General features: G+C 38.2%; 2 protein-coding genes across 2 annotated transcripts; both read left to right on the top strand.

Annotated features, from left to right (window-relative positions):
• Nucleotides 1–25,187: 25,187 nt before the first annotated feature.
• LOC150078546 (uncharacterized protein F54H12.2-like) lies at nucleotides 25,188–25,661 on the top strand. The gene has a single exon (XM_090384605.1). It carries the CDS (start codon nucleotides 25,188–25,190, stop codon nucleotides 25,659–25,661), a length of 474 nt encoding a protein of 157 aa, XP_090240731.1.
• Nucleotides 25,662–38,805: 13,144 nt separating this feature from the next.
• uex (metal transporter uex) lies at nucleotides 38,806–273,255 on the top strand. Its single transcript, XM_090384604.1, has 7 exons — nucleotides 38,806–38,815; nucleotides 38,862–38,967; nucleotides 77,847–79,096; nucleotides 151,245–151,388; nucleotides 194,360–194,503; nucleotides 218,414–218,683; nucleotides 272,501–273,255. The coding sequence occupies exons 1-7, from the start codon at nucleotides 38,806–38,808 to the stop codon at nucleotides 273,253–273,255; spliced, it is 2,679 nt and encodes an 892-aa protein (XP_090240730.1).
• The last annotated feature ends 427 nt before the right edge of the window (nucleotides 273,256–273,682 follow it).

Genomic DNA, 273,682 nt, shown 5'->3' with positions numbered 1-273,682 from the left:
CGCAGTGGATTATTTACTTCCCCGCAACGTCTAGCAGTGACACGCGGTTTGACTAGAATATTATCCAGGACTGGAGCATCCACTCTGCCTGTGAGCATTTGTGCGAGAGTGTGTATGTTCCTGTTAATTGTCCGCTGCATCCAGGGTGTGATGTTAAGGTTTGAGTAGAGAATGGCCCTTGAGATAGTAAAAGGGTGGCCAGCAATTCTGTTAAGCCATCGCAAGAACCAGTACTCGATCCCAAGGACGGACTTATAATGTGAATCTGGAGCTGATGACCAGATCTGCGAGGCATACATTGCAATTGGCAGGACACACATTAAAATGTACTTGGTCGCTAGCTGAGGATCCCTAATTCCTACCAGTTCCTGTCTAGTAGCCCATAAAGCGGCGAATATTTTTGTCTTCATATGGGCGAAGTGTTGAGCAAAGGTGAGTCTGTCATCCCACTTAAGACCCAGGTCCAGGTGAGAGTGCACTTTTACCACATTAGACCCGTTCACAGAGATCGAGATGTCATTTTTATTCTGCTTGCAAGTTATGGTCATTTGGGCAGACTTCTGCGCATTAATACGGAGCCCGATGCAATCCAGGTAGCTCTCAAATTCTCTGATTGTGCTATTTGCCATCTGACAAATACCTTCTGCTGATTCATGGTCTTTGGAAGTGATGAAGAATTTTACATCGTCAGCATATGTTATAAAATTGTAGTACCGTGCAAGAAACGGCTCCAGGGCGGCCGCGAAGAGAGTAGCCGAAAGAACTCCCCCTTGTGGCACTCCTCGCGAGATGGTAAAGCAAGATTGTAGCTTTTGGTGCTTAACAATAAGTTTTCTATGTTCTAGCAGGCTGGTTATTATAGTTAACAAATTTCCTCTTACATTAAAATAATTCTTTAAAATCGCAATGAGCGCTGGAATTGAGACGTTGTCGTAGGCTGCGGAGATATCCAAAAAAATAATATCAATTTGCTCCTTCTCATTTAGTGCTCTCTGCACGCGAAAAAGTGTTTCCAGTAAGTTTGTTATTGTTGATCTACCCGAAATAACTGAGTGCAAATGCGGTGGTCTATGGCTGAAGCAGTGTTGATTGATGGTGGGAAGCAGTGCTTTTTCGAATACCTTCTGTAGGGTGCAGCTGACAGAAATTGGTCTGTAATCCTTAGCCAATTTTGGGTGTTTAATCTTTGGTATTGGGGTTACAATGTAATTTTTCCAGGCTTGCGGGAAAGCTCCTGACCTAATGATTTCCTGATAGATGTGCAGTAATAGATCTATTTATTATAAATGGGCTACTTATCTTAAGGATGAACATTGGAAATTTGTCTGGTCCAATAGTGGCCTTATTGGGCAGATCGTTGATTGCTTTCATTACGCTCTCTTTGGTGATTTGTATTTCACTCAAAGGAGGTCTTGTTGGTTCCTCTATTGCCGAATGGTTTCGCTTGTTTAAATCTTTCAGGAATTCAAAAATTTTGTTACCATTATCAGTGTTCTCAATTTGATTCAGTCCATGCAGGTTACTAAAAGTGTTATTAGCCCATTCCTTGAAAATGCATTCGGTCATATTCTCTGTGCTATTTCTATTGCTAGTAATTCTTTTTGCTCTTTTTAGTTTATTATGAACAACACTGCAGTGTGCCTGTCGTTTTGCTTTGATGAAATGTGCTCTTTCTTTCTTATAACGAATGTGATCGGCAGGATGACCCGTTCTTTGCCATTTTCTGTACAGTTTTTGCTTCCTGAGGAAACTTGCTTTCAGTTGTGGGTTGAACCATTCTTTTGTTCTCTCAGATATTTTGATTTCTTTTGCTGCTCCTTCCAATGCTGTTTGGTATAGCTTTTTAGTGATCATTTCTAAAGCTTCGTCTACTGGCTTTTCTTGCAGGTCATTCCAGTTGTAACTAGTCAGGTGACTGAGAATGACCTCTGATTTAATATACTTCACGGAGAAAAGATACTTACTTTGCTTTTCCCAGTTCGTGTGGTTACCCTGCATGTATTTGTGTATCTTCAGTGCTGCTTCTATTTCAATGGGATTGTGGTCCGACTTAAATTTTATGCAGTTTTGCGCTAGCCTTATGTCTAAGGAACTATGATACAACAGGTCAAGTTGCTGCATTCCCCTTGTCACTGGTGTCGGAAGCTGCGTTAAGTGCAATGCACCCAATGTAGCATCCAGCTCTTTCTTGGCCTCCCTGTGTTTCGGAAAAGGCAAATTAAAATCTCCCGCTATTATTGTGTCGACTGATGGCTTTAGATTTGCAGCAAGCCAAGCATAGAGCTCGTTTCTTGTCTCCTTTGAGTGCTCAGGTGGGAGGTATATGATGCATAACTGTATTTTCACGTGCTCCTTTGAAAAGGTAACGCAAATCCCTTCAAAATTATTTGAATTGGTTTTTCGTTCTCTTATAGGCTGGTATTTATTTTGGTAGCAAATTATAACTCCCCCTCCTCGCCTATCTGTTCTTCCGGTTCCCACACATTTGCAGTTTGCTGCCGCAGTTAGCCGATCTAACTGTTTTCCATTTCCCAACCAGGTTTCGATTAGGCAAATGAAATCCAGGTCCTCGTACATCATCATCGTTTGTAGGGTGTGGAGCTTATTTGAGATGCTCCTCACGTTTTGTACAAACAGGTGGATGTGATGTTCTGCATTCCCAGCTGGGGGTAGTTTTCTTGATTGCTATTGAGCCCGATTCCTTGCATCATTTTTAACCAGTGGTCTGGCCCATCTGTCTCTGTAGGGCTTGACTAAGGTACCTACTGGCCAGGCGCTTACGTCTTGTAGGCGAGTTGCTTTATCTGGTGGACAAGAGATTATAAAGGAGGAGTAAGCTGGGTGTCGTGTTTTCACCTGCTTTACTTCCACAGTTATCCCATGTTCGCCCTCACACATGGCTTTAATGTTTCTGGGCTGTGTTGTGGGTCCCAGCCTTGATACAAAAATTTGCTCTCTGGTTGCAACGGAAGTAATGTTGTACATTTCAGAAAACCGTTTGTTTGTTTCAGGTGTGTTACAGGAAGACACGTTAATACTTTCTCTGTGAACTGGATTACGTCGTCGGCTGTCCTCGGCGAGAGTAGGCATGAAATTTTGGGATGGGCGGGTTTTTCTACCCTCAAAAGTGTTATGCTTTTTAGGTAGCATAGTGATGTGCGCATAAGTGAGTGGGTTTGCAGGAACATGATTTGAGGGGGAAGATGTAACTCTGGAGTTCGTACTCTTGGAATACATGCATGCTCCAATCATTTCAGTTGATTCCTGTTGTCCTAATATTTCTGAGGCTTCTTTATTTTGGTTTCGACTTTTCCTAGTGGAATGTGTGGAGCCATTTCCTTGTGTTGCCCCTAAAGTTTCACTGGGTTTGGTGCTATTGCTTGCGAGGTCCTGCTGCAAACAGACAGTTCGCGGCTGGGCTTGAGATTCACATATTATTTGGCTGTCTTGTAGTTTTGCAATTCTTTCTGATTTGTTTTCCTCCGAATTCAATTCTTTTCTTGTCTTCTGTTTGTGATTTTCAATGCTTTCTGTCCTCCTGTACAATCCATGCATATCACTTCTACTTTTCTTTGGGTAGCTCTGCCTCGCATAGCAAGTTTCGTCGGTTACGGGAGCCGTTGAGCCACCTTGTGCAACGAGGACGGATTCAAAGCATCCTAGCTTTTCCTCCAGTCGTTTAAGGGTGTGCAATATTTTACTGTTTTGTTCTTTGAGAAGAAAATTCTCTTCCTGCAGTTCCTGTAGCATTTTATGTACAGGGATGAAATTGCTCGCGAAGTTTTCAGCGTATTCCACAGCCTGCATCGAAAAGGGACTGATGCAGTCTGCAAGGATATCCTTTAATTCCGTAAGCGAGACATATTCTTTACGGTTCTCTTCCTGCCTTTCATCCGGGCTATGATTGCTCCTCTTTCTAGCGAAACCCCCTTCAGAGTGCTCGCAGTCTTCCGGGCAAATATCGCATCCCAAGGTTTCAAAAATTGATCCTTCAGGATGGCCCAAGATGCCATTTCCAAGGTCAGTCTGCGAGAGGATTTCTCTTGTTGCTTGTTCAAGGTCATTAATCTGTTCTGTGCAAGAATCTTCACAAATGACTTCATTGGGTAATTCTTCATTATTTTTCCCTGTTTGTTGCCTACAGGCGTTACATTCAAACTTGCGTTTTCTAGTTTTGTTTAATTTCTTAATATCTACAGAAGTACAATCAGGCTTATTGCAATAGTTTTTGTGACAAGTAACGCATTTAATTATGAAGTCATCATTGGTCAGACATATGCAGCAAGTAAGCGGCACGGCTGATGCGCTGAAATCTGTCATTCTGAAATGCAAATGGGGGCTGGAATTTCAGTAATTTCGAGGCAGGTAGTCTTTAGTACAACAAGATAGGGCACTTCTATCGTTCGATGACTAGCCTATGAAATATGCAGGTGGAAATGGGGGAGGTTTTAATCCCTAACTTTGTCACCGCTTGACCTTGTTCAGAGCTTAAGTGCCGTATTGCCTTAAGCAGAATATTGCTATGTTCCGCTGCACTGAATCGCTATAAACCAACCGTTCCTTTCAACTATTACCCGAAGTATGAATGCTTAAAATCAAGATTAGACATATTACCTGTTCAGGATTCCATTAGTAGACACTATATCCAGATTCCACTTCTCATAAGCTCTCTGTTAATATGCAGTTCATTTATGATCCTTTCAGGTTAACTTAGGTATTTGAGTATTTTTAGGAGCACATAATTCAGTAACTCACTGACCTTCGCCACCTAATTTTATCGGTTAGTCTTCGGTTATCAGTTATCTTCCTACCTGTATCATGGCACGATGCAGGTGTACTCATTTACGACTGAGTGAGTCGGAGCGATAGCGTAAAAGAAAATGCTCAACATTTCTCCGTTCCATCTATCTTGTTCGCCAGGCAAGTTATGGAACGCGCCTTATTGATGGTTACCCACTAGAACAGAGAAAATATTACATCAAATTTCAATCGTAGAAAGTTTTTTGCTTCTTTATTCCTATTAAATTTGCGGTCAAATATTCTCCAAAAAGCAGCTTCACCAAATTTAGCTTTTATGTAATTTTGAAAATACAATAGATTTAATTGGGGGAAAAAAATTGGGAGTAAATAAATAAAAAATTCCTTTCGTGAAAATTTTGAAACTTTGCCTCGTTTAGACTCTTCATTCAGTGCTTGCGGGAGTGACGCATAGTATTGTGCCTTTGTTATCTTCAATATTTTTATTTAAAATTGTCGTGATATAAATTCCTACTAATTAATATTTATTACTCTTAATATGTCTAAGATGAAATCAAATGTATGGAATTATTTTGCTCGAAAAAGCAAAGATGAAGCACAATGTTCTAAATGTCAGAAGATAATGAAGTCGTCTGGAGGATCTACATCATCTTTGACGTTGCATTTAAAGAAAATGCATCAGATTGACATTAAACAAGATAACAGTGAACCTCCCGTAAAAATGGAACATTAGAACACTTTATCATTAAAAAATCTATGGAAGAAGAGATTTCAAAATTAGCTGCTTTAGATGGATTTTCTTTTAATTCAATTGCCAAGAGTGAGTTTATACAACCAAGCCTTCACCTTCAGAGAAATAAATACGATAAATTACCACCAGATTCAGTGAACGGAATTAAAAATATGGTTCTGAATTATTATAAAACTAAGAAAGAAGAACTCATTCAGCAATTCAAAAATTCATTGGTTTTGGGTGCACGGTATTCATTGACTCTAGACGAATATACGTCTATACAAAATAAAAGGTATATGAATATAAATGTGCATTCAAAAGACAATCAATGGTCGTTAGGTCTAATTGAGATTAATGGTTCACTTGATACCAGAAGAACTGAGCAAATTGTGAAGGGACACTTAAAGGAATTTGGTTTGAACTTGGATGAGGATATTGTTACCCGCACCACCGATGGAGCAGCAATGATGATGATTAAGTTTGGCAAGCAAATTACGCCTAATCATCAACAATGTATAGCCTATTGTATACATTTGTCAGTTATAGATGTACTTTATAAAAAAGCAATCAATTATGGTGCCAAAGTCTCTGAGTCTCCCAAAGACAATAAAGAAAATGAAAATAATGAAGAAAGTAGTGACGATGAAGAAGTTGAAGAAAGACAGAAAGGCATGCTTTATCAAACCGACTTTACCGATGAGCTCATTTATTTCTTCAATCCAATGGCCAATATTGCACAAACTATTAACAAAGTCAGAAAAATTTGCAAGCTTTTTCGAAAATCGCCTACCAAAAATGACGTATTACAAAATTTTGTTAAAGCAAAATTTAATGGGAAAGAATATAAACTTATATTAGATTGCAAGACTAGATGGGATAGCACATTCTATATGATTGAGAGATTTTTGAAATTGAAAAATTGAATTCCAAATGTGCAGTACTGTCAACTGTCAATTGCATTCCAAATTTTCTATGTGCAGTACTGTCAACTGAAGCTGTGTCTGACGATGACTGGAAAACACTTGAATTGCTATGTGAAATTTTGCGACCAGTTGAAATGATTCTATAACCTCAGAAGATACAGACTTACTCAAAGCAGTCTTCAATAGAATTTTTGCTTGCTAAGCTTGATACAGTAGAAAACCCATTTGCTTTAAAGTTTCACCAAAGCCTTTTGCAGCGTTACAAAGCAAGACGAAATTGCCAAACTGCGGCTTTGCTGAGCTATCTACACAACCCCAAAAAGTTTAGGAAAGAAGATTCAGGTTCAAGAACTTTTGATTTTCCAAGTAAGCAAGTTTTGAAAAAGCATGCTGAAGAGATTTATCAGAGATTATTTGCAAAACATTCCGAAGGAAGGAGTCGTAGCGTTGAATGAAGAAACTGAAAATAAACGAACTGTTCTTTTAGAAGAAAACAAAGACTCGTCTAGTTCCGATGTTGGAGATACACTCATGCGAGAGTATGATAGTGTAATGAAGAGATTAACTGAAGAGCCTTCAAAATATCCGAGTGAATTGGAAATCAGCAAAGAATTTAAACGTTTGGAGGCAACTAGCAGTAGAAGTGAAAAGCTGGAGAAAATTTATAGAGCACTGCTGACCATTAAACCAACAAGTGTCCAATCTGAGAGTGTTTTCGATCACTGGTCTCTTTAACACAAAAATAAGGTCAAGTCTATCAGGAAAAATGCTTAATATACTATGTTTTTTAAAGGATCATTTTCAGAAAAAAGCTGAGCAATAAATAGTAAAGTAATTTCCCCAAGCTGTTTTTTTTTTCACATTATTTTTATTTATTTATTATTATAATTATAGGGCTTATTATTTTTTTGTTTACTATACGAGAAGATAGTTTTTATTCAAAGGACTTGAATACAATTTGTAATTTTGTATAATCTCAAGCCGGTTATTTTTTTGGAGCATTTTAATTTTTTTACTATAAGAGGTGATAGATTTTGTTTAAAAGATTTGATTACGACTTGTACAATCTACCCAAGATAAAATAAATACCTGTGTTATAAGCTTTTAATTATTTTCCCTAAGTCTGAGAAAATCGGTTTTAAAACCGGTTTTAAGAGTAAACTTCGGTTAAACTCGGTTTTGAAATTTCTCGGTTTTATGCAAGCCCTAGTGTAAAGTAATGAGAACATGGAAGAGAGCGTGACAAAAAGAAGTTTTTGTCACGCTCTCTTCCATGTTCTCATTACTTTACTACAGACCAGGGCTCCCACTCCTGGGTTTTTCCACCCAGATCTGGGTTTTTTGATTGTCATCTGGGTTGATAGGTTTTTTTCACAAATATATCTCATTATCTGGGTTTTTTCGGTAATTTTTAATTTTAAGTCAAAATTTATTTTTATTTCTTGTAAATACAATAAAATTGAATACATTTAATAACAGTTTACAATTTTCTTAATTTTATATTCTAACAATACTGACCATAATTTGTAATATCTCAAGTGCTTGTACAAAATACTACAAATGTAAAAGGATTTAAAAGTTTTCGCAGGGTTCTACACTATGAAATTACGCTTACATGTTCATACATGTGTACTGACATGTATGCGCAGCCTATTGAGCAGGCGGAAGGCGGTCTTTACTGCACAGTCTTTCGTGATCGTTCCTGGTATTATTGCATTATTTGGTGTGATTTTTACATTTATTCGTGTACTACATACAATGATATAATAAATTTAAATTGTAGTGACTATTTCTATTTTATGTTAATGGATTAGTGCTTTATTTTTTATTTTATAGAACATTTTTAAATAAGATAACTGCTAACTAGCCATACCCACAAATTGCCCACAATGTCTGAAACTTGTTCCCCACAGAGAAAGATGAGTAAGTGGTGGTATACTCAAAATTTTAGAAATGAATGGTTAGAAGATCCGGAATTAAAGGATTGATTGAAAGAAGACAGTAATGAAAAAGGTGCGTCTTACTGTATTTGTTGTGAAATTAAATTAAAGAATGCCAATAAATCGATGTTACTAGCGCATAAAAATACAGTTAAACATAAAAAAAAGTGCAAATATTGCTAAGACAAGTTCAACGTTAGACACGTTCTTCATAAAACGTAGACCTACGGAGAATGAAGAAGTAGCAAAGGCAGAGTTAACAATTGCTGCACTCATTTCTGAGCATAATATTCCATTTGCGCAATGTGATCACCTTATAGAAACATGTAAGAAAGCATTTCATGATAGCAATATTGCAAAACAAGTTCAGATGAAGGCGACTAAAGTTTCTTATCTTATACAAGATGGCATAGCCTATCATGAAAAAATATACATTTCTAACATATGCAGAAACAACAAGTTTTCAATGATAATAGATGAAAGTACAGATTTATCTTTATCGCAAGTTCTAGCTGTTGTTGTTAGATATTTTGATATTCAAAAACTTGATGTTGTAGATGTATTACTTGACACTGTTTGTGTCGAAAATGGTACTTCAGAAGGGCTTTATCAAGCTGTAAAAGATCTTTTCATTGAAAAAAATATTCAAATAAGTAATCTCGTTGGCTTTGGAAGTGATAATTGTGCCACTGTGATGGGTACTAAGAGTGGGTTCCAGTCATTGCTAAAAAAGGATGTACCATCAGTATATAATGGGATGTGTTTATAATGGGATGTGTTTGCCATTCTTTTTGCATTATGTGCTAGTCATTCAGTCAAGGTACTACCATCATATCTAGAAATATTTATAAAAGGTATCTCTTGTTATTTTTCCCGTAGTAGTAAAAGATTAAACGAGTTCAAAATGATTCAAGATGTTGTAGATACTGCTAAGCATAAAATCCCCAAATTAGCACAAACATGTTGGTTATCCCGTGGCAATGTAATAAAAATTATTATTGAGCAGTGGGATGCGTTAGTTCTTTATTTTCAGTCTCAATCCAAAATTGACAAAATCGATGGTGCAGGGAATATTTACAATACTATGATCACCAAAGGAACTAAGCATATGTTGTTGTTTTTAGGATGTGTACTGGAGAAAATAAACTGCCTGAATATTGAATTTCAATCTGAGCATTTCAGATTGCACTTACTTCATTCAATGGTTTCAATTGAGTATAAAAATATTCTTAGTTTTTTCATAAAAGAAGAAGTCATTACTTCGTGCAAGCTGGTTGAAATTGATCCAAGCAATACAATAAATCATAAGCCTCTGAATAAAATATATTTGGGAGGCCGTTGTATGGCCTTATTAAATTCAACACCACTTGATGATAGTGAAAGCAGGTTTAAAAATGATTGTTTAAAATTTCTTGTTGAACTTTGTATGGAAATCAGAAAAAGATTTCCTCTAAATGATGATGGAATTATCGCCAGTCTCAATGTTCTTGACCCAGCAGTGATACATGATCGTGCCAATTCGCCATCCTCAATTTTCCATTTAGCAATGCAGTTCCCTCACCTTGTTTCTGAAGACAAACTAGATCTTCTAGATGATGAACGGAGATCATTTCGTTTAAATCAAGATTTAGATTTCTCTTACAAAACCATCCCTGAGTTTTGGTATTTGTTACGTAATGTAAAAGATGGCTTTAATAATTCTAAATATGAGATTTTATCTAACTTTATGACCAGTCTAACTATTTTACCTCACTCTTCGGCAAGCGTAGAAAGAATCTTCTCCCAAGTAAAACATATAAAAACAAAAGCCACAAACTCCCTTAAACTAGAAACTGTGAAAAATCGACAAATAGATCTAATCAAAATTGCTATACATGGAAACCTAAATCAGAATTGGTAAAAGAAGTCATACAAGGAACTTGTCATAAAAGATACGAAGAATGTTTGAAAAAAATGAAAGAACTTCAAAAAATAAATGTGGAGGGAACTGAATGGGATGAAAATTCTGATTACAATTAAATAAAAGATATTTTTGCATGGTAAGTTTTATCTTATTTGTGTCACTATACTATATGATGAAAACTAGGTTTTTTTTGGGTTTATTTAAGTTGCAATCTAAGTTTTTTTAAAATTTGTGAGTGGGAGCCCTGCTACAGACCAACAGCAGTTTGCCTAAGGTTGTTCTGTTATCCAACCGTTCTGTTCTATGTTGAAGTGTTTTGTGAACGTAGTAGCTTGTTAAACCATTGCCAAATAATAACGCTAATGAATGAATAGTTCCAGTGATACTAGAATCCAGTATAAAGATGTTTTTGCCAAATCAAAATATTATAATCCTAAACAGATTCATATTGTTGTTATGAATGGAAACCTGGAAGCAATATGTGTCTCTAGATATATATATACTTTTACACAAATAACTAGACGGAGTGCAAGTCCGTAGACATGTTTTCTTTTGATATAATAAATGTTGTGTGTTACGTCATGTGTCATTCTCTCTTCCCATATTCTAATACACCAGTAGAAATAAGTACGAACCAGTAAAGGGTTAAAAGCGAGGATTAGGGGCCACGCTCAATGACCGCCCCAATCTTAAGTCACAATGCAGCCCAATGCTGCAGCGTCAGGTGTATAGCAGGCGCCTCCCTAGCCAGGTGGGAAGGAGCAGCAGTGCGTAGCACACGCTTCTTGATTAGACCGGGGTTCGAGCCCGTCACCACCAAATACGGAGAATGCGGAAAGGTCAGGGAATGACCACCGCATATCCTGGAGCAATATGGCCTTAGTTGTTAATGCTCCTAAAAACCAAAATAACAAACAAACAAAGCCAGGTGTATAACACCTGGCGCTGCAAGAGAACGGGTTTTTGTCCTAGCCTGATGATCATCTCATTCAGAATAATTATCATAGGAAAAGTAACACGGCCATAAGTCAAGGGGAATAAACAAGAAAGAGAGAAAACCACAGGGAGAGAGCCCCTGACAGATCGCCAACAAGGCGTGTTGGCAGCGAAACTGCGTAGTCTAGGTCGGTGTTTCCATTCTGGTCACTGGTTCAGTCCAGGATTGTGGTTCTTCATGGAGTTGAGTTCCGCGTCTGAATCTAGTTTCTCTAGATTCAGAAGTAGAGGTTGTTCCTTGTTAGAACTGCATAGTCACATTTTGTGATGGAGTTTCAGCTACCATGGCCTGGGGACTTAATTCTGGTCTCTGTCCTTTTGCCCCATGTAGGAAGACCATGGGGCTTTGTTATTCTTCTGCGGTTTTCTTTCCATGTTATCCAGTCTCCTTGTCTGAGTCTTCATTCTCGTTTTGATTGAGTTGCGGGTTCATTTGTTGGGACAGTATGGCTCGACGCCTAGCGAATAATTCCTGGGCATAATCAGTGAAGGCTGTGTATGATTCTTTGCCAGCCAGGATATATTTTTCCTAGTCTTTGGGGAACATGTGAACATGTGTTTTTGTAAAGGGCGGCTCCTTGAACATCAGTTCATCTCCCCTCGGATCTCTGTGAAGAACAGTACCACTGTAAAAGGGCCAGAATTGTGGATTTGTGTGTATTATGTGCGAGTGTGTTCTGTTGTTGTGTCTGTCCACTTGGTTACCCAGAAGCATCAGTCACCTGGAGAGATAATTCTGGGTACTCGTCCACACCACAGGGAGGTGGGCTAGTCCCAGTATTGCTCGTGCTATCTCAATTCGAGACTCTGACCCACCTAATGTTGCCAAAAGGTGGGCCAGATTCTTCCGGGGGCCCACTCCAGTGGAGAAAAAGAGAGAGAGAAAAGTTCCTGTGGCATATTATAAAGAGAGACTATAGCAAACACAGCAAAATCAATTGTTCTATAAACAGATGAGGATACAGCCAGATAGTTCATCGTAAACACCAAATTGCAGGTCAAGTTGGGTTCGGGCCAGAGGCGTCAATAATTGCTGTAATCTGAGGCTGTACAAGTCTTTTCATAAATACTTCTTTTGCAAAAGACTGCAACGCTCGTTAATTATCAACATCCTGCGCCAACGCTGACTCTTGACCAGTGGAAAGATTAGGCACTCCTTCCCTAAGCCTGGCCCTAGAATCCGTATAGTTAGGGCATGAATACAGTACTGTTGCCACTTCAACTTCTTCACAGTAACATAGATCTGTTGTTGACAACCTAAATTTATATAATTTCATGTTCATCGACCAGTGAACAGTCAGCAAGTATGAAGTAAACATAAAAATAGCGAACCAGACATTCATATTTTTGTTCATCAATGTGTAGGCCCCAGAGAAGAATTTTCTCGTAACACAGCCAACTGATGAAGTGTCTCATCTACATTGCCAAAGAATTATTAGCCTATTCTAAATTCTTTTACGTTCATGTTTGATATCCAAGTCTAAATTAATTGTGATTCCAAAGTGTTCAGAGGGAATTTTACGTTTTAGTCTGTAATTCAGTCCACTGCAAATCACGTGTAAGTCGAGAGGCAGAAAACCCGCCAGAACCTAAAGTGCTGCCATTGAGACTGTGCGTCAGGCTTTTAGAACACTGAGTCACATTATTCTCTGAAGTGTCATAAATTTAGCTTGGAACTTTACAATTTTTACCCTATGGAACCATACGTCTGCAGCATAGGCCACCATAGGGACAAACACAGCTGTATAGAAGAGCCTCAATCATCGTCTCCAGAGGTTAAAACTCTAACTATAGCATTGGCAAAGCGTTTAATTTTGCACCAAGCTTTGACAAATGCACCTCAAAATTCAATTTATGGTTAATAATAACTCCCAGCAATTTAGTTACTGTTACTATAGGGATTTGAACATTGCCAATTTTACATGTAAGTGGACGCCAGATGTCAAGTTTACCAATAAGAATCTTGGTCTTGGAAGGACTTATCTTCAATTTATGTTCGTGGATCCAGTTTTGTAGCTCTTGTAGGACTATTCTAGCTGATGCTTCCAAGGCAGATCTTGGGTTACTGCTAAGAAGTACTGTCAGATTATTGGCGTAAGCCATTATCTTGGTATTTTCAAATGCTCACTTTATCCAGTCCTGTAACACCACATTCCAGAATAACGGTCCTAAGATGGATCCCCGAGGATACCCTCTAGAAATTTGACGTAGAATCTGCTAAATATTAGAATACAAAATTCAATTTCAAATTATTATTTTAGGGCCACCCGTAATCTCTTACAGTAATAATACATATACCTATATATGTATTATTACTGTAAATTGCGTGTGTTTTCTGGTCGCTTTGCCTGTTTTTCTGCACAAAAAAAAATATTAGAATACACAATGCCTTTCCTACTCTTTGATTGTATCCCTCTACATTAACGAAGCAAAAGTAACAGTCATCACAGTGGTTTGTAGGCTACCACCAAATCATGGAATTGCAAATGGCATACCATTTATAATTCCATGATTTGTGACTACTTGCAAATACACAATGTGGTTGACTCTTTGCCTCCATTTCTTTTTAATTGGTAAGGTAATAAAGTGTAAATCTGTGCTTTTTAACTACTTTTATAGCCCATGGATAATATTCCTCCTATTTTCGCTTATTAGAATCGTCGTTAATAGAATTAAAATTCAATTCGTAAACATCACAATGACCGGCGCTTACTACATGTCATATAGTTAAAATAACTAAATGCACAAGGCATAATACGTTAAGAATTTATTATCTATATAATATCGGTGTATGGATACACCATAGACAACTCTTAAGAAACTACGAAGTAATTGTTGTAGGCATCATTTGCTCTGTTTCTCATATTGTGCTCTGCCTTCACGACGAGTTGCCATGATACTACACTACCTCAAATAAGTAACGCTTCACTAATAGAGAAGACTATTGTTACTTATTCTCGGTGAATACCACACAACTACTTAACAACTACTTCGTAGTTTCTTAAGAGTTGTCTATGGTGTATCTATACACCGATATTATATAGATAATATCATATAGTAAACGGTATTTTGTTATAGAGTGTCCATCGTAAAGTGATTTGATCTTACAGTGAACTAATCATAAAGCAGGGGTTACTGTTACTGTTGTTTGGTTTTTAGGAGCATTAGCAACTAAGGCCATATTGCTCCGAGATATGCAGTGGTCATTCCCTGACCTCATAAAGCAGGGGTTCACTGTAGTGAGCATTGTAAGGCGTATAGCGCACGTACACGTGCAATGGGTCCATAGACTGACAAAAATCGCCAAGAAAATGAGACACGAAATGATTCCTCCCCCCCACCATTGTACTACTCTGTACCAGGCACAAGCGATGCATGACCCAATCAGTACCCCTACTGATTGCTTCACTCTCCACCATATTAACTAAAAAATTTCAACGGAGAAGAATTTATAATTCAACATGTCAAAGACCAGTAGAAATGAACTACTAGTCCTTTTGAACCAATTTTGCTGGGACGGGTCCATAGAAAAATGCGGGTCCCAACAATATGAACCGATTTTGCTGGGACGGAGGCGGGTCCAGATTTGGCGGGGAATAAAAAGTTTTGTTTTTCTCTCAATAGATGGCGTAATTTCTGAAGTGATTATTATTATCATTAGCCATATGGTGCAAGGAAGCCTGAGGCTTATGCTGCACCAGCCAAAAAAAAAAAAAAAATTTTTCGAAATTACCCTGAGAGATAGTTAATTTGGAATTTATTTATTTATTTTTCCTTTGGTCAGTCTCAAACATGAGTTGTCCTGATTGGTGAGCAGGCATCTTACCTATGCGGGTTAGATGGGTTTGGGTTAGATGTAGTTTTTGAATGTATCGGTTGTGACGTCATAGTGAATTTTTATGAATAATTTCACGTTAATTATGTGGCAATGTATTGTGGGTGTTAATTGGGATTATTTATGTTGTGGGGGAGGCCGTCGCTCCCCGCCTCGCGTCTGCGTTCCAGATGCTCGCTCCGCCGCAGCCCGTGGGTCAGGCGGCGGGGTGGGGGGGGGGCGGTTGGAAACAACAATTTCTTGTTGTTGGTTGGAAACAACAGCAACAATCCCTCAGCAACAGTTGGAAACAACAAGGAATTGCTGTTGCTGAGACCTGCAAATAAAATTCCAAAGATCCATCTGTTCTTGACAAGCTGAAAAATTAAACCTCTCTGTTTACTTGAAGTCTTGTGAGTTTATTTACAATCTTGGTATGTAAAATCTATTCCATAGTAACATTAAACTGTCGATACAATATTATCACCTGTTCTTGAAAAGCTGAAAAATTAAAACTGTGTCGTTGTTTGAAGTCTTATCAGTTTTATCGGCAATGATTGTTAATTTTCTCTGACCTCTGTGTATACTTGATGGGTGAAATTTATTTAAGATTTAAAATCTTAAATGGTTATTTTTCTCTCTAATACTAAAAGAATCACACAAGCAATATTTGCAAAAAGAATAACTTTTATTGGTTGAAAATAAAAATGAGAGAGGAATTGACATATTTTTTCCAACTGTAAATTCTTTTGTTTCGTTCAAACTTCTCTGTAACACCTCCATCAGTGGCAGGTCGTAGAAGGCTCCCAACACCACTAATATAAGTACCACCGACACTCCTGTGAGTTTTCTTCGTATGTTTCCTCTATCTGGAAAAGAACAAAAAGATGTTAGACGACTACAACAACCCTAGCGTTGAAGATAGTTTCAGTGGTGTTAAGGCATTGCAGGGGCTTAGAGAGGAACAGGTATCCTGTGTGTTTTCAGACACTTAGCCTAAAACACTGATGGATCCAATATCTCTCTATTACAGAAGATTTAGGAGTAGTCCGGTTGGCCTGCCTCCCTAAAATCCACTCATGCACACCTTCTCGATGGTAAGCCCTGTTATGTCACTTATGTGGCAACGAACGTGTAGAGTGGTTCTCTTCAAGACGCCTGGTCAGCGTGAAGAGGAAAAGACCAAACCCTCCAGCATATGACAGCACAACAACACAAATGGCCCTCAGTCCCCAGCAGCTTTCACTCTCCCTCTTACGGCAGCGAGAGAATCAGAGTGGAAGCAGAGGGTGCTAAGAATCTCTGGGTACGACCAGGCTGCCATGCACGGAAACTGAACTTGGCCTGTTATAACGTACGATCACTCATCGGTGAAGACAGGATATTAGAGCTGGAAAAGGAATTAGAAAGTGCGAATTGGAATATCATCGGTTTGGCTGAAACAAGAAGAAGAAATGAATCACTTATAAGTTTATCAAGTGGAAATCTGCTGTACACCAATGGAAACAGTGAAAGGAGTGAAGGTGGAGTTGGGTTTCTGGTCCATAAAGATTTTAAAAACAACATTTTGGAATTCAAAAGTACATCACCAAGGGTGTCAAGACTAATACTCAAGATTTCTAAGAGGTACAAGCTAAAGATTATAATGATTTATGCACCAACATGGAGCCATGATGATGAAGAGGTTGAAGAAATGTACACCGAAATTGAGAGTCTTCTAGATGAGCAGAAAACCCACTACACTATTATTATGGGCGACTTCAATGCTAAGGTTGGAAAAAGGCAAAACAGCGTAGAAAGAGGAACTATAGGAAATTTTGGAATTGGTGAAAGAAATAAAAGAGGTGAAAGACTTGTGGAATTTGCAGAATCTCAAGGACTGCCAGTAATGAACACTTTTTTCAAGAAAAGGGTGAACAGAAAGTGGACATGGAAGAGTCCAAATGGATTAACAACTAATGAAATCGACTTCATCCTCACTAACAGCAGATATATTGTGAATGATGTTACCGTCCTGAATAAGGTAAATGTTGGAAGTGATCACAGAATGGAAGTGATCACAACAACTACTAGTTTCCCACAGGAACTAATAGTTGTTGGTGACTCTATTGTCAGGGAAACGGGGAACATACTTTGTAAAAAGGATAGGTGGAATAGGACCAGGGTATGTCTGCCAGGGGCAAAGGTTGATGACGTTCTAGAGCGGATATCATCTTTTAAGGGCACAAAAGGTGATATAGTTGTACACGTTGGCACTAATGATATTAAGAGTAGGAGACCGGCGGAATTACTTAGCAAGTACAGGTCACTGTTGAAAAAAAGCCGTGAATTAGGGTTGAATTTGAAAGTGTCTGCAATTCTAACCAGACACGATAGGAGGGAGTATATGATGAGAGCCTTGTCGATCAATTCGGCCCTGGAGGGATTGTGCAAGGTTCAAGGGGTAGAATTTTTTTCAGCCTGGACTGTACTTGTTAACAGGAGAGATTGCTTCTACAGGGATGGGATACACTTAAATAGAAAGGGTGCAAGAATTTTTGCTGATGCTGTCGAGGCAGTGTTAGGTGGGTCGGAAAACTGCTAGTTGGGGGGGGATACAAGGACTAATAGATTAACAGTAGCCACTGGCAGAGGTGGAAGTGATTCTTGCACTGCTTCTATTGAAATGAGCAGAAGCATGAAAAACAAGATGCAGGATATTTCAGAGACTGCTGGGAGTCATTGCAATACAAGTAAACACATGGGTTGTGTTAGGGTAGCTAAGAATAGAAACAGGTGCATGTATACTATACCTGCGTGTACACCAATGCTAGGAGTTTGGTAAATAAATTTGATGAATTTCAGGTATTGCTCAAAACATCAAAGGCAGATATTGTTGGGATATCAGAGACATGGTGTCACACAGATATAAGTAATGCGGAACTGGAATTTGGAATTTGGGGAATACAATGTGTATAGAAAGGATAGACAGGACAGGAGGGGAGGAGGGGTTATGCTATTAGTTAAGAAACACATAAAGTCCAAGGAAGTGAAGCTAGTCGACATCGATGGACAGGGCAGTGTCGAGTCAGTTTGGTGTGACATAACCATAGGGAAATCAAAATTGAGAGTAGGAGTGTGCTATAGACCTAATGACTCTGATGAGTATAATAAGATATTGTACAGGGAAATATGGTGGGCCAGTAAATCAGAGAGTCTTATAATGGGGGATTTTAATTTCCCATATATTGACTGGAATTTGTGGGTTGGTCACTCGCACATTAGCAAGGCTTTTGTGGATTTATTGGATGATTGTTTTCTACATCAGCATGTTCGTGAGGCAACAAGAGGGAGCAATACTCTTGATCTGATTATCAGTAGTGATTCTTCATGCATTAAGAATCTGCAGATAAATGAACCACTAGGTGGCAGTGATCACAGTGTGTTGAAGTGGGGTTTACTCAAGGAGGTAACTACCATCAGAGGTAAAGGGAAGGGTTTTTGTTTTCGTAAAGGCGACTATGATGGTCTGAGACAGTATTTAAATTCTATACAGTGGGACCAACTGATGATGTTGCCAACAGCAAACTCAAAATGGGAAGCATTCAAGGAATTAATCTTGGAGGCTACCAGGCTTTACATACCAACTAAGAAATATTGTTCAAGGCTTAGGCCTAAATGGTTGTCAGATGAACTAATGAGACATGTGGCAGAGAAGAAAATGCATGGGATACATACAAATTAATGGGTGACATGGAAGCCTATGATAGATATAAGTTGGTCTGTAACCAAGTCACAAAGGAGATTAGGCAGGCAAAGGCAGACTACGAAAAATCCTTGGCAAAGATGCAAAGAAAAACAGAAAAGAGTTCTTTACATATTTAAACTCCAGAAGGAAAGGGATGAATCAGATTGGTCCACTGGATATTGATGGTTCAACAGTTGAGGATCCTGCTCAGGTGGCTAACAATCTAAACGAGTATTTTGCATCTAAATTCAAGCATGAGGAGTTATTCAGGAAGGAGAATGATGTAGGTAAAGTAAACATTGGCAGTGAGCTGGATGATTTTGTAATATCTGAGAGGAAAGTGGAGGAGAGATTGTTGAGGATAAACATAAAAAAGGCACCTGGGGTGGATGGGATCTATCCAGTTATATTAAAGGAGGCAGCAAATGAAGTAAGCAAACCCCTAGCCATAATTATGAGAGCTTCTTTGGACTCAGGGGAGGTACCCATAGACTGGAGATGCGCAAATGTAACCCCAATTCACAAAGGAGGATCAAAGGCTGACACAAGTAATTATAGACCTGTTAGTTTAACTTCTGTTCCAGGTAAATTAATGAAGGCACTGGTTAAAGAAGCACTGCAGGTTCATCTAGACAAGAATTCAGTTATAGCTCACACGCAGCATGGTTTTGTTAAGGGCAGGTCTTGCCTGACCAATTTGATTGGATACTATGATGTAGTCACAAAAGAACTGGATGCAGGGAATAACTTTGATATTATATATTTGGATCTTAGAAAGGCTTTTGATACTGTTGCACATGGAAGACTGCTGCACAAATTGGAGCAGTGTGGCATTGGAGGCAAATTGCTGCTATGGATAAGGGGATGGTTGAGTGGCAGAAGACAGAGAGTGGTAATCAATGGACACTGCTCAACGTGGACTAATCTTATTAGTGGAGTTCCTCAGGGTTCAATGTTGGGTCCGTTGTTGTTTTCGGTGTTTATGAATGATATTGATGATGGGATATCAAGTTTAATGTCCAAGTTTGCAGATGATACAAAGGTAGGTAGGGTTCTTAAGAACACTGCTGACGCTATGCTGCTGCAAAACAGGATCTGGAAAGGTTGAACAGATGGGCTGAGAGGTGGCAAATGAAGTTTAACATTGACAAATGTAAAGTACTACATATGGGAAACAGTAACCCCAGAGCAACGTATCAACTGTGCGGTACTACACTGACAGTGGTGGAGAATGAAAAGGACCTGGTGGTAATTGTGCAGGCAGATATGAAGTTCTCTGAGCAGTGCAGACGAGCGGCAAGAGTAGCTCATGGTGTCTTATCAATGATATACAGGAATTTTTCTAGCAGGGATAAGGAGGTGCTTATTCCCTTTTATAAGGCAATGGTCAGGCCACACCTAGAGTACTGTATACAGGTCTGGAGGCCTCATTTCATGAAGGATGTAGAGCTGCTGGAACGGGTACAGAGAAGGGCAACAAGATTAGTGTATGGAACAAAGGGTTGCTCTTACGAAGAAAGGCTTAAGATTTGCAAATTACAGAGTCTGGAGACTAGGCACCGGCGAGGTGATCTGATAGAGGTGTATAAGGCTTTGAATGGTTTGAGCATGCTCAATGCCAATGGTATTCTTCATCTTGCTCAGAATAATCACCTCAGAGGGCATAAATTCAAATTGAGGAAGGACGGATGTCGGATAGATGTGCGGAAATTTGCCTTTGGCCAGCGGGTGGTTGGTTGTTGGAACCGATTTCCATCACTTGTTGTTGAAGTTGATAGCCTAAACAAAATGAAAGCTCAACTGGACAGGTATTTCGAACGAACGGAGGGGTGAAATGGGAGTGGTGTGTGTTTTTTTTTTTTTTTTTTTTTTTTGGCTGATGCTGAATAAGCTTGCTTTCTTGCATCATATGCCTCTACTAATGCTAATGCTAATGGTAAGAAGTACACTTGATATAGATGTAGGAAAGGAAAGGAAAAAACTGACTCGAGTAAATAATACAAAGGTCTTTGAGATAACAGAAGAGGAGAAAAAGCAGTATGTACTGGAACTTAAGAACAAGTTTGAGCTTCTGCAGACTGCTCAGGACCAAAAATCGACGAGGAATATTACAACTTTCTGAAAGTGATGAAGGCCAAAAACCTACAGGTAAAAAGAAATCCAAAGAAGAAAAAATTAGTCAAGAAACACTTGTCATGATGAACCGAAGACGACAAATGAAGAGCAAGAAAAACACTGACAGGGAGAAAATTGAGTATACTGAGTTATGCGAAGCCATTAGAAGGAGACTCAGAGAGGACATAAAAAGATTTAACACAAGAAACGTAGAACAAGCATTAAGGGAAAACAAAGGATTTAAATCAGCAGCCATGAGCAGTAATACAGAAAGACAAATGATACTGAAACTGAAGAATAGCGATGGTGTACTTATAAACAGCAGAGAAGGCATAATTCAAATAGCGGAAGACTACTATAGAGAATTATAAAAGGAGCAAGGGAATGATACCAGCAGTGGGGAAGATAGATTGCAAAGTAGCAACACATACGACCTACCCAATATTCTTCCTGATGAGGTAGAACATGCATTGAAGAAAATGAAGAATCGGAAAGCCGCGGGGGAAGATGAAGTTACTGTAGAATTGTTAAAATTGGGAGGAAGAGACATAACACAAAAACTGGCAAGGCTCTTCACAAAGAGCATTAGAAAAGGTGTGACACCTGAGCAGTGGAATAATGCAATCATAGTTTTGCTGCATAAGAAAGGAGATAAATCAGAAATTGGAAATTATAGACCAGTTAGCTTGTTATCCCACATCTACAAGTTGTTCACAAGGGTCATTACTAACAGATTAGAAAGAATACTTGATGAGAATCAACCGAAAGAGCAAGCTGGCTTTAGGACAGGATTCTCAGCTATGGATCACCTTCACGTAATATCACAGCTAATGGAGAAAGCAAATGAATATAAAACACCATTATGCCTGGCATTTGTGGATTATGAAAAGGCATTTGACTCCATACAGCATAAGGCAATGTTTCGGGCACTGGAAAGACAAGGCATAGATAGCCCATATATTATGATTTTGAAGAAAATATATGAGAGTGCTACCTCCTTTATTAGACAAGCAAAGACAGTAGGAAATTTAAAATCGAGAAAGGAGTTCGACAAGGAGACACAATATCGCCGAAGCTGTTTGCTGCTGCCCTTGAGGAAGCTTTCACAAGATTAAACTGGTCACAGAAAGGAGTCAATGTGAACGGAGAGTACCTAAACCATTTACGATTTGCAGATGACATTGTGGTTATAAGCCACGATCCCAAAGAATTAGAAGAAAATCTTAATCAGTTATGCACAGTTAGTAAAGATTTTGGACTAAAGATGAATATGGCTAAAACAAAAGTAATGATGAACAAGTATGCCACGGAAAGGGAAATAATGATTGAAGGAGCAGTAATTGAAAAGGTGGAGTCATATACTTATCTGGGACAAGTTATTAGCTGTAATAATGATAAATGGCTGGAAGTCAAGAGAAGAATACATTTTGGATGGATAGCTTCAGGAAATATAGTCACATACTGAAGAGCAATAACCCAGTTTGTCTGAAACGTAAAATAATGAATCAATGTATACTCCCCACCATGACTTATGGAAGTGAAACTTGGCACTCACCAAAAGAATGGAAGAGAAGCTGAGAACTACACAGCGAAGAATGGAACGAATTATATTGGGAATCAGACTGTTAGATAAGAAGAGAAACACATGGATTAGGCAGCAAACTCAAGTAAAGGACATTCTTATCAAAACTAAAGAACTAAAGTGGTCTTGGGCAGGACACATAGCTCGAAGTCATGATGACAGATGGACTAAGAAAATAACAGAATGGTACCCAAGAGGAGCTAGTAGAAAACCTGGGAGACAAAGGCGGAGATGGATAGATGAAATTCATGAGTTTTTGGGTAGTAAATGGATGGCCAGTGCTCAAAACAGAAGGAACTGAAAAGTTGCTGGAGAGGCCTTCATCCTGCAGTGGATTGAAATGGCTGATGATGATGATGATGAAGGCATTGCAAAAACATACACAGTTACTCAATCGTGTCGTGAAAGAGTAGTTCGCAAGTCAGCCGAGTTATGTGTGACACAGGCCGCAAAGACTTAATTTTCCAAGGAACAAGATAGTAGTTCCAGGGATTCACCATACATTTCAGTGTGATTTAGCAGACGTTTCCAATCTGTCTAAAGAAAACGGAGGTATATCCTATCTTCTCATTTGTATCGATGCCTTTTCAAGGTACGTTTGGGTAAGAACACTTAAACTAAAACTTCACAACAAATGGTTAAGGCATTCAAAGAAGAAACGCCTTCCGATATCAACACAGACCAAGGAAAGGAGTTTTCAAATAAAGAGGTAAAGGCTTTATTTAAGTCTCTTAATATTAATTTCTATAAGACTAGATCGGAAAAAAAGGCAGCAATAGCAGAGCGGTTCATCAGAACCATGAAAGAAAAAAATATTCAAATGGATAACTTATTCTAAAAGTAAGAAATATGTTCATGTGCTTCCTGACATTGTCGATACTTATAATCGAACAAAGCATCGCACTATCGGGATGCCCCCTGCAGACGTCACATTGTTTAATGAAGAAGACGTTTATCGAAAATTATATTTGAAAAAGTCCAAAGAATTTAGATTCCTAAATTTAAAGTCGGCGATCGTGTCATGCTTAGCAGTGGTTCACTGGTTCTCGTCTCTTTCACAAAGGATTCTGGGGTAACTGGAGCCGTGAAGTGTTCACAGTTTCCCATGTTTTAAAACTAAGACAGCCCATTGCGTACAGAGTGAAAAATCGAGCCGGTGAAACGATCGAAGGGACATTCTACGTGCAGCAGTTGCAAAAGGTTAATCTCAAAAACGAGCTGCCTACAGACGTTTTCCTCATTGAAAAGGTACTTAAGGAGAGAAAAAGACGCGGTCAGCATCAATTGTTGCTTAAGTGGCTTGGATATCCTACCTCCTATAACTCCTGGGTCAGTGCCAAAGATGTTCTTCTTAACCCTGCCAAGTAACTCATGCATGGACCTATATCCAGAGAACACCCAGTCAAATTTTACGGTTGTTTTGCCCAACGCAGTGACGCTCACAGGCAAGTGGGAAGTAGCACTAGCAGAAATCCACGTTCCTAATTGTTGGAATAATATTTCCGAAGGCTGGGCGGAGTTTACAGTTTTCCAGAAAAGTTTATCGTCTCGACGAACAGAATTTTACGTTTTGGATCCAGAGTACGAAAATTCATCCCAACTGGTCAAACATATGTGTAGTCTTAACAATAGCATAGAGTTGAAAGTTGTTCAAACCGAGTCAAGAGAGAGATTTACACTCTACGTCAAGAATGGAAGCGAACTGGTGTTTCCCTTCCGAACGCCGAAGTTATGGGTTTGGGTCGGAAATTCAAAACCTAGGAACGAGATCGATACCAAGCATAGAACTTTCAAAAGTGTACACGTTGGAAAATGGATACCTAAAGATAAAATTGTGCTTCCCCGAAACCAGACGAAAGGAGAATAGCATTCGGCGGACCGTCGAGTGCGCCCGGCGCGAGTGTAAAATTCCCCATGGTAATTACAGCAGTTTCCGAAATCCTACAGGCTATGATGAATATTGTTCCCGAAATAAGACAAGTGTAAATACCCATGGTTTTTTTGTCTCTCGAAATCGAAAGTGGTGTGTATCTTCGCTTTCCAAAGTCAGGTCTAGGGTAGCTGTTAGGCTTTGACAGCACAGACTGCGACTTAGAGGGGACTGTGAGATCTAAGTTCCCACCCGATATAAATAGAGGTGTACACTCATACTTCGTTTACAGCAGCGTGATCGTAGACCAGATTGTAGGTAATACTAAAGCGCCCCTTTTACGAGTTGTACCTTTTGGAAACAGAGGTGAATTCATACATCTAGATTATTACCCTTTGCTGTTTTCAACTTTCCACTCCATATCTATTCAAATACGCACAGACAGTGGTCAGCTTTTCCCATTCAGAGGGGGGGGAAACTAATTAAGTTGCATTTCCGACCACAATGACTGCCTACGTTCAAACTACAGTGTACAAGGAGGTGGAAGTTCATACTTCGCAGGGTCCCCGATTCAGAGAGGTCACGGATTGGGCAGCCTTTTCCGTTCAGCCTATACATTTCTTTCCCCACTTCTCAAACCAGCCGCTAGGTTCATAGGCCACCAGGTGTTGTAGGCCAGGCATAACATGGTCGACGATGTTATTTCTGGAGTGCCTGTGAAGCGAGCATTTATAAATAGAGCATCCAAAGTGGGAATAGCCATTAAGCAAAAATTCCGCAACTAGAAAGGGGGTAGGCGCCGAAAATACCAAGATATTTTTCAATGATGGTTGAAATGATTATGTGTAAATTGGATCTGTTCGCCCAACCCGCAACTAATCTGTGCATCGAACGTTTTTCCCACGTGACCATCCTACCCATTGCTTCTGTGGACACGACACGGCCAATTGAATTTTTCATTCCAGGAACGTCGAAAGAATATCTAGACCTGGGAAAAAGTTATTTACGCCTCAAAGTTCAGCTTACACAGGCCGATGGTAAAGACGTACAAGAGAATGTGGGCGTTGTTAATAATTTCTTCCACTCTCTGTTTAGCCACGTCGATCTTTTTGTGCAAGATAGACTTGTCAACCCTGCTTCAGATACGCACGCTTATAGAGCCTATTTAGAAATGCTCCTGAACTTTGACAGTGGTGCTAAAAACTCTCAACTGAGTACACAGAAGTTTTTTCAAAAGACAATGTTTGCTACATGGGTGCGATGTTTTCCCGAGCCGATAGCGGCATATACCAACGAATGAAGTTTTTTTCAAAGTTGAAAACTGTCGTACTTTTGGGTCATCTCAGACTAGATTTGTGGCACCAAGCTAGATATATCATTAACAGCCTGTCACTTGGTCTGAGAATGGTTCGCATCCCCAGAATTTTGCCTGTTATCTCTAGATGCCACTGCAAAAATACATATATGAGAAGCGTGTCTTTTTGTCAGCAAGGTTAAGTTGAACCCACAGATTCAACTTGTGCACATGACTGTTTTAGAAAAGAACCCACTTGTTTACCCAATTAACAGAGTCAACGTTACTTATTTTTCTGTTTCCAAAGGGATGAGCGACTCGACCCAAGACAACATATATCTAGGCCAGGTTCCAGGCCTGCCTAATCGTAGGCATTGTGTCCAGCGAAAGCTTCAACAGATCATTTAAAAGCAACCCCTTTAATTTTTCGCATTAAAATTTGTGTTACTTGCTTTTGACTGCAGACGGAGTTCAGAATCCATCAATACCTCTTACGCTCGATTACAAGATCCTATCTGTTGCTTTTAACAGCTCTAAACAAGTGGAACTTAGATTCTGGAAACGACATGTCATATCTGGAATATTCAGAAGGCAACGTTCTTTATGCTTTCGACTTAACACCAGATCAGAATGCAGTCAGCGAACACGTGAGCTCTACACGTCGCGGAAGTGTACGCATTGAAATGAAATTTGCATTCCCTCTTCCCGAGAACATAACAGTGATTCTGTATGCAGAGTTAGAAAACGTGCTCTCTATAACTAAAGACAGGTCCGTCCTCATCGACTATGAACACTGAACAGATCGTAAGAGTGTTAGAAGCCGACGGTGCAGCGAGGAAACTTCCAATTGGTGTTTGTGCGTGTGACGAGATACTATCCAGAATAAATCGAAAACCAATTCTATTAGTCGTGAATATGGATTTTTCTCATCAATCGGTGTCTATTTTCTTAGGAAAAAACGAAAGCCAATATTTTGATAGTTTCGCAAGACCCCCGCCAGTGGATATTTCTGCCTTTCTAAACAAACAGAAGAAGAAATGTACTTATAACAAGGTGCAAATTCGACACCCAGAATCTGTGTCCTGTGACCTTCATTGTATATTTTTCTTAACTCATAGATGTAGGGGCATTTCTATGCCAAAAATTGTAAACCAATATTATTGTAAAGATTTGTGGGTGAACGATGTAATTGCCACTTTAGCTGTAATTCAGCATTTACTTACTAAATAATATGTTTTGAAGAAAAAAGTCTATTAATTGAAAATTGATGCTCACAGACCAATCCAGTTAAATTTGGTTCTCAGAAGGCGAGGCAAAACGAGTATTGCGTACTTCCCCTTAGACCCTCTTCTCCTCCACTGCTTTGGTTCTATTTCCGACGGCAAGTGTTGCTGCGATACAGAGCAATGCATGCCTGTGTTTGTCTTTAGGCCTAAACTGGACTGAAGAGTTTGCAGGTACATTTTTACTTGGAAATCGGCCGGAATGTCTTGTCTCTTTAAGATGGTCGACATTTGTTTATATAAGGACACTAGTTGTTGTTCAGGTGGTGCCATAACAAGCAGGAATTTATGGAATGATTTGCTCATTTTCTTAATAAGCTTGTGATGAGAAGCACTACCAAGCTACCCAAAAGGGGAAACAGAGTGCCGCCTTGCTGTTGAATTAACCTCTGACGGTTTTTAAACGCGACTTTTTTATTTGCAAGGGTCCTCAGAAGTTTTTTCTTGCTTTTCTTGCATTCAAGCTTGCATTTTTCTTGAGGAGTTACAGGTATATGTCCACGAATCAGGTTCTTACAAATTTCACAAAGTGAAGTTATCTGCGCTGGTATTGAAGCCTTCAAAAGGCTTGTTTGGCATTCGCTTCCGAGAGATATTTGATGGAATTAGCATGACGTTTTAGTCTACTAGCCATGAAGGTACATATGCTACTGTCTGACCTTCGTTAGGCAGTAAAAATAAAAATAAATAAATTTTCTGTTTATACTCCGGGATGACCAAATGGTCAAAGGAGTTTACAAGATACACAGAATACAAGAAACAGCACCGTATTCAGCAGTCACGGGCTTGAACCCCGGTCCCTCAAGGCACGTGTACTTATGCACCCGCACGCTGGCAGCTGTGTGAGATAGCAAGCGTAATTTCTCTTCTGTGTCCTGACACAAGTCAAACAACAAATATGAATGAGCTTCCCGAGTTGCCTCTTTATAAATATCTACAAGGACATGTGATCCACCAGGGAACACCTGCATAGCCTGATGTGAGATTCGATGAGAGTCTTGAGGGTTTTTAAATACTTCCAAGTAATGAGAGTTAAAACTTATAGTTTTAAACTGTGATCCCTGACAAAACAAGTTTTGAGTAAATAAAATTACACTTAAATTTCTATGATGAGACCCTTAATGAAAATTTCTGCCACTAGGGTGCTATCTTTGGCTTGATTGATGAGATCATCAAGAATGAGCAGATTATTCACTCTAGGGTCAAAGTCGATAACGTTTAACCCATCCACGAACTCTATTTGTGGGTAGCTTAGAAACTTTTCTTGACGTTCAGAAAAGCAATAGACAATTCTTTGTGGAGGAGGAGAAATTAAAAGTTGACTATTCTCAAGTAATGACAACACAAAGGTGGTTTTTCCTGATTGTGTTGCTCCAGACACTAGACAGAAGGTAAAAGGTTGTTTAAACATTTTGTGCACACGTTCGTTTGGACCTCCTCTTATTTATACAAGTGTGGGCAGGGCTTACAACGATAAAGACAGAAGGGGACGTCTCCGGAAAAAAAAACTGTTTCTACTTTTTTACAGTTTTAGTAATAATTTTCAATTCCTGGTTTTCTAACCAGGAATTGAAAATTCCTGGTTAGAAAACAGTAACTTGTTTCTACAAGTTAAAGTTTCTACAAGTTACAAGAAAAACAGTAACTTGTTTCTACAAGTTACTGTTTTCAACCTGTATCGTTTTTACAACTCCTGATTTAAGAAACGTTACTGTTTTTCATCCTAATTTTCCTATTTCAGATTAAGGTTCAGGAAAATCAAAACTCCTTCGGGGTGTTCCCCCCACGCATGCTCATCCCGGGGCCATCACAAAGTGACGGTGGGGGGGTGGCATCCCGTGTTCAGAAGAGGGAGGGGCAGGTGTGCACTCCAATGACCCCCAGAAAAAGAGATGTCACCAGACTGCCACTGAAGACTGCTTGGTGTAAAACATGAGGATTTCACGGGAATTTTCTAATGCTGAAAGTATAATGTTAGGTGGTTAGCCTTCACTGGTGTCATGGAAATATCCATAAGGGAAGGTGAGTGTGTCATCTCTAATCACATGTTTAGTGAAGGTAAATCCAAACCTCTTTGTTACAGAGGATTTCAGGAGATGAACAGTTCGTTTGTCTCTTCAGACAGAAAATGGTACATCAACTGAAACATTTACATTCTGGCCCTTTGCTGCAACTGTCATTACATCCAAGTTGACTAACCTGGCGTTTTTTGCATTCAGACTCACACCTTTGCATTTAGTCACCGTTCTTCCTTCTCGGGTTCTGAAGGAGTTAGACTAGGGATCCATGGATGCAAACTCGATGATGTGGTCACCGTATAGTTCATCCGTGAATTCCCCAAGCGAGTGACTGATAGGTGGACATTCGTCGCCCGGTTTACAGGTGTATACCAAACTATCTGTGTCACAAGAAATCATCCATTGGCGTAGAGGGGCCATAGCATTGTAGAGCTTTATCCGGCCATAGGAAGCAACAAAAGATCCAATGACTGCATTCCCGCGATGGTAGGGTTTCTCTGTCCCCTTGATAAGCGAGAATCCAACCAGCATCGTATCCTCTCTTACTAGCATGGCCTCGTGAATGACCTTAGTGTCATCTAAGAAACGGTCTACAATGCTTTCGCAAACTTTAGTGGCAGTCCTGTTTGTTCTCATGGCGAGACTTTCCCACAGGGAATTAAGACAAAATTTGGCAAGTGCACGCCTTGCGAAGTTCACCTTTATTTCTTGTCTGTCCATGGTTATTCCTTCTCTATTCTTAAAGTCAAGGATGTAAGCATCAGGGTCTACCCCTTCAGGTCATCCTGATGCTTCCTGCTTAATGTTTAGGTAGGTATCCATGTAGCCACCAAGTAAAGACTTATGACTCTTTTCGAAACGCCAAACTTCATTGATGTCAATAATTTTGTAGCCGTTCTCGATTGCCATGTAAAATTCAGGTGTACACCAGACCCCAGAAAAGCTTCTGTCCTTGTGGACACAAGCTTTTCTGGGGTCTGGTTTAAGGTTTGCGGGATTCACCTTTATTTCTTGTCTGGGCAACATTTCATCTGCACAAGCATCGCACAGCAGGAAAACAAGCTTGTCATTGGATCATATGGGAAGGACAAGCAAAAAAAAGCTCCTCTGGGGCAACCACCCTGGCATGGATAATTCCAAAGTATGCCCTTGGACGATAGTCGAAGTCACTAAGAATGACTTTAGGGTGGCCGTGGGGAAAGACGCCATATTTACAAACCCCCGGATACAACGAACAGAAATCGACATAACGAATCTACTCGTTATCCGCCACCTGGTGGTAGAGTTTAAAACAGTCAACTCTGCTACCTCTGAGAGCACTACGGGCCGTAATCAGTTTGTGCGTTGTGAAAGCTGCAACAAACTTTCATGGCTCGGTCATTTTTCTGTTGGGCCTCAAATTGGGATTCCCATATAGAAATTACTTCATACCCTTGAGACCTGATGAAAGTCTCGCGGTCCATAGTTTCATCGTACAGGAATGCCATCATCTTGTTTCTCTGTGTCTGTAAAGTGTTAGGCCTAAAACTTTTTTTGCACCCGTGGTAGTAACAGCCATAAAACTGGTAGGCGATATTACCACAGGCCCCATCTATTAAAAAAGGCCCTACCCTAACTTCCCCTGCCTGTGAATGAGCATGTTGAATTTTAATGCTGTTCTGTTGTTCTAGTCTGCGTGGGTAGCACAGTGGTACCGCCACCGTCCTCCCCACACCAGGTGGAAAAGGCCCGGGTTCGAATCCCGTCGATGACGGGAGGAACTTTAGTGGGCTTTTTTCACTCCGTGGCTGAGTTAGTCGGTCTCAGGCGTAGATAGTAAGTTTTTTCCCTCAGAAACTGGGTTTTTTTTCGTCCAGCAAAACAGGCAAATCGACTAGAGAACACACGTAATTTACAGACACGAATACGGGTTAATGTATTTAATTACGGGAAACCCTAAAATAATAATAATAAATAATGTTCTGTTGTTCTAACCATGAAAGCCAGGCCAATGCTTTACAACTCTGAGTGTTTGTGTCCATGTATCTGCCTGGGGGGTAGGACTGCCATTGTGTTTGGCTCTAAAAAGTCGCAGGCAAAGATCCTGCTACAGGCTCCGGCGATAGTTATGTCCTGATAGACGGGGTCAACTTGCGAGACGTCTATAAAGAGGGGACGGAATTTGTTGCACGAATTTCGCAATACTCTAATGTCATCGAGGGCATAAGCTCTGACTTGAGACTGTACGTTTAGCGTGACTTCTCGTGGTACCATAACTCGAATTCCGTACGAGTTTCTTTCGTCATGAATTCCAGTTTAAAAAATTTTGGGTCTGGAATTGCACCCTCATGTTCTAGTGTATCTAATTTGTGGAATTCATGAGTAAAGAAACCCTTACGGACCTCAGGCAGCTCAAACATTGCTGGCAGTTTTTGGAGCGGCACTGAAAGAAAAGAGTAAGAATCCAGGAAGACGATGTTTAACGAACCGAGAAAAATGCCCAAAATCTTCGACCCGCCAAAATCACGAGGTGTCATGTGATTCCCGAAGATATAAGATAGTACGAAGTACCCGTCGAAACCATGAAGGTTATGCGCCACTACTCGTACATTCTTATATTTCGGTTCGACATGTCGAAATTTTTGGCTGTCTCGGGCATGTTTCATTGTCTCCCGGACCCCAAACAGCTCGTCCAAAAACTCTGCCATGCAAGATCGGCCCCAGTATATGCATTCTTGGTCCCCAAAAAGAAGCAACACAAATTACAGCCACGTGTTCGCCGTTTAATAGAATTGGTTCTGTATCGAAATAAATTACAAAAACTGAAGATTTTGGATCCTCTGGTTTTTGAACCAAACAGTGTTGAAGTTTATGCACAGTCTTGCAGTAACAATAGAATTCAGGATTTTGACATTTGTGTGCGTTTTTAGTGAGATAGGTGCACAAACAAATGTGACAGCGATGCAGTTCCGAGCAAGTATTGTTTGCTCGGTGAAAATCCAAACACTCTCTGTTCTTGAAATACCTATTACATTCGTTGCATGGAAGAATGCAACGAATTCTTTAGCATACATCTTCAGAATATCTCTTCAGAAAAAACAAAGTAAATACAGACAGCGATCAGGAAAAAAAAAACAAGTGAGGGTCAAACGCTCTTTTTAAACACTAGTTTGGATTGAAACGACAGTTACAAGTAACCAATCAGAAGCGAAAAAATGGTTCTGTGTCAACCAATAGGAAGCCTAGAATGGGTACAAACGAACCAATAAGATTTTTCTTTGAGAACACAATATGATGCATGTCATCTATGAGTCAGACGTCCACCTGTTATCATCACCCTCTTGGTGGGGAGGGGGGGGACAGAAACATATACCAGCTAAATTTAAGTATTCTTCCAAAAGTAAACTTTCAAAAAAAATCTTCATTTCACCTTCTTTTTAAACTGTTATGAATAAAAACAAAGCTATGGAACAAAGCTGTCCGGAATAAAAACAAAGAATGGAAATACGGTTTGTTCATGAAAATCGTGTTGTTTGTGCTCAAACATTAAGTTAATAAAGAGTTTCAATGGGTATAGTATTTTGTTTATTCGATATAAAGACTAAACGAACCGTCAGCATTGAAATTCACCCGTTAAATTAGAGATTTTTCTTAATTTCCAGAGCGACAGTTACACCCTGATAGTAGTTCCGACAAGAATCAGTCCAATGTCACAGCTGCGGGAAACTAGTTCCAGGAATGACCGATTAAATATAGGGGTCCATGGTAAGAAAAACACAGTATAATCCAGTGAATGTATTTAATAACACAATAAATACAATAAGATATAGTATAAGCTTTCGAGGCTGTCGAGTCTCTTTATCAACTAATAGATTATTAGTTCTACTGTATCTTATTGTATTTATTGTGTTATTAAATACATTCACTGGATTATACTGTATTTTTCTTACCATGGACCCCAGTACACCTTTAGTGATAACAAATATAGGGGGTTTTAAAAGGCGTATCTCTCTATATTTTCGGTCAATTTTTGTGGCGTTCAGATGTAAATGTGATTGCTTTCTGTCGTCTCAATGCTTATTATTCACTTAAAATTCGAGTTTGAAGAGAGTTGGAACACCAATTCATTTTTTCATGTACCGTGGGTTGAAGTTTATCTGTAAACGCGAACAGATGATGATGTATCTTTGTAAATAAACGCACGCGCTGTACTTTTTTCCCTTGGTGGTTTTAATTCGGGCTTCGAAAATACAGACGTGATGTGTATTTTTTAGATTTTCAAAACAATTACAGATATGAAAGAAAAAATTCTTTACAGCGAGAAAATATCGATTTAATTTCAAAAAATATATACAGGGTGTCCCAGAAAGGCCCATTTTAAATGTTTGTAACAAATGTAATTTTAATGATAGAAACACAAAACCTGCGCTAAATGTGAGAAAAACAGTTGAAGTTTTTACTGACATTCAACATGTGCACCACTTGTCAGACGAACAAAAAGGTGTAACCAATTTTAAATGAGCAATACAAACATGTTGGAGAAAATGGAACAAGATGACCGTGTAATGACACGGATTTGTTTCATGGACGAGTGCACATTTCATGTTTCGGGAAAGGTGAATAAGCAAAATGTCAGAATTTGGGGGACTGAAAATCCACACTGTGCGCATGAGTATAGGCAACATAGCCCAAAGGTGAATATGTGGTGTGGCATCATGGTTGATTGTGTTATTGGACCCTCTTTCTTTCAAGAAGCGACTGTGAGAGCGGATAATTACCAGGACATATTTGAGCTTTATGTGTACCCTCAATTGGATGAACTGCCAAGTGTGGTTATTTTCCAATAGGATGGAGCGCCGCCACATTGGGCTTTGAGTGTGAGGAGGTCTCTTGATGACAAGTTTCCTGGCTGTTGGATTGGGTGTGATGGTCCCATTGCGTGGCCACCACGTTCATCAGATTTATTCCCTTGTGATTTCTTCTTATGGGGATTCATCAAAGACACAAGACCTCTGTTGCAGACATCACAGACTTAAAGCGCAGGATACAAATGTAATTACCATGATTAAGCGTGACATACTTGAAAAAACATGGGATGAAATTTATTACCGATTAGATATTGTTCGTGGGAGAAGTGGTGCACATGTTGAATGTCAATAAAAACTTCAACTGTTTTTCTCACATTTAGCGCAGGTTTTGTTTTTCTATCATTAAAACTACATTTGTTACAAACATTTAAAATTCGTTACACCTTTTTGGGACACCCCGTATATCAATTTAATTTCAAAGAAAAAAAAATATATCCATTTTATTCCAAAAGAAGAGACATTTTATCGTTTTCACATGCTATGTGTTTAAAGGCGAAAATTATCACTTTGATATTCGCCGCTTAATATCCGCTCCACACTAAACCCGCACGCCGCCTTGGAAAGTGGAATAGCTTTATGTGGTTTCGAAATTTAACCTTTTTCAAAATAAATTGTGTGTTTCCCAAAAAAAATGTTCTGCTCTGAAGTTATCTCTTGTGACTATGTAAATTCGTACTCTGTTAAAATGAAAATAATCTTTGTGTGGTTCTTTCTGGATAAAGTGTAAACAAGCACTTTCATTACACTTCAGAAATTCATTTCCACACAGCAATGAGAATAGGGCAGAAACCTTAGAATGTTCTTTTCAACTCAGTTCGAATCAAAAAGGGATGGATTCGTACAACTCGTCGGTTGAAGTTTTCGAACGCAGGCAAAAGTGTATCTCGAGGCAGATTGAATTTGTGTTTTGCTGTTAATATGAAAGTAAACTCATTTACATTCAATCAACTGAAAAGGACTAAAATCTAACCATGCAAAAGAATCAATCGCCACGTGATTTTAGTATGTGTGTATACACACACACACATACACACACTAAAATCACGTGGCGATTGATATTGGAAACAAATACCCTTCCCTATACTCCTAAACATAGTTTAGGAGTATAGGGAACGGTATTTGTTTCTGGAAAGGTGAGTACAGCAATCTGAGACAGTTTTTAAATTCTATAGTGGAACCAACTTATGATGTTATGAACAGGAAATTATAAATGGGAGACATTCAAGGAAGTCATCTTGGAGGCTGCTAGTCTTTTTATAATTATAAGAAATACTGATCATCCAAAGATTCATTCTTAGAATTTCATTCTAAGAAATACTGACCATTCTAAGAATCATTCTTAGAATTTCATTCTAAGAAATACTGATCAAAGTTAATGCCTAATTGAATGTCAAATTAACTAATGCGACTCGCTGCAGAGAAGAAAAATGAATGGGATGCATATAACTATCAGGCAACAGAGAGCCTATGTTCTATGTTAGATATAAGCTAGTCTGTAATCAAGTCAAGTCACAAAGAGGGTTAGACATGCGAAGGCAGATTACGGGAAATATTTGGCAAAGAATGTAAAGAAAAACAGCAAATACTTATTTATGTATGTAAACTCTAGAAGGAAGGGTATGAATCAGATTGATCCACTTGAATCGATCGTTCGACTGTTGATGATCCTGCTCTGATGGTTGGCAAACTGAATGAGTATTTTGCATCTACATTCACACATGGGGAATTATGTAGAGAATTGGAGGAGAGAAGCTTAATAACCTCTAACAGGAAGGTAAATTATTTTGCAATAACAAAGAGCAAAGTGGAGGAGAAACTGTTGAAGCCCTTCATATTCGTCAAACTTATTTACTAATATTTTGTATCTACTTTCACACTCGAGGAATTCTGTAGGGAAGTGGAGGCCAGAAATTTATTAAACTCTAACAGGGAGCTAAATGATTTTTTATTAACTGAGAGCAAAGAACAAGAGAAATTGCTGAAGTTAAACATAAGAAAGGCAACTGGAGTGATGGGATATATCCAATAATATTAAAGGAAGCAACAAAGGAAATAAGCCAACCCTTAGCCATAATTATGAGAGCATCCTTGGATTCAGAAATGGTCCCCACGGATTAGATTTGTGCAAATATGTCCCCGATCGCAATGGGGAAGCAAACGGTGATATGAGTAATTACAGACCTGTTAGTTTAACGTCTCCTCCGGGGAAAATAATGGCGTCTCTGGTTAAAGAAGCATTGCAGGATAATTTAGACAAAACTGCAGTTAGAGTTCAGACTCGGCATGGGTTTATTAATGGGCCGTTTTGTCTGACCAATTTCATTAGTTACTACGATGTGGTCACTAAGGAATTGGATGCAAAAAACAAATTTCATATCATATACTTGGATTTCAGGAAAGCTTTTGGTACTGTTGCACATAGAAGACTGCTGTTCAAAGTGGAGCAAAATGTCATTAAGGACAAGTAGCTGCTATGGATGAAGGGATGGTTCAGTGGGAGAAGGCAGAGTAGTGATCAATGGACACTGCACATCGTAGACTAATATTAATGTTAGTGGAGTTCCACATGGACTCCATTGTTGTTTTCTATATTTATAATAATAATTGATGAGGGTGTAACAAGCTTAATGTCCAAGGTTGCAGACAGTATCAGGGTTTGACAATGACAGTATGCTACTGAAACAGGATCTAGAAAAGTTGGACAAATGGGTTGAGATAGCTACTCAGGTTTAACTTTAACGAATGTAAAGTACTGCCTATGGGTATCAAATTATTATATTAGGGTTATCCGTAATTGATTACATAAACCGTATTTATGTCTGTAAATTGAATGTGTTCTCTGGTTGATTTGTCTGTTTTGCTGGACCAAAAACCGCAGTTTCAGCCACGGAATGAAAAAAGCCCATTAAAGTTCCCCACACCGGAAGGAAAAGGCCTGGGTTCGACGGGAATCGAACCCAGGCCTTTTCCATCCGGTGTGGAGAGGACGGCCACGATACCACTGTGCAACCGCGCAGACATATATATGGATAGAAATAACTCCAGCGTAACCTATTAACTGTGCCATACTACACTCAGTGTAATAAATAATGAAAATGGAGGAAATACGCCCTAGGGAAAGACAAAAATTGCCTTCATCAGTACATTTGGATGAAGCAGGATTTTTTCGAAATTTTGAGGAACTAAAACAAAAGGGCACAGGAGAGACAAAAGTGACAGCTCATCAGACGAACTGACCAGTCAGAAGACTGAATTACCGATAATGAAGATTTTGATGAATGAACTTCTGGCACCCCCTCTCTAAAGAATTCCTACAGGGCGAATGTAGTTGCAAAATATCTGTTCAGTTTGCCAGCAACCTGAGCAGCATCGTCGATAGTTTAATAATCAATGTCAAGTGAAGCAATGTGATTCAACCATCACATTGGTTCTATAACACAAACGCACCCGTGGGCTACTCACGAATGAGTCTTTTTTGTGATGAGGGTTCGAATTGTGCATAAAGAAACTTTAATTGATATCAGTTTAAATTGTTGCAGAGTCATCAAACGTTCAAATTCCATGTGCTTTCATCTGAGATTTTTTAATTGTTTTTGCATGCGTTCGTGCGCGTGGTGGTATGGGTGTGTGTGTGTGCGTGTGTTAAGCATCAAAGCAGCTAAGATCATCAAGCTTCAGTATATTACCTGTAACTAGCACATGCTCTTCGTTGTTTTCCTTCTTTAGGGGGGGGGCAAGGACTGAAACCCGAAAATCACAAACATTTTTCCTTGAAATCTGGAGAAGAGAGGGACGCAGATTCTATACTACACCTGGGGCGGTCCTCTCGGGTAGAATAGTGGTTATAATCATCGCGTTCTCCACACTGGGTGTAAAAGCCACAGGTTTGAATCTCGTTAATTATTCGAGTTCGTTTATGGGCTCCGTGGCTGAGTTGGTCGGGCAGAGGGGAGGAGGTTTTGCCCTCTGGACTTCGGATTTTTCTTCAAGCAAAAGAAACAAAGCGACCAGAGAATACAAGCAATTTATGGATATAATATCTGTGCTTTTTTATATGACTTTTTTTTTTACCACAGTCTGCTGTGAAATCGCACTGTAGAATTCTCGAAATGATCTCACCTCATGTGTTTTCTGATGTAATTGGCGTGTATTTTGTGCTTGGTTTAATTCTCGAATTTTCGGTGGAGAAACCATGTGACCTCAGACCTCAAATAGGCTCAGTTTATGGCTAATTTCATTAGATCATGGTATGAAATTGGTCATTAAGGCTTCGCTCTTTTTCCATTTGAGGTATTTGTCAAGTACAGCCAGCGCTCAAATGCTCTTTTCTTTAGTGCAATATGAGCCAGGCCGAACGGACAGGTTTTCATTCGGGCTCTCACCAATTTTGACCTCCATCCTAATCGCTTATTATAATCATTACTAACCATATAGTGGAAGGAAGCCTGAGGCTTATGCTACACCAGCTTAAAAAAAAAAAAATCCGAGTTACCCTGAGAGAGAGAGAGAGAGAGAGAGAGAGAGAGAGAGAGAGAGAGAGAGAGAGAGAGAGAGAGAGAGAGAGAGAAGAATGATGATATTCATCAGGACCCTGGGTGCGCCAAGCCCATACTCACCAGATATGAGCCCCTGGGGATAAACTAAATAATTATTAGTCGAGGCCCCAAATTACTATTGACCACGGTGACGAACGCGGCCTCGGTCGCCTGGGCGAGTGCGTTCCTGGATACGAGAACTATGCTATTATACTGACTTTGCACTAAGTGAGATTGACAGAAGAGTATAGTTTCATGTAAAGAGCAAAATATATATTTCAAAGTGTATGCTTTTGTAATACATTTGTACAGTATATACATATTTCAATTTAATTGTAAAGCTAATGTTTTATATGTTAAAAACAGTTCTTTTATAAGTTCTAGTAAATTTTTAATACTTAGAAGTAAATTAATTGCATTCTAAGAATAAACATTGGTTTCGTTGAAAGCATTTCTTTGTTATTAAAATGACTATATGTATCTTAATTTTTGTTATGTTAATAAGAAATGGTCTCGTAAACAGCGCCATCGCAAAACACAGATTGCATCACCGAGACGCTTGTTTTGATTACTGTTGCCTTTCGGTATATCATAATATGGCGTCAGCATGTACGTGTTCAATGTTGCAGGTAGTTGTTTTGTGGATTATTTTTACTAATATTTTGTCTGGGGATTTTAGTTTAGTGGCGAATCCTAACTCAAATAAGTCGTCATACGCTTTGGAGTCAAATGATAATTTCAGCAGATCACGTAATTTAAGTAATTCATCCAATTTTTCAGTAGTGTTTCGTATCCGAGGCTCTAACTTAACGTCCGAAACCCGTGCTGCTTTCAGTACCGTCCGTGTAGCTTTGGGAAAACTGTGTAAACCAAGTTATTTTGTAAGTGAAAATATTCCAATACAGAATGTTGAAGACGACAAAGCTGATATTATTGCAAGTCAGGCACTAATGATAAAGTTGCCCAAGTCACCCAATCTCTTGTTTATGTGTTTTTATCGCGAAAATCAAACTGGTTATATTGGTTCCGATGAAGTTGTCAGATGGGATCCGCGTTCTTTGAAATGTTCTGCTGAGTTTATGTCCTCAAAAGTCATGGATGGGTAAGTTCATTTCCATAATAATATTCGGCTGCTTCATATCAATATTCTGTTACATAAACATTCATGAAAATAAGTTGTCATTATTTGAAGGATGGGCGAAGAATAAAAATTACAGCATAAAAGTAATTTTATGGGTTACTGGATTTCTTTTCAAATAATGTAAGAAAGGTGTAGGAAATGAATCAACCAATGAATTGAATATTCCACACATCTCACAATGTTATTTAAAAATAAATAGTATTGATTAGTGTGTGACAGCTTATATAGATACTTAAGCACTATTGATATCGAAGAAGGCACGTTGTGTCATTGGTAAAAAGGGAGGGCAGTGAAAAATTATCAAACCATGCTTCTTTAATGATTTTTTCATTATATTTGGGCAGGGTAATACTCCAGAATGGTGCACCCTCCTCCAACATGGCGGCAAGCAAAACAGTGGGAAAGCAGTGATTGACAAGTTGACTCTGTCCACTCACTGCTTTCCCCCTCTCCTTTACATCACACATGTGATACTTGAGCATTATTGATACCGAAGAAGGCATGTTGTGCCATTGGTAGAAAGGGTAGTGAAAAATCATCAAACCATGCTGCTTTAAATGATTTTTTCATTATATTCGGGCTGGGTACTCCAGAATGGTGTACCCCCTCCAACATGGCAGCAAGCAAAACAGTGGGAAAGCAGTGATTGACAAGTTGACTCCACCCACTCACTGCCTTCCCCTTCTCCTTGACATCACACATGGATGTCACGTGACAAATCATTATGTCGCAACTAAAAATTCACAAAAACAAACATAAAAAAAAAAAATAAATTCCACACACACACTAACAACGAAACAGCTCTTTCTCAATCCACAAAATGCCTAAAAAAAAAATACATTTCTAAATAAAATATTTGTGGTTCCTGCCCCCAAACACTGCTTTTGCAACCCAACATTACCAAAAGATGCCACACGTGATTACAATGAAATTACTTTGTACATATGCATAATATCCAAAAAAATGCTCTTTCGTGAAACTTTAAAATCTGATAACCCCTCCTTCCTCTGGTGATAAAATCGCTTTTCTCGCTTCAGTCTGTCCCGAATTACTTCTGTAATATCATCCAGCCCACACAAACAAAAGTCCTAACCCTGGCCAGCAACCGGTTTTTTGCTTGAATCCCTGAAGTCATGTAAAAACTTAATCTTTTTTTACTAAAAACTAAACAAACCTTTTTTCACAAAAAACTAAATGAAAATGATTCCAGTCTCCAAACCCCCACTTTTCCAACCCAGACAATGCCACATGCATTTACAATGAAATTACTCTTTACACACCCATAAAACCTCCAAAAAAAATGCATTTTCCTGAAACTCCATAGCCTAATTACCCCTCCTTACTTCGGCGATGAAATGGCTTCTATTGCTTGAAACCATCACAGCAACATAACTGAACCTAACCAACCAAACCAAAAACAAAAAAAAACCTGCACTACTTTTGTTTGAATTTTCCTCCAATTCAGCCACACAAACAAAAATCACACCATGAATTGTAGCTGCAACCAATGACCGATTTTTTTTGCTTGAATCTCTCCCGAAGTTGCGTAAAAGACCTAACCTTTTTTCACTAAAAACTAAACAAAACCTAACCTTTATTCTCAACAAACTAAACAAACACGAAGAAAACTCACCTCATCAGTCCTCGCTTGAAGACTGGTATACACTGCCAACAGCATTCAAAAACTCTATAGTAAGATTTTCTCTGCCTGAGTACATACACTGCCACATATATTCTGCAAGGTAGGAGTCAAACTGACCATCTACAGTCCTCGATGGCAGCTGCCTTTTAATAGCTCCATGTTCCCTCAATACTGTTGGTGTTAGCACTAGTTTCAGGGTCGGTGAAATGAAGAGTGGTTTACCGCTATATGCTTAAAACCTTTGTACCCGAGACAATCATAAGACTTCCAACAGTCTGATACTATAGTCGTACCAGGCAATATGGAAGTCTTAATTATATACAGGAGGACTTCTTTACCCCTATTTTCCACAACCTTGAAAAAACACCGTGAACTGCCTAGTTCAACCCCACCCAACATCCAATGCCCATTCACTATTTTACCTCTTTCAATAACAAGATGGCACCAAACAGAGGTGGACTGGGTTAAAAATTCTTACCGGGGAAAACAAATAGAATGTATCGGAGGTCAGAGTGTAATATTGAAAATCACAATGGCCTCTGGACTCCGGCCCACTGGGGTTTCCCTGGTAAGTCTTATGGCCAGTCCACCTCTGGCACCAAATGACACATACATCCAAACAACAAGGCTCAGAACAATAAAATGAAAATTTCATATTTACCACTACAGTCTCAAACAACCATGTACTCTTGCGTGACATACACCTGTCAATCATCGCTGTCTTCCTTGCTTTCATCGAAGAACCTGCTAGGGTACACTATACTGGAGTTCAGCCTTGGGCTGTAACAAGGGTTGGGTTTCATATCAGCAAGCGGGAGGGCTGCCAAGGGCTTCAAGTTTTAGAGGGGTCCTGCACCTCACCTGATGTTAAGACAGTATATCATAATATGGCATCATAAAGAATGTCTGTATTTGGTTTCTCATTAATCAGAAGTAAATTGATAATAAATGTTCAACTGAAATATCCGTATTTATTAAACTATATATGGCCCTTTGGGAAAAAATAAACAACACAGTTAATTTAAAGGGACCTTAGTGGAGTGTTGCAAAACTTTATCAAGCAGCGAGTTTGCTAATATATATAAAACTCACCCTCTCACACGATATACTAGGTGCTTTCATTGTATTTTTCTAATTGCAACTATTCATAACACTTTAGTAAATTTTCTCATACCTAATCATTTAGGCTAGGGAAATTGGCTAAACCTTAGTAGTGATAGTGATGAAATGTATAATCAGTATAAAAAATTTTCCCTCCTCTGTTCACTTTTGCAGACATCCATGAATGTAACTTAATAAAACTGTAGTATTGTATTCAGTTTGGATTAGCAAATTGACTGAAGTGTTAAACATGGGTAGCAATGTTTTTATTGCTAACTTGTGCTTAAAAGAAGACAGTGCCTATGTCTCTGTGTTATGCTGATTTGATTCACAGAAGTTGTTCAAAAGGTAAGTTGTATCAACCAGGGAGAAATGGAAATTCATGACTGATTATCATGAATCATATCGAAGGTATGGGAAATTTTTACTTATTTATTTTTTCTGTGAACCTTTCACATGGTTCACAGAAAAAGTAAATAAATTTTCTAGCTGTGACAGATCATGCATGACATCATTGAGTAGTCAGGAGTGAGAGTGGTAGTATTAGCATTAGCAAAGGCACATAATGCAAGAAAGCAAGCTTATATAGCATCAGACAAAAAAAAAAAAAGCAATTCAAGTACGCTCTATTCAATTTCTGCCTTGAATAGAGCATACTCTTTGAATAGATTTGATAGATTGTCAAGTTCTGCCTAGTGCGTGCTCTCTGAATAGATTGACTTTTAATCCCATGTGACAGCTAAATATGATTGTGTTCGACCACCCAGGTGTGAACCAACGTAAGCAGGAGTCAAGGTGTGGTGCCCACACCACATGGAGGAATGCTGCCCCTCTATGTTACCAGGCAGTACTATGTGGTAGATGACTTTCATCAACCGGTGCAAAACCACCACTTTGCTTATTGGAGGTTTGAAGTGGTGACACCCATGTTTAGTCTCTAGAGCTAAGTTCCGGTCAACCCTTCCCTATCTCTTCCATCATGCAGTATGATTGATGACTTTTGAGGTTATGACGAACATCGTGACGAGATCCAATATTCCTTACCTTTCGAGGGTACAGCTCTAAAACGGTGTTCACAGGCCGGCTGCTAGTTAGTACACCGGACCGAACCTATTGGTAACTCTCTAGGAGGTTTCCGGATCAGCTAGTGTATAATCTTGCCACCTCTACTCTGCCAGTTGTGACTGGAGGAAGTCCGAGTAGTGTTTATGTGGGGAGCATTGTCGGGGTATATTCTTACTATGTCTACGCCATATCCAAAAATTTCATTACTTTGTACAGCATGTCCCACCCACTTTTTCTTACTATTGAATACACCATGAATTGTCAAACTAATAGAGCAAGCTTACCTGCGAAAAGATCTAAACCTCCTAAGCACTTCCTAATTCATTTCACAAATATACATGGTCTCAATTCTAATCTCAACGATGTCCATTTCCACTTGCAGTCTGCCAAACCACATGTACTTTTTCTGACAGAATCTCAGTTATTGGTTGATTCAATTACTGCTCATCTCAGATGCCCAAATTATTCGCTACATGATTCCTTTTGCCTCAAAGGTGGTACTTGTGCATATGTCCGTTCTGATATTCCCTGTCAGAGACTTGGCAATTTGGAATCTCCTGTCTTTGATCTTCTCTGGCTTAAAATCTCTCTACCTCATTGTGTCAAATTCATCTGTTGTCTCTACTGTTCTCCCAACTCCACTAATCACTTGGAGTTCTTTGACTTTCTCCAGTCCAACTTTCCTAACAGTGAGGTAATTTTCCTTGGTGATTTTAATTTTCACAACTCCAGCTGGCTTCTATTTTCTAGTCACACGAACCCAGCTGGTCGAGATGCTGAGGCTTTTGCAATTACAAATGACCTAGCACAGATTGTTCATTTACCTACAAGAATACCGGACAATCCTAATCATACAGCCAATACGCTTGATCTTTTTCTCACAAACAACCCTTCTAAGTACACAGTCGAAATGAGAGGTCCTTTAGGCACTTCAGATCACAACTTGTTGATTGTCTCTTCTCCAATGGAGCCTTTATCTCATGGCTATTCCCAACCTCGTGTTGTTTGGCATTACAAGAATGCAAAATGGGATGACCTGCGAGACTTTTCTTCTTTTCCTTGGTCGGATTATTGTTTCAAAACTTGTAATGTCAGTGTTTGCTCAGATCGTGTCAGTGAAATTATTCTTGCAGCAATGAAATCCTTTATCCCACACTCCACTTTAAAATCTCGTCCTTTAATCTAAACCTTGATTTTCCAATAAATGTGCTAAGGCTGTTCATGAGAAGAATGTTGCATATCGTAATTGGCTTGTTTCTAATTCTTCAGTTTCATTTTCTGCCTACACCAAAGCTCACAACAATTGTTAAGGTGTTATTAAACAGTCCAAACTTGAGTTTGAATAGGCTAAGAGTAGAAAACTTGCTTCTTGCCCTAATGGTAGCCGAGCATTCTGGTCTCTTGCCAAAGCTATTGGCTGCAACTTTTGCCCATCTCTGCTCCCACCTCTGTCCAAACCAGATGGTTCGGTTGTCACTTTAGCCAAGGATAAAGCTGACCTGCTAGCATCCCATTTTTCTTCAAACTCATGTATTAATGATCTTCGTAAAACACCTCCCACCTTTCCCAACACGCTCCATTCAATGCCTCCTGTGGTCTTCCGTCAAAAGGATGTCAGGAGGATTTTGACGAATCTTGATCCTAAGAAAGCTCCAGGTCCCGATGGTATTTCTCCACTTGTTCTCAAAACCTGTGCTCCTGAACTTAATCCTATTCTTTGTCGCCTTTTTTCACTTTCTTATTCCAAAGGTGTTTTTCCTTCTGCTTGGAAATTTGCTCATATCCAGCCAGTTCCTAAAAAGGGTGACAAATCCCTCCCATCCAATTATCGTCCCACTGCAATTACTTCTACTCTTTCTAAAGTAATGGAGAAATCAATTAATCGCCAACTCTTAAACTGCCTAGAAACCTTCCGTCTGATCAACGATCGCCAGTATGGATTCCGTCAGTGTCAATCCACTGGTGATATTCTGGCTTATGTTACCCATTTATGGACTAATTCAATGGAAAAGTTCGGTGAAACACAAGTAGTTGCTCTTGACATCTCAAAGGCTTTCGATCGTGTTTGGCATAAAGGTCTTCTAAACAAGCTTCCATCTTATGGTTTGCCAACTGTTTTTAGTAATTGGTTATCCAGTTTTCTCTCTGATCGCTCACTGAGGGTGATGGTAGATGGCTCTCTGTCTTCTAACTTCTCCACTAATGCCGGTGTCCCCCAAGGTTCAGTTCTTTCCCCCACTCTTTTCCTCTTGTATATTAATGACCTTCTTCCATTGACTGGAAATCCTATCCATAGTTTTCCCGATGATAGCATATTGCATTCCACTTTCCATTTTGAGAAACCTTGCCCTGCTCAATCAGCTTCAACTTCTCGAAAATCTGCTGCCAATTCCTTAAATGCCGATCATCAGGTAATTCTCCAGTGGGGCAAAGACAACTTAGGTAATTACAGCCCTTCTAAAACTCAGTCTTGTCTTATATCTCGCAAAAAGGATTCTTCTGCTCCTATGCTTATCTTTAGTAACACTCTGATTTCTAGGCAATATGATATATCTCTTTTGGGGATTACCCTGACTTCTAATCTCTCTTGGCACAAGCACATCACAAATATTGCTTCTTCTGCATTTAAAAAACTTGGTTTTCTCTTTCGCTGTTGTTGTTACTTTTCTTCCAAACAGCTGTTCACTCTGTATAAATCGCAAATCCACCCTGCCATGGAATATTGTTCCCACATCTGGGGTGGTGCTCCCAAAAGGCTTCTCAGGCTTCTAGATTCTATTCAGAAGAGTGCAGTTAGGTTAATTAATGACATCTCTAACAGAGTGTCTCCACTCTTTCTCATAGAGACATACTGTTTCTGCTGCTTGCCTTTTCTACAGATACTTCCATGGGCACTGTTCTTCTGAATTGGCTTCTATAATGCCCGCTCTCTTTCAAAACAGTCCAAACTTGTGCCGCCACCAGCCAACATCCTTTTACTGTCCAACTTCAAACTCACAGAACCAACTTTTTATCTTCCTCGTTTATTCATTTAACTGCCGTTTTCTGGAACAACCTTCCTTCATACGTATTTCCTGAAAATTACAGTCTACAGAAGTTCAAGTCCAATGTCAACAAATATCTTCTTTCGTCTTCTCAATCTCCAAGGTTTTAATACCTCTCGTGTTTGGGGTTTACATAAAAAAAAAATAAAATAACCTCGTACTCTCAGAGTTACAATAAAGAATTTAATATTGTTAAAATGCCACTCACAAAATTTCCAGTGCATGTTGATGAACTAAACTGCATGGACATTCCTTTGGGAAGTTTTTGTTTTATTTAGTTCATCCCTTTTAAAATGTTTTTATTTTAATTATTACATTCCCACTTAATAGACTGAAGGCTAGTATTGTAAACAAAATAGGTTCTGCTGGTAATCATTTACCGTATTTCCCCACGTATAAGATGCTCCTTTTTCGAAAAATTTGGTGTCTAAAAACTGGGTGCATCTTATTCAGTAGTTGTAGATTTTTTTTACTTGCATTTCCCGCTTTTTCGCACTTGTTGTCTTTGCGCTCATTGTTTCACACTTGTTACCGGTCTATTAGGTTACATTTTGCCACGTTCTGCCCAGAAATGGCTCAGAAAAGATTTTTGTACAGTGCTGAATTCAAGTTAAAAGTGATCATGTTTGCAAAAGTGAATGGAAATCGTGCTGCTGAATGTAAGTTTGGTCCTCCTCCAACTGAGAAAACAATCCGAGGCTGGCTACGGGAAGAAGTAACCCTACTGGAAACGCCACGGCAGAAGAAGGCCATGAGAGGTAAGTCAGCAAAATGGCCTGATTTTGAGAGGGAATTGAAGAGCAAATGGCAATTGGAATTCCTGTGTCCCAAAAGATGGTTCAGCATGAGGCAAGAAGAACTGCTGATGAAAAAGAAGTTACTGATTACAAAGGAGGACACAATTGGTGCTTCAGGTAAACGGAATGGACTAAGCATGCATACACGCACCAGACTTGCCCAAAAGATGCCTGAAAGCTATGAGCAGAAGGTCCTTGAATTTCATCGTTTTGTCATTCAATGTAGGAAGACATGTTTGAGTTGGGACAGATTGCAAATATGGACGAAGTCCCCCTTCCATTTGATGCCCCAAGTAACAGAACTGTTGATAAGAAGGGGGTGAAAACTGTAACTGTGAAGACAAGTGGACATGGAAAGAGCCATTATACAGTTGTTCTAGCTTGTTGTGCTGATAGAACCAAGCTGCCTCCTATGCTGATTTTCAAATGCAAAACAATGCCGAAAGAAGACATTCCTCGAGGAGCGATTATCCACGTTCATGACAAGGGTTGGATGGATCGGGATGGGATGAAGATCTGGTTTGAGAAAGTTTGGAGCAGGAGACCAGATGGGCTCTTACGCAAACCTGCCCTATTGGTGCTTGATCAGTTCAGGGCACACATAACAAAAAACACAAAGAAGATTGCTGCAGAGCAAAAAACAAAACTTGCCGTCATACCTGGAGGCTTGACATCCCAGCTCCAACCACTTCATGTCAGCATTAACAAACCCTTCAAAGCTGCCATGAGAGACAAATGGAACCAGTGGATGAAGTCTTCTAGGGACAATTTTACACCAGCAGGAAGAGTGAAGAAACCAACCATAGGAGAAGTTTGTACCTGGTTGAAATGATCCTGGGATAATATCAAGATTGAGATCGTTGTCAAGTCATTTAAGAAGTGTGGCATTTCAAATGCCATAGATGGAACTGAGGACAAGGCAATATATGAAGACAGTGATTCGTCATCAGACACAGATGAGGACAAGCTAATGGATGGGAGTTTTGACAATGATGAGGAGTTGTATGAATTTTATGATGAATAAAACTTGAGTTCAATAACTTTATGTAATACATTTTTTTTTTCAAATTTCGGGCCCCAAAATTAAGGTGCGTCTTATACATGGGAGCGTCTTATACATGGGGAAATACTGTAGTTTAATCCTGTTTGATATTGTAGGATCAGTTCCAAATGGTAAGAATCAAGATTAAAACATTCAAAGATTAAAAAAAAAAGTACAATCTATATCCATTGCTGTGCTGTTTCAGACTAAAACTAATAACTAATAAAACCCAAATTAGCATTAGCATTAGTAGAGGCATTTGATGCAAGAAAGCAAGCTTATGCAGCATCAGCCAAAAAAAAAACCACTTCCACTTCACCCCTCTGTTCGTTCGAAATACCTGTCCAGCTGAGCCTTAAACTTATTTAGGCTATCAACTTCCATGACAAGGGATGGAAGTCTGTTCCACCAACCAACCACCCGCTGGCTAAAGGCAAATTTCCGCACGTCTATCCTACATCTGTCTTTCCTCAATTTGAATTTATGCCCTCTCAGGTGATTATTCTGAGCAAGAGGAAGAATCCCATCAGCATTGAGCATGCTCAAACCATTCAAGGCTTTATACACCTCTATCAGATCACCTCGCTGGTGCCTAGTCTCTAGACACTGTAATTTGCAAAACTTAAACCTTTATTCGTAAGAGCATCCCTTTGTTCCATTCTAATCTTGTTGCCCTTCTCTGTACTCGTTCATTCCAGCAGCTCTACATCCTTCTTGAAATGAGGACTCCAGACCTGTACACAGTACTCTAGGTGTGGCCTGACCATTGCCTTATACAAGGGAATAATCACCTCCTTATCCCTGCTAGAAAAATTGCTATATATCATTGACAATATGCAATGAGCTACTCTTGCAGCCTGTCTGCACTGCTCAGAGAACTTCATATCTGCCTGCACAACCACCCCCAGGTCCCTTTCATTCTCAACCACTGTCAGTGTAGTACCACAGAGTTGATACGTTGCTCTGGGGTTGCTGTTTCCCATATGTAGTACTTTACATTTGTCAATGTTAAACTTCATTTGCCACCTCTCAGCCCATCTACACAACCTTTCCAGATCCTGTTGCTGCAGGATAAAATTATAAGGAAAACATCAGTAGATGATAATTCAGAATCTTATGCTTCAGTAGAAAAGTTACTAATCAATTGAATATACCAACTTTAGAATTAAGCAATCTTAAAATCATGTTAGTTACTATCTCAATAAGGAAATCAGAATATGTAAAACCTGATCATGAACCTCAGAATCTGCCCATTGCCAATAAAAACTTCGTTTGAAAGGGGGACAGCTACTAGTGACTCCTAAAAAATTTACTGCTATGTTTTCAGGCTTGCAATCTGTGTGTAGTAGTCAATCTTGAAGTTATTTTAAGTATAAATTAAATATAGAGGCATCAAGGCCAAGACAAAATCCCTATATTCAGAAATTTACTCTCTTTTCAAGATCTGTTTTGAGCAAAATGACTTAAAAAAAGTAATGAAATTTTGACCTTACCAAATAGTGTATTAGTGCAAGCTTACAGATTAAACAGCAACAATGGCAACAAAAAAAACCTGTTTTCCAAATATTATAACAGAACTTCTAGTAAAATAGTAACATGTAATTCCTGTATATGTTAATTACTCAAATAATCATAATAAAAATATATGATAGTAATAAAACTTTAATGCAGGATAAAACTTTTATTACTGTTTACTTTCAAAACTATGGAATCATTATTAGTTCCCTTTTAATATGTTTAAGTTTCAAGTTAGTCACTCTAATTTTGAGATTTGGCTTTCCTGTTACTTATTTGATTTAGAAATACTAGCATTAGTTGGGGCATATGATGCAAGAAAGCAAGGTTATAGAGCATCAACCAAAAACAATGGCGACAAAAAAGACCCCTTCCCATTTCGTTTATCTGGTCACTCCAAATGTTTGTCTAGTGCAGCCTTAAATTTATTTAAGCTATCAGCTTCCCCAACAACGAATGTAAGTCTGTTCCAGCAATCAACTACCCGCTGACTAAAGGCAAACTTCTGTACATCTATTCTACAACTGTATTTCCTCAGTTTGAATCTGTGTCCCCTCAGGTTCTTAGTCTGAGCAAGCAGAAGTATCCCGTCAGCATTGAGCCTGCTCAAACCATTCAAGGCCTTATACACCTCAATCAGATTGCCTTGCAGGTGCCTAGTCTCCAGATGCTGCAACTTGCAGAACGTAAGCCTTTGTTCGTAAGCACACCCCTTTGTTCCTCTTACCAATCTGGTTGCCCTTCTCTGTGCTCGTTCTAGCAACTCTACATCCTTCCTATAATGAGTCTTCCAGACCTGTACGCAGTACTCAAAGTGTGACCCGACCATTGCTTGTACAAAGGGATAATCACCTCCTTGTCTCTGCTAGCAAACTTCCTATATATCATTGACATCTTGTGACTTGCTTTGGCAGCCCATCTGCACTACCCAGAGAATGTCATCTGACTGCACAATTATCCCCAGGTTTTTTCATTTTCCACCTCCCTGAGTGTAGTACCACACAGATGGTACATTTCTCTTGGGTTACTGCTACCCATATACAGTACTTTGCATTTGTCAATATTAAACTTCAGTTGCCACCTCTCAGCCCATCTGCCTAGCATTAGCATTAGTAGAGGCATATGATGCAAGAAAGCAAGCTTATGCAGCATCAGCCAAAAAAAAAAAAAAAAAACACTTCCACTTCACCCCTCCGTTTGTTCGAAATACCTGTCCAGCTGAGCCTTAAATTTATTTAGTCTTTCAACTTCCACAGCAAGGGATGGAAGTCTGTTCCACCAACCAAGCACCCGCTGGCTAAAGGCAAATTTCCACACGTCTATCCTACATCTGTCTTTCCTCAATTTGAATTTATGCCCTCTCAGGTGATTATTCTGAGCAAGAAGAAGAATCCCATTAGCATTGATCATGCTCAAACCATTGAAGGCTTTATACACCTCTATCAGATCACCTCGCTGGTGCCTAGTCTCCAGACACTGTAATTTGCAAAACTTAAGCCTTTCTTCGTAAGAGCACCCCCTTTGTTTCATTCACTGATCTTGTTGCCCTTCTCTGTACTCGTTCCAGCAGCTCTACATCCTTCTTGAAATGAGGCCTCCAGGCCTGTATACAGTACTCAAGGTGTGGCCTGACCATTGCCTTATACAAGGGGATAATCACCTCCTTATCCCTGCTAGAAAAATTCCTGTATATCATTGACAAGATACCATGAGCTACTCTTGCAGCATGTCTGCACTGCTCAGAGAACTTCATATCTGCCTGCACAATTACCCCCAGGTCCTTTTCATTCTCTGCCACTATCAGTGTAGTACCACAGAGTTGATACGTTGCTCTGGGGTTGCTGTTTCCCATATGTAGTACTTTACATTTGTCAATGTTAAACTTCATTTTCCACCTCTCAGCCCATCTGCTCAACCTTTCCAGATCCTGTTGCAGCAGCATAGTGTCAGTAATGTCCTTAACAACCCTGCCAACCTTTCTATCGTCTGCAAACTTGGAAATGAAGCTTGATATACCATCATCAATATCATTTGTAAATACATAAAACAATAATGGACCCAACACTGAACCCTGAGGGACTCCACTAATAACATGTCCACGATGAGCAGTGTCCATTGATTACCACTCTGTCTTCTCTCCCTCACCACCCCTTTATCCATAGCAGCAATTTGCCTCCACTACCACACTGCTCCAATTTGTGCAGCAGTCTTCCATGTGCAACAGTATCAAAAGCCTTTCTAAGATCCAAGTATATAATATCAAAGTTATTCCCTGCATCCAGTTCTTTTGTGACTGCATCATAGTATCCAATCAAATTGGTCAGGCACTTTTCTAGATCCTGTTGCAGTAGCATACTGTCTTTAGTGTCATTAACAACCCTGCCAACCTTTGTATCATCTGCAAACTTGGACATTAAGTCTGATATACCTTCATTGATATCATTGATAAATACACAAAACAACAATGGGCCCAGCACCGAACCCTGGTTGACTCCACTAATAACATTAGTCGACATAGAGCAGTTTCCATTTATTACCACTCTCTGCCATCTCCCACTCAACCATCCCTTTATCCATTGCAGAAACTTGCCTTTAATGCCATACCGCCCCAATTTGTACAGTAGTCTTCCATGTGCAACAGTATCAAAAGCTTTCCTGAAATACAAGTACAGCAAAACTCTGCATAGCACTGATAATTGGTACCGAAACTGTTCCGTGTTATGTGAAACTGTGCTGATTACAATATAATTATAATGGGTTTTAATTGAATGCGTACCAGAGATACAGTCTATAAACAAATTATAATAAATCTATAAACAATTTGCGATTGATAGCCAATTAAAAGGATTTGAAAAAAATATATCGCACAAATTTTGTTAATGAAAAGGTAATGTATCATGAGAAATGAGGAAAAAACTTTGTTTATTTAGGTATTTCAATAATAGTCTGGTGAATTAATCTCTTCTTTTTTCTTGGTGTACATGTCTTTGTAGCATTAAATCCTATCTTGTAAAATTTGCCATATTTTGATACTACGTTCAACATCCGGATCTCCATTCATAATCGCCTTGCAGGCCATGTCAACCCCTGAAAAAACTTTCTCCAATTCTTCTGTTTAAAATTCTTTTGATGCCACTTCATTGTTATCCACTTCAGAATTGTTTTCCTCTTCTTCATATGCAGTTTGCTCATCAATTTCAAGGAGAGTTGTATCATCTAAGTCATTTGCATGTAAGTCAATGCAGTCATGTACATTGGCAGTGTCCCAAGTTTCAAATCCCATGTCTTCTCCAATCTTCACAATGTATTCAGCAATTGTCTGAACTTGCGATTCAAAACCAGTGAAATCATTTACCAAATGGGGCAAAACATGCTGCTAAACAGAATGCATATTGTTGGCAGTGATTTCTTGGCCAAGATGCAGATATATTTTCGATTGTATTGAATGGGATAAAAAATAAATTGTGAAATGAAAAGCTATCATGTCATCTTGTCAGGATGGAATTCAGAATACTGAACACTGTTGCACGTTGCCACTGACTGCCTGAGGAGAGCTTTTGGCATGTGCGCATGTGAGACAATGGAGTTGGCACCGCATCATATATGTACGCTTACCTAGACTACGACAATGCAGCATATATGTAGAGCACAAGTGTAGGCTAGTGAATGAGTTTTAATATGTACAGTAAATTTTTGACTTAAACTTAATTGAAAACTGTGTTATAGTGAAACCCATGCTGTTTGAAGCCGTGCTAAGCAAGGTATTGCTGTATATGATATAATGATATATAATATGTCCCAATAAATTTAACCTCATTAGGAAAGACAGAAAATATAGAGAGGGATGGGGTGCAGTAGCTTTGCTGTTACATCAGAAATTAAAAATTATGCAAACAACTATTTTAAATAAGCTAGGGAATATTTAAACTAAGATATAACTTGGAAGTCTAAGCCATCAAATGGTGGCGATATATGAGGTGTGACAATAAAATTACTGGACTGCAGCTGGTGTAGTCAGGTTCGATGAGTTTGAAAATAAATGGAAATGGTATGTTGTAGTTCAAACTTCTTCCAGCAGATGGTGATACAGAGATTGCCTGGTAGGATGGCAGACTGCAGGTAACAACCATTTCGTTAGTAGTGTGTTAACGTCCCGTGTCACGGTTTTGCAATGAACAATGAATGAATATCAAATTTCACTTTAAACTGGGGAAATCTGCAAAATAAATGTATGAGATATTAAAAACTTTATGGTGATGAAATATTAAGTTGTACTAGTGTGTTTGAATTATATGTGTGGTTCAAGGACAGACACGAGGATATTTGCAATAACTCAAGAAGTAGGCATCCATCAATCTCTTGAGATGAGGACAAAGTTGCAAAAGTTCAGGAAATTGTGGCAAGAGATCATCATTTGACCCTCAGATTGGTGGCTAATGAGTTGGATATGAATAAGGAGATGATTTGTCAAATTTTGCATGACGATTTAGGGAAGAAGAAAGGCTGTGCAAAATTTATGCCTCACAGATGAGGAGAAAAAAAATGAAGCTAACCCCTGAATGTCATCAAGGGAAGACTGTCCAGACATGTCAGGACAATCCTAATTTCGTTTACTGTATTGTCACTGGAGATGAGTATTGGCTGTTTCAGTATGACCCAGAGACAAAGTGTCAGAACATGCAGTGACTTCAAAATCATCACCAAGGCCCAAAAGTTTCATTTACAGAAGTCCAGAATTAAGACAATGCTGATTATGTTTTCCAACAAACAGGTGTAATTTATGAGCAATTTGTACCTGATTGGGAGAGAGGCAGTGCTGTGTTCTATGTACAGGTGCTTGAAAGAAGACTACTGAAGTGCATTTCCCAGGTGAGGCCGCAATTTCAAGAGAAAGGTAGCTAATTATTGTTGCATAACAGTGCCCTGCCCATTCTGCACTTGTGAAGACATTTCTGATGAAACGTGACATTGTACAGATCAACTATCAAGCCTAGTTTGCTGATCTACAATCAATGGACTTCTTCCTCTTTCTTGAGGTGAAAACTGATCTCAAAGGAAAGAGATTTCTGCATGTTAAGAACATAAAGAAAAATGTAACTGATTATCATCTCTTTGAACCTATTCTGATCCTTTTCAGAAACTTTTAAAAGGTCGCAATAATGAGTACATTTAATGAGGTAGTGATTACTTTGAATAAAAATAAAACTAATTTTGAGCTGCTTCACTTTGTGTTCTTTTCATTGTACCAGTTCTTTTAACTTTATTGCCATACCTCGTATTTACTTCTAGTTAACAAAGCAGTGCTTCAGAAGCTTAATTTCTTGGAATCCTTATTACTTTTTCCAAATTTAGATATAAAACCATAGTCATGGGTGATTTTAATCATCCCTTACCGTTATATCATATGAATATGATATAACGGTAAGGGATGGTTTCCCTAGTAGTATAATCAATCCCAGTTTGATTGCCTGAAATACATATTCATTACAACTTGTCCCAAAAATGCCCTTTACATAGGAGGCAAGGATTGGCTTCTATGTAAATTGCATAGTAGGCTTCTTGTTTTAATCTTGAACAGTTTTGAAATAAAAATCTTTTTTTTTTTTTTTTTTTTTTTTTTATGAAAACCCCAAACACGAGAGGTATTAAGACCTATAGTACTTAGTACTGTGCTTGGGTTGAGAAGACGAAAGAAGATATTTGTTGACATTAGACTTGAACTTCTGTAGACTAATTGTCAGGAAATACATATGAAGGAAGGTTGTTTCAGAAAACAGCAGTTGAGTGAATAAATGAGGAAGATGAAAAGTTGGTTCTGTGAGTTTGAAGTCGGGCAGTAAATGGATGTTGGCTGGTGATGGCACGTGTTCGGACTGTTTTGGAAGAGAGAGTAGGAATTATAGAAGCCAATTCAGAAGAACAGTGCCCATGGAAGTATCTGTAGAAAAGGCATGCAGTAGAAACAGTACATCTATGAGACAGCGAGTGGAGAGAGACTGTTAGAGAGGAGTCATTAATTAACCTAACTGCCCTCTTCTGAATGGAATCTAGAAGCCTGAGAGAGGTTTTGGAGGCACCGCCCCAGATGTGGGAACAATAATCCATGATAGGGCAGTTTTGCAATTTGTACAGAGTGAACAGCTGTTTGGAAGAAAAGTAACGTTGAGAGTAAAAGAGAAAACCAAGTTTTTTAGATGCAGAGGAAGCAGTATTTGTAATGTGCTTGTGCAAAGGGAGATTAGAAGTGCAGATAATCCCCAAAAGAGATATATCATTTTGCCTAGAAATCGGAGTGTCACCAAAGATAAGCATAGGACCCTTCCCTATCTCTTCCATCATGCAGTATGATTGATGACTTTTGAGGTTTTGAAGAATGTCGTGGCGAGATCCAATATTCCTTACATTTCGAGGGTACAGTTCTAAAACGGTGTTCGCAGGCCGGCCGCTAGTTAGTACACCACCTATTGGTAACTCTCTAGGAGGCTTCCGGATCAGCGAGTGTATAATCTTGCTACCTTTACTCTGCCAAATAGTGACTGGAGGGAGTCCGAGTAGTGTGTATGCGGGGAGCATTGTCGAGGCCATGTTATGTCAAGGATCTGGGTATATTCTTACCACGTGTATGCCATATCCAAAAATTTCATTACTTCATACAGCATGTCCCACCCACTTTTTCTTACTATTGAATACACCATGAATTGTCAAACTAATAGAGCAAGCTTATCTGCAAAAAGATCTAAACCTCCCAAACACTTCCTAATTCATTTCACAAATATACGTTGTCTCAATTCTAATCTCAACGATGTCCATTTCCACTTGCAGTCTGCCAAACCCCATGTACTTTTTCTGACAGAATCTCAGTTATCGGTTGATTCAACTACTGCTCATCTCAGATGCCAAAATTATTTGCTGTATGATTCCTTTTGCCTCAAAGGTGGTACTTGTGCATATGTCCGTTCTAATATTCCCTGTCAGAGACTTGGCAATTTGGAATCTCCTCTCTTTGATCTTCTCTGGCTTAAAATCTCTCTACCTCATTAAGTCAAATTCATCTGTTGTCTCTACCGTTCTCCTAACTCCACTAATCACTTGGAGCTCTTTGACTTCCTCTCTTTGCAACTTGACTTTCTCCAGTCCAACTTTCCTAACAGTGAGGTAATTTTCCTTGGTGATTTTAATGTTCACAACTCCAGCTGGCTTCCGTTTTCTAGTCACACCGACCCAGCAGGTCGAGATGCTGAGGCTTTTGCAATTACTAATGAACTAGCACAGATTGTTCATTTACCTACAAGAATACCGGCCAATCCTAATCGTACAGCCAATACGCTTGATCTTTTTCTCACAAACAATCCTTCTAAGTACACGGTCGAAGTAAGAGGTCCTTTAGGCACTTCGGATCACGACTTGGTGATTGTCTCTTCTCCAATGGGACCTATATCTCATGGCTATTCCCAACCTCTTGTTGTTTGGCATTACAAGAATGCAAAATGGGATGGCCTGCGAGATTTCTTTTCTTCTTTTCCTTGGTCGGATTACTGTTTCAAAACTTCTGATGTCAACATTTGCTCAGATCGTGTCAGTGAAATTATTCTTGCAGGAATGGAATCCTTTATCCCACACTCCACTTTAAAATCTCGTCCTTTATCTAAACCTTGGTTTTCCAATAAATGTGCTAAGGCTGTTCAAGAGAAGAATGTTGCATATCGTAATTGGCTCGTTTCTAATTTTTCAGTTTCATTTTCTGCATACACCAAAGCTCGCAACAATTGTAAAGCAGTTAGTAATCAGTCCAAACCAGATTTCGAACAGGCTAAGAGTAGTAAACTTGCTTCTTGCACTAATGGTAGCCGAGCATTCTGGTCTCTTGCCAAAGCTATTGGCTGCAACTTTTGCCCATCTCTGCTCCCACCTTTGTCCAAACCAGATGGTTCTGTTGTCACTTCAGCCAAGGATAAAGCTGACCTGCTAGCATCCCATTTTTCTTCCAGCTCATGTATTAATGATCTTGGTAAAACACCTCCCACCATTCCCAACACGCCCCATTCAATGCCTGCTGTGGTCTTCCGTCAAAAGGATATCAGAAGGATTTTGATGAATCTTGATTCTAAGAAAGCTCCAGGTCCTGATGGTATTTCTCCACTTGTTCTCAAAACCTGTGATCCTGAACTTATTCCTATTCTTTGCCGCATTTTTTTACTTTCTTATTCCAAAGGTGTTTTTCCTTCTGCTTGGAAATTTGCTCATATCCAGCCAGTTCCTAAAAAGGGTGACAAATCCCTCCCATTCAATTATCGTCCCATTGCAATTACTCCTACTCTTTCTAAAGTAATGGAGAAATCAATTAACCGCCAACTCTTAAACTACCTAGAAACCTTCCGTCTGATCAATGATCGCCAGTATGGATTCCGTCAGTGTCGATTCACTGGTGGTATTGTGGCTTATGTTACCCATTCATAGAATAATTCAATGGAAAGGTTCGGTGAAACACAAGTAGTTGCTCTTGACATCTCAAAGGCTTTCGATCGTGTTTGGCATAAAGGTCTTCTAAACAAGCTTCCATCTTATGGTTTGCCAACTGTTTTTAGTAATTGGTGGTTATCCAGTTTTCTCTCTGATCGCTCACTGAGGGTGATGGTAGATGGCTCTCTGTCTTCTAACTTCTCCACTAATGTCGGTGTCTCCCAAGGTTCAGTTCTTTCCCCCACTCTTTTCCTCTTGTATATTAATTCCTTTCTTCTTCAATGGAAGAAATTATTAATTTCTTCTTCCATTGACTGGAAATCCTATCCATAGTTTTGCCGATGATAGCACATTGCATTCGAGTTTCCATTTTGAGAAACCTTGTCCTGCTCAATCAGCTTCAACTTCTCGAAAATCTGCTACCAATTCCTTAAATGCCGATCTTCAGATAATTCTCCAATGGGGCAAAGACAACTTAGTTGATTTCAACCTTTCTAGAACTCAGTCTTGTCTTATATCTCGCAAAAAGGATTCTTCTGGTCCTGTGCTTATCTTTAGTGACACTCTGATTTCTAGGCAAAATGATATATCTCTTTTGGGGATTACCCTGACTTCTAATTTCTCTTGGCACAAACACATTACAAATATTGCTGCTGCATCTAAAAAACTTGGTTTTCTCTTTCGCTCTTGGCGTTACTTTTCTTCCAAACAGCTGCTCACTCTGTATAAATCGCAAATCCGCCCTGCCATGGAATATTGTTCCCACATCTGGGGTGGTGCCCCCAAAACCTCTCTCAGGCTTCTTGATTCCATTCAGAAGAGGGCAGTTATAGTTAATTAATGATTCATCTCTAATAGAGTCTCTCCATTCGCTTTCTCATAGACGTACTGTTTCTGTTGCATGCCTCTTCTACAGATACTTCCATGGGCACTGTTCTTCTGAATTGGCTTCTATAATTCCCACTCTCTCTTTCAAAACAGTCCGAACACGTGCTGCCACCAGCCAACATCCATTTACTGTCTTCAAACCCACAGAACCAACTTTTCATCTTCCTCATTTATTCATTCAACTGCCGTTTTCTGGAACAACCATCCTTCATACGTATTTCCTGAAAATTACAATCTACAGAAGTTCAAGTCCAATGTCAACAAATATCTTCTTTCGTATTCTCAACCTCCAACCCAAGTACGGTACTAAGTACTATAGGTTCTAATACCTCTCGTGTTTGGGGTTCACATAAAAAAAAATAAATAAATAGGAGCAGGAGAATCCTTTTTGTGAGATATAAGACAAGACTGAGTTTTAGAAGAATTGAAATCAACTAAGTTGTCATTGCCCCACTGGAGTCGGTATTTAGGGAATTGGTAGCGGATATTCGAGAAGTTGAAGCTGATTAAGCAGGGCAAGGTTTCTGAAAATTGAAAGTGGAATGCAATTTGATGTCATCGGCAAAACTATGGATAGGATTTTCAGAAAATCAAAGAACGTTATTAATATACAAGAGGAAAAGAGTGGGGGAAAGAACTGAACCTTAGGTGACACCAGCATTAGTGGAGAAGTAAGAAGACAAAGAGAGCCATCTACCATCACCCTCAGTGAGCGATCAGAGAGAAAACTGGATAATCAATTACAAAAAACAGTTGGCAAACCATAAGAGGGAAGCTTGTTTAGAAGACGTTTGTGCCAAACACGATCGAAAGCCTTTGAGATGTCGGAGCAACTACTTGTGTTTCACCGAACTTTTCCTTTGAATTAGTCCATAAATGGGTAACATAAGCCAGAATGTCACCAGTGGATCGACACTGATGGAATCCATACTGGCCAGACTGAAGGTTTCTAGGTAGTTTAAGAGTTGGCGGTTAATTGATTTATCCATTACTTTAGAAAGAGTAGAAGTAATTGCAATGGGACGATAATTGGATGGGACGGATTTGCCACCCTTTTTAGGAACTGGCTGGATATGAGCAAATTTCCAAGCAGAAGGAAAAACACCTTAGGAATAAGAAAGTGAAAAAAGGCGGCAATGAATAGGAGTAAGTTCAGGAGCACAGGTTTTGAGAACGTGGAGAAATACCATCAGGACCTGGAACTTCCTTAGCATCAAGATTCCTCAAAATACTTCTGACATCCTTTTGATGGAAGACACAGGAAGCATTGAATGGAGCGTGTAGAGAATGGGAGGTGTTTTACCAAGATCATTAATATATGAGTTGGAAAAAAAATAGTATGTTAGCAGGTGAGCTTTATCCTTGGCTGAAGTGACAACAGAACCATCTGGTTTTGACAGAGGCGGGAGCAGAGATGGACAAAAGTTGCGGCCAATAGCTTTGGCAAGAGAGCAGAATGCTTGGCTACCATTAGGGCAAGAAGCAAGTTTTCTACTCTTAGCCTGTTCGAAATCTGGTTTGGACTGATTACTAACTGCTTTACAATTGTTGCAAGCTTTTTTGTAGGCAGAAAATGTAACTGACGAATTGGAAACAAGCCAATTACGATATGCAACATTCTTCTCTTGAACAGCCTTAGCACATTTATTGGAAAACCAAGGTTTAGATAAAGGACGAGATTTTAAAGTGGAGTGTGGGATAAAGGATTCCATTCCTGCAAGAATAATTTCACTGACACGATCTGAGCAAATGTTGACATCAGAAGTTTTGAAACAGTAATCCGACCAAGGAAAAGAAGAAAAGAAATCTCGCAGGCCATCCCATTTTGCATTCTTGTAATGCCAAACAACAAGAGGTTGGGAATAGCCATGAGATATAGGTCCCATTGGAGAAGAGACAATCACCAAGTCGTGATCTGAAGTGCCTAAAGGACCTCTTACTTCGACCGTGTACTTAGAAGGATTGTTTGTGAGAAAAAGATCAAGCGTATTGGCTGTACGATTAGGATTGGCCGGTATTCTTGTAGGTAAATGAACAATCTGTGCTAGTTCATTAGTAATTGCAAAAGCCTCAGCATCTCGACCTGCTGGGTCGGTGTGACTAGAAAACGGAAGCCAGCTGGAGTTGTGAACATTAAAATCACCAAGGAAAATTACCTCACTGTTAGGAAAGTTGTACTGGAGAAAGTCAAATTGCAAAGAGAGAGAGAGGAAGTCAAAGAGCTCCATGTGATTAGTGGAGTTGGGGAACGGTAGAGACAACAGATGAATTTCACACAATGAGGTAGAGAGATTTTTAGCCAGAGAAGCTCAAAGAGAGGAGATTCCAAATTGCCAAGTCTCTGACAGGGAATATCAGAACGGACAATAAGCACAAGTACCACCTTTGAGGCGAAAGGAATCATACAGGGAATAATTTGGGCATATGAGATGAGCAGTAGTTGAATCAACCGATAACTGTGATTATGTCAGAAAAAGTACATGGGGTTTGGCAGACTGCAAGTAGAAAAGGACATCATTGAGATTAGAATTGAGACCATGTATATTTGTATGAAGTAATTAAATTTTTGGATATCGCATACACATGGTAAGAATATACCGAAATCCTTGACATAATGTGGCCTCAACAATGCCCACCATGCATACACACTACTCGGACTCCCTCTAGTCACTATCTGGCAGAGTAGAGGTAGGCATATATTATATATTATAATATATCTCTTTGCAGTAGCAAAACATACAATATTCACTGCCACCTCTCTAAGAAGCCTTCCTGTGTCGATATTGGATATAGTGCTTGCAGTTTCACTGCAGAAAATTACGATCTCTTGTCTCAAGGGTGAAAACACCCTCGAGACAAACACCCTGCTCCTTTTTACGAAGCAGCTCGATATACTGCATCACACGCCATGACTATGGCAGCTACTATGTGGGGGAAACTGCCAGGAGACTCCAGATATCTCAGAACATGAGAGGGCCATCCGGACTGCTGATTCTGAGCACTCTGCAGTTGCAGAACACTATTGGTCCATGCAACACGACCTAAATCCACGGCACGATACCAAAGTCATTGACTACTCACATCGCTACCACCAACGGTTGTGGCTCAAGTCACTTCCTATATCTGGTTGCCATTGTGTCCTCAATCACAAAAGAGGCGGGCACATACACCCAATCACGGAGGCAGTTGTCTTACAATGTGAAGAGCTTTAGCATGCACCCTACATTTGCAGCAACAATTACCTGGTTCTACCCAGTGAATGCTCCTACCATTACGTGCACCATCCTTGTGCATGCTTTTTGTTTGTCTGGCATAACCACGCCTGGCACATTCTTCATCCCATTGTAACGTTTTTATGTGTTTTACAGCTGAAGAAGTCTCGAAAGCTTCTGTGCTTATTTTATTTTATTATATTTTGCCTGTATTAACCCATTTTTAATTTTCAATAAACCATCTTTACTGTTTTCCGGATGGACAATACATTTACTTTATTAGTATGGAACAAGAGGCCTCTTCACCTTTATATAATATTCACTTTATTGGCGAACATTTTACATAATATTTTAATTATTAATTAAAATTTTTAATTGTTTAAAGTTTTTAAAGTTTTAAGTTTTTAATTATTGCTGAATTAAAAAGAGCAATATATAATATGTGAAAAGTTTGCTAGTAGTTACTGCGGAGAGACTTTTCAGTCAACCCGTATAACATATTAAGAATATAAAGGATAATTTTCATTGTACCCAGTGCATTATAATACTGTACTGTATTTTAACATTGCAACAGTTGCCTATTGCCTATTTTCTAGCAGGGATAAGGAGGTGATTATTCCCTTGTATAAGGGAATGGTTTAGGCCACACCTTGAGTACTGTATACAGGTCTGGAAGCCTCATTTCAAAAAAGGATGTAGAGCTGCTGGAACGAGTACAGAGAAGGGCAACAAGATTAGTGAATGGAACAAAGGGTTGCTCTTACGAATAAAGGCTTAAGTTTTGCAAATTACAGTGTCTGGAGTCTAGGCACTGGCAAGGTGATCTGATAGAGGTGTATAAAGCCTTGAATGGTTTGAGCATGCTCAGTGCCGATGGGATTCTTCCTCTTGCTCAGAATAATCACCTGAGAGGGCATAAATTCAGATTGAGGAAAGACAGATGTAGGATAGATGTGTGGAAATTTGCCTTTAGCCAGCAGGTAGTTGGTTGGTGGAACAGACTTCCATCCCTTGTTGTGGAAGTTGATAGCCTAAATAAATTTAAGGCTCATCTGGGCAGGTATTTTGAACGAATGGAGGGAGGTGTGAAATGGAAGTGTTTTTTTTTTTTTTTTTTTGGCTGATGCTGCATAAGCTTGCTTTCTTGCATCGTATGCCTCTATTAATGCTAATACTATTAATGTTATGGTGAAAGATTGGTTGATTTAGTCAAGTATTTAGTGTGCAGCATTTAAGGCTTATTATAAAAATAGCTTTTAAATTATTTAAAAGTTGTTTTTATAATACATATTATAAGCTGTTTTTATATTAATAAGCCTTATTTTCAAAAAAACAAAACTTTTATTAATTCTTCTGAAAAAAAAAAAAAAATAAAGAAATATAGACAAAATATGAACATTAAACTTGTCAGTCTCCTTCATTTACCATTTAAAAACATTAAAGTATGCAAAATTCAAACATGCCTGTGCACGTATTTCTTCTTATTATGCTATATAAATATTTAAATATTTAAAAAAATATATGTATGTAGTATTCAGGATATTATTAGTCACTTTTATTTAAAACTTTATTTCAAATTCAGTGTATTATGTGAAGCATGTGAAATTTGAAAATAATGCATCTTGAAACCTGTCGATCAAGAATGAATATTGGGTTTTGTGTTTTCATGTTTATTATGCAAAAGTAATAACGAATCCTTCAAAAAAAAACACTAGCTATTTATAGCACTGGTGGGACAGTAAAGCAAAGTGACCTTGATCTCTGGAAACAAACACAAAATTTGAAGCTTAGTGACACCAGTACCTGTTTTGTGGTGTGGTACCTGGCAGGCTGCTGCATGCAAATTACTCTGCAAAAACCGTAAAAAATCGCTTCCAAAAACCATCGAAGTTGGTTTTTGGAAGCGATTTTTTACGGTGGTTTCACAAAAACCATCGTAAAAAGCGATGGTTTCACAAAAACCATCTGTGTTCAGAAAGGTAGAAAATATTTCCTATTTTAATCTTTAACAACAGTTTTGGAGCAGCCTGATAGTTCATCTGCAATCACTGCTGAGTTAACCTGGCCGTAGTGGTGGCACTCCAGAGTAGCAAAAACAGCAGCAGGTCTCATACATGGGCCTAATTTCTGGAAAATGTTTTCAGTTTTTTTTTTAATTCTGCTTTAACAATGCAATATTTCATCTTTGTTTAATGGATTCAATACTTATTGTATAACTTTTTAAGTTTTAATAAAAACATTAAAACTTTTAAAATGGCATGAAGAACCTTTTATTTAAAAAAAAAAAATATATATATATATAATTATAATTATTGATAAAAAAGTAAAGAAAGTTAAAACGAAAGTAACTGTAACTAATATGTAAATAATATTTATGAGTCAATGCAGTTGCAAGCAATCATGCAATGCACCCATAATGTCTATAATATTACGGATAATATAAAGAAAATAAATACAACAATAATACCATCAGGGACCTAAGACAACGCAAAAAAAAAAAAAAAAAAAAAAAAATTATTATCGCTTTTTACCGACAATCTAGATGACGTCAACTGGGGCCAACCACCCAGTTGACGTTTATTTTCGGCCTATACCGGTTTATATTTGGTTTAGATTTAAATTACTTAGCATATATTGATCATCACAGAAACAGAGAACCTTGTCGTTTTTTGCCTTCATTCTGGGTGGTTGGCCCCAGTTGACGTCATCTAGATTGTCGGTAAAAAGCGATAATAATTTTTTTTTTTTTTTTTTGCGTTGTCTTAGGTCCCTGATGGTATTATTGTTGGATTTATTTTCTTTATATATCCGTAATATTATATATATATATATATATATATTAATTCTGCAGAAAATTACAAAAAAGCTTTAGAATAAAATACAAACATCGCTCTTTTAGGCCCTTCCATTTTCTAGCGTAAAAGACTTCTAATTACGCAAAATTTTAAACATGCACATATGAGGTGTGGCAGTAAAGTTCTTGAACTGATACTGTTCTGGTCATGTTTGGTGAATTTGAAAATAAACAAAAGTAACATGTTGTAGTTCAAGCTTCCTCCAACAGTTGGTGGTACAGAGATTGTCCAGTAGGACAAACAAACAGTTTCATTAGTAGTATTAACATTCTGTCTTGATTTGCAATGGAGCAGCAAATTGTAAATTTTACTTTAGATTGTGAAAATCTGCAATAGACACTTACAGAATGTTAACTGTTTATGGTGGTGAAATTTTGTCGTACTAGTGTGTTTGAATGTCCATCAAGGATGGACATGAGGATGTATGACCCAAGAAGTGGGCATCTGTCAACTTCTCGAAATGAGGACAGAGTTGCAAAAGTTCAAGAAATTGTGACAAGAGATCGTTGTTTGACCCTCAGAATGATGGCTGATGAGTTGGATATGAATAAGATGATTTGTCAAATTCTGCATGAAGATTTAGGGAAGAAAGGCTGTGCAAAATTTATGCCTTACAAACTTGTCCCCAGACAATCCTAATTTCCTTGAATCCCACTGGAAATGAGTATTGGGTGTTTCAGTGTGACCCAGAGACAAAATGTCAGAATATGCAGTGACTTCAAAATCATCACCAAGGCCCAAAAGTTTCATTTACAGAAGTCCAGGATCAAGACAATGATGTTTTTTGGCAAACGGTGTGAGTCACAAAGAACGTTTTTCTGAAGGGGGGGGAAGAGAATGAGAGAGAGAGAGAGTGAGAGTGAGTGAGTGAGTGAGTGTGTGTGTGTGAGTGTGTGTCAGTGATGCATTCCATGTACAGGTGCTTCAAAGAATATTGAAGTGCATTTCCCAGGTGGGAATGCACTTTTGAGAAAAGTGCAGCTGGTTGTTGGTTCATGAATGTGCCCCTGCACATTCCACACTTTTTTTTGTAAGGGCTTTGTCTATAGGTCATACTGAAACAACCAAAGCTCATCATCCATCTCATGATCTAGTACCAGCGAACTTTCTTTTTCCCAAGGTGAAAATTTTCCTCAAAAGAAAGATTTCAGGATATTGAGGACATAAAGAAAACTATAACTGCCGAAATGAACATCATCTCTTTCGAGCTCTTCATTGACTCTTTTCAGAAACTTTTAGAATGGTGTAATAAGTACATTCAGTTAGGTGGTGATTACTTGGAATAAAAATAAAGCCATTTTTGAGTTTCTTCGCTGTTATTTTTATCACCAGTTCAGGAACTTTATTGCTGCACCTTGTATATTTCAGTTATTATGTATATATATTGTTGTTTTCATCAACAACAATATACATAATAAGTTCAGTCACAGCTGACTTTTGGAGACTATGGGTGAGCTGCTTCCATGCTATCTGGTCTTCAACAGATTCTTTCTAGTCCTTCATGCTCATGCCAGTGTTGAGCTAGCATGTTCTTTCTCTATCCTCTTCTCCTTGTTCCACTGACCTTTCCTAGCGTTACCGATTTTTCTAATGAATTGGATCACATTATGTGACCGAAATAGGTCAATCGTAGCTTGGTGATCTTGGTTTCCAGTGATGTTTCTGGCTTGATGCGATCCAAAACCTCTCTGTTCATTACTTTCACTATCCGTGGTATGCAAAGAAGCTTTCTCCAGCACCAAAGATCAAAAACGTTAATTTTTCTTCATCTGCATTTTTCATTGTCCAGCTTTTACACCCATAAGTTGTTATGGGAAACACTATAGCAGCGCTTCCCAAACTTTTTAGTCATGGAACACTTTTCATCTCACAATATATTTACCGAAAACTTGTATATTTACAGAACACTTATGAAACAAGTTTACAGGAGCCAAAGAACTGTTTGCTAATACAATCAGTTCTGCTGTAATGTGGTACGTGTTCCTAAAAATCTCTGCCTTATGGTATTTCGCACATTAAAAACAACAGGGCTAATGGGGAAAATAGAGATAGAGGCAGAGCACTCAAAAAAAATGTCCAGTTTGGAAAATAAAACAATAAAAAAAAAAAAAAAAAAAAAAAAAAAATTCAGAAACCCAATAAAATTGCTAATACAGTTTAAACATCATAAATTTTTATAAATAAATAAAATATTACAGTAAATATAGCACTATCTTGACAAGATACCTTGTATTGGTTGGAAACCACGTATGCTCATGTATATAGCTTAATTAATACTGTAATATATGCATACTAATTGATATTTCTGTTCATTGACTTTTTTTTTTTTGGATTGTAAAATTTAAAACAGTAAAAAAGATAAGCAGTCAGTAACGACCAACGTGGCATGCATAAATTGCACAAGTGAGGTACAGAATTAACAAGTTTACAAAGCTTAAAAAATAGGGATGAAGAGAAGATTCTGAGAATTTATATTTTTTATATGATTGAAGATTTCATGAGAGGGGAAACACATTTCACCATAATAACATAAAACCCACACTATCGGTATTATCACAAATGCAAAAAGATTGAGTTTACTACCCATTTATAATTAGATTGCACTAACAGAAAAGCCCAATAAACCAGGAACTGAAAATTGTTTTTGTTTTATGGTAGTGACCTCCAGAAATGTACTCCTCTGCTCACGCTATCACGCCTCATGAAATTTCTATTTGAATAGAAAAATGTAAGCTCCTAAAAACATGAGTTAGCCTACAATATCACCTGTTATCTTGTGAATACAGCGAATGACAACGGTGTGTTTCCGACCACTACAACTACAGTAAATGTGAAATATAGCTCTCACACATTTGACGTTTGACATTTTTTAAGCTTTGTAAACTTTTATGTATTGCTGTGCAGGTCGCTATGTTCCGGTTGGTGCCGGGTTTTGCATTTACCTGGTGTTACTTGTAAACGAAATCACACATGGGCCAACCCGAAAATCACGTTATACTCGCATTGTTCCGTAATGTATCAGTCGCATTGGAGTAAATTTGCATTGCTAAAATGTGCGTTATACCAGAACTCACTGTATTTTATTATACACTGTGCATCAGGAGCATCTTTATTTCCAACTAAACTTACTTCCTTGTATAAATTTTTTCAATAATTATTAATATTTAGAAATATTATTTCTAAAATATGTGACCATAGATTTGTGGATGGAAAAAGGAACTTTAAAACGAGAAGCAAAGTACTTCTAGTAGTGCAACTGTGGTCGATGAAAATGAACACAGTATTTTCACACTTCAAAGTGAGGATGAACAATCGCAGCCTTTTGTTCCCCAGAAATCCGAAGTGAGAAAACAGGAACCAACTAATAAAAGGCCAAAACGAAAGTATAATGACAGTTATTTGAATTTCAGCTTTACATGTATTGGAAATGAAGATGCTCTTGATGCACAGTGTGTCCTATGTAATAAAATATTAGCAACAGTTCTTTGTCTCTCGCTAAACCTGTATTTCGTAAGAGTTCTGTGAATATGTTGTGAGATGAAAAGTGTTCTGTGACTAAAAAAGTTTGGGAAATATTACACTATAGCATTAACCATTCTGATCTTTATTGTAAGGCTGACGTCTTTGTCTTTCCAGATCTTTTCCATGCTCATCATTGCTCTGCATCCAAGTGAAATCCTTCTTTTAATTTCAGGGCCAGATTCTCTGCCCCATCTTAGATCCAACAAAGATGAACTCCCAGACAGATTCAACCTCTTCATTGTTAATTTTATCTTCTCCAGTCCCAGCTGTTGTCATAATTTTTGTTTTCTTGATTCTGAGCTCTAGTCTCACTTTTTTGTTCTCATCTTTAACCATTAAAATCAGTTGTATTAGATCTTCCACATTTTCTGCAAGCAGAGTTGTGTATCATCAGCATATCTTAAATTATTGACGTTTCTGCTGCCAATTTTCACTCCGATTTCTGACTCATCCAAGTACAATTTCTTGATAACTGATTCTGTATACAAATTAAATAAAAATGGCGATAAGATACAGCCCTGTCGCACACCTTTTCCAATTTCAAACCAGTTTGTATCTCCAAATGTTGTTCTGACAGTTGCTTCTTGGTTGGTGTACAATGATCTTATTAGTTCAATCAAGTGTGCCAGTACCTCCAATTCTATCAAAGAATTCCACAATTTTTCATGTTCAACACAATCAAATGCTTTGGTATAGTTGATGAAACACATGTATACATCTTTCTGAAATTCATAGGCTTTTTCCATGATCCAATGGATGTTTGCAATGTGATCACTAGTGCCCCTTCCTTTGCAGAAATCAACTTGGACATCAGGAAGCTCTGTTTCTATGATTCTGTACAATTGTGCTTGAATGATTTTGGATAGAATCTCACTTGTGTGTGATATCAAGGCTGTGCGGTACGGTATTGTACGGTAGTTAAAGCAATTTTTGGGTGTTTTCCTTCTTCAGGATTGGAACGAACACCGAACTCCTCCAGTCTTTTGGCCACATATTGCTTTTCCAGATCTCCTGGCACAAAGCTGTGATAACTGTAATTTCCAAAAATGTTAACAATTCTGTTGGTATTCCACCAATTCCAGGCATTTTACTCCTTGGTAGTTGTTGCAGTGCCCATATTACCTCTTCCTTTAAAATATCTGGTTCCTCTAAAGTATCTAGTTCATCCTGCCCTTTCGCTTCAATCTGTTGATGTTTGCTTTTATTTACATACTCCTGATATCTTTTCTTTATTCCTTGTTGATCTCAGTTCATTTCCATCTCTGTCTTTTATTGAACTCTTACAAGTAGTGAGTGGTGTCTGGATCTTCTTTATTTGTGCGAAGAGATCTCTCTCTCTCTCTGCCTTATTTTGTTATTATCTTCCATTTCTTTACAACAGTTTCATTCCAGTATTTTTTCTGGTCTTTTCTGGCTGCCCTTTGGAATTCTGCCTTAAGCCTTGTCTCATCTCTTTATCTCCAGCAGATTTAGCTTTTCTTCTTTTTTAGCAATTTTGATGGTTTCTTCTGACAGCTACTTACTTGATTTTGCATGTTTTTTGTATGGGATGTATTGCTGTGCTGTGCTGTTTGTGACGCTGTTTCTTGTTTCCTCCCAGAGTACATCTGGTTGCCTTTCCTTGTAGTTAAATGAGTCGAATCTGTTTGTTATCATGACTGAATACAGTGGTGAAATTTTATCTGTCATATTTCCGAGGTGCAGCATTCGTTTTGATGTTACAGAACTTGAGCCTGATTTTGGCTTCTAAGAGTTGGTGGTCCGAGCTGCAGTCTCCACCAGGTAACGTTTTCACTGAAAAAAAGTGTTTTTCCATTTTTAACTGCACATGATGTAGTCAGTTTGGGGATGTCTGTGTACACAAATGTCACTTAGGTTGGATCAACCATGTGTTTGTAATTCTTAATAGATTTTCTTGACAGAACTGCACCAGACAGTTTGCTGCCACATTCCTATCGTCCAGACTAAATTTGCCAATGACCCCATCTTCTTCTCTGTCTCCTATTTTCACATTGAAGTCCCCAAGAACATAGTCTTTTTTGGTGTTTGGTTCAGTGTGCATCCTGAGCTTCAGCATAATGTTCAATTTCATCTTCAGTTGCATCTGTTTTTGGGTGCATAGACTTCAAGAAATGTGATTTCAAGCTGTTTTCTATTAATGCGGATGGCCATTACTCTGTCACTTACTGATCTATAACTTTCAACTGATCTAGCAATGATATTGTTCACTATAAATACCACACCATTCTCCTGATTTTATTCATTCCCAGAATAGTAAACTGTAAATTCAACTGACTGAAAGTAGCCATTTCCCATCCAATTTATTTCACTGACACCAACGATTTTGGTCCTAACCATTTCTTTCTTAATGATATCCAGCTTTCCATGTTTCAAACTCTGAACATTCCATGTGCCAATCTTATGTGGTTTTGTATAGTGCAGACTGTTCTTTCCATCTTGTGCTGCCACAGCAAATAGGCCTTCTGAAGGCTTTAACTCAGTGGTTTTCAACCTTTTTTTTAATAACGGCACCCCTAAGTAATTGATTTTATTTTGCGCCACCCCTTCTCAATTTTCTGCCTGTTAGATCTGATTCTCTCTCTCTCTATATATCCAAATATATATATAATATTAAAAAAATATGTTATATGATATTTATTACAATAATATAATTATAAAAATTACATTTCATAATACAAATTATATATATACAGTATATAATTTTATTCTTTATATAGAGGTACTAAGTAAACATCAATTATAGATCACCACAAAATTAACACTTTTTATAATGAAATAAACATATAAATAAAAAAAATAATACGTTTTAAGTAACTTAAACCCAAATTACGTGGCACCCCTGGAATGTTGTTGCAGCACCCCGGTTGAAAACCACTGCTTTAACTGAATTGCATCATCCGTCCCCACAATACCAGAAACAGGTCACCACTCTTCTCCAGTAGCATTGATACTTTCCAGCCTGGAGGGTCCACCTTCAGGTATCATCTCGGATAAATTCTTGAGCTCGTTCATAAAGTTTTCTGGTGAAAAATACTGGGGTAGGCCCCCATTTAGCATTAGCATTAGAAAACGCACATGATGCAAGAAAGCAAGCTTATATAGCATCAGCCAAAAAAAAAAAAAGAAGAAAAAAAAAAACACCCTTCTCATTTCACCCATCTACTCCTAAATGTCTGTCTAGTTCTGCCTTGAATCCATTTAAGCTATCAACTTCTACAACAACAGATGGAAGTGTGTTCCGACAATCAACCACCCACTGACTAAAAGGCAAACTTCTGCACATCTATCCTACACGTCTTCCCTCAATTTGAATTTATGCCCTCTCAGGTGATTATTCTGAGCAACAGGAAGAATCCCATCAGCATTGAGCATGCTCAAACCATTCAAGGCTTTATACACCTCAGTCAGTTCACCTCACAGGTGCCTAGTCTCCAGACACTGCAATTTGCAAAACTAAAGCCTTTCTTCGTAAGAGCAACCTTTTCCATTTACTAATCTTGTTGCCCTTCTCTGTACTCATTCCAGCAGCTCTACATCCTTCTTAAAATAAGGCCTCCAGACCTGTACAGTACTCAAGGTGTGGCCTGACCATTGCCTTATACAAGGGGATAATCACCTTATCTCTTCTTGAAAAATTCCTGTATTTCTTTGACAATATACCGTAAGCTAATCTTGCAGACCGTCTGCACTGCTCAGAAAACTTCATATCTGCCTGCACAATTACCCACAGGTCCTTTTCATTCTCTACCACTGTCAGTGTAGTACCACACAGTTGATACGTTACTCTGGGGTTACTGCTTCCCATATGCAGTACTTTACATTTGTCAATGTTAAACTTCAGTTGCCATCTCTCAGCCTACCTTCTCAACTTTTCTAGATCCTGTTGCAGCAGCATACTGTCATTAGTGTTATTAACAACCCTGCCGACCTTCGTATCATCTGCAAACTTGGACATTAAGCCTGATATACCATCATCAATGTCATTAATAAATACAGAAAACAACAATGGACCCAACACTGAACCCTGAGGGACTCTACCAATAAAATTAGTCCACGAAGTGCAGTGTCCATTGTCTTCTCCCACTCAACCATCCCTTTATCCATAGTAGCAATTTGCCTCCAACGCCACATTGCTGCAATTTGTGCAGCAGTCTTCCATGTGCAATAGTATCAAAAGCCTTTCTAAGATCCAAATGTGATATCAAAATTATTCTTTGCATTCAGTTCCTTTGTGACCACATCATAGTATCCAATCAAATTAGTCAGACAAGACTTCCCCCTTAACAAACCCATGCTGTGTCCGAGCTATAACCAGTCTTGTCTTTATTCGTGCTTGTGACCGGTCTATGGATGAATTAACATCCATACTGCTAGATATACCACGTGGTTATAAAATGTTTCCCTATTCAGGAGACCGTGTGTCAAAACGGTTAGACGTGTATATGTATATGGTGGCATCTAGAACGCCTGTTCAATTCTGCCTCGTGTCTCTGTGAAGAGGAGAATCAACTGTAAATGGGCCAGAAATGTGTTGGTGTAGGTTTTTGTGCATTCTGTGTGTGTTCTGGCCACTTGGCTGGACAGATGATTCAGGGTGCTCGTCCACACCACGGGAAGGTGGGCCAGTTCCAGTAGAGCACGTAATCCCACCTAGTGATGCCAGAAGGTGGGCCGCCAGGATCCTCCGGGGCCCATTCCAGAGGAAAAGAAAGGAGAGAGAGAGAGAGAAAGAAAGAGGGGGGGGGGAATAAAAAGAAACCCAACCCGTGGCGCTGGTTGAAATAAAATATAACAAAAAAAGAAAAAACATTAGTGCTGGAAAAAGAAAAAAAAATGACACATTGGTGATAGTTGGAATAAAAAAAATAATAAAATTAAAAAAAATAATAAATAAAAAGAAAAAGAAAAGAGGCTGGTGCTGGTAAAAAAAAGAATAAAAAAAAACAAAAAAAAACAAAAGAGAGAGAGAGAGAGAGAGAGAGAGACTGTTGCTGGTAAAAAAAAAAAAATGGTGCTGGTTGACAAAAATAAAAAAAAGAAGAAAAAGTAGTCTTCAATAAGTATTCTTGTTTTCAGGATAATTCATATGTGGAACTGGTGACCTTTAGGGTCAGTGCAATTATAGTTCTTGGTACATGAACCATATATTGAATTTTGATGCAATTATGCTTAATTCATGAGCAGCCCAGCACTTCACAGAAATTTCTGAGCTTTCCCTAAAAGTATGTTTTGTCATCCAGGATAGCAGAGAAGCAAACTGTTGTCCCGCTTACACAGGTGTATTTGGTGAATTGTTTTGGCTCACTACTCCAGCATTGATTCTCTTTCTGCGAGCAAACACCTCGGAGGCAAAGTTCTGAAGAGCTGAGAGATGGTTCTTATTCTGTAGAAGAAATTCCTCCCACGCTGGAGAGAGATCTGGAACGTCAATTCAGAGCTTCACCCTAAGATCATCATAGATTGCACAGTTAAAGAGCAGGTGACTCCAATCTTCTGTATTCCTGCAGCTACAGAGATCGGTGTGATGCAAGCGAAACTGATAGTTTTTGATTGAGAGAGCCATGTCCAGTTACCAGAAAGGAAGTTTCCATAGTTAAGGAGCACCAGGTTTTAACCGGTTCAGAGAGTAAGGTCACATCAGGCAAGAATTTTCTTGTGACTGCTCCAAGTGGTGTCCCATCTGGTCTGCCAGATGCTAATTAGCTCGTTAAAGCATCTGGATTTCTCTTTTTTAGGATCTTTATTTAAATTTAGCTGGATATCAAGTAATTCTGAAGGTATTTGTTTTTTGTGTCGAAAGCAAGGGCCATGATAGATGACAAATAGATCCAACAGAAGGGACGCCGCAATAACTTGCACTGCAGCGGTGGAAACTGTTCTACAGACTCTGAGAATAGAGAGCAGCATGCTCCGCTGGATAGAATTCAGTTTTAACCTCATTTTGGAATTGGTATCCCGGTGAAACCAAGCTCCTGCTGCATAGGTGACTATGGGCAGGAAAACAGCATTATAGTAGAGAAAGAGTGAATTCCTAGAGAGAGACTCCGCTCCCCTCTGGAAATTCTAATAATTGACCCTGTGAATTTTTTGATTTTAGTACTTATGTGAATCAGATGAGAATAGAAGGAAAGCTTATGTCAATAATGACCCCAAGGAGTTTTGCCTCAGTGACAATAAGGAGCCGCTTGCCAAAAATTTTGACTTGGGGAGGCCGCTTGAGATCCAACTTAGATTTAAAAAGCATCATTTTTGTTTTCACTGAATTAATTTTAAGTTTGTTAGCCAATGACCAGGTGGAAAGGTCAGTTAAAATCTGGTTTGCATTCACCTCCAACACTGCACAAGAACTGCCTGAGACTACAATTGTCAGGTCATCGGCGAAAGCAAAAATTTTACAATTCTTGTGAGAGCAGCCCAGCCAGTCTTGAAGCACAGTGTTCCAGATAAGGGGCCCCAGGACCTTGGGGTACCCTCGAAAGATCTTCCTAGAGACTTGAAGAAATTTTGATTTGACAATTATTGAGCGGTCAGAGAAATAGCTTTGAAATAATTTGTACATATGAAAGGAGCATCTGGCAGACTGGAGACGTTCAAGTGCGCTGCCCCACCAGATAGTGTCGAAGGCGCCTCCGAAGTTGACCATAATAGCTAGTTCAAATTTGGATTTAGAATTTACAATGTGCCAGACAAAGTCAGACAAGGCCTCCTCGCAAGAATGATCTGAAGTGAAACCATATTGACAGGTGGAAAAGAGATTGTGCTGCTGAAACAGCTCTCTTCACCCCAGGTTATTCTTGCCTCCTCACAAGAATGTCCTGGGATGAAGCCATATTGACAGGTGGAAAAGAGATTGTGCTGTTAGTCAAAGAGCCATAAGCCACTCCAAGATCTTCCCAACATTAGCAAGCTGTGCAATTGGTCTGTAGGCATGTGGGTTTGGGGCAGGCTTATCTGGCTTTTTGATAAGATGGAGCAAAGATGCCTTCCATGAGGCATTTATTGAAGAGCAAGAGGAAGTAAAGGTCTTAATTTTAACAGTTGGAGAATGAACACACAATCATATCCATTTCTGGACCCTTCTTCACGTTGATCTTCTTGACCACCGAGGTAAGTTCCTCTAAAGTAAATGGTTCGGTATGTTCTTCAGTGGTGTACTTGTTATTTGCCTCCTGAATTGCCATATACTCTGGAGAATCTTCAGAAGAATTATCCATAGGAAACAAGTTTTCAAGAATTTGGTTAATAGAGTGTGTCCAGCCAGAGATTTCATGAGTCTCAGTGGTAACAGTGCCGAGGACATCAGAGATAAATGTTCTCTCCCGAACTATCTTGTTCATGAGGTCCATGGGTTTTTGCTTTTGGATTCTTTTACAAAGACGGTCCATTGAATTTGTCTATAGATTGGTAACATAAGCCAATATAACACCAGTAGAACTGACAGAATCCATATTAGCAATCATTGATCAGATGAAAGTTTTAAGATAGAGTTGGATGGCTGTTAATGGATTTCTTCATCACTTTGGAAAGAGTAGAGGTAAGTGCAGTGTGATGATAATTTAACGGGAGGGATTCTTTATCCTTCTTAGGAACTGGCTGAATATAAGCAAATTTCCAAACAGAAGGAAAAACGCCAGTGGAATAGGATAGTATGAAAAGGTAATACAGAACAAGAGCAAGCTCAGGTGCACATTTTGAGAACTAGTGGAGAAATGCCATTAGGACCTGCAGCTTTCTTGTTTCAGGATTGTTCAAAATTGTTCTGACATCAAGACAAAACTAGGCAAACATTTGGAGCGAATGGATGGGTGAAATAGGAAGATTTTTTTTTTTTTTGGCTGATGCTGTATAAGCTTGCTTTCTTGCATCACATGCCTCTGCTAATCCTTTTGACGGAAGACCACAGGAGGCATTGAGTGCTGTGACTGAGAATGGTAGGAGGTGGTTTACCAAGATCTTCAGTACAAGAGTTAGAAGAAAAGTACAACGATAGTAAGTCTGCTATATATTATCAGATTTTAACAGAAGTAAAGGAGAGAGTATTGATGGTAAAAAGTTGAGGGCAATAGCTTTGGTAAGATACCAGAATGCTCGACTACCATTTGGACAAGATGCAAGTTTTCTGCTCTTATCTGTTCAAAATCTAGTTTGGATTGATTAATTACAGTTTTTGTGAGCTTTCGTGTAGGCTGAAAATAAACCTAAAGATTTTGATGCAGGCCAATTACGATATGCAACATTCATATCTTGAAGAGCCTTAGCACATTTATTGGAAAACCAAGGTTTAGATAATGAACAGTATTTTAGGTGTAGTCTAGAATACCGTATTTCATCCCTATAAGAATAATTTCACTGACGCTATCTGAGCAACCATCAACATAAGATTTAAAATAGTAATAAATAACAATAATATTAATAGTTATTGCAATTTATGGTAGAGGGATTACATTTTTGGAGCTATACAAATTTGTACTTACGAATTAGTAACTCATAAGTATAGCTCCAAAAATTTGAGTGCTATACTTATGAGTTACTTATCAGTAGCTCATAAGTATGGCAAATACATTTTTGCAGGAAAAAACAGTACAGTTTAGTCCAATGGCTTTGTGTGTGAAGAACAGTCATTACTAAATAAAATAAACAATTACAGAAGTAACACTATGCTTTGGAAAGAACTGCAAACAGTTCTTGAGCAATAAATTAATTAAATAAAGAAATCAGTGGAAGTCTTTGATAGTACATTTCAACAAAAAATAAGTGCATGTATAGCATATATTAAATTGTTAAATATTTTAATTACAATACATAAGAGATGAAAGTATTTTTCTTACCCATTTTATTGCAGATGGTGATGCTTTATGAAGTTGCTGAGAAGTTGTAAGATGAGATGCATGTTCATAAATTGAATGTCTGGATATTGAAAATTTTTGTTCATAAGATTGAAAGTCCCTAAATTAGATAGTTTGTAAACCAGGAGCTCTCATTATTTTTCAGTTTTGAGCATGGATAATGTGATTGTGGGCTTGTGTAATGTGACTTCTTATAACTTAATGTCATATTGATATAATAAATTAAGAAAGAATTTATTTGATTCATATTGAGATAGTTTAGTTGGAATTTTTTTTTCACATTAATAGATGTTTCTGTAATATTACAATATTTACCCTTGTTTGTTTGAATATGAATTTTTTCTCTTTTAACAACAGGTCAGAAGAGGTAATAGGTGCCACCGTTTTTGGAGTTCGTGGGGAAGGACATAGGGTATATACCTCTGTTGAAGGAGTGACTGAAATTCAAGCTGGTGTGAAGAACACTTTGCAGCTCTTTGGGGAAAACTTTTCTCCTCGTACCACACTTGCATTTACAACTATAGCAAGAAAAAAGGGAAGTAGTTGTGATGATCTCCCAACAACAGTTATACATCATTTACAGGATTTTGAATTTCTATCTTCTAATACTATAAAAATTTCTTTAACTTTTCCCAAAACTCCAAATGGTGAATATTATATATGTGTGAAACATAATGGGAAAGGCACACAGTGGGTTCATCAGGGAGATGAACCTTGGAATCGCATTCTTGCTGAAGGTGCTTTATTACCTCTCTGGCTACAGATTTGTATCATTCTTGTGTTACTTGTGTTGTCAGGACTTTTCAGTGGGCTGAATTTAGGTCTTATGTCTCTGGACAAGACAGAATTAAGAGTTATTGAAAACTGTGGCAATGAAACAGAAAAAAAATATGCTAGGACAATATCACCTTTGCGTAAAAGAGGAAATTATTTACTTTGCTCTCTTTTACTTGGAAATGTTTTAGTAAACAGTACATTAACAATTCTAATGGATGATTTGACATCAGGAGTGATAGCTATAGTAGTATCTACAATGGGCATTGTGATCTTTGGAGAAATAATACCTCAGGCAATATGCTCTCGTCATGGCTTGGCAATAGGTGCAAGAACTGTTTGGATTACAAAATTTTTTATGCTTCTTACATTTCCACTCTCCTATCCAATCAGTAAGATTTTGGATTTCCTATTAGGGGAGGAGATAGGGAATGTTTATGACAGAGAAAGACTGATGGAATTTATTCGCCTTACTAAAGATTATAACAAATTGGAAAATGAAGAGGTTAATATTATTTCTGGAGCCCTTGAATTGAAAAAGAAAACGGTTACTGATGTTATGACAAAAATAGATGATGTATTCATGGTTCCATTTGATGCTGTGTTGAATTTTGAAACAATGTCAGAAATCATGAAGCAAGGGTATACTCGAATCCCTGTTCACGATGGCGATCGTAACAACATAGTTGCTCTGTTACATACCAAAGATTTGGCATTTGTTGATCCAGATGACAATTCCCCACTACGGACATTATGTGAGTTCTATAATCACCCCATTACATATGTCTTTGAAGATGAAACTCTTGATGTAATGCTAAATGAATTCAAGAAAGGTGAGTACCGAATTAATTTAATAGTGTTATTTTATTTTATTTATATGTAGTAATAATAAATAATACATTATTAAAATGTATAGTCTATAAGTCTGTTATATAACTGTTATATAAAATAAGGGTTATAAATTTACCCTTATATATTTATAAACCCTTATAAACCATGTAGAAACTCTTTGATAATAATGAATGAACAGTGTAGAGCTTTTTGCAATAACTGCAGGGAAAATGCAATTTTGAAGAATCTGGGAAAGTCTTGCAGTTTAGTTCCTACATATGAAACCACAGGACATTTGAAGTTAAGTATTATTTAATAATTTATTAACTGAAAATTCTTAGATTGCTTTCAAAATAAATGAGATGTCGAATAGAATTTCATATTAAACTGTTTCACTGTTGCTGCTTGTGTGCAACTATGAAGTACAACTCTGGAGTTTTTGTTTTTCTTACTCTTAAACAAATCCAATAAAATCAACCATGTTTTCTTACGTTTAGACAAGAAGTATCACTCAACTTGCATATTGGATTAAGCCACATTTTTCATTAATCCATCTTTGGCTTTCTTATACTCTTTAGGAGGTAGCTCTTGTTGTCTTATTGTCGGTAACTCAATTATCAGGGAAACAGGAAATATATTGTGTAAAAATGGTAGGTAGAATAGAACCAGAGTGTCTACTAGGAGACAAAAGGAGGTGATGTTGTAGCATATCATCTTTTAAGGGCACAAAAAGCTTCTATTTGAACAGTGGTGTTCAACCTATGCCCCACTGGCTGGATCCGGCCACAAATAAATTTTACACAGCCTGTGCAGAAAGTGAACTAAAACAGCATTTTAGAGAGTTTTACCACAGCGTGTAGTGGCATACAAGCATCGAGCTCAGCTCGACTGTATCAAATATGTATGCTAAATACTTATGTGCGTATCAATCCTTTCATATTGTGAAATTCTACAATTTTGATATAATTTGTTCACTGTACTGAATTATTATTACTTTGTACTGAATTAAAAAATCATCCTTAAAAATTTTCTGAAAGAGGAAAGTCTATTTAGAGTGTCATGTTTTAATCAAAGGTGGACTGAAGACCATTTCTTCTTTGAGCATGATGAAAAGTCAGTTTGTTTGGTGCGTAAGGTGACTGCATCAGTTTTTAAAGAATATAATTTAAAATGACACTATAATTCCAAGCATAAATCTTATGATCAATATAAAGGAGTGTTGCAAAAAGAAAAGTGTTCAAGGTTACAAAAATAACAATACAAAATGTCAGGTGTATCATTATATTTATTTATTCAGCTTAATATTGAAAAGCATTTAAATTATAATATATCTAAATTACCACTCTTATACCACGTGGAGTTTTAATGTATTTTATTTAGGTGTTACCTAAACTAATATACAATGAGTAACATTTCAGGTATCTTGCCAATACCCATCATTATCAGACCCATCAGACCTTGCTGTTGGGAGGAAAAAATAACTTATATTTTACATTGAGCAGATCTAAATAACAATCAACTAAGATGTATTTACAAATGATCAATTCTAATTTACAAAAAATAGATGAAAAGTTCTAGTTTATAATGACAAATTAGCAATTGGCATATCTAAGTTATGATTCTATGTTACAGTTATGTTACAATGAGCTATTTTTAGTTGCAATTGCAGTTAACCTATTTTAATTAAATAAATAAACTTCTTGCCTGCTGACCTATACCTCCTGCTGGATGCTCAGATCTAAATGGGCAAGGGGCTCAGTCAGCAATACATTTTTATTGTATTTAGATCTGCTCAATGTAAAATATAAGTTATTTTTGTCTCCCAAAGGAGGAGAAATTGAAGTTAAACATAAGGAAGGCACCTGGGGTGGATGGGATCTATCCAGTTATATTAAAGGAGACAGCAAAGGAAGTAAGCAAACCCTTAGCCATAATTATGAGAGCTTCCTTGGACTCAGGGGAGGTCCCCATGGACTGGAGGTGTACGGATTTATTACCAATTCACAAAGTGGGTTCAAGAGGTGACACAACTAACTATAGACCTATTAGTTTGATTTGTGTTTTCCGGGGAAAATAATGAAATCACTGGTTAAAGAAGCATTGCAGGATCATTTAGTCAAGACTGCAGTAATAGTTAAGACACATCATGGGCTTGTTAAAGCCCATGATGTGTCTGACCAATAACATTGGATACTATGATGTGGTCACAAAGGAACTGAATGCCAAAAATAATTTTGATATCATATACTTGGATTTCAGGAAAGCTTTTGATACTGTTGCACATGGAAGACTGCTGTACAAATTGGAGAGATATGGCATTAAGGGTAAGTTGCTACAATGGATAAAGGGATTGTTGAGTGGGAGATGACAGAGAGTGGTAATCAATGGACACTGCTCTTCGTGGACAAGTGTTATTAGTGGAGTTCCCCAGGGTTTGGTGTTGGGATCAATGATATTTAATGTCCAAGTTTGCAAATGATACAAAGATTGGCAGGGTTTTTAATGACAGTATGCTACTCCAAGTGGATCTAGATAATTTGGGTAAATGGGCTGAGAAGTGGCAACTGAAGTTTTGGCAAATGCAAAGTACTGCATATCGGTAGCAATAACTGAAATGAAACGTACTAACTGTGTGGTGCTTCACTCAGGGAAGTGGAAAGTGAAAAAGACCTGGGGGTAATTGTGCAGTCAAATATGAAGTTTGCTGAGCATTGCAGACGGGCCGCCAGGGCAGGTCATGGAGTTTTGTCAATGATATATAGGAAATTTGCTAGCAGCGACAGGTAGGTGATTATACAGAATATCAATTGAACCAACATAAAAAAAAAGGTTATTGACTGTTATAACTGCGGAGAGTGCAAGAAGTTACTTGCGATGTTTATTGTTAAAGAGTGGGGGGGGAAATGGATACTTGAATATTGAAAATTATCCCAAGTTAGTGAATTTGTGATTTACCTTCTCTTTTAATTTCCATATTTTATTTGTTTGTTTCTTTTTTACTTTTATAGCTATACTAGATCCACTATATAATCTGTATTCCTTTATTTTATTTGTTATTTTTTATTACTTATTAATATTCATATGTTTATTTTTATTTCTATATGTAAGGCATTTTACTGTTTTTGGAAATTAAAAAAACCAAAAAAAAAAAAACAGTTTATATAGCATTAGTAGTAGAGACATATGAGCAAGAAAGCAGTCTTATACAGCATCAGCCAAAAAAAAAAAGAGAAAAAAAAAAAGAAACCTTCGCATTTCACCTATCCATTCACTCCAAACGTTTGTCCACTTCTTCCTTGAATTTATTTAAGCTATCAACTTCCACAACGACAGATGGAAGTTTGTTCCAGCAATCAGCTACCCATTGGCTAAAAGCAAACTTCCACACATCTATCCTACAACTGTCTTTCCTCAATTTGAATTTATACCCTCTCAGGCGATTATTCTGAGAAAGAGGAAGTATTGAGCCTGCTCAATCCATTCTCCATTCAAGGCATTATACACTTCAGTCAAATCACTGCAGGCACTTAGTCTCCAATGCTACAATCTGCAGAACTTGAGCCTTTCTTCGTAAGAGCACCCCTTTTTCCCCTCACCAGCTTTGTTGCCCTTCTCTGTACTCATTCTAGTAATTCTACATCTTTCCTAAAATGAGGCTTCCAGACCTATACTTAGTACTCAAGGTGTGGCCTGACCATTGCCTTATACATGGGATTAATCACCTCCTTATCCCTGCTAGCAAAACTCCTCTATATCATTGACAAGACCCCATGACCTACTCTGGCAACCTGTCTGCACTGCTCAGAAAACTTAATATCCGACTGCACAATTACCCTCCTGTCTCTTTCATTCTCCACTACCATGAGCGTAACAGTTGGTACATTTCTCTGAGGTTCCTGCTACCCATATGCAGTACTTTCCATTTGTCAATGTTAAACTTCAGTTACCACTTCTCAGCATCATTACTTTTATTAACAACCCTGCCAACTTTTGTATCATCTGCAAACTTTGACATTAAGCTTGATATACCTTCATCAATATCATTGATAAATATACAAAACAACAATGGGCCCAACACCACACCCTTGGGGGATAGTACTACTAGTAACATTAGTCTGTCCACAAAGAGCAGTGTCCACTAGGGGTCACAATACTGGTCAAAATCTTAATACCGGTATTTCAGTGTTTTTAATTTATGAAACTAGGATACCGGTATCCCAAAAAAAACATTTTTTGCACTAAATTTTGATGACAGTTAGGTGTAATAAAGTAAGGAAAAACAAGTAATTGCTTGAATTCATGTTTTAAATCAAAGTTATTACAATAATAAATATTCTAGCAAAAATTATTAAACATAGTTATTCTAAAAACAAAAAAATAAGCATTCACACTCACTACCTGTCCGAATAAAGTGAGCCCTTAAGAAACTCAGTAGGTTTAAACTGGATATAAATTTGGTACACATTTAATTAGCAGCAGAAAACGGCCTTTTGGATTCTGTGCTGGTTGGTGCTTTGTACTGATATAGTCATAGACGAGTTGCAGTGTAACCCCCCCCCCCCTTATTCCCTCATCTTCAAAAAATATTATTTCCTTTTTATCAAAAATAAAAAAAATTTTTCTTTTTGAGTTTTTATGACACTATATCCGTATTAATGAGAGAAAGGAACTGACAGTTAAGCTTGGTGAGGAAACCAAATCTAAGTTGTGGGGGGTTATTTATTTATTAATTTTTATTTCTCTATATCTTGGTATCGCTGTCAGTTGCCATTGATTTTCATACAGCAGCTCCCCTCAAGCACTAAGTTCCACAAGCTAGCTACCTGACTGCATTAAAAAATGAGAATTTCCAGGAGCTGAGGGATATTCCCCCCACACACAAGAGTATATATATATATATATATTATACATAAATCGTATATATATTATATGTGAGCTGTCAGTTTCTCAAGAGCAACGACACAAATATAAAACAAATGTCACTTATCATACAAAACTACTTACAATGCATAGCTGGTGTTCATTTACATCTAATCTATTCATTTTTCTCATTTAATCTGTTAATACCTGCTACCATTTCCATAAAATTTCTCTCAATTAACAATCTCAACTCTCTCTACAGCTTAAAATTCATTCAATCTAATTCAATCTCATTTAATCTAAGCTAATTCAATCTCATTCAGTCTAAACTAATTCAATCTTAATCACCAATATCAATTCTCTTCACAACAGCGATCCAGCAAGTTGCTAACTTAATGCTAACATTAACTCTCTCTCTCTCTCTCTCTCTCTCTCTCTCTCTCTCTCTCTCTTAATTTAGCTATATCAATTTTCTTTACAACTTCAACCAATAAACCAACTCAGTACTGAACAATTCCTTATTTCTCGTGTTTCTTCAACTCCAACCTTACTCTAAAATAATCTCCCACTTTATTTAAGTATCATTTCCAAAACAACACAGTTCAGAGGACTTACCTTCCTTCTCTTTCATGTTGGGATTCCTTTGTGCGGGTTCCTTCCATGGAACGCGGTGATGTCTCTCTCTCTCTCTCTCTCTCTCTCTCTCTCTCTCTCTCTCTTCTTAGTTGAACTCTGCATCCCTGCTACATAGCTCTTCCAGTACTGTCTTGTTTTGGGATTTCGAGAACAGTTCTCCATTAATACTGAAGGAAATTACCAGGGCACTATCTGACTGGCTTGTTATTCAACTTCCGGATTAACTTCTAGCACAGGAACATGCTCCTTCACTATATAGCTGGACACTCCCCGAACTGAACGCAGAACTACCCCTGGTAGTCTGCAACCCCTCTGAAAAATAACCACAAACCCCTCTTTTGGTGCGAGCACCTTATTTATTTCCTTCTCATTTATTTATTTATTGAATTGATTGCAAGTTACAATCGCCGCTTGTGCAACTTTTTTATACACAAGCTTATGTGCAAACCCCCGAGGGGTTTGCACGCACTTACGTATCTCCCCTATCTAATTTAAACCTGACCCAATTACGGTGTTATTCTTTAAACTCACTCTTTTTCCTTTGGTGGGAAAAACAATATTTTTCCCACACAACAAAACGCTTTCACCTTTTACCTCAAGATCACCTGTTCGCAATACCTTTGAACTGCTCAATACCAACACCCTTTCCCAAAATACACTGTGTCGCATCATCAAGTAGCAGTGTAATAGAGGGATTAAACTATTGTTCAGATGCTTTTAATTTTAACCCAGCCGCACCTGGCATACCATTGTTCACCATATTCCTTAATTTCCCTGCCAGACCTACTGCCACTAATGGAAATATTTCCATAATGATGTTTTCATTATTCCCTTAAATGCTTTACTTCCACACACACACTATACTTACTACGAGAAATATATTTGTAAGATTTTGTCTTACAGTTTCATGACATTTTCAGGTTTCCGTTGCATTTGTACTGTGTATAACAATCCCTCATTTGCAAATTCAGCAGTATTAATGATTTATTGTTGTTGATTTTATAACCTTTATGTGAATAAATCATGGATAATTATTTTTTAAATTTTTACCGAAAAACCGGTATTTTGGTATCAATACTGGGATTTGAATACCAGAAAAAAATCACTGGGATCCCGGAATCTTGGTATCGTAATCCATAGTGTCCACTCTCTGACTTCTCTCACTCAACCATCCTTTTATCCATTGTAGCAATTTGCCCTTAATGCCATACTGCTCCAATTTTTACAATAGTCTTCCATGTGCAACAGTATCAAAACCTTTCCCAAAATTCAAGGTATATGATAACAAAATTCATTTTTGCATAGTTCCTTTGTCACCACGTCGTGCTATCCAATCAAATTGGTCAGACAAGGCTTCCCCTTAACAAACCCATGCTATGTCTGAATTATTACTGCAGTCTTGTTTAGATGTATGGGTTTGGCACACCCAGGGTACTAAGCTGGATATCATCATATTCTTCTCTTTCTTGGTGATTCCCTTATGCTTCTGACTCTTGTTCTCTCTCAGGGTAATTCAGAAAATTTTTTTTTTTGGCTGGTGTAGCATAAGCCTCAGGCGTCCTTGTACCATATGGCTAATAATAATAATCTCCAATCCTGACTTCTCTCACTCAACCATCCTTTTATCCATTGTAGCAATTTGCCCTTAATGCCATACTGCTCCAATTTTTACAATAGTCTTCCATGTGCAACAGTATCAAAACCTTTCCCAAAATTCAAGGTATTATATGATAACAAAATTCATTTTTGCATAGTTCCTTTGTCACCACGTCGTGCTATCCAATCAAATTGGTCAGACAAGGCTTCCCCTTAACAAACCCATGCTATGTCTGAATTATTACTGCAGTCTTGTTTAGATGTATGGGTTTGGCACACCCAGGGTACTAAGCTGGATATCATCATATTCTTCTCTTTCTTGGTGATTCCCTTATGCTTCTGACTCTTGTTCTCTCTCAGGGTAATTCAGAAAATTTTTTTTTTTGGCTGGTGTAGCATAAGCCTCAGGCGTCCTTGTACCATATGGCTAATAATAATAATCTCCAATCCGTGGGGATTTCCCCTGAGTCCAAGGATGCTCTCATAATTATGGCTAAGGATTTGCTTACTTCCTTTGTGGCCTCCTTTAATATAACTGGATAGATCCCATCTGCCCCAGGTGCCTTTCTTATGTTTAACTTCAACAATTTTTCCTCCACTTTGCTCTCAGTTATTACAAACTCATTTAACTTTTTGTTAGAATTTGATAAACATCTGGCCTTTTCCTCCTTGAATAACTCATCATGTAGATGCAGAATACTTATTTATTTTGGCAGCTATTTGAGAATGATCATCTACCGTCAAACCTTTGATATCAAATGGATAAATCTCATTCATCCCCTTCCTTTTAGAGTTTATATAAGTAAAGAAGTCTTTGCTGTTTTTATTTCCATCCTTTGCCAAAGATTTCTCATAATCTGCCTTTGCTTGCCTTGACCTCTTTTGTGACTTGATTACATACTAGCTTATATCTACCACAGGTTTCTGTGTCGCCTGATAATTAATATGCATCCCATGCATTTTTCTTCTCTGCCACTAGTCTCATCAGTTCATCTTACATCCATTTGCACCTAAACTTTGAACAGTATTTCTTAGTTGGAACAAAAAGCCTAGTAGCTTCCAATATTACTTCCTCGAATGCTTCCCATTTAGAATTTGCTGTTAGTAACATCATCAGTTGGTTCCACTGTATAGAAGGAAGTTAAATCTAGGAAGTTAAAATCTCTCATTATAAGACACTCTGATTTACTGCCCCACTCTATTTCTCTGTATACTTGTTCATTGTACTCATAATTAACCCCAGGGGGGCTCACATCCTGTGAGTATGAGCTTGGCATACCCAGGGTCCTGAGCTGGATAGCATCATTCTTCTCTTTCTTGGTGATTCCTTTCTACTTCTCTCTCTCTCTCTCTCTCTCTCTCTCTGTCAGGGTAATTCAAGTTTTCTTTTGGCTAGTGCAGCATAAGCCTCAGGCTGCCTTACGCCATATGGCTAATAATAATAATAATAATAATAATCAGAGTTATTAGGCCTATAACAACTTCAATGACTGATGAGTACAATGAGTTCACGGTACTCATCAGAGTGCCCCAGGGGTTATTCTGGGGTAACACTGATTTCTAAGGTGCTAGAGCGAACGTTACTGAGCAAAAGTTAATTGTTGGTTACAATTTTCTATTTCTAGTTCCTTTTAACTGTGTTCCCAAGTTTGACTGCCCTACTTCCTCGTAGTCTGGGGTGGGCGAGCAGGGTGAATCCCTGCTCGGCCAAACGGGCGATTTTTGTTGTAGTTGGGATTTTGTTGGAATTCGTTTTTGTATTTCCGTGCCCTCAGGATTTCTTCCCTGGGACCACTTCCTGTTTAACTTGGGAAGTGGATGTTTTTAATCGATTTTAAAGTCCATTTGAAACTAAATCGAGGTCGACGGATCCCTGTTCTTGTTGTAAATATTGTAAATAGTTGTCTTTAGTCACTGTTGATTTAAGACTTTTAATTGTATATTGTGAGTTTTATTTTTACAAATTGAATGTCATCGTCAAGCAGTGAGCTTGATCCAATGGAAGATGAAGTGGTGAAGGCTGCCTCGCAATTGACAGACGAAGAAAGAAAGAAGCTGAATCAAGAACTTCTTAGTGAAATTGAAGATGATGCGGACCAGGTGTTTCTGGGGAAAACCTTGGCAAGAACGCCAGTTAAAAGCAGATCGTCGTCGCTCACTGGTGTTTCACAACAGACACAAGCTGTGGAACAGTCTCAGGTCTTTAATAAAAAGAAAAGATCACAAGGTGGTGATTCTGATGTCAGTACAGGTAAAAGGACACGTAGTCAGACAAGGAAGAAGGCAAAGAAGGATGAGAATGTTGTAATAAGTTCACAAAATAAAGATTTTGAAAATGTCCGAAAGCTAAGAGAAAGGTTGCATTCCTTTTTATGGGACCCAGTTAGTAAAGTGCCAACTGCCAGTATAAGAACAATTTTAGAGATATGGGATCAACTGGCAACCAAAGCGTATGATGTGTCGATGGAGAATATTTTATTAAAGGAAAGAGTACAGAATGCTGAAAAAGAAACTGGGATCACATATGCGAATGTGGTAAGCAAGGAGATAGAAAGCCAAGAAAAACCATCTAAAGTTATTATATTGAAGGCTACGACATCAAGGTTTAAAACCAGTGAAGAAGTTAAAGATGGTATATTAAAGGAAATACGTCCAATATTGAAAGACGTTAAAGTAAGAAATATACGTCCTATTAGAGATCGTGGTGTTGTTGTGGAGACCATGACTGACGACGATATTGCTAAAATTAAAGGCTGTTCAGGCCTTGGTTCATTGGGTTTAAAGTGTAGTGTGCCAAAGCCTATCATGCCAAAGATAGTGTTGTTTGACGTGGAACAAGGTGTCAAGAAAGAAGAGTTAGTGAAGGAAATATGGACTAAAAACTTGAAAGATTTGGGAATAAGTGAAAAGAAGTGTGAAGAAGGGATTGAAGTTTTATCTACTCATAAACCGAAAGATAGTAATACCGAAAACTGGATACTTCAGCTTTCAGTAGGCGTATGGAAAAGCATATGTAAAAAGAATAGATTGTTGATTGGTTGGTCTGCATGCAGATTTAAAGAAATTTTCCCAGTTACACAATGTTATAAATGTTTGATGTATGGCCATGTAGCAAAATATTGTAAGAAGGATAAGTGTTGTGGTTTCTGTGGAGGGGTTGGACCCACCTTCAAGGACTTACAAACAAGAATAAACAGCCAAATTGTTGCAATTATACGAGAAATCGATTGGAGGCGGGCCATGAAGCGGTGAGTAAGACATGTCCAGAGTATAATAAAGCTCTTGAAATATATAAGAGGAAAATCAATTATGGGTAAGAAAATAAAAATAATACAAATAAATGCCCAAAGAGCGAAAAGCGTGGCCTCTCAAATAAATTTTCTCATGGAGAGAGACAACATAGCTGTTCCCTGTTACAAGAACCTTATGCTGTTCAATGTCAGGTTAGATGTTACTCACAAAATTATAGAGTGCTGTCGGAAGATGAGTCACCAAATGCTGCGATTGTAGTTAGAGCACCAGGCATAGTAGTAACAAAAATTTTAATGCTATGTGACAGGAATGCTGTGTGTTGTGAACTACAGGGTGAATTCGGAAGAATTTACCTAGTGACTCTCTATTGTCAGCATTCTGGTAACATTGTGTCTGACATTGAATATTTAGAAAAAGTTAATAGGCATTTGGGAACCTATAGAGTAATAGTGGCGTTGGACTCAAACTCCAACTCCCCTTTATGGGGTGGAGAGAATTCAGATGATCGAGGAATGCTTTTGGAAGAATTTATAGCGACTTCAGGATTGGAGTTGCTTAATACTCAAGGACATGGTCCGACTTACTCTACGGTTCATGGCAGCTCCTATATTGATTTTACACTTGCAACAGGTGCAGTCAGGAATGATGTTCATGATTGGAGGGTTGTGGAAAATTATACCACAAGTGACCACAATGCGATCCTTTTTAATATAGAAAGCCAAAATTTTGTAAGGGTCTGGAATGACCTTGATCGGTTTTCGACGAAGACTGCTGCATGGCCAAGATTTAAATTGAAATATTTAGAGAAAGTTTCGAATGTGTGCTGGGAGGATTTGCCTGCAGATCAATATGTTAAAGTATTAACGGATATTATTGAAGAAACTTGTAGATATAGTATGAGAAAGAAATGTATACCAAGTAGGCCAGTTTTCTGGTGGAATTTAAGCTTGTCCAGATTAAGAAAAGAAGTTAATAATTTAAGGTGATTATGTCAAAAACATAGAAGGCGTGGTAACAGTGATATATTGGAAAATTATATTTTGGCACATCAAATTAAAAGGCGGGAGTATATAAATGAAATTAATAAATCGAGAAGTTTCCATTGGAAAAAATATGTAGAAGAACAGGGATCCAGAGACCCATGGGGAACAATTTATAAAATTTTAAAAGCAAAAGCTGTAAATATATGTACTACAGTTGGAGTTGAGGGCAGCCAAACCCTAAACTGGAAAGATACTATAGAAAAAATATTGAGTGATCTCTTCCCAAGATTAGATGTTAATGTAAATTCTTTTAATAAAATGAAGGAATATGAACAAAATTTGCAGGAAAGTGAAGAGCAAGATTTTACGAATCAAGAAGTGGAGTCCGCTGTGTTCCGGACTAAGGGTGGTAAGTCGCCGGGCTTGGATAGGGTAGAAGTAGCTGCGTTGAAGAAGGCTTTTATGCTAACTCCGCAAATATATGTGGACTTGTACAGCAGATGTTTAAAGGATGGTGTTTTCCCGGAAGTCTGGAAGGTTGCACACGTGAGGTTGTTAATAAAGAGTACAGATCGACTTTTAAATGAGACCAGTGCATATCGACCAATAGCTTTGCTCTCAGTTTTGGGGAAGGTTTATGAAAGACTGTGCGTTAATAGATTGACTAAGTTATATGAAGAGAAATCTATGTCCTCTGATAACCAATTTGGTTATAAACAAGGAAAGAGTACAGAGGATGCAGTCTTTAAACTGACCAAAATTGTGGAGCAGAGTGATGAAAGATATGTTCTGGGGATCTTTGTAGACTTCCATGCTGCATTCGACAGACTTTGGTGGGAGAGCATCCTATCTAGAATAAGAAGTATGGGTTGTACAAGGACCTTATATAAAGTAATGCAGAGCTACTTTAACAATAGATGCATCCTCGTTAAAACAAGATATGAACAAATAAAACGAGGTATGTATCGAGGTTGCCCTCAGGGCTCGGTGATGGGCCCCTTTGCTTGGAATATCGTGTTTGATACCTTTCTTGTGAATGAGCTGGAAGGTGTTCAGTATGTAGCGTATGCAGACGATCTAGCAATTTTGGTCCATGGTCGTACAAGATCACAGATAGAAGCTAGAGCACAAGTTGCTCTGTGCTCTCTGAGTGAGTGGAGCATGGAGAACAAACTTGAGATATCTCTTGGAAAGACTGTTCAAATGCTTTTGAAAGGACAGCTGAGCATGAACTGACCTCCCACTTTGCGGCTTAATGGAGGATCAGTTCGATATACTAAGGTGACAAAGTATCTGGGCCTCCAGTTGGGGGAACATTTGTTCTATACTGAACACGTTAAATACTTTAAAAATAAAATAAGGCTCTTGTATGCCAAGCTCCGAAGAGTAGTACGAGCTGACTGGGGCATTAAAGGTAGATCTTTGAATCTACTATACAAGTATTTATTTGTCCCAATTGTAACATATGCAGCTGGAGCTTGGGTACATAGAGTAGAAACTGTGATGGTCCAGAAATATCTAGTCCAAGCACAAAGGTTTGCATTATTGGGCATCACCAGAGCGTGTCGGACTGTTTCTTCTGAGGCCTTGCAGGTGGTTGCAGGGAGGATGCCAGCTTACTATGAAGTTCTATTAAAAGGATTACTGTATCTCACTAAGAACAATATAAGAGTAGTCATAATGAATATAAGAACATGTTTGGAAAATGACTATGTGTAGTCAAGAAATGATGTGAGAACAGAAAGAACAAGAATTCTAAGAGATATCAATAACCAATGGCAAGAGTCTTGGCAAAACTCTGATAAAGGAAGACAGACCTACTTGTTTCTGCCTAGTGTGGAGACAGTAGATGTAAAGAAAAAGCCTTGGTTACAGTTTGGGCTTAATGCAACATTCCTAATAACAGGTCATGGACTAAAATTTAAACTGTCAGAGCTGGGTCTGCATGAATCAGGATTATGCACATGCGGGAACCCTGAAACAGCTAAACACATAATGTTGAATTGTGTCCAATATATAGACACCAGAGCTTTCCTGGAAAGGAAAATTGGTATGTTAAGGGAAGAGACACTAATAAATATGTTTGAAGATAGAATAAATTTTAAATATTTTAATGAATATGTGGATGAAGTCTTCAAGAGAAGACTGCTGCTGGATAGTAGAAGCTCGCCTCCCCGAGGCAGGGGCGGTAACCGTCTTGATTAGGAAAGGCAAGTAAATAAAATACTAAAGGCTTTTTTTCTCAAGGCGGGCTAAGAGCTCAGCAGCGAAAATTATTATGTTATTTTGTGATTTAAATATATGTTTTTAATAAAGGACCCCATAAAGATTTTGACCTGTTAAGAATTAAGAACCTAGCCACGGATGTGCTTCGGCACCGGGAGTGGTAGGCTCAAGGAGTTTTAAATGGAATGGTACTCATCAGAGTCATTAGGCCACACTTTCAAATTTAAACCTAACTTGCAACTTTTTTTCAACATTGACCTGTACTTGTTAAGTAAATCTGCAGATATCCTACACTTAATGTCATTAGAGTCACCTTTTCTGCCCTTAAAAGATATCTAGTCTACAATGACATGAACTTTTGCCTGTAAGACATGCCCAGTTCCTATTCCACCTGTCGAAAAAAAAAAAAAAAAAAAGGTTATTGACTGTTACAACTACAGAGAGCGCAAGAAGCTATTGGTGATGTTTATTGTTAAAGAGGGGGGAAATGGATACTTGAAGATTGAAAATTATCCCTTGTCAATGGATTTGTGATTTACCTTCTCTTTTAATTTCCTTATTTTATTTGTTTGTTTCTTTTTTAATTTCTTAAATGTACTAGATCCAATATATTATCATTATTTCTTTAATTTATTTGGTTTTTTTATTACTTATTAATATTCACGTTTCTTTTTATTTCCATATGTAAGGCATTTTACTGTTTTTTGGAAATTAAAAAAAAACAAAAAAAAAACAGCTTATATAGCGTTAGCAAAAAAAAAATCAGCACTTCCCATAGGGCTCACATCTGGTGAGTATGGGCTTGGCACACCCAGGGTCCTGAGCTGGATATCATCATTCTTCTCTTTCTTGGTGATTTCCCTCTACTTGGGAAATGTAAAGTACTACATATGGGAAACAGCAACCCCAGAGCAATGTATCAACTCTGTGGTACCACACTGACAGTGGTAGAGAATGAAAGGGACCTGGGGGTGGTTGTGCAGGCAGATATGAAGTTTTCTGAGCAGTGCAGACGGGCTGCAAGAGTAGCTCATGGTGTATTGTCGATGATATATAGGAATTTTTCTAGCAGGGATAAGGAGGTGATTATTACCTTGTATAAGGCAATGGTCAGACCACACCTAGAATACTGTATACGGGTCTGGAGGCCTCATTTCAAGAAGGATGTAGAGATGCTGGAACGAGTACAGAGAAGGGCAACAAGATTAGTGAATGGAACAAAGGGGTGCCTTACGAAGAAAGGCTTAAGTTTTGCAAATTACAGTGTCTGGAGACTAGGCACCGGCGAGGTGATCTGATAGAGGTGTATAAAGCCTTGAATGGTTTGAGCATGCTCAATGCTGATGGGATTCTTCCTCTTGCTCAGAATAATCACCTGAGAGGGCATAAATTCAAATTGAGAAAGGACAGATATAGGATAGACGTGAGGAAATTTGCCTTTAGCCAGCGGGTGTGTTGGTTGGTGGAATAAACTTCCATCCCTTGTCGTGGAAGTTGATAGCCTAAATAAGTTTAAGGCTCAGCTGGACAGGTATTTCGAACGAACAGAGGGGTGAAGTGGAAGTGGTTATTATTTATTTATTTATTTTATTTATTTTTTTTTGGCTGATGCTGCATAAGCTTGCTTTCTTGCATCAAATGCCTCTACTAATGCTAATACTTCTCTCTCTCTTTCTCTCTGGGTCACAGGATAAATCAAATTTTTTTTTGGCTGGTGCAGCAAAAGCCTCAGGCTTCCTTGCATCATATGGCTAATAATAATAATAATAATAATCCTGTTATACAAGGCAATGGTCAGGCCACACCTAGACTACTGTGTACAGGTCTGGAGGTCCCATTTTAGGAAGGATGTAGAGTTGCTAGAATGAGTACAAAGAGGGGCCACAAGATTGGTGAGGGGAACAAAGGTGTGCTCTTACCCAGAAAGGACTAAGTATGCAAATTGCAGTGCCTGGAAAGTAGGCACCTGTGAGGTGATCTGATTGAGGTGTATAAGGCCTTGAATGGCTTGAGCAAGCTGAATGCTGATGGGATTCTTCCTTTTGCTCAGATTAACAACTGAGGGGGCACAGATTCAAATCTAGGAAGGACAGTTATAGAATAGATGTGCAGAAATTTGCCTTTAGCCAGCGGGTAGTTGATTGGTGGAACAGACTTCCATTTTTTGTTGTGGAAGTTTGATAGTCTAAATAAATTTAAGACTGAGCTGGACAGGCATTTGGAACAAATGGAGGGGTGAAATGGGAGGGTTTTTTTTGGCTGATGCTACATAAGCTTGCTTTCTTGCATCGTATTGCCTCTACTAATGCTAATGTTAACTTCAGTATGTTGTTGCGGAAGTTGACAGCTTATATAAATTTAAGGCAGAACTAAACAAACTTTTGGGGTGAATGGATGGGTGAAATGGGAAACTTTTTTTTTTGTTTTGGCTGATATTGTATAACCTTGCCTTCTTGCATCATATTCCTCTACTAATGCTAATACTAAATAGGAAGCATTCAAGGAAGTAATTGTAGAAGCTACAGTTACTTCCAATTTAGATTCTTTATACCACCTATGGAGATACTGTTCAAGGGATTCCAATGGTCAACATGTAAAATGTTTTGAATATGTAAATACCAACTTGACTAATTTTATGCTTCTGAACACAAAACTCATTAAAATTTGTCGATTGGCTCTTGTTTTCTGATTACAGTTGGGTTCTCATATTAGTAAGTTACTCTACATCACTGGTTACCAAAGTGGGCGATACTGACCCCTAGGGGGCAGTGGAACAAACAAGGGGGTGATAGTAGCCTCGTGTGCATTTGGGGGTCCTTTAATAAAAATAAGGGGGCGGTGCAAGCATAAAGAAGGAAGAGAAGATAAGAAAATTTAGAAAAACTATTCGTCATGTTTCACCTGTTGTGTAACATAGTGTAGCATTATTTTCCAGATAAACACACAAAATGCAAGTTATAACCGATCGGCGGTCAAGTCCGCCGACAGGTCTTAACAAGCAAGTACAGGTAGGCGAGCATGTCGGGCATTGTCAGTGAGTCCAGCTTACATCAGCAAGAATGTGTGTATAATGACTTGTTGAGAATACGATACTATAAATAGGCATCATGTATGAAATCTAGTTTAGATTGTTTTTGAATTGTATGACAAACAGTTAACAATAGTGCAAGTGTAATAGTATTCAGTTCAAAAATTTTAATTCATATTTGATAACTTCTATATGTACGGATCACATACAAAGCAAATTGTATTGTTGTTTCAATAAAACAGCAATTTACATGTGAGTATTTTTATACATTTTCTTACATATCTACTGTACGTTTCTATGGCTTCTAGTGTTTACTACTAATAAAATATTTTTATTGCATTATAAATGAAATCGGAGTAGTGAAATCATAAAAAAAACTGTTAACCATTAATTTTATTTCTATCTATTGACTCATCTGAGTTAATTGGTAAATAAGGCACAATCATATAAATAACGGAAAATTGAATAAAAACTATTAACCAAATCTTAATTGCATATTGACGTATTTTTTTAAAATTAATTATTTCTTGATTAATTTAGTTTGATATTTGACAATTTAATATCAAATAAATATATCGAATGCTGAACAAAGGACAAAACCCGGTTTATTAGTTTCATTAGTATTTTAGTTTGTTTGTCTTTTGCTGTCTTACGCAAAAACCACTGATGTCGTGGACACTATTCTAATAAGTATAACACAACTATTGCAAAGAATTTTGGTTCCGATTAGAGAAATATTAATTATATAATTTTTTCTACAGATAATATTATGGCCAAATCTAAGAAAAAATGTAGACAATATAGTATTCAATATTTGAACTATGGCTTTATTTAGTCGCCTACAAAAAATATATTACCAATGTGTTTGATTTGCGAAAGAGTTTTTTATCAAATGAAGCTATGAAACCTTCAAGACTATGAGAACATTTGACAAAAGTTCATGCTGATAAAAAAAGATAAGGATTTATTTTATTTTCAAGCACTTAAAGAAAAACGTTTGAAACAACTGACATTGGTAAAACTCTTTTCAACAGCATCCAAACAAGATGACGATGGGTTGCGTGCTTCTTACAGCATTTCATTACTAATTGCTAAAATGGGAAAACCGCATACTATTGGTGAAGAACTAATTGTACCAGCTGTAAGTGAGGTAACACACTATGCTGCACATGCCAGCATCTGATATTATCAATAAAATTTCTTTGAGCAATAATACAGTGCGAAGAAGAATTGATGAAATGGCTCAAGATGTTGAAGACTCATTATGTGAGTATTTAAAAACATCCCAGTTCTCTATACAGCTTGATGAGTCAACTTTGCCAGGAATTGAGCCTCCTTTAGCATATGTGCGATTCATAAAAGAAGAACAAATTTGCGAAGAATTATTATTTGCTAAAAATTTGAAAACTGATACTAAAGGAGAATCGATATTTCATGCATTGAAGAGTTTTTTAAAGAAAAAGAAATACCCCTGAGTAATATCTTGTCAGTTGCTACTGATGGTGCTCCAGTGATGATAGGGCGCTTCTTGCATATTTAAAAAAGGCGGTGCCGAATGCATTCGCTGTACACTGTATCATCCGTCAACATTTAGTTGCCAAAAATCTGAGTGAACACCTCTATAGGTCATTAGATTATGTCATTAAAGCAATCAACAAAATCAGAATCAATTCAGTGAATGACAGATTGTTTAGACAACTTTGTATTGAAAACGATGAAGAATTCAATTGCTTGCTGCTTCATACAGAAGTTCGTTGGCTATCGAAAGGTACCTGTTTGGATCGGTTTTATAATCTCTTTAACTCTGTGCTAGAGTTTCTAGAAAACAAAGATGATGCTTCACTAGCCAACTTGATTGATTCCAAAAATGACATAGCTTATTTGACAGACTTGTTTAACAAAGTTAATGAAACAAATCTACAACTTCAAGGCGATGAGCTGAATTTAATAAAAACAAAAGCTGTTATTTCTGCGTTTGTGGCAAAACTTCTTCTGTACAAACATCATTCTTCTCTTTCTTGGTGATTCCCTTCTACTTCTGACTCTTGTGTTCTCTCTCTCTCTCTCTCTCTCGGCGCCTCCGTAGCCAGGTGGGAAGGAGCAGCAGTGCGTAGCACACGCTTCTTGATTAGACCGTGGTTCGAGCCCGTCACCACCAAATATGGAGGATGCGGAAAGGTCAGGGAATGACCACCGCATATCTTGGAGCAATATGGCCTTAGTTGCTAATGCTCCTAAAAACCCAAATAACAACAACTCTCTCTCTCTCTCTGCGTAATTCAATTTTTTTTTTTTTTGGCTGGTGCAGCATAAACCTCAGGCTTCCTTGCACCTTATGGCTAATAATAATAAACAAAATTTAGGACGAGGGGAATTCAGCCAGTTTCCAAATTTATCAGTAGTAGAAAAATATGATGAAGACTTACATACCTATTGTCAGCACTTGGATGCTCTCCATTCTGACTTCAATCAACGGTTTGAAGATATTTTAAAAATAAACATACCTGATTGGGTTCTGAATCCTTTTTCAAGTACAAACACAGAAGAATTTCCAAAATTACAAGAAGAACTGATAGATGTAAGAACAAATGAAATTTAAATTCAAAGACGGCTACCAAAAAATTCTGGCCGCAAAAGCAGATACCTACAGTTTATCCTGGATTATGGGCTATAATACAAACGTTTTAATTGCATTTCCTTCATCATATTTAGTGGAACGTGGGTTTAGTGCAGTCACAAATTTGTTAATAAAAAAAAAAAAAAAAAACGACTGCAAATAGCGAATCGCGGTTATTTAAGAATACTGCTGACAAAAATAGAGCCGAGGATTAATACATTGATAGCAGCGCACCAGGTTCATCCTTCTCATTAGGATCATTTTTAATGTTATGCGTAATTTTTATTTTCATATTATCCTTCGTTATCTTAATTTTCTGTGTGTAATGCAAAATTACTGTGGTTGATTTTAATAAATAATTTTATAATTTCAAGCTTCAAGGTGTCTTATTTACAACATCTTTATTTACTATGTTTTAAGACGTAGGTAGATATATAGATACATAAAAAACGCAAATTTTTTACTATATCTTTCTGTTTGTTTGCTTAAAGAAGGTAGATTTCCCGGGGGGGTCACTGAGTAATTTTTTTTCTTAAAAGGGGGCGGTAGGACAAATAAGTTTGGGAACCTATGCTCTACATTATCAACTATGGCTCTCGGCAAAACTTAATCGACACCTGTCAACTTGCTCTGCATCATGTGATGTTGTTGTCGCCTCAAATGCATCTTCAACTCTGTTGCAGTAATCGTTGAATACAGCTAGGTACTGGGTGAGTTGTTCTCAATTAATGGCTGTTCTCTGTGAGATTCCTACTTTTTGTGTGGTATTTGTGTCATGTAAGATTAATATTCCCCATAATTGTGTGAATAGTCTGGATGACTTGCAGCCCCATGCGCCAAGCGATTCTGTGACCAAGTGACACTGCTCTGAATTGGTGCCCTTTCTTGAAATAGAAATCGTTTCCTTATTTAAAGTCTTCATTAAAACTCAATTAACCAATCTATAGTAAAGAAAGAAACTTTGCTATATTAGGAAGGAAAGTAACCCCTTTCCCTTTTTATTTTCTTGTATATATTAATTACTAACCTCCTAGTGCTTGGTCACAAGGTTGCACTACTCCTGCCTCCATGTGGCAGGGCCGGTAATCTGGAGGGGAAAAGCTCTCTCTTCCAGGGCAAAATGGGGTGAACTGGACCCAGGAATTCACTGGGTTCGTGGATCCAAATCGAACTGATCCAAGATATGAGGAATTGAGTTGAGATACATCTAAAACGACTATAAAAGGCGATAGAAATGACTCTATCTGCACAAAGAGACTAAAAACTGATGTAAATGCTTTAAATTCTCCAACATATATAATCATACAATCAAACACTGAGTAATCGGTAGGCCAATTGTCACCATTTCTAATTCAAAAGACTTGAGAGTTTTATCGGCCCACCAAAAAACGTTAAGAGATTAAAATATGGTGATATTTTGGTAGAAACAGCCAATGCCAAACACTCCAAAAGATTAAAAATGACAATCTTTGCATGAATACAAGTAATGGTATCCCCACCCAATACATTAAATATCTCAAAAGGTGTCATTATGGAATGGGACCTTCAGGAACAAGGAGTCATCAGTGTTAAAATAATTACAGTTAAAAAAGAAGAGATAATCACCCCCACCAGGAATCTGATACTCGCTTTTAACACACCGAAGCCACCCAGATCAGTAAAAGCACGACACCTACACTTCAATGTTAAACCATACATAGCAAATCCTCTCTGATGTTTAAACTGTCAAAAGTTTGGCCACTCACAGACAGTATGTAGAGGTAAATCGACGTGTGCAAACTGTGATTCTCAAGAACACGCCACTTCTGTTTGCACAGCTGGAAACCATAAATGCACAAATTGTAAAGGGGAACATACTGCATACTTGAAGAGTGTGAAATTTGGAAGAAAGAGAAAAGAATACAAAAATACAAAGCAGAAAATGGAATTTCATATCAAGAAGCTAAAAAAGCAATTGCAATGAACATAGCAAATAAACCTTCTTATGCTCAGGTTACCACAATTAAAAAGTCTCCAGAAATGAAACTGCCTAATTCAAAATGCTATGGAACACAAACAGATGTCACAATTCCTCCAAGAGAATCAAACTCAGAATGGGTTCATGAGTTTTACAAATCATCTTCACCACAAAAACAACAAGAAAAAATTATCAATACACCCCTATCCTTTCCACCAGATAATACAGAAAATGTAAGAAGAAAAATGAACAAAGAAAGGATAAGTAATGTAAAAACAAAGACCGCAGAACAAATGAACATAGAGGTAAGAAATTACAGAGAAGCCCCCGTTCTTGAAATTTTTGTTGAAGAATACAGGCAGACCCTATTTTACAAAGAAAGACAAAATCAAGGCAGACAAAGCGAAAACTGTCCCAAGGAAACAATCATCCAAACCCAAATGACAGGCACAATCATCGAGTGGTACTGTCAAGGTTTCCGCCCAAATATTAATGATATTATAGACCTCATTACCCAGTACCATCCACTAAGTACCACATTTCTTGTAGTGGATGGTACTGGGTACCATCCGCTACAAGAAACCTATTTAAAACCACAGGACAACAGTACAATCAAATATTATACCACATATAGGTATAATATCCGATCCATCCAATCTCATATCGGATGGAACAACACGAGGAGCAGTCACAATATTAGTTAACAGGCATGTGCCTTCCCAAGCAATACCATTGAACACATCATTAGAAGCAGCTGCTACCCATCTAGCAATAGGCTTCAATATTACCATAACATCAATATATCTACCCCTAGTCAAGAATTTCCACTGAAATATTTCGAAGAGCTGATTGCTCAACTACCATCTCTGTTCTGCATTTTAGGTGATCTAATGGACATCATCCACTGTGGGGCAATCCCAGAATAGATCAGAAGGGTAAGCTAATCGAAAAATTAATAGTTGAGACCAACCTGATGATTTTTAATGATGGCGCGTGCGCGCGCACACACACACACACACACACACACACACACACACACACACACACACACACACACACACACACACACACACACATGTATTTCCACCTTCCATCAAAAAGCAGCTCTGCAATAGACTTATCAATTCTGTTCCCAACACTGTTCCTGATGACACAATGGAGCAATGCACAAGAATCCATTAAGCAGCAGTCACTATCCCATTATTTTGAAAATCATAAGAAGAAAACCCCATGCCAAGCCAGTAGTCACCCCAGATGGAAAATATATGATGCAGAAGGAAAACATTCAGGACACTAGCCAAGTTAGACCACAACTTTGTTAAACAAAAAACAGTACAAAGATCAGTGGCTTATGTCACAGATAATATTCTTCAAACAGTAGAAAAAACAATACCTAATAACATCTAACATTAGAATATATCCAAAACCATGGTGAAACAAAGAGTGCCAGGAAGCTAAAAAAGAGAGAAATAGAGCCTGGAATCGCTTTCACAGAAATCCAACAATGGACAATCTGATACAATTCAAGAGAAACAGAGCTAAGATCAGGAAGGTTAAAAAAATCAGCAAAAAAGCGACTTGGATGAAATTCTCATCCACTATAACGAGTACCACACCAGCTACACTTATCTGGAAAAAAGATTAGAAAGATGACAAACAATTTTAGAAAACAGGCCTTGTGCATCGGGTTGCATAATATAATCCAAGTTTCTTGCAACGACCGACTAACTGGTTAAAATAAATTTATTAAAATAAAAATGATATATACATAAGATAAAACAGAAATAAAATAAGATAAAAGTGTTAAAATACATAATAGCTTTCAAAGCAAAGTGCCTCTTCATCAGCTACTCAGTGAATGGTGTACTTCAGTATATATTGATGGTTACAATAGCACAAGTCAGCTGGGCATGATCATGTATCACGAGTCTGGTGTCGGTAAAGCAGAATTATATACGCGTGATGATCGTACTTTTATTGGTGACTATATGCAGTGCTTCAAGCCATGAGCGCTGGCGGTAATCACGTGAATAGTCGACGATTTCAATATCCCATCGGGGATTAAGATTGTGCTGCTCAACCCAATAATGCTTGGTGACTGCGGAGCATTCAAAATCAGAGGTGGCTCTGCAAACTGCTAATTTTGAACTCTCCACAGTCGCCGAGCATTATTGGGTTGAGCAGCATAATCTTGATCCCCAACGGGATATTGAAATCGTCAACTATTCACGTGATTACCACCAGCACTCATGGCTTGAAAAACTGCACATAGCCACCAATAATAGTACTATGAATTGCATGAGGGGAGTACACGTACACTCTATTATAGAATGTACTGTATTGCAGTGCAATGAGCGCTGGCGATCATCATGTGTACATAATTTTTCTTTACCGATACCAGACTCGTGATACAGGATCATGCCCAGCTGGCTTGTGCTATTGTAACCATCAATATATACTGAAATACATCATTCACAGACTAGCTGATGAAGAGGCACTTCACTTCGAAAGCTACTATGTATTTTAACGCTTTTATTATATTATATTTTAACACTTCTATCTTATTGTATTTTAGCGCCTTTTCTTATTTTATTTTAATTTATTTTAACCAGTTAGTCGGTCGTTGCAAGAAACTTGGATGATATGACAAAAATCCTCAAGTAAATCCCTCCCCATTGTTAAATTGGAAAGGACAGTTGGCCACAAATACCTTAGATATTGTTAATGTGCTTGGTGAGAATTTTACAATACATCTGCCAATTGCTCATATCAACTGCTTTCAGAAATTATAAGAATGAGGTGGAAAAAATAAACCCAAACTTTTCCAGCAAACACTGCGAATAATACAACTTGCCGCTCACAGTAGCAGAACTAAAACTAACTCTGCTACAGGAGAAGCACAGTGCAGTTGGCCTGATGAAATACGTTATCCAATGATACAATTGGATGAACAATCCCAGTTAGCCCTATTCAACAAGATATACCGCGAAAATACTTTTCCAGACAAATGGAACCATGCAATAATACTAGCGTTCCCAAAACAAGAAAAAGACCTATAAGATCCACAGAACTATCGCCCCATAGCTTTCACTAGCTCTTTAGGCAAAATCTTAAGAGAAAATGGTCAACAATAGGCTAACATGGTATCTAGAAAATAATGCACAATATGGCTTTTGGAAAAATTGTTCTACCTTAGATGTACTTATACAACTGGAAAATCAGGTAAGAAACACTTTTCTCAGAAAACCACATCAAGTCATGGTTAATTTAGATATCGAGAAAGCATAGGATACCACCTGGCACTATAGTATACTTTGAGGGTTACATCAACTTGGCCTTAGAGGACATCTACCCCTCTATATAGGTAATTTCCTTAAGAATTGGACTTTCCAAGTTCTAATAAACAACACACTTTCTAAAACATACTATCAGAAAGGAGTCCCTCAAGGGTCTGTACCACACTTTTTGGTACAGACCCTAAGTGCCACAGTTAAGTGCCACACTTTTCACAGTTCACTTCAGTATGATAATACCAAACCAAATACCAAACAAAATCATCACAACTGTTTATGCTGATAATTTCAACATTTCTTATCAAGTGAAGCATATGAGGACAACTGAATGACAATTACAAGTAGCTATAAACAAAGTCATAAAATAGACAGAAAAAAAATGGAAATAGAATACAAAAGACCACATGTATACATTTCTGCAGAAAAAGGAATCTCCACCCGGATCCCGAACTCAGGCTAAAAGAACAGATCATCTCAGTTAAAAATAGTGTCCATTTTTTTAGGACTTAGCATTAGTAGGTGCATACGATGCAAGAAAGCAAGCTTATGCACCATTAGCAAAAAAAAAAAAAAACCCTCTCCCATTTCACCCCTTCGTTCATTTCAAATGCCTGTTCAGCTCAGCCTTAAATTTATTTAGGCTATCAACTTCCACAACAAAAGATGGAAGTCTGTTTCACCAATCTACAACCTGCTGGCTAAAGAGAAACTTTTGCCTATCTATTCTACAACTGTCTTTCCTAGATTTGAATCTATGCCCCTTCAGGTTCTTAATCTGAGCAAGAGGAAGAATTCCATCAGTGTTCAACCTGCTCAACCCATTCAAGGCCTTATACACCTCAGCTAGATCACCTCGCAGGTGCCTACTCTCCAGGCACTGCAATTTGCAGAACTTAAGCCTTTCTTGGTAAGAGCACCTTTGTTCCCTTCACCAATCTTGTTGCCCTTCTTTGTACTTGTTCTAGCAACTCTACATCTTTCCTAAAATAGGCCTCCAGACCTGTACACACTACTCTAGGTGTGACCTGACAAATGCCTTGTACAACGGGATAATCACCTCCCTCTCCCTGCTAGCAAAATTCCTACATATCATTGACAAAACTCCATGACCTGCCCTGGCAGCCTGTCTGCACTGCTCAGCGAACTTCATATTTGACTGCACAATTATCCCCAGCTGTTTTTCACCTTCCACTTCCCTGAGTGTAGTACCACACAGTTGGTAAGTTTCTCTTGAGTTATTGCTACCCATATGCAGTACTTTGCATTGTCAATGTTAAACTTTAGTTGCCACTTCTCAGCCCATTTGCCCCTTATCTAGATCCAGGTGGAGTAGCATACTTTCTTTACTGTCGTTAACAACCCTGCCAACCTTTGTATCATCTGCAAACTTAGACATTAATCCTGATATACCTTCATCAATATCATTGATGATACACAAAACAACAATGGGCCGAGTGCCGAACCATGGGAACTCCACTAATAACATTTATCCATGAAGAGCAGTGTTCATTGATTAACAGTCTCTGTCGTCTCCCACTCAACCATCCAACCATCCCATTATTATTATTATTAATAGCCATATGGTGCAAGGAAGCCTGAGGCTTATGCTGCACCAGGAAAAAAAAAAGTTCCCAAGTTACCCTGAGAGAGAGAGAGAGAGAGAGAGAAGAATGATGATATCCAGATCAGGACCCTGGGTGTGCCAAGCCCATACTCACTAGATGTGAGCCCCTGGGATTGTCCCTTGTAGCAACTTACCCTTAATGCCATACCTCTCCAATTTGTATAGCAGTCTTCCATGTACAACAGTATCAAAACCTTTCCTGAAATCCAAGTATTGATGATGGTATATCAGGTTTAATGTCCAAGTTTGCAGACGACACGAAGGTCGGCAGGTTTGTTAATGACAGTACGTTACTGTGACAGGATCTAGAACAGTTGGGCAGATGGGCTGAGAGGTGGCACCTGAAGTTAACATTGATAAATGTAAAATTCTGCAAACTGGAAACAGTAACCCCACAGTAACGTTTCAACTGTGTGGTACTATAATGACAGTGGTAGAGAATGAAAAGAACCTGGGGATAATTGTACAGTCAAATATGAAGTTTGCTGAGCAATGCAGACGGTCTGCAAGAGTAGCTCATGGTGTCTTGTCAATGATATACAGGAATTTTTCTAGCAGGGATAAGGAGATGATTATCCCCTTGTATAAGGCAATGGTCAGGCCACACCTTGAGTACTGTATACAGGTCTGGAGGCCTCATTTTAAGAAGGATGTAGAGTTGCTGGAACGAGTACAGAGAAGGGCAACAAGATTAGTGAATGGAGCAAAGGGTGGCTCTTACAAAGAAAGTAATGTAACTCTTGCACATACCGTAAGAGTTCTTATCTGTTACCCCAACTGGACGTATTATCGAGATGTTCTGGGGGCAAAGACGTTTCACGTGAGCGGGTAGCTAATATCAGGGAAGAGAGCCTAAAAAACTTCAAGGGTTGTGTTAGGTTTGTTAAATACAGGCATACCTCGAATAACGAATAGGATGCGTTCCACGAAATTGCTTCGTTAAGCGAAACTTCGTTTTCAGAGGTAAAAATACTATGGCCAGAATAGGGATACGTTCTTACGTAAAGAAAATGAAAAGATTTTTTTTCGGACAAAGAAAAGTTTTATTAAATAAACAGTCAACTTACATACAAAGTGAAATCACATTTTAAAATACGAGTCTAAAGTTGATTGTTTATGCTCTTTTTCTCTTTCATTTAACAATTGCCTATACGGAGTTATTGCATTTAACACTGATAGCTTAACAATAATACTTCTTCCTAAATGAGGATCATTTTCACTAAAAAAATTTAACGTTTTCAATGTCATTTAAGCACCTTTTTAAATCTTTGGTTGTTAACACTTTTTCGGCAGGAACTTCTTTAACTTCGTCTTCGTTGCTAACAAGGTTTTCTAAATCTTCCACTGAAAAACCATCATCTTCTGCATTCAATAAATTTCTAACATCCTCTTCATCGACATTTTCGAAACCTATTGATTGAGCCATCTGGATAACTTCATTTCCAATTTCTTGGATGTTATTTTCTTCTTCTAGTACAACTTCTGGCCATATTTTGCGCCAAACTCCATTTAAGCATTTCTTAGTGACTTCTTTCCAAGAACTATCAATGTTTTCAATTGCGTTTTTAATGGTGTAGTTTTTCCAAAAAGTTTTAACTGTCATTTCCTCTTTATCCTCTAGTTCAGTTAAACTGCTTAATGTTCGACGCAGATAATAAGCTTTAAATGATGCTTTTCCTCCCTGATCCAATGGTTGAATCAGGGAAGTCGTGTTTGCTGGAAGAAACACAACTTTGACAGGAATGCATGTGTCCAACGTGTTAAGATCAGTAGGATGTCCCGGAGCATTGTCTAACAGCAAAAGAGCTTTTTCTTCAAAGTTGTTTTTTTGACAATACCGTTTTACTTCGGGACAAAAGTGGTTAACAAACCAATCAGTAAATAACTCCTTGGTAACCCACGCTTTTCTATTTGCTTTCCATATTACAGGTAAATTCATTTTTATGTTACCTTTTAACGCCCTCGGCTTTTCTGAATGGTAAACTAATAACAATTTTAATTTATAATCGCCAGAGGCATTTGATCCAAAGAGTAACGTTAAACGGTCTTTGGCTGCTTTGAACCCAGCAGCTGATTTTTCTTCAATAGATATGAAGCTTTTTGTTGGTAGCCGTTTCCAGAACAAACCGCCTTCGTCAACATTGAACACCAAATTTGGAAAATTTTCACGTTCAATTATTTCCTTTAGTTTTTCTGGAAACTTATTTGCAGCTTCTCCTGTTAATTTTACACTATGAATCCTGGCCCGTTTTTTAAATTTCTCAAACCAACCACGAGAAGCCCCAAAGGTTTCCGTAATTTCTTCAGTTTGTTTAGATTTCAGGTGATTAAACTGGAATATATTTTTTTTATGTTAAATGGGGCTTGAAATTGCCGACTTAGTTATATCGAAGCTTCGTTATCAGAGGTAACGTTAACCGATATACAAGAACAGTAAATCTTAATTGTTTATACAGTAACGTTAGAAGTGTCGTCAATAAAATGAGCGAATTCGAACTGCTGGTTAAAACAAGTAATGCGGACATAATAGGACTTACAGAGACGTGGTACCACCCGGAAATTGGGGATGATGAGTTTCAGTATGGCTTGTATAATGTATTTAGTAAGGATAGAGTAGATAGAAGGGGTGGTGGGGTAATGCTTCTTATCAGAAGCAGCCTGAGTGCGACGATAGCTTTCCCGGATTCAGACATTTCACATGCTAGTATAGAGTCTGTATGGTGTGAGATAGTTGGAAACAAAGGTATAATGCGAGTAGGAGTAATCTACAGACCAGGTGATTTTGAAGATTATGACAAAAGCCTCTACATGCAAATGGAATGGGCAAGTAAGCGTCAATGCCTTATTATGGGCGATTTCAATTTGCCTCTAATTGATTGGAGTAAATGGAAGGAAACTCGACATGGGGAACAAAATTTTTAAATCAACTAGCTGACTGTTATTTGTATCAACATGTCAGGGAAAGTACTAGAGAAAAGAATATCCTAGACCTCATCATCACACATGAATCAGATGACATAACTGGGCTGACAGTAGAGGAACCAGTAGCAGGAAGTGATCACGGAGTTCTACGGTGGATGATGATGACGAGATAGGTAGCAGAAGTAAAAGGCAAAGGAATGGGTTTTAATTTCAGAAAAGGAAATTACGATGCCTTAAGGTACTACATGGCCTCTATTAACTGGGTAGATATCGTGCTGAGAATGAATACAATTGAACTGTGGTACGCTTTTAAAACATTAATCACAGATGCCTTGAATGCGTATATACCATTAAAAAAATACTCCACTAGAAGGGTTCCAAGTTGGATGAATAGTGAAGTTGCCACATTACTTGAGCAGAAAAAGGTGGCATGGAAAGGTTACTGAGCAATAAAAAGTACTGAAGCCTATAACAGCTACAAGGTAATCTGTAATAGAGCCACAGAAAAGATTCGACAGGCAAAGGCAGTTTATGAGAAATCACTAGCAAACAGAGCAAAGAGGGGGGATAAAGAATTCTTCACATATATAAATGCCAAGAAGAGCAGGACAAACCAGATCGGACCTTTAAGTAAGGGAAAGGGGATATTAATAAATACACCAGCTGCCGTTGCAGATGAACTCAACAGTTACTTTGCATCGATATTTACAAATGAAAAGCCTTTTGTGGCAATGGGAAATTGTGGGAGCGAAGTTAAAAAATATGTAATTAATGATATTGAAATTTCGCAAGATTATTTAATGAAAAAACTTTCGAGCCTACAGACCAGTAAGGCTCCTGGAGTTGATGGAATATACCCTATAATCTTAAGAGAGGTGGCAAGCGAGTGCATTGAACCATTGAGGCTAATTATGCGAGCATCACTAGACCCTGGGGAGATTCCCTTGGATTGGAAAAGTGCAAATGTATCTCCCATACATAAGGGTGGCTCTAAAAGTGAAGTTGGAAATTATCGACCTGTCAGTCTGACTTCAGTAGTAGGGAAAATCATGGAGGCAATGATCAAGGGTGGAATTCAGGATCATTTGGATCGAATTGAAATTCTCAAGGATACTCAGCATGGTTTTGTAAAGGGAAAATCATGTTTAACAAATCTGGTTTGCTATTTCGAAAGGGTCACTCACGAGCTGGATTTAGGGAATAATTTCGACATTGTTTATTTAGATTTCAGCAAAGCTTTTGACTCAGTCCCACATGAGCGGTTGCTTTATAAGCTGGAACAGGTTGGAATCACTGGGGAAATCCTTAGATGGATAGAAGGATGGCTTCAGGGCAGGAGGCAGAGGGTTGTGATAAATGGCTATTCCTCAGATTGGGTTGATGTAAGAAGTGGGGTTCCCCAAGGATCAGTAATAGGACCACTGTTGTTTTTAATTTTCATAAACGACATTGATGAAGGGATAGAGGGTGTGATGTCTAAATTTGCTGATGACGTTAAAATTGGTAGAGTAGTTAATGATCACTGTCAAGCTGAGCTTCTTCAGAGAGACCTAGATAGACTTCAAGAATGGTCAGAAAAATGGCAGCTGTGCTTTAATCCAACAAAGTGTAAGGTATTACACCTGGGAAACAGTAATCCCAAAAAAACTTATTCACTTGGTGGAGTTCAACTAAACCCAGTACTGGAGGAAAGGGACTTGGGTGTTACGATACGGTCAGACATGAAATTCTCTGAGCATTGTAAACAGGTTGCAAGGAAGGCCCATGGTGTCCTATCAATGATCTATCGAACTTTTGCAAGTAGAGATAGGGACGTGATAATCCCATTATATAAGGCTTATGTTGGACCACACTTGGAATACTGTGTTCAAGTATGGAGACCGCACCTAAAGAAAGATATCGAGCTTCTTGAAAGGGTGCAAAGAAGGGTAACTCGCCTGGTGAGATCGGCAAAAGGGCGTCTTTATGAAGAAAGACTTCGAATATGTGGGTTGCAGAGTTTGGAAACTAGACACCTTAGAGGAGATTTGATTGAGGTGTTTAAGGCTCTGAGAGGCATCAGTAAAATGAATGAGGACAAAATTTTCAAGATTATAAATGATGCTAGAACTAGGGGACATAAATTCAAGTTACGGGGGGGAAATGTTTAGATTGGACTGCAGGAAGTTTTATTTTAGCCAGCGAGTTATAAAGTACTGGAATAAGTTGCCTTCATGGGTGGTAGAGGCCGACAATTTGGGGAAATTCAAAGGTCATCTAGATAGTACTTTCGGGTAAGGGAAGCGCATAGGATGATAGGTTTAATTTCCTTTTTATTTATATTTTATTTTATTTATATATATATATATATTTTTTTTATTTATTAATTATTATTATTTAGTTATTTATTTTATTTATTTTTATCATTGTTTTGTTCGGATTTTTTTTTTTGGCTGGTGCAGCACCATGCGGCCGTTACTAATACTAAAAAGGCTTAAATTTTGCAAATTACAGTGTCTGGAGACTAGGCACCTGTGAGGTGATCTGATTGAAGTGTATAAAGCCTTGAATGGTTTCAGCATGCTCAATGCTGATGAGATTCTTCCTCTTGCTCAAAATAATCGTCTGAGAGGGCATGAATTCAAATTGAGGAAAGACAGTTGTAGGATAAATGTGTGAAAGTTTACATTTAGCCAGCAGCTGGTTGATTGCTGGAACAAATTCAGATCTGTCATTGTAGAAGTTGATGACTTAAATAGATTCAAGGCAGAACTAGACAAACATTTGGAGCAAGTGGATGGGGGAAATGAGAAGGGTTTTTTTTTTTTTTTTTTGCCTTTTCTGATATATGAGCTTGCTTTCTTTCTTGCATCATGTGCCTTTACTAATGCTAGACACTTCTAAGGTTAGCCTTAAGGCTGTGTTATTACACAATGGAAACATGCTGCCTTCAGTACCTCTTGTGTATGCTGTCCACAAAAAAGAATGCAGACATGGAGAACATCCTTTTATGTGTACAATATCAGAAGTATGAGTAGCAGTTATAAGCATTAGTAGAGGCATTTGATGCAAGAAAGCAAGCTTATGCAGCATCAGCCAAAAAAAAAAAAAAAAAACCACTTCCACTTCACCCCTCTGTTCGTACAAAATACCTGTCCAGCTGAGCCTTAAATTTATTTAGGCTATCAATTTCCACAACAAAGAATGGAAGTCTGTTCCACCAACCAACCACCTGCTGGCTAAAGGCAAACTTCCGCACATCTATCTTACATCTGTCTTTCCACAATTTGAATTTATGCCCTCTCAAATGATTATTCTGAGGAAGACTTCCATCAGCATTAAGCATGCTCAAACCATTCAAGGCTTTATACACCTCAATCAGATCACCTCGTAGGTGCCTAGTCTCCAGACACTGTAATTTGCAAAATTTAAGCCTTTCTTCATAAGAGTAATCCATTGTTCCATTCACTAATCTTGTTGCCCTTCTCTGTACTCTTTCCAACAGCTCTACATCCTTCTTAAAATGAGGCCTCCAGACCAGTATAGAGTACTCTAGGTGTGGCCTGACCATTGCCTTATATAAGGGGATAATCACCTCCTTATCCCTGCTATAAAAATTAGCATTAGCATTAGCATTAGCATTAGTAGAGGCATACGATGCAAGAAAGCAAGCTTATTCAGCATCAGCCCAAAAAAAAAAAAAAAAAAAACCCTCTCCCATTTCACCCCTCCGTTCGTTCGAAATACCTGTCCAGTTGAGCTTTAAATTTGTTTAGGCTATCAACTTCAACAACAAGTGATGGAAGTCGGTTCCACCAACCAACCACCCGCTGGCCAAAGGCAAATTTCCGCACATCTATCCGACATCCGTCCTTCCTCAATTTGAATTTATGCCCTCTGAGGTGATTATTCTGAGAAAGATGAAGAATCCCATTGGCATTGAGCATGCTCAAACCATTCAAGGCCTTATACACCTCTATCAGATCACCTCGCCGGTGCCTAGTCTCCAGACTCTGTAATTTGCAAAACTTAAGCCTTTCTTCGTAAGAGCAACCCTTTGTTCCATTTACTAATCTTGTTGCCCTTCTCTGTACCCGTTCCAGCAGCTCTACATCCTTCTTGAAATGAGGCCTCCAGACCTGTATACAGTACTCAAGATGTGGCCTAACCATTGCCTTATACAAGGGAATAATCACCTCCTTAACCCTGCTAGAAAAATTCCTGTATATCATTGACAAGACACCATGAGCTACTCTTGCAGCTCGTCTGCACTGCTGAGAGAACTTCATATCTCCCTGCACAATTACCCCCAGGTCCTTTTCATTCTCCACCACTGTCAGTGTGGTACCGCAGAGTTGATACGTTGCTCTGGGGTTACTGTTTCCCATATGCAGTACTTTACATTTGTCAATGTTAAACTTCATTTGCCACCTCTCAGCCCATCTGTTCAACCTTTCCAGATCCTGTTGCAGCAGCATAGCGTCAGTAGTGTCCTTGACGACCCTGCCAACCTTTGTATCATCTGCAAACTTGGACATTAAACTTGATATCCCATCATCAATATCATTCATAAACACCGAAAACAACAACGGACCCAACACTGAACCTTGAGGAACTCCACTAATAACATTAGTCCACGTTGAGCAGTGTCCATTGATTACCACTCTCTGTCTTCTGCCACTCAACCATCCCCTTATCCATAGCAGCAATTTGCCTCCAATGCCACACTGCTCCAATTTGTGCAGCAGTCTTCCATGTGCAACAGTATCAAAAGCCTTTCTAAGATCCAAATATATAATATCAAAGTTATTCCCTGCATCCAGTTCTTTTGTGACTACATCATAGTATCCAATCAAATTGGTCAGGCAAGACCTGCCCTTAACAAAACCATGCTGCGTCTGAGCTATAACTGAATTCTTGTCTAGATGATCCTGCAGTGCTTCTTTAACCAGTGCCTCCATTAATTTACCTGGAACAGAAGTTAAACTAACAGGTCTATAATTACTTGTGTCAGCCTTTGATCCTCCTTTGTGAATTGGGGTTACATTTGCACATCTCCAGTCTATGGGTACCTCCCCTGAGTCCAAAGAAGCTCTCATAATTATGGCTAGGGGTTTGCATACTCCCTTTGCTGCCTCCTTTAATATAACTGGATAGATCCCATCCACCCCAGGTGCCTTTTTTATGTTTATCCTCAACAATCTCTCCTCCACTTTCCTCTCAGTTATTACAAAATCATCCAGCTCACTGCCAATGTTTACTTTACCTACATCATTCTCCTTCCTGAATAACTCCTCATGCGTGAATGTAGATGCAAAATACTCGTTTAGATTGTTAGCCACCTGAGCAGGATCCTCAACTGTTGAACCATCAATATCCAGTGGACCAATCTGATTCATCCCTTTCCTTCTCGAGTTCAAGTATGTAAAGAACTCTTTTCTGTTTTTCTTTGCATCCTTTGCCAAGGATTTTTCGTAGTCTGCCTTTGCCTGCCTAATCTCCTTTGTGACTTGGTTACAGACCAACTTATATCTATCATAGGCTTCCATGTCACCCATTAATTTATATGTATCCCATGCATTTTTCTTCTCTGCCACATGTCTCATTAGTTCATCTGACAACCATTTAGGCCTAAACCTTGAACAATATTTCTTAGTTGGTATGTAAAGCCTGGTAGCCTCCAAGATTAGTTCCTTGAATGCTTCCCATTTTGAGTTTGCTGTTGGTAACATCATCAGTTGGTCCCACTGTATAGAATTTAAATACTGTCTCAGACCATCATAGTCGCCTTTACGAAAACAAAAACCCTTCCCTTTACCTCTGATGGTAGTTACCTCCTTGAGTAAATCCCACTTCAACACACTGTGATCACTGCCACCTAGTGGTTCATTTATCTGTAGGTTCTTAATGCATGAAGAGTCACTACTGATAATCAGATCAAGAGTATTGCTCCCTCTTGTTGCCTCACGAACATGCTGGTGTAGAAAACAATCATCCAATAAATCCACAAAAGCCTTGCTAGTGTGCGAGTGACCAACCCACAAATTCCAGTCAATATCTGGGAAATTAAAATCCCCCATTATAAGACTCTCTGATTTACTGGCCCACTCTATTTCCCTGTACAATATCTTATTATACTCATCAGAGTCATTAGGCCTATAGCACACTCCTACTCTCAATTTTGATTTCCCTATGCTTATGTCACACCAAACTGATTCGGCACTGCCCTGTCCATCGATGTCGACTGGCTTCACTTCCTTGGACTTTATGTGTTTCTTAATTAATAGCATAACCCCTCCTCCCCTCCTGTCCTGTCTATCCTTTCTATACACATTGTATTCCCCAAATTCCAGTTCCGCATTACTTATATCTGTGTGACACCACGTCTCTGATATCCCAACAATATCTGCCTTTGATGTTTTGAGCAATACCTCAAATTCATCAAATTTATTTACCAAACTCCTAGCATTGGTGTACACGCAGGTGTACACCAATGTGTACGCAATGACTACCAGCAGTCTCTGAAATATCCTGCATCTTGTTTTTCAGACTTCTGCTCATTTCAATAGAAGCAGTGCAAGAATCACTTCCACCTCTGCCAGTGGCTACTGTTAATCTATTAGTCCTTGTATCCCCCCCAACTAGCAGTTTTCCGACCCACCTAACACTGCCTCGACAGCATCAGCAAAAATTCTTGCACCCTTTCTATTTAAGTGTATCCCATCCCTGTAGAAGCAATCTCTCCTGTTAACAAGTACAGTCCAGGCTGAAAAAAATTCTACCCCTTGAGCCTTGCACAATCCCTCCAGGGCCGAATTGATCTACAAGGCTCTCATCATATACTCCCTCCTATCGTGTCTGGGCAGAATTGCAGACACTTTCAAGTTCAACCCTAATTCACGGCTTTTTTTCAGCAGTGACCTGTACTTGCTAAGTAATTCCGCCGGTCTCCTACTCTTAATATCATTCGTGCCAACGTGTACAACGTGTCATTGACAAGACACTGAGTTACTTGTTGTAGTGACTCGTTGCAGCAGCGTACTGTCATTAGTGTCCTTAACAACCCTGCCAACCTTCGTATCATCTGCAAACTTGGACATTAAGCTTGATATACCATCATTAATATCATTTATAAATACAGAAAACAACAATGGACCCAATACTGAACCCTAAGGGACTCCACTAATAACATTAGTCCCCGATGAGCAGTGTCCATTGATCACCGCTCTGCCTCCAATGCCACACTGCTCCAATTTGTGCAGCAGTCTTCCATGTGCAACAGTATCAAAAGCCTTTCTAAGATCCAAATATCAAAGGAATATCAAAGTTATTCCTTGCATCCAGAGCCGACCGGGCTAGCCGAGTGGGTAAAGTACCTGCCCGGCAACCCAAAGGTCGCGGGTTCGATTCCCGCCTCGGGCTTGGATTAAAGTACTGCAAAAACCTTCGGAGGTGCAATATGGCCACAGAAGCCGATGCGCCAACAACTACCAAATCAAAAAAAAAAAAAAAAAATCAATCAAATCACCTTGCATCCAGTTCCTTTGTGACCACATCCTATTATCCAATCAAATTGGTCAGGCAAGACTTTCCTTTAACAAAACCATGCTGTGTCCGAGCTATAACTGAAGTCTTGTCCTGCAGTGCTTCTTTAACCAGTGCCTCCATTAATTTTCCTGGAACCTGTTAAACTAACAGGTCTATAACTACTTGTGTTGCACTTTGATCCTCCTTTGTGAATTAGGGTCACATTTGCACATTTCCAGTTCACGGGTACCTCCCCCTGAGTCCAAAGCCTTTTTCAGGCGACTCCGTAGCCAGGTGGGAAGGAGCAGCAGTGCATAGCACACGCTTCTTGATTAGAACGGAGTTCAAGCCCGTCACCACCAAATACGGAGGATGCGGAAAGGTCAGGGAATGACCACCGCATATCCCGGAGCAATATGGCCTTAGTTGCTAATGCTCCTAAAAATCAAATAACAAACAAACATCCAAAGCCTTTGCCCAGCTCTCATAATTATGGCTAAGGGTTTGCTTACTTCCTTTGCTGCCTCCTTTAATATAACTGGAGAGATCCCATCCAGCCCGGGTGCCTTTTTTTTTATGTTTATCTTCAACAATTTCTCCTCCACTTTCCTCTCAGTTATTACAAAATCATCCAGCTCACTGCCAGAGTTTAACTCACCTCTGGCATTCCCCTCCTCATGGGTGAACGTAGATGCAAAATACTCAATAGTTTGTTAGCCATCTGAGCAGGATCATCAACAGTTGAACCATCAATATCCAGTGGACCAATCTGATTCATCCCTTTCCTTCTAGAGTTTACATAGGTAAAGAACTCTTTGTTATATTTCTTTGCATCCTTTGCCAAGGATTTCTCATAATCTGCCTTTGCCTGCCTAATCCCCTTTGTGACTTGGTTACAGACCAAGTTATATCTATCATAGGCTTCCATGTCACATATTAATTTATATGTATCCCATGCATTTTTCTTCTCTGCCACATGTCTGATTAGTTCATTTGACATCCATTTAGGCCTAAACCTTGAACATATTTCTTAGTTGATATGTAAAGCCTAGTGTCTTCCATGATAATTTCTTTGAATGATTCCCATTTTGAATTTGCTGTTGGTAACATCATCAGTTGGTCCCACCGTATAGAATTTAAATACTGTCTCAGACCATCGTAGTCACCTTTACGAAAGTAAAAACCCTTCCCTTTACTCCTGATGGTAGTTACCTCTTCGAGTAAATCCCACTTCAGCACACTGTGATCACTGCCACCTAGTGGTTCCTTTATCTGCAGATTCTTAATGCATGGAGAATCACTACTGATAATCAGATCAAGAGTATTACTCCCTCTAATTGCCTCCTGAACATTCTGATGTAGAAAACAATCATACAATAAATGCACAAAAGCCTTGCTAGTATGTGAGTGAACAACCCACAAATTTCAGTCAATATCTGGGAAATTAAAATCCCCCATTACAAGATTGTCTGATTTACTGGCACTCTATTTCCCTGTACAGTTCCTTTTTATACTCATCAGAGTCATTAGGCCTTAACACACTCCTCCTCTCAATTTTCATCTCCCAGTGCTTATGTCACACCAAACTGACTTGACACTCACTGTCCAGCGATGTCGACTGGCTTCACTTCCTTGGATTCTGTGTTTCTTAACTAATAGTATAACCCCTCCTCCCTTCCTATCTTGTCTATCTTTCCTGTATGCATTGTACTCCCCAAATTCCAGTTCTGCATTCTTTATATCTGTGTGATACCACTTCTCTGATATCCCAACAATATCTGCCTTTGATGTTCTGAGCAATACCTCAAATTCATCAAATTTATTTATCAAACTCCTAGCATTGGTGTACACGCAAGTATACATGCACCTGTTCCTATTCTTAGCTACCCTAACACAACCCATGTGTTTACTTGTTCTGCCATGACTCCCAGCAGTCTCTGAAATACCCTGTATCTTGTTTTCCAGGCTGCTCCTCATTCCAATAGAAGCAGTGCAAGAATCATTTTCACCTCAGCCAGTGGCTACTGTTAATCTATTAGTCCTTGTATCCACTCAAGCTAGCAGTTTCCGACCCACCTGACACTGCCTCGATAGCACAAGCAAATATTCTTGCACCCTTTCTATTTAAGTGAAGCCAGTGGACATCGCTGGACAGCAGTGTCGAGTCAGTTTGGTGTGACATAAGCATTGGGAGATCAAAATTGAGAGTAGGAGTGTGCTATAGGCCTAATGACTCTGATGAGTATAATAAGAAACTGTACAGGGAAATAATGGGCCAGTAAATCAGAGAGCCTTATAATGGGAGACTTTAATTTCCCAGATATTGACTGGAATTTCGGGGCTGGTCACTCACACACTAGCAAGGCTTTTGTGGATTTATTGGATGATTGTTTTCTACATCAGTCAGCATGTTCGGGAGGCAACTAGAGGGAGGAATACTCTTGATTTGATTATCAGCAGTGATTCTTCATGCATTAAGAATCTGCAGATAAATGAACCACTAGGTGGCAGTGATCACAGTTTGCTGAAGTGGGATTTACTCAAAGAGGTAACTACCATTAGGGGTATAGGGAAGGGTTATTGCTTTCGTAAAGGCGACTACGATGGACTGAGACAGTATTTAAATTCTATATAGTTGGACCAACTGATGATGTTACCAACAGCAAATGCAAAATGGGAAGCATTCAAAGAACTTATCTTGGAAGCTACTAGGCTTTACATACCAACTAAGAAATATTGTTCAAGGTTTAGGCCTAAATGGATGTCAGATGAACTGATGAGGCATATGGCAGAGAAGAAACATGCATGGGATACATACAAATTAACACATGACACAGAAGCCTATGATAGATAGAAGTTGATCTGTAACCAAGTTACAAAGGAGGTTAGGCAGGCGAAGGCAGATTACGAGAAATCTTTGGCAAGGGATGCAAAGAAAAACAGCAAAGAGTTCTTTACTTATGTAAACTCTCGAAGGAAGGGGATGAATCAGATTGGTCCACTTGATATCGATGGGTCAACTGTTGATGATCCTGCTCAGGTAGCTTAACAAACTAAATGAATATTTTGCATTGACATTCACACATGAGGAGTTATTTAGCGAGGGGATAGCCAGAGGTGTATTCAACTCTAGCAGTAAGCTAGAGAATCTTGTAATAACTGAGAATGAAGTGGAGGAGAAATTGTTGAAGATAAACACAAGAATGGCCCCGGGGTGGATGGGATCTATCCACTTATATTAAAGGAGGCAGCAGAGGAAGTAAGCAAACCCTTAGCCATAATTATGAGAGTTTCCTTGATCTCACGGGAGGTACCCACAGACTGGAGACCTGTGAGTTTAACTTCTGTTCCAGGAAAATTAATGGAGGCACTAGTTAAAGAAGCACTGCAGGATCATTTAGACAAGACTTCAGTTATAGCTCGGACACAGCATGGTTTTGTTAAGGGGAAGTCTTGCCTGACCAATTTGATTGGATACTATGATGCAGTCACAAAGGAACTGGATGCAGGGAATAACTTTGATATTATATACTTGGATCTTAGAAAGGCTTTTGATACTGTTACACATGGAAGACTGCTGCACAAATTGGAGCAGTGTGACATTGGAGGCAAATTGCTGCTGTGGATAAAGGGGTGGCTGAGGGGGAGAAGACAGAGAGTGGTAATCAATGGACACTGCTCGTCGTGGACTAATGTTATTAGTGGAGTCCCTCAGGGCTCAGTGTTGGGTCCATTATTGTTTTCTGTATTCATATGATGATGCTATTGATGATGGTATATCAAGCTTAATGTTGAAGTATGCAGACGATACAAAGGTAGGCAGGGTTGTCAAGGACACTACTGACACAATGCTGCTGCAACAGGATCTGGAAAGGTTGAGCAGATGGGCTGAGAGGTGGCAAATGAAGTTTAACATTGACAAATGTAAATACTACACATGGGAAACAGCAACCCCCTAGCAACGTATCAACTCTGTGGTACTACACTGACAGTGGTAGAGAATGAAAGGGACCTGGGGGTGGGTGTGCAGGCAGATATGAAGTTCTCTGAGCAGTGCAGATGGGCTGCAAGAGTAACTCATGGTGTTTTGTCAATGATATATAGGAATTTTTCTAGCAGGGATAAGGAGGTGATTATTCCCTTGTATAAGGCAATGGTCAGGCCACACCTAGAGTACTGTATACAGGTCTGGAGGCCTCATTTCAAGAAGGATGTAGAGCTGCTGGAACGAGTACAGAGAAGGGCAACAAGATTAGTGAATGGAACAAAGGGGTGCTCTTACGAAGAAAGGCTTAAGTTTTGCAAATTACAGTGTCTGGAGACTAGGCACCAGCGAGGTAATCTGATAGAAGTTTATAAAGCCTTGAATGGTTTGAGCATGCTCAATGCTGATGGGATTCTTCCTCTCGCTCAGAATAATCACCTGAGAGAGCATAAATTCAAATTGAGGAAAGACAGATGTAGGATAGACGTGCAGAAATTTGCCTTTAGCCAGCGGGTGGTTGGTTGGTGGAACAGACTTCCATCCCTTGTCGTGGAAGTTGATAGCCTAAATAAATTTAAGGCTCAGCTGGACAGGTATTTTGTACGAACAGAGGGGTGAAGTGGAAGTGGTTTTTTTTTTTTTTTTTTTTTTTTTTTTGGCTGATGCTGCATAAGCTTGCTTTATTGCATCAAATGCCTCTGCTAATGCTAAGTGTATCCCATCCCTGTTGAAGCAGTCTCTCCTGTTAAGTACAGACCAGCCTGAAAAAAATTCTACCCCTTGAGCCTTGCACAATCTTTCCAGGTCCGAATTGATCGACAAGGCTCTCATCATATACTCCCTCCTATCGTGTCTGGGCAGAATTGCAGACACTTTCAAATTCAACCCTAATTCACGGCGTTTTTTCAACAGTGACCTGTACTTGTTAAGTAATTCTGCCGGTCTGCTACTCTTAATATCATTAGTGCCAACGTGTACAACAATAGTATGGTGATTTAAAGGCAGTCGGCATTTTATTAGGATTACAAAAGGGTTTCACTGAGTATTGTTGCTCTCTCTGCGAGTGGGATAGTAATGCCAACTCCTCTTCCCCACTGAAGAGTAGTTGGCTTCATTGAAAATCATTAACAGCTGTAGTGAAGAATGTATCATTTGAACTTCTGGTAGATCCAAATAAAGTTTTGTTTCCCCCACTGCACATCACATTGGGGGCATGAAAAATTTTGTGAATAATTTGGAAGTGAACGGTCTTGCATTCACTTACTTGCAAGAGAAATTTCTAGACTTAGTACAGAGAAGATGAAGGCAGTCATTTTCATTTGTCCAAAAATAAGGCAACTTTTCGAAGACAAACAATTCAAATATGTCCATAGTGATAACGAGAAATCAGCGTAGAAAGCCCTTCAAAATGTTTTGACTGGTTTTCTTTGAAATTTTAAAGCCAACAACTACAGGCAGCTTGTGGAAGATCTGATTACTTATGAAAAACCGGGGTGCAACATGTCATTGAAGATACATTTCTTTCACTCCAACCTGGATTTCTTCCATTCGAAAGTATGGTGCCGTCACTGATGAACATTTTGAGCACTTCTATGAAGGCATTTCATCGATGGAACAAAGATAAAAAAGCAAATGGAGTGCCGCCATGTTAGCTGATTATTGTTGGATAGTGAAAACTTATACTCCCAAACCCTCGACATGTGAAAGGCAAAAAGCTTCCATGTTTGATGCAGATATGTTCATAGCTACATCTTACTGTCATATAAGTTATACATTTATACCTTGTATAAATATATAATTTCTACAAGGTATTCAATTAAATTTAATACAAAATTATAAACTAATCTCGGAGGACAGAATCATCTATCCATCCATTTTTATGATTTTTATACAATACAGGAAAATTATAAATATTTTTAAATGCTCTTGGTGTTTTCGACTTACCGATAACGAGCATGGACAATCTGTGCATCCCAATGACATTTACACACGTAGCAATTGTAACTCGCTCTTTTCTCACCTTGAAACTTGGTGCAGGCATTTCTCTTTTAGTAGCTAGGGTTTTTCTCGGTAATGCTTTCCATAATAAGCCTGTCTCATCAACATTATAAACGTTTTCTTTCTTGTAATTTGTTATAACTGAAGCAAACTTACTCTTAAAGGACACTGCTTCTGATTTGTCGCCAGAAATTTGCTCACCTTGAATATCTAGTTCATGTATATCGTGTCTCAGTTTAAAGTTTTTCGGCCAAACTGTGCTTGCCTTAAAATCTTCATTACCTCCTAATTTTCGATTAAAATCCAATGCTTTTTCACACAACACTGGGCCAGGCATTGGTTCACCTAAACTTCACTCTGAAGAAAACAAAAAAATAAAGTGAGTGCGCTCTCTAAAGTGGCATTTTTAGGTTTCCACATTGTCTTTTTCATGCTAGATCCTCCATCATTATCCATAATCAACACAAATTCTGTTATAGCATTGACATTTTTCTTGATGTCGTAAATTGTTGAAGTCCCCACATTAAACTCTTGGGAGAGATTTCCTAAATTTTCACATTTTCTAATTCTATTAATTTCTGTTTTTTGTTGCAATGTTAAAACTACATGTTTTCTTTTCATTCACATTTTACCGTAAAAAAATGAGAAAAATAATAAATCACAAATCACACAGTTTCGGGCCGATATTATTCTTACCTAATCTGGAGCTAAATTAATCTTTAATAAACGGAGACTACTGTGTTTCTGAGAAAACTCAGTAGTCTCTGTGATATTTTTCTAAAGCTCTTTTCTGAAGGTTACAGAATTCTATATGTCACAACCATAAAACAATAAAAACAATTTGCAGTTTTCAATTTATTGGGCTTTTTATTTGTACAATCTGTTATAAATATGTAGTAAACTTGATCTTTCTCTTATTATAATCAAAATTCAATTTGCAAATGTGATCACTATAACGGAATTTACTGTACTACTGTTAATAAAAAAAAAAGGAAGAAAGATCAGCCTTTCTCAAATTATTCTGGATAACCGACGTTCTGCTGTATATTGTATACAAGGTATATGATATATTCCTTGTATAAATATGAAAAACAACTTTTTGTAAACAAGATTCAATCTGCCATTTTTAGCACTGTTTCCATGTTTAGCACCCCAAAATCTATAAAATAATCTTACTTTCATGCACATGACAGATATGACCCAAAATTTGTTTTTCAGTGTTATCGATCGTATAGAGAAATCTATATACATATAAAATAGTATGTCATCTAGTCATACTTTGGATGAGTCAATTTAAGGTAGATTATAAGAAGTCTTGCAGAGAATGTGGAGAAAGGAACCAAAACTTTCCTGCTAGTGTTTGCTTGTGTAAACACTAGCAGGAAAGGGATGAATCACATTGCCCACTCTATATGAATGATTTAGCTGTTAATGATTCTACTTAGGTTTCTGACAAACAATAATGTTTTGCATCTACACTGACACATGAAGAATTTTTTAAAGAACTGTATCAAAATTCTAATAGGGTGCTCAACAATTTTGTGCTAACTAAGAAGAAAGTGAAAAGAATTTGCTAAAGCTAAAAGTAAACAAGTCATTTGATGCTGACATGATCTGGCCAGTTATATTAAGAGAGGCAGCCAAATCTATAAGCAGGTTTTTTGGCATAATTATGAGAACAGCCTTGGATTCAAGGGAGGTCCCTATAGATTGGAGATGTGCAAATGTCTCTGCTATTCACAATTTAAATAATCAAAGAGTGAAATGAGTGATCATAGACCTGTGAGCTTGACTTCTCGTTAAGAAAAAATAAAATAGTCACTGGTTAAATAAGTAATTCAGGACCACCTAGACATGAATGCAGTTATATTGTAGTCACAGCACAAATTTGATAAGGGTTAATCTTGTCTAACCAGTCTGATTAGATATTATAAGTCAGTAATGAAGGAACTGGATGAAAAAATAATTTTGATATCATATTCAGAGATTTCAGAAAAGGTTTTGATACTGTACCACATAAGACTGCTGTAGAAATTGGAGTAGTGTTGCAGTGATGGCAAGTTACTCTTATGGATAAATGGATAAATGGATATTTGACTAGGAAACAATGGATGTGATATTTTGCATCTACACTGAGCAGTGCCATTTATACCATAAAGTATTTATAAATGGGCATTGCTCTTCTTGGACTAATGTAATTAGTGCATCCCCAGGTTTCAGTGCTAGACCCATTGTTGCTTTCCATATTTTTTAATGATTACATTATTTATTAACAATATTGATGAAGGAATATCAGGCGTAATGACCAAGTTTGCAGACGTGATACGTAGGTTGGAGCGGTGTTTAATGAGGGTATGCACTAGAAATCTAGAAAAATTAAGATGTTCATGTTCTGAGAACTGGCAATCGAAGTTTAAACATTGACAAATGCAGCATTTTGTATATGGGCAGCAGTAATTGCAAAATAACATAGCAACTGTTTGTTACTAATTTTGGCAACAGGGATAAAGAGATGATTGTACAATTTTCATTCTGCAATAATTGTATAAGACGATGATTAGGCTACATCTCAAGTATTGCATAAAGGTTTGGAAGTGTTATTTTAGGAAGAATGTGAATCATTTGGAATGTGTGCACTGAAGAACAGTGAGATTAGTGCAGAAAACAAAAGGGTAATCTTACCAAGAAATACTTCAGTTCTGTAGAATGCAGCATCTGGAAGCGTGGCACCTGCAAGGAGACCTGATTGAGGTATTTAAGGCTTTGAACAGATTGAATAACCTAAATGTTGATGGCATTCTTTCTCCTGCTCGTACAACACACACAATTTAAATTGAGGAATCAAGGTTGAAGGATAGATGTGCAGAACCTTGCCTTCAGTCATCACTAGATGATTATGGAAACAAACTTCTATCTCATGTTGTGGAAGTGGGTAGTTTGAAGAATTTTAACTAAGATGTAGACTGTCACAGCCATTCCCTCTAGTATGCAAGCCGGGCCTGCTGCATGAAAGTCTAAAATGTTGACACTTGAGACAAGTGGACTGAATTTCAACGAAGTCCATTCATTCTGCAATACACAACTCCTCTGCTTGCACTTCAGGATGGTGTGACTGTTAGTAATCTTGGATATAACCCTTGTGTGCAAGTCCTGAAATACAGCACCTAGTGTACTGGAGATGACCACCAGGTGTGTGAACCAATATGAGCTGGGGTTGAGGTGTAGCATCCATACCACACAGAGGAATGCTGCCCCTCTGTGTCACCAGGCAATATTAAATGGTAGATGATTCTAATCAACTGGTGCAATGCCAACTCTTTGCTTCTTGGAGTTTGAAGTGGTAAAACCAATGTTTAGTTTCCGGAGCAAAGTTCTGCCTCCCCCCCATCTTTTCAGTCATGCAGTATGATTGATGTTTTTTGAGGTTTTTATGGGCATCATGATGACATCCAGACTTCCTTATATTTTAAGGGTACAGCTATAAAACGGTGTTTGCAGGCCACCGCTAGATAGTCCACCAGACCATTCTAGAAGGCATCCAGATCAGCTAATGTTGCTGTATAATATTGCTGCCTCTACTCTGCCAGATAATGAGTGGATGGAGTCCAAGAAGTGTGTATGCAAAGGGCATTGTTCAGGCCACATTATATCAAGGAACTGGGTATATTCTTACCATGTCCAAAAATTTCATTACAGATCTTCATCCAGCATGTTCTCCCCACCTCTTCTTACTACTGAATTCATCAGGAATAGTCAAACTAATAGAACAAACCTATGTGAGAAAAGCTCTAAACCTCCCAAACATTTCCTTGTTCATTTCCACTTACAGTCTGCCAAGCCCCACTTACTTTTTCTGATAGAATCCCAATTATCAGTCAACCACTGCTGACAGATATAGTCAACCATTGCTCATCTCAGTTGTACAACTCCTTTTGCTTTAAAGGTTGTACTTGTGCATATGTCTGCTCTGATATTCCCTGTTAGAAAATTAACAAAATGGAATCTTCTCTTTTCACTCTTCTCTGGCTTCAGATATACCTCATTCTGTCAAATCCATCTGTTGCTTTTATCCTCCCAACTCCACTAATCATTTGAAACTCTTCGACTTCCTGTTTTTTGAAACTTGACTTTCTCCAGTCCAAATTTACTAACAGTGAGGTAATTTTCCATGTTGATTTTAACATGGAAAATTACCTCACTGTTGTGAGGTAACTTTCCATGTTGGTCACAACTCCAGCTGCTTCCACACCACACAGAGGAATGCTGAAATACTCACATGTACCTAGCTGGATGGGATGCCGAGGCTTTCGCAATTACTAATGACCTCACACAGATTGTTCATCTATCTGCCAGAATACCAGACAATCCAACCACATAGCCAACACTCTCAATCATCTTTTTCTCATAAACAACCCTTCCAAATACAAGGTATAGTGGCGAGTGGTCCTCTAGACAACTTAGATTACAACTTAGCCATTCTCAACCTACTGTTTGGCATTACAAGAATGCAAAATGGGATGATCTGTGAGGTTTTTTCCATTGGTTAGATTACTATTTTAAATCTTCTTATGTCAGTGTTTGCTGAGATTGCGTCAGAGAAATTATTTTTGTAGGGATGAAACCTTTATTCACACACTGCCTTATATCCTCCTTATCTGAATCTTGGTTTTTCAAGAAATGCACTAAGGCTGTTCAAGATAAGAAAGTTGATTATCACAATTGGCTTGCATACAAATCACTAGTTTCATGTTCTGCCTACACCAGAGCTCTCAGCAATTGTAATGCAGTTATTAATTAGTCCAAACTAGATTTTGAATAGGCTAAGAGTAGAAAACTTGCCCCTTCTCAAAATGGTAGGCAAACGTTCTGGTCTCTTGAAAAGCTTTTTGCTGTAAATTTTGCCCTTCACTATTCCCACATCTGTCAACTTGACAGTTCCACTGCCACCTAAGCTAAAGCTGACCCGCTAGAATACTACTTTTCTTCTGACTCATGTATTGATGACCTTGATAAACTATCTCCTGCCAATCCCAGTAGGAGATAGTTTGATAGGCCTTCTGTCAAAAGATGTCAGAAGAATTTTGAACAGTCTTGACACCAAGAAATGCTAGGTCCTGATGGTATTTTTCCGCTTGTTCTGAAAACCGTTACTCCTGTTGTGTGCCTTTTTAGACTTGCTTATTCTGCTGGTGTTTCCATTCTGCTTGGAAATTTGCTCATATCCAGCAAGTTTCTCTAAAAGTGTGACAAATCTCTCACATCCAATTTTTGTAGCATTGCAGTTACTTGTACCCTTTCTAAAGTTATCTAGAAGTCTATTATCTATTAACTTCTATGCTATCTAGAAACCTTCCATCTGATCAATGATCACCAGTATTTATTCAGTCATTGTCGATCCACTGCTGATATGCTGGCTTATTTTACCCATCTATGAACAAATTCATTGGAAAAGTTTGGTGACACTCAAGCAGTTGCTCTTGACATTTCAAAGGTTTTTAATCATCTTTGGCATAATCGTATTCTAAATGAGCTTCAATCCTATGGTTTGCCAACGGTTTTTTGTAATTAGTGTTCTGTTTTTCTCTTTGACTGCTCACTGCAAGTGATGGTAGATGGTTCTCTACTTTCTAGTTCTCCGCTAATGCCGATGTACCCCAAGGTTCATTTCTTTTTTCCCACTCTTTTTCTCATGTATATTAATGACCTTCTATTGAATGCAAATTCTATCCATAGTTTTGTTGATGTTAGCACATTGCATTCCACCTTCCATTTTTGTGAAACTTTGCCCTGCAGAAACAACTTCAATTTCTCAAATATCAACTACCAATTCCTTAAATGCTGATCTCCAGGTAATTCTCCAGTGAGGCAAAGATAACTTATTTAATTTCAATCCTTCTAAAACTGAGTCATCTCTTATATTTTGCAAACAAGATAAATTCTTCTGCTCTTATGCTTATCTTTGCTGACATCTGATTTCTAAATAAGATCATGTAACTCTATTAGAGATTACCCAAATTTCTAATCTCTCTCTCTCTCTCTCTGCATAAGCACATCACTAATATTGCTTCCTCAGCATCTGAAAAACTGGGTTTTCTGTTTCACTCACAGCGATACTTTTCTTCCAAACAGCCACTCACTCTGTACAAATTTCAAATCAGCCCTACTATGGAATATTGTTTCCACATCTGGGGTTGTGCCTCCGTAACCTCTCTCTCCTTCTCAGGTTTCTAGACTCCATTCAGAAGATGACATTTAGGTTAATTAATCTAACAAACATCTCTAACAAAGTCTCTCTACTTTCTGTCTCACAGATATTTTGTGTCTGCTACATGCCTTTTGTATACCTCCATGGGTACTGTTATTCTGAATTGGCTTTTGTAATTCCCCCTCTCTCTTTCAAACCAGTCTGAACATCTGCTGCAACCAGTAAGCATCCTTTTACTGTCCAACTTCAAACTCACAGAACCAACTTTTCTTCTTCCTCATTTATTCTTTCAACTTTCATTTTCTGGAATAACCTCCCTCCTTCATACTTATTTCCTGAAAATTACTATCTGCAGAAATTCAAGTCAAGACAAGTCTTTTTTTCTTTCATCTTCTCAACCTCAACCTGTGCATGGTACTAAGTACTATAGATTCTAATACTTTTTTTTTTTTGTTTATCATTTAAAAAAAAAAACTTCCCATATCACTTGTCAATCCCCTATAATATATATATATTATGGGGGATTGACAAGTGATATGGGAAGTTTTTTTTTTTCCCTTTCCTTTCTCTCTCTCTCGGTTGAAGCTATATAAGCTTGCCAGTACTAATACTAATAAATGTCATAAGTGAAAGCATTATTATTATATTAATACTATGTTTAGTATTAACTTTTGTAATGTTATTCTCAAAATTATTCAGTTGAGTTAATAAAATAAAAAAAAAAGAATTAAAAAAAAGGATGATTTCAAAAAGGCAGGCACAGTACAATTAATTGTGCAGGTTTTAGACTTGCATATAAACTATTGCTTTATAAACACTGCAAAAAAAAATCAATTGCTTATATGCAAGTCTAACAGACTACCTTTCTAATACCTTTCCCCAAACAGGAAAGGTATTATAACCTATGGTACTTAATGTGCATGGGTTGAAGGTGAGAAGATGAAAAAAAATACTTGACTTATTCAATACATGAATTTCTGCAGATATTAATTTATATTAAATAAGTACGAAGGAAGGAGGTTGTTTCCAGAAAGTGCAAGTTGAAAGAATTGGCAGGAACGAGATTAGCTTTGTGTGGGCGAAGTTTTTACGGCTCCAGCTAAGAGAGAAGTTTTTCTTAAAATTTTACCATTTTATTGACTTAATTGGCATATTAATTTATTTTCTAGAAGTAGCTCTATATTCCTAGTTACGATAATTAGTTTCTTTTGAACTTAGATTGAGATTTTGTAGGTCATTACTTAGTATCGGTAAAACTTGTATCACTTTAAACTTGCCATCATTGTGTAGTATTGATATGGAATAGCGTAATGTATATCTCGAACTTGATAGCATAAGGTATAACGTAAAACTGGATAGCGTAATATGTAGCACTGTACACAGATCCCTACTATAGTAGGAACTGTTAGCTTTTATAGTTTTGGCAATTAATCAATTAAATTTATAAATTCTTTTAATTTTTTTGTTAATTAAATTGTATTTAAACGGAAGTGATGCCCCAGACTAGAGCAGCAAAGCAACGTGGGCAAAGTAGCGAAAGTGCTGGGGTTCAAGGGAGAACCGAAGGGAGCAATTCTCCAATGCATCACGGTCTAAAAAAATGTGCAAAATGCAACATGTTTGTGGATCTCTCTCTCTCGAACAGGATATGATCTAGCCATGGATGATGTCTTTGTGTGTGCTAGGTGCAGAGAATGTGAAAAAATTAGGCGCCAACTCGGCGTTCTGGTGGATGTTCTTTGAGAGCTTGAATAGTCGAGTAGATGACCTCGAAGGAATTAAAATGGGGGGCCCATCAAGCTTTCAGCTGCCCAACTCAATGCCAGAGCTCACTCTTGTGCACCAGGGGGGCAGTTGCACTCTGAATCACAGCCTTTTAAAATGCACTGTTTGCTTGATGTTTATGGGGCAATCAGGTACGGGACATGATAACCGAAAGGAAGAAGTCACACTTGCAAGATTACGAATAGGACATGCACACCTTACTCACCTTTATCTTCTTTCTTCCTCAAACCCGCCTAATTGTCCGAACTGCCATTCTCAAATCACAGTCCAGCACATCATTGTTGACTGCCCTCTCTATAATGGAGTACGGCAGACCACCTTCTTATCAAACTATGCAGCCCAAATCACACCTATTTTGCAACAAATATTAGACGACAGATCTGATATTGATGCAGTTTTCACTTTCCTAAAAAGGATAAAATGCTATGACAGAATATAATGCTTAAATCTCATATAATGCACATTTCACTTTTAATAACGCCTGTTACCTCCTACCATTGTTTAGTGCATAATGGCCTTTAGCTGCTGTAAAACATACAACAAAGGAACATGATATTGCCAAGGAGGATGTCTTTGTGTGTGCGCGATGTAAGGAGTGTGAGGAAATGAGGCGACAACTCAGCGTTGTTATTGACCTATATGAGAGCTTGAAGGACAGTGTGGATGCCCTCGAAGGATCTAAATTGAAGGGCCCATCAAGCTCTCAGCTGCCCACATCAATGCCGGAGCTTGCACTTGATCATCATGCAACACAGCAGCAACCCCTAAGGCAGAATGCGTTGGTCCCACAGGAACTAGTAGTTGTTGGTGACTATTGTCAGGGAAGTGGGGAACATGCTATGTAAAAAGGATAGGTGGAACAGGACCAGGGTATGTCTGCCAAGGGCAAAGGTTGATGACGTTGTAGAGCAGATATCATCTTTTAAGGGCACAAGAGGTCGAAGAAATGTACACCGAAATTAAGAGTCTTCTAGATGAGCAGAAAACCCACTATACTATTATTATGGGAGACTTCAATGCTAAGGTTGGAAAAAGACAAAATAGCACAGAAAGGGGAACTATAGGAAATTTTGGAATTGGTGAAAGAAATGAAAGAGGCGAAAGACTTGTGGAATTTGCAGAATCTCAAGGATTGTCAGTAATGAACACTTTTTTTTCAAAAAAAAGGTGAACGGAAAGTGGACATGGAAGAGTCCAAATGGATTAACAACTAATGAAATCGACTTCATCCTCACTAACAGAAGATATATTATGAATGATGTTACCATCCTGAATAAGGTAAATGTTGGAAGTGATCACAGAATGGTAAGATGTACACTTGATATAGATGTAGGAAAGGAAAAAACTGACTCGAGTAAATAATACAAAGGTCTTTGGGGTGAGCCCATTGTTGTTTTGTGTAGAGAAATGTACCAATTGGGTGGTGTTACACTCAGGGTAGTGGAGAATGAAAGAGATCTGGGTGTAATTGTGCAGTCAGATATGAAGTTTTCTGAGCAGTGCAGACAGGCTGCCAGAGTAGGTCATGGGATTTTGTCAATGATATACAGGAATTTTACGTGCAGGCATAAGGAGGTGATTATCCCTCCCCTTGTTTAAGGCAATGGTCAGGCTGTCTGAAAGCCTCATTTTAGGAAGAGTTGCTAGAACGAGCACAGAGAAGGGCAACAAGACTGGTGAGGGGAAGAGAGGGGGGAGCTCTTATGAAGAAAGGTTTTAAATTCTGCAAATTTTAGCTTCTTGAGACTAGGCACCTGCGAGGCGATCTGATTGAGGTGTATAAGGCTTTGAATGGATTGAGCAGGCTCAATGCTGATGGGATTCTTCCTCTTGCTCAGATTACAAACCTTGAGGGGAATAGATTCAAACTGAGGAAAGACAGTTGTAGAATAGATGTGCAGAAATATGCCTTTAACCAGCAGGTAATTGATTGCATGAACAAACTTCCATCTGTTGTTGTGGAAGTTGATAGCTTAAATAAATTCAAGGCAGAACTATATAAACATTTGGAACGAATGGATCAGTGAAATGGGTAGAGCTTTTTTTTTGATGCTGTATAAGTTTGCTTTCTTGCATTATATGCCTCTGCAAATGCTAATGAGGAAGAAGAAATGAAAATTGGTTTTGTGAGTTTGAAGTTGGACATTAAATGAGTGCTTACTGGTTTCAGCACTTGTTTGGACTGGTTTGGAAGAGGTGGTGGGGGAATTCTAGAAGCCAGTTCAGAAGTACAATACCCATGGGGTGTATGGAACGGACATGCAGCCGAAACAGAACGTCTATGAGACATGTCCTCTTTTGAATGGAGTCTAGAAATCCGAGAGAGAGAGAGGTTATGGAGGCACTGTCCCACATGTGGGAACAGCATTCCATATTAGATTAAAGGCATCATGAGTCAGGGTTAAATATACTATAACAATATTGTCTCAACCGACAACTAATAAACTGAAATGAAAACCAAGAATTTATTGAAACGAAAAAGACGTAATCTATAATTACTGTGTTAAATATAAAACTAAAACAAATTAATTAAAAACGTTAAAAAAAAAACAAAGGTTGGATTAAAAACGTAATGGAGCAAGTAGCTTTTGAGACAAAGAGCCTCTTTATTTTCAACTATAATCCCCGTTGCTGTGTTGAAATAATAGATTGAGCTAATAATTCTTGCTATCTCTAGTGGTCGGAGGCCCTTCATATAGCTGTGGCAGGTTCCACCTTCAATCGTAATGCTGGAACCCACATGCATCCTATTATGGTGGCTGTCATTTTACAGTGTGATGAGAGGTGGAGACCTAACAATGCTGAGTCCTGGCAGTTTGTGTCCTCTTCCATTATTCCTGCCCTTCCTTCCTTCTTTTCGCCAAGCGCAGTCTGCAGCTGGGCTACCTACGCATGCACAGGGCTACCTTTCTATATTATAGTTTACCTGCTGTTGTAGGCTTCAGCAAGTTGACAAAGAGGGTCTTCACATTGAAAGCTACTTGCCCCATTTGCTTGATTTTGTTTTTAATCCAACTTTGTATTTTAATTTTTTAATTTATTTGTTTTAGTTTTATTTTTAACAGTCTAATTTTTAGTTATATATTTTTGTTTTAATGAACTTGTGGTTTTTATTTTAGTTTTATTGTGGTTTTTATATTAATATTTGTCATTTGAAGCAATATTGTTTTAGTACAACATTCCATGGTGGGGATGATTTTAGATTTGTACAGAGCGAGCAGCTCTTTTTCTCGAAACAGCTGCTTGCTCAAACAGTCTTTTCCTCCATACAGCTTTCTCTTTTGCTCTTTGCCAACAGCAAAAGAGAAAACCATATTTTTTTTTAGATGCAGAGGAAGCAAATATTAGTGATGTACTTATGCCGAGAGAAAGATTAGAAGTCAATGTAATCCTTAATTGTTACATGAACTTGTATAGAAATCAAATGTCACTGAAGATAAGCATAGGAGCAGAAGAATTTGTTTTTTGTGAAATAGAAGACAGGACTGAGTTTTAGAAGGTTTGAAATTAACTAAGTCATCTTTTCCCCGCTGGATAATTAACTGGAGATCAGCATTTAAGGAATTGATAGTGGATATTCAAGATGTTGATGTTTGTGCAGGACAAGGTTTCACAAACCGGAAGTTGAAATGCAATGTGCTGTCAACAACAAAATTATGGACAGGATTTCCAGTCAATGGAAGAAAGTCATTAATATACAAGAAAAAAAAAGAGTGGGAGAAAGAACTGAACAGTGGGGAACACCGGCATTAATAGAGAAGTTAGAGGGGCGCTTCCGTAGCCAGGTGGGCATGAGCGGCAGTGAGTAGCACACGCTTCTTGATTAGACTGGGGTTTGAGCCCATGACCATCAAATAGGGAGGATGCGAAAAGGTCAGGGAATGACCACCGCATATCCCCGGAGCAATATGGCCTTAGTTGCTAATGCTCCTAAAAACCAAATAACAACAACAACAGAGAAGTTAGAAGACAGAGCTATCTACCATCACGTACAGTTATAAGTCAGAATCAACAATCCATATGATGGAAGCTTATTTAGAATACTTTTAAGCAAAGTATAATCATGCATTAAGAATTTGCACATAAAGTAACCACTAGGTGACAGTGATCACAGTGTACCGATGTGGGATTTAATTAAAGATGTGGTGCATAAAAGCCTTAGATGCTAATGCACCAAAAAAAATCATAAGCTAATCTAATCTTAAAGATTTAACTACCATCAAGGGTAAAGGGAAGGGTTTTTATTTTTGTAAAGGTGACTACAGTGGTCTCAGACAGCATTTAAATTCTATGCAGTGGGTTCAACTGATAATGTTACTAATGGTTAATTCTAAATGAGAAGCCTTCAGGGACTTAATCTTGGAGGCTACTAGGCTTTTCATACCAGCTAAGAAATACTGTTCAAGGTACAGGCCTAAATGGATGTTGGATGAATTAATGAGGCTCGTGGCAGAAAAGAAAAATGCTTGGGATGCATATAAATTATCAGGCGACACAGAAGCCTATCGCAGATATCAGCTAGTCTGTAAGCAAGTCACAAAGGAGGTTAGGCAGGCAAAGGCCAGTTATGAGAAATCTTTGGCAAAGGATGCAAAGAAAAACAGCAAAGAGTTCTTTACTTATGTAAACTCTAGAAGGAAGGGGATGAAACAGATTGGTCCACTTAACATAGATGGTTCAGCTGTTGATGATCCTGCTCAAGTAGCTGATAAACTGAATGAGTATTTTGCATTTACATTCACACTCACACATGAGGATTTATTCAATGAGGGGAATGCCAGAAGTTCATCAAACTCTAACAGAGAGCTAAGCGATTTTGTAATAACTGAGAGCAAAGTGGAGGAGAAATTGTTGAAGTTAAACATAAAAAAAGCACCTGTTATATAATGGAGGCAGCAAGGGAAGTAAGCAAACCCTTAGCCATAATTACAAGAGCATCCTAAGAGTCAGGAGAGATCCCCATGGACTGGAGATGTGCAAATGTATCCCCAATTCACAATGTGGTTTCAAAGGGTGACACAAATAATTATAGATCTGTTAGTTTAACTTCTGCTCCAGGGAAAATAATGGCGCAACTGGTTAAAAAGATGATACAGGATCACCTAGACAAGACAGCAGTAATAGTTAAGACACAGCATGGGTTTGCTAAGGGGAACTCTTGTCTGACCAGTTTGATTGGATACTACGATATGGTTACAAAGGAACTGGATCCAAAAAATAATTTTGAAATCATATACTTGGATTTCAGGAAAGCTTTTGATACTGTTGCACATGGAAGACTGCTGTACAAATTGGAGCGGTATGGCATTAAGGGCAAGTTACTGCAATGGATAAAGGGATGGTTGAGTGGGAGATGACAAAGAGTGGTAATAAATGGACACTGCTCTACGTGGACTAATGTTATTAGCGGAGTCCCCAGGATTTGGTGCTGAGCTCATTGTTGTTTTTTGTATTTATTAATGATATCGATGAAGCTGTATCAGGCTTAATGTTCATGTTTGCAGGTGATACAAAGGTTGGAAGGGTTCCCATTGATAGTAAAGGCAGTATGCCACTGCAACAGGATCAAGAAAGGTTAGGCAGATGGGCTGAGAAGTGGCAACTGAAGTTTAACATTGAAAAAAGTAACATTCAATTACTGCTCCTTCAATGATTATATCCCTTTCTTTTGTTTTAGCCATATTCATCATTAGTTTAAAATCCTTACTAACTCTGAATAACGGATTAAAATTTTTCTCTAATTCTTTGGGATCATGGCTTATGATCACAATGTCATCTGCAAATCATAAATGGTTTAGGTATTCTCCATTCACATTGACTCCTTTCTGTGACCAGTCTAATCTTCTGAAAGCTTCCTCAAGGGCAGCAGTAAACAACTTCGGAGATATTGCGTCTCCCTGTCGAACTCCTTTCTCAATTTTAAATTTCCTACTGTCTTTGTCTAGTCTAATAAAGGAGGTAGCATTCTCATATATTTTCTTCAAAATCTTAATATATGGGGTATCTATGCCTTGTCTTTCTGGTGCCCGAAACATTGCCTTATGCTGTATGGAGTCAAATGTATTTTCATAATCCACAAATGCCAGGCATAATGGTGTTTTATATTCATTTGCTTTCTCCATTTCTGTGAAATTATGTGAAGGTGATCCATAGTTGAGAATCCTGTCCTAAAGCCAGTTTGCTCTTTTGGTTGATTCTCATCAAGGATTCTTTCTAATCTGTTAGTAATGACCCTTGTAAACAAATTGTAGATGTCGGATAACAAGCTAATTGGTCTATAATTTCCAATTTCTGATTTATCTCCTTTCTTATGCAGCAAAACTATGATTGCATTATTCCACTGCTTAGGCGTCACACTTTTTCTAATGCACTTTGTGAAGAGCCTTGCCAGTTTTTGTGTTATGTCTCTTCCTCCCAATTTTAACAACTCTACAGTAACTTCATCTTCCCCCAGGATTTTCTGATTCTTTATTTTCTTCAATGCATGTTCTACTTCATCAGGAAGGATATCAGGTATGTTGTATGTGTTACTAATTTGCGATCCATCTTACCCACTGCCTGCATCATTCCCTCTCTCTCTTTGTATAACTCTTTATAGTAGTCTTCTGCTATTTGAATTATGCCTTCTCTGCTATATTTATAAGTATTCCATCGCTATTCTTCAGTTCCAGTATCATTTGTTTTTCTGTATTACTGCTCATGGCTGCTGATTCAAATCCTTTGTTTTTCCTTAATGCTTGTTCTACTTTTCTTGTGTTAAATTTTCTTATGTCCTATCTGAGTCTCTTTCTAATGGCTTTGCATAACTCAGTATACTCAATTTTCTCCTTGTCAGTGTTTTTCTTGCTCTTCATTTGTCGTCTTCGTTTCATCATGACAAGTGTTTCTTGACTAATTTTTTCTTCTTTGGATTTCTTTTTACCTGTAGGTTTCTTGGGCTTTATCACTTTCAGAAAGTTGTAATATTTCTCGTCGATATCTTGGTCCTGAGCCGTCTGCAGAAGCTCAAACTTGTTCTTAAGTTCCAGTACATGCTGCCGTTTCTCCTCTTCTGTTATCTCAAAGACCTTCATATTATTAACTCGAGTTTTTTTCTTTCTTTTCTTACATCTATATCAAGCGTGCATCTTACCATTCTGTGATCACTTCCAACAGTTACCTTGTTCAGGATGGTATTAGTGAGGATGTTAGTGAGGATGAAGAAGTGACAACTGAAGTTTAACATTGAAAAAAGTAACATTCAATTACTGCTCCTTCAATGATTATATCCCTTTCTTTTCTAACATCCTTCTGTTAGGGAGGATGAAGTCAATTTCATTAGTTGTTAATATGGGCTCTTCCATGTCCACTTTCTGTTCACCCTTTTCTTGAAAAAAGTGTTCATTACTGACAATCCTCGAGATTTTGCAAATTCTTTCATTTCTTTCACCAATTCCAAAATTTTCTAAGTTCCCCTTTCTGCACTGTTTTGTCTCTTTCCAATCTTAGCATTGAAGTCCCCCATAATGATAGTGTAGTGGGTTTTCTGATCGTCTAGAAGACTCAATTTCTGTGTACATTTCTTCAACCTCTTATTATTAGCCATATGGTGCAAGGAAGATTGAGGCTTATGCTGCACCAGCCAAAAAAAATTCCCATGTTACCCTGAGAGAGTGAGCGAAGTAGAAGGGAATCACCAAGAAAGCAAGAAAGAGAAGAATGATGATATCCAGCTCAGGACCCTGGGTTTGCCAAGCCATACTAACCAGATGTGAGGCTTGATGTTAGTGCATAAATCATAAAACCTTTAGCTTGTACCTCTTAGAAATCCTGAGTAGTAGTCTTGACACCCTTGGTGATATACTTTTGAATTCCAAAATGTTGTTTTTTATATCTTTATGGACCAGTAACCAACTCCACCTTCGCTCCTTTCACTGTTTCCATTGATGTACAGCAGATTTCCATTTGATAGACTTAAGTGATTCATTTCTTCATGTGTCAGCCAAACTGATGATATTCCAATTCACATTTTCTAATTCCTTTTCCAACTCTAATATATTGTCTTCATCGATGAGCAATCTTACGTTGTAACAGGCCAAGTTCAGTTTCTGTGCATGGCAGCCTGGTGGTACCCAGAGATTCTTAGCACCCTCTGCTTCCAATCTGATCCTCTTGCTGCCGTAAGAGGATCAGAGGGTGGTGAAAGCCACTGGGGACTGAGGGCAATTTGTTTTGTCTTACTGTCATGTGCTAGAGGGTTTGGTCTTTTCCTCTTCACACTGACCAGGCATCTTGAAGAGAACCACTCTACATGTTCGTTGCCACCTAAGTGACATAGCAAGGCTTACCGTCGAGAAGGTGTGCATGAGTGGATTTTAGGGAGGCAGGCCAACCAGAATTCTCTAAATCTTCTGAAATAGAAAGATATTGGATCCATCAGTGTTTTAGACTAATTGTCCGATAACACACAGAATGCCTGTTGCCCTCTAAGCTCTTACTCCATATGGGTAGCAGTAACCCAAGAGAAACGTACCATCTGTGTGGTACTACACTCAGGAGGTGGAGAATGAAAAAGACTTGCCAGGGGGGGGGGGATAATTGTGGAGTCAGATATGACGTTCTCTGAGCAATATAGACGGGCTGCCAGAGCAGATCATGGAGTTCTGTCAATAATATATAGGAACTTTGTTAACAGAGACAAGGAGATGATTATCCCTTTGTATAAGGCAGTGGTCAGGCTACACCTTGAGTACTGTATACAGGTCTGGAGGCCTCATTTTAGGAAGGATGTAGAGTTGCTAGAACGAATACAAAGAAGGGCAACAAGACTGGTGAGAGGAACAAAGGGGGGCTCTTACCAAGAAAGGTAAGTTCTGCAAGTTGCACCACCTGGAGAGTAGGCCCTGCGAGGTGATCTGATTGAGATGTATAAGGCCTTGAACGGTTTGAGCAGGCTCAATGCTGATGTGATACTTCGACTTGCTCAGATTAAGAGCCTGAGGGCCATAGATTCAAATTGAGAAAAGTTGTAGAATAGATGTGCAGAAATTTGCTTTTAGTGGGTGGTTGATTTCTGGAACAGACTTCCATCTGTTGTGGGAGTTGATAGCTTAAATAAATTTAAGGCTAAACAAACCTTTGGAGTGACCGGATGGGTGAAATGGAAGGAGGATTTTTTTTTTTTTTTTTTAGTGGATAGTAGTAGTGGTGGAATGTGATGCAAGAAAGTAAGTGTATGAGCTTATGCAGCATCAGCCAAAAAAAAAAAAAAAAAATCACACCATTCCCTCCAAATGCCTGTCCAGTTCCTCCTTAAATTTATTTAATCTATCAACTTCCACAACGACAGATGGAAGTTTGTTCCAGCAATTAACCACCCGCTGGCTGGAATTTTCGCAAATTTCCGCACATCTATTCTACATCTGTCTTTTCTTAATTTGAATTTATGCTCCCTTAGGTTCGTAATCTGAACGAGTGGAAGGATCCCATCAGAATTCAGCGGGCTCAACCGATTCAAGGCCTTATACACCTCAATCAGATCACCGCACAGGTGCCTAGTCTCCAGCCACTGCAATTTGCAGAACTTAAACCTCTCTTGGTAAGAGGATGCCTTCATTCCCCTCACCAATCTTGTTACCCTTCTCTGTACACACTCAAGCAAATCTACATACTTCCTAAAATGAGGCCTCCAGACCTGTACGCAGTACTCAAGGCGTGGCCTGACCATTGCCTGACAAATCACCTCCTTTTCCCTGCTAGCAAAATTCCTATATATCATTGACAAAACCCCATGACCTGCCCTGGCAGCCTGTCTGCATTGCTCAGAAAACTTCATATCTGACTGCACAATTACTCCCAGGTGTTTTTCATTTTCTACCACCTTAAGTGTAGTGCCACACAGTTGGTACGTTTCTCTGGGGTTACTTCTACCCATATGCAGTACTTTGCATTTGTCAAGGTTAAACTTCAGTTGCCACTTCTTAGCCCACCTACCCAAATTATCTAGATCCTGTTGCAGTAGCACACTGCCATTACTGTCATTAACAACCCTGCCAACCTTTGTATCATCTGCAAACTTCAACACTAAGCCTGATATACCTTCATCAGTATCATTGATAAATATACAAAACAACAGTGGACCTGACACCGAACCCTGTGGGACTCCACTAATAACATTAGTCCACGAAGAGCAGCACCCATTGATTACCACCCTCTGTCTTCTCCCACTCAACCATCCTTTTATCCATTGTAGCAACTTACCCTTAATACCATTCTGCTCCAATTTGTACAGTAGTTTTCTATGCTCAACAGTGTCAAAAGCTTTCCTGAAATCCAAATATATGATATCAAAATTATTTTTTGCATCTAGTTCCTTTGTAACCACATCATAATATCCTATCAAATTTGTCAGACAAGACTTTCCCTTAACAAACCCATGCTGTGTCTGAATTATTGCTGCAGTCTTGTCTAGATGATCCTGCAATGCATCTTTAACCAGTGACTCCATAATTTTACCCGGAAGAGAAGTTAAACTAACTGGTCTGTAATTACTCGTGTCACCCTTCTATTCCCCTTTGTGAATTGGGGATACATTAGCACACCTCCAGTCCGTGGGGACCTCCCCTGAGTTCAAGGATGCTCTCATAATTATGGCTGAGGGTTTTCTTAGTTGCTTTGCCGCCTCCTTTAATATAACTGGATAGATCCCATCCGCCCCAGGTGCCTTTCTTATGTTTAACTTCAACAATGTCTCCTCTACTTTGCTCTCAGTTATTACAAAATCATTAAGCACCCTGCTACAATTTGATAACCTTCTGCCATTTTCAAACCTTAATAACTCCTCATGTGTGAATGTAGATGGAAAATACTCATTCAGTTTGTTTGCTATCTGAGCAGGATCATCAACAGTCGAACCATCGATATCAAGTGTTCCAATCAGATTCAACCCCTTCCTTCTAGAATTTACATAAGTAAAGAACTCTTTGCTGTTTTTCTTTGCATCCTTTGCCAAAGATTTCTCTTAACCTGCCTTCGCCTACCTAACCTCCTTTGTGACCTGATTACAGACTAGCTTATATCTGCCATAGGCTTCTGAGTCGCTTGATAATTTATATGCATCCCATGCATTTTTCTTCTCTGGTACGAGTCTCATTAGTTCATTTGATAACCATTTAGGCCTAAACCTTGAACAATATTTTTTAATAGGTATGAAACTTTTAGTAGCATCCACAATTAATTCCTTGAATGCTTATATCCTTGCTAATTCCTTGAATCACTTATAATTTACTGTTGGTAACATCGTCAGTTGATTCCACCGTACAGAATTTAAAAACTGTCTGAGACCTCTGTACTCACCTTGGAGCTTTGCTTTTAATACTAAAACCCTTTGAAATGTCAAGAGCAACTGCTTTAGTTTCACTGTTAATTCATTGTTTGTCAATGAATTAACAGTGAAACAAATGAGATCAAAATAATTAATCTTAAGTGATTGCATGTGACTATCTCATAGCCGTGGACTTTTCTTGCTAATTTTGCACAAGAAATGATAATTCTAGCATCCAAGTCTTCATTACCTTCAAATTAAGGTATACAATTTTTATTGCTACTAAGACTTAATTTTTTATCTAAAGTATTCTTTTTTAGTCAGTGTGACGGTGGGAAGTGAAAATAATTACTGTCAGCAGACAACATAAGCTGTTTTGTTGTGTATGTTAACAATCTAGCTTGAGGAAATTTATATAAAATCTATTTAAAATTTATTTCCATAGAGAAATTCAAATGATTGATTAAAAAAAAAGACTAATGACAGATATAGTATTAATTATGAACTTTTTTTTTTGAAAAGATGCACAAAATTATTATTGTATGGCTGCATTATTTGAAAAAAATGTTTTGTTTTCAAAAACTTATTGAATTCATGGGTAATTGTTCAAGATTTGCCTATCTTACCAAAAAATTAATAGGGTGATACTGGTGCAGAGCTTGGAACATTTTCAATAAAATTCTGTTAATTTTTTATTTAAGAGTTAAATTCTAGTAATTTTTTCATCACAGAAGAAGGCACATAGAGGTCTGCTAAAACGTATGATGCCTTTTATGTTACTATTATTCATAATTTCCTGTAAATTGTTTTCCAAAATAAACAATTTCTTAACACAAAGAAGTATTTCTTTCTTACTTACATTTTTTTATTATTTTTTTTTACTGCATCCATTATGCCCTTTCTAAACTATACTTTTAGTGTAGTTTATAAATTTTTAATTTTTTTTATTATTAAAATTTTCAGTTTTAATTCTTAAAAATTTTAGACTTATATAAAATCAGTTATTTCCTGAGTAATTAGTTCTTTTCCTATTAATCAATTAGTTCCTGAATTAACTTTCACTGAAGAGGACCTCCCCCATCCCCTTCCAGAGAGATTCTGATACATGTTTAATAAAATCATCATATCTAACTTTCTGTCAGCCTCGTTTAACAAGGTTGTTTGCATGGTTTCTATGAGACATACCCTTTTTGATTTAATTATAAAAATTAGTTTTTGGATTTTTTTTTTAATGAATTGAAGACTGTAATTGTGATCTGATAAGCATGTTTAAAAAATATTAAACAAAAATAAGAGATAGAAACAAATAATAATAATAATTCAGTAATGAACACTTTTTTCAAGAAAAGGGTGAACACAAAGTGAACATGGAAGAGCCCAAATGGATTAACAGCTAATGAAATTGACTTCACCCTCACTAACAAAAGATATATCGTGAATGATGTTACTGTCCTGAACAAGGTAAATGTTGGAAGTGATCACTTAATGGTAAGATGTACACTTGTTATTGATGTAAGAAAAGAAAGGAAAAAACTGACTCGAGTAAATGATACGAAGGTCTTTGAGATAACAGAAGAGGAGAAAAAGCAGTATGTATTGGAACTTAAGAACAAGTTTGACCTTCTGCAGACTGTTCAGGACCAAGATATCGGCGAGGAATACTACAACTTTCTGAAAGTGATAAATCCCAAGAAACCTATAAATAAAAAGAAATCCAAAGAAGAAAAAAATTAGTAAAGAAACACTTGTCATGATAAACCGAAGACTACAAATGAAGAGCAAGATAAACACTGACAAAGATAAAATTGTGTATACTGAGTTATGCAAAGCCATTAGAAAGAGATTCAGAGAGGACATAAGATTTAACACAAGAAAAGTAGAACAAGCATTAGGGGAAAACAAAGAACTTAAAGCAGCCATGAGCAGTAATACAGAAAAACAAATGATACTGAAACTGAAAAAAAGCGATGGTGTACTTATAAATATCAGAGAAGGCATAATTCAAGTAGCAGAAGACTACTATAGAGAATTATACAAGGAGCGAGGGAATGATGCCAGAGTGGGGAAGATGGATCACAAATTAGTAACACATACAACATACCTGATATTCTTCCTGATGAAGTAGAACATGCGTTGAAGAAAATGAGGAATCAGAAAGTCCTGTGGGAAGATGAAGTTACTGTATATTTGTTAAAATGGGAAGAACAGACATGACACAGAAACTGGCAACACTCTTCACAAAATGCATTAGAAAATGTGTGACACCAAACAGCCGAATAATGCAATCATAGTTTTGCTGCATAAGAAAGGAGATAAATCATAAATTTGAAATTATAGACCAATTAGCTTGTTATCCCACATCCATAAGTTGTTTACAAGGGTCATTACTAACAGATTAGAAAGAATACTTGATGTGAATCAACATAAAGAGCAAGCCGGCTGTAGAACAGGATTCTCAACTATGGATCACCTTCATTTAATATTGCAGCTAATGGAGAAAACAAATGAATATAAAACACCATTATGCTTTGCATTTGTGGAGTATGAAAATACATTTGACTCCATACAGCATAAGGCAATGTTTTGGGCACCGGAAAGACAAGGCATAGATACCCCATATATTAAGATTTTGAAGAAAATATATGAGAATGCTGCTACCTCTTTTATTAGATTAGACAAAGACAGTATGAAATTTAAAATTGAGAAAGGAGTTCGACAGGGAGATGCAATATCTCCGAAGTTGTTTACTGCTGCCCTTGAGGAAGCTTTCAGAAGATTAGACTGGTCACAGAAAGGAGTCAATGTGAATGGAAAATACCTAAACCATTTATGATTTGCAGATGACATTGTGATCATAAGCCATGATCCCAATTAGAGAAAAATCTTAATCAGTTATTCAGAGTTAGTAAGGATTTGAAACTAAAGATGAATATGGCTAAAACAAAAGAAAGGGATATAATCATTGAAGGAGCAGTAATTGAAAAGGTGGATTAATATACTTATCTGCGAAGTCAGCTGTAATAATGATAAATGGCTGGAAGTCAAGAGAAGAATAAATTTTGGATGGATAGCATTCAGTTAAATATAGTCACATACTGAGGAGCAATATCCCAATTTGTCTGAAACGTAAAATAATGAACCAATATTTTATTCTCCACCATTGAAGTGAAACTTCTCTTCCATTCTTTTGGCACTCGCCAAAAGAATGGAAGAGAAGCTGAGAACTACACAGATGAATAATGGAATAAATTATATTAGGGATCAGACTGTTAGATAAGAAGAGAAACACATGGATTAGACAGAAAACTCAAGTAAAGGACATACTTATCAAAACTATAGAACTAAAATGGTCTTGGGCAAGATACATAGCTCGAAGACATTATGTGATAGATGGACTAAGAAAATAACAGAATGGTGCCCAAGAGGAGCTAGAAAAATACCTGGAAGAAAACAACCGAGATGGTCAGATGAAATTCATGAGGTCATGGGTAGTAAATAGATAGCCATTGCTCAAAACAGAAGGAACTGGAAAGTTGCTGGAGACACCTTCATCCTGCAGTGGATTGAAAAATGCTGATGATGATGAATAATAATAATACTACTAAAAAGTTTTTTGATATATTTTTACAATTTTAAAGGTCATTCCTCCAGATTGAAACACAAATACTCACATGGAATCTGGCAGAGGCAACTTGAACATCTATATATATATATAAACCGATGAGCCAAAACAGCTTGTACCTGGCGAGGCATGGATGCTGAATGTGTCTTGTGGTATCTGGTACCAACACATAACCAGCAGATCCTTTAACTCCTGCAAGGTCTGTGGTTGAGATACCACAGATCGGAGTTGCTGTTCCAACACAAACCACACATGCTCAATGGGATTGATGTCTGCGGAATTTGGAAGCCATGGCAATACCTGGAAGTCGTCCTCATGTTCCGTGAACCAGTCTCGAACAATCCGGGCGGTGTGGTGTAGTGCGCATTATCCTGCTGAAAGGCGGCACCATGAAAGAGTGTATCTGGTCAGCAATGATGTTTATGTAGGTGGTAGACATCAGAGTGCCAGGCACAGAACATCACCCAAAGTATGGCACCATTGCCACCGGCTTGTTTTTGTCCCACGGTGTATCCAGGTGCCATCACTTCCCCAGGTAAACGATGCATACGTGTACCCGGCCTCCACATGATGCAACAGGAAACGTGATTCATCAGACCAGACGACTTTCTTCCAATCACTCAAGGTCCAGTTTTGATGCTCGCGTGCCCATTGTAGGCACTGTTGCCGATTAATCATGGTTAGCATGGGCCCTTGGAGCAGCCACATTTTCAATAGTTTTCGATGTACTGTGTTTTGTGACACATTACTCCCATCACCAGCATTCCAGTTATCGATATTCGCCTTTCTGTTGCCACGTACCATCCGGGAGAGCCTTCGCTCACCTCGAGCATCGATGAACCGTGGTCATCCAACAGCTCACTGGTGGTTCATGGGTTCCCCCCCTCCTCAGACCACTTTCGGTAGGTACCAACCATGGCTGACCGTGAGCACCCCACCAGCTGTGCTGTTTCGGATATGCTCTGACCCAGTTGTCTGACCGTTACAATTTGGCCTTTGTCAAACTCGCTTAAGTCCATTGCCTTTTTCATCTGAAGAACAAGAGTAACACTGATTAACGGAGTTCAGTATCAGGTGTCTTTTATTCTGTTTCCCGACCTGTGAACGTGCCGTAGTTCACCTGCATTTGCTTCGATTTGCCTGATGACTTGGTGGTCATAATGTTTTAGCTCATTGCGGTGTGTGTGTGTATATATATTTATATTAGTGATAAAAAAGAAAGTTAATAGCTATAACGACAGCAACTGTAACTAATATTTATGGGTCAATGCAGTTGCAAGCAATCATGCAATACACCCATAATGTATATAAAATATTAAGGATAATAGAAAATGATAGAAAAAGTAAATCAATCAAATAATAATACTTTCAGGGACTTAAGAAAACGCAAAAAAAAAAAAATTATTATCGCTTTTTATCCACAATCTAGATGACTTCAACTGGGGCCAACCACCCAAACTGAAGGCAAAAAGCGACAAGAGGTTCTCTGTTTCTGTAATGATCAATATATGTTAATAATTTAAATCTAAACCAAATATAAACCAATATAGGCCAGACATAAATCAAATGTAGTAAATAGAAAGTTAAGAAATTTTAGAAATATTACAATCAAAAGTAAGAAAATATAAGTAAAATATAAATGTAAGCATATATTAATCATCGTTGACCCGACAGAGAACGTAATTTAATGATTAAAATAAGATTAAATATATAATACACACTACATATTTACCGTATCTAGGACATAATGTAATAGTCGTCAAAATAATGTGGTGCCCCCTATGTGATGGATACGGTAAAAATAAATATAAAAATTAATCAATTAGTTAATCAAATAGCCAATCAAATTTAAGTTAACGCAAAGAGAAACGTGCAGATAGTAAGAAGAAAAACTAAAGGAGTAGGAATAATAGAACTAAAATAGTTTCTCCTATGTGCTCGGATTTCCCTAATAATTTCGGACAAATAAAAATAAAGTGTGTAGGACAGCTTAAAGACATTACAAGATATAAGTTGTGGCTCAGGTATGCCCAGGATCGCAAACCCTTTCCTATAGTGTAGGACCCTGAGCTGAATTCGTATGTTACCTCAGCGTGAACTTAAGTGAATTTAAATGAATTTAACTATATGTAAAAAAAAAAAAAAAAAACGATACTGTAATTTGCAAGCCGGTGGGTACAAGTTTTCTACGCCGTAAAACACCAAGAAGGCAAAGTGTATCCTATGTACATATATACATGGCACTAAATATGACAATTATTTAAAAATTATATTGAAACAATGGAAATATTACAATCAAATCAAATATTACAAACAAATGGGTTCGGAAAACAAATTTTTTGAAATTAATTATGCTTATCGCTTTCCTGAAATGATATTTCAGGTAAGCGATAGGGAAATTATTATTAATCAACTTGTTGTATAATGCTGTTATGTTTACTGAACAGTTTTTATTATTATTGCAAATATAAGCAATCCTCAGACATTGTGGTAAAATGATAATAGCATGCACTGATTTTGATATATTAGATCTCCAGTTTGTAAGGCTGGCTACATTGAAATTAAATGGGTCTCTTTTATTATATACGTTTACGTCTATATTATTATGGAATATTTCTATATGAAGATCCAGGTAATTTGCTATAGTATCGGAACTATTAGTTTTTTCTAATACAAGTTCTTCTGGATATAATTTACTGTAATCCTGGACAAAATGTGGACAATTAAAAACACATAGATCATCTACGTATCTGTATATAAGTAGGTTATCATGGAATGCTCTTTCTGTATAATATAGATAAAGGTTTGCGATTATGCTTGATGCTGGACTTCCCATAGGGGTGCCAGTCATTTGCAAGTATAACAATGTTCCATCATATTCATAACTATTAAAGATTCATAAATTTATTAGAGTATCCCAATAGGTTAAATCAACCTTTGTAGCATTGTTATTTTCCAAATATAGTTTCTGGAGAACAACTTTTAAATTATCAAGATTAATGCTCGTAAATAGACTGTTAAAGTCAAATGTTTGTATTTGTTGAATATTGTTATTTTTTATTGCATTTATAATCGGTAAGTTATTATTTATTATAATAGTTTTATTTAAGTTATTTAATATAATTTTAAGTAACTTTTCTAATGTTTTTCTGGGAAATTTAGCATAACTATTTCTACATGATGTTATAAATCTGAAAGCAATAGGTGATTTATGAAATTTGGGTATGCCATACATAAACAGATATTTTAGGTTATTATACTTTAATTTTTTATGCAATGCAATTAATTTTTTGATTATTATATTAGAAGAAGATGTTATGTGTTTATATGTATGGCTAGACTGTAGTTCATTTTTTATAATTTCTATATAATATGATTTACATATGATTGCATAATTGAAGCAGCTTTGTCAACGGGAGTAATTACAAAATGTTCGTGTATATCTTTGAGCTGCCTATTTATTAATTTGGTATTATATAGATTATCCTGTATGAATTTTAATTGATTATATTTGTTAGATATGATATTAATCATTGTAAATAACCACATGTGGTATGCCTCAACCGGTATGTTATTTGTATGCTGATCTTATGCAGTATTTTAGTAAATCTAGATATAACAATTTTTTAAAGGTAGATTTATTAATAGGTAGATTAGGTCGAAATTTAAGACCCAGTGATAAAATATCTCTAAGTTCAGGATATGGGATTATATCTAAATTGCCGGTTATAATGTGGTTATGGTTAGGATCCACGTATCTATGAAATGAAGGTTTGTGGCAAACACATGTATCCTGTCTGATGTTAATATTGTGAAGGTTTGTAGCTATTATTTTATAGTTACATGCTTTAAGACCAAATGGTTTAGAATATCTAAATCTGATATTAATATGTAAGTTATTAATAGGCAGCAAGTCATTATGTAAATTAATAGTTTTATGTATATCCAAATCATCCATCATTTTATTTTGAAAGTATAAGACGAGAACAGAGTTTTCTGGTTGCTTGTTAATATTCAAAATATTAATTCTGAATTTAACAATGTCTAATATAATGTGCATAAGGTAAGAAGATGAAAAGACATAATCATTGGCTTTTCTATTTAGTGCTTTGAGTACACTAAGTTTAATACTGAAAAGTATGTTATGTATTTTACTAATATTTATAGTATCAGTGTCCCACATTTTGAATAAATCTATGAAGTCTCCTAGATGTTCTCGGTTGCTTTTATATGTGTTGGATTTACTATATTTTCTTTTGCAATTATATTTATGAAGTTTGGCAATTTGAAACATATTATAAACACAAATATCTTTTAAATTATTCGTCATATATTTTTGATTAAATTTATTATTTAGACCGTATGGATATAGTGTTTTATATTGTAACATGCTAATTTCTTCTTGCAATAATCTTTCATTTGTGTTATTAATTATGTTAAGTATTGAAATGAAAATATTACCAAAAGTATGTTTTTGGAAATGTCTGAATTCAATATCATGTTCCAGATTACCTGTTTTCTTACTGGATTTGTTATTATAAGTATTAATATCAGAACGATGAAGGTTCATTCTGATATGTCGATTATTGCTAGTTTGACCAATATATTTAACATTGCAAGTACGACAAGTGATCATATATATATTCATTTTACAGAATATTTGCGAATTCGTATTAATTGTAGCATGATTTGGATGCATATAGGGGCAAGTAAGACATAATTTGTTATTACAAGGTTGAAATTTAAGAGATGGTAATCGGATATTAGTGCCAGAAGCATTATATGCTAAACTGCTCTGTAAAGTGTGTGATATTTGTGTGTGTCAATGTATTAACATGGTTAGGATTACTATCCAGGGCAACAATAGTATCCTCGGTCACTTTTATCCTACTCTGCCGATGTAGTATTTTATTATTACTATATTTAAGTGACATAATAAGAGCAAAGTTAATATAAAATAAAATATAAAATAAAATCAAGATGCGCAATCATAAATCCATGAAGGTAAAATTAAGAAAGATCAATGAAGTTAAGGAAAAGAAATATAAAAGAAAAAGCAATCTTAGGTAGTGTATACTTAACGTAAGCAAAGCTTTTGTATATATTTATATTAGTGATAAAAAAGAAAGTTAATAGCTATAACGACAGCAACTGTAACTAATATTTATGGGTCAATGCAGTTGCAAGCAATCATGCAATACACCCATAATGTATATAAAATATTAAGGATAATAGAAAATTATAGAAAAAGTAAATCAATCAAATAATAATACTTTCAAGGACTTAAGAAAATGAAAAAAAAAAAAAAAAAAAAAAATTATTGCTTTTTACCCACAATCTAGATGACTTCAACTGGGGCCAACCACCCAGACTGAAGGCAAAAAACGACAAGAGGTTCTCTGTTTCTGTAATGATCAATATATGTTAGTAATTTAAACCAAATATAAACCAGTATAGGCTAAATATAAATTAAATGTAGTAAATAGAAAGCTAAGAAATATTAGAATCAAAAGTAAGAAAATATAAGTAAAATATAAATGTAAGCATATATTAATCATCGTTGACCCGACAGAGAACGTAATTTAATGATTAAAATAAGATTAAATATATAATACACACTACATATTTACCGTATCTAGGACATAATGTAATAGTCCGTCAAAATAATATGTGGTGTGGATACGGTAAAAATAAATATAAATAATTAATCAATTAGCTAATCAAATAGCCAATCAAATTTAAGTTAACACTAAGAGAAACATGCAGATAGTAAGAAGAAAAACTAAAGGAGTAGGAATAATAGAACCTGAACCCCACAAAGGCAAAAAATAGTGGTATAGATAAGAAATAGTTTCTCCTACATCCTCGGATTGCCCTAATTTCGGAGAAATAAAAGTAAAGTGTGTAGGACAGCTTAAAGACATTACAAGATATAAGTTGTGGCTCGGATATGCCCGGGATCGCAAACCCGTTCCTATAGTAGGACCCTGAGCTGAATTTGCATGTTACCTCAGCGTGAACCTAAGTGAATTTAAATGAATTTAACTATATGTAAGGAAAAAAAAAAAAATGATACACTGTAATTTGCAAGCTGGTGCGTACAAGTTTTCTACGCCATAAGGCACCAAGAATGCAAAGTGTATCCTATGTACATGGCACTAAATTGCAAAAAAAAAAAAAAAAAAAAAATATATATATATATATATATATATATATATAAATATTTTTTTTTTTTTTTTTTTTTTGTCAGCTGTTCACATTTAGCCAGTGAAACCAAAGCAAGATTAGACCTATGTCACTGACTCCACTTGGGAATGGAAGTTACTTAGAAGAAAGATAGACATTTTTGCTTAAATGCAAAACAAAAATTTAATGTCTCACAATTCATAGTATATTGAACTGAATGCAGGATATACTATATAACCATTTAAAGAATAGTTAGCAAAATGTAAATGGAAGGATTTGATTTCATATACAAATTTTTAAAAAAAATTACAGAAACACTTAAAAAGTGTGGCATCTTTCAGATGCTCTACTGGCAGCAGAAGGCTAATGTAGTTAAGTGTTATTTTATCCTTATTTGCAGTTACTGTTAAAATATGTAGCTAATATACAATATCCTGAATAGCAAATTAAAGATTAAAAGAAAGTGGATTGAAGACTGAGTAAAAATCTGAGAGTCTGTATATTTTTATTTAGCTAGAAAATCAGCTTAAATATTATATGGCTTGCTTTCTTTTTACATTTTCTCAGGTCATTCTCATATGGCTTTCGTTCGCCATATAAACAATGAGGGAGATGGTGATCCATTTTATGAAATAATTGGGGTTCTGACTTTGGAAGATGTTCTTGAAGAAATTCTTCAATCTGAAATTATCGATGAGACTGACATACTGAGTAAGTTATAGTTTTTATATAGATTTCAAAACACTAATCAATATCTGTTTTTGTGCTTTTTTTTCCCCCCCTCACCTACTGTCTTTTCTTTTATGTTTATGCTATAAATCTTTATTTTAGATATAGGAAGCTTCTTTTCCAACTCTCCTAGTCCAACTCGCTAATAATTTTTGAGGATGGCGATATCTATTTTGTAAAGTAGGTGGGACATCTTCCCCACTGTCAGAACCGTAGTGTTCAGACCGTGCGGTCTCAACAATGAGCACTCATGACTGCTGTCTACAAACACCATACTTCTGGCAGCATGGAAACCATTACTTGGATTGGCATAAAATTAGATTTTTGAGGTCTAAACTGTTTAATAAATATGGACCGATTATTTCTTTCGCTGGACTTTAGAGTTAAATTTAGGGCTCTAATAAAATTGGATATGGGGGAGGGGATTATTCTCTACATTCCTTAAGTCGGACTAGAACTTTTCGGGCGTCATGTTCACAGGAACGGAGCAACTTACAATTAATCCGAAACTTTTGTCTTATGTTGTAGTGTTTGTTCTTCACGCATGCGTATAAGTGACCAATCGTCGAACAATAGGAATGGCCTACGGATATTGATTGAAGTTTCATGTAGTTTCATCTCTAAGATTTCTGCAATAAGTAGTTTGTGATAGTTGTGTTGAATATTTATAATTTTTGTTTCATTAAAGCTGAATGAATGTCATTCATTTATTGCGTGGAACGAAAGTTCCGATGCATTTGAATGACCCGCCCGCACAGAAGCTTCGTGTTGTTTTGCTCGAAGCTGTGCCACTCCCATGGTAGATCCTACATAAACAGTGTCGCAATTTTTGCATGGGATGCTGTATACTAGGTCATGCTGTGATTGGAATGTGGTGTTTGAAGGTCGATTTCTGAAGAATGTGTATAATTTGTTCATGGGTTTTGCTGTGATTTTCATGTCGGTTCCCTTGCATATTTGATTAAGTTTATTGTACCAGTACTCAACATATGGAATGGTGATAATGTATTTTGGTCTTGTCAGATTTTTGTGCAATGTTTGTTGCGAGGTTGTTGTTGTTTATTTTATCACAAGCTATTGTTTTGACTTTGTTTATATAGAGTGGGTAACCACTATTTGAGATTCTTGTAGTTAATTCATTTATTTCAGTGGTTAGAGAAATTTGGGTGGAAGAATATTTAAAGGCGTTAAGAAATTGGTTCAGCATGACCGATTTTTTTGTATGGTTGGGGATGATAACTGTGGAAATGCAAAAGCATCCACCATTAATAATCATTTCCCCCTCCCCCCCAAGAAACAAATGATTATAGATCTTGAGTTCGCTCTTAGAGATTTGCCTCAAAAAAACGTATTAATCCAACAGACTAATCGAATCATAAACCAAACTATCCCCTCAATATCAAAACGACATAGAGAAGAAGCAAAAGCTTTACACACACTTAGACAAAACCGAGATATCATTATTCAAAAGGCTGACAAAGGCGATACAGTAGTTATTCTCAATAAAGGAGACTATATAAATAAATTATACACCATCATTTCAGACACAACGACATACAAAGAGGTTTCACCATCAGAGTTCAACAGTTAACAAATATAACAAAATGCTCACCACCTATAGGAAAGATGACCACATCACTATGGCCCAACTTAAACAAATTGAAGCCCGCACATACAATATCCCAACCTTATTCGGCCAAGTAAAATTACACAAAACAGGATACCCAATTCGTCCAATCGTGTCATATAAGAATTCAGCTTTTGCTTCCTTAGCCATGTTCATCTACCCAATTCTAAAACCACTCCGAGAACTCCTAACATATAACATAAAAAACTACAATGCTTTATTCATGAACCTCAAAGATCTCCATATCAAGGAGGATATGAAGTTATATTCACTGGATGTGACTTCACTATACACTAATGTAAATGTACCTTATGCCTTAGACATAGTCTGGGCCTACTTAAACGATGATAACATAAAAATTAATTTAACAGATATTTATTTAAAGTATACCCAGTAAAATAAAATAAAATAAAATATTTCCAGAAGCTTTCGGAACTCGTGTCCCTTTCTCAACTGACAGAATTTTTGAATACATTACAAGCAAAGTGTGGCACGTTACTCATTCGTCATTGTTGTAGCACGGACGTGTGCTGCCTTGCGCCAGTGATCATCCATCAATAAAACGGTTGTCTCCAGGATTGGATGTATACGCATGCCTTTCTGGCGATTTAATGCCTTAGGGTTGTTCATTATGTTTAGTGACTCTAGCCATAGGCGGTGGCGAAAGTGTCGCGCGTGGTCCACTATCTCAAAGTCGCGCTTGGGGTCAAGATCGTGGTTGGTAGCCCAAAAATGTTCTGCAAGCGCGGACTGGTCAGTTTCGGCAAGCCGGATTGCTCTGTCGTGTTCCGTGAGGCGATCCTGGAGACGTCTCGATGTCTCACCTACGTAGCACCTGTTACAGGCCCTACAGGTGATACGGTACACTACATTGCTGCGTAAGACAGGTGTGACAGGGGTCTTCACACTGGAGACAAGTGAACGTAGGTTCCTACCTGGTAATTGTACACATTTTATGTTGTAACTTCTCAGGATCTTCGAGATACGTCCTGACACTCCTGGATAGTACGGAATGTAGGCGGATGATATGCCGACTTGCTTCGGAGGTCTTGGGTTGGAAGTAAGTTCTTGTGCCTGTAACAAGCATCTGTTTAGTACATGGGATGGATAACCGCATCTGGTTAAGTCCGCCTTCACACGGGAGATCTCGTTACGTCTAATTGTGTCGGTGCTGGAATGGCTCCAGGCCCTGGAGAACAGGGTGCGGGCAGTGCTATTGAGATGGCTTGGAGCGTGGCCGGACCCGTAGTTGGTGAATTGACCGCACCACATGGGTTTGCGGTATACTGAGGTCTCTAGATGTGGGCCTACGCGATGCACTAGCACGTCCAGAAACGGGAGCGAACCGTCCACCTCTGATTCTACGGTAAACTTGATGAAATTGGATAGAGAGTTGAGGTATTCTAGTAGTACCGTTTCAGAACCACGTGGTATTATGGTAAAAATATCGTCGACATATCTACACCACGTTGTAATAGGTGTAGGTGGGTTCTGGTGTATCTGCTTCTCCAGATCTTCCATGGCGATGTTAGCTACTACGGAACTGACAGGGGCACCCATAGCAGTGCCATGTACTTGTTTGTAGAGTGAGTCTTCAAAGGTGAAGATGCTGCTAGAGAGGCATAGGTTGAGGGCGGTACAGATGTCATCAGTGGATAGTGACGTCCTGGATTGGAGGCTTAAGTCGCTCTCAAGGAGCCTTCTGGCGCAGTGCACGGCCTGTTGGACGGGAATCGAGGTGAATAAAGAAACCACGTCAAATGATGCCATGACAGAGTTATCAGGGATTGAAATGTCCTTAATGGTGTTAATGAATTCACTGCTGTTTTTAACGGTGTGAGATGTATTACCTATAAGAGGCGAGAGGAGGCTCGCGATGTGTTTGGACAGTTCATACGTTGGGGCACTGCAGCAAGACACTATAGGTCTGAGAGGAATACCCGGTTTATGGATCTTTGGTAATCCATAGAATTGTGGTAGTTGGCAGCCAGTAGCACGCAGAAGATGGTGAGTCGCGGTCGGGATCTTCTTATCTTTAAGCCATGCGTGGACAAGTTTATTAACATTTGCTTCCAGACGTTTCAAGACTTTAACGGGAGGATCAGGTAGAGGTTCATATACGTTAGGATCGAGTAATAGGGCCAAGGCTTTCTCTCGGTAGGCTGATCGGTCCAGCACAACAGTCCGGCGCCCTTTATCCGCAGGAAGTACAACGATGGAGTTGTCTTTTCTTATAGATGACAGGGCGGCACGTTGGCGGTGGTTGAGGTTTGAGCACGTTTTTCGAGTGTTGCGGAGGACTGCGGCAGTCTTGAATCGGATCTCGTTGGCAGTTTCTTCGGGAAGGTTGGTAATACTGGCTTCTATGCCCATAGCGAGCTGTGTGATGGGAGGTTTCGATGGTATAACGGCGAATTTCATACCGTTTGATAAAACACTCAGCTGCTCGTTGGACAGTTGTTTGTTACTTAGATTCAAGACGAAAGAAGTCGTGTCGTCTGAACGAGTGTTCGTCTTTAAGGAGTTAGTTTCTATGCTCAAGTTTATGAACTTGCGCTGTTGGCGTAAACGGTAGGTATCCGAGGTCTGACTAGCCCGATGGCAGATGGTATGTATAAGGTTTGTAAATACAATAGGCGAGACCTTACCTTGTATATGTTGTAACAGTCTGGACTTGTTGTAGTCAGCGTTCCTGATTTCACGGTGGAGATGGGATATCCATAAATTTAACGTGCGCAGGCTGAAGTTAAAGCAGGCACGATCCATATGAGAGTTGTGGAACGGGGCTTTGTATCGGAACCCTTTAGGTATAATTCGATTGCTTTTGCATCTGTGGGCGAAGCGTAAATGTTGCCTGTAGCGAGCTATTGAGAGGAAGCACTTTTGCAACTGTGCACAATCGTTGTAGGTATTATGGCCATAAAGTGATCGAATAGTGACAAATGGGCCTGGAGTACTGGGGTCCATAGTTTAACAGATATTTATTTAAAGTATACCCAGTAAAATAAAATAAAATAAAATATTTCCAGAAGCTTTCGGAACTCGTGTCCCTTTCTCAACTGACAGAATTTTTGAATACATTACAAGCAAAGTGTGGCACGTTACTCATTCGTCATTGTTGTAGCACGGACGTGTGCTGCCTTGCGCCAGTGATCATCCATCAATAAAACGGTTGTCTCCAGGATTGGATGTATACGCATGCCTTTCTGGCGATTTAATGCCTTAGGGTTGTTCATTATGTTTAGTGACTCTAGCCATAGGCGGTGGCGAAAGTGTCGCGCGTGGTCCACTATCTCAAAGTCGCGCTTGGGGTCAAGATCGTGGTTGGTAGCCCAAAAATGTTCTGCAAGCGCGGACTGGTCAGTTTCGGCAAGCCGGATTGCTCTGTCGTGTTCCGTGATGCGATCCTGGAGACGTCTCGATGTCTCACCTACGTAGCAACTGTTACAGGCCCTACAGGTGATACGGTACACTACATTGCTGCGTAAGACAGGCGTGACAGGGGTCTTCACACTGGAGACAAGTGAACGTAGGTTCCTACCTGGTAATTGTACACATTTTATGTTGTAACTTCTCAGGATCTTCGAGATACGTCCTGACACTCCTGGATAGTACGGAATGTAGGCGGATGATATGCCGACTTGCTTCGGAGGTCTTGGGTTGGAAGTAAGTTCTTGTGCCTGTAACAAGCATCTGTTTAGTACATGGGATGGATAACCGCATCTGGTTAAGTCCGCCTTCACACGGGAGATCTCGTTACGTCTAATTGTGTCGGTGCTGGAATGGCTCCAGGCCCTGGAGAACAGGGTGCGGGCAGTGCTATTGAGATGGCTTGGAGCGTGGCCGGACCCGTAGTTGGTGAATTGACCGCACCACATGGGTTTGCGGTATACTGAGGTCTCTAGATGTGGGCCTACGCGATGCACTAGCACGTCCAGAAACGGGAGCGAACCGTCCACCTCTGATTCTACGGTAAACTTGATGAAATTGGATAGAGAGTTGAGGTATTCTAGTAGTACCGTTTCAGAACCACGTGGTATTATGGTAAAAATATCGTCGACATATCTACACCACGTTGTAATAGGTGTAGGTGGGTTCTGGTGTATCTGCTTCTCCAGATCTTCCATGGCGATGTTAGCTACTACGGAACTGACAGGGGCACCCATAGCAGTGCCATGTACTTGTTTGTAGAGTGAGTCTTCAAAGGTGAAGATGCTGCTAGAGAGGCATAGGTTGAGGGCGGTACAGATGTCATCAGTGGATAGTGACGTCCTGGATTGGAGGCTTAAGTCGCTCTCAAGGAGCCTTCTGGCGCAGTGCACGGCCTGTTGGACGGGAATCGAGGTGAATAAAGAAACCACGTCAAATGATGCCATGACAGAGTTATCAGGGATTGAAATGTCCTTAATGGTGTTAATGAATTCACTGCTGTTTTTAACGGTGTGAGATGTATTACCTATAAGAGGCGAGAGGAGGCTCGCGATGTGTTTGGACAGTTCATACGTTGGGGCACTGCAGCAAGACACTATAGGTCTGAGAGGAATACCCGGTTTATGGATCTTTGGTAATCCGTAGAATTGTGGTAGTTGGCAGCCAGTAGCACGCAGAAGATGGTGAGTCGCGGTCGGGATCTTCTTATCTTTAAGCCATGCGTGGACGCCTACACAGATTAGGACAAAAACTAAATTTCAGCATATATAGAAAACCCACTAATGGTGGATGCTTTTGCATTTCCACACTTATCATCCCCAACCATACATGCTAAACCAATTTCTTAACGCCTTTAAATATTCTTCCACCCAAATTTCTCTAACCACTGAAATAAATGAATTAACTACAAGAATCTCAAATAGTGGTTACCCGCTAACCTATATAAACAAAGTCAAAACAATAGCCCGTGATAAAATAAATAACAACAACCTCGCAACAAACATTGCACAAAAATCTGACAAGACCAAAATACATTTCATCACCATTCCATATGTCGAGTACTGGTACAATAAACTTTATCAAATATGCAAGGGAACTGACATGAAAATCATAGCAAAACCCATGAACAAATTATACACATTCTTCAGCAATCGACCTTCAAACACCACATTCCAATCACAGCATGACCTCGTATACAGCATCCCATGCAAAAATTGCGACGCTGTTTATGTAGGATACCATGGGAGTGGCACAGCTTCGAGCAAAACAACACGAAGCTTCTGTGCGGGCGGGTCATTAAATGCATCGGAACTTTCGTTTCACGTAATAAACGAACAACATTCATTCAGCTTTAATGAAACAAAAATTATAAATATTCAACACAACTATCACAAACTACTTATTGCAGAAACCTTAGAGATGAAACTACATGAAACTTCAATCAATATCCGTAGGCCATTCCTATTGTCCGACGATTGGTCACTTATATGCATGCGTGAAAAACAAACACTACAACATAAGACAAAAGTTTCGGATTAATTGTGAGTTGCTCCGTTCCTGTGAACATGACTTCTGAAAAGTTCTAGTCCGACTTAAGGAATGTAGAGAATAATCCCCCCCCCCATATACAATTTTATTAGACCCCTAAATTTAACTCTAAAGCCCAGCTATAGGACCGAAAGAAATAATCGGTCCATATTTATTAAACAGTTTAGACCTCAAAAATCTAATTTTATGCCAATTCAGGTAATGGTTTCCATGCTGCCAGAAGTATGGTGTTTGTAGACAGCAGTCATGAGCACTCATTGTTGAGACCGCACGGTCTGAACACTACGGTTCTGACAATGGGAAAATGTCCCACCTGCTTTACAAAATAGATATTGCCATCCTCAAGAATTATTAGCGAGTTGGACTAGGAGAGTTGGAAAAGAAGCTTCCTATATCTAAAATAAAGGTAATCCCTGATGATTTATAATATAATAGAATATAGGAATTATCGAGCACTTAATAGCTCTCAATTTTCAAATTTATGTTTATGCATACAGTGTAACAGATTATTTGAAACATCCCTTCCCTGCAGTTAGATTACACATACTGTCCATGTGGTTTAATCCATTTCATTTATTCCATCCATTCACTGCAAACAAACTTTTCGAGTGAATGAATGGGTGAAATGAGTAAGAATTTTTTTGTTTCTTTTTTTTGGCTGATTCTATATAAGCTTGATTTCTTGCATCATATGACTCTACTAATGCAAATTTGGATGGTTGGTCAGTGTCTAGAATCTCACCAGCCATCTCCTTCGTTGTTGTTTTGGAGAATTCTGAGCTTGCAATACAAAAACAAATCCTGCATGAATCCTGCATTTGTGGTTTCATGGATGCCACTCATCCATAAAGCCACAAACTACCACATTACTACAATTTAGTTTGAGAAGACTGATATAGAAATGGGCTCTTCTTTACCAAGTTCTGACTTGCAAATCACTGATTAATCCTGGAAAACTATTTATACAGTGCAGCCTGTTATCACTTTGAATGAGGGTCGGGAGGTTAGCATTAGTTGAGGCATATGATGCAAGAAAGCAAGCTTATACAGCATGAGCCAAAAAAACCCTTCCCATTTTACCCATCCGGTCACTCAAATTGTTTGTCTAGTTCAGCCGTAAATTTATTTAAGCTATCAACCTCCACAACAGGTGGAAGTCTGTTCCAGCAATCAGCTTCCTTCTGGCTAAATGCAAACTTCAGCACATCTATTCTGCAACTGTCTTTCCTCAGTTTTAATCTATGTCCCCTCAGGTTTGTTGAGGGGACATACAAAGGGTACTAGGAAAGTTTTGCAATACAGCTTTGTTTATTTAATTTTTTCAAAGTAATTTCCTCTACATTCAATACACCTCTCCATCCTCCGAAACCAATCTTTAAACCAGTTCTGCCAAGTTTCACTAGGGAGTAAAGCACACTCGTTGTCCCAAGCCTGTAGAAGGTCCTCATCACTGGAAAACCGCCTCCCTTTTAGCTTCATTTTCACATGCGGGAACAGTGCAAAGTCGCAGGGAGCAAGGTCTGGACTGTAGGGAGGGTGCTCGAGAAGTTTCAGTCCTGTTGTGGTCAGATATTCGGTGCAGGCTTTGGCGCGGTTAGCTGGAGCATTATCGTGATGGAGGTACCAGGTGTCCATTCTTGACTTTGGCCGCAGGTTCTTCATAGATCCAATGACTTTAGGCAGGCATTGTTCAGTGTACCACTTAGCTGTGACTGTCTTCTGCGTGTTCAAAACGACACGTTCCACAATTCCACTCGATTTGAAAAATACAGCTATCATTTTCTTCTTTACAGATCGGGATTTTCTGACAATTACGGGTGTGTCGTCATCATCAAAGACCCAAACTTTGTTTTGAGCCTTGGTCGGCAGATCGTAATAGTACAGCCAAGTCTCGTCACCTGTCACGATGTTGTTCACATACCGAGATTGTCCCTTATCAAACTTTTTTAACATCTCCCGGCACCAAGTCACACGTCGTGTCATCTGCTCTTCAGTCAGTTGATGCGGCACCCAGAGAGAACAAAGTTTCTTCACATGCAAATGATCTTGCAGAATCGAACGAATTGCTGGTGCATTTAGGCCCAAAGTATCCTCTATCTGTTGGTAGGTCACTCGCCTGTTTTCGTCAAGCATTTTCCTCACAGCAGTAACGTTTTCCTCCGTAACTGACGTTCGTGGCCTTCCCTGCCTCTCAGAATCCTCCAGAGTGAAATTTCCCCTTTGGAATTCTCTATACCACCTGAATATCGTTGTACGATGTGGACAATCATCATCTAGTGCAAGAGTCATTTCTTCTAAGCACTGGTCTATGGTTAAACCACGCACGAAATTATACCGCAAAACTGTCCTTATCTCATTTCGTGACCACGATGCCATCGCAAGCACTTTACACTCTCACTACTAATGAAAAACTGAGCCCATCGACTTGGCGCGGCGGCTACTATGCACGTATGAACATGTCTCAACATGCAGCAACAAGCAGCTTCCTGTGATTCATTGTTGCGTCATATTGCAAAACTTTCCTAGTACCCTTTGTAGATTAAAATTGAGCCTGCTCGAACCGTTCAAGGCCTTATATACCACAATCTTATATACCATCTCGCAGGAGCCTAGTCTCCAGATGCTGCAACTTGCAGAACTTACCTTTCTTGGTAAGAGCCCCCTTTGTTCCTCTCATCAGTCTTGTTGCCCTTCTTTGTATTCATTCTAGCAACTCTACATCCTTCCTAAAATGAGGCTTCCAGACCTGTATGCCGACCGGGCTAGCCGAGTGGGTAAAGTACCTGCCCGGCAACCCAAAGGTCGCGGGTTCGATTCCCGCCTTGGGCTTGGATCAAAGTACTGCAAAAACCTTGGGAGGTGCAATATGGCCACAGAAGCCGATGCGCCAACAACTACCAAATCAAAAAAAAAAAAAAAAAAAAAAATCAGACCTGTATACAGTACTCAAGTTGTGGCCTGACCATTGTCTCATACAAAGGGATAATCATCTTGTCTCTGCTAGCAAAATTCCTATATATCTTTCACAAGACTTCCATGACCTGCTCTGGCAGCCTCTCTGCAATGCTCAGAGAACTTCATATCTGACTGCACAATTACCCCCAGGTCTTTTTCATTCTCTACTTCCCTGAGTGTAGTACTGCACAGTCGGTACATTTCTCTTGGGTTACTGCTACCCATATGCAGTACTTTGCATATGTCAATGTTAAACTTCAGTTGCCACTTCTCAGCCCATCTGCCTAATTTTTCTAGATCCTGTTGTAGTAGCATACTGTCTTTACAGTCATTAACAACCTTGCCAACCTTTGTATCATCTGCAAAGTTGGACATTAAGACTGATACACACCTTCATCTATATCATTGATAAATACACAAAACAACAATGGGCCCAGCACTGAATGCTTGGGACTCCATTAATAACATTAGTCCATGTAGAGCAGTGTTCATTTATTACCACTCTCTATTGTCTCCCACTCAACCATCCCCCTATCCATTGCAGTAACTTGCCCTTAATGCCATACCACTCCAGTTTGTACAGTAGTCTTCCCTGTGCAACAGTGTCAAAACTTTTCCTGAAATCCAAGTATATGATATCAAAATTATTTTTTGGATTCAGTTCCTTTCTGACCACATCGTAGTATCCAATCAAATTGGTGACACAAGACTTTCCTTAATAAACCCACGTTGGGTCTGAACTATTACTGCAATCTTGTCTAGATGATCCTGCTGAATCCCATCAGCTTCTTTAACCAGTGACTCGATTATTTTCCCCCGGAACAGAAGTTAAACTTACAGGTCTATAATTATTTGTGTCCCTCTTTGAACCACCTTTGTGAATTCTGGATACATTTGCATATCTCCAGTCCATGCGGACCTCCCCTAAATCTAAGGATGCTTCCATAATTATGGCTAAGGGTTTGCTCGCTTCCTTCACTGCCTCTTGAGTATAACTGGATAGATTCCATCCACCCCATGTGCCTTCTTTATGTTTAACTTCAACAATTTAATAAACTTCTGTCCTCCCCTTCCTTACAGAATTCCTAACATGTGAATGTAGATGCAAAATACTCATTCGGTTTGTTAGCTGTCTGAGCAGGATCGTCAACAGTCGAACCATCAATATCAATTGGACCAATCTGATTCATCCCCTTCCTGCTAGAGTTTACTTAAGTAAAGAAGTAAGTGTTGATTTTCTTTGCATTCTTTGCCAAGGATTTCTCATAATTAGACTTTGTTCGCCTAACCTCCTTTGTGACTTGATCTGTAATCAAGGATTCTGTGTAATATGCATTCCATGCATTTTTCTTCTCTATCATAAGCCTCATTAGTTCATCTGACATCCATTTAGGTCTAAATCTTGAACAGTATTTCTTAGTTAGTATGAAAAGCCTAGTAGCTTCCGAGACCAATTCCTTGAAGGCTTCCCACTTTGAATTCGTTGTTTTTAACATCATCGGCTGATCCCACTGTGTAGAATTTAAAAACTTTGAGAATATTGTAGTCACCTTTACAAAAGCAAAAACCTTTCCTTTACCCTTGATAGTAGTTACATCTTTAAGCAAATCCACATCAGTACGTTGCGATCACTGTTACTTAGTGGTTCCTTTATCTGCAAATTCTTAATGCCTGAATAATCACTGCAGCTAATCAGATCAAGAGTATTACTCCCTCTGGTTGCCCCTTGAAAATGTTACTGTAGAAAAGAATCCTCCAATAGATCCACAAAATCTTGCACGTGTGCAAGTGACTAATCCACCAGTTCCAGTCAATATCTGCTAAGTTATAATCCTCCATTATAATACATTCTGATTTACTGGCCCACTATTTCTCTGCACAATTGATCATTGTACTCATCAGAGTCATTAGGCCCATAACACACTCCTACTCTCATTTTTCCTTTCCTAGTGCTTATGTCACACCAAACTGACTTAACATTGCACTGACTTAACATTGCACTGTCCACCAATGTCAATTGGATGCACTTCCTTGGATGTTGTGTTTCTTAACGAACAGCATAACTCCTCCTCTCTTCCTGTCCAGTCTATCCTTTCTGTACACATTGTTCTTCCAATTTTGCTCTGCTTATATCTGTGTGCTGCCATGCCTCTGATATTCCAACATTATCTTTGGTGCCTTGACCATCACTTTGAATTAATAAAATTTATTTCCTGTACTTCTAGCATTGATAGATAAAGTTATTGTAGAAAACATTAAGGCCTGAGGCAGGCCCACACCTTATTAATTTTCCAGATTAATTTAACTTTTGTTCTGGAGTTTCCATAGCTGTATCTGCAGTTACTTGCTGCAGAAGATTGAAATTTTTTTTTTTTTTTTTTTTTTACTTTTTCAGGCATACATTTGAGATATTCAAGGCCAAAATTTTTGGTATGTGCAGTACTTGAGATTTTCCGGGATAGATGGTAAAAAAAAAAAAAAATCCCAGATAATCGATTTCCCAGTTAATCCAAAAATACAGCAAGTCCCCGACATATGTAAGAGATAAGTTCCAGGACTTCTTACGTAAGTCGAGTTTTGCGTAACTCGGGAATGACTAATAAAATATTGCTACTATATCCATGATATGCAAAAATTACAAAAACCAGATAATATCCTCAGAAGAATGAAGAAAAATAGTTATATATTTAGTTAGTTATATAATATATAACAATTAGTTAGTTATATATTTTTTATATATTAGTTATATGTATAGAAAAAGTTATATAATTTTAATTAGTTCGATTAAAAACTTTATCTGAGGACAGTGGTGAAGTAGCTGGAATGGCACATAAGAAAAGAAAACATAAAAGGAATTGTACTGTAAAAACTGATATGTATTTCGTAACCTTGGTTATCATAGTTGACTTCATTGGTGCCGATCCGATCCGATCCGATCTTCACTGCATCTTGCGTTCTGTCTTTGTCCTTTATTATTGTGTTCAACATTGCCACTGACAAACCTGAATTCCGCGCGATACTTGTTAATGTTTGGCCATTTTGATACATTGTTATTATTTTAATTTTCTGATCCAAATCGATCACTTTCCTTTTCTTGATAGACTTACTAGTACCACTGTCACTTATTCTCTTAGTCGGCACCATGATAATGATGAAAATGAAATTTTCTGAAAAGAACTTCACAGGGTTAAGGCGAAAACTCACTATTATTACCTCACACGAGCTCACATTTTGCTAAAACACATTTTTGGAGATCACTCCCATAAAACAAAAACAATTTGCCCTTTCCGGGCTATTGGCTTTTCTGTTATTGCAATTCATTATAAACAGGTAGTTAGCTTGATCTTATTGCATTTGCGATAATGCCGAAAGCTGGAATTTTGTGGGATTATACGTTATGGTGAAATGTGTGTCCACTTCACTGAAATCTTCAGTCATATATAAAAAAAAAACTAAATAAATTAAGAATCTTCTCTTCATTCCTATTTTTAAGCTTGTTACTCCATATCTCGCTTGTGTAATTTGTGCATGCTGTGATCGTCGTTATTCATTGCATATTATAATTATTATTATTATTTTACTGTTTAAAATTTTACAATCCTAAAAAAGAAAAAAAAAATTAACGCAAATTCAAAGTTATGTAAGTCAGGAACTTACTATATCCAAAAATTTTCAGCAACTACGTAAAAGACTTACCATGCACCACTCCCATGTCCAATATGATTCTTCCCTTTATTTTTTTCGATGTTGATTTTAAATCTAATAGCTTTCCTTTATTTTTTTACGATGGTTTGGTCACCAACATTATAATGGTTCATTAAAGATTTAATGGATGCACAATTTTCAAACTTTTGAATGATTTCAAGTTTTTGTTTAATTGAAAGCACAACTTGTTTGCGTTTAACCATCATTTTCGCAATTTCTAAACAAAAAAATTTTGTTAAAGAGAAATAAAATTTTTCCCTTTGCGGTGCGATGAAACACAACAATCGAAATGACGCACTAAAGCGTTATTTTTTTAACAAACAACTAAACGTTTGTTCTCTCCCTCTTTTTTTTTTTAAATTTATTTATTTATTTTTTTTTTTTTAGCGTCTGGTGTGAAGACAGTGGGGACTGCAAGATAATCTCCCAATGACGACTTTATAACGCCGCTTCTTGTCACTTTTTTATGACTTGCAAAACATCTGTTTATACCTATTCTAATTATTACTTGAATTTTGTGATTTCTGGTTGATTTTTTTTTTTTTTTTTTTTTTTTAAATTTGGAGTCTTGAAGTGTCCCATTTAAACTGATCCCGGTAAATCGACAGTCTGCTGTATTTCTATTTTCAGCTACCTGATACATGCACACACGCTAGAGATTTATATCATCGGTGTGGGTGTATGAAATTATCAGTTTCAATAAGGTCCACATGCCTTTTTTTTTTTGCATATAAATGAAATGGCTACTTTCAGATTCAGCGTTTAAATTTGGCTGCCCATGCTATACCTGTGGCTTTAGATAATTTAAATCACTATAAGTCAATCATAAGTCACATTGTTTCAAAGTTGATAATTGCATTTCAGTTAGAAATGTTTCTTATGATGCAATACCTCAAATTCATTTATTTGATGAATTTGAGGTATTGCTCAAAACATCAAAGGCAGATATTGTTGGGATATCAGAGACGTGGTGTGCATTTCAGTTAGAAATGTTTCTTATGATGCAATACCTCAAATTCATTTATTTGATGAATTTGAGGTATTGCTCAAAACATCAAAGGCAGATATTGTTGGGATATCAGAGACGTGGTGTCTAACAGATATAAGTAATGCGGAACTGGAATTTGGGGAATACAATGTGTATAGAAAGGATAGACAGGACAGGAGGGGAGGAGGGGTTATGCTATTAATTAAGAAACACATAAAGTCCAAGGAAGCGAAGCCAGTCGACATCAATGGACAGGGCAGTGTCGAGTCAGTTTGGTGTGACATAAGCATAGGGAAATCAAAATTGAGAGTAGGAGTGTGCTATAGGCCTAATGACTCTGATGAGTATAATAAGATATTGTACAGGGAAATAGAGTGGGCCAGTAAATCAGAGAGTCTTATAATGGGGGATTTTAATTTCCCAGATATTGACTGGAATTTGTGGGTTGGTCACTCGCACACTAGCAAGGCTTTTGTGAATTTATTGGATGATTGTTTTCTACATCAGCATGTTCGTGAGGCAACAAGAGGGAGCAATACTCTTGATCTGATTATCAGTAGTGATTCTTCATGCATTAAGAATCTGCAGATAAATGAACCACTAGGTGGCAGTGATCACAGTGTGTTGAAGTGGGATTTACTCAAGGAGGTAACTACCATCAGAGGTAAAGGGAAGGGTTTTTGTTTTCGTAAAGGCGACTATGATGGTCTGAGGCAGTATTTAAATTCTATACAGTGGGACCAACTGATGATGTTACCAACAGCAAACTCAAAATGGGAAGCATTCAAGGAACTAATCTTGGAGGCTACCAGGCTTTACATACCAACTAAGAAATATTGTTCAAGGTTTAGGCCTAAATGGTTGTCAGATGAACTAATGAGACATGTGGCAGAGAAGAAAAATGCATGGGATACATACAAATTAATGGGTGACATGGAAGCCTATGGTAGATACAAGTTGGTCTGTAACCAAGTCACAAAGGAGATTAGGCAGGCAAAGGCAGACTACGAAAAATCCTTGGCAAAGGATGCAAAGAAAAACAGAAAAGAGTTCTTTACATATTTAAACTCGAGAAGGAAAGGGATGAATCAGATTGGTCCACTGGATATTGATGGTTCAACAGTTGAGGATCCTGCTCAGGTGCCTAACAATCTAAACGAGTATTTTGCTTCTACATTCACGCAAGAGGAGTTATTCAGGAAGGAGAATGATGTAGGTAAACTAAACATTGGCAGTGAGCTGGATGATTTTGTAATAACTGAGAGGAAAGTGGAGGAGAGATTGTTGAGGATAAACATAAAAAAGGCACCTGGGTAGATGGGATCTATCCAGTTATATTAAAGGAGGCAGCAAAGGAAGTAAGCAAACCCCTAGCCATAATTAGGAGAGCTTCTTTGGACTCAGGGGAGGTACCCATAGACTGGAGATGTGCAAATGTAACTCCAATTCACAAAGGAGGATCAAAGGCTGACAAGTAATTATAGACCTGTTAGTTTAACTTCTGTTCCAGGTAAATTAATGGAGGCACTGGTTAAAGAAGCACTGCAGGATCATCTAGACAAGAATTCAGTTATAGCTCAGACGCAGCACGGTTTTGTTAAGGGCAGGTCTTGCCTGACCAATTTGATTGGATACTATGATGTAGTCACAAAAGAACTGGATGCAGGGAATAACTTTGATATTATATATTTGGATCTTAGAAAGGCTTTTGATACTGTTGCACATGGAAGACTGCTGCACAAATTGGAGCAGTGTGGCATTGGAGGCAAATTGCTGCTATGGATAAGGGGATGGTTGAGTGGCAGAAGACAGAGAGTGTTAATCAATGGACACTGCTCAACGTGGACTAATGTTATTAGTGGAGTTCCTCAGGGTTCAGTGTTGGGTCCGTTGTTGTTTTCGGTGTTTATGAATGATATTGATGATGGGATATCAAGTTTAATGTCCAAGTTTGCAGATGATACAAAGGTTGACAGGGTTGTTAAGGACACTACTGACGCTATGCTGCTGCAACAGGATCTGGAAAGGTTGAACAGATGGGCTGAGAGGTGGCAAATGAAGTTTAACATTGACAAATGTAAAGTACTACATATGGGAAACAGTAACCCCAGAGCAACGTATCAACTCTGCGGTACTATACGGACAGTGGTTGAGAATGAAAAGGACCTGGGGGTAACTGTGCAGGTAGATATGAAGTTCTCTGAGCAGTGCAGACGAGCTGCAAGAGTAGCTCATGGTGTCTTGTCAATGATATACAGGAATTTTTCTAGCAGGGATAAGGAGGTGATTATTCCCTTGTATAAGGCAATGGTTAGGCCACATCTTGAGTACTGTATACAGGTCTGGAGGCCTCATTTCAAGAAGGATGTAGAGCTGCTGGAATGGGTACAGAGAAGGGCAACAAGATTAGTGAATGGAACAAAGGGTTGCTCTTACGAAGAAAGGCTTAAGTTTTGCAAATTACAGAGTCTGGAGACTAGGCACCGGCGCGGTGATCTGATAGAGGTGTATAAGGCTTTGAATGGTTTCAGCATGCTCAATGCCAATGGGATTCTTCATCTTGCTCAGAATAATCAACTCAGAGGGCATAAATTCAAATTGAGGAAGGACGGATGTCGGATAGATGTGCGGAAATTTGCCTTTGCCCAGCGGGTGGTTGGTTGGTGGAGCCGACTTCCATCACTTGTTGTTGAAGTTGATAGCCTAAACAAATTTAAAGCTCAACTGGACAGGTATTTCGAACGAACGGAGGGGTGAAATGGGAGTGGTTTTTTTTTTTTTTTTTGGCTGATGCTGAATAAGCTTGCTTTCTTGCATCATATGCCTCTACTAATGCTAATGCTATTGTTCTGTTCCAGTGTTTGTGTTCTCTATCTGGAAATGGACACACAAGCATGTACGCACACTGACAGGGAGAAAAACACTGACAGGGAGAAAATTGAGTACACTGAGTTATGCAAAGCCATTAGAAAGAGACTCAGAGAGGACATAAGAAGATTTAACACAAGAAAAGTAGAACAAGCATTAAGGGAAAACAAAGGATTTAAATCAGCAGCCATGAGCAGTAATACAGAAAGACAAATGATACTGAAACTGAAGAATAGCGATGGTGTACTTATAAACAGCAGAGAAGGCATAATTGAAATAGCAGAAGACTACTATAGAGAATTATACAAGGAGCAGGGGAATGATGCCAGCAGTGGGGAAGATGGATTGCAAAGTAGCAACACATACGACATACCCAATATTCTTCCTGATGAGGTAGAGCATGCATTGAAGAAAATGAAGAATCAGAAAGCCCCGGGGGAAGATGAAGTTACTGTAGAGTTGTTAAAATTGGGAGGAAGAGACATAACACAAAAACTGGCAAGGCTCTTCACAAAGTGCATTAGAAAAGGTGTGACGCCTAAGCAGTGGAATAATGCAATCATAGTTTTGCTGCATAAGAAAGGAGATAAATCAGAAATTGGAAATTATAGACCAATTAGCTTGTTATCCCACATCTACAAGTTGTTCACAAGGGTCATTACTAACAGATTAGAAAGAATACTGGATGAGAATCAACCGAAAGAGCAAGCTGGCTTTAGGACAGGATTCTCAACTATGGATCACCTTCATGTAATATCACAGCTAATGGAGAAAGCAAATGAATATAAAACACCATTATGCCTGGCATTTGTGGATTATGAAAAGGCATTTGACTCCATACAGCATAAGGCAATGTTTCGGGCACTGAAAAGACAAGGCATTGATACCCCATATATTATGATTTTGAAGAAAATATACGAGAGTGCTACCTCCTTTATTAGACTAGACAAAGACAGTAGGAAATTTAAAATTGAGAAAGGAGTTTGACAAGGAGACACAATATCTCCGAAGCTGTTTACTGCTGCCCTTGAGGAAGCTTTCAGAAGATTAGAGGCCGCAGAAAGGAGTCAATGTGAATGGAGAGTACCTAAACCATTTACGATTTGCAGATGACATTGTGGTCATAAGCCATGATCCCAAAGAATTAGAGGAAAATCTTAATCAGTTATGCACAGCTAGTAAGGATTTTGGACTAAAGATGAATATGGCTAAAACAAAAGTAATGATGAACAAGTATGCCACAGAAAGGGAAATAATGATTGAAGGAGCAGTAATTGAAAAGGTGGAGTCATATACTTATCTGGGACAAGTTATTAGCTGTAATAATGATAAATGGCTGGAAGTCAAGAGAAGAATAAATTTTGGATGGATAGCATTCAGGAAATATAGTCACATACTGAAGAGCAATATCCCAGTTTGTCTGAAACGTAAAATAATGGACCAATGTATACTCCCCATCATGACTTATGGAAGTGAAACTTGGGCACTCACCAAAAGAATGGAAGAGAAGCTGAGAACTACACAGCGAAGAATGGAACGAATCATATTGGGAATAAGACTGTTAGATAAGAAGAGAAACACATGGATTAGGCAACAAACTCAAGTAAAGGACATTCTTATCAAAACTAAAGAACTAAAATGGTCTTGGGCAGGACACATAGCTCGAAGACATGATGACAGATGGACTAAGAAAATAACAGAATGGTATCCAAGAGGAGCTAGAAGAAAACCTGGAAGACAAAGGCGGAGAGGGATAGATGAAATTCATGAGTTTGTGGGTAGTAAATGGATGTCCAGTGCTCAAAACAGAAGGAACTGGAAAGTTGCTGGAGAGGCCTTCATCCTGCAGTGGATTGAAAATGGCTGATGATGATGATGATGATGAAGCATGCACGCACATGCGTGCATCTATGTGACCATATTGAGCATCATGCTGGCTGTAAAGCTACACCACACTGTCACGTTTGGCTCTAAATTTTCACTATATTGCCAGATACTGTAATTTATTATTGCAAAGGAGTACCTAAAGTACAAAATATAAGTTACTCCACCTAGTTTAGATGTTCATAATTCTAGTTATAATAAAGTATACTTCATACATCATTTAGCTAGAAAACATGATGAATTTACACATTGTGTTTTTGACCACTGCCTATCGCTTCCAGCCATGGTCCTTGAGATTGTCACAGACATTCTCTCAGATATGCCAGACAAGCTGTACTTGCTACCTGGGAGTCTAAAACGCTGATGGAACCGATATTCAAGTGACACTCAAGTCAAGTGGACCTAATTTCGGCAAAGTCCGAACGGTCTGTGACAGCCAAATCCTCTGCTTGCACCTTCATGTAGTGGGACTGTTAGTAATCCTGGGTATAACCCCCATGCAGAAGTACACTGTGGATGACCACCCAGGTGTGAAACAACGTAGGCAGGGTCGAGGTTTGGTGCGAACACCACATGGAGGAATGCTGCCCCTCTGTGTTACCAGGCAATACTAGGTGGTAGACTCTCATCAACTGGTGCAATACCACCACTTTGCTTATTGGAGACTTGAAGTGGTGGAACCCATGTTTAGTCTCCAGAGCTAAATTCTGGTCAACCCTTCCCCATCTCTTCCATCATGCAGTATGACTGATGACTTTTGAGGTTATGATGAACATCATGGCGAGATTCAGTTCCTTACATTTCCTTATATTACAGCACTAAAAGGTGTTCATAAGCTAGTTAGTACATTGCACCCAACCTATCACTAACTCTTTAGGAGGCTTCTGGATCAGCTAGTGTATAATCTTGCTACCTCTGCTCTGCCAGATAGTGAGGGATGAGGGAGTCCAAGTAGTGTGTATGCGTGGGCATTTTCGAGGCCACATTGTCAAAGATCTGGGTATATTCTTACCATGTGTATCTCTTATTCAAATGTGGGTGGAGGGAGACATGCTGTATGAGTAATTTCATTACTTCATAAAAAAGCCCTCCCACATTTTCTTACTGTTGAATACACCATGAATTGTCAAACTAATAGAGTAAGCTTATCTGCCAAAAGATCTAAACCTCCTATTTCATTTCACAAATATACGTGGTCTCAATTATAATCTCAATGATGTTCATCTCCATTTGCAGTCTACCAAACCCCACATACTTTTTCTGACAGAATCTCAGTTATCGGTTGATTCAACTACTGCTCATCTCAGTTGCCCAAATTATTCGCTGTATGATTCATTTCGCCTCAAAGGTGCATATGTCCATTCCGATATTCCCTGTCAGAGACTTGGTAATTTGGAATCTCCCCTTTTTGATCTTCTCTGGCTTAAAATCTCTCTACCTCATTCTGTCAAATTCATCTGTTGTCTCTACTGTTCTTCCAACTCCACTAATCACTTGGAGCTCTTTGACTTCCTCTCTTTGCAACTTGACTTTCTCCAGTCCAACTTTCCTAACAGTGAGGTAATTTTCCTTGGTGATTTTAATGTTCACAACTCGAGCTGGCTTCCGTTTTCTAGTCACACCAACCCAGCTGGTCGAGATGTTGCGGCTTTTGCAATTACTAATGTCTTGCACAGATTGTTCATTTACTTACAAAAATACCGGACAAACCTAACCATACAGCCAACACACTTATCTTTTTCTCACAAACAACCCTTCTAAGTACAATCGAAGTTCTTTAAGCACCTCAGATCACAACTTGGTGATTGTCTCTTCTCCAATGGAGCCTTTATATCATGACTATTCCCAACCTAATGTTGTTTGGCATTATAAGAATGCAAAATGGGATGACCTACAAGATTTCTTTTCTTCTTTTCCTTGGTCGGATTACTGTTTCAAAACTTATGTCAACATTTGCTCAGATCGTGTCAATGAAATTATTCTTGTAGAAATGGAAGTTTTTATCCCACACTCCACTTTAAAATCTCATCCTTTATCTAAACCTTAGATTTCCGATAAATGTGCTTAGGCTGTTCAAGAGAAGAATGTTGCGTATTGTAATTGACTTGTTTCCAATTCTTCAGTTTCATTTTTTGCCTACACCAAAGCTCGCAAAAATTGTAAAGCAGTTATTAATCAGTCCAAACTAGATTTTGAACAGGTCAAGAATAGGAAGGAAACTTGCTTCGTGCCCTAATGGTAGCCGAGCATTCTGGTCTCTTGCCAAAGCTATTGGCCGCAACTTGTGTCCATCTCTGTTCCCATCTCTGTCAAAACCAGATGGTTCTGTTGTCACTTCAGCCAAGGATAATGCTGACCTGCTAGAATCCCATTTTTCTTCCAACTCATGTATTAATGATCTTGGTAAAACACCTCCCACCATACCCAGCATGCTCCATTCAATGCCCCCTTGGTCTTCCGTCAACCGATGTCATAAGGATTTTGACGAATCTTGATGCTAATGAAGTCCAGCTCCACTTGTTCTCAAAACCTGTGCTCCTCTACTTACTCCTGCTCTTTGCGGCCTTTTTTCGCTTTCTTATTCCAAAGCTGTTTTTCCTTCTGCTTGGAAATTTGCTCATATCCAGCCAGTCTTTAAAAAGGGTGATAAATCCTTCCCATCCAATTATCGTCCCATTACAATTACTTCTACTTTTTCTAAAGTAATGGAAAAATCAATTAACCTTCAACTCTTAAAACTACTTAGAAACCTTCTGTCTGATCTACGATCGCCAGTATGGATTCCATCAGTGTCGATCCACTGATGATATTCTGGCTTATATTACCCATTTATGGACAAATTCAATGGAAAAGTTCGGTGAAACAGAAGCAGTTTCTCTTGACATCTCAAAGGCTTTCAATCGTGTTTGGCATAAAGGTCTTCTAAACAAGTTTCCATCTTACGGTTTGCCAACTTTTTTTTGTAATTGGTTATCCAGTTTTCTCTGTTATCGCTCACTGAGCATGATGGTAGATGGCTCTCTGTCTTCTAACTTCTCCAGTAATGCTGGTGTCCCCCAAGGTTCAGTTCTTTCCCCCACTCTTTTCCTCTTGTATATTAATGACCTTCTTCCATTGACTGGAAATCCTATCCATAGTTTTGCCGATGATAGAACATTGCATTCCACTTTCCATTTTGAGAAACCTTGCCCTACTCAATCAGCTTCAACTTCTTGAATATCTGCTACCAATTCCTTAAATACTGATCTCCAGGTAATTCTCCAATGGGGCAAAGACAACTTAGACTAACTCAGTCTTGTCTTATATCTCGCAAAAAGGATTCTTCTGCTCTTGGCCATATCTTTGGTGACACTCTCATTTCTAGGCAAGTTGATATATCTCTTTTGTGAATTACCATGACTTCTAATCTCTCTTGGCTCAGGCACATTTCAAATATTGCTTCCTCTGCATCTAAAAAACTTGGTTTTCTCTTTTGCTCTCAGCGTTACTTTTCTTCCAAACAGCTGTTCACTCTGTATAAATTGCAAATCCGCCCTACCATGGAATATTGTTCCCACATCTGGGGTGGTGCACCCAAAAGGCTTCTCAGGCTTCTAGATTCCATTCAGAAGAGTGCAGTTCGGTTAATTGACATTGACAAATGTAAAGTACTACACATGGGAAACAGCAACCCCAGAGCAACGTATCAACTCTGTGGTACTACACTGACAGTGGTAGAGAATGAAAGGGACCTGGGGGTGGTTGTGCTGGCAGATATGAAGTTCCCTGAGCAGTGCAGATGGGCTGCAAGAGTAGCTCATGGTGTATTGTCAATGATATATAGGAATTTTTCTAGCAGGGATAAGGAGGTGATTATTCCCTTGTATAAGGCAATGGTCGGCCACACCTAGAGTACTGTATACAGGTCTGGAGGCCTCATTTCAAGAAGGATGTAGAGCTGCTGGAACAAGTACAGAGAAGGGCAACAAGATTAGTGAATGGAACAAAGGGGTGCTGTTACGAAGAAAGGCTTAAGTTTTGCAAATTACAGTGTCTGGAGACTAGGCACCAGCGAGGTGATCTGATAGAGGTGTATAAAGCCTTGAATGGTTTGGGCATGCTCAGTGATAATGGGATTCTTCCTCTCGCTCAGAATAATCACCTGAGAGGGCATAAATTCAAATTGAGGAAAGACAGATGTAGGATAGACGTGCGGAAATTTGCCTTTAGCCAGCGGGTGGTTGGTTGGTGGAAGTTGATAGCCTAAATACGTTTAAGGCTCAGCTGGACAGGTATTTTGAACGAACAGAGGGGTGAAGTGGAAGTGGGTTTTTTTTTTTTTTTGGCTGATGCTGCATAAGCTTGCTTTCTTGCATCAAATGCCTCTACTAATGCTAATGCTAATTAATGACTCATCTCTAACAGAGTGTCTCCACTCTTTGTCATAGAGACATACTGTTTCTGCTGCCTGCCTTTTCTACAGATACTTCCATGGGCACTTTTCTTCTGAATTGGCTTCTATAATTCCTGCTTTCTCTTTCAAAACAGTCCGAACACGTTCCGCCACCGGCCAACATCCATTTACTGTCCAACTTCAAACTTACAGAACCAACTTTTCATTTTCCTCGTTTATTCATTCAATTGCTGTTTTCTGGAACAATCTTCCTTCATATGATTTTCCTGAAAATCAGTACACAGAAGTTAAAGTCTAATGGCAATTAATATTTTCTCTCGTCTTCTCAACCTCCAACCCAAGCATGGTACTAAGTACTATAGGTTCTAATACCTCTCGTGTTTGGGGTTTGCATAAAAAAAAAAAAAAAAAAAAAAAAAGGATCTCCATTGCAGCTCAAGCTGCTGATTGGGCTTACCTTGAAAGCCCTGTGCTTCATAGATTTTTATATGGAAACTCTTTACTTGTAGGGCCTACTGTAGAATAGATATTGGCTGCTTAAGCTTTCTTTACATCAAATCATGCACTGCTTAGCTGTTTATAACATGTTCAGTGACAGATATTATGCTCTTTTTGAAATTTGTATGGCATTTTTTACATCTGAATTGTAACCATATATATAGTAATGCTATAAAAGTAAAACTGTTTAATTTTAATTTCTGTCTGTGTTGATGTGTTTTGTTTGTTCATGATTGTATCATCATAAACCCTAGTAGCAAGTAATAAAATCTTTATGGAAATTTTCATTGGATTGTGTGTTTTGATGCCGTCATTAGGGTACACAGTGGTTATAATCACTGCCCTTGCTCACCATGTAGAAAAAAGCCTTAAATTTATTTAAGCTCTCAACTTTCACAATTACACAAATGTAAGTTTGTGTAGTTGTGGCAAATTTGGCTAAAGGCAAATTTTTGCACATCTATTCTACAACTATCTTTCCTCAGTTTGAATTTATGCCCCCTCAGGTGCACAATCTGAGGAAGAATCCCATCATCATTGAGCTTGCTCAAACCATTCAAGGCCTTATACACTTCAATCAGATCACCTCACAGGTGCCTAGTCTCCAGACACTGCAATTTGCAGAACTTAAGCCTCTTTCAAGCAATCCTTTGTTCCACTCAATAATCTCATTGCCCTTCTCTGTATTCGTTCCAGAAGCTTTACTCTTTCCTAAAATAAATCTCCTTATCTCTGCTAGCAAAAAATTCTTATATATCACAGACAAGACCCCCATGAGCTACTCTTGCAGCCGGTCTGCACTGCTCAGAAAACTTCATATCTGACTGCACAATTACCCCAGGTCTTTTTCATTTTCTACTACCCGAGTGTAGTATCGCACAATTGATATGTTACCCTAGTGTTATTGCTACCCATATGCGGGACTTTGTATTTGTCATTGTTAAACTTTAGTTGTCACCTTTCAGCCCATCTGCTCAACTTTTCCAGATCCTTTTGCAAGAGTGTACTGTCCTTACTATCATTAACAACGCTGCCAACCTTCCTATCATCTGCAAACTTGGACATTAAGCCCTATATACCTTCATCGATACCATTGATAAATACAGAAAACAACAGTGAGCACAACACAGGCCACTGAGGGACACTATTAATAACATTAGTCCACAAAGAGTGGTAATCAAAGTCCATTGATTACCACTCTCTGTCTTCTAACACTTAACCATCCATTTATCCATAGCAGAAACTGCTCTTAATGCCATACTGTTCCAACTCATGCAGTAGTCTTCCACGTGCAACTGTATCAAAAGCTTTCCTAAAATCCAAGTATATGATATCAAAATTATTATTTGCATCCAGTTCCTTTGTGACCATATTGTAGTATCCAATCAAATTAGTCAGACAACAAACCCTTAACAAACTCATCCTGTGTCTGAACTATAACTGCAGTCTTATCTAGATGATCTTGCAGTGCTTATTTAACCAGTGTCTCCATTAGTTTCCCTGGACAAGTTAAACTAACATGTCTGTAATTACTCGTGTCAACTTTCGATTCCCATTTGTGAATTGGGGATACATTTGCACATCTCCAGTCCATCACGACCTCTCCAAGTCCAAAGATCTCCTCGTAATCATAGGAAACGCCTGCTTACTTCCATTGCTGCCTCCTTTAATATAACTGGATTGATCCCATCCATCCTAGGTGCCTTTCTTATGTTTAACCTCAACAGTTTCTCCTCACACTTTGCTCTCAGTTATTACAAAATCATTTAACTCCATTAGAGTTTGATAAGCTTCAAGCCTCCACTTCCATACGGAGTTCCTCATGTGTGAATGTAGATGCAAAATTCTCAATGAATTTGTCAGATACCTGACCAGAATCATCAACAATCGAATCATCGATACGAAGTAGACTAATCTGATTCATCCCCTCCCTTCTAGAGTTTACATAAGCAAAGAAGTCTTTACTGTTTTTCTTTGCATTCTTTGCCAAAGATTTCTCATAATCTGCCTTTGCTTGCCTAACCTCCTTTGTGACTTGATTACAGACTATCTTATATCCGCTGTAGGCATCTGTGTCTCCTGATAATTTATATGCATCCCATGCATATAAATTATCTGTAGAAACTATCTCCTCTGTTAATAAGCACAGTCCATGATGAGAAAATTTTTACCTCTTGACACTTGCACAATCTCTTCAGGGCTGAATTGATTGGCAAGGCTCTCGTCATATACTCCCTCTTATCATGTCTGGGCTGAATTGCAGACACTTCCAAATTTAACCCTAACTTACAACTTTTTTTCAACATTGACATGTATTTGTTAAGTAAATCTGCTGATCTCCTGCTCTCAATTTTGTGATATCACATTGAAAACACAGTCTGAGTAACTGTACTTGAATTCTACTCATTGAATTCTGGTTATGCTTCTTCTATCAATGAGTGCAAGGTGTCTGCATATAAGCATGTACAGAACACAGTTATTGCACATCATAATGTTGAGATCATGCATTTCCTAACTTTGAAGCCATATAAAATATAATAAAATTTCCACTCAAAGTTGTTTTCGGTATTTGCGGCATTTCTCAGGAACGTAACCCCTGCGAATAGTGGGGGTTTACTGTATTGCCATTGATTTATATGTCATCAATTTATGTTTTGTAATTTGCAAAACTTAAGCCTTTCTTCGTAAGAGCAACCCTTTGTTCCATTCACTAATCTTGTTGCCCTTCTCTGTACCTGTTCCAACAGCAACTCTACATCCTTCTTAAAATGAGTCCTCCAGACCTGTATACAGTACTCAAGGTGTGGCCTGACCATTGCCTTATACCAACCCGCACTGGACCAGCGTGGCAGATTATGGTCCATTTCCCTCACCATGAATTGTTGAGGAGGCTTCCATCCTGCAGTGAGTTGATAATGGCTGCACTTTACCATTTTTTTTTTTTTTTTTTTACTGTCTTTACTATCATTAACATCCTGCTAACCATTGAATCATCTGCAAACTTGGACATTAAGCCTGATATACCTTCATCAATATCATTGATAAATACACAAAACAACAATGGGCCCAGCACCGAACCCTGGGGGGACTCAGCTAATAACATTAGTCTATGTATTAGTCCATTTATTACCACTCTCTGCTGCCTCCCACTCAACTATCCCTTTATCCATTTCAGCAACTTTCCCTTAATGCCATACTGTTCCAATTTGTACAGTAGTCTTCCATGTGCAACAGTATGAACACTGAGTTTTCTGGAAAGAAAATTTAAAGTTTTATGTTTAAAACAACTCAACTGTATTCTTATTTTTACCTAAATATAAAATAATAACTTTATTTATCATCAATTTGCTATGCATAGAATGGATAATTTGATCAGTTCCAGATGATCTGTTTCGCGGACTCCCTGGAACTGGTCTATGGAATCCACTTTGGGAAATGCTGCTCTACATGGAATGAGCAAGCAAGTGTGAATGTCTTATGGATTTTAATTTGTCCCTTATAGATTGGTGCAAGCAGGAGGGGAATAGGGGAAAAAATTAATACAAGTAGATGATTGTTATTTGTGTCTGCATGTTAGGGAAAGTACTAGGGGAAAAAATATTTGAGATCTGATCATCTCCTATTAAACAGATGACATCATAGGGTTTGACAGTATAGGAACCATTAGCTGGGAGTGATCATAGAGTTCTAAGTAGGATGATGAGGACAGCAGTTGTTTAACTGCACTCCTCATCATCCATTTGCAGTTGTTAAAGCCAAGGGAATGTGATAATGACAACTTAAGATGGTACATAGTCTCTGAACTAGGAAGATTGATCGTACAGTGATTTTGTAAAGTTTTAGTTGCTAAACGGTGCCAGGGGGTTACCCCATCTGCGCATTGTGTACTCTGTTTATGTACCACAGAACTCTGTGAAGGCTAGAGGTTTTCAAAAAGTGTGAAGTGTGTGTTAGTGATGTGTTGTTCCTCTGAACATTTAGCCATTGGGACCCCCCGTTGCCCACATTTTGCCTCGAGGAGGCAGATCATGTGTAGAGAGATTGCTTTAGTACTCTGCCAGGCCCCCACCACCTAGTTTCTGAAGATTTCAGTGGCAGGGGCCTATTGTTAAAAAAAAAAAAAAAAAAAAAAAAAAATGCTATGAGTTAGAGTAGGGGTAAAGACTGAAGGAGGAGAGTAACATATAGAAATATGGGGATGATAGAGAAGGCAGCCCCAAAGATTCAGTGGGGGCAAGTCCCACCAGATGAAAGGGGGAAGGGAGGAGGAGGAGGAGGAGAGAGAACTTGTCTCCTCTCCCCCTCTCTGCCAAGGATGTGGGGCTGAAAGTGGATCAGGTTAGAGCACCCAGTTTGGATCGCCATTGGTGATAGTCAGTGCCAGATTAAGGCACATGCTAGCAGGGCCCTTGCCTCTGGGGCACCATTCTTTAAGGGGTGCCAAATTTTACAAATCATTAAAAAAATATATATATATCCTTAGTAAATGGGCCACCAAAAAATCTTTCTGCCCACTGGATAGTCATAATCAGTTAGAGAATCTATTTTCTTGGTTGTGAAATACATTTAGAAGATTGGCTTTGATTTTGTTTTGTGTCCTCTGAGTGAAAGGGCTGACAGAAGGCCTCCCCCCCAAGGTCAGGATGCCCATCCGGCTCTGGGGGTGGGTGTGGGGGAGACACACATTTACTTAATTCATAACCCACATTCTCACTCTACTTGCATTCTATTTTTATACTTTTTTCTTACACTTTATAATACATAATTTTTTTTTTTTTTTTTTCACTCACTCATTCATCTTTTTTCTCACACATTTGGGGGGGGATGCAATGGTGTGTAATGTAAATTTAAATACTAATATATAATAAGCTAAATAAGTAAGAATATAAAAGTTTAAAACTAGGGTTATGGTGTACTTAACAGTAACTATGGATTGTGTTCTTTCTCTTGCACACTTACACTCGCATTCATTCTTTTGGCTTTCATTTCATTTATTCGAACTCTTGCTTTCTGCACTGCACTCTCTGGGCACCTCAACTTACTGTTATTCTTCAGTTGTGGTTCAGGCCTAACCACAAGTTTTTGCAGGTCATTTTTGTGGCCAAGGTGTTTTGGCTCTGAAAATTTCTCCTCCCTGGTGCACCCCTCTCCTGAGCATAGTCAGTTCAGGGCACCACCAGAGGACAACCTGCTTCCTCAGTTTTTGCCATGGGATAGACAGGTTTGCTGTTTTTATTAAAATGTTTGTGATAGTTAGTGCTTGCTTGTCTGGGCTACAATTTCCTGATCTAGACCTCATTTTCCTAGTTTTGAAGCTCAGCTGTTCTGCAAAAATCTACCAATTTGCCTTTTTAAGGTTATACCTTTTGGTATTCAACAAGGAGTGTTTGTTTGTTTGTAATTGCCTGTTTAGTCTGAAGTTGATGGCTTTATGATCTGATGTGGTCCAGACTGGCTGGACACACCAGTCTGTAATTTTATAAGCTATTGAATTGGTGGCAAGAGTAACTAACATCAGTGTCACTCTCTCACATGATATTGCTAAAAGTGGGAGGTTAGCACTTGAAAGGGTGAGGTAGCTATACAGGGTGTCTCAAAAATATTGGTACAAACATTTAGGGGAGGTAGGTAACATCTAAAGGAATGTGAATCGCATAGGAACCCATAACCGGAAACGTCACCGTGTCGGTACATAGTGCTGTTCATCAGTTCGCGAGAGGGAAAATTTCTGGGGAAAATTTACTCATTCAAGCAGTAGTCGCCGCACGAAGAGCATGCATCGATATACGAACTGTGAGCTGGCAGATATGCACCTAGTGTATGGATTAGCAGAGGGCCCACACGGTGTGCGCCCCCATGCAGCACAACATCGCTTCGCAATAAATGTGTGGGCAGGTATGGTCGGTGACTGCTTAGTCGGCCCATACCTGTTACCATCCCGTATGAACTCCGCTAAATATCGGATCTTTCTTGAACAAGTTCTACTAGGGTTACTTGACGATGTTCTAGCAAATGTGAGACGCAACATTGGGTTCCAACATGACGGGGTGCCTGCCCATTATGGAAGGTGTGTTCGTGACCATTTGAACAGGCGTTTTGGGTGTCGATGGATTGGCTGTGGTGGACCCGTTGCCTGGTCCCCACGCTCACCTGATCTATCGAGCTTTGATTTCTTTCTGTGGGGGGGCCCTCAAATCTATCTATCGTGTATGAATTGCCTGTGGAGACGGAAATGGATCTCATGGCGAGACTCGTCTGTGCTGCTGCTACTGTCAAAGAAACTCCAGGTGTGTTCGACCATGTCCGCCAATCCATGCTGCGTCGGTGTCGCGCATGCATCGTGTCTCATAGTGGAACCTTCGAGCATCTGTTGTAACATCATGAAATGCATCCATCTCGTACTCCATTGTTAATATTATGTCAAATAAATATTTGCCACTAATTACTGTCTTGTGTCATTTCTGCTTCTTGTGCCTTTGATACTACTACTTTCCCGTTATGTTTCCGGTCATGGGTTCCTATGCGATTCACATTCCTTTAGATGTTATCTACCTCCCCTAAACGTCTGTATCAATATTTTTGAGACACCCTGTATAGTCTGAAAGTATCTTCCTGTTGTCTGTGCTTTCTCTGTCTTCCATACGGCTGATCGGCAGTTGACATCAGCACACACTATGATATTTGCAGTAGGTGATCTTGGTAAAACACCTCCCACCATTCCCAACACACTCCATTCCATGCCTCCTGTGGTCTTCCGTCAAAAGGATGTCAGAAGGATTTTGACGAATCTTGATGCTAAGAAAGCTCCAGGTCCCGATGATATTTCTCCACTTCTTCTCAAAACTTGTGCTCCTGAACTTACTCCTATTTTTTGCCGCTTTTTTCACTTTCTTATTCCAAAGGTGTTTTTCCTTCTGCTGGAAATTTGCTCATATCCAGCCAGTTCCTAAAAAGGGTGACAAATCCCTCCCATCCAATTATCGTCCCATTGCAATTACTTCTACTCTTTCTAAAGTAATAGAGAAATCAATTAACCGCCAACTCTTAAACTACCTAGAAACCTTCCGTCTGATCAACGATCGCCAGCATGAATTCCGTCAGTGTCGATCCACTGGTGATATTCTGGCTTATGTTACCCATTTATGGACTAATTCAATGGAAGGGTTTGGTGAAACACAAGTAGTTGCTCTTGACATCTCAAAGACTTTTGATCATTAATGGCATAAAGGTCTTCTAAACAAACTTCCATCTTATGGTTTGCCAACTGTTTTTAGTAATTGGTTATCCAGTTTTCTCTTTGATTACTCACTGAGGGTGATGGTAGATGGCTCTCTGTCTTCTAACTTCTCCACTAATGCCGGTGTCCCCAAGGTTCAGTTCTTTCTCCCACTCTTTTCCTCTTGTATATTAATGACCTTTTTCCATTGACTGGAAATCCCATCTCCATAGTTTTGCCGATGATAGCACATTGCATTCTACTTTCCATTTTGAGAAACTTTGCCCTGCTCAATCAGCTTCAACTTCTCAAAAATCTGTTACCAATTCCTTAAATACCAATCTTCAGGTAATTCTCCAGTGGGGCAAAGACAATTTAGTTGATTTCAACCCTTCTAAAACTCAGTCTTGTCTTATATCTCGCAAAAAGGATTCTTCTGCTCCTATGCTTATCTTTAGTGACACTCTGATTTCTAGGCAAAATGATATATCTCTTTTGGGGATTACCCTGACTTCTAATCTCTCTTGGCACAAGCACATTACAAATATTGCTTCCTCTACATCTAAAAAACTTGGTTTTCTCTTTCGCTCTTGGCGTTATTTTTCTTCCAAACAGCTGCTCATTCTGTATAAATCGCAAATCCGCCCTGCCATGGAATATTGTTCCCACATCTGGGGTGGTGCCCCCAAAACCTTTCTCAGACTTCTTGATTCCATTCAGAAGAGGGCAGTTATTAATTAATAATTCATCTATAACATAGTCTCTCCACTCGCTGTCTCATAGACGTACTGTTTCTGCTGCATGCCTCTTCTGCAGATACTTCCATGGGCACTGTTCTTCTGAATTGGCGTCTATAATTCACGCTCTCTCTTTCAAAACAGTCCGAACACGTGCCACCACCAGCCAACATCCATTTACTGTCCAACTTCAAAACTCACAGAACCAACTTTTTATCTTCCTCGTTTATTCATTCAACTGCCGTTTTCTGAAACAACCTTCCTTCATACGTATTTCCTGAAAATTACAGTCTACAGAAGTTCAAGTCGAATGTCAACAAATATCTTCTTTCGTCTTCTCAACCACCAACCCTAGCACGGTACTAAGTACTATAGGTTCTAATACCTCTCGTGTTTGGGTTTACATAAAAAAAAAAGAAAAAAAAAAGGTAACAAGTTTGTGACTGCGTGTAGGTATTCAATAGTTGGATTTCTATCTTCTCCTGGTTTGAAATATAGTGAAATAATACTGTATTTAAAGACTAAATGCAGAAGGCATAATTCCATATTGGTTTAAATTAACTATATATAGTGTCGGTGTAGGTACACCATAGTTAACCCATAAAATTAAACTATGTACGTAGTGTATAATATCACAGCTAATGGAGAAAGTAAATGAATATAAAACACCTTTATGCCTGGCATTTGTGGATTATGAAAAGGCATTTGACTCCATACAGCAGAAGGCAATGTTTCGGGCACTGGAAAGACAAGGCATAGACACACCATATATTATGATTTTGAAGAAAATGTATGAGAGTGCTACCTCCTTTATTAGACTAGACAAAGACAGTAAGAAATTTAAAATTGAGAAAGGAGTTCAACAAGGAGACACAATATCTCCGAAGCTGTTTACTGCTGCCCTTGAGGAAGCTTTCAGAAGATTAGACTGGTTGCAGAAAGGAGTCAATGTGAACGGAGAGTACCTAAACCATTTACGATTTGCAGATAACAATGTGGTCATAAGCCACGATCCCAAAGAATTTGAGGAAAATCTGAATCAGTTATGCACAGTTAATAAGGATTTTGGACTAAAGATGAATATGGCTAAAACAAAAGTAATGATGAACAAGTATGCCACGGAAAGGGAAATAATGATTGAAGGAGCAGTAATTGAAAAGGTGGAGTCATATACTTATCTGGGACAAGTTATTAGCTGTAATAATGATAAATGGCTGGAAGTCAAGAGAAGAATACATTTTGGATGGATAGCATTCAGGAAATGTGGTCACATACTGAAGAGCAATATCCCAGTTTGTCTGAAACGTAAAATAATGAACCAATGTATACTCCCCACCATGACTTATGGAAGTGAAACTTGGGCACTCACCAAAAGAATGGAAGAGAAGCTGAGAACTACACAGCGAAGAATGGAACAAATTATATTGGGAATCAGACTGTTAGATAAGAAGAGAAACACATGGATTAGGCAGCAAACTCAAGTAAAGGACATTCTTATCAAAACTAAAGAACTAAAATGGTCTTGGGCAGGACACACAGCTCGAAGACATGATGACAGATGGACTAAGAAAATAACAGAATGGTACCCAAGAGGAGCTAGAAGAAAACCTGGAAGACAAAGGTGGAGGTGGATAGATGACATTCATGAGTTTTTGGGTAGTAAATGGATGGCCAGTGCTCAAAACAGAAGGAATTGGAAAGTTGCTGGAGAAGCCTTCATCCTGCAGTGGATTGAAAATGGCTGATGATGATGACATAGTGTAAAGGCATCATTTTAATTATATCTCATATTGTGGCTACCTGCACAACAGGATACCAGTATTACTCCGCTTTGAATAAGTAACGCTTCTCTAGTAGAAAATACTTCTGTTACTTATTCTCAGTGGGCACCACCACCCAGATGGCACTGTTTCAAAGCTTGTTGGCCTATCTTAAGTGGGTGGGCAGATACCCTGATAATGCAAACATGTCATCACAGTTGTGAAGTTAATTCCACAATATGAGAGATGCCAAATGATGAAGCCGACCGTGCTAGCCGAGTGGGTAAAGTACCTACCCGGCAACCCAAAGGTCGCGGGTTCGATTCCCGCCTCGGGCTTGGATCAAAGTACTGCAAAAACCTTGGGAGGTGCAATATGGCCACAGAAGCCGATGCGCCAACAACTACCAAATCAAATCAAAGCCAAATGATGAACAGAATGATACTGTATTTAAAGACTAAATGATTGCTATACCCTAAATATACTTGAGGGTATAGCAACCCCAAAATAACTTACACACTTCATGGAATTGAATTTAAAAAAAAAAAAAGAGGACGAGGGTATTTGGAAGTCACAGCACTGGACGTGAAGCTCTCCAAGCAGTGTAACTTGTAACAAGGAAGGTCCATGGGTTTGTTGATGATTTATTGATCATTTTCTTGTAGAGATAGGAAGGTCATCCCACTGTATAAAGCTTTTGTAAAACTGTACCTGGACATTGTTGAAATATGGAGGCTGCACCCAAAAAGGATACCGAGCTTTTAAAGGGTTTAAAAATGGAAAAAAAAAAGTGCCTGGTGTGAGATCAGCGAAAGGGCATCTATATGAAGAAAGACTGAATGTGTGTGCTACAGAATTTGGTAACGAGGTGCTTTATATTGAATTGATTGAATTGTATTAGGCTCTGAGAGGAGAAAGTAAAATGAATGAGGGTGAAATTTTGACTGTTATAAATGATTTCAGAACTAGGGACCATAAATTGAAATTACGGTGAAAGAGGTTTAGATTGGATTGTAGGAAGAGTTCTTTTACCTGTGAGTTGCTAATTACTGGAATCAATTGCCTCCATGGGTGGGTGAGGCTGAGAGTATGGTGAAATTGAAAAGTCAGCTGTAATAGTTTTTCGCATTAGTAGAGGCATATGATGCGAGAAAGCAAGCTTATGCAGCATCAGCCAAAAAAAAAACACCCTTCCACTTCACCCCTCCGTTCCTTCGAAATACCTGTCCAGCTGAGCCGTAAATTTATTAAGGCTATCAACTTCCACAACAAGGGATGGAAATCTGTTCCACCAATCAACTACACGCTGGCTAAAGGCAAATTTCCGCACATCTATCCTACATCTGCCTTTCCTCAATTTGAATTTATGCCCCCTCAGGTGATTATTCTGAGCAAGAGGCAGTATCCCATCAGCATTAAGCATGCTCAAACCATTCAAGGCTTTGTACACCTCGCCGTTGCCTAGTCTCCAGACACTGTAATTTGCAAAACTTTAGCCTTTCTTCGTAAGAGCAACCCTTCGTTCCGTTCACTAACCTTGTTGCCCTTCTCTGTACTCATTCCAGCAGCTCTACATCCTTCTTGAAATGAGGCCTCCAGACCTGTATATAGTACTCAAGGTGTGGCCTGACCATTGCCTTATACAAGGGAATAATCACCTCCCTATCCCGGCTAGAAAAATTCCTGTATATCATCGATAAGACACCATGAGCTACTCTTGCAGCCCGTCTGCACTGCTCAGAGAACTTCATATCTGCCTGCACAATTACCCCCAGCTCCTTTTCATTCTCAACCACTGTCAGTGTAGTACCATAGACTTCATATTGCTATGGGGTTGCTGTTTCCCATATGTAGTACTTTACATTTGTCTATGTTAAACTTCATTTGCCACCTCTCAGCCCATCTACTCAACCTTTCCAGATCCTGTTGCAGCAGCATAGCATCAGTAGCGTCCTTAACAACCTTGCCAACCTTTGTATCATCCAAACTTGGACATTAAGCTTGATATACCATCATCAATATTATTTATAAATACAGAAAACAACAATGGACCCAACCCTGAACCCTGAGGGACTCCACTAATAACATTAGTCCACGATGAGCAGTGTCCATTAATTACCATTCTCTGTCTTCTGCCACTCAACCATCCCTTTATCCCTAGCAACGATTTGCCACCAATGCCACACTGCTCCAATTTGTGCAGCAGTCTTCCATGTGCAACAGTATCGAAAGCCTTTCTAAGATCCAAGTATATAATATCAAAGTTATTCCCTGCATCCAGTTCTTTTGTGACTGCATCATAGTTCCAATCAAATTGGTCAGGCAAGACCTTCCCTTAACAAAACCATGCTGTGTTTGAGCTATAACTGAATTCTTGTCAAGATGATCCCACAGTGCTTCTTTAACCAGTGCTTCCATTAATTTTCCTGGAACAGAAGTTAAACTCACAGGTCTATAATTACTTGTGTCAGCCTTTGATCCTCCTTTGTGAATTGGGGTTACATTTGCACATCTCCAGTCTGTGGGTACCTCCCCTGAGTCCAAGGAAGCTCTCATAATTATGGCTAACGGATTGCTTACTTCCTTTGCTGCCTCCTTTAACACGTTCGCTGCCGGTCATGGGTCAGCATGCTATCGTCAATAGCGCGGCACAGAAGGCGGAGACTGTCGCCAGAAGCCGACTGTGTTTCCATAACCAAAAAGCTTGAAAATTGGTAATAAGGGATTGTTCGGTATACCATATCAATATTTAAGTGTCGTATAAGCAGTTTCCAAAAAATTTTGAGATTCACGCGCCAGCGCGTGATAGGCACTGGAGGTCAAATTTGGCTTTAAATGCCGCATCACGCGCTGGCGCATAACATAAAAACATAATAATATAGTTTATAAATAATAAAACAAAAAACATGGTAACATTAAGAAATACGTTTTATTTCATACCGAACCAATACAGATTATAAATACTATGTGTCAGAATGTTACTTATGTATAATTTTCGCACAATCTAAGCAATAGCCGGGTGATCCTTCACAAACACTGCAGATATAGATTGTATCCTTACGTTTCCCTTCGGAATAGCAACGTTTGCATTGCTTCCTCAATATCTTTCCACCTTTTCTTTCTTCCCGTGGTTTGAGCACATGTTCCAGTTCAGGTACATGATGCACAGTATGAGGGAGATCAGATGGCTCTTTTAATAAAGATCTGATCACTGATAAACGGAAGTCATAAAGTTGCACCTTGTTATGTGAATATTTATTATAGATATGGTGTGCATTTATCATTATTAGTTGCAAAATATGCATAAATATTTTTGTAGGCTACCTAATGGTTTTCCTTTCGCAAGGATAATAGGCAAGCATTTGATCTTGCTTGTCAATGCCTGACATAAACTTATTATACTCAATTATAGGCAATGGTTTTGATTTCAGTTCGCCTCATTTGTTCTGCATTTCCACCATATCATTTTGGTATTCTGTAGATATGTAACTGACATCTCTTCTATCCTTCCACTTAGCAATCATTACACCACGGGCACACCTTGATAAAGTTTCTCCTTTCTTCAGTTTTTTTTCTCGAACCTCTTTCGGAAATGTTTTCCTATTACTTCTGATTGTCCCAGTACAATGGGTTTGTCTGTCAGCGAGACACTTAGCGAGTTCATAGCTATTGTAATAATTGTCCATAAATATGCTATGCCCGACATCTAACATCCCATCAAGTAAGTTCACGACGACTTTTTGTGCATGTCCTTTTCCACCAGAATCATCCAACATACCGGTATACACTTGAAATTTGATAACCATGCCAGTAGGCGTTGTGATCATATACAATTTGATGCCGTACTTATGGCGTTTGTTTTGAATGTACTGTCGAAAAACAAGCCTTCCACGCCACAATATCATAGACTCATCTAAACTAATCTCACGTCCTGGATAATATATTTCCGACATTCGTTCATTGAACAGATTCACCATTTTCCGAATTTTATATAGGCGATCCCGTGGACATACCTCTTTCTTTTCTGGATTTTTTGCAAAATGCAAGGCCTGCAGTAATAATAAGAAACGATTCCTGCTCATGTTGTCTGCGAATACATGTAATCCGAACAGCTTATCTGTTTTCCAATAATCTTGTATGCGGTTCAGTCGAATGGTTCCCATATGTAAAATTAATCCTAAAAATACCAGCATTTCATCTCTAGTGGTGTCCTTCCATGCATTTATTCGAGAATGTTCTTTATTTTCTCTGGGAAGAAGTATTTCATGAGCATAAACATTTGTTTGTGTAATTATTTCATCCAAGATATTGTCGTTTACTAAATGACGAAAGTAATCTATTGGATTCTCACCTGGCACGGGTTGCAGCAAAGACTCGGATTTTGTGAAACGAAACTGTTTCATCGATGTTACGTCATTTTCCCACACGACGTTTTCCAACTTACAGGGATCCTGCAGTGAAAGTGTAGCCTCTTCCACAATACCTTCTTCATCTACACTTTCCGAATCTGAAGCGTCCTTTGGAGGGATAAAATCTTCATCATCGTCGTAACTGACGTCACTGGAATATACGTCAGATAAATCCTCCAATATTTCTGCAATTTCTTCATCTGTAAGGGATTTTTTATAGTGCACTTTTCTTCTTTTCGGGCCCGACTGGCCTGCTAAACTGTCATCTGCACAACTCATATTACAAGGCTTTTCCTCACGTCACGTAACAAAATATTCAACACCACATACAACTACATATAGTTTAAACCCTTTACTTGACGCCAAAACAAATATATACAGCAGAAACACAATGCCAACTGAAGTTGACAACTTCATACAAAAGTCTAGTGAATCCCGTGCCCGCGCGTGATTGGCTACTGGGTAATGATGCCACATCCCGCGCCAGAGCGTGATCAGCTCTTCAATACTGCTGCGACATCACGCGCTGGTGCGTGATCGGCAGCGAATGTGTTAATATAACTGGATAGATCCCATCCACCCCAGGTGCCTTTCTTGTATTTATCTTCAACAATTTCTCCTCCACTTTACTCAATTATTACAAGATCATCTAGCTCACTGCCAGTATTTACTTCATCTATATCATTCCCCTTCCTGAATAACTCCTCATGTGTGAATGTAGATGCAAAATATTGATTTAGTTTGTTAGCTGCCTGAGCAGGATCATGAACAGTTCAACCATCGATATCAAGTGGACCAATCTGATTCATCCCCTTCCTTCTAGAGTTTACATAAGTATAGAACACCTTGCTGTTTTTCTTTGCATCCCTTGCCAAAGATATCTCATAATCTGCCTTCACCTGCCTAACCTCCTTCGTAATTTGGTTACAGATCAACTTATATCTATCCTATTCTTTTGTGTCACATATTAATTTATATGTATCCCATGCATTTTTCTTCTCTGCCATATGTCTTATTTGTTCATCTGACATCCATTTAGGCCTGAACCGTGAACAATATTTCTTAGTTGGTATGTAAAGCCTAGTAGCTTCCAAGATAAGTTCTTTGAATGCTTCCCATTTTGAGTTTGCTGTTGGTAACATCATCAGTTGGTCCCACTGTATAGAATTTAAATACTGTCTCAGACCATCATAGTCGCCTTTACGAAAGCAATAACCCTTCCTTTTACCCCTGATGGTAGTTACCTCCTTGAGTAAATCCCACTTCAGCACACTGTGATCACTGCCACCTAGTGGTTCCTGTATCTGCAGATTCTTAATGCATGAAGAATCACTACTGATAATCAAATCAAGAGTATTTCTCCCTCTAGTTGCCTCCCAAACATGCTGATTTAGAAAACAATCATCCAATAAATCCACAAAAGCCGTGCTAGTGTGTGTGAGACCAACTCACAAATTCCAGTCAATATCTGGGAAATTAAAATCCCCCATTATAAGACTCTCTGATTTACGGACCCACTCTATTTTCCTGTACAGTTTCTTATTATACTCATCAGAGTCATTAGGCCTAAAGCACACTCCTACTCTCAATTTTGATCTCCCAATGCTTATGTCACACCAAACTGACTCGACACTGCATTGTCCAGCGATGTCGACTTTCTTCACTTCCTTGGATTTTATGTATTTCTTAACTAATAGCATAACCCCTCCTCCCTTCCTATCCTGTCTGTCCTTTCTGTAGACGTTGTACTCCCCAAATTCCATTACTTATATCTGTGTGACACCACGTCTCTGATACTCCAACAATATCCACCTTTGATGCTTTGAGCAATACCTCAAATTCATCAAATTTATTTACTAAACTCCTAGTATTGCTGTACACGCAAGTATACATGCACCTGTTCTTTTTCTTTACTACCCTAATACAACTCATGTGTTTACTTGTACCCCAATGACTCCCAGCAGTCTCTGAAATATCCTGCATCTTATTTTCCAAGCTGCTGCTCATTCCAATAGAAGCAGTGCAAGAATCACTTTCACCTCTGCCAGTGGCTACTGTTAATCTATTAGTCCTTGTATCCCCCAATCTAGCAGTTTTCCGACCCACCTAACACTGCCTCGATAGCATCAGCAAACATTCTTGCACCCTTTCTATTTAAGTGTATCCCATCCCTGTAGAAGCAGTCTCTCCTGTTAACAAGTACAGACCAGGCTGAAAAAAATTCTACGCCTTGAGCCTTGCACAATCTTTCCAGGGCCGAATTGATCGACAGGACTCACATCATATACTCTCTCCTATCGTGTCTGGGCTGAATTGCAGACACTTTCAAATTGAACCGTAATTCACGGCTTTTTTTCAACAGTGACCTGTACTTGTTAAGTAATTCTGCCAGTCTCCTACTCTTAATATCATTAGTGCCAACGTGTACAACCATGAATGCAAATGGAAAAATAAGGAGGGAGTCATGTGTATTTTATTTTATTACAGTCGATTCCGGTTATTTGGGACACATCGGGATTAGTGCATTTTGGCCCGTTTAAGCGGCTGCCCCAATTATGCGAAGTTTCACATAAATAGTTAAAAATAAAGCTTTACGATTGATTTTCTGTACGATCAAATCATGTTATGATGGACTCACCATAGTAAAGTACCATTCACTATACGATATGTAGTAAATGCCCATCATTGTGATCACGTTTGTGACTTAAAGTTTAATAATATTAAACAGCGATTCTAATTAGCGAAAAAATAGGAGGAATATTATCCACAGGCTATAAATGTAAAGATATACTGTATTAAGTACAAATTTAGACTTTATTACATTACCAATTAAAAACTTAAATAATACGTGAAAATTGGACGAATATTTTCCACAGGTTACCAAAATAAAAATAAATTTACGCTTACGTGAATAGCTTAATTAGTACGTACTGTAATATGTGTAACTAGTTGACATTTCTGTTCGCTGACATTTGTGAGTGGGGGTTAAAATTTAATACAGTAAAAAAGATAAGCAATCAGTAACAAAGAACACGGCACACACACACACACAAATCACAAGTGAGAACGGAGTAACAACTTAACGAAGCATAAAAAATAGGAATGAAGAGCAGATTCTGAAAATTAATTTTTTTATATGATTGAAGCACTAACAGAAAAGCCCAATAAACAGGGGACTGGTAATTGTTTTTATTGTTTTATGGTTGTGACCGCCAGAAATCCCACCGAACCACGTGGTATGGTTAGAGAGAATCGTAGGGTAATCTCGAGTGCTGCAGTCTCCTGCCCCAATTAAACCACATGTTGTCCCAATTAAGCGAAGTAAACCCTGGCAATTTTCTCTATTGGGTTCTGTTTAAGATTTGTCCCAAATAAACGGCTGCCCCAAATAACTGGAATCCACTGTATTTATTTATTATTATTTTTTATTTGTTTTTTTGGGTGGTGCGGCAAAAGTTTTGCAAATTACAGTGTCTGGAGACTAGGTACCTGCGAGGTGAACTGATTGAGGTGTATAAAGCTTGAATGGTTTGAGCATGCTCAATGCTGATAGGATTCTTCCTTTTGCTCCGAATAATTGCCTGAGAGGGCATAAATTCAAATTGAGGAAAGACAGTTGTAGGATAGATGTGCGGAAGTTTTCCTTTAGCCAGCGGGTGGTTGATTGCTGGAACAAACTTCCATCAGTCATTGTAGAAGTTGAAAGCTTAAACAGATTCAAAGTAGGACTAGACAAACATTTGGAGCGAGTGAATGGGTGAAATGAGAAGTGTGTGTGTGTGTGTGTGTGCGTGCGTGTGTGTGTGTGTGCGTGCGTGCGTGCGCGCGCGCGCTTTTGACTGATGCTATATAAGCTTGCTTTCTAGCATTGTGCAATTGCTAATGCTAAAAGCCTCAGGCTTCCTTGTACCATATGACTAATACGAATTACTGTGGTAGGCCAGATACATTTCACATTCCTTTTATAATTTCCAAAGATTGCTCTCACTGTTGTGATTCCCTTGTCTTAAACTTAAGTGATGTGGTTGAGTATGCCACTTAAATTAGTTAGTCTGTTTCAGTTTGTCCTTATTGATTCACAATAAGGACAGATTTTCTCTTCTGAACCAATATTCAGAAGAGAAAATCTTTTGTCTACCCTGTTTCAGAGCCAAAAAACATTGCCATCATTATATGGTAACTTTTTTTAAATATCAGATTGTCTGCTATCTTATACCAGTCTTATGTTTTTTTGTTGTTACTGTTTTCTTATTACTTTCTTTTTTAATCGTCTCATATGGTTTTCTGTTTTAGATTTTGAGAACCAGTAAACAGCAATTCCATAGCTTCAAAAGTCTTGATTTGTTAATCTTTGAACCTTTGAGTTCACAGAACTATCTATATATCTTTCATTCTATTAATTTATTTTATTACTGTATTTGTATTTTTTATGTAGCTGATAATCGTCGTAAACAAAGAAGAAAAGAAGCCCAAATAAAGCAAGACTTTTCTGATTTTGCTAAAGTGGGAGGTGGTCATCAGGGAAAGAATTTTATTTCTCCTCAGCTAGCTTTAGCTACATACCAGTATCTTTCTACTAGTAGGTTATTCCTTTTGTGCAATTTTTTTGTTGTTTTTATTGATTCATAACATTTATTTATTTTTTGTGTACACAATTTATTGCCATTTAGTAATCAATTTCAGAAATTTTTGTAGGGCCCAATCCTGTCTAAAAGTATGGACTGCTGCTTCAGTTAATGGCAAATACAGATAATTATAAAGAAATTTGTTTGTACTTAAGGTCACATGTATCAGTGATACATGTGACCTTAAGTACAAACAGACTTTTGAAAGTTTGCACATAAGTTACTGATATACTGCATTTGGGGTTTCAGGGTTTGCTATAAGGGGTGATGTTATTGCCTTATGTTGGTGTTGCTCACTTATTTCATATTGCAGTACCAAAGTGGGACTCAATGCAGGATTACATTATGGCTAGTAGATGGTGTGACAACTGTAAAATATTATATTCTAATGCTGCCTTTTAGAAGATAGCACTAGGAAGCTAAAACATTTAATTTTTTTTTTTCTTAATTGAACCAAAAATGGCAATTCTGTTTTGTTTTTAAGTGTTTCATCTATGTCATTTTTAAATTCATTAATAGTTATTCATTATTTTACAATGCACAATTTTATATTTGTTACATATGTTGGGCACCACTCTCTTATATTATTAGCCTCCCTGATAATAGTTCCTTTGAGCTCTGGAATTGTATGAGATTTATCATGGTAGCCATAAGTTTCAGATAGCCTTAAAGCTAAATTTTTTTTAATATCTAAAGCCCAAAAATGAAAGGTATTAGAACCTGTAGTATAGCGTAGGCTGAGAAGATGCTGTTGACTTCAATATCCAAAATTATCTGACATTATCTAATTTTATACTTCTGTTTACTCTCCCTTTATGATACACAGCATCTAATCTGTGTAAAAAGCCTTAAAAGTTATCATTCAAATATTTAAAGCAAAATAATTAATTAAAAATTTAGTAGTGTATTGTGCATTGAACTTCTAAAATTTTTTTTTTTTTTTTAATTAGTTGCTTATAATTTATTTTCAAGAGGCTGCTTTTTCCTTAATTAAATAAATGGAGAAATGAAGAAATGTTTTACGTGAGTGCTCAAATTGAGAAAGTTTTCCTACCATTGTCGCTTGAATTATGTTGAGAAATACATCCGAGGTTTCCTGTGAGACTTTATTTGAAATGTATGTAAAAACCTTTTTCATTTCACCAATGCTCTCTACCACTTTTTGTAAATGTCCTCCAGTATTTTCTGCCGTTTGTCCTTCAAAGCAGTGACAAGGTCAGTTCTGTTTTTTGGGCAGTTTTTCCTTACACGCAGCTGACCATCCAATAACCTGGGCTGGCTAATCTAAAATTTTGACTGTCATGTCCTCAAACCAGTCTGTCACAGCAAGCAGTATCATATGGAGCATTGTCCTGTATGGGACCTTCCTCAACATGCTGCCACAACTTAGGTAATGCATGATTGTACATGACACCTAAGATAGACCTCAGCATTCATGTTTTATTCAAAAATCAGTGGTCCCAGACCAAGCCATGAAAAACAGCTCCAGACCATCGTGCTGCTTCTGCCAACAAAGTTTGGCAGAAGCAGCACATCTGCCAAGTAGTTTTCTTCAAGCATCCACCACACTCAGGCATAACTATTAGACTGTACTAACTGTGTATCATAACTCATCACTCCAATGCACAGTTTTTATTGGTCTATGGTCAAAAATGACAGGATTACACGAACTAGGCTGCATCTAGCATTGTTCAGTGTGATTTGACTGCTTCATGACCATGGATACCAGTATTATGTAGCATCCTGTGTGCTGTACTGGTGCTAATATGTATCTCCATCTTCTCATTTAAAGGCCTGTGCTGCAACAATGTTGACCTGTGCTCTGAACAGACTATTCTTTTCAAGCCTCTGCTGTCACGTTCCGTCAACTTCAGAGGTTTCCTGGGTTATTTTTGCAGATCACATCACCAATCATCAACTTAAGAATCTTCATTATTGAAATTTTGCATACAGGCAGATTGCTTGTGTGTCACTCTGTTTTAATTCTGTTCTAGAAACCTGTTAACCCCATTGATTGCGGAATCTTGCATTCACAATCATACTAGTGTCTTCTTGAATGCCTATAAGCATATTTATGCTGGTATTTGAGACTGCTTGGATAGAACATGACCAGCCATCAATGAAGGGGGGGTATTTGGATAGTAATGGAATGGCAGTGTGTATGCTCCACTAGACTTCAGAAACAAATATAAAAAAGATATCCAAGCCTGTTTTTGACACTTCAAAGTTACAGCTGCAGTCAGAACGATAATGGTAATGATGTTATTTGACACAAATAAGAACTAAATAGTAATAACAGGTTTGGATGGTTAATAAATACAAGCTGTATTAAACATAAAAGTATATAAAACACATGTTCACAGCACCGTGCTTCACCCCAATTCTAAAAAGACGAGAATATTTCTAAACTGACTATACATGAAAGAAGTGTGGGTTTCCTTATTTTTGTGTAGCATATTGACAGATATTTCGGAAAATTATATTTTAAACAAGTTACAAGCATCTGATATACGAGATCGATGTTATATTCAGGCAAAAAAAAATTGGATAACATCAATATCAAGATACTATAAACATGTATAAACTCAAAAAATATGTGTATAACATCAATATCAAGATACTATAAACATGTATAAACTCAAAAAATATGTGTATATATATATATATATATATGTACAGTAGACCTTATCCATAAAAAAAAAAAAAAAAAAGCTGTGGCTACTAAAGAAGGTTACTTCATTAAGAGTTAACATTACAGACATTTTTTTGAAGTACAATAACTTAGATCTGTTCTTTTTTTTTTTTTTTTTTTCTTTTTTCAACCTTAAAAGTTATCATTAAAATATTTAAATCAAAATAATTAATTAAAAATTTAGTAGTTCATGTGCATTGAACTTCTAAATTTTTCCACCTTTTTTTTTTTTTTTTTTTTAATTAGTTACAATTTATTTTTGAGAGGCTGCTGGTATTTGAGACTGCTGTTTCCTTAATTAAATAAATGGAGAAATGAGACATTTTACGTGAGTGCATAAATCAAGAAAGTTTTCCTACCGCTGTCTCTTGAATTATGTTGAGAACGATATCCGAGGTTACCTGTGGGACTTTATTTGAAATGTATGTAAAAACCTTTTTCATTTCACCAAACTTTGTCTTCTGCTTTTGGAAGGGGAAACATTCTATTCTTTGGCTCTGTGAATAATCCATTGATAATGGTAGTGATATTTATCACAGCGTAAATCTTTCTTTTATACCTATCTCCTTGAAACCTAAGACTTTTCACTTGAATTAAATAACCTTTGGAAAAGCTACAAACATTTTCTTTTCTATATATGTAAATAACTATGACAATCATTAGATTGTCATAGTTATTTACATTTAAAAAATTCCCTCTTAAAAGACTTCAAACACTTTTTAACTCTTTCCTGTTTTCTTCTTTTTTAATTTCTAACAAACAATAACACCAAACAGCTATAGTGGCAATTACTGAAAACTCCCACACTCACTTGTATTTACTGTGTACAGTTTAAGATTGATATACATATGTTTAAAAAATAATAATAATAAATAAATATTTGTCAAACACATTATGGCTAAAATATGTGTACTTCAAACAATCTAACAAAAATGTAAACTTCTTATTCTACAATATAGCAAAAACTCATGAGAGTTTAATAGCACATAAAAATTTGCTTCACACTATACAGTAAAGAGATCACATTCAGTCAAGTCTTTACAGCTCTTATAACAGAAATCTTTTAATCTTTTTCTTCACTTCACAGTTCAGAGAAGAAATTTTTACAAAAAAAATTGTATGACTGTATTACAATGAAGAATAACAGTTTTTAGAAAAGTACAATCATAACAATTTAATATTTTAAATTATCTGACATTAGATAATTTAATAGGAAATATCAAGAAAATTATGGAATACATCCATCTCTCTGAATATATAGCACAGAATCCATCCTTTTGACTTTTTTTGACCCCTTCTCCACTTCACTACTCTAATATTATTTTTCCTTTTTTGCAAAATAAAAAAAAAGGTAAAAACTATGGCTCCACCATTTAATTTGAATATTTTTTAAAATTTCCACTTATTTTTGGGTGTACTAGTGTATCACTGATACAGGTGTACTAGTGTACATTACATGAAATATGTGGAAGTTGAAATGTTGGAGACACTTTGCATTGTTCTCTGTTACATGTGACCACAGTGTGTTGTTATACTTTTGCGTGTGTGTGTATGTAAAGGTAATTAATAATGTCCTTCAGTAAGATACCAAAGAAATATCACAAAATTCCAGCTTCAATTCAAAAATTGATGTAGCATTTCACAGTGAAGATGATATTGTCCTAATAGCCGAATGTTTATTTTCATTTGTTATCATAGAATGTAATCTTTCTCTGGCTTGTAGAAATGCGCTGTTCAGAAATATGTTTTCTGAAATAGCAAACAGTTGTGGAAGAACGAAAACAGAGGCATTGTTAATGAAATTGCACTAAGAAGAGGTAGTGATGGCTCTCAAAAATGGTAACTGATTCCAAGCTGCATTCAGTTGTGGTGACCTTCCAAAAAATAAAATAAAATGTCAAGTTGAAGTGAAAGCCACTTGTTTTCAATTTGATATGTCAGTGTTAATAATTTTCTTATTATGGTAGGCCTGAATACTGGAGTAGCAGGGTTCCCCCTTTCCTCTTATTAAAAGAGGAAAGGGGGCACCCTGTAGTAACAGGCTGGCCTTGTCATCTCATTAATTTGTGTGCTGGAAAGGGGCTATATGCATTCCTCTAAAAGTCGATGAATATTTGACAGACAGTATTGGTATAGCCATATAATGCAAGGAAGCTACGGCTTTTGCTGTAGCAGCCATAAAAATAAAAGAATTAAAAGTAGATAAAATGCAAACCATGCACTTCCCTCCTCAAGTAGATAACTATCCAGTTGACCTTTGAATTTCTTCAAACTGTCAGCCTCAACTATTTTCAGAGGTAGGTTGTTCCATTAATCAGAAAATCGCTAGCTGAAATAAACTTTTCTGCATTAATGTTTAAACTTCTTTCTATGTAATTTGAATTTTTAATGGTAAAAATTCCACCTTCATTCATTTTTCTAATCCCCCTCTCAGAGTCTTATAAACCTCAACCAGGTAGCCTCCCAGTTGCCTGGTTGTTGCCAAGTTCTGTAGCCCACATAATCTTTCCTGGTATGATTGCCCTTTTGCTGATGTCATCATGTATTGGTGATACATTGTGGTACTTATCCAATCCAAAGGAATCTTTCTCAAGTCCATTAATGCCTTCATAAATAACTTCAATGGCTCAGTACACTCTCTGGCCATCTCCCTCAAAATTGTTGAATATATTCCATCGACTTCAGGAACCTTACTTGTCTTTAGGTTTGAAATTTTTTTTTAATAAACAGTCATCTGTAATTTAAAAATCACTAATTTTGTATATCTCAACTTCGCTTGCACAGCCTCTCCTCAGTGAAGGGTCTTTCGGCAGTAAAGACCAATGTGCAGTACATATTCAGTTCATCAGCAATGTCTGCTGCGTTATATAGGACTTCAGTACACAATGGTCTGATCTGATTCGTTTTCTTCTTCATATGCATGAAAAACTTTTTGTTCCCATTCTTTGCTCTCTTAGCCAGTGCTTTCTCATACTCAGCCTTGGCACCTCCCTAACATTATCTGTCATACTGTTACAGATCAACCTGTAACTGTTGTAGGCTTCATTCAGTACTATTTATTTCTCTGTAACTTTCCCATGCTATGTTTTTTTTGCTCTATTAGACTGGCCAGCTCCATATTTATCCATCTCAGCATCATCCTTGTGCTATCATTTTTTAATGGTATATATGTGATCATGGCTTCTGTGATTATTCTTTTAAAGGTATTTAAAATTCTAATGCATAATTTTAATGTATTCACCTTCCTTCTATAATCTGTCTAATTAATAGATGTCACGTAGTGCCATAAACTGACATAGTTTCCTTTTCAAAAACAGCTTCCTCTTCAAAAACAGTTTCCTTTTTAATGACAGCATTATCACTACCTTTAAAAGGTTTCTCTATTGTAAGTCTTGTGATATAAACTGATTTGCGAGTAATGACGAGGTTTAGAATATTCTTACCCGTAGTATTTTCTCTAACATGCCAGTACAATCCATCTAGTTTATTTAAAAATTTGGTTTCCCACGATGAGTTTTCTTCATCTTATTCTAATCAGTTGGGGGTAGATTAAAATCACCCATAATAAGACATTCACACATGCTTGCCTATTCCATCTGCATGTAGAAGATTACTCACACTCTTCATTATACCTTTGCTTCTAACTAATTCGCACCACAGATTTTCTGCTGGCAGGACTCAGCAAAGGTTCTTTTTGCACTCAGGCTGCTTTTGATAAGAAGTATGACCTCACCACTTTCCTTCTATCTTTCCTAAAGTCTTAACCAGGAGTTCAAATTCACTCATTTTATTGATAGCACTCCAGACATTACTGTAGACACAGTTAAGAGGTTTTTTTTTCTATAGTATACTACTCTGACATGTCCCTTGAAGATATATAGGCTTGTTTCCTTAGCTTTATCTTCTCACTCATTTCAGACTATTCCATCCTCAGAAAATCTTCCCATCATTGGTTGCTGCAGCAACAAACAAGAATTCCTGAGATGTGTGCATTACTTTAACCCATATCATAAGATAAATGTGTGTCTATATTACCCATTTTTCCTTTAACTAGCAGTTTACTTGAATCCGTAAGGTATCCTCAGTGACACTGGCAAAACTCCTTGCACGATCTTTGTTCAAATGAATACCATCACTACAAAATAATTCCTTCTACCCACATGTGTGGGCCACACTGATAAAAATTCCTCCCAAAAGGTTTGCAGTCCCTCAAGTCTTGAGTTAATCCACAAGGCTTTCAGTATATAATCCTTACTATCATGTCTGGGCAGAATTGCAGACATATACAAATTCTGACCTTACTGGTGGCATTTATTCAGCATGTTCCTTGTATTTCTAACAAATTGTCTGCTCATGTTTGTTTAATATCATTAGGCCTCACATGAATAATAGTGCTCTCTTTACCCCTCCCTCCTTTTAAAATCTGACAGTGATTGTGGTCCACCTATATATATTACAAAAAATGTTACCCATTTCCCTGACAGAGTCCCAGTAAAACTAAATCACCTTCAACCAGAGCAGAATAAACTTGCTGTTCTGTTCTAGGACCCAAATTGGTAGTGCATCACTTGGCAGGGGTGTATTCAGGGATGGGGAAGAAGGGGCATATGTCCTCCCTTAACCAAAAATTTGAAATTAAAGAAAAAGAAGACAGGGGCATTCTTAAAAACTCAAAACCCTGGTCACCATGCCCCACCTTAGGATGACAACTGGATACTCCACTGTCATTGGTAGGTCACGAGATATTTGAATTCCTGAAGTTCCCAGTCACATTTGTTTATGATTAGAAACAAATTTGACTGGAAACTCATCAGGGATTTCTTCAGTGATTCAGATTCTTTTAGTAATGCACCAAGTTTTAATTTGAGATCAGTACGTTCCTTACATTGGGTGCAAAGAAGCGAGTCAACAGTTGAGCTTGGTTTTTCCACTAGACCTTAGGCTATATGAGCAAAAAACTCATGACTCACACCAGAAATGACTATAATATGACCGTGAAGTGACGATAATATTTGTATGTAAATGGAACTGTTACATGAATCATACTTGAAAAACATACATTACAGCATTGGCATACTATCCTATTGGGAATGATAAGTGCCAGGATGCAGAATTATATACTCATGCAAACGGTAAGTTTTTTGGAAATTTTTACTGTCTTCTTGATTAGTTAATATAGTAAATTGCTTTACAAATAGATTGAATAGTCTTAGTAACATTCTTTAGTTTATTTTTTAAATTTAGCCAGTGATTTTGTACGACTCACTACTTGATGCTTTGTTGCAAATATTGTAGCACTTAACCAGTAGTGCAGGGCTATAGTACGGTTTTAATTGTGATAATAAGTAGCTCGACAGTACTGATCACTTCTTGGGCATATATCTTTTTTGTGTTTAGCCAAGGATATAACTAATTTCACATTGTGATCGTTATGGTACAGCGTAATGTATATCTCTAACTTGATAGCATAATGTAGTGGTCAGCAACTTTTTTTGAGTAAAAAGCCATTTTTGATCTAATTAAAAAAAAAAAAGAGAGAGAATCCAAAGAGCCTCAGCTCAAGCTAGGAGGAGGAGGTGGGTGAGTTTTTTAAGAAATGGAATAGAGTGAGAAGGTGTTTTATTAAAATAATATATATATTTTGAAATATTATTTATTAATACTGAAAGAACGTAACAAATATCCACTGAGATACGAATTAATGGGACTTTTGTTGCTGAAATTCTTGAGTGAGTCTCTCAGCGTCCTGCGAGTATGCTGTAATTTTCATCTTTAAACATGCTGAAAGACTCGCATTGTTCAGCGGTTTCTTGATTTATTTTTAATATAATTTATGTTCGAAAATATTTGCCCACAGAAAGCAACGGGCACAATGTAGTGGGAGCGCTGTGGCTCTGGAGGGAACTAAAGGGAGTGATTCTTCAATGCATCACAACCTAAAAAAAGTGCAACTGGTCTTAAATGTTTGCAGACCTTTCGGGAACAAGATATGACCTACCTAAGGAGGATGTCTTTATGTGTGTGAAGAAATTAGGCACCAAATCAGTGTTCTGATTGACGTCTATGAAACTTTGAAGAGTAGGATAGATGCTCTCGAAGGAATTAAAATGGTGTGCCAATCAAGCTCTCACCTACCCAACTCAATGCCAGAGCTCATTCTTGTGCATCAGGCAACACAATGGCAATGTTCAAGGCAAAATGTGCTGGTCCCACAGGAGCTAGTTATTGTCAATGAATATATTGTCAGGAAAACAGAAAATATGTTGTGCAAGGACAGGTGGAATAGGAACAGGGTATGTCTGTCAGGCCAAATGTTGATGCATTGTAGAGAAGATATTATCTTTTAAGGGCACAAAAGGTGATATTGTTGTACACATTGGCACTAATGACATTAAGTGTAGGAGATCTGCAGATTAAATTAAATTAATAGTTACAGGTCAATGTTTTAAAAAAAGTTGCAAGTTAGGATTAAATTTGAAAGTGTCTGCAATTCTGACCAGACATGATAGGAGGGAGTATATGATGATAGCCATGTCAGTCAATTTGGCCCTACAGAGGTTGTGCAAGGCTCGTGGGGTTGAATTTTTCTCAGTGAGGTCTGTGCTTGTTATAGTGACTCGCAGCATTCCTGGAAATCCCATTGATGGGATTTCAAGGAATGCTGGGAGTCATTATGCAAGTACAGGCACTGTTTAGGGAAGCTAAGAGTAAGAATAGGTGCATATATATTTGCCAGTACACCAATTCTAGGAGTATAGTAAATAAATTTGATTAATTTTAAGTGCTGGTTAAGAAAACAAAGGCGGACATTGTAGGGGTATCAGAGACGCGATGCAACACAGATATAAGGAATGCGGAATTGGAATTTGGGAAGTACAGTGTGTACAGAAGGAATACACAGGATAGGAAGGGAGGAAGGTTATGCTGTTAGTTAAGAAACATAAAACCTAAGGCAGTGCATCCAGTTGACATGGGTGGGCAGTGCAAAGTTGAGTCAGTTTGGTGTGAAATGTTTGGTGTGTAAACTGGGAAAGCAAAAATGAGAGTAGGAATGTGTTATTAGGAAATGACTGATGAGTATAACAAACAACTGTACAGAGAAATAGTGGGGCAGTAAATCAGAATGTCTTATAATGGGTGATTTTTACTTTCCAGATATTGACTGGAACTTGTGGGTTTGTCACTTTAACACTAGCAAGACTTTTGTGGATTTTTGCATGATTGTTTTTTACAGCAGCATGTTTGGGAAGCAACCAGAGGTAGTAATGCTGATCTGATTATCAGTAGTTGATTATTCATGCATTAAGAATTTGCAGATAGAGGAACCTCTAGGTGGCAGTGATCTAAGTGTCTGATGTGGGATTTACTTAAAAGATGTAACTACCACCAGGGATAAAAAGAACGGTTTTTGCTTTCATAAAGGTGATTACAGTGGTCTCAGACAGATTTAAATTCTATACAGCGGGACCAACCGATAATATTACCAACAGAAAATTCTAAATGGGTGGCATTCAAGGAATTAATCTTGGAAATTACTAGGCTTTTCATACCAACTGAGAAATACTGTTCAAGGTTAGGGCTTAAATGAATATCACATGAACTAGTGAGACTCGTGGCAGAGAAGAAAAATGCATATAAATGAAAAATGCATACAAATTATCAGTTTACATCTACATCTACTTCACACATGAGGAATTCTTTAGGGAAGTGGAGAACAGAAGTTTATCAAACTCTTAGAGGGAGCTAAAAGATTTTGTAATAAATGAGAGAAAAGTGGAGATGAAATTGTTGAAGTTAAACATAAGAAATGCACCTGGAATGGATGTGATCTATCCAGTTATATTAAAGGAGGCAGCAAAGGAAGTAAAATCCTTAGCCATAATTATGAGAGCATCCTTGGATTCAGGTGAGGTCCCCATGAAATGCAGATGTGTAAATGTATCCCCAATTCACAAAGAGGGGGAATCAAATGATGATACGAGTAATTACAGACCTGTTAATGTAACTTCTATTTCTAGGAAAATATTGGAGTTAAAGAAGCATTGCAGGATCATCTAGAGAAGACGTCAGGGGAAATCTTCTCTGACCAATTTGATTGGATACTCTGATGTGGTCACAAAGGAACTAGATGCAAAAAATAATTTTGATATCATATACAGGCAGTTCCCACTTTGTGAGTTTCACTTTACGACTTCTTTTTTTCAAGTATCAATTATCAACAAAATCAAAAATATGAACATTAATTGCAATAAATAAATGCTAAACATTCATAAATTCCATTTCAAACCATGTGCTTAGCTATACAATACAGTACTACTATGCATGCATTTGTTCAGGCAGAGGAGAGCATCTCTGACTCACATAACATAAAGTAGTCACAGTGCTGACATTACAAAGAGTGGTGGTGTTGCTCCTCATTTTTGCTGTCTTTCTCTTATTTCAAATTTATCCAGCTTATTAAGGGAGATAAATTTGAAGGGTGTTTGGAATGAACTCTTCCTTAGCGTATTGATAATTTTGAAGGATTTCAGGAACCAGCAGAGATCGTACAAAAAATGAACAGAAGCAGTCGTTAATATTGCTAACCAATTTCAGCTTGAGGTTTCTACAACTGATGCCACTGATCTGTTTCAAGCACAAAATGGAGAGCTCACAAATAAAGATCTCTTTGAAATGGCAAAATGTGAAGAAGCTGAGGAAGAAGATTTAACAGCTGAAACTCCTGTTCGTTCCTTCACTCTCAAAGGGCTTGACAAAGCTCAAACGACTCTTGATGCATTTCTGAAGATGACGACTCCTTGTGCTTACAAGTGCTGAACTAGCAGTGAGTGATGAATCATCAACAAGTGTGCATTTAGTTGATGATGATGAAGAATAAACATTCTTTAATATTTGTATGACATTTCTTTATTATTATAATTTGCTTCATTTTAAAGGCTATGTTTTCATTTCGTTGGATAAATAAACTGTTGTTTTTTATACCTTTATTTAACATTATTATGGTCAAATTTCATTCTTGTGAACATAACCCCTGTTTTGAACATTGCGTCTATGGAAAATTAATTCCTGCTTTACGAGTTTTTGCTTTATAAGAGAGCGCTAGGAACAAATTGACTCATAACATCGAGCACTACCTGTATTTGGATTTCAGGAAAGCTTTTGCTACTGTTGCACATGGAACACTACTGTACATATTGGAGCAGTATGGCATTTAGATCAAATTGCTGCTATGGATAAAGGGATGCCTGGGAGAAGACAGAGAGTGGTAATCAATGGACGCTGCTCTTTGTGGACTAATGTTATTAGTGGAGTCCTCCAGTTGTTTTCTATATTTATCAGTAATATTGACTATATGACTTAATGTCTAAGTTTGCAGACAATAAGAAGGTTGGCTGGGTTGTTTTGACAGTACGCTACATCAACCGGATATAGGAAAGTTGGGCAGATGGGCTGACAGGTAGCAAATGAAGTTTAACATTGACAAATGCAAAATACTGCATATGGGTAGTAGTAACCTTAGAGTAAAGTACCAACTGTGTGAAACTACACTCAGGGTAGTGGAGAATGAAAAAGATGTGGGGGTAATTGTGCAGTCAGATATGAAGTTTTCTGAGCAGTGCAGACAGGTTGTCAGAGCTGTTCATGGGATCTAGGTGGTAGGAACATTACTTCAATGTTTGGATGACTTAAATCTTTTTGATGGCCTGGTGCATTATCATTTTTATCTAGATTTTTCTTTTTTAAATAGTTTTCCACAGCTGGCACAAAACTATTTAGAAACCATTCTTTAAATAAATGGGCAGTTACCCAAGATTTTTTATTTGCTTTTCAATATACTGATAATGCCTTTTTATTTACACCTTTCATTGCACGAAAATTAGAGGATCTATAAACTAGCATAGGTTTTATCGTGTGATCTCCTGATGCATTACTGCACACAAGTAACGTTACAAAATCTTTTGATGCCTTAAAACCTGGTGCAGTTTTTTCTTTTTTTCAAATAAACATTCTGTTGGGCATTTTTTTTTTTCACCAAAGTCCTGTCTCATCGGCATTGAAAACTTGATGTGGTGTGTATCCTTGCTCTTCAGTAATATTTTGAAATTCCTCCTCATACTTCTTGGCAGCTTCATTATCAGCCGATGCACTTTCCCCTTGAATTCTTATGTTATGTAAATGGGAAGCTGTTTTTAAATTGCCCAAACAAACCTTTACTGGCAACAAACTCCGGGTTAACAGAAGATTATCCATTTTCTTATAAATGATTATAAATTTTTAGTGCCTTTTGTTTAATTACATTGTCGTCGAATGGGATATGTTTTTTACTGCTATCATCAGTCCAAATACTGAGTGCTTTTTCCGTTTTCTCAATTAACCGCTCGGGGATGAGCTGTCATATTTGCGGAAATGAAAGCTCCTGTGGCAACAGCAGTTCTAATTTTCTGTTCATTTTTCTTCTTTATGGTCCGGATTGTTACTTCATTTAAATTTAAACTTTTTGCAACATATGGTATCTTTGCCCTTTTTTAAGACAATCTAAAATTTGTATATTTGATTCTAGAGAAATAGTTTCTTTTGAGCGGTGCTTTTTTACTTTCCTTAGGCATAATTTAGAGCTGGAATTTAATTAATAATAACAAAGAAATTATTCCAATACTGTTCTTAAGAACAAAGTTTAGTAATACATATCCGGAAAAATTTATAAACGATCAAATAAAAAACCTTAAAAGTCACAAACATGCTTCGAAGACACAATTTTTTATGGTCTCAAACAAGCATGTTAAATAGCACAGAACCTAACACAGGGATTTCCCAACAAAATAAAATACGGAGATTTCCCAATAATTTTTTTTTGCATAATGACTAGCAAGTGAACAGCGGGGATTCACAAAACAGAATGGAAATGTTGAAAAATTACATCCAAAATAATACAGGCTTTCCCAAAAGTTCAAAAATACCATGTTATGCGAGGTTTTCCACAATTCCCTAACCGTGGTTGAGCGAAACCATGTTATATAAGTACCATGGTATGTGAGGATTATTATTAGCCATATGGTGCAAGGAAGCCTGAGGCTTTTGCTGCACCAGCAAAAAGACAATTCTTAGTTATCCAGAGAGAGAGAGAGAAAGAGAGAGAATAAAAATAAAAGTTAGAGGTTGGAAGGGAATCACCAAGAAAGAGAAGAATGATGATATCCAGCTCAAGATCCTGGGTGTGCCAAGTCCATAATCACCAGATGTGAGCCCCTGCCATGTCCCATAAACAGTGCTGTAATCGTAAAATTAGCAGAAAGCATGCTCTATGAATGTTGCAAAAAGCAGAGAGTATACTGTGCATATCAAGCTTATTAATTGAATTCGCTTTGGTTGCATAGAATAAAACAGGCGATTTGTCTACATAATATTCTATATTTTGGTAATCAGCATACGAAAAACTTCTGATAGTTAACGAAATTAAATTTTTATATTTGTTTTTTAAAGTCTTTCAAAAACCAGAAAGTATACCCTATTAACCTGAAAAAAAATTCAGAGGGTATACATCATATACCCGCATATACCCTCCACTATCGCCCTGCATATAAGACATATCAATCTCACTAGCCATTTCACAGACATGTAAATGTTGATTGCTATTGATCAGGTCATAAACATGAGCGATACTGATTCACTGATTTTTGAAGCTAAAGGGTGACACAGCAAGGATTATCTTTGACACACATGTGGCTCTCTTTACACTTTACAAACCACTGAAATGTCTTTGTAGAAGTAACCCCAGAGAAACGTACCAACTGTGTGGTACTACACTTAAGGTGGTAGAAAATGAAAAAGACCTGGGAGTAGTTGTGCAGTCAGATATGAAGTTTTCCGAGCAATGCAGACAGGCTGCCAGGGCAGGTCATGGGGTTTTGTCAATGATATATAGGAATTTTGCTAGCAGGGAAAAGGAGGTGATTGTTCCTCTGTATAAGGCAATGGTCAGGCCAAACCTTGAGTACTGCGTACAGGTCTGGAGTCCTCATTTTAGGAAGGATGTAGATTTGCTTGAGCGTGTACAGAGAAGGGCAACAAGATTGGTGAGGGGAATGAAGGGATCCTCTTACCAAGAGAGGCTTAAGTTCTGCAAATTGCAGTGGCTGGAGACTAGGCACCTGCACGGTGATCTGATCGAAGTGTATAAGGCCTTGAATCGGTTGAGCACACTGAATTCTGATGGGATCCTTCCACTTGTTCAGATTACGAACCTAAGGGGGCATAAATTCAAATTAAGAAAGGACAGATGTAGAATAGATATGCGGAAATTTGTCTTTAGCCAGCGGGTGGTTAATTGCTGGAACAAACTTCCATCTGTCGTGGAAGTTGATAGGTTAAATAAATTTAAGGAGGAACTGGACAAGCATTTGGAGGGAATGGTGTGATTTTTTTTTTTTTTTTTTTTTTTGGCTGATGCTGCATAAGCTCATACACTTGCTTTCTTGCATAACATGCCACTACTACTATGTCATGAGTTTCTGTTACATAGAAAAAAAGAGAAATAGAATGAGCCAGTAAATCAGATTGTCTTATAATGGAAGATTTTAACTTCCTAGATGTAGACTGGAACTTGTGGGTTGGCCACTCACACAAGACTTTTGTGGATTTATTTGTTGATTGTTTTCTACAGCAGCATTTTCGAAAAACAACAAGAGGGAATAATATTCTTGATCTGATTTAAGCAGTGATTATTCATGCATTAAAGATCTGCAGATAAAGGAACCACTAGGTGGCAGTGATCACAGTGTACTGCTGTGGGATTTACTCCCTCCAAGATTTAACTACCACAAGGGGTAAAGAGAAGGGTTTTTGCTTTTGTGAAGGTGACTACAGTGGTCTCAGAAATTTTTATGCAGTGGGACCAACTGATGATGTTGCCAACAGCAAATTCTAAATGGAAAGCATTCAAGGAATTAATTTTGGAAGCTACTAGGCTTTTCATACCAACTAAGAAAGTGTTCAAGGTTTAGGCCTAAATGGATGAACTAATGAGACGTGTGGCAGAGAAGAAAAATGTGTAGGCTGCATATAAATTATCAGGATAGTATATAACAGAGCTATGATGCTCAATACGTTCTGCATTGATATTAATATTTGTAGAAGAATAACAGAAATTTACTTCAATATGATATACAGAACATTTCCATAGAACAATCCAGCAATTAAAACGAATAAAAGATTAATCAATTTGCCTTAATCTTTTATTCATTTTAATTGATGAAGAGTTCTACAGAAGTGTTCTATATATCAAATTGAGGTAAATTCTTCTACAAATAAATTATCAGGAGATAGATGCCTATGGTAGATATAAGATACTCTGTAATCAAGTGACAAAGGACGTTAGGCAAGCAAAACCAGATTATGAGAAAAATTTGGTAAAGGATGCAAAGAAAAACAGTAAAGACTTCTTTACTTATGTAAACTCTGGAAGGAAGGGAATGAATCGGAATGGTCCAATTGATATTGATGGTTCGATTGTTGAGGATTCTACTCAGGTAGCTGAAAAACTGAATGAATATTTTGCATCTACATTCACACATGAGGAATTCTGTAGGGAAGTGGAGGCCAGAAGCCTACGAAACTCTAACAGGGAGTTAAATGATTTTGTAATAACTGAGAGCAAAGTGGAGAAGAAATTGTTGAAGTTAAACATAAGGAAGGAACCTGGAGTGGAAGTGATCTATCCAGTTATATTAAAGGAGGCGGCAAAGGAAGTAAGCAGGCCTTTAGCCATGATTACGAGGAGATCCCTGGACTCAGGGGAGGTCCTGACGGACTGGAGATGTGCAAATGTATCCCCAATTCACAAATGGGGATCTAAAGCTAACACGAGTAATTACAGACATAGTAGTAGTAGTGGCATGTGATGCAAGAAAGCAAATGTATGAGCTTATGCAGCATCAGCCAAAAAAAAAAAAAAAAAAAATCACACCATTCCCTCCAAATGCCTGTCCAGTTCCTCCTTAAATTTATTCAACCTATCAACTTCCACAACGACAGATGGAAGTTTGTTCCAGCAATTACCCACCCGCTGGTTAAAGGCAAATTTCCGCACATCTATTCTACATCTGTCCTTTCTTAATTTGAATTTATGCCCCCTTAGGTTCGTAATCTGAACAAGTGGAAGGATCCCATCAGAATTCAGCGTGCTGAACCCATTCAAGGCCTTATACACCTCAATCAGATCACCGCGCAGGTGCCTAGTCTCCAGCCACTGCAATTTGCGGAACTTAAGCCTCTCTTGATAAGAGGATCCCTTCATTCCCCTCACCAATCTTGTTGCCCTTCTCTGTACACGCTCAAGTAAATCTACATCCTTCCTAAAATGAGGCCTCCAGACCTGTACGCAGTACTCAAGGCGTGGCCTGACCAATGCCTTATACAGAGGGATAATCACCTTCTTTTCCCTGCTAGCAAAATTCCTATATATCATTGACAAAACCCCATGACCTGCCCTGGCACCCTGTCTGCATTGCTCAGAAAACTTCATATCTGCCTGCACAATTACTCCCAGGTCTTTTTCATTTTCTACCACCCTAAGTGTAGTACCACACAGTTGGTACGTTTCTCTGGGGTTACTTCTACCCATATGCAGTACTTTGCATTTGTCAAGGTTAAACTTCAGTTGCCACTTCTTAGCCCATCTGCCCAAATTATCTAGATCCTGTTGCAGTAGCACACTGCCATTACTGTCATTAACAACCCTGCCAACCTTTGTATCATCTGCAAACTTCGACACTAAGCCTGATATACCTTCATCAATATCATTGATAAATATACAAAACAACAGTGGACCCAACACCGAACCCTGTGGGACTCCACTAATAACATTAGTCCAAGAAGAGCAGCACCCATTGATTACCACCCTCTGTCTTCTGGTACTTAACCATCCTTTTATCCATTGTAGCAACTTACCCTTAATACCATTCTGTTCCAATTTGTACAATAGTCTTCCATGCGCAACAGTGTCAAAAGCTTTCCTGAAATCCAAATATATGATAACAAAATTATTTTTTGCATCCAGTTCCTTTGTAACCACATCATAATATCCTATCAAATTTGTCAGACAAGACTTTCCCTTAACAAACCCATGCTGTGTCTGAATTATTGCTGCAGTCTTGTCTAGATCCTGCAATGCATCTTTAACCAGCGACTCCATTATTTTAACTTATTAGTTTAACTTATGTTCCAGGGAAAATAATGTAGTCACTGGATAAATAAGCACTGCAAGATCATCTAGACAAGACTGCAGTTATAGTTCAAACACAGGATGGGTTTGTTAAGAGGAAGTCTTGTCTGAACAGTTTGATCAGATACTATGGTGTCATCACAAAGAAACTGGATGCAAAAAAATAATTTTGATATCACATACTTAGATTTTAGGAAAGCTTTTAATACTGTTGCACATTAGCATTAGTAGAGGCATATGATGCAAAAAAGCAAGCTTATTCAGCATCAGCCAAAAAAAAAAAAAAAAAACACACCACTCCCATTTCACCCCTCTGTTCGCTCGAAATACCTGTCCAGTTGAGCCTTAAATTTGTTTAGGCTATCAACTTCAACAACAAGTGATGGAAGTCTGTTCCACCAACCAACCACCCGCTGGCCAAAGGCAAATTTCCGCACATCTATCCGACATCCGTCCTTCCTCAATTTGAATTTATGCCCTCTGAGGTGATTATTCTGAGCAAGATGAAGAATCCCATTGGCATTGAGCATGCTCAAACCATCCAAAGCCTTATACACTTCTATCAGATCACGTCGCCGGTGCCTAGTCTCCAGACTCTGTAATTTGCAAAGCCTTTCTTCGTAAGAGCAACCCTTTGTTCCATTCACTAATCTTGTTGCCCTTCTCTGTACCCGTTCCAGCAGCTCTACATCCTTCTTGAAATGAGGCCTCCAGACCTGTATACAGTACTCAAGATGTGGCCTAACCATTGCCTTATACAAGGGAATAATCACCTCCTTATCCCTGCTAGAAAAATTCCTGTATATCATTGACAAGACACCATGAGCTACTCTTGCAGCTCGTCTGCACTGCTCTGAGAACTTCATATCTGCCTGCACAATTACCCCCAGGTCCTTTTCATTCTCCACCACTGTCAGTGTAGTACCGCAGAGTTGATACGTTGCTCTGGGGTTACTGTTTCCCATATGTAGTACTTTACATTTGTCAATGTTAAACTTCATTTGCCACCTCTCAGCCCATCTGTTCAACCTTTCCAGATCCTGTTGCAGCAGCATGGCGTCAGTAGAGTCCTTAACAACCCTGCCAACCTTTGTATCATCTGCAAACTTGGACATTAAACTTGATATCCCATCATCAATATTAATTCTTCAAGCCTTTCATCGATCAGAATCAACATGGTTTCTGCAGTGGCAAGTCAGTAGTCACAAATTTACTTCCTTTCTGGCAATACACCTCGGAAGCTCTTGATAACCACCTACAAGTTGATGCAGTCTACACAGACATATCTAAGGCATTTGATAAAGTCCCGCACGAACAACTTCTGGAAAAACTTAAGCTATATGGCGTCCGTGACCCTTTGCTCTCATGGCTACGCAGCTATATTACGCATCGTTCCTTGAGCGTTATCATCGATCAAGTGAACTCAGACTGTTTTATACCACTAAGCGGAGTACCACAAGGCTCTCCCTTAGGTCCTCTTCTCTTCATTGTTTTCGTAAATGATCTTCCTTCTTTCATCTACACCTCCAATGTTCAAGTTGCTCTCTATGCAGATGATCTTAAGATCTACTCAGCAGTGAAGGAGACTACCGATTCTCAACAACTTCAACGTGCTCTCAATAAATTCTCTCTGTGGCTATCTCTGAATGGCTTGTCTGCTAACCCCTCGAAGTGCAAAGTTATCTCTTTCTCATCTTGCAGATCTCCACAACTAATGAATACGGAGTATAGTATTAACTCTGTGATCATCGAAAGGTGTGACCAAGTTAACGACTTAGGGATTCTCTTTTCCAGCAGTGCTAAATTCGATGCCCATGTCCTTAAAATCACCAGCAAAGCATTCAAAACACTGGGATTCATCAAACGGAACACATACAAGTTCAAAAACTACAGATATGCGGTTATCCTTTATAAAACTATTGTTCTGCCAATCCTTGAATTCAGTTCACCCATCTGGAATCCTCACACAAAGACTTTAACTAACAAAATTGAAGCAGTCCAAAAAAACTTTATCCGTTACCTTACGTACCGCAATCCTCTATTCTATCACTCAGTGTATTATGAATCGCTGTGTGATTACTTTCATCTGAGGCCTCTGTGCACTAGAAGAGTTACTGCTGACATCGCCCTCCTAGCCAAAGTAATCACTGGAATTTATGAAGCATCTGATATCCTGAGTAAAATAAACTTCAATGCTCCCTGTAGACAAGTTAGGAACCTTACACCGTTTCGCCTTGACTCTGCCAACACGGACTTAATGAAGTTCAGTCTACTGAACAGAATCAGCAAATCAGCAAATGACTCTCTCATTGACTTCTTTGACAACTCCCAATCACTGATGAACTCCATCCACAAGTTTGCCTCTTCACTTAAACTGCAAAGTGACTAGCTCACATCTAATTATTGTAGCTTATTATTTGTTATATTATTTTTCTATTCTCTAACGGATTAATTATTACTTGTTTTACCGGTAACTTAACTTAATACAATCCTCTTTTGTACATATGCTTTTATTGTTTGAATCTATATCAATGTTTATCGTCCTGTTAGATTTCATATTATTGTTATTATGTTTATTGATCTGATCTCAGATACACTGTTAATGGTTACCTGTTGTGTATCTTTTTATTAATAAAATAAAATAAAATAAAAATAAAATAAAATTCATAAACACAGAAAACAACAACGGACCCAACATTGAACCCTGAGGAACTCCACTAATAACATTAGTCCACGTTGAGCAGTGTCCATTGATTACCACTCTGTCTTCTGCCACTCAACCATCCCCTTATCCATAGCAGCAATTTGCCTCCAATGCCACACTGCTCCAATTTGTGCAGCAGTCTTCCATGTGCAACAGTATCAAAAGCCTTTCTAAGATCCAAATATATAATATCAAAGTTATTCCCTGCATCCAGTTCTTTTGTGACTACATCATAGTATCCAATCAAATTGGTCAGGCAAGACCTGCCCTTAACAAAACCATGCTGCGTCTGAGCTATAACTGAATTCTTGTCTAGATGATCCTGCAGTGCTTCTTTAACCAGTGCCTCCATTAATGGCGCCTCCGTAGCCAGGTGGGAAGGAGCACACGCTTCTTGATTAGACCGGGGTTCGAACCCGTCACCACCAAATAAGGAGGATGCGGAAAGGTCAAGGGAATGACCACCGCATATTTTTTCCGGAGCAATATGGCCTTAGTTGCTAATGCTCCTAGAAACCAAATAACAAACAAATAACAAACAAGCCTCCATTAATTTACCTGGAACAGAAGTTAAACTAACAGGTCTATAATTACTTGTGTCAGCCTTTGATCCTCCTTTGTGAATTGGGGTTACATTTGCACATCTCCAGTCTATGGGTACCTCCCCTGAGTCCAAAGAAGCTCTCATAATTATGGCTAGGGGTTTGCTTACTTCCTTTGCTGCCTCCTTTAATATAACTGGATAGATCCCATCCACCCCAGGTGCCTTTTTTATGTTTATCCTCAATAATCTCTCCTCCACTTTCCTCTCAGTTATTACAAAATCATCCAGCTCACTGCCAATGTTTACTTTACCTACATCATTCTCCTTCCTGAATAACTCCTCATGCTTGAATGTAGATGCAAAATACTCGTTTAGATTGTTAGCCACCTGAGCAGGATCCTCAACTGTTGAACCATCAATATCCAGTGGACCAATCTGATTCATCCCTTTCCTTCTTGAGTTTAAATAGGTAAAGAACTCTTTTCTGTTTTTCTTTGCATCCTTTGCCAAGGATTTTTCGTAGTCTGCCTTTGCCTGCCTAATCTCCTTTGTGACTTGGTTACTGACCAACTTATATCTATCATAGGCTTCCATGTCACCCATTAACATGGAAGACCACTGTACAAGTTGGAGCAGTATGGCATTAAGGGCAAGTTACGAAGATATGAAGATATGAAAACTTCAGATATGAAGTTTTCTGGGCAGTGCAGATGCTGCAAGAATAGCTCATTGGGTTTCGTCTATGATATATGGGAATTTTGCTAGCAGGATAAGTAGGTGATTATCCCCTTGTACAGAGGTGTACCGATAAAAAAAATAGTACCGGAACGCTCATTCTCTAGAAGACTATATGATAACGCCACATCAACTGTACAGTAACTGAATCAGACTTCAGGCTCACGGTTTATAGAACAACCAGTTCAAGTGTTCAGCTCATGGCGAATCAAAATGCAGTTTTTGCACGCATCACAGTATATCTCATTCATTGAATCTCTTTATCTAACACATTGTACTTTAGTAAAAAAACATTCAAGTTTCATTGTAAAATTTATATATTTTTTTAAATAAATTTTTAAAGAAATGTATTGCTTCCGTACCTGAGTGGTGAGGAGCTGGAGTGCAGTAGCACACGCTCTTTGAATAGACCGGGGTTTAAGCCCCTGACTGCTGAATACGGTCGATCTGCCAACCCGCACTGGACCATCGTGGCAGATTTCCCTCAGCATGAATTGTTGAGGGGGCTTCCATCCTGCAGTGGGTTGATAATGGCTGCACTTTACCTTTTTTTTACCTATTAATTTTAAAGATTACTATTATTATATATTTTTAGTAGCAATGGGTAAAATAGATATTTCTCCCTCCCCTTTGATTATGCCATTGTTTCATAATATTAGGTGTATAAATTTAATGATTTTCTATTATGACATTTAGAAAAAAAGTACCGGAACATCGTTCCAGTGCATTCCGGCCCGAATACACCACTGCCATTGTATGATTATCCTCTGGCAATGGTCAGACTGCACCTTAAGTACTGCATACAGGTGTGAAGGCCTCATTTTAGGAAAGATGTAGAGTTGCTAGAATGAGTACAGAGAAGGGCAATGAGATTAGTGAGTGGAACAAAGGGTTTTTATTATAATTTGCAGAACTTAAGCCCCAAGAAGAGCTTAAGTTCTGCAAATTGCAGCATCTGTAGACTAGGCACCTGCAAGTCACCTGATTGGAGTGTATAAGGTCTTGAATGTTTTGAGTAAGCTCAACTGATGGGATTCTTCCTTTTGCTCAGATTCCGCACCTGAGGGGGCATAAAATCAAATTGACGAAAGACAGTTGTAGAATAGATGCTGAAATTTGCATTTAGCTAGTGGGTGGCTGATTGCTGGAACAAATTTCCATCTGTTGTTGTGGAAGTTAACAGCTTAAATAAATTCAAGGCTGAACTAGACAAACATTTTGGAGTGAATGGAGGGTGAAACATGATTTTTTTTTTTTTTTTTTTTTGCTAATGCTATATACGCTTACTTTCTTGCATCATATGCCTGTAAAATGCTAATATTTTGCTTTAATATGAAACAAATATAATTTGATGCAAAGTTGCTGCTCAGTAAAATAATCCATTTTAAATTTCAAAAACACATAAAATACTTTCTGTTCAGCACATGCTAATTCAGACTCACTACAGAAAAATGGGTAATTCATACATTTTTGTGTCCTATTTGAGTTACTGTACATGTTGTGACAAGTTGCATCTCACTACAATACAGCAATTTCAAAATTCAAACTCAGTGTAAAGTCAATCCGGAAAAACCAATCAAGAATCAGTAAATTCAGTTCTCTGTTTGGTCACAGCATCTTCCAATTAGCATCTCCCAGCTAAAAGTGCCATTTCCATTTGTTTTATGTCACCGTCTTCCATATACATATTGATTTCTCTAGTACATATTGATATAAAACAAATGGTTATGCCACTGTTTAGCTGGGGATGCCAATTGGAAGAAGCTGTGACGTACTCAAGAACTGTATTCTGATTCTTGAGTGATTTTTCTGGATTCGGAAATTTTCTCAATTCTGCAATTCAAAAATGGTAATGCCATAAATAAATTGACAGATCTAGGAGGTTTAAATGTAATCTTTTGATAATTTTAAAGCTGTGCATCGAATTTCAAATTAATATGTATTAAATATTTTGATTTTCTTAATGTAGGTGTAGAACCATTCAAAAAAAATTTAATCTCAGAAACAGTGCTGAGGAAGCTGATGGCACAGAATATTTTCTTCTCCATGAAGTGTCGATCAAAGGAAGATTTCAGTGCATCAGATGTTTCAATTTATCATGCTGGGCGACCTGCAGATTATTTTGTTTTAATACTAGAAGGCCGTGTTAAAGTTACTGTTGGGAAAGAAAATCTAGTCTTTGAAGCTGGTCCCTTTGCATATTTTGGTTTGCCAGCAATATCCATAATTTCACATGGAGGTAAGTGTCATGTAAATAAAGCGGAAGTTATATTTACAATATTTTTGTTAATATTATATTGATATGTGGTATAGTTACCAATTCTCTGGATTTAACCGAGAGAATCCACTTTTTTTAACCCCTTCTGTCTCGCAATCATGCTACAGTTGGCGCTATGGAGTTCCTCTTTTTGTAAAAAGTTCAGTTTTTTTCTGCCTTTTTCTTTTTGCAAAAAATAGTAAAAGTGCTTTAAAATATGAATTAAAAAAAAAAATCTATGAATTTCTTAATTTTTTATACCTGAGAATTGTGCCATAATGGTTCAGTTTCTCATTAACTAACACACACACACACACACACACACACACACACACACACACACACACACACACACACACACACACACACACACATTTAATATGATAATGAGAGAGAAAGACAGAGAGAGCGAGCAAACTGTATTCTGCAGATTTTTGTTTTTGATGCAACATGCAACTTTATATGAAATACCTTCCGAATCTAATTGGGGGAGGGGGAGGTGTTATCATTACTGGACTGGTGGGGCATCGGCATGTCCCACTGAAAATCATTGGGGTCGTCTCTTTCGTCTCCATACTTCTGAAATACTGCTCCCCAGCCTTCAGTCTCTCTCCCCTATTGGTTGTACACTAGCGCACATCCCACATGTCTAAACCTAAATATGACAAAATTAAACCATGCTCGCCATTCTCAGATTTTCCAATTCTAGCATTATCTCCCCCTTTTTTTTTTTCCATAACCCCTAGCCACTGAAATCTCAGGAAATTAGGTGGCAGGGCCTGCCAGAGATAAAACAAATTATTGATGTACCTGGTCCGCCTCCACGGGACTTAGTATGGGCAATGTTGTGACCCACCAGGGGGCCAGCGGCTAAATGGCCAGAAAAACAACACTACACACCACAATATCTCTACACTTTTAAATCTTTGACCTGTACAATGTACGATATCACATGACAATGTAAACTATGAAGAGATGGGAGAAACCCCTGGTGCGTTAGACCCTAAAACACACTGTACTGGACCATGATGATCCAGGATAATACCTTCTCTTAACTTAGAAAGAAATAAAAATTAATAAAAAAACTAAGTTTATTAAAACCTTATATAATTAAAGATTTTATTTTTAATGAAAATAAATTGCATTTCAAACTCCTAACTCACTTTTCCAATAGAGTTTAGAAATACAACCTTCCCCTGCTGCTATCAATAAATTAATAAAGGCTACCTTCCTTTATCAATAACAGTTATAAAAGAACAGTGAGAGGTGCATACAGAGAGAATATATCATGAATATCAAAACAAGTTGACATTATAAACTTTGCAGTAAACTGTTTTATGCATACTCTGAAAACAGCAAGGAAAAAAATTAAGTGCAGATTTGCACATTATATGGTTAAGGTGATTTGTATTCTGATATTAGCATTAGTAGGAGCATCAGCCAAAAAAATAAAACCTTCCCATTTCACCTAACCATTCACTCCAAATGTTTGTCTAGTTCTGCCTTGAACTTATTTAAGCTGCTGACCTCCACTACAACAGATGGAAGTTTGTTCCAGCTATCAACACCCACTTGCTAAAGGCGAATTTCCGAACATCTATTCTATGATTGTTTTTTCTCAATTTGAATTTATGCCCCCTCAGGGTGAGTAATCTGAGCAAGAGGAAGAATCCCATTAACATTGAGCTTGCTCAATCCATTCAAGACCTTATACACCTCAATAAAATCACCTTACAAGTGCCTAGTCTCCAGAAGCTGCAATTTGCGGAACTTATGCCTTTCTTGGTAACACCGACCCTTTGTTCCACTCACCAATCTCATTGCCCTTCTCTGTACTCATTCCAGCAGCTCTACATCTTTCCTAAAATGAGGCCTCCGGACCTGTATACAGTACTCAAGGTGTGGCCTGACCATTGCCTTATACAAAGGGACAATCACCCCCTTATCCCTGCTAGCAAATACCTGTATATCATTAACAAGACTGGTCCCACAGGAACTAGTTGTTGGTGACTATTGTCAGGGAAATGGGGAACATGCTTTGTAAAAAGGATAGGTGGAACAGGACCAGGGTATGTCTGCCAGGGGCAAAGGTTGATGACGTAGAGCGGATATCATCTTTTAAGGGCACAAAAGGTGATACAGTTGTACAGGTTGGCATTAATGATATTAAGAGTAGGAGACCGGCGGAATTACTTAACAAGTACAGGTCACTGTTGGAAAAAAGCCGTGAATTAGGGTTGAATTTGAAAGTGTCTGCAATTCTGCCCAGACACAATAGGAGGGAGTATATGATGAGAGCCTTGTCGATCAATTCGGCCCTGGAAAGATTGTGCAAGGCTCAAGGGGTAGAATTTTTTTTAGCCTGGTCTGTACTTGTTAACAGGAGAGACTGCTTCTACAGGGATGGGATATACTTAAATAGAAAGGGTGCAAGAATATTTGCTGATGCTATTGAGGAAGTGTTAGGTGGGTTGGAAAACTGCTAGCTTGGGGGGATACAAGGACTAATAGATTAACAGTAGCACTGGCATAGGTGAAAGTGATTCTTGCACTGCTTCTATTGAAATGAGCAGAAGCCTGAAAAACAAGATGCAGGATATTTCAGAGACTGCTGGTAGTTATTGCAGTACAAGTAAACACATGGGTTGTATTAGGATAGCTAAGAATAGGAACAGGTGCATGTATACTTGCATGTACACCAATAGGGGTTTGGTAAATAAATTTGATGAATTTGAGGTATTGCTCAAAATATCAAAGCAGATATTGTTGGGATATCAGAGACGTGGTGTCACACAGATATAAGGAATGCAGAACTGGAATTTGGGGAGTACAATGTGTACAGAAAGGATAGACAGGATAGGAAGGGAGGAGGGGTTATGCTATTAGTTAAGAAACACATTAAAATCCAAGGAAGTGAAGCCAGTCGACATCGCTGGACAGGGCACTGTCGAGTCAGTTTGGTGTGACATAAGCATTGGGAAATCAAAATTGAGAGTAGGAGTGTGTTATAGGCCTAATGACTCTGATGAGTATAATAAGAAACTGTACAGGGAAATAGAGTGGGCCAGTAAATCAGAGAGTCTTATAATGGGGGATTTTAATTTCTCAGATATTGACTGGAATTTGTGGGTTGGTCACTCATACACTAGCAAGGCTTTTGTTGATTTATTGTATGATTGTTTTCTACATCAGCATGTTCGGGAGGCAACTAGAGGGAGTAATACTCTTGATCTGATAATCAGTAGTGATTCTTCATGCATTAAGAATCTCCAGATAAAGGAACCACTAGGTGGCAGTGATCACAGTGTGTTGAAGTGGGATTTACTCAAAGAGGTAACTACCAACAGGGGTAAAGGGAAGGGCTTTTGCTTTCGTAAAGGCGACTACCGTGGTCTGAGACAGTATTTAAATTATATACGGTGGGACCAACTGATGATGTCACCAACAGCAAATTCAAAATGGGAAGCATTCAAAGAACTTATCTTGGAAGCTACTAAGCTTTACATACCAACTAAGAAATATTGTTCAAGGTTTAGGCCTAAATGGATGTCAGATGAACTAATAAGACATATGGCAGAGAAGAAAAATGCATGGGATACATATAAATTAATGGGTGACATGGAAGCCTATGATAGATATAAGCAGGCCTATAACCAAGTCACAAAGGAGATTAGGCAGGCAAAGGCAGATTATGAGAAATCCTTCGCAAAGGATGCAAAGAAAAACAGAAAAGAGTTCTTTTCCTATCTAAATTCTAGAAGGAAAGGGATGAATCAGATTGGTCCACTGGATATTGATGGTTCAACAATTGAGGATCCTGCTCAGGTGGCTAACAAACTAAATGAGTATTTTGCATCTACATTCACACATGAGGAGTTATTCAGGAAGGGGAATCCCAGAAGTGAAGTAAACTCTAGCAGTGAGCTAGATCATTTTGTAATAACTGAGAGGAAAGTGGAGGAGAAATTGTGAGGATAAGCATAAAAAAGGCACCCGGGGTGGATGGGATCTATCCAGTTATATTAAAGGAGGCAGCAAAGGAAATAAGTGAAACCTTAGCCATAATTATGAGAGCTTCTTTGGACTCAGGGGAGGTACCCATAGACTGGAGATGTGCAAATGTGACGCCAATTCACAAAGGAGGATCAAAGGCTGACACAAGTAATTATAGACTTGTGAGTTTAACTTCTGTTCCAGGAAAATTAATGGAGGCACTGGTTAAAGAAGCACTGCAGGATCACCTAGACAAGACTTCAGTTATAGCTCAGACACAGCATGGTTTTGTTAAGGGAAAGTCTTGCCTGACCAATTTGATTGGATATTATGATGCAGTCACAAAAGAACTGGATGCAGGGAATAATTTGGATATTATATATTTGGATCTTAGAAAGGCTTTTGATACTGCTGCACATGGAAGACTGCTGCACAAATTGGAGCAGTGTGGCATTGGAAGCAAATTGCTGCTATGGATAAAGGGATGGTTGAGTGGGAGAAGACAGAGAGTGGTAATCAATGGGCACTGTTCATCGTGGACTAATGTTATTAGTTCAGTTCCTCAGGGTTCAATAATGGGTCCATTGTTGTTTTCTGTATTTATAAATCATATTGATGATGGTATATCAAGCTTAATGTCCAAGTTTGCAGACGATACAATGGTTGGCAGGGTTGTTAAGGACACTACTGACGCTATGCTTCTGCAACAGGATCTGGAAAGGTTGAGCAGATGGGCTAAGAGGTGGCAAATGAAGTTTAACATTGACAAATGTAAAGTACTACATATGGGAAGCAGTAACCCCAGAGCAACTTATCAACTCTGTGGTACTACACTGACAGTGGTAGAGAATGAAAAGGACCTGGGGGTAATTGTGCAGGCAGATATGAAGTTCTCTGAGCAGTGCAGACGGGCTGCAAGAGTAGCTCATGGTGTCTTGTCAATGATATACAGGAATTTCTCTAGCAGGGATAAGGAGGTGATTATTCCCTTGTATAAGGCAATGGTCAGGCCACACCTTGAGTACTGTATACAGGTCTGGAGGCCTCGTTTCAAGAAGGATGTAGAGCTGCTGGAACAAGTACAGAGAAGGGCAACAAGATTTGTGAATGGAACAAAGGGTTGCTCTAACGAAGAAAGGCTTAAGTTTTGCAAATTACAGTGTCTGGTGACTAGTCCCCGGTGAGGTGATCTGATAGAGGTGTATGAAGTCTTGAATGGTTTGAGCATGCTCAATGCCGATGGGATTCTCCCTCTTTCTCAGAATAATCACCTGAGAGGGCATAAATTCAAATTGAGGAAAGACAGATGTAGGATAGATATGCGATATTTTACCTTTCCGCACATCTTTACCTTTCTGCACATAGCGGGTAGTTGGTTGGTGAAACAGACTTCCATCCCTTGTTGTGGAAGTTGATAGCCTAAATAAATTTAAGGCTCAGCTGGATAGGTATTTCGAATGAACAGAGGAGTGAAATGGGAGTTTATTTTTATTTTTTTGGCTGATGCTGCATAAGCCTTGCTTTCTTGCATCATAATGCCTCTTCTAATGCTAATCCTAAGACACCATGAGCTACTCTTGCAGCCTTTTTGCACTGTTCAGAAAATTTCATATCTGACTTTACAATTTCCCCCAGATCCTTTTCATTCTCCACTATCCGAGTGTAGTACCACCCAGTTGATATGGGTTACTGCTACCCATATGCAGTTCTTTACATTTGTCAATGTTAAACTTCAGTTGCCACCTCTCAGCCCATCTGCTCAACTTTTCCAGATTCCGTTGGAGTAGCATACTATTGTTACTGTCATTAACAATCCTGCCAACTTATTAACCCTGATATACCTTCATTAATATCATTGATAAATACCGAAAACAACAATTTGTCCAACACAGAACCCTTGGGGGGTCCACTAATAACATCAAGAGCAGTGTCCATTGATAACCACTCTGTCTTCTCCCACTCAATCATCCTTTTATCTATTATAGCAACTTGCCCTTAATGCCATGCTGCTCCAATTTTTACAGTAGTCTTCCCTGTGCCAAGGTATCAAAAGCTCCAGTATGATCCAATGAAGTGTTACAAATTCAAATAATTAATATACTCATAGTAAAAGCTGTATAATTTTATAAGTAAAGTTGGTAAATTACAGACTTAGTTTGTCGGCCAACTGAGTTTCTATCGTGAATTCCTAAGACTAAAGCATGTTTCCTTATGGCCTTCAGCATCTATCTCCAGATAGTTTTCATAGATAGCAAGTTGCCCAACTATATTGGAAGGATTAGTAATATGTGCCTCTTACATTATTTAACTTTCATTTAAATTCCTTACTATTAATATCCAGGCACCTACATATCTACAAATACCCTTTATTTGCAGGAAAATTAATACAACGCTAAAACCTTTAGCCTTTATGACAGCCTCTAGTCTCCTTGGAACACTGTGTGCTTTTTTTTATGAGAAACCTAAGCACAAGAGGTATTAGATGCTATAGTATTTAGTGTTGTGCATGGTTTAAATGGTGAGAAGATGAAAAAGATATTAAGGGAGGTTGTCTCCAGAAAATGGAAGTTGAATGAATAAATGAGGAAGAAAAGTTGGAGTTTTTTTCTTAATGTCTTCCGATATTTTCTGCCCAATCAGCCTTCAAAACAGCAAATAGGACAGTCTCTTCTGATGATCAGATTCGTCTCAGAAGTTCTCTGTAGGATTGAGGTCAGGGTTGTGGGCTTGCCAGTTCAACTTTTTCAGTGCTCAGGTCCTCAAACCAGTCTGTCACAATGCGAGCATTATGAAATAGAACATTGTCCTGCTGATACAGTTATGACCCTTTCCCATGTGCTGCCACAATAGTTAATAAATATTATTGTCCATCTAGGTAGAGATCAGCATTCATGGTTTTGTCCAAAAATCAATGGTCCCAGACTAATCCATGAAAAATAGCCCCAAACCATCATGCTACTTCACCAAAATTCATTGTTAGATGATACCTTCCAACAAGTAGCTTTGTCCAGGCATCTGCCACAGACAGGCATGACTGTCAGACTGGTAGACCATGATTCGTGACTCACCACTCAAAACCTGCTTTTCATTGTGTATGGTCCAGGAATAGACCATGGGTCTTACACCAGGCTCTATGGCATCTGTCATTAGTTGGAGTAATTAATGGCTTGTGGATAGCTACAAGGCCATAGTAACCAATACAGTGTGCAGTGCCCTGCACACTGTATTGGTGCTGACATGTGTCCCAGACCCCTTAGTGAGACGACAATGTCAACCTATGTTTTGATAAGAGATGATTCTTTTCAGAGCTGTCCTGTCACATTTCACCAACTACAGAGGTTCTGTGTGTTGTTTAGTGATAGTCTAACCACCAGTCTGCTTACATTTTCAGATGGCATTGCTAATTGCAGACTTAGGGATCTTTGTAGTGAAATGTCATGTGCCGACCAGTTGTTTATGTGAAACCCTATTATCCCCATGCTTTAAGTCTGTTAACTTTGTTGATTGCAGCATTAGCATTTAGTAGAGCCATATAATGCAAGAAAGCAAGCTTATGCAGCATCAGCCAGAAAAAAAACAAAAAAACTTCCACTTCACCCCTCCGTTCGTTCGAAATACCTGTCCAGCCGAGCCTTAAACTTATTTAGGCTATCAACTTCCACAACAAGGGATGGAAGTCTGTTCCACCAACCAACTACCTGCTGGCTAAAGACAAATTTCCGGACATCTATCCTACATCTGTCTTTCCTCAATTTGAATTTATGCCCTCTCAGGTGATTATTCTGAGCAAGAGGCAGAATCCCATCAGCATTGAGCATGCTCAAACCATTCAAGGCTTTATACACCTCTATCAGATCACCTTGCCGGTGCCTAGTCTCCAGGCACTGCAATTTGCAAAACTTAAGTCTTTCTTCGTAAGAGCAACCCTTTGTTCCATTCACTAACCTTGTTACCCTTCTTTGTACTTGATCCAGCAGCTCTATATCCTTCTTGAAATGAGGCCTCCAGACCTGTATACAGTAGTCAAGGTGTGGCCTGACCATTGCCTTATACAAGGGAATAATCACCTCCTTATCTCTGCTAGAAAAATTCCTGTATATCATTGATAAGACACCATGAGCTACTCTTGCAGCCCGTCTGCACTGCTCAGAGAACTTCATATCTGCCTGCACAATTACCCCCAGGTCCTTTTCATTCTCTACCACTGTCAGTGTAGTACCACAGAGTTGATACGTTACTCTGGGGTTGCTGTTTCCCCATATGTAGTACTTTACATTTGTCAATGTTAAACTTCATTTGCCACCTCTCAGCCCATCTGCTCAACCTTTCCAGATCCTGTTGCAGCAGCATAGCGTCAGTAGTGTCCTTAACAACCCTGCCAACTTTTGTATCGTCTGCAAACTTGGACATTAAACTTGATATGCCATCATCAATATTATTTATAAATACAGAAAACAATAATGGACCCAACACTGAACCCTGAGGGACTCCACTAATAACATTAGTCCACGATGAGCAGTGTCCGTTGATTACCACTCTGTCTTCTCCCCCCTCAACCACCCCTTTATCCATAGCAGCAATTTGCCTCCAGTGCCACACTGCTCCAATTTGTGCAGCAGTCTTCCATGTGCAACAGTATCAAAAGCCTTTCTAAGATCCAAGTATATAATATCAAAGTTATTCCCTGCATCCAGTTCTTTTGTGACTGCATCATAGTATTCAATCAAATTGGTCAGGCAAGACTTTCCCTTAACAACATTTCTACTACCATGCTGTGTCCGAGCTATAAAGCCGACCGGGCTAGCCGAGTGAGTAAAGTACCTGCCCGGCAACCCAAAGGTCGCGGGTTCGATTCCCGCCTCGGGCTTGGATCAAAGTACTGCAAAAACCTTGGGAGGTGCAATATGGCCACAGAAGCCGATGCGCCAACAACTATCAAAATCAAAATCCGAGCTATAACTGAAGTCTTGTCCATATGATCCTGCAGTGCTTCCTTAACCAGTGCCTCCATTAATTTTCCTGGAACAGAAGTTAAACTCACAGGTCTATAATTACTTGTGTCAGCCTTTGATCCTCCTTTGTGAATTGGGGTCACATTTGCACATCTCCAGTGTATGGGTACCTCCCCTGAGTCCAAGGAAGCTTTCATAATTATGGCTAATGGTTTGCTTACTTTCTTTGCTGCCTCCTTTAATATAACTGGATAGATCCCATCCACCCGAGGTGCCTTTCTTGTGTTTATCTTCAACAATTTCTCCTCCACTTTACTCTCAGTTATTACAAGATTATCTAGCTTACTGCCAGAGTTGAATACACCTCTGGCATTCCCCTCGCTGAATAACTCCTCATGTGTGAATGTCGATGGAAAATATTCATTTAGTTTGTTAGCTACCTGAGCAGGATCATCAACAGTTGAACCATCGATATCAAGTGGACCAATCTGATTCATCCCCTTCCTTCTAGAGTTTACATAAGAAAAGAACTCATTACTAAATAGTTGTATAACATGTGATGTTTGGCTAGAATGTGACCCAAGCACCACACTTGAACAGCAGTGCATCAACAGAAGGGTGCTCAAATATCAATGTAGTGCAGTGTATAATCATATCTGAGAACCAATTCATCTGATTCAGAGAACAACTCTTTTGAACCAAACTGAAATTAATCAATTTTTCAAAAAAAAACAAAGAAATAAATAAAAAAATAAAATAATAAACTGTTTATAATACTTCTCAATATCATTGAAGATGAGGATATTTTGCAGACCAGTTCTGTCAGTTTCATTGTGAGAATCTACCAGATACTATTATGAAAATAGAAAGAATTGATGTATTCACTATTTAAATAAAAATATTTCTTGGCTAAATGTCTAAGAGTATGAAAGATTTGTTTATGCATGGTTACTGCACTTGCATCATTTCTACTTCCCAAGTAGTATGAATGCATCATTCAATTATCTCATATTGTGAATCTAACTTCACAATGAGTTGCCATACAGTGCTATTGTTATCAATAAAATGCTGACTTAGTCAGTCAGCATTTTATTGATAACATTTCTGTCAGCATTTCTGAAGATTAGCAGTGACTGCTACGGTATCTTTCTTGAAGCAGCCATAATCAGTTGATGCCTGTAAGGCAATCCAAACAGAAATCAATGGCGAGAAAATTGCTAGATAAGCTAAAAGATACCCATATAATATGCCAGAAATCATATTTTACTGGTAAACCATCCTGTTGCTATATTTTAATTTAAAAAATGTATAGTATTTCTCAGTGAAATTTAGTTTTAGTATTAATAGTGGCATCATTCAAAAATAAAAACTATCTACCTCATCTATCTATCTATTCCCCCTAATAATTTGTTCCAGTAATATGTTAATCTCTGGTTGAAAGCAAATTTTTAAACATTTGTTTCACAGCCATAATTTTTCGACTTATATTTAAGCTTCCCCCTTTATGTATGTTGTCCGAGAAAGAGTAAGAATGCCATCAGCACTTATTTCACCCAGTACATTTAAAGCCTTAAACACTTCAATGAGGTCTCCTTGCAATTGCCTAGTTTCCAGGTACTACAGTTTGCAGAACTGATGTCTTTCATGGTATGAGTAACCCTTTGTGTGTCTGACTAATCTGGTTGCTCTTCTTTGTGTGGTTCCAAGAGTTTGCCCATGTCCTTAAAATTAGGCGACTTAGTAGTGGCAAATGATATAAGAAAGTAAACTTAGCAAAAAAAAAAATACCCTTCCCACATCACCTGTCCATCCCTTTCAGTAGTTTGTGTAGTTCTTCCTTGAGTTTATTCAAACTATCCACTTCTACAACGAGAAATGTAAATTTATTCCAACAACAAACCACCTGCAAGATCCCAGTAGGCCTTGAAATCCCCATCACCTTGCTTTCCAGGTGGCTGCATATTTCAATAGAAGCAGTAATGTGCAGTTAAAGAAACTCCCACAGGCCATGCAGCTGACCATCTATTATCAAATCAGAAACTATAATCTATGATTTTCCTAATAGATGTGAAATGAACCTAACTTATAATAGCTTAACTCTATTAGCAGATGATAAAGCTGTCTCTAATGAGAGGCCAGTCAGTGGAAAGTGTTAGAAATGTGTTAACAGGAATTTTTTACCCACTGATTTTAAGAACAAATAATGCAACTGAAATGGATCAGATTAACTATTTATATATTTAGTGTTTTATGAGTAATGAATATTATTTCTATAAATATTTAGAAACCTTGCCTTTCTTTGATAAGGAGTTACTTTGATGATTAAAAACTAATTAAAAATACAAGAAAATTAAAAATGAATTAAGAATATGAATTTTGGAGCTCTCTGAGATTAGAAATAAAAATACATAAAAAAACTTAACAGATACATTTATCTTGTTTTCACGTTCTCCCAGTAGGGGCTACCAAAGGTGTTACCTGTGCTTGCCAGGGAGTTTCCCTGAAAAAAAAAAAAAAAAAAAATTCAAATTTTATTGGTAAAGGAGTGTGGGAGTTATAGTTCAAGTTGGAAAGGACACACAGGACATGTGGGAGGGGTGGATTATGTTCTTGGCTAAGAAGCTTACGGAATCTATGGAAGTGAACATTGATGTGGTTCACCAATTCAATGTTGACTCAGTGGGAGACATAAATGAGAACCAGAATCTGTTGTGGACCAAGTGACTGATGAGTATAATGAACAACTCCACAGACAGATAGAATGAACCACTAAATCAGGATATCTTATAATGGGGGAACTTTATAACTTCGTTGATAATCACTGGAAATTGTGTGTTGGGGGAATGTAAATTTTAGGGGGTACATGTATATTTTTTTAATATTTAATATTTACAGCATACGTATATGTTACAAAAAATCTGTATATTCATATTTATGCATAAATATAAATTTAAAATATCCATAAATATAAATTTATGCACAATATGCATATATATATGTATAAATATACAGATTATACATATTTATATTTATGACTGTTATAATAAGAGAATATGAGAAAACAAAATAGGAAACAAAAGGAAATATATATTATTTAACATCTAAATGCTAATAGTCAGTTCACGAAAACCACATTACTGGCAATAATCCCAGTTTAATATGAAAATTATTGATTACAATTTGCAAAAAAAAAAAAAAAAAAAAAAAAAATATTATAATCAAACGTGCAAATACTGTATTGTAATAATGTTATTCTTCTCTGGTTTTTTTTCCCATGTGTATCAATCATTTATTAATTTTTCCGATAACTCATTCAGGCCCTCAGCTTATCTTCTTGCAATATTACAGTACAGATGCATATATAATAAAAAGGTTATAAAATGTATTGTTTATAGACTGCAACCAAACTATCTCGGTTGTGGTACACAAAGGAAGAATTAGCCACAAGTGTAGACTCTTGCTGTAAAAAAAAAACAAAAAAAAGGAATGTGAAAACCATAATGCAAAACTGCTGTTGATTGAATTAGTGGCTGCAGACTCTCCTGAAAGCCGCAGGACGCTTTATAATTACAACAGCATCTGTCAGGAACCAATTCAGGCGACCTATTCACAGTCTTGTTTGCGATATACAAACAAAGAATTAGTTACAAGTAGACCATTTGTGTGAAACACTATCAAGAGATGGTTTGTGTGAAAATAAATAAAATTGAAAACCATAAAACGAATATGCAGACACTTGAAATAGTGGTGTTTAGTTACAATTTGTGCAGCCAGAAATATTGCTCATTTAATTATTTTGAAAATTTCATGTCATGAATTTTAGTGATTTATTTTCACCGTCTGCCACCTAACAAGTACCATACTTAGTTGATGTGATTTTGTGTATTGTTTATTTGACATAAAAATATTGAATTCATGTTTTATAAAATAAAAATTACTATTTTTCACTGGGGGGAATTTTATTCCACCGGAGGTGAAACTCACTCCCGATCACCACCCTGGATTCTACACTGCTCTTGACTGCCTGCAAGTGAGGGGAAAAAAAAAAAAAAAAAAAAGCACTTATCTAGGCTGACTCAGCAATAATCCCACATCTTAGCATTATAAGATGCTAGCAAAAGAAAAAAAAAAAAAACATGATGACAGCACAGATAAAAAAAAAAAAGTATACAGAAAGAACTGCTACACTTAACCACTGTCAGTCATTATGTTCATTTCCTCTACATAAATCAACCACCACATTTGCAAGATTAATTCTAATCTGTTCGTAAACCAAACAATCAAGTAACACATGGTCCCAAGTCTCTAAAGCCTGACAAACACAATACGGGTCAGACTCTATCCCTAACTTGCACAACTTGCCCTTCAAGGACCCATGACCAGTTAATAAGTAAGAAATCTCCATTCTGAAATTAAACCACTTGTTCTTTTTATAATCTATATTAAAAGTTATATCAGGAATAAACCTCCTGGTCACAGCTCCGGTCACATTGGAATTTCATACTTCCTGCCAAATTTCTATTAGTTTTGACATAATATTCCTATTAGTTATCTTTCAACCAACCTGGATATCATTAGTAATGCCAATAATAGTAACTGGACCTATACTTGTTGGTAAAATAACAAAATACCCTAAAAATTATAAACAAATCCAAAGGAAGAGCACCCGCAATAATAATAATATAGCGTTCATAGATACCGTTTTACGCACCCGTAATGTAGTTAATAACATAGGTCTTTGTAATGAATTTAACTTATTCCTAAATTTAACAGTACGCACTCGCAAAAATCAAACTGATGAAACATATGACACAATAGGCAAAAATATAGCTTTGTAATACAAGGAAAGAACTCTTCTATTCGACCCCCCAGTCTTTTCTTGTAATTCTGACAATAGAGGCTGTAAAATTTTTAACCTTACTAAGTATTCTAAATGAGCATTAAATGTAAATCTATCATCTAAAACAACTCCAAGAAATTTAACCTGAGGAACAAGAGGTATCTGTTTATTATCAATAACTACCTTTGGTGGACTTGCCTTTCGTGAGCATCATCACTGTTTTAGAAAGAGAAATATTGAGTTTGTTATTCAAAGCCTGTTCACCACTATCCCAGTTCAATTTGTTGTCTAGATTTACCCTTTACCAATAAAACCAAATCGTCTGCAAAAGCTGTCTTATGACACTCAGACTTATCAAAGGCTAACCACAAGTTTAAAATCAAGGTCCAAAAAAACCAGGCCCAACACCTCTCATATTTCAAATGTTGGGACTTTACTATCAAATGCTCCTACAGAATCAACAAATAAGGCCAATATGTACTTGCTATTAGATTGCATACTGAAATTCACTAAATCATTGATGCGGTCCTCAGTAGAGCAACCCCTTTTAAAACCACACTGAAACTTGAATTCTAAATTTCTATCCAAAAATAAAGATTCCAATCTTAATAGTATTAATTTCTCAAAAACTTCACATAAATTTGCGAATTTAGGCGAGATTGGGCGAAATCCCCTGGGATCAGTTAAAGTCTTACCCAGTTTCTGAATCAACTTCAATAAAGAAATCTTCCAAAATGAGGGTAAAAGCCCTTCAAGAAAACATTTATTAAATACATTTAATAATACATCAGGATACAACCGTGTGGCTTTAATAATACAATTAATTTCAATTTCATCCAACCCTGGGATCTTATTTATATTTAACTTAGAGCACACAACCATTAACTCACTTAAATTAAACAAGTCAGTGTCGTTAGAACCCTGATAAGCTCTGTTTATTCCCCTAACCATAGCCCGATATGCAGTATCCTGTGCTTCAGTCAGTTAAAAATAACTGATCGGTAATAGACTTGATAGTTGTGTACTAATTACAGGATTCCATATCATCAGTTATGACAGTACTTATTAGATTGTTAATATTTAACTTATTTCTACACATTTTAAATAATAAACCCCATGGGTCATTATTCCGAACAGACAACACTAAATCTTGCCATGCCTTTTATGAGAATAGATTGCCTTGTGATACTGTTTCCTTTTAATTCTAAAAAGTTTTCTACTAACCAGGGCCTCAGCAATACCCTGACTTCTCGGTCTCTGATACCTTTTCCTCAGGTTAAATATTTCTGATCTTAATATAGATAACTCATCAGACCATCATGGTACACTGTATGCCCTATCTCTTCTTCTTGCAGCAAAGCTCAAGGCATTATGCATAACTGATTGAAAAAAAAAAAAAAAAAAAACCCTAACTAAAGTGCATTCAGTTTATAGAAACTGAATTTAACTTAATTTGTAATATTACTCCTAATTAAACTATCAAATCTATCCCAATTAATTTTCCTGAAATTAAATCTTGAATACTCCTACAAATGTGTTTCAACCAGCTGTGTCCATCCAATCATTAATATAAAACACAATTGACCTAAGATCACTACTAGTAAAATTAGTAATTACATCCCAATGAAATGATCTCCTACTAGATCGTAGGTATAGCGTAGCTTAATTATCAGCACTCACCTCATAGTAATCCGCTTGGTTTGATGAAACTTATAACAGGTACACAGTAGTTATAAAACTTTTAAATTCCAATTAGTAGCTATTTGTAACTTAAAGTAATTATGAATTTTTTAAAAAAAAAAATTAAAATTTACTAAATTATGAGCTTTAAAAAATGTTAAAATTTGCCTAAGAAAGGAAAGTGCACATTCCATTCTCTAGTTGTCTTATTAAAAGCATGTACAGGCGACCCCCGGTTAATGCTGATAATTCGTTCCGAAAAATAGAGCGCTAAGTGAATCCGTGCTAAGCGAGCGCCACATTCCCAATAAGGTGACATATATTTGTGAGTTGCGGTCAGTGCCATAGGATATTTCCTAAACAATAATAAACGGTAGTGAAAAGATGCACAAATGTCAGTCAAAATATTTAATATTCAAATATTTGTATATATAAAATATTCTGCATTACATACGTATATAATATGTGGTAACTACTTATGTATCAAAATTAAACTTAAAATTCCAATTAAAATCATGAATTTAATTGATCTAAATTGATTTTAATTGATTTAATTTAATTGATCACAGATGCTTTGAATGCGTATTTACCATTAAAAAAATACTCCACGAGGAGGGTTCCAAGTTGGATGAATAGTGAACTTGAGCAGAAAAAGGTGGCATGGAAAGGTTACAGAGCATAAAAAGTACTGAAGCCTATAACAGCTACAAGATGATCTGTAATAGAGCCACAGAAAAGGTTTGACAGGCAAAGGCAGTTTATGAGAAATCACTAGCAAACAGAGCAAAGAGGGGGATAAGGAATTCCTCACATATATAAATGCCAAGAAGAGCAGGACAAACCAGATCGGACCTTTACGTAAGGGAAAGGGGATAATATAAAATACACCAGCTGCTGTTGCAGATGAACTCAACAGTTATTTTGCATTGATATTTACAAATGAAAAACCTTTTGTGGCAATGGGAAATTGTGGGAGCGAAGTTGAAAAATATGTAATTAATGATATTGAAATTTCACAAGATTATTTAATGAAAAAACTTTCGAGCCTACAGGCCAGTATGGCTCCTGGAGTTGATGGAATATACCCTATAATCTTAAGGGAGGTGGCAAGTGAGTGCATTGAACCACTGAGGCTAATTATGCAAGTATCACTAGACTCTGGGAGATTCCGTTGGATTGGAAAAGTGCCAATGTATCTCCCATACATAAGGGTGGCTCTAAGAGTGAAGTGGGAAATTATCGACTTGTCAGTCTGACTTCAGTGGTAGGGAAAATCATGGAGGCAATGATCAAGGATGGAATTCAGGATCATTTGGATAGAATTGAAATTCTCAAGGATACTCAGCATGGTTTTGTAAAGGGAAAATCATGTTTAACAAATCTGGTTCGCTATTTTGAAAGGGTCACTCACGAGCTGGATTTAGGGAATAATTTCAACATTGTTTATGTAGATTTCAGCAAAGCTTTTGACTCAGTGGCGCCTCCGTAGCCAGGTGGGAAGGAGCAGCAGTGCGTAGCACACGCTTCTTGATTAGACCGGGGTTCGAGCCCGTCACCACCAAATACGGAGGATGCGGAAAGGTCAGGGAATGACCACCGCATATCCCGGAGAAATATGGCCTTAGTTGCTAATGCTCCTAAAAACCAAATAACTAATTTGACTCAGTCCCACATGAGCGGTTGCTTTATAAACTGGAACAGGTTGGAATCACTGGGAAAATCCTTAGATGGATAGCAGGATGGCTTCAGGGCAGGAGGCAGAGGGTTGTAATAAATGGCTATTCCTCAGATTGGGTTGATGTAAGAAGTGGGGTTCCTCGAGGATCAGTATTAGGACTACTGTTATTTTTAATTTTCATAAACGACATCAATGAAGGGATAGAGGGTGTGATGTCTAAATTTGCAGATGATGTTAAAATTGGTAGAGTAGTTAATGATCACTGTCAACCTGAGCTTCTTCAGAGAGACCTAGATTGACTTCAGGAATGGTCAGAAAAATGGCAGCTATGCTTTAATCCAACAAAGTGTAAGGTATTACACCTGGGAAACAGTAATCCCAAAATAACTTATTCACTTGGTGGAATTCAACTAAACCTAGTATTAGAGGAAAGGGGTTTGGGTGTTATGATACGGTCAGACATTAAATTCTCTGAGCATTGTAAACAGGTTGCAAGGAAAGCCATGGTGTCCTATCGATGATCTATCGAACTTTTGCAAGTAGAGATAGGGATGTGATAATCCCATTATATAAGGCTTTTGTTAGACCACGCTTGGAATACTGTGTTCAAGTATGGAGACTGCACCTAAAGAAAGACATCGAGCTTCTTGAAAGGGTGCAAAGACGGGTAACTCGCCTGGAGAGTTCGGCAAAAGGATGTCTTTATGAAGAAAGACTTCGAATATGTGGGTTGCAGAGTTTGAAAACTAACTAGACACCTTAGAGGAGATTTGATTGAGGTGTTTAAGGCTCTGAGAGGCATCAGTAAAATGAATGAGGATGAAATTTTCAAGATTATAAATGTTGCTAGAACTAGGGGACATAAATTCAAGTTATGGGGGGGGAAATGTTTAGATTGGACTGCAGAAGTTTTATTTTAGCCAGCAAGTTATAAATTACTGGAATAAGTTGCCTACATGGGTGGTAGAGGCTGACAGTTTGGGGAAATTCAAAGGTCATCTGGATAGTACCTTCGGGTGAGGGAAGCGCATAGGATGATATGTTTAATTTCCTTTTATTTTAATGATTATTATTATTTATTTATTTTTCTCTTTTTTTATCATTGTTTTATTCGTTTTTTTTTTTTTTTTTTTGGCTGGTGCAGCATAAGCCATAGGCTTTCTTGCACCATGCGGCTATTACTAATACTAAGAGAAGAACATGTGAAGTATGTTATATACTTGTTAAGTTTTGCACCATGCAGCCAATACTAATACTAAGAGAAGAACACGTGAAGTATGTTACATACTGGTTAAGTTCCCGAAATGCATTTCAGTGCACGTGGAAACTTTTTACGTGCTAAATTCCAAATGGAGAAGTTGATTGGAACCTTCATGTTTAATATGTTGAACGATGTGTTGCGCTTAAACCACTCAATGACGAGAGCCTCATTTTGAAGAATTTTATAACTGGAATTCAGTTCAACTACTGTAATAGCTGAATCGATGCGTGGGTTATGATTATGAAATTGAACATGTTGTGTTAATTCTGTACCCGATAATTTAGATTTGAAGCTATTAAAGTGGTAGTAGGCACGTGTGTGTTAGAAATTTTTGAAGTCCCAAATTTAGCTGTTGTAATCAGATTGCTTGACAATCTGATTGACATCTAATCAAATATATAATGTTATTATAATCCTGTGTCGCATACTCATATGTTGTCCTGTATGAATTAAATTTAGAACCTAATTTATTATAAGATGTAAATATTAACTTAATATCTGTATTCTTCTCTTCCCACTATAGCTAACTGAGGATGGTTTCGAAAGTCGCTCGTGCGCAGCTATTAGCTTTTATCTCATTTTATTTTAATACATGATTTTAATAAGACAACTATAGAATGGAATGTGCACTTTCCTTTATTAGGCAAATTTTAACATTTTTTAAAGCTCATAATTTAGTAAATTTTAAAATTTTTAAAAAATTCATAATTACTTTAAGTTACAAATAGCTACTAAATGGAATTTCAAAGTTTTATAACTACTATGTTATAAGTTTCATCAAAGCTATGCTATACCTACGATCTAGTTGTTACATCACAGCACATAAGGATTCCTTAATATATCATCAGTCATAATCTTCTACTTAATTGATAAGAAGCCAAGGTTATGTCAATATTAGAGCTCCCATGAACATTATCAAGTGTAAGGTTTATCGGGTAAATTTAATATATTCAAATTCTAACTCAGAATAAATTCCTCCATTTGAACTCTTCTAGTATCAGCAGTGTTACTATACCACATACTACTCCAGCAATAAAATCCATTACACGTTCCAATAGTAGGATGAAACAATCGATACTCACACTTGGAGGACAATAAGCTGAGACAATATAAAAATACACAACCACTGCATTAATATGAACACATGTAACTAACTCAGTACAGAAACTAGAAATCATTGCCACATTTAAATTTTTATTTGCAGTTTTAGGCTTTGACCCTCTTGGTATGAATTACATTGGCAGTTATTGGAAAACCTGTCACCCTATATGAGCCAGCAAATACTCCAACATATGGCTCTTGCAAACACAGTATATCAAAACTTTTTTCAATCATGACTGCTCTGGCCTCATCCATAACAATTCTAGCTCTCTGTCTATTTAGCTGTATACATTTCAAATATACACCTGGAATATCACAGCTAACATTTACTGAATTCCAACTACTCATTACAGATATGTGTACTTGCAACCTCCATAACTCTGAGAAACTCAGGGCATTTGGGTTCTCTAATGGAAATATCGTTCCATGTCTTTTACAATTAATGCAATTTGCTGGCTGATCCTTACTCTGGCCATCCTTGTAAACATGCCCTGATTGGGCACAATGTCCACAAGTCACAGTTTTATGAGAACAAAATGCAAAAGCTTATCTGCATAAGATATCTTCTGTTCACTACCCTCACTCAACACAGGTTGCCCTCTGACTAGATCATCAAACAAACCTGCTCTAACTTGTAGCTCATCAATTTTCGCCTTCAACTTTTCATTGTCTATCAACAGCGTTGTCTATCTCTATATCCACCCATTTGTCCAGAACGAAATTTGACACAGCCCTGGTCACTTTGTTGGCCTCATTAGTTGTGTAGTCAACAACTAACTATTTCAATTTAGACACTAATTCATAAATAGAGTTAACATCCCCATATTGACAACACAATTCATGAATGTTTGTCACAATAATGTCAGTTTCTGTGACGTTTGTGCCAGTGCTTCTCCTGCTAACATCTCTAAAGAAGCTATCTACATGTACATCCAAAAATTCTGGGTGTATGTCCGGAATCTTACAAAACCTGGGTTCAAAAAATATTTGTAATTCTTCTATTCCTTCCCTGATCTCCTCAATTTGAATACCCTGATCCACCACATCAGACTGACTCTGACTAGAGGCCTTGGTTGTCACGATACTAGTGCTAGCCCCTCCAGAGCTAAGTTCCAGTCAATCCTTCCCATCTCTTACATCATGCAGTATGACTGATAACTTTTGAGGTTATGATGGACATCATGGCGAGATCTGTAGTATCAAAGCTGTAGTACCACACTGTCAGTGTGGTACTACAGATTTAAAACTGTGTTTGCAGGCCGGCCGCTAGTTAGTACACCAGACTGAACCTATTGGTAACTCTCTAGGAGGCTTCTGGATCAGCTAGTGTATAATCTTGCTACCTCTACTCTGCCAGATAGTGACTGGAGGGAGTCCTAATATTGTGTATGCGGGAGGCATTGTCGAGGCCACGTTATGTCAAGGATCTGGGTATATTCTTACCAAGGCATATCGAAAAATTTCATTACTTCATACAGCATGTCCCCCCACTTTTTATTAATATTGAATACACAGTGAATTGTCAAACTAATAGAGTAAGCTTATCTGCGAAAAGATCTAAACCTCCCAAACACTTCAGAGTTAATTCCCAAATATATGTGGTCTCAGTTCTAATCTCAACAATGTCCATTTCCACTTGCAGTCCGCCAAACCCCAAGTGCCTTTTCTGACAGAATCTCAGTTATCGGTTGATTCAACTACCACTCATCACAGTTGCTCAAATTATTCACTGTATGATTCTTTTCGTCTCAAAGGTGGTACTTGTGCATATGTCCGTTCTGATATTCCCTGTCAGAGACTTGGTAATTTGGAATCTCCTCTGGCTTAAAATCTCTCTCTCTCTCTCTCTCTCTCTCTCTCTCTCTCTCTCTCTCTCTCTCTCTACCTCATTCTTCAAATTCATCTATTGTCTCTACCATTCTCCAAACTCCACCAATGACTTGGAGCTCTTTGACTTCCTCTCTTTGCCAACTTTCCTAATAGTGAGATAATTTTCCTTGGTGATTTTAATGTTCACAACTCCAGCTGGCTTCCGTTTTTTTGTAGTCACACGTACCCAACTGGTCGAGATGCTGAGGCTTTTGCAATTACTAATGACCTAAGGGGGATCGAAGGGTGACACGGGTAATTACGGACCAGTTAGTTTAACTTATGTTCTGGGTAGAATAATGGAGTCGCTAGTTAAAGATGCATTGCAGGATCATCTAGACAAGACTGCAGCAATAATTCAGACACAGCATGGGTTTGTTAAGGGAAAGTCTTGTCTGACAAATTTGATAGGATATTATGATGTGGTTACAAAGGAACTGGATGCAAAAAATAATTTTGATATCATATATTTGGATTTCAGGAAAGCTTTTGACACTGTTGCGCATGGAAGACTATTGTACAAATTGGAGCAGAATGGTATTAAGGGTAAGTTGCTACAATGGATAAAAGGATGGTTAAGTGCGAGAAGACAGAGGGTGGTAATCAATGGGTGCTGCTCTTCTTGGACTAATGTTATTAGTGGAGTCCCACAGGGTTCGGTGTTGGGTCCACTGTTGTTTTGTATATTTATCAATGATATTGATGAAGGAATATCAGGCTTAGTGTCGAAGTTTGCAGATGATACAAAGGTTGGCAGGGTTGTTAATGACAGTAATGGCAGTGTGCTACTGCAACAGGATCTAGATAATTTAGGCAGATGGGCTAAGAAGTGGCAACTGAAGTTTAACCTTGACAAATGCAAAGTACTGCATATGGGTAGAAGTAACCCCAGAGAAAAGTACCAACTGTGTGGTACTACACTTAAGGTGGTAGAAAATGAAAAAGACCTGGGAGTAATTGTGCAGGCAGATATGAAGTTTTCTGAGCAATGCAGACAGGCTGCCAGGGCAGGTCATGGGGTTTTGTCAATGATATATAGGAATTTTGCTAGCAGGGAAAAGGAAGTGATTATCCCTCTGTATAAGGCAATGATCAGGCCACGCCTTGAGTACTGCGTACAGGTCTGGAGGCCTCATTTTAGGAAGGATGTAGATTTACTTGAGCGTGTACAGAGAAGGGCAACAAGATTGAGGGGAATGAAGGGATCTTCTTATCAAGAGAGGCTTAAGTTCTGCAAATTGCAGTGGCTGGAGACTAGGCACCTGCGCGGTGATCTGATTGAGGTGTATAAGGCCTTGAATGGGTTCAGCACGCTGAATTCTGATGGGATCCTTCCACTTGTTCAGATTACGAACCTAAGGGGGCATAAATTCAAATTAAGAAAAGACAGATGTAGATTAGATGTGCGGAAATTTGCCTTTAGCCAGCGGGTGGCTAATTGCTGGAACAAACTTCCATCTGTCGTTGTGGAAGTTGATAGGTTGAATAAATTTAAGGAGGAACTGGACAGGCATTTGGCGGGAATGGTGTGATTTTTTTTTTTTTTTTTTTGGCTGATGCTGCATAAGCTCATACATTTGCTTTCTTGCATCACATGCCACTACTACTACTACTACCTCACACACATTGTTCATTTACCTACCAGAATACCGGACAATCCTAACCATACAGCCAACACACTTGATCTTTTTCTCACAAACAACCCTTCTAGTACACGGTCGAAGTGAGTGGTCCTTTAGGCACCTCATATCACAACTTAGCGATTATCTCTTCTGCAATGGAGCCTTAATCTCATGGCTATTCCCAACCTCATATTGTTTGGCATTACAAGAATGCAAAATGGTATGACCTGCGAGATTTCTTTTCCTCTTTTCCTTGGTCGGATTAGTGTTTCAAAACTTCTGATGTCAACGTTTGCTCAGATCGTGTCATTCATCGTGTGAACATTCTTGTAGGAATGGAATCCTTTATTCCACACTCCACTTTAAAATCTCGTGCTTTATCGAAACCTTGGTTTTCCAATAAATGTGCTAAGGCTGTTAAAAAGAAGAATGTTGCATATTGTAATTGGCTTGTTACCAATTCTTCAGTTTCATTTTCTGCCTACACCAAAGCTTGCAACAACTGTAAAGCAGTTATTAATCAGTCCAAACTAGATTTTGAACAGGCTAAGAGTAGAAAACTTACTTCTTGCCCTAATGGTAGCTGAGCATTTTGGTCTCTTGCCAAAGCTATCGGCCGCAACTCTTGCCCATCTCTGCTCCCACCTTTGTCAAAACCAGATGGTTCTGTTGGCACTTCAACCGAGGATAAAGCCGACTTGCTGGCATCCTATTTTTCTTCCAACTCATGTATTAATGATCTTGGTAAAACACCTCCCACCATTCCCAACGCGCTCCATTCAATACCTCCTGTGGTCTTCCGTCAAAAGGATGTCAGAATGATTTTGTCGAAACTTGATGCTCAGAAAGCTCCAGTTCCTGATGATATTTCTGCACTTGTTCTCAAAACCTGTGCTCCTGAACTTACTCCTGCTCTTTGCCGCCTTTTTTCACTTTCTTATTCCAAAGGTGTTTGTCCTGCTTGGCAATTTGCTCATATTGAGCCAGTTCCTAAAAAGGGTAACAAATCCCTCCCAGCAAATTATTGTCCCATTGCAATTACTGCTACTCTTTCTAAAGTAATGGAGAAATCAATTAACCACCAACTCTTAAACTACCCAGAAACCTTCCATCTGATCAACAATTGCCAGTATGGATTCCCTCAGTGTCGATCCACTGGTGATATTCTGGCTTATGTTACCCATTTATGGAAAATTCAATGGAAAAGTTCGGTGAAACACAAGCAGTTGCTCTTGACATCTCAAAGACTTTCGGTCGTGTTTGGCATAAAGGTCTTCTAAACAAGCTTCCATTTTATGGTTCGCCAACTGTTTTTTGTAACTGGTTATCCAGTTTTCTATCTGATCGCTCACTGAAGGTGATGGTAGATGGCTCTCTGTCTTCTAACTTCTCCACTAATGCTGGTGTCCCCCGCGGTTCAGTTCTTTCCCCCACTCTTTTCCTCTTGTATGTTAATGACCTTCTTCCTTTGACTGAAATCCTATCCATAATTTTGCCGGTGGTGGCACATTTCATTCCACTTTCCATTTTGAGAAAATGTGTCCTGCTCAATCAGCTTCAATTTCTCGAATATGCACTACCAATTTCTTAAATGCCGATCTCCAGGTAATTCTCCAGTGGGACAAAGACAACTTAGTTGATTTCAATCCCTCCAAAACTCAGTCTTGTCTTATATCTCACAAAAGGGATTCTTCAGCTGCTATGCTTATCTTTGGTGACACTCCGATTTCTAGGCAAAATGATATATCTCTTTTGGGGATTACCCTGGCTTCTATTCTCTCTTGGCAAAAGCACATTACAAATATTGCTTCCTCTGCATCTAAAAAACTCTTTCACTCTCAGCATTACTCTTCTTCCAAACAGCTGTTCACTCTGTACAAATTGCAAATCCGCCCAACCATGGAATATTGTTCCCACACCTGGGGTGGTGCCCCTAAAACCTCTGAGGCTTCTAGATTCTATTCAGAAGAGGGCAGTTAGGTTAATTAATGACTCATCTTTAACAGAGTCTCTTCACTAGCTGTCTCATAGAGTACTGTTTCTGCTGCCTGCCTTTTCTACAGATACTTCCATGGGCACTGTTCTTCTGAATTGGCTTCTATAATTCCCGCTCTCTCTCTTTTCAAAACAGTCCGAACACGTGCTGCTACCAGCCACCTTCCATTTACTGTCCAACTTCAAACTCACAGAACCAACTTTTCATCTTCCTCGTTTATTCATTCAGCTGCCATTTTCTGGAACAACCTTCCTTCGTCGTGGCGCCTCCGTAGCCAGGTGGGAAGGAGCAGCAGTGCGTAGCACACGCTTCTTGATTAGACCGGGGTTCGAGCCCGTCACCACCAAATACGGAGGATGCGGAAAGGTCAGAGAATGACCACTGCATATTCCAGGAGCAATATGGCCTTAGTTGCTAATGCTCATAAAAAAAAAAAAAAAAAACCAAAACCAAAAAAACAAACCTTCCTTCGTATGTATTTCCTGAAAATTGCAGTCTTCAGAAGTTCAAATCTAATGTCAACAAATATCTTCTTTCGTCTTCTCAACCTCCAACCCAAGCATATACTGAGTACTATAGGTTCTAATACCTCTTGTGTTTGGGGTTTTCATATAAAAAAAATAATAAATAAAAAAAGCTACAGCAACGGACAGAGGAAGATTTCCCCCTTACCCACACATCAGACACACCAGTCGTAACACTTTTGCCCTTCAAGAGTGCTATCAGAATTTCTCTTACTGCCATCAGCATATAGCCGGGGAATCTAGAAGCAGTAATTTCCTCTTTCCCACACCCGGACTTCCTTCTATCCATTTAAACAGTTAGGAAAACCCTGAACTATTAGAAACATTTATTAATCTGAAATCAAAGGAGAGCACCATTTTCACTGTAGACTATCCCAAAGCATTGCAACTCCAGTTATTCTTCCTATTAGACTTATTATTTTCTAATAGATTGCTCACCTTCTAGTCAAAAATTGAAATTAGAAAATCCACACTAACAATGAGCGATCTGCAATTCAAGATGGCATCGATAACATTGTTAACGTGCAAAACATCAAGGTTACCAAAGGTAATTCAAAACTTTTCTGTTATAGTTGACTCAACTATCGATGTAAGCAAGACTGATCAGTTTTCCTTTTCACTTCGATATGTGACAGAGACAGGTGATATTGTGGAACGGTTTGTTCAATTTCTTGAACTGCCTGGGGCAAGTGCTGAAGACTTCTTTAGTGTTTTTCTTGCTTCTTTAAATAAGCTAGAGCTATCAATCACAATGTGTTATGGCCAGGCATATGATGGAGCCAGCACCATGGCTGGTCAAGTATCAGGTCTTCAAACAGGAGTAAAAGAAATTGTCCCTCTTGCACTTTATATGCATTGCTGCGCTCATAATTTAAATCTCATTTTAGGTAACTCGGTAAATTGCAGTGTTTACAGTCGGTTGTACTTTGGAAGTCTAGAAAGCTTGTACCCACATTTTTCTGGAAGTTTGCCTTGTCTGTCTATGCTTGGGGGGGGGAGCAGTGTTGCCAATTAGTCTTTTCCCTCAATATAATTGGATAGATTCCATCCACCCAAGGGCTTCTTTTTCACATTTAGATTCAACAATTTCTCTTCCATTTCCCTCTCATTTATCAGAAAATTGTTTCATTCTCTATTAGAATTTGATATTCCTCATGCAAAATACCTACTCAGTTTTTCGGCAACCTGAGCAGGATCAATGGTAAACGCATTCATATTTAGTGGATCAATGTGATTCATCCCATTCCTTCTAGCGTTTACATAAGAAAAGAAAAGAAATCTTTGTTGCTTTTCTTTTCTGGAGATCTTGTAATGTAGGTGGTAGACGACTTTCATCAACCGGTGAAATACCACCACTTTGCTTATTGGAGGCTTGAAGTGGTGAAACCCATGTTTAGTCTCTAGAGCAAAGTTTCCAGCATCCCCCTCCTCCCATACTTCTCCTTCAACCCATGCACGGTACTAAGTACTATAGGTTTTGATACCTTTTGTGTTTGGGGTTTTCATAAAAAAAAAAAAAAAATCTGCCTTAGCTTGCCTAACTTCCTCTGTGAGCTGATTGCTGACAAGTTTTTGTTTTATTTTTGTTTTACTTAATTTTTTTAATATCTTTTTAATTTCATTTCTGAAATTTTATAAATTTAATTTCAGTAATTTTAAGCAAGTATTTTATATAGTACTTTATAAATTTAATTCTTACCTGTTTTTTTAAAGCAGCTAAGTTAATTTTATTTTGATATCTTGTAAGTTTAAGCTCTTAACTTCAGTAGAAGATAAATTTTAGCAACTGCTCAATTACTGTAATATTTTGTAAGTTTAATTCTCACCTTAATAATGGTTGCTACAAACTCCATTTTGAATTTGTCATATCAGAATATCATGACACAGAATGAATTGGAACATTGACATAATATGAATTTGAACATTGACATAACTGAAATTGGGGAAGATGAGTTTACTATGGTATGTATAATGAATTAAGGAAGGAAAGGCAAGTTAGAAGGGATGGGAAAAGCTTCTATTAAAGGCTATTGAACATCGGTTTGCAGAACTTATGAGGCAGTTGGAAGTACAGTAAACCCCCGCTATTCGCGGGGGTTACGTTCCTGAGGAATGTCGTGAATACCGAAAATGCGAATACTGAGTTTTGGCTCCCATAGTAATAAAGGGGTTCCGTTCCAAAGTATGTAATATATAAGAAAAACTAATCTAAAATTTTGTCTATGTATGTATTACTATATATGTAAAATTATGTCTATGTATGTATTACTATATATGTAAAATTATGTCTATGTATGTATTACTATATATGTAAAATTATGTCTACGTATGTATTATGTATCATCATAATATGACTATGTACATAGACAGTACATAGTGAAATGCAAGCATATGGCATCGAAATGAAAATAAGAAACAATTTAATATTAAATGTAATATTTATTAGAAATTTCAAACAAATCTTTCAAACCAGCACCTTTGCTAGCTAAAAAAACTTATCCCGCCAGTGCTATCACCAGTTTCGCTAAAGTATTGATAAATGAGTTTTGCCTTTTCACGAATGATGAGTGAACTTAGCGGAATTTTATTTTGAGTTCGGTCTTCTATCCACAGATTTAAAGCTTTTTCATTTTTTCTAATTTAACATCACGAGTTACAGAGCAAATTTTTGAAGCAATTAGCGCATTTTCACGGACACTACGGCAGATTTTTTCTTCCGATTTTTTGATTGATCCGTTGACTCATTGATTTTATAATGTTTTGCCACTGAGGAGACACTTTCACCATTAGAAATTTTGTATAATAACTCAATTTTATTCGCTAATGTCATCACCTTCTTTGATCTTTTCACATTTCCCTTGTTTCGTAGGTATATTTTTGTACGGGTTAGAAAGAACTTGTCCACAATAAAGTCACTTTCTTCCGTTAACACACTCGAAAAAGTCTGTTTTACACTGCAAAACGGTAGATTTATCACTTTTGTAAGCATATCAATTTATAAATTGATAAATTTATTCAATTTATAAGCATATAAATTAAAAGCAAACGACGAAACCTTCCATGACAAGCGCATAACACATACTGAACGAGGATTAGCGAGAAACATCCACGGTCGCGATTTTGTCACCCCTCTCCCCCCACCCCACCCACTGAGCGCTGTTTTTTTATGGCGGAAAATAATCACAGCGCTTTAAAAATTCACATTTTTTTGGGTTTCATTTTATATTAAATCAGCGATCGCGAATAGATACCGCGAATAGCGGGGGTTTACTGTAAATGTAAAATGAGAGTTGCAAACTAAAAGATTATGAAAAGAATGGCAAGAGCCTCTATATGAAGATGGAATTGGCAAACAGTTGTGAGATAGGATAGCATTATTATGCTTGTGGGGGATTAATGATATTAATGCACAGAAATTGTTGAATAATAGAAATATAGGACCATACTGAAGAAAGTATATGAATTTGGTCATATAGGCACCTGCAGTTCTACCCAGGAGAGTAGGATGAAGTGTATGCTGATTGCCTTGAGGCACTCAAGACTGATGAGTGTTGAAAATTTGAGCTCTTGGAAACATGTTTTTGTAAATTTTTTTTTTTTAAGTTAACTACTTTATTAACTTGTGTTAAATAAATTGTTTTAATTGTCCTAATCATGTATGTTAGCTTATTTCTTAGTTAAGAAATTCATAAGTTGCAATGTAATATCCATAGAGTGTTTCTAATCATGAATTTTTGCATGAACATCATTTCATGTAACTAGTAAATTGTATTGTACAGGTAGTTCCCGCTTTACGAGTTAACTGGTTTAAGAGTTTTTTTTTTTTTCTTTTTTCAAATATCAAGTATTAACAGGATTGAAAAAAAACGAACATTAATTGCAATTAATAAATGCTAAACATTCATAAATGCGGTATATAAAACCACACACTTAGCTTTTAGCATTAGCAAGGGCACATGATGCAAGAAAGCAAGCTTATATAGCATCAGCCAAAAAAACCCCTTATTTCACCCATCCCCTTGCTCCAAATTTTTGTCAAGTTCTGCCTTGAATCTATTTAGGCTATCAACTTCTACAACGACAGATGGAAGTTTGTTCCCTCAATCAACCACCCGCTAGCTATAGGCAAACTTCCGCACATCTATCCTACAACCATCTTTCCTCAATTTCAATTTATGTCCTCTCAGGCAATTATTCTGAGAAAGAGGAAGAACCCCATCAGCATTGAGCATGCTCAAACCATTCAAGGCTTTAAACACCTCTACAGATCACCTCGCAGGTGCCTAGTCTAAAGACATTGTAATTTGCAAAACTTAAACCTTTCTTCGTAAGAGCAACCCTTTGTTCTGTTCACTAATCTTGTTGCCCTTCTCTGTACTCGTTCCAATAGCAACTCTATATCCTTCTTAAAATGAGGCCTCCAGACCTGTATACAGTACTCAAAGTATGGCCTGACCAATGGTATGACCAATGGGGGGGGGGTGCAATAGTGTGTAATGTAAATTTAAATACTAATGCATAATAGTTAATTGGCGCCTCCACAGCCAGGTGGGAAGGAGCAACAGTGTGTAGCACACGCTTCTTGATTAGACCGGGATTCGAGCCTGTCACCACCAAATACGGAGGATGCAGAAAGGTCAGGGAATGACCACCACATATTCCCGGAGCAATATGGCTTTAGTTGCTAATGCTCCTAAAAACCAAACAACAAACAAGTATAAGAGTTAAGCTAAATAAGCAAGATATAAAACATTAAAACTCGGGTTAGTGTGTACTTAACTGTAACATTTATGGTTTCTGTTCTCTTTCTCACACACCTACTCTCATTCGTTCTTCTAGCTTTCATTTCATTTGCACTGCACTCTCTGGGCACCTTAATTTCTTCAAGTTTTATTCTTCAATTGTGGTGCAGGCCTGGCCACAAGTGGTTTGCAGGTCTGGGGCGACTTGTGGCCAGGTCTGGGGCGAATGCAGTGATAGTAGTAGCAGCAGCAGCAGTGGCATGTGATGCAAGAAAGCAAGTATATGAGCTTATGCAGCATCAGCCAAAAAAAAAAAAAAAACACACCATTCCCTCCAAATGCCTGTCCAATTCCTCCTTAAATTTATTCAACCTATCAACTTCCACAACGACAGATGGAAGTTTGTTCCAGCAATTAACCACCCGCTGGCTAAAGACAAATTTCCGCACATCTATTCTACATCTGTCTTTTCTTAATTTGAATTTATGCCCCCTTAGGTTCGTAATCTGAACAGGTGGAAGGATCCCATCAGAATTCAGCGTGCTCAACCCATTCAAGGCCTTATATACCTCAATCAGATCACCGCGCAGCTGCCTAGTCTCCAGCAACTGCAATTTACAGAACTTAAGCCTCTCTTGGTAAGAGGATCCCTTCATTCCCCTCACCAATCTTGTTGCCCTTCTCTGTACACGCTCAAGTAAATCTACATCCTTCCTAAAATGAGGCCTCCAGACCTGTACGCAGTACTCAAGGCGTGGCCTGACCATTGCCTTATACAGAGGGACAATCACCTCCTTCTGCCTGCTAGCAAAATTCCTATATATCATTGACAAAACCCCATGACTTGCCCTGGCACCCTGTCTGCATTGCTCAGAAAACTTCATATCTGACTGCACAATTACTCCCAGTTTTTTTCATTTTCTACCACCTTAAGTGTAGTACCGCACAGTTGGTACGTTTCTCTGGGGTTACTTCTACCCATATGCAGTACTTTGCATTTGTCAAGGTTAAACTTCAGTTGCCACTTCTTAGCCCATCTGCCCAAATTATCTAGATCCTGTTGCAGTAGCACACTGCCATTACTGTCATTAACAACCTTGCCAACCTTTGTATCATCTGCAAATTTCGACATTAAGCCTGATATACCTTCATCAATATCATTGATAAATATACAAAACAACAGTGGACCTAACACAGAACCCTATGGGACTCCACTAATAACATTAGTCCACGAAGAGCAGCACCCATTGATTACCACCCTCTGTCTTCTCCCACTTAACCATCCTTTTATCCATTGTAGCAACATACCCTTAATACCATTCTGCTCCAATTTGTACAATAGTCTTCCATGTGCAACAGTGTCAAAAGCTTTCCTGAAATCCAAATATATGATATCAAAATTATTTTTTGCATCCAGTTCCTTTGTAACCACATCATAATATCCTATCAAATTTGTCAGACAAGACTTTCCCTTAACAAACCCATGCTGTGTCTGAGTTATTGCTGCAATCTTGTCTAGATGATCCTGCAATGCATCTGTAATCAGTGACTCCATTATTTTACCTGGAACAGAAGTTACACTAACTGGTCTGTAATTGCTCGTGTCACCCTTCGATCCTCTTTGTGAATTGGGGATACATTTGCACTTCTCCAGTCCGTGGGAACCTCTCCTGAGTCCATGGATGCTCTCATAATTATGGCTAAGGGTTTGCTTAGTTGCTTTGCCGCCCCCTTTAATATAACTGGATAGATCCCATCCACCCCAGGTGCTTTTCTTATGTTTAACTTCAACAATTTCTCCTCCACTTTGCTTTCACTTATTACAAAATCATTAAGTATCCTGCTACAATTTGATAACCTTCTGCCATTTTCAAACCTTAATAATTCCTCATGTGTGAATGTAGATGCAAAATACTCATTCAGTTTGTTTGCTATCTGAGTAGGATCATCATCAGTCGAACCATCGATGTCAAGTGGACCAATCAGATTCATCCCTTTCCTTTTATAGTTTATATAAGTAAAGAAATCCTTGCTGTTTTTCTTAGCATCTTTTGCCAAGGATTTCTCGTAATCTGCCTTCGCCTGCCTAACCTCCTTCGTCACCTGATTACAGACTAGCTTATATCTGCCATAGGTTTCTGAGTCACTTGATAATTTATATGCATCCCATGCATTTTTCTTCTCTGTTACGAGTCTCATTAGTTCATTAGATAACCATTTAGGCATAAACCTTGAACAATATTTCTTAATAGGTATGAAACTTTTAGTAGCTTCCGCGATTAATTCCTTGAATGCTTTCCACTTAGAATTTACTGTTGGTAACATCGTCAGTTGATCCCACTGTACAGAATTTAAAAACTGTCGGAGACCACTGTACTCCCCCTTACGGAAGCCAAAACCCTTTCCTTTTTCCTTATGGTAATTAAATCTTTAAGTAAATCCCACATCAGTACACTGTGATCACTGCCACCTAGTGGTTCCTTTATCTGCAAATTCTTAATACACGAATGATCACTGCTGATAACCAGATCAAGAGTATTACTTTCTCTGGTTGCCTCTCGAACATGCTGCTGCAGAAAACAATCATCCAATAAATCCACAAAAGTCTGACTAGTGTGTGAGTGACCAATCCACAAGTTCCAGTCAATATCTGGGAAGTTAAAATCCCCCATTATAAGACATTCCGATTTACTAGCCCACTCTTATTTCTCTGTACAATTGTTCATTGTACTCATTCAAGTCATTAGGCCTATAACACTCCTACTCTTATTTTTGCTTTCGCAGTGCTTATGTCACACCAAACTGACTCAACAGTGCACTGTTCATCTATATCAACTGGATGCACTTCTTTTGATTTTATGTTTTTCTTAATTAACAGCATAACACCTCCTCCCTTTCTATCCTGTCTATCCTTTCTGTACACATTGTACTCCCCAAATTCCAGTTCAGCATTCTTTATATCATTCACCAACACTTCAAATTCATCAAATTTATTTACTATACTTTTAGCATTGGTATATATGCAAGCATACATGCTCCTACTCCTATTCTTAGTTACCCTAACACATCCCATATACCCACCTATTTCAGGATGACTGCCATCCGTCCCTGAAAACCCCCAACACCCCACCCTCCAGGTCACTACTTATTCTAATAGAAGTTGTGCAAGAATCACCTTCACCTCTGTCTACGGCTAGTGTTAAACTATTAGTCCTTGTAACCCCCCCCAAGCTAGCAGTTTTCCGACCCACCTAACACTGCCTCGATAGCATCAGCAAATATTCTTGCACCCTTTCTATTTAAGTGTATCCCATCCCTGTAGAAGCAGTCTCTCCTGTTAACAAGTACAATCCAGGCTGAAAAAAATTCTACCCCTTGAGCCTTGCACATTCTTTCCAGGGCCGAATTGATCGACAAGGCTCTCATCATATACTCCCTTCTATCGTGTCTGGGCAAAATTGCAGACACTTTCAACCCTAATTCTCTGCTTTTGTTCAACAGCGTGTTAAGTAATTCTGCCGGTCTCCTACTCCTAATATCATTAGTGCCAACGTGTACAACTATATCACCTTTTGTGCCCTTAAAAGATGATATTCGCTCTACAACGTCATCAACCTTTGCCCCTGGCAGACATACCCTGGTCCCGTTCCACCTATCCTTTTTACAAAGCATGTTTCCCGTTTCCCTGACAATAGAGTCACCAACAACCACTAGTTCCTGTGGGACCAGCGCATTCTGCCTTGGGCTTGCCGCTGTGTTGCGTGATGACCAAGTGCAAGCTCTGGCGTTGATGTGGGCAGCTGAGAGCTTGATGGGCCCTTCAATTTAGATCTTTCGAGGGTATCCACCCTGTACTTCAAACTCTCATATAGACCCACAACAACGCTGAGTTGTCGCCTGATTTCTATACACTCCTTACATCGCGCACACAGAAAGACATCCCCCATGGCAATGTCATGTTCCATTCCAGAGAGTTTGGCAAACATTTCACAAGTTGCACATTTTTTTAGGCTGTGATACGTTGGAGAATCGCCCCCCTCACTTCTCCCCCGAGTCACAGCACTCCTGCCACTTTGTGCCCGTTGCTTTGCTGCTCCAGTTTGGGGCGTGATACTTTAAATTAATAAAATCAATAAATTAAATTAATTAAATGTCAATACTACGCTATCTAATAGAAACAGTGAAGCGTAATACTCTATAAATTATACGTAAGAGCTACCTAACTACCTCAATTAAAAATTTGAATTCTCTACCACTATATACAAAAACAATGCTTGCAAGATTCGAACGAAATAACGGTTTTACGTATATTAAGTATTACGTATATCTACAAAAACTGTTTATCTAAATTAAAATAAAAATAACCAGCGTAACTATAAGGCTACGTATTAAGTACAATATAAAATAACAATTATGTAAATAAAAAGGCAAACACTTATCGTTTTTTTCGGAGCCTGCAACACAGCTGTAATTTTTAAAGAGAGTCAGCGCCCTCTTATATGTTTGTGTTGTTTATAGTGTTGTTTGTGTTGTTAGTGTTGTTTGTGTTGTTAGTATATATAAAGTAAGGTAAGTTATTATTAAATTTGTATTCTTTCGGCAAATTACAGTTGCTCTTCCACTCATTCCCTGATGGGACACTGAAATAATCGACTGTTTACGTGATTACCACCAGCACTATGACTTCAGGCACTGCACATAGCTAGCAGTTATAGTATTATGAACTGCAATAGGGAAGTGCACTTGCACCCCATTATGGAGTCTACTGATTTGCAGTGCGATGAGTGCTGACGCTTGTTATGTATACATAATTCTGCTCTACTGACACCAGGCTCGTGATGATCCCCAGTCGATTTTTGCTGTTTTAACCAACATATATATACTGCAGTACACCATTCACCGACTAAGCTGCTGAAGAGGCACTTCGTCTTGAAAGCTGTTTTATATTTTATTAGTTTTGTCTACATTTTATTGTATTTTAATGCTTTTATTTTATATCCATTTTAATATATTTTATTTATTTTAAATTTATGTTAATTCAGTTTGTCGGTTGTCGCTAGAAAGTTTTATGATATGCAACCTGGAGCTCAAGGCCTGTTTTCCAATCTTTTAGTCTGTGAATCCCCCCAAGCTAGTGTAGAAGCAGTCTCTCGTGTTAACAAGCACAGACCATGCTGAAAAAATTCTACTTCATGAGCCTTGCACGATCTCTCCAGGGCTGAATTGATTGACAAGGCTGTCATCATATACTCCCTGTTATCGTGTCGGGGCAGAATTGCAGACGCTTTCAAATTTAACCCTAACTTATGACATTTTTTAACATTGACCTGTACTTGTTTAGTAAATCTGTAGATCTCTTACTCTTCGTGTCATTAGTGCCAATGTGTACAACAATATCACCCTTTCTGCCCTTAAAAGATGATATCTGGTTTCCAACACGATCCACTTTTGTCCCTGGCATTATCCATTCCCTGACAATAGTCACCGACGATAACTAGCTCCTTTCGGACCAGTGCATTCTGCCTTGAAGATTGCGACTGTGGTGCCTGATTCACATTTTTTTTACAAGAGTTATTAGAACCAATAGTACTGGTACCGTGCTTGGGTTGGAGGTTGAGAAGACGGAAGAAGATATTTGTTGACATTAGACTTGAACTTCTGTAGACTGTAAGTTTCAGAAAGACTGTTCCAGGAAACTTCAGTTGAATGAATAAATGAGGAAGATGAAAAGTTGGTTCTGTGAGTTTGAAGTTGGACAGTAAATGGATGTTGGCTTGTGGTGGCATGTGTTCAGACTGTTTTGAAAGAGAGAGCAGGAATAACAGAAGCCAATTCAGAAGAACAGTGCCCATGGAAGTATCTCTAGAAAAGGCATGCAGCAGAAACAGTACATCTATGAGACAGCGAGTGAAAAGACTCTGTTAGAGAGGAGTCATTAATTAACCTAATTGTCATTAATTAACCAGAGTTCACTCGTTAACATGAGTGAACTCTGGCATTGAGTTGGGCAGCTGAGATCTTGATGGGTCCCCCACTTTAATGCCTTCAAGGGCATCTTCCCAACTTTTCAAACTTTCGTAGATGCCCATCAGAATGCCGAGTTCTTGACACTCTGCACACACAAAGATATCCTCCTTGGCTAATTCATGTTCTGTTCCAGTTGCACAAGTGATGCATTGGAGAATTGTCCCTTTAGTTCTCCACCGAGCCACAGCACTCCTGCTACTTTGTTCCCGTTGCTTTGCTGCTCTAGTCTGGAGCATGACTTCCATTTGAATACAATTGATTAATATTGAAAATTAATAAGATTAATATATTTAATTAATTAATTGTCAATACTACACTAAAACATTAGATTCCTAAATGCAGTGATACGTATTATGCTATATAGTTTTATGTTATACTTTGCACTAATAAGTTCCAAATATATGTTACGCTATAGTGTAAGGACCACGATGTTAAATTAGTTTTATCGTTAGCTAAACACAAAGATTTGGAATTGGAGTTATAATAATTAACAAAATTATCCATCTAATGCCGACGTAATTGATTCAAACTTTAGAGCTACATATTTACCACAATTAAAAATTCCCATACCACTCACTCTATACTATAACAATGGCTGCAAGATTCGAACGAAACAATGGTTCTACGTATATTAAATAGTAACCTGCAAAATCGCTATCTAAATTAAAAATATAAAGTAACAAGCGTGACTAGGACTATAAAGCTACTTATAGAGTATGATATAATATGACAGTTAATTCAAAAACTGGCAAAAGTCTTCAAAAACTTATGATTTCTTGGAGCTGGAAATTCACTGCTTGCACTTTTGTATACTTTAATTTGTATTTCTTTGCATCCTCCACCCAGCTTTCCACCTGCTCCTGTACCTCCTCCTCCCCATCTCTGTAAATCAATAGCAAACATCATCACTTTAAATTTTGCTGTCCTAGTCCTTGTCTCCAAAGCATTTGCAGTATCATCTATTACCAATATGAACAGTAGTGATGTGAGTACACTACTCTGTCTCAGTCCATTATTAATTTCAAACCAGCCATGTTTCCAACCATTGTTTTTACACAGCTTTCAGTCCCTCTCTATAGACTTTTAATGCTATCTATCAACAACGACTTTCCTGCTCCCCGTTTCTTTAACACTTCCCATACCTTTCTTCTCTCTGCACTGTTATACACCTTTTCAATGTTCAAAAAAGCCATGGTCAGCTCCCTTCCATGTTCATAACTTTTTTCCTATCATTCATCTCACTGCAAAAATTAGATCCCTGGTCAATCTACCTTTTCTGAGGCCACTCTACTTTTCCCTCATCCAACTCTCAACCTTTTCTCGTACTTTTCTCTCTACTATTCTTTCGTTTAATTATCCTACGTGACTGTTCAGGGTGATCCCTCTATAATTTTCACACGTTTTCCTACCCCTTGTTTCATTTATAGGCACAGTCAATCCACTTTTCCAGTCTTTCATTATCCTTTTCTCCTCCCATACTACTTTCATTACTCTGTGTATCCATTGAAGCCCTGCTTGGTCAGCACACCTTATCATTTCTGTAGCCACTTCACACCCTTGCGATTTACTTCCTTTCAGCTTTTCCATCACTGCCATGACTTGATTCCTTGATATCTTGTCCTCACTTTCTCCTACCTCTTCTTCCATTATGTGATGTTCTGTGATGTTCAATAACCCCCTAAAATAGTCTTTCCATTCCCTTCTTATTTCTTCTTCATTTGTAATTCTTCTTATTCTTCCCATCTCATTATTCAGGTAATATTGTTCCATCCTGTCCTTCCTCCTATTCTTCACTAATCCATATAACATATTTTTCCCAATATTAGCATCCTGCAGACCTTGCAACCAGCTCTCCAACCATTTCTTCTTCAGCTATTCTCTTTGGCTCCTCCGTAGCCAGGTGGGAAGGAGCAGCAGTGCATAGCACACGCTTCTTGATTAGACCGGGGTTCGAGCCCGTCACCACCAAATACGGAGGATGTGGAAAGGTCAGGGAATGACCACCGCATATCCCGGAGCAATATGGCCTTAGTTGCTAATGCTCCTAAAAAACCAAATAAATAACTAATAACTAACTAGCTATTCTCTTTGCATCCCTTTTTGCTTCTTATATTCTCACTCTGACTCGTTCATTGGGTTTTTACATCTTTCAATCTCTAAAAGCCCCATTCTTCTTTGAGTAGCCTCTTTCACTCTCTCGTTCCACCACAGTCTCTCTTTCCATCTCACACCACTTGTCCTTGCACACACTTGCTCTGCAGTTACAACCAAAGCCTTTGGTTGCTATTTGCACAGTTACTAAAACACAGTTACTTTGGTTGCTATTTGCACAGTTCAGTAAAAAAAAAGTGATTTCTTCTTATTACATTAGGAAATTAACAGTGTGCAGCAACATTAGGTGCTGCACACTGTTTGAAACGATGGTGTGCAGCAACATTAGGAAATATTATCAAATATTTCTGCGACACTTGGGAACCCACCTTATACAGACCTTTTTGTACTTTAATCTGTCATAAATCAGTGCTTCTGAAACTGTCTGTGGTGAAGGACCAGTTTTATTTCCAATCCATCTTGGAGCGGTACTTTCATAAAATACAAATTTCCCGAACCGGTAACAGCTGCAATCAATTTGTCGCGGACCACACTTTGAGTAGCACTGTCATAGATGATGGTATCGGCAAGTTCATACTGATCTTGGCTACATTACTGCACACTGATCTACCAAGACAGTAGTTTCATTTGTGATAACTGTGTGAGCTTGCAATGTGAAAAGGACATCTCCCAGAGTTTTTGTGCTTTGTAATGAATTTCCCCATTGCACACCCCAGGTTTAATGTGCAATTGGTGGCATACAAATGTGCATCAAACAATGCATTTTACACATATGTGAGTCATCTGGAAAGATGCATTCATCACTTTGCAAATCATATTGTCTTTGCTGCTATATCACTTCCCACATGTATCTGTGTATCTCATGCTGCTTATACCAGTGTGAGATAATCCTCTCAGCCTATGACCAAATCAGCTGTTCATATTACAGTAGACTCTTGATTTTCTGGGATAGATGGTAAAAAAAAAAAAAATTCCCAGATCATCGATTTCCCGGGTAATCCAAAAATACAGTGTATCCAACATACGTAAGAGATACGTTCCAGGACTTATTACGTAAGTTGAGTTTTTTGTAACTCGGGGATGACTAATAAAATGTTGCTACTATATCCCTGATATGCCAAAATTACAAAAACTCCGTAATATCCTCAGAAGAATGAAGAAAAATAGTTATATATTTTTAATTTGTTCAATTAAAAACTTTATCTGGTGACAGCGGTGAGGTAGCCAGCATGGCACATAAGAAAAGAAAACATAAAAGGAAGAAAAAAATGCATATTATTGTACTGTAAAAACTGATATGTATTTCGTAGCCCTGGTTATTATAGTTGACTTCATTGGTGCCGATCACTTCACCGCTTCTTATAATCTGTCTTTCTCCTTTGTGTTCACCGTTGTCACTGACAAATCTGAATTTTGCACGATGCTTGTTAATGTTTGGCCATTTTCATACATCCTTATTATTTTAATTTCTGCTCCAACTCAATCGCTTTCCTTTTCTTGTTAGATTTACTGTCACTTACTGTCTCTTAGTCGACACCATGATAATGGTCAAAATTAAATTTTCTGAAAAGAACTTCACAGGGTTAAGGCAAAAACTCACTATTATCATCCCACACAAGCACCTTTTACTAAATCTCATTTCTGGAGGTCACTGCCATAAAAAAATTTGCACTTTCTGGGTTATTGGGCTTTTCTGTTAGTGCAATCTATTATAAATGGGGAGTAAACTCAATCCTATTGCATTTGCAATAATACCAATAGTTGGAATTCTGTGGGTTTTTACTCTATTATGGTGAAATGTGTGTCCCTTTCACTGAAATCTTTAGTCATATAAAAATAATGTAATGTAAGTCCGAAGCTACATAAGTCGGGGACTTATGTATCGAAAAATGTTCAGCAACCTACGTAAAAAGTATGGCGATAGATAAAAAATTAAAAAACTTGCCATGCACTACCCGTGTGTCCAATACAATGCTTCCCTTTTTTTTTTTACAATGTCGCGTATGGTTTGGTCACCAACATTATAATGGTTCCTTAGAGATTTAATAGATGCACCGTTTTCAAACTTTTGAATAATTTCAAGTTTTTGTTTAATTGAAAGTACAACTCTTGCATTTGCCCATCATTTTTGCAATTTCTAAACAACAACAAAAAAAATAGTTACTATAAAAAAAAATCTGACAAATAACGAAACAAAATTTGTCCTTTTGTGGTGCAACGGAACACAAAAATTGGCGCGATGCACTAAAACAAACTAAACATTTTGGTCTTTTTTTTTTTTTTTTTTTGAGTAGTGGGTGTGAAGACAGTGGGGGTTGCAAGATAATAGGCACACTAATTTCCCAAATGACTTATAATGCCGCTTATTTATGATTTGCAAAACATCTGTTTATACCTATTCTAGTTATTTCTTGAATTTTATGATTTCTGGTTTATTTTATTTATTTTTTTTTTTTATTTGGAGTCTTTAAGTGTCCTGGTTAATCTGATCCTGGTAAATCGAGAGTCTGCTATATCTGAAATGTGGAAGTATGTTCAACATGTGAGCTCAATGCATTAATTCCTTTAGCCAATGAGTAGTTAATTACTGGAATAAAGCTGACGCTGACAGTTTAGGAAATTCAAACATCAGCTGAATCAGTACCTATGAAAAATGAAACCCTAAGTTTTTGGTATAGCATAAAGCTTGTGGTTTTACTTCAGTTTAAAGATAAGAAATTAGATTTTGAGTGATAAACCTTTTTACATTATAAAAATATTTTAAATTATTTTATATTATTTAAATTATTTTAAATTATTTTAAATTATATTGAATAAGTATGTTATAGGTAATGAAGAATTTTAACTTTCTAGATATTGACTGGAACTTATGGGTGACACAGACCTGTTTTTACTTAATCTGTCATGGATGATGGTATGGGCAATCTCACCAGCAGCACACTAGCAAGACTTGTGGATTTATTGGATAACTATTTTCTACGGCAGCATATTAGAGGCAACAAGAGGAAGTATTACTGATTATCTGCAGCAATTTTTCATTCATTAAGAATCTGTGGATAAAAAACCCACTGGGTGGCAATGACCGCAGTGTACTGATGGGAGATTTACTTAAAAACATTACTACTGTCAAGAGTAAAGGGACGGGCTTTTCTTTTTGTAAGGTTGACTGCAGTGGGAACAACTGATGATGTTACCAAAATCAAATTCTAAATGGGAAGTATTCAGGGAAGTAAATGTAGAAGATACAAGGCTTTTCATACCAACTAAGAAATACTGTTCAGGCTTAGATCTAAATTGATATCAGATGAATTGGTGAGACTTATAGAAGAGAAGAAAAATGCACGGGATGCATATAAATTATCTTGTGATATAGAAACCTGTGGTAGATATAGTCTGTAATCAAATCACAAAGGAGATAAGGCAGGCTAACACAGGTAGGCAATCTTTTCCAAATTGGAAAAGAAGTACCTGGTAAGGCAGGACCATCTAGACAGAAATGCAATTATACTGCAGTCACAGCATGGATTTGTGAAGGAGGAACCACCTGACCAATCTGATTGGATACTGTGATACAATAACAAAGGAACTAGAGGCAAAAATTATTTTAATATCATATACTTGGATTTCAGGAATGCTTTTGATACTGTTGCACATAAAAGACTGCTGTACAAATTGGACCATTTTGGCATTAAATGCAATTACTGCTATAGATAAAAGGATATGTGAGGGGGGAGAAAAGAGAGAGAGAGAGAGAGAGAAAGAGAGAGAGTGGTGATTAAGGGACTGCTCTTTCTGAACCAGTGTTACTGGTTCAGAAAGAGTTCTGAACCAGCATTACTGGTTCAGAAAGAGTTCTGAACCAGTAATGCTGGTTCAGAACTCTTTCATGTGATGTTCCCTAGGGTTTAGTTCTGGGCCCATTGTTGTTTTCTGTATTCATTAAAGATATTGATTATATCATAATGTTGAAGTTTGTAGATTATGCAAAGGTTGGCAGGGTGGTTAATGACTGTTATCAAGGTAAGCTACTGCAAAAAGATCTAGATGTTTTACATTTTCCAATCTGGGCCCAGATTGGAAATTGAAAAAGAGCTCTTGGTCTCATTTTGCAGTCAGATATGAAGCTAAGATATGAACTCTCTGGAACGAAACATGACATTGCCATGAGGGATGTCTTTGTGTGTGCGTGATGTAAGGAGTGTAAGGAAATCAGGCGACAACTCAGCGTTGTTATGGGCCTATATGAGAGTTTGAAGGACAAGGTGGATGCCCTCGAAAGATCTAAATTGAGGGGCCCATCAAGCTCTCAGCTGCCCACATCAATGCCAGGGCTTGCACTTGGTCATCACGCAACACAGCGGCAACCCCCAAGGCAGAATGCGCTGGTCCCACAGGAACTAGTAGTTGTTGGTGACTCTATTGTCAGGAAAATGGGAAACATGCTTTGTAAAAAGGATAGGTGGAACAGGACCAGGGTATGTCTGCCAGGGGCAAAGGTTGATGACGTTGTAGAGCGGATATCATCTTTTAAGGGCACAAAAGGTGATATAGTTGTACACGTTGGCACAGGTCACTGTTGAACAAAAGCCGAGAGTTAGAGTTGAATTTGAAAGTGTCTGCAATTCTGCACAGACACGATAGAAGGGAGTATATGATGAGAGCCTTATCGATCAATTCGGCCCTGGAAAGAAGGTGCAAGGCTCAAGGGGTAGAATTTTTTTCAGCCTGGATTGTACTTGTTAACAGGAGAGACTGCTTCTATAGGGATGGGATACACTTAAATAGAAAGGGTGCAAGAATATTTGCTGATACTATTGAGGCAGTGTTAGGTGGGTCGGAAAATTGATAGCTCGGGGGGATACAAGGACTAATAGTTTAACAGTAGCCGTAGGCAGAGGCGAAGGTGATTCTTGCACAACTTCTATTAGAATAAGTAGCGACCTGGAGGGTGGGGTGTTGGGGTTTCAGGGACGGATGGCAGTCATCCTGAAATAGGTGGGTATATGGGATGTGTTAGGATAACTAGGAATAGGAGTAGGAGCATGTATGCTTGCATTTATACCAATGCTAGAAGTATAGAAAATAAATTTGATGAATTTGGTGTCACACAGATATAAGGAATATCTGTGTGACACCAGAGACTTGGTGTCACACAGATATAAGGAATGCTGAACTGGAATTTGGGGAGTACAATGTGTACAGAAAGGATAGACAGGATAGAAAGGGAGGAGGTGTTATGCTGTTAATTAAGAAAAACATAAAATCAAAAGAAGTGCATCCAGTTGATATAGATGAACAGTGCACTGTTGAGTCAGTTTGGTGTGACATAAGCACTGGGAAAGCAAAAATAAGAGTAGGAGTGTGTTATAGGCCTAATGACTTGAATGAGTACAATGAACAATTGTACAGAGAAATAGAGTGGGCTAGTAAATCGGAATGTCTTATAATGGGGGATTTTAACTTCCCAGATATTGACTGGAACTTGTGGGTTGGTCACTCACACACTAGTCAAGACTTTTGTGGATTTATTGGATGATTGTTTTCTGCAGCAGCATGTTCGAGAGGCAACCAGAGAAAGCAATACTCTTGATCTGGTTATCAGCAGTGATCATTCGTGTATTAAGAATTTGCAGATAAAGGAACCATTAGGTGGCAGTGATCACAGTGTACTGATGTGGGATTTACTTAAAGATTTAATTACCATCAGGCATAAAGGAAAGGGTTTTTGCTTCCGTAAGGGGGAGTACAGTGGTCTCCGACAGTTTTTAAATTCTGTACAGTGGGATCAACTGACGATGTTACCAACAGTAAATTCTAAGTGGAAAGCATTCAAGGAATTAATCGTGGAAGCTACTAAAAGTTTCATACCTATTAAGAAATATTGTTCAAGGTTTATGCCTAAATGGTTATCTAATGAACTAATGAGACTCGTAACAGAGAAGAAAAATGCATGGGATGCATATAAATTATCAAGCGACTCAGAAACCTGTGGCAGATATAAGCTAGTTTGTAATCAGGTGACAAAGGATGTTAGGCAGGCGAAGGCAGATTACGAGAAATCCTTGGCAAAAGATGCTAAGAAAAACAGCAAGGATTTCTTTACTTATATAGACTCTAAAAGGAAGGGGATGAATCTGATTGGTCCACTTGACATCGATGGTTCTACTGTTGATGATCCTGCTCAGATAGAAAACAAACTGAATGAGTATTTTGCATCTACATTCACACATGAGGAATTATTAAGGTTTGAAAATGGCAGAAGGTTATCAAATTGTAGCAGGATACTTAATGATTTTGTAATAAGTGAAAGCAAAGTGGAGGAGAAATTGTTGAAGTTAAACATAAGAAAAGCACCTGGGGTGGATGGGATCTATCCAGTTATATTAAAGGGGGCAGCAAAGCAACTAAGCAAACCCTTAGCCATAATTATGAGAGCATCCTTGGACTCAGGAGAGGTTCCCACGGACTGGAGATGTGCAAATGGAAAGTCTTGTCTGACAAATTTGATAGGATATTATGATGTGGTTACAAAGGAACTGGATGCAAAAAATAATTTTGATATCATATATTTGGATTTCAGGAAAGCTTTTGGGTAAAATAATGGAGTCACTGGTTAAAGATGCATTGCAGGATCATCTAGACAAGATTGCAGCAATAACTCAGACACAGCATGGGTTTGTTAAGGGAAAGTCTTGTCTGACAAATTTGATAGGATATTATGATGTGGTTACAAAGGAACTGGATGCAAAAAATAATTTTGATATCATATATTTGGATTTCAGTAAAGCTTTTGACACTGTTGCGCATGGAAGACTATTGTACAAATTGGAGCAGAATGGTATTAAGGGTAAGTTGCTACAATGGATAAAAGGATGGTTAAGTGGGAGAAGACAGAGGGTGGTAATCAATGGGTGCTGCTCTTCGTGGACTAATGTTATTAGTGGAGTCCCACAGGGTTCGGTGTTAGGTCCACTGTTGTTGTGTATGTTTATCACGTTTATCTTCATCAATATAATGATATTGATGAAGGTATATCAGGCTTAATATCGAAGTTTGCAGATGATACAAAGGTTGGCAGGGTTGTTAATGACAGTAATGGCAGTGTGCTACTGCAACAGGATCTAGATAATTTGGGCAGATGGGCTAAGAAGTGGCAACTGAAGTTTAACCTTGACAAATGCAAAGTACTGCATATGGGTAGAAGTAACCCCAGAGAAACGTACCAACTGTGTGGTACTACACTTAGGGTGGTAGAAAATGAAAAAGACCTGGGAGTAATTGTGCAGGCAGATATGAAGTTTTCTGAGCAATGCAGACAGGCTGCCAGGGCAGGTCATGGGGTTTTGTCAATGATATATAGGAATTTTGCTAGCAGAGAAAAGGAGGTGATTATCCCTCTGTATAAGGCAATGGTCAGGCCACGCCTTGAGTACTGCGTACAGGTCTGGAGGCCTCATTTTAGGAAGGATGTAGATTTACTTGAGCGTGTACAGAGAAGGGCAACAAGATTGGTGAGGGGAATGAAGGGATCCTCTTACCAAGAGAGGTTTAAGTTCTGCAAATTGCAGTGGCTGGAGACTAGGCACCTGCGCGGTGATCTGATCGGGGTGTATAAGGCCTTGAATGGGTTGAGCACGCTGAATTCTGATGGGATCCTTCCACTTGTTCAGATTATGAACCTAAGGGGGCATAAATTCGAATTAAGAAAAGACAGATATAGAATAGATGTGCGGAAATTTGCCTTTAGCTAGCGGGTGGTTAATTGCTGGAACAAACTTCTATCTGTCGTTGTGGAAGTTGACAGGTTAAATAAATTTAAGGAGGAACTGGACAGGCATTTGGAGGGAATGATTTTTTTTTTTTTTTTTTTTTTTTGGCTGATGCTGCATAAGCTCATACACTTGCTTTCTTGCATCACATGCCACCGCTACTACTAGTACTACTTCTATTCAAGCAGTGCAGACAGGCTGCAATGAGATTTTGTCAATGATATACAGGAACTTTGCTGGTAGGAATAAGGAGGTGATTATCACATTGTACAAAGCAATGGTTAGGCTTCAAATTAAGTACAGCATACAGGTCTGGAGGGCTCATTTTAAGAAGGATGTAGATTGCTAGAACAGGTACATAAAATGGCTCTGAGATTGTTGAAGTGAACAGAAGTGTGCCCTTACCAAGGAAGGTTTCAGTTCTTCAAATTGCAGCATCTGGAGACTAGACATTTGCCAGATGATCTGATTGAGGCATTTAAGGCTTTAAATGAATTGAGAAGGCTCAATGCTGATGCAGTCTTTCCCCTTGCTTAGATTACACACGAGGTGGCATAAATTTGAAATGAGGAAAGATGGTTGCAGCATAGATGTGTTGGAAGTTTGCCTTCAGCCAGTGGGTGGTTGATTGTTGGTACAAACTTTCATATGCTGTTCCAGAAGCGGGTAGTTTGAATAAATTCAAGGAAAAACTCAATAAATTACTAGAGAGGATGGAGAGTTGGTGTGTTTTTTTTTTTTTTTTGCTCACGCTTTATAAGTTTGCTTTCTTTGCATTACTACTAATGCTGTTCTTATTCATTTCCCCAAAATATTTTGTTCTCTTAAGTAGGATATTTCTTTCCATTAAAAGTTTTCTTGTTTTTGAGATTTCTTCCAAAAAAATCTCATCTTGTGAAAAAGTAGTTTAAATTTCTATTTACCACTTAAATTTTATTGCTGGGATTAATTTAGGTTAAAGTATTTTTTTTTATCATAAACAAAAATTCTGTATTGTTTATACTCTGGCACAGCCACCAGGTTAGAGAGAGTTTACAGTAAATCATGAATACAATCATTAATCATATTTAGTAGTAATGGGCTTGAATCACAGTCCACTGAAGAGTGTGTTCTACTGCATTCTCACTCCTGGCCACTTGGCTATGTTAGGCCTTGATTATTCACGTTATGACATGCAATCAAATTGGTCCAAAGAATAACTTGCATAAGATAAGTAGCACACGCTTCTTGATTAGACTGGGGTTCAAGACCATGACCACCAAATACGGAGGATGCGGAAAGGTCAGGGAATGACCACCGCATATCCCTGGAGCAATATGGTCTAAAAACCAAATAACAAACAACAACAAGCATAAGATAAGAAAAAAATGGACAGTAAGGAATTTGGAGAGCATTTACCTTTTTATGCATTGTTTTGAAAATCCTGTTGTTACTGTAGCTTGCTTGATTGGTATATTTATTTTATCTTTTAATGCTTCTGTATCATCATGTTCACTAACATTGAATATAATTTTCTTGGAAATATATGAGGAGGTATCAAAAAGTTCGTACCCTGATCTAGATAAAACATCAGTAGGAAGATGCAATTTTTAATATAAGTTGTCTACATATTCAATAACTAACATGTGAAATTTCATTCCCGTAGGTGATCATTCTGGGTGGAGCCCAGAATCTGAGGAAGGACACTATGGTTGACAAAGTGGAGTATCGAGCAATGATCAAGTTCCTACATTTGCAGGGCAAGAAAGCTCAGGAAATTGACGAAGAAATGAAAGCTGCGTATGGGAAGAATCGTCCATCCTATGACACACCCTGTTTCTACTGTAATAAAGTGGAAATGCAAGTTCCAGCTTGGTCATACAAGTGTCTTTGACGAGCCAAGAGAAGGAAGGCCATCAACATCCACAGACAGTGAGACGGTTGCAAAGGGTGAGCAGCTGGTGCTGAGTGACAGATGTGTGACAATTCATTTCATCACAAATGATGTGGGAATTAGTTATGGGTCTGCCCACAGCATTTTGCATGACCATCTGCACATGTCTGAGGTCTCCGCACAATGGGCTTCAAGATTGCTGATGCCTTTTCAGAAGCAATGTCAAATGCAATGTTCTCGCCAGCTATTGGATTTATGTAATGTGGATGTTGAGAACTTTTTTGATTGATTGGTGACATGTTAAATGCTGGGTGTACCAATATGATCCGGAGACTAAAGACATGTGAAAGCAATGGAAGCACACTTCCTCCCCACCTCCCAAAAAGGCTAAGACCACTCCGTGTGCGAAGAAGGTGATGTTGTCTGTGTTTTTGGACAGAAAAGGGCTTATCCTGACAGATTACCTAATCTAAAGAAATCTTTTTAAAAAGTTATGCAATGCTTTGAAGGTGAAAAGGCATGGAATGTTAACCAAAGGTGTCCGTCTTCTGTCAGGCAATGCACCAGCTCACACGACTGTTGCCACCACCAACTTTGTTGCCCAGTGCTGCTTCAGACTACTGCAGCACCCACCCTATTCTTCTGACCTAGCACCGTCAGACTATTTCTTGTTTCGAGAAATGAAGAGCCATTGCATGGACGTTGCTTTTATTTGTCTCAGGAAGTCTTCAATGAAATGGAATCGTGGTTTCAGGCAAAAAGTGTGGACTTCTATGATCAAGGCATTAAACAATTGATCCATAGATGGGAGAAATGTGTTACTGTACATGGAGAGTACATAGAAAGGATTAAAGTTCCTGTGAAGTTTCACTTTTCTACAGCTATTATTTCTACGTAAGGGTACAAACTTTTTGATACCTCTCATATACAGATTTTCCTCTCTTTCTCTTTGATACAGATGCTGGTTCATCCATTTATATATTTTTGTAATGCCAATAACTTGGGTAAAGCTACGTGCATTCAATAACACACAAAACTGCGAGTTAATATATTTCACTATGATGTGATGCATTCTATTCCTTCTACTACACAAATGGAATATTCATGGAATATTGCCAGCAAGGTGACTAATTAAAATGGGTATGCAGTAAATGTAATCCCAGTGCACCATTAGTCAGTAGAAATGAAGCTGTAGTCATTACCATCATCAGCCATTTTCAATCCACTGCAGGATGAAGCTCTCTCCAGCAACTTTCCAGTTCCTTCTGTTTTGAGCACTGGCCATCCATTTACTACCCACAAACTCATGAATTTCGTCTATCCATCTCCGCCTTTGTCTTCCAGTTTTTCTTCTAGCTCCTCTTGGGTACCACTCTGTTATTTTCTTAGTCCATCTGTCATCATGTCTTCGAGCTGTGTGTCCTGCCAAAGACCATTTTAGTTCTTTAGTTTTGATAAGAATGTCCTTTACTTGAGTTTTCTGCCTAATCCATGTGTTTCTCTTCTTAGCTAACAGTGATTCCCAATATAATTTGTTCCATTCTTCACTGTGTAGTTCTCAGCTTCTCTTCCATTCTTTTGGTGAGTGCCCAAGTTTCACTTCCATAAGTCATGGTGAGGAGTATACATTGGTTCATTATTTTACGTTTCAGACAAACTGGGATATTGCTCTTCAGTATGTGACTATATTTCCTGAAATCTATCCATCCAAAATTTATTCTTCTCTTGACTTCTAGCCATTTATCATTATTACAGCTAATAACTTGTCCCAGATAAGTATATGACTCCACCTTTTCGATTACTGCTCCTTCAATCATTATTTCCCTTTCTCTGGCATACTTGTTCATCATTACTTTTGTTTTAGCCATATTCATCTTTAGTCCAAAATTCTTACTAACTGTGCATAACTGATTAAGATTTTCCTCTAATTCTTTGGGATTGTGGCTTAAGACCACAATGTCATCTGCAAATCATAAATGGTTTAGGTACTCTCTGTTCACATTGACTCCTTTCTGCGACCAGTCTAATCTTCTGAAAGCTTCCTCGAGGGCAGCAGTAAACAGCTTCGGAGATATTGTGTCTCCTTGTCGAACTCCTTTCTCTATTTTAAATTTCCTACTGTCTTTGTCTAGTCTAATAAAGGAGGTAGCATTCTCATATATTTTCTTCAAAATCATAATATGCCTTGTATTTCCAGTGCCCGAAACATTGCCTTATGCTGTATGAAGTCAAATGCCTTTTCATAATCCACAAATGCCAGGCATAGTGGTGTTTTATATTCATTTGCTTTCTCCATTAGCTGTGATATTACGTGAAGGTGATCCATAGTTGAGAATCCTGACCTAAAGCCAGCTTGCTCTTTCTTAACTCTTAACCAGGTGCAAAATTTTTTTAATAAACTGATGTTACTGGTAAAGGATAAAGAAGTGGACCAATTATTAGAAGTGGTTTCTGTGGTTTCTTAAGGTAAAACAAATTTTACCCACAGTTTTGAACATTCTTTCTAATAATTTATTGCTCCTGAAAAAAAAAAAAAAAAAAAAAAATTCTTGGGAATCTTTAACTCTTACAGGGTTAAATTTATACTTTAGACAGTAGTAAAAATCTCAGTTTCATTTAACTTGCCCTCAAATTAAAAAATTATGCTGTTTGTTTTCCATATATCACTCCTCTGAAAATAAAACATTGGATACCTTAATTTCAATTTTCCCCTCATTTAAAACATGTTCCTTCCTAATTTTTTTTTTTTTTTTTTTATTTCGCCGATATCCTACCACGAACAACCTTATAGCCTTCAAACGTGCACGAGCCAAAGCACGTAACATCCGTCGTCAGAGTCAAAAGGAATCGTGGATCCATTTTACAACCTCTATTAACCAGTCTACCAACTCTAAGGTAGTCTGGGATAAAATCCGGAAAATGAAGGGAAAATATACATCCCACCCTTCTTCAATCCTAGATTATAATGGATGCGCTATTGCAGATCCAACTGCAATAGCTAATTCTCTTGGGGAAACATTCTCCAAGATCTCTGCAACATCTTCGTATTCCCCAGAGTTTCTGGTCCTGAAATATAAAATTGAAAAACAGGCACTTAGCTTTAAATATAAGAGTATTTATCCCTACAACGGGGATTTCACTATTTTGGAACTGAAAAGGGCCCTCGCTCTTTCCAAAGCAAGTACCGTTGGACCAGATGGCATCCATTATGAAATGATTAAACATCTTTCATCAAAATCTATGGATTGTCTGCTCCTTCTGTATAACAGAATTTTTACTGAAGGGCAATTTCCGGACTCCTTGCGAAAGGCTATCGTTCTTGCCTTTCCTAAGCCAGGAAAGGATCCAAAAGTCACCACCAATTATCGTCCTATTGCTCTGACTAGCTGTCTGTGCAAAATCCTGGAGAGAATGGTTAATTCTCGTTTAATTTGGTATCTTGAATCAAACGACCTTCTCTCCAACATTCAGTGCGGCTTCCGAAGGAACCGGTCCACTTTGGACCATCTTATTAGAATGGAAGCATCCATCCGGGATGCTTTCCTAAAACGCGAACACTTGGTGTCGGTGTTCTTTGACTTGGAAAAAGCGTATGACACAACTTGGAGATTTGGCATTTTAAAAGATTTACATAATCTAGGCCTTAGAGGGCATCTCCCCTTTTTTATTCAAAACTTTCTCGCCAAACGATCGTTCCAAGTTCGGGTGGGATCCTCACTCTCTCGCTCCTTTAACCAAGAGGAGGGAGTACCACAAGGATCAGTATTAAGTGTCACGCTTTTTGCCATCAAAATAAATTCCATCACAGAACAACTTCCTCCAACTGTAAACAGTGCCCTCTATGTTGATGACTTTAGCATTTTTTGCCAGTCATGCAACATGAGGGTTATTGAAAGACAACTGCAGAAAGCCATCAATAGTCTGAATTCCTGGGCACTTGCTAATGGCTTCAGGTTCTCGCCGGAGAAGACCGTTTGCGTACACTTTTGTCGCAAGCGTAATCTTCATCCTGAACCTGAATTAAGGCTCGGACAAAATGCTATTCCAGTAGCAGCGAACACTAAATTCTTGGGACTCATATTCGATAAAAAATTGACCTTTCTGGATCACATTCGCCAACTCCGCACAAAGTGCACAAGAGCCCTTAATATGCTCCGCTCGCTGTCCTCCTTATCCTGGGGTGCAGACCGATGCACCCTTTTACGGCTTTACCGTGCACTTGTGCGATCCAAATTAGATTATGGGTCCCAAGTATATTCTTCAGCCAGAGACAGTGTACTTCGATGGCTGGATCCTGTCCATCATCAGGCTATACGTATTGCTACTGGAGCATTTCGAACATCTCCTGTCCAGAGTTTATACGTCGAAGCAAACGAACCACCGTTATCGTTTCGACGTAAGCAGTTGTCTTTAAAGTACGCTTTAAAACTGAAATCCCTGCCAGACCATCCTACGTGGCCCTTCGTTTTTGAGCCACGATGGGAAAACTTGTACAACACCCGTAAGACTGCCAATCGTCCTTTTGGTATTCGTGTCCAAGAGCTACTCAACGAACTCAATATCAAGGTAGACAAGGTTGCCCAAACATCCAAGCAACCCTTTCCACCCTGGCATGCTCGTGTCCCGGCATGCGACTTGTCGCTTAGAAACTGGAGAAAGTCGGACACTCCATCATGCGTCTACCTGCAGCTCCATTCAGCACACCGAACTGAATATTCCGACTTCGCGCCAGTCTACACAGACGGTTCGAAGTCAGAATCATATGTGGGATCTGCTGCTGTCTTCACAGACAGCACTATCTCAGAGCAGATTCCCTCTGAATGCAGCATATTTACTGCTGAGCTGCACGCTGTAGAGTTAGCCTTGGATCATATTAGTAAATGCCAATACCAACGGTTCATTTTATATTCCGACTCTCTTAGCATGTTACAGGCTGTAATATCTGTGAGGTATAATCCCCATCCAGTTCTGTCTAGCATTCAGCAGAGGATTCACGTTCTCCATGATCGTGAATATGACATCCGCTTCTGCTGGATTCCGAGCCACATTGGGATTAGGGGAAATGATTTGGCTGACGCCGCAGCCAAATCAGCAATTCCCAATAATAACCGTTGCCTGTTAGTCCCTTATACAGACTACAGGCAAATAATACATCAAAACATACATTCCCAATGGCAGGACTCGTGGAATAGACAGACTGCGAATAAATTATATTGTATAAAGCCTGTAATTGAACCGTGGCAGTCTTGTCTGCGCAGGAACCGTAAGGAGGAAGTTGTTCTAGCTCGTCTCCGCATCGGACACAGTCATCTTACACATTCTTTTCTGCTGAGGGCAGATGACTGTCCTATGTGCGAGCAATGCGACACCATTTTATCTATTAATCACATTTTAACCGTATGTCCACGTTTTAGACATGAACGTGATTTATACTTTACCGTTTTTAGTCATCTGGCTGAGCCTTATACACTCAGTCAGATTTTATCTGACAATGACCATGTGTCTGCTGTTTTTAGCTTTTTAAAATCAATAAACATTTTTACTGCCATATAAAATTTACGTTTTATTGTGCTTTTCCATTGATTTATCTTTTATACTTTTGTTAATATTTATTTTGACATGGTGACCTAACTAGTTAGGTCACTGAAAGTTTCAATTTTTATTAATGACATGGTCTTGGCGCATTATAGCCCTAGTAGCTAATGCGCCAATAAAACCAAAACCAAACCAAACCTAATTTTTTTTATTTTCTTTCCCCAGGAGAGTCATCTTTCCAGTCAATGCCACATGGCTCATCTCTTAGTATTGCTGTCAGTCCTGATGCACCTATTGTGAAGCATACTTTTATTCCTGACTACACTGTTGTTGCTGTAACTGATACTAATTACATGAAAATTCATCGCAATGTATATCTGTCAGCATATCAAGCAACCAGAATGGAAAGACAGCAACGTTTAGATATAACTCTTGATGATCCATTTAGGAATGGTTGGGATGAAATAAATAGTGCAAATGCCATGTCTGTATCTCCTGGGCAACAAGATACTTCAATATCTACACGTGCATCTAGTTCTAATTTAGTGTCCAGTCCTCCTTTACAATCGAACTTTAATTATCACAACCATAGCCCAAAATTAAATCATGCTCAGACACCACCAAATGCCCATCAACCTGGAAGAACTGATTTTTGTTTAAGGCGAGCTAGTGTTGAAGTTGGAAGTGTTTCAGATCATCCTGAATTACAGTATACTGTTGATGGGCCTTTTAAAACTGGAAGGAATACAAATCATTTGGCTAGAGCTAGTAGTGTTGGACTACATTCTGAGCTACAGCTAAAAGATGTTCATAATAATTTAAATATTGTTGAAAATTCAGCTAGTTCAGAGAGTAGTAATGCTGCTGAACTTTCAAATGTGTCTTGCAGGCAAGGCAAAAGTGAAAAGAAGCACTCAGTAAATGGTCACATGGAACGCACAACAGAAAGAACTAGATTGTTATTCCCTTCGGAAGCATAAACCTACTGAGAAGTCAAATATTTTATGCAAAAGCAGCTGCGAATCAACTGTTTTGTTCTTCCTGACTTCTCTTTCTTTTCTTTTTTTTTTTTTTTTTGTAGATAGCATAAAACTTTTTTCCAAAATAATTTAGCATCTTCAGTCTTATGCTGAAGATGATATAGTACTGATGGCAGTATATGATCAGAAATTCAACTTGTAAGATATTGAAAGAAATAAGTGGTGTATATAGGTTTTTTCAAGTATATGTTAATGTTCATTATTCTATGTATTAAGAACAAAAATAGTTTTATCTCTGGTTAAGAGGGATTGATATATATATTTTTTAAACTAGTGCCTGTAAATGTGGGTGCTGGTCAAGTGCAGTTTTGCTGTGATATTGATGCCCCCTCCCCTCCCAATGTTAGATGAATGTCAGAAAATACAC

Source organism: Mastigoproctus giganteus, chromosome 11, assembly GCF_048544385.1.
Source record: "Mastigoproctus giganteus isolate SK-2022 chromosome 11, ASM4854438v1, whole genome shotgun sequence".
Taxonomy (NCBI): Eukaryota; Metazoa; Arthropoda; class Arachnida; order Uropygi; family Thelyphonidae; genus Mastigoproctus; species Mastigoproctus giganteus.
The sequence above is the reverse complement of the archived record's forward strand: the minus strand, read 5'-3'. Positions and strand labels throughout refer to the sequence as shown.

Coding starts and splice junctions, on each gene's coding strand:
- LOC150078546 (XM_090384605.1), top strand. CDS start 25,188: ATGGTTGAAATGATTATGTGTAAATTGGATCTGTTCGCCCAACCCGCA.
- uex (XM_090384604.1), top strand. Junction 151,389..194,359: donor CGATGAGACTGACATACTGA/GTAAGTTATAGT, acceptor TTTTTTATGTAG/CTGATAATCGTCGTAAACAA. Junction 218,684..272,500: donor ATCCATAATTTCACATGGAG/GTAAGTGTCATG, acceptor TTCTTTCCCCAG/GAGAGTCATCTTTCCAGTCA.